This window comes from Scomber scombrus, chromosome 6 (genome assembly GCF_963691925.1).
Source record: "Scomber scombrus chromosome 6, fScoSco1.1, whole genome shotgun sequence".
In the NCBI taxonomy this organism is placed as follows: Eukaryota; Metazoa; Chordata; class Actinopteri; order Scombriformes; family Scombridae; genus Scomber; species Scomber scombrus.
Window position 1 is genome coordinate 24,994,399 of NC_084975.1, and position 284,899 is coordinate 25,279,297.

At 39.7% G+C, this 284,899-nt stretch overlaps 22 protein-coding genes and 8 non-coding genes across 31 annotated transcripts in view; 25 read left to right on the forward strand and 5 right to left on the reverse strand.

The window, feature by feature from the left end:
• Positions 1–382: 382 nt before the first annotated feature.
• Positions 383–3,066, forward strand: snapc5 (small nuclear RNA activating complex, polypeptide 5). The gene is made up of 4 exons (XM_062421441.1): positions 383–518; positions 986–1,113; positions 1,215–1,295; positions 2,394–3,066. The coding sequence occupies exons 2-4, from the start codon at positions 1,024–1,026 to the stop codon at positions 2,586–2,588; spliced, it is 366 nt and encodes a 121-aa protein (XP_062277425.1). The 5' UTR covers positions 383–518; positions 986–1,023; the 3' UTR covers positions 2,589–3,066.
• A 1,541-nt stretch (positions 3,067–4,607) lies between these two features.
• Positions 4,608–8,457, forward strand: lctlb (lactase-like b). The gene is made up of 12 exons (XM_062421439.1): positions 4,608–4,784; positions 4,893–4,980; positions 5,076–5,185; positions 5,289–5,417; positions 5,553–5,648; positions 5,743–5,797; positions 5,900–6,061; positions 6,144–6,424; positions 6,549–6,675; positions 6,796–6,995; positions 7,189–7,252; positions 8,342–8,457. The coding sequence occupies exons 1-12, from the start codon at positions 4,608–4,610 to the stop codon at positions 8,455–8,457; spliced, it is 1,605 nt and encodes a 534-aa protein (XP_062277423.1).
• Positions 8,458–8,596: 139 nt separating this feature from the next.
• On the reverse strand, positions 8,597–14,519 carry zwilch (zwilch kinetochore protein). The gene is made up of 18 exons (XM_062421130.1): positions 14,411–14,519; positions 12,964–13,006; positions 12,779–12,871; positions 12,247–12,386; positions 11,950–12,140; positions 11,753–11,832; positions 11,526–11,681; positions 11,355–11,426; positions 11,174–11,267; positions 11,039–11,091; positions 10,844–10,946; positions 10,666–10,745; positions 10,386–10,542; positions 10,223–10,251; positions 10,005–10,141; positions 9,808–9,903; positions 9,294–9,409; positions 8,597–9,176 (listed from the first exon to the last, which is right to left on the reverse strand). The coding sequence occupies exons 1-18, from the start codon at positions 14,458–14,460 to the stop codon at positions 9,088–9,090; spliced, it is 1,779 nt and encodes a 592-aa protein (XP_062277114.1). The 5' UTR covers positions 14,461–14,519; the 3' UTR covers positions 8,597–9,087.
• A 492-nt stretch (positions 14,520–15,011) lies between these two features.
• On the forward strand, positions 15,012–19,021 carry rpl4 (ribosomal protein L4). Its single transcript, XM_062420971.1, has 10 exons — positions 15,012–15,092; positions 15,958–16,129; positions 16,359–16,465; positions 16,704–16,842; positions 17,134–17,258; positions 17,620–17,749; positions 18,069–18,225; positions 18,424–18,507; positions 18,696–18,816; positions 18,901–19,021. Exons 1-10 carry the CDS (start codon positions 15,090–15,092, stop codon positions 18,970–18,972), a joined length of 1,110 nt encoding a protein of 369 aa, XP_062276955.1. The 5' UTR covers positions 15,012–15,089; the 3' UTR covers positions 18,973–19,021.
• LOC133982600 (small nucleolar RNA SNORD16) lies at positions 16,547–16,644 on the forward strand. Its single transcript, XR_009925344.1, has one exon. It is a non-coding gene; the product is annotated as a small nucleolar RNA SNORD16 (small nucleolar RNA).
• LOC133982601 (small nucleolar RNA SNORD16) lies at positions 16,949–17,048 on the forward strand. Its single transcript, XR_009925345.1, has one exon. It is a non-coding gene; the product is annotated as a small nucleolar RNA SNORD16 (small nucleolar RNA).
• Positions 18,278–18,348, forward strand: LOC133982595 (small nucleolar RNA SNORD18). The gene has a single exon (XR_009925339.1). It is a non-coding gene; the product is annotated as a small nucleolar RNA SNORD18 (small nucleolar RNA).
• LOC133982596 (small nucleolar RNA SNORD18) lies at positions 18,554–18,620 on the forward strand. The gene has a single exon (XR_009925340.1). It is a non-coding gene; the product is annotated as a small nucleolar RNA SNORD18 (small nucleolar RNA).
• A 322-nt stretch (positions 19,022–19,343) lies between the features above and the next one.
• On the forward strand, positions 19,344–20,409 carry LOC133982511 (large ribosomal subunit protein uL4-like). Its single transcript, XM_062421567.1, is given in 5 exon segments — positions 19,344–19,409; positions 19,619–19,710; positions 19,712–19,780; positions 19,979–20,062; positions 20,251–20,409. Coding segments are annotated over 5 exon segments (354 nt in total). The 3' UTR covers positions 20,294–20,409.
• LOC133982593 (small nucleolar RNA SNORD18) lies at positions 19,833–19,903 on the forward strand. The gene has a single exon (XR_009925337.1). It is a non-coding gene; the product is annotated as a small nucleolar RNA SNORD18 (small nucleolar RNA).
• Positions 20,109–20,175, forward strand: LOC133982597 (small nucleolar RNA SNORD18). The gene has a single exon (XR_009925341.1). It is a non-coding gene; the product is annotated as a small nucleolar RNA SNORD18 (small nucleolar RNA).
• Positions 20,342–20,412, forward strand: LOC133982594 (small nucleolar RNA SNORD18). Its single transcript, XR_009925338.1, has one exon. It is a non-coding gene; the product is annotated as a small nucleolar RNA SNORD18 (small nucleolar RNA).
• Positions 20,413–20,617: 205 nt separating this feature from the next.
• On the forward strand, positions 20,618–20,684 carry LOC133982598 (small nucleolar RNA SNORD18). The gene has a single exon (XR_009925342.1). It is a non-coding gene; the product is annotated as a small nucleolar RNA SNORD18 (small nucleolar RNA).
• A 524-nt stretch (positions 20,685–21,208) lies between these two features.
• On the reverse strand, positions 21,209–32,917 carry map2k1 (mitogen-activated protein kinase kinase 1). Its single transcript, XM_062420804.1, has 11 exons — positions 32,835–32,917; positions 25,442–25,652; positions 24,917–25,063; positions 24,684–24,761; positions 23,785–23,836; positions 23,352–23,476; positions 22,339–22,546; positions 22,091–22,155; positions 21,883–21,941; positions 21,697–21,742; positions 21,209–21,614 (listed from the first exon to the last, which is right to left on the reverse strand). Exons 1-11 carry the CDS (start codon positions 32,915–32,917, stop codon positions 21,501–21,503), a joined length of 1,188 nt encoding a protein of 395 aa, XP_062276788.1. The 3' UTR covers positions 21,209–21,500.
• A 25,637-nt stretch (positions 32,918–58,554) lies between these two features.
• On the forward strand, positions 58,555–115,385 carry megf11 (multiple EGF-like-domains 11). The gene is made up of 22 exons (XM_062420517.1): positions 58,555–58,630; positions 62,940–63,032; positions 87,374–87,620; positions 87,782–87,902; positions 89,174–89,310; positions 91,045–91,257; positions 91,744–91,918; positions 98,781–98,901; positions 99,804–99,967; positions 100,102–100,204; positions 103,136–103,282; positions 104,718–104,852; positions 109,890–110,018; positions 110,634–110,762; positions 111,382–111,510; positions 111,756–111,884; positions 111,988–112,224; positions 112,676–112,842; positions 112,931–112,994; positions 113,893–113,937; positions 114,747–114,953; positions 115,210–115,385. The coding sequence occupies exons 1-22, from the start codon at positions 58,570–58,572 to the stop codon at positions 115,383–115,385; spliced, it is 3,129 nt and encodes a 1,042-aa protein (XP_062276501.1). The 5' UTR covers positions 58,555–58,569.
• A 7,369-nt stretch (positions 115,386–122,754) lies between these two features.
• Positions 122,755–132,288, forward strand: pllp (plasmolipin). Its single transcript, XM_062421155.1, has 4 exons — positions 122,755–123,253; positions 128,244–128,417; positions 129,147–129,263; positions 130,712–132,288. Exons 1-4 carry the CDS (start codon positions 123,089–123,091, stop codon positions 130,817–130,819), a joined length of 564 nt encoding a protein of 187 aa, XP_062277139.1. The 5' UTR covers positions 122,755–123,088; the 3' UTR covers positions 130,820–132,288.
• A 161-nt stretch (positions 132,289–132,449) lies between these two features.
• On the reverse strand, positions 132,450–136,246 carry arl2bp (ADP-ribosylation factor-like 2 binding protein). The gene is made up of 7 exons (XM_062421275.1): positions 136,192–136,246; positions 135,864–135,933; positions 134,777–134,838; positions 134,422–134,528; positions 134,163–134,248; positions 133,373–133,469; positions 132,450–133,266 (listed from the first exon to the last, which is right to left on the reverse strand). The coding sequence occupies exons 1-7, from the start codon at positions 136,208–136,210 to the stop codon at positions 133,165–133,167; spliced, it is 543 nt and encodes a 180-aa protein (XP_062277259.1). The 5' UTR covers positions 136,211–136,246; the 3' UTR covers positions 132,450–133,164.
• Positions 136,247–136,648: 402 nt separating this feature from the next.
• rspry1 (ring finger and SPRY domain containing 1) lies at positions 136,649–153,988 on the reverse strand. Of its 2 annotated transcripts, XM_062421436.1 has the most exons (15): positions 153,578–153,988; positions 152,492–153,119; positions 148,772–148,824; positions 146,551–146,663; positions 144,863–144,989; positions 144,079–144,137; positions 142,771–142,837; positions 142,092–142,223; positions 141,813–141,928; positions 141,571–141,714; positions 141,349–141,460; positions 140,928–141,030; positions 140,609–140,761; positions 139,301–139,405; positions 136,649–139,131 (listed from the first exon to the last, which is right to left on the reverse strand). In XM_062421436.1, the coding sequence occupies exons 2-15, from the start codon at positions 152,887–152,889 to the stop codon at positions 139,035–139,037; spliced, it is 1,779 nt and encodes a 592-aa protein (XP_062277420.1). In that variant the 5' UTR covers positions 152,890–153,119; positions 153,578–153,988; the 3' UTR covers positions 136,649–139,034. The 2 variants fall into 2 exon arrangements, with proteins under 2 accessions (XP_062277420.1, XP_062277421.1); XM_062421437.1 differs by lacking the exon at positions 153,578–153,988 and having other exon boundaries at positions 152,492–153,559.
• A 3,929-nt stretch (positions 153,989–157,917) lies between these two features.
• Positions 157,918–160,262, forward strand: anapc13 (anaphase promoting complex subunit 13). The gene is made up of 2 exons (XM_062420963.1): positions 157,918–158,239; positions 159,771–160,262. The coding sequence occupies exons 1-2, from the start codon at positions 158,141–158,143 to the stop codon at positions 159,894–159,896; spliced, it is 225 nt and encodes a 74-aa protein (XP_062276947.1). The 5' UTR covers positions 157,918–158,140; the 3' UTR covers positions 159,897–160,262.
• Positions 160,263–161,657: 1,395 nt separating this feature from the next.
• Positions 161,658–164,699, reverse strand: LOC133982060 (lathosterol oxidase-like). The gene is made up of 5 exons (XM_062420962.1): positions 164,490–164,699; positions 163,550–163,682; positions 163,279–163,379; positions 162,736–162,864; positions 161,658–162,134 (listed from the first exon to the last, which is right to left on the reverse strand). Exons 1-5 carry the CDS (start codon positions 164,697–164,699, stop codon positions 161,865–161,867), a joined length of 843 nt encoding a protein of 280 aa, XP_062276946.1. The 3' UTR covers positions 161,658–161,864.
• A 5,811-nt stretch (positions 164,700–170,510) lies between these two features.
• LOC133981740 (metallothionein A-like) lies at positions 170,511–171,452 on the forward strand. Its single transcript, XM_062420583.1, has 3 exons — positions 170,511–170,624; positions 170,731–170,796; positions 171,207–171,452. The coding sequence occupies exons 1-3, from the start codon at positions 170,600–170,602 to the stop codon at positions 171,296–171,298; spliced, it is 183 nt and encodes a 60-aa protein (XP_062276567.1). The 5' UTR covers positions 170,511–170,599; the 3' UTR covers positions 171,299–171,452.
• Positions 171,453–175,560: 4,108 nt separating this feature from the next.
• LOC133981618 (metallothionein A-like) lies at positions 175,561–176,492 on the forward strand. The gene is made up of 3 exons (XM_062420400.1): positions 175,561–175,674; positions 175,781–175,846; positions 176,247–176,492. Exons 1-3 carry the CDS (start codon positions 175,650–175,652, stop codon positions 176,336–176,338), a joined length of 183 nt encoding a protein of 60 aa, XP_062276384.1. The 5' UTR covers positions 175,561–175,649; the 3' UTR covers positions 176,339–176,492.
• Positions 176,493–177,181: 689 nt separating this feature from the next.
• Positions 177,182–178,060, forward strand: LOC133981792 (STING ER exit protein-like). Its single transcript, XM_062420644.1, has 2 exons — positions 177,182–177,199; positions 177,402–178,060. The coding sequence occupies exons 1-2, from the start codon at positions 177,182–177,184 to the stop codon at positions 177,954–177,956; spliced, it is 573 nt and encodes a 190-aa protein (XP_062276628.1). The 3' UTR covers positions 177,957–178,060.
• A 4,456-nt stretch (positions 178,061–182,516) lies between these two features.
• mt2 (metallothionein 2) lies at positions 182,517–183,406 on the forward strand. Its single transcript, XM_062420582.1, has 3 exons — positions 182,517–182,630; positions 182,737–182,802; positions 183,192–183,406. The coding sequence occupies exons 1-3, from the start codon at positions 182,606–182,608 to the stop codon at positions 183,281–183,283; spliced, it is 183 nt and encodes a 60-aa protein (XP_062276566.1). The 5' UTR covers positions 182,517–182,605; the 3' UTR covers positions 183,284–183,406.
• A 1,281-nt stretch (positions 183,407–184,687) lies between these two features.
• Positions 184,688–185,698, forward strand: LOC133982144 (STING ER exit protein). Its single transcript, XM_062421074.1, has one exon. The coding sequence runs from the start codon at positions 184,806–184,808 to the stop codon at positions 185,481–185,483; it is 678 nt and encodes a 225-aa protein (XP_062277058.1). The 5' UTR covers positions 184,688–184,805; the 3' UTR covers positions 185,484–185,698.
• Positions 185,699–190,620: 4,922 nt separating this feature from the next.
• nup93 (nucleoporin 93) lies at positions 190,621–224,814 on the forward strand. Its single transcript, XM_062420529.1, has 22 exons — positions 190,621–190,738; positions 192,589–192,769; positions 193,803–193,920; positions 209,625–209,687; positions 211,115–211,243; positions 213,044–213,118; positions 214,246–214,338; positions 214,458–214,597; positions 214,753–214,885; positions 215,062–215,219; positions 215,343–215,508; positions 215,692–215,785; positions 219,923–220,114; positions 220,201–220,327; positions 220,453–220,525; positions 221,014–221,058; positions 222,097–222,213; positions 222,348–222,466; positions 222,566–222,683; positions 222,842–222,925; positions 223,044–223,172; positions 224,437–224,814. The coding sequence occupies exons 2-22, from the start codon at positions 192,591–192,593 to the stop codon at positions 224,545–224,547; spliced, it is 2,463 nt and encodes an 820-aa protein (XP_062276513.1). The 5' UTR covers positions 190,621–190,738; positions 192,589–192,590; the 3' UTR covers positions 224,548–224,814.
• Positions 224,815–229,234: 4,420 nt separating this feature from the next.
• Positions 229,235–232,329, forward strand: zpd (zona pellucida glycoprotein d). The gene is given in 11 exon segments (XM_062421432.1): positions 229,235–229,255; positions 229,379–229,430; positions 229,522–229,629; positions 230,466–230,674; positions 230,860–231,017; positions 231,210–231,324; positions 231,420–231,547; positions 231,646–231,829; positions 231,937–232,042; positions 232,218–232,301; positions 232,304–232,329. Coding segments are annotated over 11 exon segments (1,191 nt in total).
• Positions 232,330–233,615: 1,286 nt separating this feature from the next.
• Positions 233,616–249,635, forward strand: mmp15a (matrix metallopeptidase 15a). Its single transcript, XM_062420176.1, has 10 exons — positions 233,616–233,795; positions 235,660–235,808; positions 237,149–237,271; positions 237,361–237,680; positions 238,345–238,506; positions 241,836–242,245; positions 242,448–242,586; positions 246,277–246,427; positions 246,578–246,693; positions 247,751–249,635. The coding sequence occupies exons 1-10, from the start codon at positions 233,661–233,663 to the stop codon at positions 248,227–248,229; spliced, it is 2,184 nt and encodes a 727-aa protein (XP_062276160.1). The 5' UTR covers positions 233,616–233,660; the 3' UTR covers positions 248,230–249,635.
• Positions 249,636–255,216: 5,581 nt separating this feature from the next.
• LOC133982512 (cyclic nucleotide-gated cation channel beta-1-like) lies at positions 255,217–280,630 on the forward strand. The gene is given in 39 exon segments (XM_062421568.1): positions 255,217–255,233; positions 256,105–256,177; positions 256,783–256,804; positions 256,915–256,960; positions 257,050–257,152; positions 257,930–257,949; positions 258,035–258,140; positions 258,864–258,888; positions 259,470–259,563; positions 259,754–259,854; positions 260,063–260,126; positions 260,819–260,894; positions 261,025–261,049; positions 263,844–264,177; positions 264,789–264,938; positions 265,061–265,111; positions 267,502–267,569; positions 267,726–267,928; positions 268,091–268,121; positions 268,504–268,916; positions 269,041–269,242; positions 270,227–270,326; positions 272,369–272,464; positions 272,666–272,820; positions 273,934–274,103; positions 274,106–274,226; positions 274,866–275,074; positions 275,349–275,399; positions 276,137–276,223; positions 276,524–276,588; positions 276,799–276,921; positions 277,045–277,186; positions 277,389–277,548; positions 277,644–277,741; positions 278,761–278,844; positions 278,932–279,050; positions 279,250–279,396; positions 280,077–280,275; positions 280,364–280,630. Coding segments are annotated over 39 exon segments (4,617 nt in total).
• Positions 280,631–282,911: 2,281 nt separating this feature from the next.
• fbxl9 (F-box and leucine rich repeat protein) overlaps positions 282,912–284,899 on the forward strand; it is a 9,253-nt gene continuing 7,265 nt past the window's right edge. Inside the window, exons 1-3 of the mRNA XM_062420335.1 lie at positions 282,912–283,212; positions 284,234–284,335; positions 284,440–284,574. Of these exons, the coding sequence (XP_062276319.1) occupies positions 283,159–283,212; positions 284,234–284,335; positions 284,440–284,574 (291 nt within the window). The 5' untranslated portion in view covers positions 282,912–283,158. The remainder of the gene's footprint in view (positions 283,213–284,233; positions 284,336–284,439; positions 284,575–284,899) is intronic.

Here is a 284,899-nt window from a genome sequence, read left to right on the forward strand (position 1 = left end):
AGAAAAGTGATCAAATGTAATATGTTACATTACTTTGATGAAGTGATTGAAATAGTTAAATTACTTATTACATTTTAAATAGGGTAACCAGTAATCTGTAACCTATTACAGTTCCATAGTAACCTTCCCAATCCTGTTAATAGTTTATTTCCTCTAAAAGCAGATGACATCTATTTTCAGTTGTTTGCACTGTGTTGCTTCTGCTGCACCACAAGCTTCAGTTTTTAAAGTAGCCTCTGATTGGCTAGTAGTCGTTTGGAATATGAATTCCAATTGGTTAGTATTAGGGCAACGATGTCAGGTTAAGCCAATCACAGGCAGTGTAGGGCGTGGCCATCGTAGGATTTGTAAAGTTCGCGTCCGGATGTGACCTCACAGGACGTAAACATTAGCCGCTAGCAATGTACAACAGCTAACGCTAAGCTATTCGTGTTCAAAACAAAAGCTGCCGGAGGCACGTTATCTTGTGTATCACCAATTTCGCTGTTGATATGCAGCTGTAGACGTAATTTAAACAGGTAATAGTTGCATGTGTATAAACAAACTATTATTTTGGGTTAGCTTGCCGCTATTCAGCCAGACTGTTTTTCCGTAGCAGCTAACTTAGCAGCAATAGCACAATGTATGTAGATTGTGCATATTTGTGATAGATGCACTGTTATATCGTACTACAACAACAACCATGTTGTGGCTACGGAGGCTGATAGCATTACCTTTAAACGGATACTAATTATATTGTTAAATTAAGTCTAAACAAATGGTTCAGGATGAAATCTCAATAAATTCTCTTCCTTATTTCACACATTTTGGACTAGCATACATGCAATACCTCACACTTCGTTCAGTGATAAAGCAGAAATATTTTTGATAAGTTTAAAACGTTTTCATCCCTACCCCCTTTTGTAGTTGACATGTATATTAAGGGAGACAGAATCTAAATGGGCATCAGCATTTTACATGGGGTTCTATATTTTGTCGATTTCAGTGTTGAGGAATGGTCTGACTGCTGTGGCACCAGTGAAGATGCACAGCCGTCTGCAGGAGTTGAAGAAGGAAGAGGAGACTCTCCTCAAAATCAAAGTCATGCTACAAGACCAGCTGAACAGGCTGAAGGTGAGCGTGAGGCTTTAGAGACACAACATGATGGGGCTTGTGTCACTATTTGTGGTCCCAGTGGTTTATACTGTATATCCTGTGCTCACTTTGTGTTTCAGTTTGAAGAGGGGGCGTTGAAATCAATCATTAATGCTCAAACAGATGAAGGAGCCTCTCAACACCCATCCCCAGAAACCGAGGTACATCAATTCACAAATTTGTTTAGAGATCACAGTGTGGCATATGAAGATAGTCTCAGTAATAGCTGTTTCTTTTATGTGTTGGTTCAGTTTTAAATACTAAAAAATGTAAATCCCCCCTTTTCCCACTTTGATATGATCTGGTTTTTGGAGTATCCTGGTTATATGTTTGCTTATGTAAACATCATATCATGGCCTCAGAAACCTGCTAGCCCTTGTATAGGTTTCGAAAAACCAGAATATGCAACCCGAGTATCAAAAACATGTACAATGACATGTAAACACCCTAAGCAGGATCTGATTACTGTCTGTCATGCTGGAATGTGCTTTTTCAACTTGCGTTTGGTCATCAGTTAATGGTTAAAATCAAAAGTGTGAAGCTGGCAAACAATACATGTATTCACTTATTCCATTTCTGCAAATTAAATTGCAAATGCAGTTTATACTTTGTTTGCCACACTGGACATCTTTAGCTCATTTCAAGCATGTGACTAATGTTTCTATTTTGTCATGTCTAGAGACCTGTGGTAGTAGTTTGAATCTGAATTAGAAATAACGCAGCTTTTGCCACTAATACACTACATGTGTTGAACCCAAACTTAGACATGACATCATGATAACTAGCTGAAACATGTCATAATGTGGTGATGATGATGATGATAGTTATTATAATAATAATAATAATGATAATAACAATAAGCATTTAATTTTGTTATTATTTATTAGCAAAGACCTTCGGCACAGCTTTCAGACAATTACTGCATAGACGAACAAAGACCCTAATTAACGTTATAATGAAAAATATAGTCAGATTAAATAACTATTTACAATTGTCTAAAAATATCATTGTAAGCGAAAGATAAGTGGCTCCAACTAGACTTTACTTGTAGACACTGCCTTAAACTTTGTTATGCATCTTCTTAATTATCACAAAAATATGCATAATGTTAAAGCAAATAATATGACTAACAATGAAAATGAGCTGCATAATATTTTATTAAGCTTGCGTCTGTATTTGAAGTTCTGAGTTTCATTCTTAGTCCCTGCTTTTTAAGACTTGATTTTAATGTAGTCCACATGCATGTTGTTTATCTTCAGGTTCATATTAACCTTGATGATGAGAGCGAGATCAATCGCACCAAACTGCTACTGAATGCCGCTGTAGATTACGATATGGAGGAGGAGGATGAGGAGGAGGAAGACGATGAGGATGAAGATGAAGAGGATGATGAAGATGATGACAATGAACTTGAGTTTGTGCCTGAGGGGGAAGAAGATGAAGATGATTACTGAGATTTTCAGCTTCCCCAGTGTTCCCCAGTGGGACTTCAGTATTTGCACCATTGAAGAACTACCGTGTGTAGATGGACAGTTGTTTATTTGTTCACCTGTTTTGTACTTTGACTTATGAAGTTAAGAAGTTTAATTTATTTGAATGGAGTGAGTAACAGTTAGTGTGATGATGTGTGGTGCTCACAGTATCCTCTCGTTTGCCTACTTAAAGGCATATCATCCAGATTTCAAAACACGTTAGGATTCATGTGTCGAATTTTGTGAGAAATGTCTCACTGAAAAAAGACAGTGTTATTACAGTAGGTGCTTATAGGTTACCAGACATAATAATAAGCTGAGTAGCAATTCAGTTGAGAATCAAAACTCAGATGTTGAGATGTGTTTGTTAGCATTAAACTATATGGCTGGGCCATATAAGAGGACTGTGTGTCTGCATATGTACAAAATGATTATTGTAAGCACAAAATAAAATTTTTTGCATAGGGTTCTCCTGTTTTGTTTTGTACAGTTTACACCTGCTTTGCAATATGCATTAAGTATTGTTTACATTAATAACCAATAGATAGATACAAAGTACATGTTTTCCAGATGTAACAAATGTTTACTTAACAGTGCACTGACAGTAAAAAAGCACGTTTTTGTTCTGTTTCTTCTCAGATATTCAATCCAGGTAATACCAATGTTAAATTCATGTCCTAACCTGACCTGGTCGAATGGGTAATGCAGTGCAAACACTTTCCACCAGCAAACCATTCAGCATTTTTCTAAACAGCTAAAACAATACAGTGAGCCTCACAATAAGGCCAGCTTTCACACTGACAGTGGGGACAGCTCTGGAGAAGGGTGGTGCTACAACAGGCCGAGTACAATAGAAATTGCATCAATAGATATATACAGCTTTCTACATGGTCCCCTGTTTCAGCGGAGCTCCCATTCACCCGGGGACTTGGGCTTAAGCACACACCTGCTACAAATGAACTCTTAATAAAATACACAGGTAAGTTTGCATTTTATGCAGAGCACTTACTGCTGTAAACACAATTTTATGGTGCAATTGTCGATGCTGATGTGCAAAACTTACAGATCTTAAAAAAGATAAAGGTAAATATGACTAGGAATGTGCTTTATCTGCATTATGATTATCATGGTGCAATGCCTTAGTAAGTTTATGAAGTAAATCCTATGTGCAGTACTGATTGCAAGCTTTTTAGGGTGTAATATTGGAATGCAATATGATGTTTAACATCTGGAATGGAAACTCTTCACAATAAAAAAAATAAATTTAAAACCTTCAAAACCTGGATATTTACCTTGACAATGCAACAAACCACACTGATTTCCTTGGATTGGTCAAATGAGGTTACGAAATAGTCAAATTCACATTACGTCTATTTGTGTGAAGCAGTTCATGATTTGTCATGTGATTATGCACTGTAAATATATCAACCTCTCTGACATTAACTTTGCTTACAGAGGTGAAATCATAGTTTGTATGGTATCTGCCTGCCTCAGCAAGATGAACTCACACTCTATTGAGTTTGAATAGGGGCATTTGGCTCTGCATAAGGAAAGTGGGATCCCCTGTTGTCCATCACATGTGATGCTTCTAGACTGTTTGATGACAATTTTCCATAAAGACCCTTTTAAGCATGTTTTAGGTACCAAAATGTTTGCTCCAGAACATTGCAGTGATCAAGCGGTGATGTCGAATAGTGTTTGCCTGTGTGCAGAACTGGAGCAGAACCAGACAGTGACTGTGCTGCAGGCTCAGGAATACCATGCTGCCCCGCTGTGCATTCAGTGTGTGCCATGTGTTTATGTTGGTGCTGTGTCTGTCTGCGGCTGAGGACTTCGACTGGACAAAGAACAACCACGGCTCCTTCTATTATGGCACTTTTCCAGCTGGTATGAGTCCTATGAACACAACTTGGTCTTATAATTTATATTTGAATGATTTTGTATTAGTGGGATTATGCTCTTAGACTGGCCTCCTAAGAGCAGGTTGAATGGTTGTTGCCAATGTTGTATTCATTAGGATTTTCGTGGGGTGCCGGCAGTTCAGCCTATCAAACAGAAGGAGCCTGGGACAAAGATGGAAAAGGACTGAGCATCTGGGACGTGTTCAGTCATAAGAAAGGCAAAGTGCAACAAAATGAAACTGGGGATTCCTCCTGTGAGGGCTACTACAAAGTCAAGGTAGGGTGATCAGGTGACGTGTGCATCAGATATCAGGAGACAACACAAGTGCAGAAGCAAATCTAAATACTTTACTCCATTATGTGTGTATGTGTGTGTGTTGTACAGGATGACATTTCTTTGATTAAGGAGCTGAAGCTTAACCACTACCGTTTCTCCATCTCCTGGCCTAGACTCATCCCCACCGGCATTAAGTGTGAGTATCTGATGTTAATTCAAACCACATACGCATGATTCACTTTGTTCATTTATGAAGCTGAGGAATTATATCCACTTTAACATCATTTGCAGCTGATCACATAAATGAAAAAGGAATTCGGTACTATGATGAACTGATCGACCAACTGCTGGAGAACAAGATCACTCCCATTGTTACTCTGTATCACTGGGACCTTCCACAGGTTGTTACACAAAATATTGATACATTTCTGACTTTATTCTCAATATTTTTACACTACAGTGATATTCTTCTTCACTGAGTTACTTAAATCTTTACTTTTCTAGGTCTTGCAAGAGAAATATGGTGGATGGCAGAATATAAGTATGGTCAACCATTTCAATGAATTTGCCAACCTGTGCTTTGAAAGGTTTGGCAACCGAATAAAGTATTGGATCACCTTCAACAATCCATGGGTATGTTCAGTATAAATGGCTTGCAGTTTGCTACAAGAACATCTGCCTTGTAGCTTTTTGATCATAGAACTTAGATAAACATGTTACTGTTACTGAAAGTAATCATCATTGCACTAATACTCTACTCAACCACAGTCTGTTGCAGTTGAAGGATATGAGACAGGTGAGCATGCCCCTGGACTGAAGCTGAGAGGAACTGGAGCATACAGAGCTGCCCATCACATTATTAAGGTAGGAGGGTGCAAAAGTATCAAAAAAACCAGCCAGCAATTAATGACCACTTTGAACAGGAATGTAAATCATGTCCAAAACATCTTTTTCGTAGGCCCATGCTAAAGTTTGGCACACTTACGATACACAGTGGAGGGCAAAACAAAAAGGTAAACAAGGTCAGATTCTAGTAACATCTTGACTTAATTCGACACACATCTCTCAACAGTACTGTCTGTTTGAGTGTTGAGAGCTGCTGTGCACATCTGCAGGTATGGTTGGCATCTCTCTGTCCGGGGATTGGGGTGAGCCAGTGGATCTTACCAACCAGAAAGACATTGAAGCAGCTGAGAGATACGTTCAGTTCTACCTGGGCTGGTTTGCCACACCGATCTTTCATGGCGACTACCCTCAAGTGATGAAAGACTTCATAGGTAAGTTAAACACTTAGTTTGAGGATTGTTTAAATGAAAAGCCAAATCATTTATTAACAAATGCTCGTGATCATGTGTGCAGGAAGGAAGAGTGTCCAGCAGGGCCTTGGGACATCTCGACTGCCTTCATTTTCCCCCCAAGAGAAGAGCTACATGAAGGGTACTTGTGACTTCCTTGGCATCGGCCACTTCACCACCCGCTACATCACCCAGAAGAGCTACCCAATAGGCCGTAGCAGCAGCAGCAACTACTTCACTGACCGCGACCTGGCCGAGCTGGTCGACCCACGGTGGCCTGACCCCGGGTCTGAGTGGCTCTACTCTGTGCCTTGGGGTTTTAGACGTCTGCTCAATTTTGTTAAGGTGACTCAAGGTGTACTGTAGTGAATGGCTTGTCAAAATCTATGCTGTACTTTTAGCACACTGCAACCCTTGTTAAATTACATAAAATCAACTTATTGTAACATATTGATTCCTTCCCTTGTAGACTCAGTATGGAAACCCAATGATTTATGTGACTGAGAATGGAGTCTCTGAGAAGATGTTATGCACAGAGCTGTGTGATGACTGGAGGATACAGTATTATAAAGACTACATCAATGAGATGCTAAAAGGTGAATGATCTCACACGTGCACACGCACCTGTGCAATTCTTTTGTTTGGAGCACGTTAATATCAAGTCTAAATCAAGTTTTGCAGTCAGCCCACTCTCTGTTGTCTGTGCTGTCACTCAGCTATCAAAGATGGAGTCAATGTGAAGGGTTACACTGCCTGGTCCCTGCTGGACAAGTTTGAGTGGGATGAAGGCTACTCCGAGAGATTTGGCTTGTATTATGTGGACTTCAGGAACAAAAACAAGCCTCGCTACCCCAAAGCTTCTGTTCAGTTCTACAAACGTATAATCAGCTCCAATGGATTTCCCAATCAGAGAGAGGTGAGAATTAGAGTGCTCACTACAAATACCTGCTTTTAATCCTTCTCCGTCTGGATGATTTTTTCTCATAAATATCCAGAAACGTATACAGATATTTTCGCTGGTACAGAAATCAAGACATGTACTTTAATTGGTTAATTGTGCCACAAAAAAGGTCAGTGATGATATGTGATTGCATTGTACTTTCACACAGGTTGAAAACTGGAGGAGGAAGGCTGTTGAGAGCTGCTCTTCTAGCAACCAGCTCCTAGCTGCAGGTAAGTTCGCCTATAACATCGCTGACATCAGTGATCACAGGTGAACACCTAGCTGGGGTAAACAATAAAGATTCTGAGCTAAATACTAAAAACTTACCAATAGTTTTTAAAAGCAAATGAGATCAATCATTAAAAATTGATTTGAAAATGTGTTGTGGTTCTTTAAGCACCCCAGAACACACTTGAAAAAATTATTAGTTAATTGATAATGGTGGAAAAACAAAACCTGGCTAACAAAAAAGCTGTAACTGAATATCTGAGATATCTTCTTTGTTTGCCCCTCCAGCTAGAAGAAAATCCAAGGAACATGCAGAAATGCCAAAGGTTTGGCCAGTGCATGATGAAGTTTAGAACTTGAGGGTACATGTCTTCCATTGATGTAATGTTTGTCTGATTAACAAAGTTTGGCATCTGCAGTTTAACACCGAGACTTTCCTCTGAAACAAGCTTGTACTCTTTTTGATGAAGTGTACAACTACTTGTTTGCTTACCGAACGTTTGACCAGTGCGCTTACATCTCATTTAAGCCCTTTTGATTTCACAGCAGCTTTAAGAAAAACTCATTAAGCATAAAGCGTATCTGTGGACTTCTGCCCATGGGGTATTTCACAAAGCAGGATTACAAATTTCACCAGATCTCATAATACCAGTGAAACTGTAAAAAAAGAAACTTCAACCTCAGGTTTAAGAATATAATCTTCCTCTTGACAGCAAATGATTAAATAGTTTCAGAAGATTTTAATTTTGCCGTTTTCTGGCTATGTTGCAAATGCTGCTTTCTGAAATATTCCCCAGTAGCTGCATGCAGCTCTCAAAGGGTTAAAGTTTCGTTAATCAACTCTGAGTAATTTCTCTTTTTCTATTAGAGGAACAGCGGAGTACTGCTGCCAATATTCTAAGACTTATACATGGTAAGGAATCACTCATGCTCACTATGAATCCGATAAACAATGATTTGATTCAAGAAAAAAATATATTAACCCTTTGAGTGCTGTGCTTGAGCATCATCACCCGCTTTATAAGTACTGACTAAAACTTCTAGATAATGCTAGTGAGTTGTTAATATGTGTATGTGTGTGTGCTTTGCAGACCCTTTGACCAGCCACATGGAGATGGTAACTGAGATCGTTGTTCCCACTGTGTGCACACTCTCTATTTTACTCAGTGCCATCTTCCTTATGTTCCTGCTGCGGAGGCGGAACTAGGAAGGAGCTCTCGCACTGTGCATGTTTACAATCACGAACCTCATCACACATGGACACACACACTCATATTGTAAGTTCAACAAATCTTTAATCAATCATGAGTGAACATAAATACATTATTTAAACTGAGTTTCAAGAGAATTGGTGACTTAATTTCATTTGATGTGCATACAGTGTTTGCTGTAAAAACACCCCCCAATTATTTAGCCAATAATCAATTAAGTAGCAGACACTCCACCAGTGTGAATAGCTCTGCAACATGTTGAATTTTCTTATTAAAACATTGCTGTGAAATATTACCATTGCAAACAGTGCTCTCTGTATTTGTGTTTTCACTTGATTAAAATTGGGAGTTAGCCTAATTAACCAAAATCTCTCTGAACTATTATCTTGAACAGACAAGAAAAAACATCAGAGAAACACTTAAGAGGGTCGCAAACAATTCAGAAAGACTGTAAGTTATTCATTCATAACATCTGACAGGCATACAGTATAGGCCTACTAACAGAAATCCCTATAGTGGTTCCTCTAAGATTTGTGATGCTGTTTAGGTTTTTTTAAATAGTTAACATGTGGTGACAGTATCAAAAATGAAAATATACATATGGTTGAGTTGTGCTCTGTGTAAACTCATGCAAAGTTGACGAGGCTGCAGCACACCGTGGTAGAGAAGAAGGCTGGATCCTCGCTGTCCCCATTCACTGTTTCGTTTGGGTAATCTGAAAATTAGATTACATTAAAAACAGTTATAGAAGTTATCTGTACATTACAGGGGTAGTTACTATTTGCAGCTGTATGGGATGTATACTGTGTGTGATGCGGTGCATAAAGATCACCTGTTTCAAAGATGACATGATCAACCAGAGGTCTGTCACTGAGCTGTAAGGCTGTCCTGACCTCTCGAGGACCATGGCCACTGGACACCTCAACCCCCCACAAAACTGGTTGCTCTCTGTAGAATACATACGCAGAAAAGCAAGGATGTATTTGATTTTTGATCAAATGGGGGCATTTAGAGATCAATGTGAACGTTTTTTAAATTTCACATCAGAGGCAAGGTACAAGAAATGGCTGCCTCTCTACTTTACTACAGTTGGACTGCCAAACACAAATGACATCACATCTGCAAAGTTATGAAACTGACAATATCTGCTTGTTTAAAGTTTAATGAGGACAAATCTGTGGGGACACTGAATAAGGCTTTTATGGGGCACAGTTGCAGGTTAACATCCTGTCTCTCACATTTACTAAATGTTGTGTTAAAACATGAACAAAAAGACAAATACCTTAATGATGTGCAGTTACAATTTCTCTGGACATGATGAAGCACTTTGTGGTCGTGTTACTTACTTCTGGTAGAAATGGCTGATCAGCGCAGGTTTGATTTGCAGTTTGAACTCGTGGTCCTCATCATACGGGTACATTTTGTAGTGCTGCAAACATGATCTAATGGAAAGGGAGAAAGGAGAAAAGATATTAAATTGTTATATATAGAAAAATTGAATTTGTACACCCTTACATCACTGGAACACACCGACTTGACTTACTGTGTGAGGAAGAACAGCCGGTCGTATGGCAAACCCAGGAAGGTGCTGCAGGTCACAATTATTTCCAGCAGATGGTGCAGTTTCCTGAGTCGGATTACTTGCTCCTGCAGATCAACCTCTGTGCTCAGGTAATAACACTGTGGAATGAAATACTTAGATTCAATATTTTGTTAACAGTCATTTTTAAATAGCTGTCATTAAAATAGTCTTGGGCTTACCAAGTGGTTTAGAGTTGTCAATTCTTCACCTGTGGAAAAGCAATGATTGTATGAAAAAAAGGCAAAGTTTGTGTCTAACGATTCAAGTGGAGGCAAACATTGCAGTAAAATACAAACACAATCATGTGTGAATTGGAGATCCGAGCAATAATTAAGAGGTTACCAATGAGATAGTTAATGTAATCCTTTCTCATCTTGTCCAGACCCATTTCTAGCAGCATGTGGACAGGGGTGACACCTGTGAGAGACACATGATCGATCTGCTGGTGGTAGGACTGCAGTATGAGCTTGCTGAGGGAGCTGCTGCTGTCTCTGTGAATCTGGTGGAAGTGAAACATACAGACAAAAAATATACATACACACACACACACACACACATTAAACTCATCAACCTCCAGTAATTTCTCTGATAACCAGTTTCCAGAATCAGCACCATTACACACCCAGGGTTTGATGTCACCGTATCTCAGAGCTTCAATGACTAACTTCAGACAGTCTCCAATGTCTTGATATGATGTCACACCTGTAATTTAAAACAAAATGAGGAAAACTGTTTTCACTGTGCGATTATTATGTTAAATCAAATTAATCCCGGTTTCCTTAATGGAGAATTTGACTCACTCTTTCTCATCCGAACCCACAGCTGCTCTACAAAATCCAAATCGCCTCGTTCCAAGAAAGAGTTGAAAATGGCAGTGTCTGTGTCAGGCTTCTGCTTTGTCGACTTTGAAAAAAGATGGAGACGCGAGAAAGCTACAACATTTACTCTCAAATGAATGCAGTTGTGAAAAAGCCCTTGCTTTTAAAATATCATACCTCAGCTTTTTTTGCAGTCTGATCCTGTAGTGTCTTTGCAGTGTTTTGGAGCTCTGAAAGAAAAAAAGATAATAAGGATAAAGATAATATTAACTGCTGGTTAGTGTTAAATAGCTGCACTAATTCAATAAATACCCTCTAGGTATGCCTTGGTCAGATTTACAGCTGATGTGCTCTCCAAAGGTTCCATCCATTCAGTCTCACCAGTTCTCAAACCATCAGCAAGAGTCTAAAATAACAGGGATATGAAACAATTGGTTGTTTAGTTGTGCATTAAAACATCATTTTCAATTTCAAATTACTTTGGGACACAAACCTGAAGAAACTCCAGCTCCCTGTACATCTCAAACATTGGGCTCCTCATGTCACCGCTGGCAACTTTGATATTCTGCATGTGCATAAAGATGAAGACATTTGAATGACATTTAAACCATTACATTTACTTTACATAAACAAAAAGTACATATTTATTTATTTGTTGACTTACAAGTGCAGCTGTAGAGGACAGGGGTGGGGTCTCAGGGATACTCTCCACATGGCTCCACTTGAAATCCGCTGTCACACTACTCTGTGACTCAATCATGGTGTTTTCAACAACGGTGGAGCCAAATAAGTTGAACCTGGCACTGCCTTTAATCACCATCTAGAGGCATTGACAGATTAATTGAGTAAACATTCTTTCCCAGTGGAAAAAGAGGATGTAGATTCACTTACCGAGGATGAGTGATGCCTTTTCCTGTGCTCTTGTTTAAGCTCATCTAAGGTTATGAGAGATTTTTTGTCCACCGTTGAGCCTAATGTTTAAATTGGAATAAAACAAACACCAGAAACATCAAAATCACACAAGCAACAAAATATCTACACTACTGATAACGTTTCATTCAAAGAGGAAAGAAGTATCAGAGCTATACCTTTGCAGGTGACGGAGTATAATTTGACACCAGTTACTTTACTGCCCACACAGACAGTTTCAGCCCCAAACCAGGATGTTCCAGCAGGATCCGACATGTCACATCGCACCCACAGAGGGTGCAAGGCAGGGATGTTATCCACAGCGGAAACATTAGCATTTTGAGATAATGTATACCAAGACAGCAACTGCCTGTAAAAATGTAAAAAAGGAAATACTTAATTTTGATTCTCTTTACATAATCATACTAGCACTTGATTCATTTGAAAGCAATTTTTAACTTCTTTGCATTGGTCACCTTGCTTTCATGATTGTAAGTGGATCTGGTACCAATTCTGTCTGGAATAAATCAGCATTGGCATCATCAGCATCATCATCGTCAGCACAGTTTGAAGTCTCAGTCATTTTCTGATCATCAGGTTCACTTATTTTGGGAACCTTATGAATTTTAGAAAGAAAATATGGTCAGCAATGATGAGCAGTAATGAGAGAATCAATTAACACAGTATAATTTAATGGGGGAAAAAAATGATATTAGCATCTGCATATATCTTGAGTTCTGATCTGTATTGAATTGAATAAAATAATAATAAACACTGAAATGATGATTCCATGTCAAAGCAGTCACTTGCTTTGATTATGGTAATGGAAAATTGAAATTAAAGTCAGAGCTGGTGGAGTATAGTGATTCTTACTGAGTGAGCACCTGTCATGTGTTCAATATATTCGATTTAGAGCCTTCAGTTTGTTTCAGTGAATGTAACACTTGTTTAGGACTTGCAGGAAACCTGAAAATCTTCATAATGAATCACAGAATTAACATTACTCACATATTTTTCGCAGATGAAGACTGGCTGGTTGTCACAGTACATATTCACCACTGCAATTTTGTCTCCGTTCATCTTTAATATTTGAATATCCTCCTGAAACCAAATACATTAATATCATAACTGTAGTAGAAAAAGTTAATGCCAAAGCCTTATCAAAAATGTTATTAAAGTTTAAGTGAAGTCACCTCATATGTGCACGAGTCGTTGCTTTTCTCATCTTGAAGAGATCTACAAACAAATAAACAAACAAACAAACAAACAAAGCAACAGAAATGAACCTTACATCAGCAGATAAGTAGTTCGTGAGGAATCAAGCAATGAAAGACTGAATCAAGCTAAAGGCTAAAGGGCCGTCCCCACTAAGAGCGATAACTATAACAATAACAATAAAGATAACGATGTGAGCATCCACACTCATGAACTATAACATCCTGTAAACAGCTGCTGGTTCCAGCTGTGTCTGCAGCTAATGAAAACGGATGTTGATGAGCTGTTACTGCTGTATGTTGTACAGGGAAATAAAAAAGAAGGGTTCACAGGCGGATGCTGATTCAGTGTCTTGCTCAGAAGTAATTCAGACACTAGTTGATTTGATGTTTCAGTATTTACAGACTAAACTGACCTGACCGACAGAAGCAGATGTTGAAGCAGTTTTTTATTGAGCTGTGGCAGGGACACACAGTATGAGCACAGATCTGAAGTCTTAAAGATTCACTAACTTTGTTGTTTTTTCACATTATAATAGAGAACAGCGCTTCAGCCCATTTGTATAATAAAGAGAGACAAACTTATCTAAAGAAATCACTTCTGGGTGTCATCCTGCTCTAATTTGTGGCGAGAGAGGAGTCAGTTTTCATAATTAAGATGATATTTGCATGTTCAGGGATCAGGGGCTCAGCTGCAGATCAGGGGCTGCAGATCAGGGGCTCAGCTCCTAATGAGAATTTGACATGCAATGCCCTGCAAGTGTTCAAACCCCCTGCTAAATTAGTACTCATTTCAGTGGATAACGTAAATTATAACAATAAATATTAATACATAGTAGAGTGGTCTACTATAATGTATGATAATAATGGTTCAGAATAAACAATCACAGATTTCTACAGAGAGGACTCTAATATAGTTAATGAACCCTGAGGGAAAGATTATAATAATAATGACAGAACTATCCAAAGTACATTAAACCTGTTAATATAAAACCATTTGAACCTGTAGCATAAGTGTTTGTCCCATCTCTAACAGACAGGCTCACAAAATAATTAGTTGTATAAAAGTTGTATAAAATAATTTTTTGAAAAAAGTGGTGCTTGAGCTCCTCTAAAAGGGTCTAAAATCGCCACTGACGCAGATGTTGATGTGCAGTATGGTTTATAGGAAGGGTTGTTTGATTGGCTGTCTGCGTTTTTCTATCGTCCATCAAATCGCTTTGAAAGTGATGCCAAAGATATCGTTCACCACTGTCGATGTCGTTATAGATCTTTAAAACTATATATTTATACTAATAGCTATAGTTCTTGGTGTGGACAGGCTTTAATACATCAAATCCATTTTTCTGTGGACTCTGTGGCGTTAACATAACAAGCTTTAAAGAACAAAAAAGCTAAGTTATCTATTCAAAAAAAGGAAACTCACCGAAGGATATTTGAAAAATCCTTTGCGCTGGATATCACCTTTGAGCCCATTGCAATGTTACAGTAGAGACGTCCTGTTACAGAGCAAAAGACTTGGCCAAAACATCCAAAATGAGTCAATAAATGAACAGACTAAGTTTGGGAAGCTGCTCTTGATATTTTGACACTGGCGCGCTCACTGAAGCGGTGACGTCACGGGGTCAGAGTTCACCACTATATCAATATGAGTATATATATAATTAGAAAAGAAAAAAATAATAAAGTCAAAGAAAGTGTTTAAACAATCTATAAATAAGGAAATTAAACATTTTTAAAAATAATATTGCACAGAAAAAAAATGTTACTGAAAAAGTAGTTCGGTCTTTACGTTTCTCATTCGCCAACATGGAATAAAGAAATAGTCCCAGCTATTTCAATCAAAATTTAAATTGGTTTGTTTAGTTTGGAGAAAAGCGATTGCAGTAGTATCCTCATTATTTTTTACATGAATATTATATCAATATTGTGTCTTTATCTGCAGTTAAATTAAATAATTGTCGAAATAAGGCTCTAAACGGAAGTAGTATGTCGTCGGGGCGGAGGCATAAACCCGTTGGGGTGCTTCACCAACTTCCTTTTTACTGTGGCCGCCATAGCGTGAGGAGCGTGGTTCCCGGCGAGCCGAAAACTAATTTACGAAAATGGTGAGAAAAGTCATCAATGTCGCTGTTAACATGCTAAATAACGTTAGGGTTTACCCTATTCTTTGTACTGTGTTACTAGGGCTGTGTTTAATGGCCACGTGAAAGCTTAAATTCAGATATTATGAAGTAGAGAGGTGGTAAGCTAGCGGCTAGCGAAGCTAACACGAGGAGCCATTTTGGACCAGCAGCCTTAGTTCAACCCTGTTACACGTGTGTCTGTCTCGTCATTAGGTCGGGAGCAAGATGTCGCGTTTTAAATTGTATTTTTCCTTCGCTGCTAATTATTCTCCCGACAATCGAGTGCAATTATGTTCTTAATGTAGTTCTGCACTAGTGGTCGAGGTGACTTGACATATTGGTTAGCTAATTTTAAGTCGTGTTAGCAGAAGTGAGCTCAACTAAGGCCAAATAGTAATAGATCCACGATGAATTAGTTCCAGTAAGAGTAATTGGGAAGCATTTAAGTTTTGATTATGCCAACAAATGCTAAAAGCAGTTAATTTCTTCAGCAGTGTAATGTATTACGTTATTTTGCATCAATCTGGTTTTAAAGTTTGTGGAGTTTAGCATGCATGCACATGTCAGGGGAGTGCTAGATGTGATGCTGTTTCTTCATTCACTCTCAGTACTTAGTACTTCTCAAAGAAACGGCAACTCTGAAGTTAGCTTCCAATTTGGCTTAAGGAATATATATATATATTTAGTGGCTGATCCTTTGTTCACCACTTACACTTGTGAAAAGGCTTCAAAGTAGCATAAACGTTTAACACCACTTACAGATTTGTGTAATCTTAATTTTCCTTATGAAAATAGAAAATATAACAGACCTGCCTGATAATTAATAATGTACATTTTGCTTCCTTAGGCCTGTGCCCGCCCCCTGATATCGGTTTATTCCGAGAAAGGAGAATCCTCAGGCAAAAATGTTGTCATGCCTGCTGTGTTCAAGGCTCCTATTCGCCCTGATGTTGTGAATTTTGTTCACACCAACATGCGCAAGAACAGTCGCCAGCCCTACGCAGTCAGTGAACTGGCAGGTCAGTATATCAGAACCAGATTGATTTCCAAGTGGGTTTATACATAAGGAATTTTCCCTGGTGTTGTGGTGCATAACAGCCAAAAACTTACTCAAAATTAAGTAATTAACAACAATGAGACAAATTTATAATAAGTAGCTCAGTTTTACAGTTGTCGAACCGGTTTCATCAATTAGTTTACTAAATTTATATATTTTGTGTAATTTCTCTAATTGTCTGTATATTCTAGGTCACCAGACCAGTGCTGAGTCCTGGGGTACAGGAAGAGCTGTGGCCCGTATCCCTCGTGTGAGAGGTGGTGGTACTCACCGCTCTGGCCAGGGTGCTTTTGGAAATGTATCCTTTTGACTAGAGTCCATGAATTATTCTCCCCTTTTTTGTACATGATGTATGCAGAGGAAAATTTATCTTCAGACCTGCTATGATGGTGTAATTTGCGTCCGACTCTGTGTCCAGTGACAGATGCCTACTGTCATATGCTGGCACAATTGATTGACGAACATTGAGTCTGAGCAGGTATTTTGTACTCCTGTATTACTTCAGTATTGGTCAAAACGCCTTGACTCTGCTTTAGATGTGTCGTGGAGGTCGTATGTTTGCCCCCACTAAGACCTGGCGCCGCTGGCACCGCAGGATCAACACAACCCAGAAGCGCTATGCCATCTGCTCTGCCCTGGCTGCCTCTGCCATTCCTGCACTTGTGATGTCCAAGGGTAAGCTCCTATAAAGAACTATGTCCACCCAAAAAGAAAAAGATATGTGGATCATTTAAAGGAAGAAAAAGCAATTTCAACACAAAGTACAGATCAATATTTATCTTGCCATGATGGTGTAATTTGCGTCTGACCCTGTGAACAGTGACAGTTGCCTGCTGTCTTTAAGCTGTCATCGGGCATTGATGTGTCATAAATTCTGAGCAAGCTTGGGTAACACTTTGTAGTCTTTGATAGTCATAACAGTTTGTGTGCGGGTATCTTGGTTGATGTGATGGTTTTGTCTATCAGGACACCGCGTTGAGGAAATCCCAGAGGTACCACTGGTGGTTGAAGACAAAGTTGAGGGCTACAAGAAGACCAAGGAGGCTGTGCTCCTGCTGAAGAAGCTTAAGGCCTGGAACGACATCAAGAAGGTAATCTAAACTTTCAGCCATTTTGGTCTGTAGATGGGACACAGGGATTGTAGTTTGAGCAGTTTACATTTTAGCCCCTTCAATTTTAGCAAGGAAGTTCCACTCACTGGAATAAGAGACTGAAATCTAAAAATCCCCAAAATGAATGGCACCACAATAGTCTAAGATTGTTTCAGTACATGTGGAGTAGAGCATGACTGAGGGAGTTGCCATCTCTTGGCTGATTCATATATGTGGTGGTGTATTAAAACTTAAGATTCAATTTCCCTGCTATATACTCTACTGAGCCGTATATTTGACACTCCAAGTATCTTTATTTAAATACTGTATTAAACTAACATTCTAAATATTCTATTCTCAGGTGTACTCGTCTCAGCGCATGCGTGCCGGTAAGGGTAAGATGAGGAATCGCAGACGCATCCAACGCAGAGGCCCGTGTATTATTTACAACCAAGACGCTGGTGTCACAAAAGCCTTCAGAAATATCCCAGGTTTGTTCAAATGATGAATTCATTAATCTAGAGAGGATACATTACATACAGAACATTATCCAAATAAGTACTGCAATGGCTATTACAACGTTAAATAAAGATGCATAATTCAGGCCCCAGTTACAGCACAGCTTTGTATTTATGGAGGTGGTATATCTAATGTAAATTCAATCCCATCTTGCATGATGTAGTCTTCTGAAATGTGGCTTCAGTGGTGATTGGTTATTTTTTCCAGTAAATGCAGTTTTATAAAAATACAAGTAATGAGTTGCTATATTTACCACTGAGGTTTGAGTAATAATCATTCTGTATTCTGAAGGCATCACTCTGCAGAACGTGAACAAACTGAACCTACTGAGGCTCGCCCCTGGTGGTCATGTTGGTCGCTTCTGCATCTGGACCGAGAGTGCTTTCCGCAAGCTGGATGAGCTCTACGGCACCTGGCGCAAACCTGCATCCCTGAAGATTGGCTACAAGTGAGTATTTAAGGAGCAAGCACACCGTAGCACACACATAAAACTGATCAAATGACAGTGATGAGCTTCCACTTCAGGTCCGTGTTTTTGAAAAAATTTGATATTTACCGAAGTTCTGAGTATAAGCAACAAAAATAACTGCTCAACTTACTGTTTATATATTATGTGGAACTTAATTCTCAATGCTTCTTATTTCAGCCTGCCAATGCACAAGATGACCAACACAGATCTGAGCAGGATTCTGAAGAGTGAGGAGATCCAGAAAGCACTTCGCACACCTAAGTACGTATTGTTCAAAATTAAGTTTTAGAACTTTGTTTTGGCTTGTCAAACATGATGATTTTCCACTTCCGGTCCGTGTTTCTGAATCCTGATTATATGGAAGTCCTGAGCGATACAGCAGATTTAGTAAAAAAACTGCAATTTAGGCAAACTTCATATGAATAAAGTGGTTTATATTTTCATTACAGCAAGAAGATCAATCGCAGAGTCCTGAAGAAGAATCCTCTTAAGAACTTGAGGATAATGCTCAAGCTCAACCCTTATGCCAAGACAGCAAGACGTCATGCCATCCTTAAGCATGACCCTGCCGTAAGAACCATAATATCTCGTGGTCATATTTATAAAATGTAGAGTTAATTTGTGATTGAATATAACTGTTTGGTCTCTCTATAGATCAAGGCCAAGATGCTGAAACCCAAGAAGAAGCCCGGAAAGAAGGGAGCACCTGCCAAACCCAAGGCATAAATTTATAAATGGACTTGAGTTCAATACTGAATAAAACAGTGGTTTCAAATGCATGAGTCAGGCCTGTCATTGAACATTTTTAATTCACAAGACTTCATATTTATTTCACAAAAGCTTACAAACATTTGAGTCTGGAGCTGTAAGGACAAGGGGGTAAGTAAGAGTATCAGCACACAGGTTGAGCAGCATTTGTCATTTAAATAATTTGATCATTAAAAAAATGATGGCTTTTAAGACCGGCCTCCAGTATAGCCCAAATAATTGTTAAATACATGGTTAATTTCACTTGGCTTGTAGGTGTGTACAAGTGATTGCACAACTTGTTTAAAATTACACTAAAATACTTTGTATAAATTGACATTTTACCCATAATGCAAATCCAGCCATTAGAGCAGATGTTCTCAAAGTGGAGTCCAGGGACTTCTGTGGAGTCCCCAGCAAAAAAAGGTAACTTATTTTCACCAATAATTCTATTTTTAAGTCACATAATGATTGAATGTATAACTTATGGTCATGGGTTTCATACACGTTTTGTATAAAACATCTAAAAGCAAAAATCTTATCAGATTGGGGACCCTGGGAAGAAAATCTTAAAAAATGGGAGTCCATGGGCTAATTTGTTAGTATGAGGTTCTTAATGTGAAAGGGTTTGAGAACCACTCTGCAGAATGTGAACAAACGGAACCTCCTGAGGCTCGCCCCTGGTGGTCACGTTGGACGCTTCTGCATCTGGACCGAGTGTTTTCTGCAAGCTGGATGAGCTGTACGGCACCTGGCGCAAACTTCCCTCCCTGAAGGTTGTCTACAAGTGAGTATTTAAGAAGCAAGCACATCGTAACGCACACTTCAAACTGATCAAATGACAGTGATGAGCTTCCACTTCAGGTCCGTGTTTTTGAAACAATTTGATATTTACCGAAGTTCTGAGTATGAGCAACAAAAATAACTGGTCAACTTACTGTTTATATATTATGTGGAACTTAATTCTCAATGCTTCTTATTTCAGCCTGCCGATGCACAAGATGACCAACACGGATCTGAGCAGGATTCTGAAGAGTGAGGAGATCCAGAAAGCACTTCGCACACCTAAGTACGTATTGTTCAAAATTACGTTTTATAACTTTGTTCTGGTTTGTCAAACATGATGATTTTCCACTTCCGGTCCGTGTTTCTGAATCCTGATTATATGGAAGTCCTGAGCGATACAGCAGATTTAGTAAAAAAACTGCAGTTTGGGTGAACTTCATATAAATAAAGTGGTTTATATTTTCATTACAGCAAGAAGATCAATCGCAGAGTCCTGAAGGTTGTCTACAAGTGAGTATTTAAGGAGCAAGCACACCGTAGCACACACATAAAACTGATCAAATGACAGTGATGAGCTTCCACTTCAGGTCCGTGTTTTTGAAACAATTTGATATTTACCGAAGTTCTGAGTATGAGCAACAAAAATAACTGCTCAACTTACTGTTTATATATTATGTGGAACTTAATTCTCAATGCTTCTTATTTCAGCCTGCCAATGCACAAGATGACCAACACAGATCTGAGCAGGATTCTGAAGAGTGAGGAGATCCAGAAAGCACTTCGCACACCTAAGTACGTATTGTTCAAAATTAAGTTTTAGAACTTAGTTTTGGCTTGTCAAACATGATGATTTTCCACTTCCGGTCCGTGTTTCTGATTCCTGATTATATGGAAGTCCTGAGCGATACAGCATATTTAGTAAAAAAACTGCAGTTTAGGCAAACTTCATATGAATAAAGTGGTTTATATTTTCATTACAGCAAGAAGATCAATCGCAGAGTCCTGAAGAATCTTCTGAATCACCTACCAAACCCAAGGTATAAATCTATAAATGGACTTCAGTTCAATACTGAATAAAACAGTGGTTTCAAATGCACGAGTCAGGCCTGTCATTGAACATGTTTAATTCACAAGACTTGCTATTTATTTCACAAAAGCTTACAAACATTTGAGTCTGGAACTGTAAGGACAAGGGGGTAAGTAGGAATATCAGCACACAGGTTGAGCAGCATTTGTCATTTAAATAATTTGATCATTAGAAATAGATGGCTTTTCAGACAGGCCTCTAATATAGCCCAAATAATTGTTAAATACATGGTTAATTTCACTTGGCTTGTATGTGTGTACACTAAATGTACAATTACTGATTGCACAACTTTTTTTTATCCACTAAATACTTCGTATAAATTGACACATTTTACCCATAATGCAAATCCAACCATTAGAGCAAAGGTTCTCAAAGGGGGGTCCAGGGACTTCTAGGGGGTCCCTGGCAAAAAGGGAATTTATTTTCACCAATAGCAAGTAACACAATGATTTGAATGTATGACTTGTGGTCATGGGTTTCATACACATTTTGTAATAAAACATCTAAAAGCAAAATCAAATGGGGGTCCATGGGCTTATTTGTCGGTATGAGGCCCTTGATGTGAAAAGGTCTGAGAACCACTGCATTAGAGGACCTCTGTATATGTGGTTGGTGCATGTTGACAGAACAGGTCTCACATTGCTGTTCCATGGGTGGGTGTTACAGGCTGATTGAGTCCAATGGTGCTGCACAACCAGCCGGCAAAGTCAACCTGCTCTGCCTCAGACTGTTTAATAAAATGATGCACCTGGGGAAAAGATGGAGAGCAGGGTGAGCCATTTATGCAAGCAAAAAACAAGAAGTGAGTAATGTTCAAAATGCACACAAACCATCAGCTGTTTCAAGTCTGCTCTTTCTGCAGGATTCTTGATCAAACTGCAATGGAGACACAAAACAGTTACAAATGTGCAGTATTTTTTGACACCACTAGGTGGCATCAAGTCCAATGTGTTGATTAAAAAACAATTGCTGTTTCAAAGTAGAGGGAAGACAACTATGCACATGTTTTTACATACCATTTATTCACAAAATCTTGGAAGTCGGAGCTAAATATCCCAGGCAGCTTCGGAGGAGGCTGAAAATCAAAGGGCTTGTCAGCACTGAATAGCTTAATTGGGCTATGACCAAACTGAATGAATGCAGGTAAATACATTAGCACAATTAACAGCACTAAACAGGTCTGTTTGTCATATCAGGATATGGTAATACATTGGGCACACTCACCTCATTGACTATGTAATCAAGTAGCTCGAATATAGCCATCGGAGGCCTGCTGTCTGGTCCATATGCTGAAAGGTTAGAAAAAAGACATCAGCCTCTTACCCATACTCATCACTGAAGGTCACCAATAGTTTTTGCTTCATGACAAAAATGTGATCGATTTCATTTGTTCGATTATGTCACCAGACCTTTTGAAACCATTTAAATCAAGAGTAAAGTCTCCATGCAGAATCTCAGGATGATAGACTTACAGCTGCCTGGCCGACCAGGGGGCCTTGGCTTTGGGGAGGACTCACTGGCGGCTGCTTCCCCTTCCACTGGAAAGCCAAAAATCTGTTCCAGTTCCATAGCATCAGGGGGTGGAATAGGGAAACGTCCAATGGCCATTTCAACCAGGGATAGACCCATACTCCATATGTCCGACTGAACGGAGTAATGGGTGCCCTGTAAACGTTCTGGCTACACAACACACATGCAATTTCATCCTTACTACAAAAAAAGAAAGTGACAGATAATGCAGCAAATGTAACAAAAACACAAGGATAAAGGAAAATACTAATTCAAACTTAATTGAGTATGCTGGTTTATTATTGTTTTGGGTACTGTTTTCTTCACACCTATATCAGTCATCAGTTAATGATGCTTGCATGCCAAAACAAGTCAATAAAGAAATAAATGTACATCTGATACATGAATAACTTGTGTTTATACAAATATGGATTATATAAATTTCATTAGTGGGATAAATTGTTGAAATTGCAAAATCCATGTACATGTGGGCCTACTTTTAACAACTATACTTATGACAAAGCTGAAACTGAAAATATGTTTGGCCTACTTGACACGAAGCCTGTGCTGCTTAAAGCTACCCTTACCTTTGTTAAATGTTTACACATTTTTTTGTTTATGTTAAAATGCTATTAATAAGGTAATGGCACAAAATGTTAGAGAGATCCACCAGGCATAGAAACTCATCATTATTCCATTCTCATAATATTCTGTGAAAACTGACCAATCATATCATTCGGTCCGAATGATATGACATAGGAGCGAGGAGGGGTTGATGCTGTTCAAGTTTTTTCAAAGTGCTGTGTGAAATGCAAGAAAGGTAAGAGTAGCTTTAAAACAAGTCCTGGTTTATTTGAGTCATCAAAATCAGGAATCAAGCCTGAGCCTGGGACTTTTACATGAATTTGAGACTCACTGCAATTGTATGTGTGAATGTGTGCCGCTGTGGGAGAGGACCATGTCCATTTTAACTCACAGACATGTAGGAGCGTGTGCCCACAAAGGAGTTGGCCATGGAGTCTATGAGCTGTCCGCTCACTCCAAAGTCACACAGCTTGATCTCACCACGGGAGTTCACTAGGATATTAGAAGGCTTGACATCTGAAAGAGGGACATGCAGTATTCAGGAGAACACAGTATAACACTGGAAGCATAACAGAACAAAAAGGCTCAGTTTTTTGTGCTGCTTGTCTGACTAAACCTTGCTTTACATCATTCATATGTACAACACTGACTGCAAAGATCTAGAATATGCATCTAAGAAAGGGAAATAATTTCAAGTGAAGATCAATACTCTGCCTCAAGTAATTTAGAGCAAACAATGTAGGCATTTGCATTTGTTTAAAGGTCTTGTAAAGGAGGGAACACCTTATTCTGTTTGTGACACTGTAAATGAAATTGTGACTGACCTCTGTGCATGATCTTGTGTTTCTCCCTCAGGTAGGAAAGGCCTTTAATGACCTGGAAAGATAAATACTACATATCAGCACAGCAATCTTACAGATTGTTTGGTATTGCAAAATAAATAATGCGCTAAAGCTCATGTGTCAGTTATAAATCCAGTTTTATATCCGAACAAGACTAAAAGTCTACAGACATGCTAGCGGCTCTGGCAGGCTGTGCTAACTTTAAGATGAATTCTATCATGCTGATACTTAGCAGGTTATATTTACCAAGCATACTGTCTTTATTTAGCCTGTAAGTATACTAACATTTGCTAATTTGCCCAAGTATAGCTGAGGCTAATGGGAACCTTATTTGTTTGGAAGGTATTTAGTCATAAATCAGACAATTGGGCAAATTGACATTTTAATGTGATGCAAAGGTGCTGAGAAGGCATGAATGTCTGTACCAAATTACATGGCAATCTATCTAATCATTTTTGAGACATTCATCACAAAAAACCCACAAATGTTAGCCTCATGGTGGTACCGGGGATCACCAAAGTCTTTACAATTCATTATAAAGGAACCGTGAATGTCTGTACCAAATACTGTGCCTATCAATATGGATGATAAAGGATCCATAAAGTAGATAAAAGAGATATTTGACAGGATAAGTGAAACACTGTTTGACCTGCTTGTAGTACCAGAGGAAACGCAAGTAGGATTCATCCTCTGGGGACCACAAATACAAAATGTCATGGCAACCTATCCAGTAATTGTAGAGATACTTCATTCTGGACAAAAGTGGTGGACCAACTGACCATCAGTCAGAACCATACCACTAGAATGGCTAAAACCACAAATATAACTGCAGAGTGATGACCAGTGCATAAAACGGATGGAGAGGTGTAGGAACTACCCACAGCAATGCTGACTTTGCCAAGGATCTCCTCTGGGATCTTGCCTGCTTTCTTAAGCGACTGGTCCAGGGAGCCACCATCCTACAGCCAGCAGGGAAGAAAAATATGGAGAGCATTTACTGGAGGAACTCTTTGAAATTCAGAATACATTTTTTGAAACATATTATTTCAAACAAAATTAGTTTCTTTCAAGGCTAATGAAAACCCAGCAGCTGTAATATATTAAAGTGCTGTACCATATGCTCCATGCAGATGCTGATTTCTCCATCACTGTAGAAAGCTCCATAGAAGCCCACAATATAGGGGGAGTTACACTCATGTAGCACCTGCAGCTCCCTAATGATCTGGTTCCTGATGGCAGGTTTGATCTCCAGGTGGATCAGCTGGAACGCAGGAGACACCAGGTTATGAGGTATCAGCTTTTCACGCCACAAAGAACATAAACATTAAATAATGCAAACTGATGTTGGATGTCTGCTTGGCCACATACAACAACACTGTTTAGTATATATGCATTTCATATCATTATAAAATGATCATTTGACAAAAAACAAACAAACTGATGTATGTCTTGGTTTATAATAAAGTGATTTCAGCTATGTTTGGGTATCCAACAATGGTTCTTGGAAAAAGAGACATTTCCTACAATGCTCTCGAATCAGTGATAATCCCTGTTTGAAATATGTTAATATGAGAGCAAAAAAATGTTGATAGTCCAGTGTCTCTATCAGAGCTGCATCTATAAACAGACAGCAGCTTACCTTCCTCGCCATAATCAGACCAGAGGGTCGATGGGAGACCTTGAACACAACTCCTCCGTTGCCTGCGCCCAGCTCACAAATTTTCTCAAAGTCATCGTCCTTCAGCTCTCCCACCTTCTGCTTCTGCGTCAGAAAGGCTTCCAGGCGTTTCCGCTGCTGCTCATCCAACTCCAGCTCCTCCAGTTTCTTCTGCAGTGCCTCCAAGTTTGTTCTTGCAAAGAGTAGGATAAACAAAGACAGAAAAAAAGATGAGAAATTAATGTATAATTCATGTATTCTTCCCTAAAGAAAAGCTTCTTAAGGCCATTCAGATGGAAATGTTTGCAGATGTTCTTTTTTGGAAGTACTGTCCATCTCCTCAGGAGACATGAAGGAATCCAGATCTGTTGCAGCTACAGTGTTATATCACTGAAACCTAAGAGAAAAAACAGACTTGGTGTGTGTGATTTGTACTACTGCATCTGCTCTTGGGAACAATGGCCACCAACCAAGTAGTCAGCAGACAGCCTGCAAGGGTCGCAGGATGTGTTTCAGTGTTCTTTCCCGGATGCCAATGTGAGGAAGCTCTGAATTCTTCTGAGTGCTGACGGCTTGACACCACTCCCCTGGCCCTGTTGTTGTCATGGTGATGCATTTCCTTGAGAAGTCAATTGTGGGGGGAACTTTGACCTCTTCTTTTCTACACAAACTGAATCACAAAAGCTGCTATGCTTTCATCAAGAACTGTTCATGCAAGGACCAGTTATTGGTTATGTCATTTCAGCTGATTAGATCATCTAATTGCTTGTCTGTGTCAACTGATCTTGAGTTATGATGTAAATGCCTGATTATTTAGACTAATGGAAGACAATACAAAAATTGGAATCATTTTTTTGGACAAATTCTTTTTAGTGCCAACCTAAAAGCTGAAAATACCTAAAACAAAAGCTTGCAAGATATAATTTAATTTGCCTGCAAGTGTACAAGCATGTGTTTCATCTTCGACTACTTCGAGGATTCATTTACATTACCTTAAGTGTTAGTCTTCCATATTTGCATTGCAATAATGCTTATTTGCCAACAATAATATTGTTTTCCTCAAGCTCAATCATAATTGTGCTTTTTTTCCCTCTTTGAGCATAATCGCGACTCGAGTAAATAGCAGATAGAGGAAGGTAGAATGCTGCTCTCTCCACCACACAGCAAAGAGAGGGTTAAGTGGTTTTATTTTTGACAACAGGCCTGAATATCCATGGAGACGAGGTGCTGAGTTTGAGTTGGCTGTGGGTGGCGTGGGCGTTTTGTCGACAAGAGCTGGAGGTGGAGGAGGCAGTAGAAACTGAGAAGGGAACAGCCTCTCCACACAATATGTGGGAGGGACTACAGTAGCTGCACACTGCAGCTCCTCTCTTGGTGCCGGAGGAAGTGAGCACGACGCAGGCCTTTTGTGCTCCATCCACACAATGTCCAAGGACCTCAAGTATTCTTGCATGTGAGAGATGCACTATTTCTGCAGCTTGCCATAAAGTGCTGGAGAGAAGATGGCATCTGTGTTATCATAAATGTGTTTGTGGTTGAAGACTAAACAGTGGATTGTGAAAATATTCGCCTAGTTTAATTTCTAACAGTAATTCTTACAGTAAATCTGTTCAAATATATTCATAATTTTGCCCAATAACAGGGTCTTACAGTGTTGTCAAACATAAATTAAACTTAAAAGGTTGGAGTTTTGGCATCTATATCCTGTTTTCCTTATAAGACCTAGACTTTTTTCCCTACCAAACCTGTAAAGTGCATCACAGTGGACTAAGAAGTGCATGATTCAATGTATCAGAAAACAAGATTGCCACAGAATCGGTTCTTCCAAGTGCATATAATGTATATAGTACAATTTTGTGGATTTCATGATTTCACTTAATAATTCTGGTTGCTGTATGTGTTAATCGTTAATTTCATTTTTACACACTCACACACACACACTTGCCATGGTGGCTCTGTGTTCACTTGTGAATGCACATCACATGTGTCAATACGTAAAAAAAGATTAGACGTTTGCTAACCAGAATAAGCCTACACAGAGGAATCAACAATAATAGTTTTCTAAATGAATTAATTCCTTAAATATCGCAGGCAGATACTCTTAAATCTGACCATATGTGATGATAGGATCTAATCTACGTTTTTAGCCAATTGCTTGAACAGATCTGTCTAGAACAGGTTGTTTTTATTTCCCAGATCTCCTTTGATAATATTACATGCTTGGCTGGCATTATGTGGGCCACTCAGTACAGTTCTCCCATGGCTGCCAGCCATTTCACGCTGAGAAAGCATTTGGCGGGCTGGAATGGCAATTTCTTTTCACTAGAGTGGAATGGTCTAGGCTCATCGATTGGATTAAGCTCATTTACACCCAATATGCAACACCTGTGCTAGACTAAGCATCCAATCCTTCTGCATGTCAACCACAGCCAAATCACCAAAATGATGCACTGCATTGGAAATATATTTGTGTATTTGTCTTCAGTTTCTGCCATAATACTGATATTGTGTTATAAAACATCCTTGTACAGCATAGGCCATCTTTGACATGTCACTGCAGAGGAAGCACAGGTGTAGATAATACAATTAACAATGGCTGAATTTGCTTTGGTTTCAGGCTCCTGATATTGTGCCTGCTGGCTCAGTGTCACAGCTTACTGGGACACTTAAATAGGACAGTTTCTAATAACTTTAACATCATTACTGAACATCACTGATGTTAGGCCTACCAGTAACACCTCTGCTTTCCTATTCTGACGACTCAAAACACATATTACAATGATTTTCTTGCAGAGAAACACTGTGTAATACACTAAATATTGTATTATTGATACTAACAATGACAGTGATGAGTTAACCGACTCAATTGCTCTAATCAGCTCTATTATGAAGCAAGCTGGATAAAACTTGTCTGCCAGCTGAAGTGTGACTGTTTCTCAAAATGACCTGGAGACAGGAAGAGGCAGCAGTGGCCAAAACAGAAGTAGCATTGTAACCATAAGGTTGCTGCATCAAAACCACCTAAACCAGCAGAAAAGATCTCAACAGGGAAGTGGTTAACACTTCATTATCATCATTGAGGGTCTCCTGAGTTAGACACAACCCCCCCACCTGCTCCAGTGGTGTTGCTTGACCAAAACAAAATTAAATAAAGGTGACTTTAAGTGCCTGAGTTCAAATGTGCTAGCATGCTTTTCTGGCAGAGCACTTAATTAAAATGAACAGTGAACCCAGAGTGTTCACCCACACAGGTGTTTTCAATTACTGGGGCTGAACAGACTTCATATACAGTTACTGTAATTACAAGTTCCCAACTTATAAACAGCGCTCACATCAACCTCCATGTTGTAACTGTGCCTGACAAACATGGACGCCTCACGTCAAGCACAGTCTGTCATTTACTGTAACTGAACCCCAATTTAATGGATTCAATATCATTTTGTTAATACACAGTATTTCAAACCCTTATGTAACAGCCTCTTATTATACAACCTTTCTGAGTTGTGAGATGACGTGAACACTTTCAAGTCTTTCACATGGGGATCTTAGCGGTAATTCCCATCCATCTGACCCAGCGTAAAATAATGATGGAAGTTTGAAGATGTACAAGGGGCACATGTTTAGGTGCAAAGCCATAGGACATGGATGAAAAGAGCAAGACATGCATTAAATGGACAACGTTGGATTTAAACAATGTCCATTTAAATAAATTTGTGGTTTGGAGTCAGTGTGTGGACTTTTAATTGAAGGTGGAAGTTGCCCCACTGTGGCAAATACTACAGGAAAGGGAGTTAAGGGAAGTGGTCTAATTAGCCAAAATAAGAAACGCCCATGAAAATAAACCTGTACTATGACCCAGTAAACTTTCAATGACACTGTAATAAAGTCCTAGATTAAATACTGACTAACTGCAAAAAACTGTAGACAGCTGCAGCCTTGTGTTTCTTGAATTTGTTGGTCACCATTAAACATACACCAGAGGGAACATGGATGCCCTCTGGTTTGACCCTAAAAACATCCATACAGGCTTCATCCTCCTATCTGCTATGTTACATCTAAGTTTGCCCCCAAATATCTATCCCATCCTATTATACCACCTGTGGAGCAAAGTAGCCTAATTCTTTAAATTCAATCCTGCCCTTCACTGGTCTGCAAAGACTTGGAAAAGGTCCAAGCCCCCCACAAACAAATCAGCCATCCACCTTTTGGTTCCTTAAGGCCCTTAGAAAAACTTGATGATACATTTGACCTGTCTGACATTGTTAGTGTAGACACTGGAGGTGCTATGGTGGAAGGGGAACTATAGTGTGTACTGTGCTGAAAAACTCAGGAATTCAAATGGACTATCAAAGCCAAATTAATCTAGACAGGGTTTTTTTAAAGTCTGAGACTGTGGGATTCCCCTCAGACAAAGCTTGGTGCCCCCTTCTCTGAGTTTACTTGATTTGTTTTGCTCAATTCCTGAAATACTATGTGATCGTGATTGTTATTTGATCCCATAGACACTCAACAATTGAGACAAGATAGCCTGATATTGTAGTTTGACACACTTCAGACTACACCAAATACATAAAAAATGTCTGTCCCAAGGAACTTTTTTATTATGTGAAAGTGGGAAAAAATCCCCAAAACTACTGTATCTCAGAACTGTCTCTTTAACCAAATCACACACATTTAGGCTATTCTATGTGATCTCCTCTTGATAACTAATGAAATATTTTTTAAATTTGATTCACTGAGCCCCCCCTGAGGAGGCCTGCCTCCCACTTTCAAAACCTCTGGTTTAATCATCAACTCTTTTTCTTCAAATTCAAATAAGCTTCTCACATGTCCAGTATAATCTGAGGAACCTTCAATCAGGTTGAATGGGATTGGCTACAGTATTTTCAGAGTGTTTTCAGACTGTGATCCTGATTGGAAAACAGGGAACTTCTTTGATATGCTGCTAGGATCTGCTTTACAACATAAATGAGTTTTTTGTACAGAACATTTGGTATGGAGGAAGAATACTGGAGGTGGAATAATTACTCTGTGTATGATATAGGTGTGGTGGAGCTCATAATGACACAGTAAACTCTGCCATTGTAATTCAGTTAGATTTCTTCTTATTATTATGCCAAATTTAACCTGTGATGCTGTAATTGTGTACATATAATACATCTTTACCATTTTTTTCATGTGGGTGTGCAGGATTGCATTTTCTTGCGATGTTAAGGAATAAATGTGTGTGGCAAAGTTCACTGGACTGAAACAGGATTTGCTTTTCCTTTTAGTCTCAGCCAGCCGAAAGTGTGAGCCCAGATAAAAGTGTCTTTTTATGTGAAAGATGTCTGAGTAACACCAGGCTGCCCTGCATGTCAGCAGTACATCAGTCTGACTGTCACAGTGGACAATTCGGCTGGGCGTTACTGAGCACACAGTCACACAGAGTTCCTGCTGTGGTGGGACAATAATTCCTCCACAGCAGAGACTTCCACATCTCTGAATCAGACTTCCTGATTGTTGTCTCATCCTGACATAATGCTCCTCAGCCCGCCACAGCCTGCCCACAGCAGCAGGAATGTTCTCGGGTCTGGCCAAACATTATGTCATCATCAACAGCTGAGCTAAGGCACAATTCAACAGTTTCGATCTTCCAACAGGAAAGCACAATGTGTATTCTTTATTATGAAAGCTTGCTCTTCGTTTTTTTCACATCAACAATTTAGGTGATGAAAACAGTGATGCCTGCCATACCTAATGTATAAGATATGTTCCTTAATAATAATAATTAAAAAGAAATAATAAGAATAATAATAACTATCTGTATAAGTGTTTCACATCAAAAAACACAAAGTGAACATAAAAACAAAAAGTAAAAAAGTATTTCACCATGTGTACACAATCTGTAAATTGGTGCCAAGGTCTCTGAAGCCATTTCATTATCAGTTCATCTGCCAGTGCTTCTTCAAATGTAATGTGAAGTCTGACCAATGATCCCAAACCCTATTGTTTTAGTCTTTTGTAGTACTATACAAATAAGATTTTATGATTTATTATATTATTTCAGTTGATTTGTAATCGTTATCAGTCAATTGCTTGATTGGTTAATTGACTATTTGCTCCAGCTCTAATAAAATTTCTGCTGATGTCAACTAACTGGGAGTGAATTGTATTGCCAGCTGCCAACTGAATTTTAGCTAAAAATGCAGAATTCAATAAAAACAAATTGATTTGAATCCATTGGCCCTTCAGTTTTCCATTGCAAAAGACTGGGATGGCACACTGCCATCAGAGGTATGATATAATGATGAAATTATGGAATATTCCGCCTCCACAACACATTAGAAAACCAGCTATGACGATGGATGACATGTTATGTAATCCTCATCTCGACTGATCCAGCTTGTTGCTGGACTGACTGGCCTTTTCTTTGCAAATTGAGAACTAGAGCATGGTGTCACAACATTTTAATATCTCCATTACTGTGTTTACTGTGCGGTGAGAACAGGCCCACACAAAACTTATTCGATGCACAGAAATATTATTCTACACACTGTTGCTTCCCCGCAAAGGTCTGCCTCTGACGAATCACTGTACACACAGTGAGCCGTGAGAGTGAAGCAGCGTCCTGCTCATCCAACGACGACCTGAGGATCTGAGAGCTGCACATTACAGACAATGACTTTAGATCCTCTATGCTGAGAAGAACTGTGACTTTATTAATATATAAAAGTGACTTAGGACATACACTGTACATCAACTTTAAAACACATAATGAAATCATGAGGATTTTTTTTATTTATTACCACCAATATTTAATGTTAGTTGATTTGATTTCTTCAACCAAAACTTTGATCATCAATTGTTGACATTTATCAATAGAAAATGTAAGCTGTTCATTGAATTAGTCGATAATGAAACTAATCATTAGTTAATGTTAAGATATTACCATAAGCTTTGAGAACCTGAGATAAGCATTTTTATAGATTAAGCAATTATTCAATTAATCAAAAATGAATTAAATATATTAATTGATTGTGGAAATGATCATTAGTTGCAGCCCTAGTATAAGTCTCTCTCTCTCTCTCTCTCTCTCTCTCTCTCTCTCTCTCTCTCTCTCTCTCTCTCTCACTCTCTCTCTCACTCTCAGACGCGCGCGCGCGCACACACACACACACACACACACACACTCACACTCACACTCACACACACACGCAGTCTCATATAAGAGACAAGTTTACACATTCTGTATAGGAGCCATCTATAGCTACTAATGCAGTTGTCATTTGCATTAACATACTGGGCATGCATCTTCAATTAATGATCAATCACAATATCGATAAAGCACATGCACCCGCCTAAGCATCACTGATGGATGAGTGCTGTCACTCACTCAGTGGCTCCGGTGCCGTTGATAGTGTTTCCATCGGGGATGGGGTTGAGTTGAATCGGCTCTGGCTTCCTTCTCTTCTGCATGTTGCACACAAGAAACAAGCTGAGCTGCAACGATGTGGATGAAAAGACGAAAAGAAGCAGCTGGACTCACAGAGACACAGTCAGGTCACACAGAAACTGACCAAACAGTATAAATCACAGCAGTGTTGTCATGATCTGGATCAGATATTCTTCTTAATGGGTGGACGTGAATGATGATCCGGGAAATGAAACGTCACGAAAATATTTACATTCGTCTTCCGGACAGCATGGCTGTGCTTGGGAGAGCGCCCCCTCTGCTGGTGATGGAGGGTATTACAGTGCTGTGTCCAAATGAAGAGTTAGCTCAACCAGTATGTTCCTGGGAATTTGAAGGGTTTTAGCCACCTGGATGGAGTTATATTCAACAGCCTAAAAAATAACAAATTATAATTATTTAAAGGTTGGTTTCACCATTTTAAACTGTATATATTTAAATTAGACTACTTTTATAGGCCACAAACTACTTGGACTTAGTTTTTGGTGTATGGACTTAGGGGGACCACAGAGTACAGGCCTGAGTGGGAGCATATCACTTTTTTTCAGAGTCATGATAAAGTTTAAAGTCGCCCTCAAATCAAAACTGTGTTTTTCTTCTTATTTTTTGAATGATGTATGTGCAGAGTTTGACACTAGCGGTTTTCACTTTCATCTACTGAAGGAGGAAAGCTACTCTGTATTTAAGAAAAATCTGAGTACAAGACGAGCATGATTTGTGACATCACAGCTAGTTTGGAGCCAGTGTGTAACATATATAATGATGTGGTGTAGAAACTAGACAGTGTTTGTATCCAGCAGTGAAATAAACAACAATTGCATGGTTTTAGATTCTTAATGAGGTAATTGGACTTTTTGGGGGGGAAACCAACCAGCAGAGTATTTTTATATCTTAAATATATATGGAGGGGATCCAAAGACTCAAGGAGTTCAGAAGAACTTATTATTCACTAATGTAATTTCAAAATGTGAACGTTGATAAATAGTTGTAAGGTGTGTTTAATACTTTTTCCTTATTCCATGTTATAGATAGTCTTGTTGAGTTAATTACAGCAAAACAAAAGCCATACAAATATATATTCAAGTGCAGTTACACAAGAAATGAGATTCATGTTTTCAAAAAGTGCCTGAATATAACAATGAAAAAATAAAATAGTATAAGTTAAGCAGAGAATGATCTATTTCCAAAGCATTTTTATTCAGAATTTGTCATCCCAGCATTAAATTCTTTATTGGATAGATGACAGTAGAGCGCCAGACAGGAAACAAGGGGAGGGAAAAGGGCATGACATGCAATAAATGTCCCTGCTAGAATCCAAAATCCAGAATAACAATAATGATGTACTTTATCTTACATATCTTTATCCAATCATCTATTATTTTATGCCTTCTCACTTGACATCAGCACCAGAAAATATTTTAAAATCAAGAAGAAGCCAAAAGAAAAAAAGAAAAAAGTACCAGCAAAATGAAAAGCGTGCATGCAATGTAAGATTGCTTTGTTGTAAATGATGTGCTATTGTATGCAAAGCAGGAAAATTCTTTAAATGCAGCAAAATAATAAGCCACTTTATGTGATTAATTAAATGTTAACAGAATCACAAATTAATTCAACATAATGAGTTTCTAATTAGGACCGAATACTTGAACAGACATAATTTAAGTCACATTTATCAACAAAGCTATAGAAAAAAAGTGAGAGCCATATGTAAAGGCTGTATTGGGTTAAGCCTTTAATATTTGTGGCTCTTCCTGATTTTTGTCACGCTGCTGGGTTTGAGGTCTCTATTAAACTCATCCTTCGGGTTTTTCCTCTCTCACTTACTGTTATTTGTCTGTCAGTGCTGCTAGACTGCCCTTTGAAATTGTTTTGTCTGCCAGGTTAAGAAATGAAAAACTTTTTGATGTAGTCCAGCCTTAATTTGGGGTGCATACCGCATCACTCACTGTTTGACTTGTGTGGAAGTAACTAATCAGAGCTACCAAAGAACAGTTTCATGTGTGAGACAGGAGCTCGTCACCTTCTCCAATGAGCGATGTGTCAGCTGTCAGCCTAAGTGTACCACGTAGACTAGATATCAAGCACAACTTGAAACTGGCTGCCATTTTTATTCTCTGCTCTGAAGTCTCAACACATTGTCCTGACAGACACAAGGCCGCTGAGCCGTGCCTAGTTTACCAAAAAGCATCCTGCTGCTAAAATCATCTTTTTCTTCATAAACCACGACTGACAGAGAGGAAGGATTGGTCGCGCCCTATCTTGCGCCCACGGACCGGGACTGTGTGAATTCTAAGTTGCTCTTGACAAATTGGGTTGTGGGTAGGCGAACATCAGACCTGACTACAATAGTAGTGTTCTACATGAACCATAAAACACCTATGCTCTCAAAAAGTATGCTAAATCCACCACATTTTTAACCTGTGATAATGCAAGATGTCCTTCAAAGCTGGTGTGAGGTGTTGCAGTAATGTAACATATTAGTAACTTATATGGCAATTTAAGTATATTTATATAGATCGATCCGCTCAGGTCTCTGAGATTTACCCTCCAGGTGAATGAAATTTCATTTGTAGAGCTCAGAACTGTGAAATATTATACTTAAAGTTCCCCTCGCATCAAAAATACGTTTTACGTATTGCTTCTTTTCTCAGATGTTTGACCTTTACTGTGCATAGTGATGTAAGTACATAGTTTGATCTGAAAATTCATCTGGTGAAGGAGGAAAGTTTCTTCTGCATCTGCCAGCATGATTTTGTAACCTCACAGTTTATTTGGAAGTCAGTTGTGGTCAAACAAAAGCGTGATGTGGAAACTTGGGGCCTACAGTAAACAGTAAATGCGTTGTGTTTTAAGGAGGAGTAGATGTAATTTATGATTTTGAAAAAAAACAACAAAGTTATAACATTTTGGTGCAAAATGTTTTTTGGACAAATTATTATTCAAAACAGAGGATTTTTTATTTATTCATTTATCTTAAAACATGCCTAGAGGGGAACTTTAAAAATTCAACTGTCCTTGTTACTCCACACTATCAAAAGTGTTTACTGTTACAGTGAGGTCTGTGAATTATCCAGAGAAACAGGGAAAATAATGCTACTGAATATAGTTTTTCTGTTGTTTTGTAGTAACAAGACAAGTCTCAGAAATGGATAACTCAACATCTGAGAAAATCAAACCAAAACTATCTGTAGACACTGCTAGAGGTAACTGAAAATGAAACCTAGTGTAAGTTCAATCACTACAACTATAATCATACCATCAATTTTATTTTGTTTTTACCATTCATTGGGTGCTTACAGTTTTGTCTTCAACAAATCAAACTTTGCTAAGCCTATGAGATCTATCTTGTGCATGGTTACTTTCTCTGTTGCTGTTGTCAGCTGGTCATTTCACTGTCTTACTGATGTGACCTGTACCCACCCCATTCATCTCTGGTGGAGTTTGATAGCCAAAGACTCCTCACATATCTCTTTAACATCTCCTAATGTCTAAATAATGTCATATGAATGCACTTCAAAATAAGTAATTTGTGTGGTTTGATCCTTTAACTCGCAGACGAGGAAAGACAAACAAGCCAGAAATCAGGACAGAATAAGCACACACTGGGGATGCTGGGAATTGAGAATTGCAACACAGGCCACCAACTTACAGTCCAACACTATTGACTCTGCAGACATTGCAGTGCCACAAGGAGACAGCGGAGGAGACATAAAAGGAGCACGCTCAGATGCACTGATGGAGGACGAGCGGCAATGCTGGAAAACCAGAATACGCTATGTCTTGTTTGATGCTGTGGATTTGTTGCCTCATCCACCACTACTTTGTTTGGGGAGTTAGGGATTTGTGGTCAGGGATTACAGCAGGCCACAAAGGCAGCTTCTGAAGCAGCCGATAACAGCAGCCAGTTGCTCCGGCTGAGGAGAAACAGGCCAACAGTTGGGGTCCCAAACATGCAAATCAGTCCAATGACTAAGAGAGGAATTTAAACACAGGATGGGGTGTACTTGTGCACTGTTTGCAGTTCTTAGAAGAATAAATAAGCATATTCTCAGATTTGTATTCAGCGGCTGAATATAATTTGGAGTGTTTGAGATTTCCCGCTCAACGCATGGACAAACACATGGAAACAAACACATGGATGAGATTTTTAAGTGTTTAGTTTTTATCTCTGAATATTGATATCATTGTTTCCCCTTAAGTGTCCTGCTATGGACAGGGTGAAGTCTATTAAGGTGCAGACATGGCAGACTTCACAATTTGTTTTTTCTTTGCTATTTGAATCTTTAAATATGTTTGCTTGACTAATGAATTGCATACATGGTGAGGAATCTTTAAAAAGATAATGTAAGAAACATGAAAAGGATCAGCAGAATACAAAGGAGAAATCAAGGGGGGATATAAACAAATAACTTCACAAGCGGATTTCTCCAAGAGGGACAAAACTTTTGTTTGCAGATCCTTGAGTGGTGTAATGGATTTTCCTGTTTTATACTGAACATAATGTCCCTCAGCTTGTGGCAATGGGAAGGTGGAGCTGTGCCCTTCTGTTTGGGTAAGATAACTCAGCGAGCTAATACAGAAAGGCAAAGGGAACTGTGTCTTCTTTTACTTTTGGGCAGATGTAGTTCATCTGGAGCCAGGCCAAAGACGGCACACAGAGGACTGTATGCACTGAATGTGACTGCATACACATTTCTGATAATGTAAAAAAAAAAAACTCAGCTGAAGTGAGGCAGAACAAGAACTTGTAATGATTGAGACATGAATAAACACACAAGTGGGATGCACCTCTAGGAATACTGCAAATTTGGTGTTGAGAGATGCTTGGTGAAAATCATAAATTTGTGGCAAACACACAGACAGTATCATCTACATGAGAGCTACCTGTGTGCAGTGGTGGAAAGTAACTAAGTACATTAATTCAACTACTGTAATTAAGTACAATTTGAGGTGTTTTTTACTTTTCTTAAGTATATCTGTTACCTCCACTACATTTCAGAGTGAAATATTTTAATTTTGACTCCACTATCTTTATATTCGCAGTTATAGTTACTTTACAAATTAAGATTTTACATACAGAATGTGAAATATAGCTACTAACATATAATACATTGTTATGCTATAGGTAAACTACCCAACAAAAAAACACAAAAAAAATTAGATCTGAAACAATCTGTCAAATATAGCCCCCCCTTTTTTGAAGTGCCCCCAAGTGGTACATTTGAATGAAGCTTTCAGATTATGTTTCAGGTAATTTTGTGTACATAACCTGAAATCTTTGTGATGCCTAGCCAAGCTATTTATGTGCTGAACCACGCCCTTTTGAAATTCATTGGTCAATATCTTGAAAACTAAATAAAATATCAACAAGCTCTATTTAACTTTTGATAAGTTTGGTCCAATAATGATCCACTGAAAATTTGGTAGCAATCGGACTTACGGTTTAGGAATAGATGTCAAACGTGTTTTTCAAAAAATGCAAAATAGTGGGAAATCTATCTAGGAGCAAACAGGTGTGGCTTATATGCGTAGATTTGTCCGGACCCACAGAAATCAGGAAAAAAATGTGTTCATGAGACTTATGGTTCAAAGGTTATAGGCCAAGACATAAAGTTTGTTGTTATAATGCCCCATTCTGGCCAATTGCACAACTTCCATTCAAGGGGCAAAATTATGTCTCTCACATTTACCATCTCAGGAACTTGCAAAAACCTTTCTGAATAACACCACCACCAACAACAATAAGAATAATAATAAACCAGCAAAAACAAAAAGACTTGAACCCCTCACTGATTGATTAGTGGACCGACATAAAATTGATTGACAGCAATTGTGCTAATTGATTAAACTCACACATAAATTCCAAACCTACTTCTGAAATATTTTGCTTTTCTTGTGCTGTTCTACTTGCAATAAAATGTGTGACAGTCAGTCAAATGAGAGAGATTACTGTAGAATCAGATATTGACACTTTCAGAGTACATTTCACAAAGACTATTCTGTAAGATTCATAGTTATATCTGGGATTTTAGGGTGTTTTAATTCACTGAGAAACAATTTAAAACATTGAAACAGATGGACGTTATACTTCTCTGATTATTTGGGCACTAATAGGCTGTGAAAAGTTTAAAAAGCAAAGGTGATACAGTTTTTGATACAGCTGAGTGGCTCAGCAGTGTCAGTGGTGTTTCAATGAGGCCAATAGTAGGATTAGAGTGGTTTTGGATACATGCAGAGGTGTTGATTGGTGGTGTGGGTGACTAACAGATCTGTTCAGTGTTGAGAGCTGATGCTGTTCTAATATCCTGAGCATTTTAAAAATCTATTTGTTACGTTTACTTCTCATTTGTCTTGTTATATGTTTTCTGTAACACATACATTTACCACGTACAGGTTTGACACTTAAATACTGATATGTCTGGAGTCAATAAATCCTGTGAACCACGCCCCCCACAACCAACAATACTTTCTGACATCCTACCCTGTTTGTACCACTCAGCCTCAAGCTCATTTGTCCTGTTTGTTCAGTTTAAAAAACACACACAAAAAAACAGCTGGCCACTGTAGGTTTTTATCTTTTTTTTTCTCTTTTCTTTTTTTAAAGTAAATTTTACTCAAACAAGAGTAATCAGTTAATTTGCTGGGGACTATTTTCAGCTGCGGATTAATACACATTTGGTGCTCTAGTGAGTATTTACAGCAGCAGGACATATATAAAATAAAGTTCCTGGGTTATTTGTAATAAATTAACATGTCACCCAATAATGATGCTCACTGATGTGTTTGTTGACGTTTTGGCTACACAGACTATATTTATTAGTAGGATCGATTCATTGTTGTTTTTCTGTCTTATCATGAAATTTATTGATTTATGAAAATGATAAAATATCACCACACTTATTAAATAAAAAAATGACAAAAGGAATATTTACCTAATTTACCTTGACCACTTTATTACACCCACCACATTAGATCTCCTGCTAAGAAAAAACACTATTTTCAAAGTGACTGCAAGATACTATATGCTACTCAACACCATTTTTCTAAATCTCCCATGTGGAAAAGTGATGCCTGAACATACAACTTTACAAACCTTTCTCTTAAAAACTTTCTGCGTTCAAACATTAGCCAACTTTACCTGTCTATCTTAAGATCTCTCCTAGGCTATATCGGCTGAAGGATCATCATTATCATTCTACTTGATCTGACTTGAACCTTTTTTTCCCGGTCCAGAGGAGAGCTGAAGTGTTCACCCTTGCATAAAAAACATAACATCTAGGTAATTATAATAATTACGCTTTTTCCGGGTAATTTCTAGGGTGCAGCAGCAGCATCAGCATCAGCGCGCATGACGTCACCAGAGTTTAAAGTGGGCCGCGCTTCAGCCAGTGGAGGAGAGGAGGGAGAAGAGGGAGGAAGCATCGGCGGGTCCTCTCATAAAGCACCTGACTCCTGACTGTCTCCGTGTATGAAACCATGCTGAGTTGAACTTCCAGAGAGCATTAACAGACTTGCGTTTTGACTTTTTGCACGTATTAAAGATTAAAGATGGAAGACTGTGTTGCACCCTGGACCTGCTGAGATGTTTTTTGTTTCCTGAGGGGCGATAACTTTAAATTCTCAAGTCTCCCAACGGTGAGTTTGAATGCATTTCCCTGAAAATCGAAAGAAAAAAAAAAAGAAAAAAGAAAAAGAAAAACAGCCAAGGTGGGGGCTTGATTGAATCGGCAGAGAAGCATAATGATGCTGCAGCAGGCATCGATAGCATCTGTGGTGATGAACAGCTTTGCAGATGTTGTTAGAAGAGATAAATTGCTTTCTGTTATGTTTTGTTTGTGTTGTGTGAGGCGGCCCCACAGTAACTTGGGGGCGCAGTGTTTTTTTTCTTCTTTTTTTTTGGAAAGCATTGCTGTTGGCTGGTTGATGTGACAAATTGTGCTTTCTATTTAATTAGGCTATTGGCAAGTCTATCCCGTGGAAATGTGCGTACTGTGCCAAAGAAAAGGGCTGTATCATCCCGGAGAGTTTTATAATCTACTGCAGCCATGTATTGTTTTTTACGTGGCTCGTAGCCTGCATGTTCTGCCAGAAAAAAAACTATTAGTTTGAAGATTTAAAAGCCTGTTGTTATGTAGTGAATGCTAATGATTCAGAAGTGTGTTACAGGATGCATAAGCAGATGGTCTGAAGTGCATAAGTTTTGATTATTGATGCCAATTGTTTTGCTTTTACTCTTTAGTTTTAGACTGAAGTTCATTCATATTTTTTTTAGAAGCCTAATTTCTTGGCTCCTATTAAATGTTACATGTTGCATTATAATTGGTTTAACCTGCCCCTCTGTAACCCCACAGTGACTATGCCTTTGTCAGTCTAAGATGGCTTTATTGAATTAGCATTTAAGATATTGTGTTGTCCTTCAAAGACAAGGATGAGCAGTGAATCCAGCAGCAGTGATGAACATTTTAATTCAGTCTGAAATAAAGATCACACGCAGAATGTTATGTCATTTCTGAGCCACTAGATGACAACAGAGTGCAAGTTAAAAGAAGCTGATTAAACTTGCATTAGTCTAGCAGTCAATGAGCAGATCTGCACCATGGTTTAATAATGAAATCATTACTGCCGTTGATTTCCTTTGTGGAAAAATAAACAGACCAAGAAGCCCTTTTGTAAAATCAATGGTTTTTTATCAAATCACTGGCAGATACTTTAGGGGCACACACAGACACACAAAGACACACAAATACACACCCTCATTTGAAACAAGTGGAGCTCTAGGGTGCTGTTGTTTGGCCCTATTGAAGCTGCATACATTGAAGCCCACGCTCTGCATGGGTTTCCCGCATTATAGCAATTTGTCATAAAGTCATTCATCAGCAAAGCACATTGGCACCCCAGCATTGTAGGTTTTGTTTTGACCCCGAGACGAATGCTCTTAGTGTATTGAGCCATCATGCTTGGGAAAAGAAAAAGAAAAAAAGATTAGCATTTTCTTTGTTATCTGTGGTTTCTTTTAATCTGTGTCTATTTTTTTACTATACAATGGCTCCATATTTACACTCTTGAACCACTCGCTAATTTAAAAAACCCACATCCTGTTCCCTCCAGATAAATATACAAACAGCGCTTCCACAGATGAATAATTCACATCATGCAAAACTCATATTTAACTTATACTGTTTGCCTTTGTATCAAGAAGTTGGATGATCAATCGCACAATCAAAATTATTTTAATCTGACGAGACAACAAGAAAGCCAGCTGTCATTTTGATGGCCCATCAGAATAACAGAAAGTATGAATTGTCTTTCTGTCACGTTTCAGTTTTTCTTCATTTTCGACTTTCATGTAGCTGTGATTAAGGCTATCACACAAAAATCCATTTTTCTTTCTTCTCATTTATTCACTGGCCAGTGAGCTTATAGGCAGTGATTTCAACCAATTTTGTGCACATTTTATAGAGTTGTTTTCTTTACTGTGGAAACATTTTGAACAGAAATAACCTTAATATGATTTTTTATACTTATTTGAATATGCACAACACATGCGGTCAAATAGACATTGTTCTTATTAGTCCCACATTCAGTGATTTCAGTCAGTTGGGGAATAGCATGCATTGTAACATGTTAAGGTAACTTTAAAGTATTTTTTACATGAATAAAGTGGCTATTCATCAAAAAAAGTGATTTGTAGCTTGTTGTATACAATCTGGTGGTCCTTCAGCGTGAGGTTTGGTTCAAGCTGTTATTTCATACCACTTCACCAGTGATCAGATATCATGCTGTCAGAAAACAATTTGATACTTAGTTCAGCTACAGTGGCTTAAGCTTTCAGTAAAGCCAAGGACAACATTTGCCGCTAAGGCATCGTGAATTTTGACATCATTTAACGAGAAGTGAGTGGACACATCTTTGTCTCATTTCCTGAGCTCTTCCAAAGTGATGGATTCTTCAAGGGCGCATAGATGGCTTGTGCATTTGGAGATGTATTTTTTTCTTTTTTGTATATGTGTCTGCAATTTACAGTCTAGTAAACCCTTTCAACTGGAAACACTGATGTTTGGCTCAATCAATATGTTTAATTAGTGCTGATTAATGAAAGCGTGTGACAGCTTTCTCACTTTCCAAGGACACATCATATTGGCAAAAAGGGAGAAATGACATTGCATGGTAGGAATTTGCAAGACTTTTGATTTTACATAGTAATAGCCATTCACATAGGAGATTAGAAATAATGAAAAAATATTGAGATAAGTCTGTGGGGACCATTTAAATGTCTGTTTGATTTAGAGGGCACTGTAATTCATTGTTTAATTATTCAATAAATGCATTTAACACTTGATCAGCTGTCGGTTTGAATGCAACCAAGCTCAATAATCACTTAATCACAGGTGAATTAAAAGATTTGGAAACACTCATCAGCACATGCTAAGAAATATTTGCCCTCACAAGCCAGATGTTGGCAGTGAGAATAGTCTCCAGCTCTGTATATGTTGTACATACAGTGTGCTGTGGGATAATGAGTGGGCTGGGTTCAGTTCACAAGGGCAAATCATAATAGCCAGCTCAGTATTATGAACTTGACACTGATTTTAGAAACTACATGTGAGCACCTCAGCGTGCTGCAATATTTCAAGGGAGGGTTTCTTCTGGAGTTTGTTGTTTTGAACACTCTTTTGTGTCAGGGCTCTCAAAAGTAACAGCTCCAATGACCTTTATTCCGCGAATTAAGCTGTTTTTGCTTTGTGTTGACTGATAGATCTTATTATTTCAGCAGAAGCGGATTGAGCATTGAACAAATACCCTGGAGCCATAGCAACTACATTAACAAAAGTTAATGAAATATATGGAGGCAGGACGTGGAATGTCCTTTACTTTTTGAAAGCTGTGGCATTTACATTTTGCACATCTGTATAGAGGGAATAAAAATGATATAAACAGCATACACCCACATCATATCTTTCAGTTTATAATGTAAACACATGTATGCTTCAGCATATATTGTATTATTTGGCTGTAAAAAGCAGACACTTTTTTAGTTTGTCATTTTTGGCATGCATTTTCTCCCGAGTCTGAATTGGGAAGAAAAGTCATGGTCATGCATGTTTTGCATCACAACAAGTTAAATAAGTGCAAAGTGATGCTAAATTTTAAAGGCCACACGATTTTGCTTCTGAAACAGCATAGTTTGCTGGCATTGAAAAATAAGAAAAAAATCTGCAATTTAGATTTAGCTTCAATTCTATGTTAGCTGTCCCCAAGGTCTGGCCATGTCTGCATCTGATTATGCTTGCATGCATTTAATTAATAATTCGACAATGCACGGCATTGATGTCGGTCAGCTAAGACTCTGCAGGGGAATAGATTGCCTGAGTCTGATATCCAGCCACAGCCTCTTAGCGAGGAGCAGAAACGATGAGCTCAGGCAGATTTCAGATACAGGAGCTCCAGCGTGGAGCTGCGTTAATCCCCCCTCCCTCAGGTGCAGCCGCTCCTGGGGAGGAACGCCACGGACTACAGCTTTCCACCGATGCCTGGCCGCACTCTGATTAATGCACTCATCAGTTCTTTTCTTGTTTGTTTTAATGACAATCACGTCCCTTGTGGGAATCTGGTGACTTTTTGCAAATACTGCTGAGGCATCTGCTTACACCTGCCACTTTTTTTCCTTGCTTGTCTTGTGAAAGGACTGCTGCTATAAAGCCCAAGTGTTTTGACATGACTATGCTGTCAGTTTCAGTGTAGGGAACCACGCAACACATTTTCCAGTAGAGATATGAAAAAATATGAGCTGAGGAAATGAGCGGTGATAAGATCTCAGTGTGTTGGGATGCGTTGTGCTTTGTTGATAAGGCTATTATTCATCATTATGCCTTAGACAGCAAAATTCCACTCTCCATTTCAGGCATATGCTTTATACGCACAGTGAACGCACTGCTTATGAGTTGCACTGAGTTTTATTACTAATTACTGTGGAGTTTAAAAATAATTTAATTACTTATTTAGACTGTACAGAAACTTCAGATATTTAGTGTGAATCTTAAATCTTGGCTGGCTCCTTTTATTTTGAGAAGTGAGGTTTTTGCGGGAGTACAGAGAATTGAAATATGGTCCTCTCAGAAACATGCTGACATTTAATGTTTAATGTTAATTTAACATCATAAAAAAGTGCCAAGAGGCTGGATGTAATTCATTTGATAAAAGCCCCTAGAAATGTTATTTAGAAAATTATTCATAACACTGACCATGAGAAGGGAGAGCAGCTTATTTTAAATACCTAATCGATTAATACAAATCTTAACAAAACCCAATCCTGCCAAACAGAGGATTAACAGACAAAATCTACCAGAATCCTACAGTGGAATTTATGGAAACGTCTTGTACTGGTCCCCTTTTCTCAAACAATATTTAATCAGGAATCAGATGTGCTAACAAAAAAAAAAAAGTGCTTTGAAAGGTAAAATACAGTTTGAAAAGCCTGGTAAAGTTTAAAGCTGATCTGAGAAAAACTACACGAAATGCTGACCTGAACATGGAACAGTTCAGGCCACGGGGTTGTTATGTAGGTGTTTTAATAAGTATAGTGAGCACTGTACGTCTCAGTAGGCTAGCTGACATGGTAATTATTATTTACGTTTCATACTACACAGTAATTCTGCAACATGAGCGATGGTGGATGATCATCATCCTGCCAAACACGGGCAGGGAAGAGTTGTGGTCATGCCACATTTGGCTACCTACATGTGATTGATGATTGAAGTGGACAAATGACTCACTGTGCTCAACTGTCCATCAATGGTGTGATGCCTATTACAGTGTGATACTTTGCCTCTGGCACCTATCAGTGACAGACCTCATCATACTAGTTTCTGTGTGTGTGTGTGTGTGTGTGTGTAATTGTGTATGTGTGTGTTAATATAATCACAGGGCAGCTGATTTCTGTGGAACTGCCAAAAGAAATGGAAAAAGAGATGCGTATTTTCAAACACACACACACACACACACACACACACACACACACACACACACACACACACACACACACACACACACACACACACACCACACACACACACACACCCCCACACACACACACACACACACACACACACACACACACGCACACACACGCACGCACACACACACACACACACACACACACACACACACACACACACACACACATTACATTGCTGATAACGTATTACTGGCATATCTCAGCCACATGCTGTGCTACTCCTGTTTAATAAATGTTGTAAATGTGTCTCTTCTCAACCTGTCCGATCACTTCTAGCAGGCGGACTCTGGCCCGTTTCCAATGTCTTGTGATAGATCTTTGTGCTATCAGCAAGGCGCTTTGAGCCCTATAACATAAAGCGCCTGCGCTTATTCAGCACCTGCGTACCTTGCCTGTGATCAATGGCCAGCAGTCATGACAGTGAATGGAGCACAGATTGAACCACATCTGGGATTTCGGATGCTGAATAACTGCCCACTCAACAGGGGCGTCTCATGAATAACACATCAGCCGTCTCAGTGTCCCATCTCCTTTGGCCCCTCACCGGCAATGCTTTTGCACTCAGGTCTGTCCAGAGAGCAGGAGGTCAGGGCACAAATACTTGGCACCCCCAGCACTAGCATCAGGCAGCCCTGCCTTCGACAGCCAAGGGTGAAGAGAATATTGGAATAGACAGAGTAGTAGGTAAGTTTCTAAGAGTGCAGAGGAGATGCAGAAAAATGAACAGCAATGATCATTTTGATGAGGCGTTAGTATGTTTGTATTGTATTTTTATAGCACAAGCCTATGGTAGAGAAAAACACAATCAAACAAGCTTTATGTCCTTTTTCCACCATTCAAACCATGAACAAACCCCGACTGATATTAAGTTCAAGCAGCTTCATGGTACATATAACATAATAGATACATTAATATAGTTCTCACTGTAGGCTAATAATATTGTTGCAAGTTCGAGCACACAAAATTAAATTTTTTTCAATGTTTGACTGCATGGTGATGTTTACAATATTCTGATATATGACACAATTATACGCTTGTGTTAAACGATACAAAGGAATAGATATGCAGGCTGAGTTTTAACAATAAAACCTATAATAAAGAAGGTGCTTTATATCAAATATATTTCCTCACACTGTCTGTTCAGCCTAGTTTTTATACTGTGTATCCTTATGATCTTCATGATTTTTAACTGGTTTTATGTTTTCACTGTTTGGCTTTATTCAAATCCATCATGTCTGAAAAAACATCTTCATGTATTCATCAGGCAGGTTGAACCTTTTTTTTAATGCATTCAATCTAAGTAGGCGTATTTTACTGAAGTGGATTCAAGGACATTTAAAAGGTCATAATGGCAAAAAATTGGGCATACATGTTGAATGCAAATCCAGTTGATGGAGCTCTCATTTCACCAAATTGAGATCATCTGGTCCTACGATGGCCAGGCAGTAGCGTGCTACAGGAGCATATTTTCAGATTTAATGATCATGGTGGTAAGTCATTCCTCTTTCAGTAATTGAGTAGTGATCCAGAAGGTTAATGTGCAGCACTAGCAGAGAGACAAAACCGTTCATCTAGAACGGAACGTGGGAAATGTAGTCGAACATAAAGAGTTTATATTTATTCTAACTGGTTATTTATAAAGAAGAAATTTAGACAGATTCTCCTTGTGAGAGATCCCACAGCCTCCTTTTCAGTAAATGATCAGTAGTGTTTGGCCTGCACTTGATTAATTGTTCAAATAAGAAACTTATAGTATATATAGTGATCTGTATCTACTCCCCAGTATATTCATTTTTAATATGAAGTTCAGTACTAAAAAAAAAAAAAAAAAAATCAGCCTTCCTTTGAGATCTTAGACGACTGCCTACACATAAAACAAGGTGCATCCAGGCACAGTGGTTTTTCTCTTCCTCGTTCCCCTCCGTCTGCTTCACACACCGCTTACCCGGCGACATTTGGGACGAGTTTCTCACTGCTTGGCTTCTCACATCTTGGACACTGACACAAAATAAATGAAGACACAAAGAAGACACAAGGTTCAGAGTTGGAAGGGTTGGTGGCTGAGGTGTGAAACTATCGGGGTGTAAAATTGCCCTGGCAGCCGTGCTGTTGTTTCAGCATTTCATGGCGAGCTGCTCAGCTAGCGTCCCTACTTGCCTGTACAGTGCCTTCTTGACTCCACCTTTTTTTTTCTTCATATGTTTTTTTGTTCACACCACACCTCTGCTGAGTGTGACTCTAAATCTGCAGAAGTTGTAAATTTATAAAATACAGTAAAATCCATCTAGGCTGCTTAGTATGCATGATTGTGTGGTTTTGTTTCCTTGACTTGAGCTGCAGAGTTCTTCTCCAATAAAAATGGCCCTGGTAGGAAAGACCAGAAGGTTCAACAGGCTAACATTCACACATTAATTTGTCCTAAGATGTCCAACTGTTCTCCAGCAGCTCTCATTACTCACAATCAGTCACAGGGTGGCTAATTGTCTGTGTGGGGAAAGACAGCCTTACTGGTGTGAGGAGGAGCCTGACTGGTGCTTCTGCCTCGTGGCAGCAGGAGGCCAGAGCCAGGCCGTAGAGAGAGGACAGACGTAGCACGGCGGGCATTGCAGCACATTTGGCTGTCAGTGTGATGCCTGGGGTTTGTTATTAGAAGCATGGGGTGAAACATAGTGACTGGTTCTGAGCAGTAAGCTGAACTATGTGACATCAGGCACATTGTTGTTTTGGTTCATTAAGTGGTGTTATTTCACTAATTAGTTTTCTTACAGAAAATGTGGGCCTAAAGCTGGTAATTGGTGACATGTTTATGATGGTAGATCAGGGACTGGTCCTGTTATGTGAATAAGAACTCCAATTAATTACAAAATAATTTGATAATGTTTGACATTACAAAAAGTGTAAGAAAAATTAGGGCAAGGTTGCTATATGCTCTGATTTCAATATTTGATGATTGTGTTTACTCACATTAGTTTCAAATTTTCTGCACTTTCTTTGAACCACTTCTGAACAGATGGCGCGACCGGCTCCGCCGCTCTCCTCCCTTGTGTGTCTGATTCTACATTCATAAAGCTAACGTTAGACTAGATTAGTTCCTCTGATGTCCATGAAGCAATTTCTCATTATTGCCTGTGGTTGAGAGTGGGTAGATTCTTGCCTCGGAGCGCACAGGACAGTGTTTGTATTCTCTGACAGGCTGCAGAAAGTCTTTGTGCCCAGAGTGAGAGAAATAAAAGTATGAGGAGAGACTCCCTCCAATGGGCTGTGTCTGGTGTTGGCCTGCCCTGCGGTAAGGCAAGGTTATTCAGATGAAAGATGGTGTTGAGATTAGTGAGCCTTACCCGAGCGCGTGGACGTCCAGCATGCCGCACTGCGTGATTTATGAGAGTCGTGATATCAGCGGTCGCCACATGAATAAACCATGTGGCCAGAATTAAGCTCCTGTTAAACGACGCACAGCATTTTCCCAGGTGCCTCAACCACCAGTGGAAATCACAGTCATGAAAGTTGTATTGTTGTTGCTGTTGTGTTGTAGCTGTTTCACGAGGCCGCTTGTTGCAACAACTGAATCTTCTCTCAGGGACTTCTGATAATTAGGGCTGTCAGCTGATGGTTGGATAATTATAAATCCAGCACCCACCAAGTTGAGAAAGTTTGGAGGCTTAACACAGCAAATTGTAACTCTATTGGATAGAAATGGATCAGTTAAATTTCAATTCAATACCTAAGACCCTGTATTTATAAAGTGTGATCCTCTTCTTTTGTTTTTTCTGCCACCTCCAGAATTAAAAACAAGCCCAAGTCTGACCTTGTGAAACTCATTTGAAGAATTATTCTACAAAATTACCAAGAATCAAAGTTATCATTTGTAGCGCACACTCAAAATAACGTCTAATTCCAATGAAATCTATTTTCTCTTCTTTAATACAATATACCATCATTTATAATGAGTTTCTGCAGGGGCTGATTGCATGGGCACTTTCTCCTGGGAAACTGACAAACTGCATACATATAAATGTAGTGCACATTAACAATATGAATATTGTGCATCTGTCTTCTATCCTTCCTGTCCATCCTCACTCTCTGCTTAGGAAATCATATGCAAAAGCCCAGAGCTAAGGCAAAATGCAATTATCTCCCTGGAAGAATCTGAACCTAGACTGTCTGTCCTCGCATATGGGTTGAAGTATGAATGTCCATAACCAGAGCTAGGCAGTATTTAAGTCACAGTGTCCAGTCTGTGATTGAGAGATTGTGTTAATCCTTAGCTGGATCATGTCAAGCTGGCATTCCTAATAACTGAAGTGTAATAAAAAAGTAAAGCACCCAGGAGTGCATTTTTACTAAGATCAGGTATAAGACACTGCTGCCTTGGCTGTGCTTCATGCTGTCAGCATTACTGAAATATCTATAAATGCAGCAACAAACACCCCCTCAGGCTTCATGACGTCACCATATTTGATGCCAATTCATGTACTTGGTCTCTTTGATAGTGATGTGTGTGCAGAGGAACAAAACAAGAATTTTTGAAGAAACTAAGAAAAATCCCTAACTGGATTCCTCGTTGCTATAAAGTTTAGCACAAACTAATGCTTAGTGGGAATCAGCAGTGGAAGAAGTGTTCAGGTTATTTACATGAATAAAAGTAAAAATACAGGGATGTAAAAATACTCTGTCACAAATTAGGTTTCGCCAGCAAAATGTACTTAAATGTTTAAAATATCAAAAGCAAAAGTGCCCCTTGTGCAGTATATCCGGAGTGTTATTATACTGTGTATACTATTTGATTGGGTTATTAGTATGGATGCATTGAAGTGTAAACAGTATTTTAATATTGTGGCTGGCTGAGGTGTAGCTCATACACATATAATTATGTGTTGCTTTTTAAATATTAATCTGCAAAGTTACTGGTAACCATAATTGAAATGTAGAGAAAAGAAAAGAGTAATAAGAACAACACTTCACTTAAATGTAGTGACGTGTAAGTATAAAGATGCAGAAAATAGAAACACCCAAGTATAGTAAAAGTATCTCTTCATTATGCTTAATTACAGTAACTTGGTTAATGCATTTGATTCAACACAGTTGAATCTAAAGCCTAAATAAACATTATCCAAGGAGCTTAAAAATATTGTTTTTGTCATCGGTAACATGAATTCAGAATTTAGTTTTGTGCTGTTTGTTGCTGCACTTGTCAAAAAGCAGCACCTGCTCTGACATGTCACTGTCCTCTCCTCCTGGTTTTTAACACATCAGACACACAGGTATGTGGCTGAAGCCAGGGGAAGCAGTGTCTATGGTGCACCACACCGTGGCCTCTCTAATGAGGCCTGACTCTTAATGACACCCACCCCCACCCAGCAGCAGACAGGGATGACCAGAAGTGGGGCTTATCTCATAGGCACTCTGTGCTGCGTGGTTACACCTGTAACCTTTTGGATTACTCCAAATTAGGTTGCTCCGGTAATCCTTCAGTAGTGATTACTAAACAGATTGAGTGGCCAGAAGAATTCTCATAAAAATTGTATATGAGCTCTCAGCTTTAATTTAGAGGAGGGATAATAGGCTGATTGTGCAAAGACATGTTACACACAGAAGCCCACAACTGATCAGGCATTCTCTCTGCTGCTCCAGACAAGATTGCAATAGCAAGTGATGTTTCCGTTGACTGGTTTCCATTATGTAGATGTAAATTAACACGAGCAAGACGGAACAGAGCATTTTGATAAATGAGCACATAGAGCACCAAGATGAGCCTGAACAGCAGCTGGGATCCATAGATGGGAGGTGAGCCTCTGACTTTTGCCAGTCAGTCATGCCTGCTGAGCATCATTCATGGAAGAGTGCAGGTGCTGGTCAGCCAGGGGACGGGCAGTTAATTGCATTGCACTTTAATAAGTCACACAGTGAAGACACATGGCTTTAATCATGCAGATGTCTCTGCTGATAGGCGGCACGAGGGACTTAGGTGGCTCGGGCTCATCAGTGTCAGTGTTTCTTCAGGCAGGTGTCCGATGTTAACTGTGGGTGTCTGTGTTAAGATTCACAATTGCTTATCCTCACATACACAACATCCTACATACAGCCTCACTCTTTACCCTACCTCTTATACTTTGCACTTGTGTCTCCATTAATAGCCTAAAAGATGTTGCTATTTCAGCAGTTTGTCAGCAGCAGGACGGCGAATGAGTGAGTTTCATAGTTTCAGTAATCCATTTTGAAGAACAGCAGAGAAATTCATTTAGGGTGAATTCAGTCTCAGGAATATATATATATATATATAAGTGAAAACGGTTGAAGTCAAAACAGAAACCAACTGTTTTTGTAGATGAAGGCACATACGGAGATACAGGGGAGCCCTAGGTAGTGAGCATCATATTGATCAAACTCGTCTGTCTGATGTTCTTTTGATATGCTTGCTGTATGCAGAATCAAGAATGATACAGAAGGTCACTCAGACCAAGTGCACCATTATTAAAAGTGCATTTTCTTTGTTTAAAAAAAAAAAGAAAAACATTTAAATGTTAAAGTCCACACTGAGGGAAATGGATCTTTTCAGGCATGACAGACTATCAGTGAGTATCTTGTCCTTGACATTCAGATTTTTAAAGTCACCAAGCTGTTGGACTGACATATGCAGTGCTGCATGCAAACATCTCTGTGGAGGTAGACCGTGACCGGATCTAACAGTGTGAGACTTAGCATTAACACCTGGACATAGGATTTCAGATCATAATGCGCGCTTGCAATCTGTTACACTTTTGATGATGTCAGACCGTAAACAAGCGTGTTGCGCCTACATGGTGTTCGCAGATCACGGTGGAACAAGAAATACATCCAGCATGATAAATAATTACTGTTCATTGCAAATTGCACATCATATCATGAGGCAGTATCTTATCTTTGAACAAGTTTACTATGCAGTAACCAGATCACAATCAGCACAAGGGTTAAGCAAAGCATCTTGTACAAAACCACTTAAAGCTTATATTTCAATATGAAAAAAGAATTCATGTGAAGCTTTAGAATTGTTTGTTGTTAGTTTATATTGCTTGAATTTCACAATGCAGTAACTAACTTAAACCATGTGTTTTGTTGGGTGAAAATGAGTCACGATTTATATACAAATGTTATAGTACTCCCTTTTTAGCCAATCTGATACATTTGTAATTCAAATATGAATGTGAATTTGTTATAGATTAGTGCTCATTGTAGTAAAAGTGTAGTACACTTATGTTACTTAATTGTGTTCTATTTTCAAACACAGGTCTCTAAATTATCTTTCCAGTGAGTATAATACATGTAATTATTCAGTTGTCTGTCTCAATGTACATCCAGCTGGGCTTTAGCAACAGTTTACACACAAAAGAAAAAAGCTGAATTATTTATTTTGCCAAGAACAAAAAGAGCCATATTCTTTTGTTGTGCTTGTGTTTACATTTTAATTCATAAATCACAGCAAATGAAGGGTAGAAGAATCTCAAATCTGCCCTCTGACCTTCTGGAGGAATCATTAAGAGCAGTGTAGTGAGAGCGATGATAAACACATTAATGTTCTGTTCACGCCTGTATTATCATGGCAATAACCCTTGTGTAAGCTTTGTTAATAATACAGAGATAACGTAATCTTGTCACAATATGGACAAACCACTTGTAGTGTTTGAAGTGTGAACAGAGCCCCTCTTGAGTTGGGTAAGTGGGTCTGTGGATACCAGGTAGGAGGGACACAAAATGGAATGAAAACTGTGTGGTCGGTTGTGGAGGCTGCACAGAGTAAATTGGCCTTTCAAGAGCAGCTTTTGTGAACTGTACCCCTGTTGAGATTCTTGATCCCATAAGAAATTTATGAGTTTGTGTGCGCGCATGCGTGTGAGAGCAAGCAAGGAAGCGTGTCTTCTGTGTGTCATCATAAGCTCATTATTTTTCTTCTCTCCCACAGATCTGTGACCTGTCATCACTTCTCCCAGCGAGTGTGTGTGTGTCTGAGCACAGCGGCACTTCTGTCACTTTGTGCTTCCAGAGCCCCCTCAGCATCCACAAAAAACACGCAGGAACCACAGGCTGTAAGATTAGGTGAGCTTAAGGCCACGTGCCTCTGGCTATTAGATCTATCACTGTCTCTTTCTTCAAGGACTCCGTGGCACTTACTTTGCTCGTAGCCATCATTCTAACAACTACCAAAAAGCCATTGATTCACTTAATCTTGCCACATAATATAATAATCCTAATTTTATCAGCTCTCGGCCTCACACCGTAGGTTTGTGACTGAGAACTTATGAGGTTTGAGAGATGTGAAATGACAAGTTATGAAGTATTGATCTTGCCCAGAGGCATTTAGAGAAATAACTATGGGTGGTGGTCTAATCACAGGAGCAATAAAAGCTTTCTAGTCAATCAAGCAGAGTCCCTGTAGTATTTAACAGGATTGTTTCAGAGGGCCTGAATATGAAAGCAGCGGTAGCCTGTTACATGTGTGTGTATTGATTAATCATCCTGTTAAGGAAATGAACATGACTTTAACCTCTGCCTGTTCAGATGAACTGCTACTTAGAGGAAGTGGAGGTGTGATTGATTTTCTTTCACATGTGAGTGAACTACATGTGGCTATCAATGCAGAAGATTAGCTGAACATGTAAATGCCTGTGTTATTGGATACAGTCACATCACCTATAACACAGCGAAGCACATGCAAGGCACATACAAACCTAATGCATACATGCAAACACACTATCACATAGGCATGACATATTGAGCCACACGTTTTTTACATTCACATGTATTCTCTTGTGTCTGTTGTTTACACTACAACAAATCGTGAGTTATATACAGTAACTTTACTTCTAGTGGCATTCAGGCATTAACCTACTGTATGAGCTATGGTGTGTGTCAGTCATACATGTGTTATGTGCACATCCTTTGTTGTCTGTACAGATTTGCTAAGGTAAGAAGTTTGCGTGTGGAGAATCCATCACTGTCATGTCCCCTTGATCATATGCACTCTTCCTCTGCCTATATATTTAATGAAATAACCTGCTGGTCTAAACAAATCAGCATCCCTGTCATTGTCACAGGGGGGGGGGGGGGTCATCTCTACTACAGGTGCATTTTGAAGGTCTTACTAAAGGAGACAACACACAGTAACAAATGTTAAACAAGGATATGCTTTTTTGATCATTCTAGCTTGAAGAATACTTAAAATAAATAGTTTGACATTTTAGGAAATGAGCTTATTTGCTTTCTTGTTGAAAGTGAGAAGAGAAAATTGATATCGCTCTCATGTCTGTGTGGTAAATATATACACGGTCGCCCACAAAGTTGGAATAAAATATTGTTTACTTCTTCTCATGAAATGATTGTGACAATGCGATTTATTTTTGATAGATAAAGTGTATATATTCTCAAAATTGTATTGATCAATCTCATTGCACCTGGTCAAAAGTGATTACTGATATGTATGAATAGAAAATAAAAAGAGGAATGTGTCTGAAAACAAAATTATTCCAACTTTATGGGCGACCGTGTAGATGAAGCCAGCAGCCTGTTAGCTTATCATAAAGACTGGAAACAGCTAGTCTTACTCAGTCCCAAAATCTGTATCATTTATTGCATGTTTTTATGAGGGGTTATGTGTTGTACTGTGTCTTGGTAAGCACAGTTACGTCCTGGAGCTGTTTGCCTGGTGATCACATCATGATGCCAAAACTCAGAGAAGTTATGTGCCAAGAAATTGAAAAACCACAACTTGTTGTTTTTACGCTTTAGTTATAGCTTTGGTATAAAGTGTTAAATAGTAAGTTTTAGAGGTGCTAGTGGCTATGCTGCCAAGTTTTGACTTCAGTTTGGAGTGAGATTTGGGGGGCGGGAGGTGGGACTGGTACTTTACTGGTACTTATTTTTGTCAATGTGGTTTGGAAGGGGAAGCGGGGTGATTTAAATCAAAGAAACAGTCACTTGCACTACACAAACATACAGTGATCTCTCAAATGTGGTTATCTAACACTTGCGAAAAAGATATTTAATGGAGGCATGATATTTTACAGCCTAACAATAAACTTCATTGTATAAAATGATATCAGTGCACTGAAACTATAAATATATAATATAAATAAATATACATTTATAAACACAGAAAACACATGTATGTATTAAACCTGAATTAAGAAAAATGAGTACAATTTAAAAAATAAGCATATTCAACAATACCGGTCGATAATATCAACTGACTGATATATCAGGGCTCTGTTTACATTACATCACAATATGATTTGGATAATTAAACCTTTTCAAAGTCTAACAGCTTCAACATAGTATAAGCAATTTGGATGAATGAAATAGCCTTACAACTAACTAAAAACCTATTTTCAGAAATGCAAGAAAGTTTCATAGCCACAGACACAGAGCGTTCCCATAACCATAGTAACTCACTCTTACTGCTGCCTGTGTGCGGACAATGTGAGAGGAGAAGGAGAGAACTGCTGACTGAGATTACTCTGAACAGCATGCATGAGAATAAATGACAATATAATAGACATGTGTACATTTCTCACTGAATAACTCGCTGCTGCACGGTGCTGCTGTTGCGCTATGCTGCTCTGTCTTGTCTGTCTGTGTGGTGTCAGTGTCCTCTTTCACAGTCAATGTGTCAGAGTTGGCAGCATTATATTATGAGTTTTTGTTACTTTAGGACAGAGCCAAGCTCGCTGTTTCCCCCGTTTCCAGTTTTTATGATAAGCTAAGCTAACCAGCTGCAGGCTATAGCTGCAGCTGTGAGAGTTCTCATCTAACTCTCTGCATGAAAGAAAATAAGCATCTTTCCCAAATGTTTTGTTTTTTTCTGTGTTATGGCACACATTTGCCCCTTCCCATTTGACATTAAAAGACACCAATATTTTACAAAACGTAAATCTTCTGGCATAGCATAAACAAAGCATGTGGTGAAAGGAAAAGAAAGGAAACACACACCCACAAAGAAATTTAAATAAAACAAAAACCTCAATGAACTGTTCACATAAAGACCTGCCACATATCTACAGATTATCTTAAAGAGCTTTTTTGTTTAACTATTCTTTTAAACAAGCATAACCATGTTTTTATCAATTCTTGCTCAGAAACTACTTTAAAGGTGTTTCAATTACTGAATGCACCATTGCCAGGGGCTAGTAAGTTTCTACTAGAAAGGCCAACATGAGAAATGATCCAAGTTACAGTCAAAGTACAACCATATATCTTTTTTTCCCCCTCTCAGAGTGAAGGATGGGGTCATCTGTTGCCCTGCTGGCCCTACTACTTGTTCTGGGCTTCACCAATAGTGTATGGAGTCTGAACCCGGATGACCCCAATGTCTGCAGCCACTGGGAAAGGTGAGAGTGCATCCTCCTGTGTTTACTACAGTAAATTGATTTTTAGATTTGAAAGAAAATCTGCAGTAGTTTGGTGGCGCCAGCTCCTAGTGCAGATGTTGTCGATCCTGGAACATTTTCAGTTTACCTGCAACAAGCGCTCTTAACCAAAGTTCCAGATCTATTCTTAAAGTCCATACAGCAGAATCGATCTCACACAGCTCAAGTCGCCAAGCGCTGAGAGATGGGAGGAGTTGCAGCTTCAAATGAAATACGCAGGCAAATTGATCAGTGTGTACTCTCATCCCAATCAATCATGACAGCCATAGAGCCTGAATAATTATTAGTTGTGCTGAGCAGTGTCACTTATGAGAAATAAGCAGGAATAATTTCTGTCCTTGATGCAAAGGGGAGGAAAGAAAGCTGTGAAGATATATTATCTGGATTATTGCCTGACCAAGGTGATGATTGTGGTTCCACCTTGTTGGCATCGAAATGAATTCCCTAAGTGGGCTGTGCTCATGGCTTTGAGGTCCTCCAATATCCTCAGACAGCCTCTGCCTGCATATATCACTAACATGAATCACCAAAAAGGTCCTTTCAAGTCCTTTCTTTGCATATCAAAGTTATTGTATTACTTTCAATGCTACTATATCCATTGACAGGACCTGCATACTGTTGTTTTTTCCCCTCCAACATCTTCAGAGGAGCATGAAAATCTATACGCCCAGCTACATTCACTGCAGCAGTGTCTTTACACTTCTGTCTTTTAGCTATGCTGTGACTGTCCAGGAATCCTATGCTCACCCATTTGACCAGATCTACTACACCAGATGCACGGACATCCTCAACTGGTTTAAGTGCACAAGGCACAGGTACGTTTAGAGGAGCCTTATCATTCGTCCCCATACTTGTTTCATCTGGATCTTTACTGTCCCCCAAAATCAGAGTCAACAGTAAATGTCCTTGTTAACATGGCTGACAGTGAATTGATCAGAGCCAAGATGCCTCTGATCATCTTACAGTAAATCTTTTAATTACTCCCTTAAGGTTTGTAGTGATTCAGATTTTATGCAGCTTCTGTTTTACACATCATTTCTCTGGCTTTTTTTTCTTACTCCTCTGTTGTTCTTTTACATTATAAACTTGCCAATTAAAGTAGAACATTGTGGCACAACTTACTTTTACCTTTTATATGTTTTCCTGCCCTTCAAGCGGGGTCACTCTTTACATCACGTAGCTGTCTCGGCGTGTCTTTTTCTCCAGGATCAGTTATAAGACGGCTTACCGGCGGGGAGTGAGGACCATGTATAGACGCCGCTCGCAGTGTTGCCCTGGTTACTTTGAGAGCGGAGACTTGTGTGTTCGTGAGTATCCCTTTTTTTTTCATCTCCTTTGTCCTCGGCGATGACATTTCAGGTTATGTCTGCTAGACTTTTAAAGAAAAAAAAGTGAGTATTAGGATTGATTGTTACAGTGGGTGGCGGGCAGATAAAGCTACAACTTCCCACCAGGCTGCTGGCACCCCACACACCTCCATCGCCCCCGCTCCAGTCTGATGCTATTTATCGTGAATGCCCAATAACACCTCACCACTACCTCTTCTATTAGCATGCCACCATCCTTGTGAATTTACTCAGTTTAAGATGACTGACCATGATTTAACATGATGGCACACTGTTTTTACACCAAAGATTGCTCCCTGCTTTACTCCTCCAGCAAGAGTAATTTAATTGAAGTTGTATAACAATGAGAAAACTTAACGAGCCAAGCGGGTCCTGGTTACAGACTGAGTAGGTATTGCACCCGCCATAAAACCACACTGGAATTCAATAACATAAAAAAAGCAGAAGCCATGAAAATTGGACTGCAGCAGTATGCTGATAACAATCCTTCACTGTCATTTTTATTGCTTCATTAATGGTCATTGATTTCTATTTTTATCCACACATCAAAGTGAATATTTCTGCATCTTGGCCAAATAAAGAGAGAACATATAGCTTCTGAGAGTTACGTTTTTGATATTCTCACCCTACCTAATGTTTTATTCCCTTTAAATAAGATTAGAATCACACTTTAATATTTTCCTAGATCTTTATGCAACATGAGCGAGTTACTGATACAACTACAGCTGTGTGGGTATGCTCTTTGACCACCACCGAGCTTGTCCTTGTCTGCGCTTTACTAGCCTCAGGCCAGCAGAGCACCTGGAAGTCAGCCAGCAAAGAACAAGAGCCAGCGTGATTATCAAGGGGTCTCGAGGAGGAAGGGGCATATTGATCAATAATGTATGCATTAACCATCTGACTGACAATGAAGTTATTCATTAATAGTTCTTTCAGGGTGTTAACTAGGTGAATCTGCAAACTGCCTATAGGTTCCTCTCAGGTTTGGCCTACCAGTTTCATGAATAGCTGATTTTATTTTGTTATTATATCAAGCTGAAAGGGAAAACTGCCCCTCTCCCCTGTTGCTCTCTTTTAGGTGAAGTGGGGGAGACTGAGCTGATAGGGGCCAAGAGGGCAGTTTAGCTTTCTGCTGTCTTTGCAAACTGTTCCACCCCTTTTAATCCTAGCACTCTCACTACCAGGATTAAGAGATTTGTACTCCCCGAGCTGTTTTGCACGCAGTGACAAAAGGGGGCATTATAGAGTAAATCGACCCAAAATTAACTCAAGTCATCTATTCCTGGATACTTTGTTGTTTACTGGATGTAAAATATTCCCCCTGTGTATTGTTAGTTTATTGTAGTCTATTCCATTAGAAGTCAAGAATGTTTCAAGAGTGTTTGCCTTTTAATCCTGTCTGCAGTTTTATTTTTTAATTATATGGCACCACATCACCAATACACTAGCTCCAATGAGAGATGACTAAATGAATCTGGGGAGGTGAAGGCCTTGAATTAACAAAAAGAATAATCACACAAGCACACACAATACTTCCAACACTAAATCAGCAACATAATCTTTAAGGATGCTCTTTCTTTCTTATTTTGTTTCATTCTTTTGTTGTCAAGTTTGCTCAAAGCTCTCTCCGGTGTGTGTCTCCGCATTGAACTTTGATCGTTTCTTTAATTAGTGCGTCAAGTTTCCAACTAGAGGTCTTTATTAATTCTGTGACCTTTGATATGTCTTAAGTCATTACCTTAATCCATAACTAGCCTACGTAGAGGATGTGAAGAACTCATTTCCCTCCTAATAAGCATGATTATTACAGTTGTGCATGAGGAAGTGAGAAGACCTCGCTAATGACAACAGCTTGTAATATCTTCAGAGGCTGACAGGCTCTGCAGGGCTATGAATCCCTCTTTTTGTTGAACATTTAGGCCAGATGACTCCTGCATGACTCCTGCCCGCCTGTCCAGTGGCACAATATAATTCACCCCTCTAAAAATGTCGGCGGCGGCAGAATTAGTTGGGTTTTGATGAAGTTTCAGGCAGCAATACGCTAGCACATTTCACATTTGGGTTTTGATGATGGGGAAGATGATGAGATTTTTCACCAGAAAGGGATTCTGTGCCTTTGATTTCTTTTTCATTTTGGCTTTGTTGCATTTTTTTAATGCTTCAAAGACACAGTTTTAAAATAAATCATCTCTGTGCTAGATACAGGCATGTGGAAGAAGCTTTGGAGGGAGTTGTTTGATATGTTCTGTAGGCATCTCATTAGATTGATTTAACCAATGGCTACATGGGAGTGTTCCATGATTTTCGCTTCATGTTCACTGCCAGTGTGTTACAAAACACTCCTACTACATACATCATAAACAAACAGAATCGTACTCGTTTTTTTGTTCCTGTAGCAAATCTCTCCAAAAACACACGGAGGATAATGCAGTTACAGTAGAGACTATCAGGATCTATTTTATCAGACAGTTTAAAAGATTGTGGTTTGACTGGGCAAGAATATTAAATTTATTAACACTGCATGACAATCACCAATTAGCTCCATTGTTCCTCGTTCTGATAACACCTCTGCATAATGAGTTAGATTAGCCTTTTATCTAGATGAAAGACTCAATTTTCCAGCAGATTCCTTAGACATGAGTTAAGCAGAGTGATTCATGAATTTCAATTAAAATGAAAGACCTACCTCCTACTTTATTATGCCATCCCTTCAGTACACCGGTTCAGATCTCAGGAGAAGGGTGCGCTTTATCCTTTCTCCCATATTCAAAACTTCATTTCCATATTTCTTTTTTTTTTCTCTAAAGGATGTGACACATTTGCATTTCCCTGTTCTCGCTGATCAGAATTTGCTGATTGAAACTAAACGAAATCAACTCATCATGGTGACATTGAATTCGTCTCCGCTCTTTGAATACTCTGCATACTGTGGACTCATTGATTACAGGTAGTCGATCCCACACCTTCGTCAGCACAAATGTTGGAGCTCTTCCCCTTTTCTTTTTTGCTGGCTTACTGTAATTAAACAGTTTTCTGCCAGACTACTGATGCTCAGAAATCTTCCATGTATTATCTTTCAATCTCTGGTTTACCATTTTTGCCTTGGGAGCATTTCTACGATTAGCACTGGCTCGCGGGTGTTTGGGATTCACTCCACTTTCTCCTCTCCCGCTGCATCTCTCCTGCTGGCGGTGGATCCTAATCGAAGCCTGATTGAGTGATAATCTATAGTAGCACTGTTCAGGCCTGCTGCCAGCTCCTGCTGACCTCTCTGCCTGCAGGATGAGCTCCACAGTGCTCCACACAGAGCTGCAAAATCGCCCTGAGGCATATGTTGTTAAAAAAAACTCCACAGTTGCTGTCCTGCTGCCCTTTTTTCACTGTTGACCAAGTCATACGTGGCTAATAATATTGGATGAGGTCTGATCAGTTCAGAAAATCAGTGCTGTCTTGCTCTGATGCTCTTGGGCGGTGTATCATTCCTCCACAGGCCATGTTAGTGAACTGCTGATTCTCATCAGGCGGGATTTTTCTGTCTCCTTCGTCAGGTAAAAGCCTGTCTGTCTTAACCCTACAGGCCAGATGACCTTGGCTGCCACAGATTTATTCATGCTATAAGTGCCTATTTTTGTGATACTTTTCATTCTTAGCTCCACAATTGAAAAAAAGAAAAAGGAAAACTGGCACAATGGCAAAAACTCCATGTAGGTCATTTTATTATCCAGCTGAAACAAACTTCCAACACGCTCCCAGGAATACTAATGCCGACCCAATCAATCGGGTGCCTTGTTGTTCGATATGAATGATCAAGAAAACTGCACACTTAGTAAACGCTGTGGTGACTGGACCTGCTACATTAAAGCATCAGTATATGACAAAGCACTGGCTGATCAAATTAGAAGGGATTTACAGCTTGTCCTTTCATGGTTCAGCCTGCTGATAACATCTCATTGTGGAAAGTAAAGCTATGTGATAAACCGACATGTTGACCAAGGACTTAGTCTCCTAAGAAATCGTTTAGTCTGGTGTCAAGTTGCAGAGATTTATGCTGAATATGAGTGCCATGGCTAAGATATAGTCCCTTGATGGTATTAGGGAGATATTGAGTGTTCGATTTTATGGGCCATTTTGTTACTGCTGTTATCTTGGTGATTTTCATTATGCTGTTTATTCGTGGTTTAATGATGTTTCACACTCTGCTTGTGTGTGTATGTGTGTGTTAACTCAATTAAAAACTGCACTGATGAGGGAACATCTCTGTGTTTCTCAGCTCTGTGTACAGAGGAGTGTGTCCATGGTCGTTGTGTGTCTCCGGATACATGCCAGTGTGAGCCTGGATGGGGTGGACTGGACTGCTCCAGTGGTGAGTACTCTTTCCTCCTAAACCTGCAATTAGTCACTTAGACTCATTTATTCCTAAATGGCTTTCACAGCCAATTAGTCCATAAGACTTTGCTGTGAACAGCACAACTGTTTTGCCTCAATGTACGTCTATCTCAAAGCTGCTCAGCTTTGTATCCTCTCTTCTTAGCAAACACAGCCAATGGAACAGGTAAGTCACAATGAATTCATTTTCATTTACTGGAAGTGGAAGTGATTTGCTTGATGAATATAGCGGATGGATGGATGGTTGCATCCCCCCTGTGTCTACCGAGCTCTCTGTTATGGTCTTAATCATGATTAGACTGGTGCCTTGACTTGTTCAGTGGAATGATGAATCAATGCCAAGCTGAAACAAACCAGTGTGCTGGTCTTTCTGTTTACTGGGTTTACCCCAGCTCCCAGAGGTGGACTGCAGGAGCAATGGGAGGTGGAGTCAGGCACATCCATTCTGCAATCAGTTAAATGCTGGAGTGTCAGTGAGGCCAGGCAGGAGGAAAGTATCTATATGCTCCTTTGTGAAATTTATGTCTGCACAGAAATTGTGAATGTGCCTACAGGAGGCTTATTCCCAGGTTAGGGCAGAGATTACAATAACCATGACCCAGTCACAGACTCCTGCGTCAACATTTCTGACCCCAAATTCACTCTCAGTGACACTCCACACTTATTGCCTGTTGCACATTTAGGAATGAGTAATGTGAGCTAAAATCATATCAGTAGTGTTATTGTATAGATCTATGAGTTTTCATTAGCAAGAGAGCCATTCCCTGATTAGCAACTGTGTGTAAATCAGTGGGTCTCGCTGCAGCACCGGCCCATTGGAGGTGGATTCATGGGCATGAATGACAAGCCTGAGCTGTTTGTTGCTGCTCACTCCTACAGACTGGTGAGGGTCCAACTGGGAGGATATGAGGTTCAGGGCCCCCAGGGACTCTTGTCCCACTCTTGGTTTGTTAGGAGTGTAGCCGTGTGTGCCTTTCACCCTACAGGTGCTGGGCTAATCCACCTTATTAAAACAGACTTGATGATTGAGACAGAGGCATTATTCATAACTTTAGATTTCCATACCAGGCATGATTCCAGGGTTTTTCATTTACGAGCTTTCATCTGTAGAAATGAGGAATGCGTGCCAATTTTTAAATTAAATCTGCCCTCTTTTTCCTCCATGTAAATGGTTCAGCTTGTTTTTTTTTTTGTCTTTCACTGTAAATTTTACTTTTACCCGGCACAGATAAGTAATGTGAGCTTCAGTGGTTGTCATGTAAGTGGACTCAGCCATTACGTTAAGGCTCACGTGGGCTGAAAAGCACAAACTGACATCTATTCAGTCCCAACTCAATCAATGTCATGGTTTTATTTACTGTGTTACCATTATTGTGTTTCAGTTGAGGTATTTGTGTTTGTATAAAAGCCAATTCCCTGGTGCGATAGCTGGTGAGAGGGCAGAATGAGCTGGTCACGTGATGAAGGATGTGTGAATGTGATAAAAAGTGTGTCACCCAGGCTTGGTGATGAAGAGCTGCCGTGGGATGCTGAGTGGCCTAAAGCTGAAGTGACAGCCTCTCAGCCAGTGATCTGGAGCCAGATCAAAGGCTTGGACCTTGTTTCTGGAGCAGCACCCACAAGGAAGCAGTTTTGTATATGGGTCAGGTGGTGGAAATAAAGAGTCGGACTGTTTGTGGCCAGAAAAGAGAAGGCGTCGGCGATAAGGTGGGAGAGATTCAGTTAGTTCAATTGGGAGCGGTGGTGAGGCTGAAGAAAGATATAGGCCATTTTTCACCCGCTGCTGTCCACCTGCTGTAGACAGAAAACGTTCATCCTCCTTCCTCTGCCTGAGGCAACAGTCCCACTGAGACCATACCTGCCCTGTGACCTACGTGAGGTCCTGGGGTGCCTAATACTTATCTCAAGGACACACTGGTAGATGTGGACAACAAATAAAACAGCAAAACAGGACGTTTGCTGTTGACTGTTTGCGAATGTCTTGTTCTACATCTACCATGTGTGGATTTGGAGCATTCTGAATTTGCTTGGTGTCCTCCCAAAAGAGGGATGAATGATTAATTGTTGTTGGTTTGTGTGATTGCTCTAATGCCTGTGTGTTGTGTTTGTGGAACGTGCTTTTCAACATGTTTCTCTAATCACATGTTATGTAAAAACTTTCAGTTTTTAATTTTTTTTTCATTTAATTGCTCAGGGCATTGAAATGTTGCTGTGACATGTACATGTTACTGATTGTTTTTTAAGGTTTACTTGTCTGTATTTCTCTACTGTGCTTGTGTTTTCTGTTGTTTTGCCTTCTTTTTTCTTTTCTTTTTTACACTGAAATGTACTTTGTTTCTCTGTGCCACTGTGTATATACTTTGTTTAGTCAGTAGGGTTTAGCTTGAAAAACAATATTGTTCTCAATAGGATTTAAACCATGTGAATAAAAAAATGTTGGGTAAAATATTAGGCTCAATAAAACAGGGACAGCAGCAATTTCTGCAAAGGCAATTCAGATAGATGGAGCTCTGCTTATGGGACTGAACAGTACGTCTTGTTCATTTTAGTCTGTTGAAGTAAGTTTTGCGAAAGTAGTTGTATTATTGGCTGTAGTTTGCAACAAGTATAGTATATGTTGCTGTAAAAAGAACATTGCAGTATGAGAAAAAATGGAAAATCTAATCTTTGCAGAATATTATGAGTTTATTAAATGAAAAGTACATCAAGTTGTTTATTTTCAGAATCTTATGAGTTTTAAATTAGACTTTCCTTCTTACTTCTTCCTACTTCTAAAGTTTGAGAGAAATGACCCAATGCCTTTGCTTCCGTCACTGTGTTCTTTTCAGCACTTGTGATTTGATCCCTCTTGATGAGTCTGTCACACAGGGTCACTATATGCTACAGTAATAACAGCTTTCAAATAAAGAGAACGATAAAGATAGATGTTGCATGTGCAAGGTATATTTAGCTATGACTGCCATCACTTGTAAAATATTAGGTGCAATGAAGCACTATCATCGATTTCATGTGCTTCACTCCGATAATGATATGTTCCCACTGCTCAGGGAAACGAAATGTGCATAGACACACAGAGCTTTTGGTGTTTCTTCTCTCATCCTTCTTAGAGTTTGCTTTTCCTTATTGTGGAGGAAATGTTCGCCCACTTGTGTAGAGATTCTAAAAATCAATGCTACCAAGATAAGTATCTGAAAAGTCTGAGGAGTAGTTTAGCTTTGTTAACCACAAAGCATCCTTTGTGTTCTAAAAAGAAATCTATCACACTTAATAGCCAAATCTAATGTGGTTGGTCAGCCGTGTTCCATGAGGTAACATATTCCTCCCTAATGTATTCAGATGGGAAGGCAGCCACTGCTGCGGGTGTTATACACATGATTAATTGATGAATGTGGCCTATGAACGCTTGTTTATGGTATATTGCATCAGACAAGATGGCTACATGCTACTTATTTTATGTTAATTGTCAACTAAAATAGTAAGATTATTCATTATTAAGGTTTTAAATCAGTGCTTGGTTTTATAATATATTAAACTTGTTGCACTGAAGTAAGAATTTAGGATAGTGATCATAGTGTACTGGGTCGAACAGGGGTGGTACATTTCCTTAAGCTTCATTAGTTTAATTCATTGCAGATGACACTGCCCTAACAATCACTGATGCAATATGAAAGAGTTACCAGACCAGACTGTGCAGTTAAACTTAATTTTGGGTTGAAATACACTCTTGTGAGGATCCCCTCTGCCACCCGTCAACAGTATTTACACATTATTCTCAGAAGTGCATCTAAACCAGATGGTTCCTCTCCACTCCCAACAGCAGCAGGACATTTACATGCATGGCTGTCAAAGACCAAGAGACTTAGAATTACACAGAGTGGGACAGAGATGCACATACAGATTTAACAAATCACTCAAAATATCTTTGCTTTTCTCTCAAAACTTCTCTCTCCATTAATCTCACAACTAGAGAATTCAATATGTGTGTGTGTGTGTGTGTGTGTGTGTGTGTGTGTGTGTGTGTGTGTGTGTGTGTGTCTGTGTGTGTGTGTGTGTGTGTGTGTGTGTGTGTGTGTGTTTATGTGTGTACTGTATGTGTGTGATTGTCTACATCAGTATATAAGCAACAAGTCTGCTTTTTAAGAAAATGGCCCCATTATCAACTGGAAAAGTAAGATTTGATCTCCACATCAACTTTTAAAAAAGAAGTCTAAATCAATTGAATTCCTCATTATAAAAGCATGTAAAAAGAGACATTTTAGGAGAATTATAAATATTCTAAATGTGTCATTCTGAAGGGGGTTCCTTGCTGCTTGTAAGTCGATACCAACTGCCTCATTCGTTTTGATAGATCAAAGCGCTCAGGCAATGGTATTTCTCGATGTGACAGAAGATGGACCGATCTATAGTGCCTCAGGGAACACAGTTACTACTCTATATGTATTTGTGTGTGTGTGTGTGTGTGTGTGTGTGTGTGTGTCCATGAAGTGTTGATAGAGCTTTGTTTTTGTATCGTACATTGTACTCCTGGGGAGCATTGCAGCCAGTTTATATACTGCCAAGTATGTGACACTGTTATTTATTCTCCACCCAAGCACAGGGATTCATGTTCATTGAGATATCACCTCCTTTTGGACTAGATTGTTCAAGGAGCTTTAGTTGTGCACACAGATACAAAGTAAAACATGCAGTGAAATGAAGGGACTGATGTTCTTATGAACAGGAGCTGGCTGCACCAACTTACCTTGAGGAAAAATTAGCCTAGTTTAGCCTGCTAGGTTGAAGTTTGTGCATCACTAAATTTAAAGGTTGTGTCACACAAACTAGCTCTAAACTGCTATACCTTAGTTGTCACTAAGGTATAGCAGGTATAATGGTTACATTAACTAAGAATATGGTCAACATATCTGAGAAAATGCAGTTTCAATCAAAACATTAAGCCAGGACTAAATGACCAAATAATGGTGGTTAGGTTAGTGTAATCAGGTATTGTATTTCTCATTCTAAATTGTGTGAATATGCATATGCATATTATTCATAATTATATTATTAATAACTTCAGTTATATATAACTGAAGTCATACCTACATTTACATCTCTTGTCTATATTTTTGGACCCCTAAAACCTTTAAAAAAAAATCTTTTTTGTAAGTCAATTGTTCAAGTCAGTCTACTCTAAACTAACAGTCAGGAGCCCACATACATGTACACTGAAATCATTTTTATTTGCTACAATTATTTTTCCTGTTCATGTACTGGCCATTAAGATATCCTCCTAATGCACTTCCATTAAGACATGAAGAGATGAAGACACAATTTAAAGATCTGTGCAAAAATACATTCCAGAGTTTATCTGAAGTTTATATAAGGCTCAGTAGTCTTGAGTTGACAATTCAAGTGGGTTTTCTTCCAAAGTCGGCCTTTTTAGTACAAAAATCCCTTTTTGTGTTAAAGGCTGTCACAATAACAACAGCATTACAATAGCTTGCTATAGACAAGCCACTCACGATTTTACACTTCAATGTGTTTGTATTGAATGTTCAGCGGCTTCCCCTGGTCATATATAGCTCTGGAGGATCCTATGCAGCATCTTGCACGCTGAGTTCTTGCTTTTGTGGCTACATGCAAGCATCTCATAGCTAGCTAATGAGCTAATCTGGAGTCCTGTTTTCATAACAGAGTCAGGCTCAGGATGAACTGACCAGGGATCGGTGCTGATGTCTGGTAGTTAAAAACATGTCTGCATGAATACTGTCTCGGCCATAGTAGTTTTTCCTCAAGTCTTATAATCTGTAGGCGGATCCAACCAGATTCCATTCATGAATCCCTAGTTTAAGGGGACTCCCTAAATCACCTAAACCCTAAATCACCACAGGGGAAATTCCTTCACTGAGACAGCCCTATTTGTGTTAATATTCCTCCAACGCAGCTCAGCACAGAAACTCTGTCAGTAGAAAACACAAAGAAAGAATTTTGTACCAAACAGACCATAACTGTGCAGAATACTTAGTTGATTTGATTAACTCAGACTGCTGAAGCTTCATATGAGCTTCCCATAAACTAAGGAGGGAAGGAATACATTTTTGCAAAGAATGAAGACTGTGGATTTTTTCTACAGTCCATTTCCCCCCTCATTTTAATTTGAAACATTTTAAGGAAGAGATCCCTTAACAATCTGTCACTATGAACAGGATAAATGTTCCAATGTATATATGAGTATTGTTTTAACAGATTTGAACATGTGAAACCTTCGTTTTCCTAAAAAAAAAAAAAAATGTAGAAGCTCATACAAAAGTAATCCCTCACAATCATCACATATGAACTAATGAGGTGTTTAGTAGTGTATTTATCTGCAGAGACCCTGCCATATACTGTATTTCCTTATTTTCTTATTAGCTTGCTGTGTTTAGGATGCAGGACATTCAGGCAGTGAGTGGGTAGCTCCCAGCAAATAACAGCATGCAGGGTGTTGGGGCTCTGCTCCGCTCTGCTCTCTGTCCCTGTGTCATAGATGTATAAAGAGCTGCAGGGCGGGGGTGAGCTACACACGCAGAGCAGAAAGGCCACAGCCAACAGGATGAAGCTCTATATTCACACAAAATCTGGTAATGCGGCACCTTGCCACAGGGTTGTGCAAAGATGTGGGTGAGTTTATTTGTGCTTTAGAACGTAACCTCCGTGAAACAATCAGAAAATAACTTTTTATCTATCTGATCTGACAGCTTGATTCTCACTAGCACAACTCCCTCTCTTCATTGTCTCTCTAGCTAGTTTGACCACTGCTCCCCTTATTTAATAGTTTGAAACAAGTCATTAGTCCACACCAGCTTAGTGAAGGATTTATTAATAACTGTTGTAGCCAAATCCAGAGGAGAGGTTGGTTATCTGTAGTTTAGAAACAGGCACAGATGCTGGCTGCTAAACAGAAGAGATTGAACAGTGTGGACATCAATGCTGGGTCTCTGACAGACATGTTTCAGTATGTGGCTCTGACAGCATGCCTGTCAGATCGTTCCTTGTCTGTTAGGGGCACGTGTGACTTAAATCACTGAGTGCCACTCAGTGAGTGGCATAAATCACTATGCCAAGACATGAACCGACTGATGTTGAGTCCATCGAATGAACTGTGGCACATACACTGTAGTTGACAGATGACACCCACCCACCCACCCACACACACACAGACACACACACAGATACACATATGAATATTGATCATGAATTAAATATTATTCAAATATTCACATTAAAAGCAACCAACACATTCTCTTTAAACGGTTTTACATAAGTATCATGCATCAACTGATTTCACACAGACACAAGCGCGCACTCACACACTCACTCACTCACACACACACACACACACACACACACACACACACACACACACACACACACACACACACACACACACACACTCACACACATTTGTCTTTATATCTTTGCGAGGCCACTTATTGACATATTGCATTCCCTAGCCCCTTTCCCGAACCATCACGACTAAATGCCTAAACCCAACCTTTACCCCAAACTGAACCTAAACCCAATTCTAACCTTAACCTTAAAACCTAGTCTCAAATTACCCTTTGAAGTTATGAGGAACAGTGGAATGCTGGTTTTCAACTGAAATGGGTTCTCTCACACACATACGCACGCACACACGCATGGACACACATACATGCACGCACACCTCTATAACATTTTCTGTACATATAAGGCTCATTGGCTCAGTATGCAGATTGACATTGCCCAGCTCTGAAGATTTTTTTGTACCATCCCATTAAGCAGGATTTATTGCTCCCCAAGAGCTCGCTGCTCCATTACCTTTGGGAGAATGCCTAAAGTGTGTGTGTGTGTGTGTGTGTGTGTGTGTGTGTGTGTGTGTGCGCGCGTGTGTGCGTGTGTGTGTGTGTGTGTGTGTGTGTGTGTGTGTGTGTGTTTGCATTTCAGTGTGCTTTCTTTCCATGCATATAACCTGAGCCGGTGGATATCATGGTTTATCGTGGTGATAGTTAAGATGATAGAATAATTTTGAGCTGAGCAGATACAACATCCAGTCCCGCTGGTCATTATCACTGTGATGCTTGTCATTAGTCAGTAAGAGAGAGTTAAGAGCTTCTGGAACGCGCTACCCAGCTCTGAGCGTCTGCATAGATGGCTTGATTTAATAAGGACATTAAAAAGCCTTATCTCATGTCCTTAAGAGAAGGTCAGTGTGTCTAAAATAACTCAAATGCTACGATAACAGTTTAGCAAGATAAGATATCTCAAGAATACTAATGTAGAACAAAGCTGTTTTGCGTGCATTTCTCAGTCTGTAAGTTACACTTGATTTTGTGGACCATTGCGGAGTTTATGTAGTTTGTTTCAATTGATTTTCATTGATCATTTCTTTTGATGGCCTCTTCACAGTTCAGTGTGGCAGACATAATTACACACACCTGGTTTAAACTGCCGTGGTGTTAAAATGCTGCTCAATTCTGTGTGGTTAAGTCTCTCCAGTAGTGCCAAATCTCCTTTTAGTCTTTAGTGTTATACTTTATGTTTTTCTATTGTCTACCTTCTAACTCTTTAAAGAGAAACATTGTCCTCTCACCCCTCGTTACAGGTTACGAATTAGTAGAAATTGATAAATAGAAAATTGATAGAAATAGAAATTGTTTGTAGAAAATGTTTTTCTTGCTTTAAAGTGGCCATATTATAACCCTTTTCCACAAGTTAGCACAGTTCCCTGGGAGCTTAATAAAATGTATCTGACATGCTTTGGTCAAAATACCACAAGGATAGCACCACCGCAGCCTTCTCGTCCCATCAACACAGCTCGAACGGCTGGTTTTAGTGTCGATAAACTTAGATTGTTCTGTGATTTAATTGCAATGAATGGATCAAAAAGATGCCAACAATAATTACATCATTGATATTGATTTGTCGGGTCTTTGTCACGAGATGACAAGGAAACAACTTTTAAAATGCATGTTTTTTTCCCCAGTTCAGACTGATCAATGCTATGCTAACATTGTAGCTACTTCATTCACACTCAAAATAACATCATCTAAAGGCATACATCATGCAGGGATATTGTTGTTTATACACATAGTTATCTGCTAATTATATAAACTAACAGGCATTTAAGATGTTTATTATTTATGACAGCAGCTTAGGTGGGGAGGAGGTGGTGTGTGACTCTGGTGTTACTGTAGCCTCGGCTAGGTTGAGAAGCAAGATTGACAATAAATCCACTTAATCCCAAAAGTTTAAAAAATAAACTCATCCTGCCAGTAAACTGCTTTGAATCAGAGCAGAATCTGTTGTTTATTCATCCTGAAGACAAGACAGCAGCAGAGACCCAGGACTCTTTCACTCTGTTCACCAGGCAGCTCTCTCCTGCAGACTGCAGACAATTTTTCGCCCTTAGCTTAGCCTAGCTTTGCCCCATGTGCGTAAGAAGGGGCATCACAAGAGTACAGAGCATGCCAGCCCACACAAAACTGACTGGATGGTTTTATTTCACATTTTGTGTGTTAGTAGGCATATTAGAAATCTAAATACATATGCACAAGCACTGAAAAAGTGAGTTTTTTTTAATAATGTGGCCCCTTTAATATCCCAAAAATCTTCTCTTGACCCTTTTGGGAGTCCTCACCCCCAGTTTGGGAACCACTGACAACACACATGCAATGTCTCATATATCTGTGGTATTATGTTAGCAAAATCGTTGTTTCTTTAGACACCTGTATCACCTCTCAGGACCTTTAATACATGATAGTTTAAGTCAGAATAATAGCTTGAAGTGTAATTCTGTTCTGAGGGATCATCACAGTCCTTTGGGTGCTGTGTTGCAGTGTCCTTGGCTTGCTTTGGGAGTGGGAGCATATTAGCAGTCTTTCTCAGATCCTCTGGTTCACCTGCAATCTCCTGATGTTTAACCCTGGACTTCATTGGAGTGTTGCAGTGATTACAGGCCGTCCTAAGGGACATCGATTGTCCTGCTCCTCCTAGGCAAGCCCCACACAATGCTGACGAATGAACTCGTGGCCCTGCCAAGTCCAATTAACTGTCAGTGCCGCATCGACGAGCTCCTCCGTTTGTTGAGAGTGAAGAAAAACAAACTTTTAATCAAATTTGCCTCCAGGCCCTAGGGTACTTGGGGTTGTATTTTGCATTCCACTGTGTTCTGCCTTGCCTGCAGTCATGCCACCCTCTCAGAAGGTTATATTGCATGTTGTTTGTGTGAGATAGCAAAATGCCCTGCACCTTAATGGAAGCCCTATCTTTCCACTGTCTGTGACCGATGAATCATCCAACTCTAGCATCTTAATATTATACAGCCATAAAGCAGAATGACAAAAGACTTGGAAGCTAGGTCAATTCATATAAAATGTATACGTCCACATTTGCATTGCTTTATATGAAAGACAGTACTTTGGCCTATGAAATAGAAACAGAGTAGAATATTGTGTATCGTTGGTGTTAGTTTACTGCATTGTGTCATCAGAGCACACTTTCATTGAACATGTCAGTGTCGGGAATGCCTATAAGCATTTTTGACTAGTTGATCAATAACAGCTCAGGTTACAATCTTGCAGAATACTTTTTGTTTTTTTCAAAGCATTAGCATCTGCTCAAATACCCTCTGCTAATTCTACCAAGGTCGAGATAAACAACTCTACTCTCTTCTTCGCTGATTAGAGTAATGCAGACATTAAAAGCCCAGAAATTCAATTAAATTGGTGGCTTTTGCCACAGAGGAAAAAGGAAAAGGACAGAATGCGAAGAGACGCTATCGCATAGCTAGGGCGTACTAAGTGGAACAAAGAGATGTAGCCTGGGATCTAAACATCGACAAAAGGGCATCTGAATGATAAGGATCAAAGGAAAATTTTTAGAGGAAATGTAATAATTACCATACACAAGGATGCATTCACGAGGATCCAATCTGTGTTGTGCAGAAACTGCTCCAAAATGAGTTGTTAAGCTGAAAAAGAACAACAGAAAAACAAGGTCAATAATACAGAAATTGTCTTTTTGTGCATAGCAACCAAGCATGTCTTATTGGCTAATACAATGTTAGGTCTGAGCAGAGAAGCAGCCTTATAGGAGTTCATCATGTCCTGTAGCGCGCACTTCATTAAGACCTTTCAATTGAGTTTAGATGGATAAAAGACAGAAAATGCTGACTTACTGGTTCAGGCACCCGCATCCTCAAAGTGATGAATCCCCCCTGAGAAATTAGTTTTGCAAAGAAACTTGACACCATGTGATTTTCTGAGCCTCGCACTTTAAACATTAGCCTGTATTATGATTCTGAGACTCACTTCCATTCCAGGCGTAGGCATACTGTAGTATGAATGACAAAATCAACCTCCGCCACAGAACAAAAAGAGGGTTAAGGTCCGTGGATCAATATGACTAGTCCTTGACTTGACTCTGAAATAAGGTTTTGGATAGAATTTTTTTACTTGTATCTTCTGTACGTCCTTTAAGTAGACAACTTCAGTTTAATCACAAGTGACCGATGATTAAATCTATCGTTGCATTGTTTTAAATGCTTTAAAGGATGTTCCCTTCACTCATAGTAAATGTCATGTGGACCGAGATTCAGGATTTATGCCCCATGCCGACAGGTGTAGGAACCTCCTGCTCTTCCCAGATGGCTCGATTCATTTCTTAGCTGCACGCACACACACACACACACACACACACACACACACACACACACACACACACACACACACACACACACACACACACACACACACACACACACACACACACACACACACACACACACATATTTGTGCAGCTATCCTTGTTAGGACATTGCATTGACTTCAATTCATTGTGGACAGTCTAACTCAAACCCTAACCCTAATTTAACCATAACCAATTCATGCCTAACCCTAACCATAACCTAACCTAACCTCAATTCACACTTTACCCTTAATCTTAACCAGGGCCTCAGAAGATTACATTGTGCGTCATTAGTGCCTGGCTTTAATCCCCATGAGGACTACTGGTCCTGATAAGGCGTTTATACTGGATAAGGTTCCAATGAGTTAAGAAAAAAACATACACACACACACACACACACACACACACACACACACACACACACACACACACACACACACACACACACACACACACACAAACTCTCTAAGTTGCTGTTGTATACTTTTCACTTCACTTTGACTTTGACAATTGGGGAGAATAATTCATGGGCCTAGTGAGTTTGAGAGACTGGAAGAACAACAGTGCTTTCAGAGCCTGCAGTTCATTTGAGATGAACTCCAGAATTTCTTCTTTATTTTTTTGGGAGCAGTCTCCAAAGGGCCCGCATTATCCTGGAGAGATGATAGTTTAAAGGAAAAAGCCTTAATCTACAGTTTTTCTGTGTTAATCAAAGGCTAGAGATGTTTTCCTGTTTCTCTCCTTTTGTACCAGCCATCTATCCATCCAGTACAGCTGCTCTTCATACCTAATTGAGCAAAACGCACTGTTGTGGTCTTCAAACTTCTGTTTTTCAGATATTTGAATATTTCACAGGCTCCAGTGATAATTTGGTAGGTTATAAAACACACTGCTATACCACATTTTGTCCATTTTTACATAAATATCAGTGAGCTAGGAGGATTTTGCTCAATAGTAGAGTTTTGGGAGAGTTAAATTATACCTTTCTTTTCTTCAGTTCAATTTTCTTTCACATTTCAGTTTTTTTCTCAGCTTTTTCTTGGCAGTTGAGAAAATTTAAATGCACAGAAATAAGGTATACACTTCAATAAATGCATTTAACTCAATATTATGGAGACCAGAAGCAGTCTTTATCTTTTAACTTTCCTCACATAATATGATATGTCAGGCTGTTGGCATTGTTTCTGGTCATGCAGGTAGAAACTCCCTCTAAGATTTATGGCTTCATGATGAGCATTTGCATAATGTGAGATCATTAAAAAGCAATTATCCTTGTGTTTGTGTGCGCGTATGCTTCTGTATTGTTGGGATTAATTTGGTAGGTGGATAGGCGTGCTGATTGTCCATCTTTAAGCCAAATCATATTTGTGTTTACAGGGAGAGACGCATCCATAAACTGTAACATGTCAGATGCACAAAATCGCTGGTTGGAATAAACAACTGACAAACAGTGTTTGCTCATACAACAGTCATTCGGAAGAAGTTGGTCAAAAGGGATGCAAACAGAAAAAATAATAACTTCCATTGCATTTGCATTCAAACACAATGTCTGTGTTGGTCGATAGCTTGTAGTACTCTCTGACTCCAATGTTATTGCTTTTCTGAATAGGTACAGCTTAAGGTAAAATAATCAAATTGACAGATGGGAAACATTGTTTACAACCTCCCACTGCTACTTGTTGTGTTTTTTAATGATTGGTCTGCGTGTAGACAAAAAACCCACAGGAAGCATGTAAATGTAGCAATGACAAAGGTACAAGACCAAGGCTGTGTACCTGCCCTCTCTACCCAGGATGATTGCAATTTAATTGTTATCTTTTTTGGTTCATTTCTCTCCAGTTCCCTCTTTGAATAGTGTTTCCCTAGAATTGTATTTCCTTTAGTGCCACCCCTGTGGTTTGGGTTAGGGCTGTGGTTAGGATTTAGCCGTAGCAGAGATAACTGGTTAGGGTTAGGGTAATGTTGTTTGCAGGTATCATCAACATATATTGACAGGAAAACAGACTTCAACATAACACTGGTTCTTTGATGTCAATTTCAGCTTTGTATTAGTTTGTTGTTATTGAACATTTGCTGCTTGGTTATCATTTTAAGTTAAGATTAGGCTAAAAGTGAATTTTCTTATACAGGCTGTTAGTTTGCATTTTAGGAACCAGACACAATATCGATCATGAACTGTAAAGAACAAAACATACGGTTTGATTCTGTGTCTAAATGAATAGACACATTTAGACCAGGACATTGTAGAGTATTTTCCAGGTTGACTTGTTCCATGTTTTAACTTTTAAAATAGTCATAATGGTTGGGGAAACAGAGACTAACCAAAGATATATATTTGATGCTGCAGCAGTCCATTAAAGTTTACAATCATCTACCAATCTAAAGAGCAGCAATAAAGTGATTCTCTCCCCAGGTTGTTTATTTTGAGGAAGAAATACTTAACCTCTTTGATGATGAAATATTGCAGAACAAAGTTCATGGTCAGCTGAAATTTATATCAGTATGTTCAGTTTCATTTCTTTAAAAGCAGAATTCGGGTTTCTGGCACAAATTCATCTATTTTCAAGGTGCATGGAGAAAGGAAAAAATATCTAGAGAGGTCAAAGCTCCAACAGCACTTGTAGTATACAGAACAACTTTAGTGTTAATCAAAACACCTTGGTCTAACAATAAGGTTGCTCAATGTACTACAATGGTTCCTCAAGTGTTGACCTCTCTAGTTTCAATGGATTTCAAGTTTTCAAAAGGGAAAATGTATCAATAGAAATGTATAAATCCAGCACAACCAATTTCTCTGCTGTTAATCTATATGATTGGTATGTTACAAACCCTTCAAAATACCAATAAATGCTGAAGTGTAAACACACTTGTTTGTAGTTCCATGTGTCACTATTTGAGCAGACATATTGGAAGCAATCAACATATTGACCATACTGAGTGTCAGCTGTGACTTGTAGGAGTGATTTGAGAAATTTCTATGGATGTTATGATTCATTTATTCCACCAACACTTGTCACCATGTATTGAAGCTGTTCTCTATGATGGATTAAAGTGCCAACTTTTTAATCTCTACCTTTCAAGCTAACAGAAGGTTGAGTATTTCGTCGAGGAAAGGCTCTACAGGTAATTAATATTGAGGGGAATTTTCAGGTTAAGAAAACTATAGATACAATAAGTAAAGTAAAGGTTAGACTGAGTTCCTTCTGTGGACATCAGCCTTCATACAGGATTTCACACAGGTTTTTTAAAGTGAATGTGTACATGTGTACATTGTTGGAGTCAACTATACAATCGTCTTTGTAAAGGATACATTGACTGAATGGCAGGTGGTCACTGAACTGCAAGGTAGCCTTCATATATGTCTGGACCTGACCTCTTACAACTTATCAGCAATATGAGATCCAGTGTGAAGTCACATTTGTAGAAAGAAAAAAAAAATCCTGTTATCTCTGTGGTTTCTTTCATTTTAGTCCCCTTTGTAGTTCACATGCTTTGTGTCTACTTTCTTGTCTTATGTCTGGTGTTAATGTTGCAACCATTGGTGATTTAATCCCAGATGTAGGGATGAAGAGAGAATGATTAAAATCTATACTCATTGCATGACTGTTTGGTGTTGGTCATTTTGTGCATAATGGTCCTTTGTGCCAGATACATGGTGAGATGAATACTTTATATGATGTTGAATGCACTGTGCAGTGTGCTACTCTGGAGGGGATAGTCCTAAAAGCTGCAGACCACAGGGTGTTATAATGTCTGCACAGCATGACATGATGTGCTCGTGATATTTTTTTTGGTTTGGTGCATCACCAAACATAACCTTGCTTTCATAACCTGCTATTTTCAGTACAGTAGCTTGCCATGTACAGGGTGTCCGCCAGAAAAGTTGATAGACCCAGCAGGGTAGGGAGGTTGCAGCACAGAGTAACAGAGTGAGACGTCTGTCCTCCCTCTTGCTCTCTGTTGTAAACACACATAGCTGTTAGCGAACAGCTGCTCTCATGTGTCCCCAGGTCTGCTCTCGGACAGTAGGCAGGATGCTCCGGTGGCTGCAGCCTCACCGTCACACACACGCTCTTTCTCTCTCTTGACCGCACAGTCGCTACACACTGAGCTATTCCTTGAGGGAGCTACGCTACTTGCATAACACATTTTTGTTTAGAAAATATATTTTTAAAAGTCCCAAATGCTTAGGCCTGGCAGGGACTTGGCTTCCAATACACTGGATGAAACCCTGAATGTACGTGCAGTGGATAATGATGTCATGTAGCTATAATATTAATATTAGCTTGTTGAAAAAAACCCTTTCAAGCTCAGAGCCCCTGGTAGCAAGTCCTACATCTAACTATGACTGCCTCTGCCTACTCTGTTTGGAGAACTTGTATGTTCAGTGACACATAAAACACTAACAGTACGTCATTATTGGTTTATTGGCTGGGTCACATTTTTTTCTGAGTCTCTGCTACCAGATAGAGTCATGCTAAACAAATAGAGGTGCACTAATTAGTGCCACACATTTACAGGCACAGCTTTCACAGGTTTAGCAACTCATTTATTAAGGCCTGCTACTTATGCGAATCAAGTCACAATTCTCTAATTACGATACCTGAGGCAAAACAATAGCCCCTCACACTGCAGCATTGTACTCAAAATGGCAAAGGCATTGCAGGTGAAAGAGCATGCTGTCATTTTATGACTGTAGCTGAGGCCAAACAATCAGGGACTGCCATGTTGCTAACTGCCGTTTATCTCATTTTCACTTGATGTTTCAGCTCATTTTCTATTGTATCTTGGGAAACTTTTTTATCCTCTGACATTTCAAAGATAATTATTATCAAATGGACAAGTCTGTTTTAGATTATGTATTCATTTTTTGTGTATTACTGTCCCTTTTTACATTTAGTAAACCCTTAATATGTCTGTGCAAAATCTAAAAGTCTCAGCCATAGCTGCATTAGTAACATGGCAAACATTCATACTATATTAGCCTGAGGATTCTTTGACTTACTTATGATGCTGATGGGGTGCTCCTATTGGATTCATATGAATGTATTTCACTCTCCACTCTGTGACCGCACCCCTTTCACATTGACTGCTGTTGCCCAGTGGCACATTCTACTTCATCCTAATTAGAATTAATAATTGAAAATAGGAAATCAATGTGTGCAAATTAAGTACGGTAACAGTTAGTTTTATCGGGTTGACATTGTTTTTTGAGCGACCACGTGGTTGGCCGTGACTCGTGTTATGTCTGGTGATGCAGTCCAATCGTGACTTTATTTATACTCTAGTCACTGTGTGTTGGTATGTACTGTAGATAAACGTCCACCACTGCTCTGATTGCTTTTTTGTTGTTGTCCTGTGGCAATAGAGTGAAGGGTTTGTTTTCTGCAGGACAGGGTGAAGGGTAAATTATTAATTGGAAGGAGCAGCGGGCTGTGTAACAATTTGCTGATCCAGAAGCTTTCATGAGCCGTGTCAGGTTCTGTTGAACAAGTGACTGCTTTACTGCACTGAGGCGAAAGCGTCTTTCACAGCCTGCTTGTATTACCAAACAACACGGCCAGCTTTATAAGGAAGAGAGGCTGTCCTTTTAAGTAGCATCACTCTTAAGAGCTTGTTTAGAATAACGTGAGAGGACCTGGCCTTGTCTGTCTTGGTCAACCACTGGCCCTGTTAACCCTGTTAGAGCTGCGCTGCAGAAGAACCGGCTGGCACCTGCAGGTCCCATATTGATCCAGCTTCACATCCTGAATAGAACTTGAACAAATGATCAGATCCTCCTTGAGATAAACCACCAAGCCAGACTTTTTAATCAGTAATGCATAGTCCTAAAATAATTAAGTTATTCACTCATTAGTTTTGTGGTTCCAAATAGGCAACAGTCAGATCTTGTTACTTCTTATCCAACTGCAAGGTGGTATCAGGAGGGAGCATATGGTGCATTACAGTGAACTGTCTGAGCAGCAAACTGTGTTCAGAGAATCTCTGTGTTGTGTTGTTGGTTTGGCCCTGCACCGCTCTTTCCCCCAGGGGGACGTGAACACACAGGGGCTCGGCTAAGATGAATTAGGGCAGGACAAACGACACGCCCAACAGCAGAAGCTACAGCATGCTGTTATTCCAATTCAGCAGAACTGCCCCCATGACTATTGGCAGTTTCTTCTGTATATTTAGAAATTCATTTGTCAAGCTCACTGGGATGTATCTAAACGGTTTACTTGTCGTGTTTGGATTTTCTGTGTACTAATAAATAACTATGTAATAGATGTCAGCAGGACATGGAGGGGACAGTGGGGTTTGTCTTGTAGTGTTTTGGCAGCTTTTACAGCCACAAGTTTAACAAAGCTGAGAGACATTTATCACTCAGTGCAAATTTACCACTTTACACAACAATCATCACTTTCCCTCTAGACCCTCATACCAGTTCTGTCTGCTTTTCACTCTATTAGTCTGCGTCATTGAGTCTGGGAGCTGTGATGAATAGCTGAATGTTGAGTCTGGCTTTTACTGAACTCCTATTGCAAATAGCTCATGTTGACTGAAGAGCAGAATACAGCACATTCTTGTGTCAGCTAAATTGAAGGTAGAATTGTTTCATTGTTCTGTAAAAAAAATGATTATTTTAACACTTAAAACATCTGAAGACAGCCTGTCCTTTCGTGCCACGGTAAAATAGTTGCCTGTATTAATTCTGGTCGTGGAATGTAATTTGAAAAATTCAGATCCGTCAAGGAACAAAGATGGTCGTACAAAGCGAGAATCAGACAATGTGAAGCTCAGAGGTGCAGTCTTCTCATGAGGCAACGCAGGAGGCTCGTCAAGACAATGAGTCACGCTGCTTTGCTTTGCCACAAGCTCTGCTAAAGAGTAAGTGAAGAGTAAAAAGCTCTCAGGAGCCTAAGCATTTTGCACTTTAATGTTTTGTGTGAGTTAAGTTATTCCTCAAGTGTCAACAGTGTGTGTTAATAGTTACGTTACAGTGAGTGACTCAGGCAGTGGGGAGTAAAGTTGGGCTGCGTGCCAAATATATTCCAATGGCAATATTATGGTTTTCTAAGTTAAAGTTGGCAAAGAAAGCAAGCGACTGTCTGCAAAAACCACATCTAGCGGCCAACATTTACAGCAGTCCAGTCGTGATTGTAATTCAAGCAGAATAAAAGAAGTATAAAACTAGAATTTGAATGCAGAGTGTTTAAAGAGCTTGACTCAGGCCCTCATTTTGAATTTAGCTTTGAGAAGCTTATGGCAGCTTTCTGTGGCACAGACTTCCCCTCATACAGAACAGTGACAAACATTTTGCTGAAGAGGCCAAGTTCAGGAGAAGTTCTGAATGAAGTCAGCTGCTGAAAGCTGTTTGGTCTTAATCCTGTTGCAGCCAGCCCCTGATCATGCAGACTCTTGAGCACACTTCAAAGCTCAGCACCACTATGATGGCTCTCTCAGCCTATTCTTTGGACATCACCTTCCAGAGTTTGCCATCTGCCCGTACCCTTCAATGTGATCTGTTTTGTTCCAGCCAAGGGGATAATACCCAGCACCTTGGGATTGGACCTTTCCCTGTGTGTGAGGTTATCCACATTTCAACTGTTATGCATTATGAGCTCTGAGAGTCCAAGTTGGGTAGTGTATGTGTCCTCTGGTTGGACTCACTGACCCAGGCCAGGCCAGTTAATGGGTTGGATTGCAGCTTCTCTAGTTTCAGACTAATGTGTGGGTTTCGTTGCCTGCACACCACAACCCACAGGGTGTCCTTATCACCTCACACAATTTAACTGTACTCTCTAGAAGCCGAAGTCTTCATACTACATGCTACTTCCTTCTGCTGTTTCCCTCTGCTTTTGCCCACAGCTCATCATGAAGTCTGACTCCTTAATCACAGTTAAATGCTGTCAGAGCTGGGAAGTGAGAGACTAGTGGGTAAAGTTTGAGAACCTCTGTGTAGGAGAGAGACAGCGAGATAATGGGCTTTGCTCTCAATGTGCTGAGGCCTCTAACTGCAAGCTAAAGACGGTTTAAAACTTCAAATGGTAACATTTGTTGAGCTCCTAAGCACCAGAAAAGTCTGCAAATTAAGCGCTGGATAGATTTTGGTTTATTTCTGTTTTTCTCTTCTGCTCTAGGTGTTTTTTTTACTGACATCATATTTTGAGTTAAACATGTAAAAGTAAAAAAAAGCATTCTGTTAATGTGGTCAAGGTTTGCTGCTGAGGCCAGAGGTGATGATTCCTCTTGTTATATTGGCAGTGCCTGTTTTTGTACTGTGCTGAGAGAGCACTGTTTAGCAGAGGAAGCTCTAATAAGTGCTTATAAACTGTTAAACCAAGTTGCAGCGAAACTACTCATCCATTACCCTGGCCACCCGCACACATCTCAGATTTAATGTGCCAGGGGTGTTTGCGTGGCAGCAGCTCAACCTTCAGGGAACTCATTCATGCCAGACTGGAGGCCAGGAGCAGATTAGATCAAATCAATGTGAGCCCTGTAATGTGGCCTCTAGTCTGTCCTACCGCAGAGGCAATACAGCACTAGCCCAGTGTTTCGGGACCCCCTTCGGGGCAGACCTGTCTGTATCAGCAAAGGGCTGATCATCTTCCTGCTGCGTACCTGGAAAAATAGGCTTCAGTGCCGACCATGAAACAAGGTTCATTAAGCTCCCACTCTGGCTGATCACAGCTCTGGCAAAGTGAGCAAAGGGGGGGTGTAGTGTCTTTACATTTACGACTGAGCCTTCGATGATGTGAGAATCGATAGTGGAATATTCACCGTCCTGGCTGTTGTGCCGGTCCGGGTCTCAAGCTGGGCTTTTATGTGAGGCAATACGGGTGCTGCTGATGGAGAGACATAAGGCTTTACCAATCACTTAAATCACCACTCCTCAGAAGAACAATTACACTGGTGAGAGTGAAGACAGCCTAAAACCCCAGCTCAGTGCCAATTGTTCTTCACATAAAAACTGGTTGTTCATTTAACCTTGAAAGATTAGCTATTTGCTTGCAGATTGTGGGGCGTATTGAGTTTTTCGCAACAGTCCCATCCCTTGTAGAATGTGGGAATTGCTTGTTTTACATCATTCCCTCAGGTGCCACTCCGTAATGTCATTGGGCTATTTACATTAACCCATGTAAAACAGCTAGGTTGTAGAACCTAACCAATTTTCTTGAGTGCCAATATTACAATACAGCTGGGGGAGTTAATTTTGCTGTTCATCGTTACTGAGGGATGACAGCTCTGGGGTATTTGCACATTCATCACAGGGGATGAACATAGTCTCATCCAGGTGTTATTCCACCTTTTTGCTCTGTTACTCCAAGTTCAATATGATTAGTCATTTAATAGTAAATTTGACAAGGTTTAAAAAGTGAGTAACAGCAGTGGGTTATGGTTTCTATCTCCATTAACTCAAGAGGGTTTTTTGCTCATCGGCCGTTTGTGACAGCTGACTGCTGAAATTGCACAGGAAAAAGGTGTTAAAAGACATACGAGTCACAAACTGTTATATATGAAAAATCTGTGTGTTCTTAATCTTCGTGTCATCTTTTGCTCTTCCCTCTAGTCGCTAAGAGGTGTGAACAGCTTGCACATTTACTTCTCTTTTTGCAGATTACACTCAGGGTGCTATTAATAAGATTGTTGTGGTATGGCAACATCACATAAAGTCAGCCTGGTATATTTCTTAACTAATCTTAAGTAACAGAAGTCTGCTCTGCACCTGTCTGATCATTTCCTTTTACTTCTTAGTTATGCTTTAAAATGTCACTCTAGTACCAGGAGATAAGTACCAGGGATTTTAGTTAATGTAAAAAACTTTAAACCTGCATAAATACATATTTTTGAAAATATTGAATCAGAGACTGAAATTTGAGAGGGGCCTGATAGAATTATCACTCAATTCGGCAGCTTCAGAGCTGTTTGGCCACTAATGGATATTCTTTTGCCTAAATTTTACTGGTATATGGTTGAATCTGATTTGCTCTAATCCCAGTACTTCTTGTATTGGTCTGGCAGGCTTTTTCAGCAAACAGGCCCAGATTGACCTGCTGTATGCTACTGAACTAGCATTAAACAGCTACCAAAGTTAACTGGTGAACACAATGGCAGATTGGCCAAGTTTTAACTACAGCCTGGAGTGAGATTTGGGTACTTCAGTAGTACTTATTTTTGTTTGTAATTAAAATTGCATCATTCAAGGTCAATTAACCCACTCAACCGGCTACTAGTCCATCTGCATGGTAAAACGAGGTCAAACTATTTAGATAAATGAAATAGCCTTATATCCCATCACAAACCTGGTTAAACAATGCTAGCCTGAGGGTTGTATTCTCAATACTCACAAGGGTATCTTCAAAGTCTAACAACTGCAACAAGGTGCAGTTGGATGAACAGTTTCATCCAACAGTTTGGATGAAAAACACCCCCGTTACCATACTAACTCACTCCATTGTCTGCATGTTCACAGCACGAGAGGACGGGGATAGACGCTGTGCTGCTGCCAGAAGAGCCACGGACTAGAAAGATCACTCTGAACAGCATGCATAGGAATAGGAGGTCAATGTGTGAGACTAAGCACACAACACACCCAAAATATGAGATAACCAAAACAGAGCTAAAAGGAGAGTGGATATTTGGACTCACATTTGTCAGGTGGTAAAAAAAAATATTCTGCTTCTTCTCTGCTGTAGGTAGTTAATTGATTTCAAAGATGATAGCCAACTTTATAAGCCAGGGATATCAAGTTGCCGGTGTGTAATAGTCATGTGTAATAGTTTTCTTTCCTCTAGTGGTCCAAATTGATGAATGCAGCTTTAATAGTAATAAAGACACCATAGTTGCAACTAAGTAGATAAGTAAGCTCTTTGCATCAACTAAGTCTTAACGTTAGCAAAATCTTTCCAGAAAACAAAGCTTGACATAGCCATTTCTAAAAAATTAGGAAATTTAAAGCTTAATTAAAGCTGCAAGCAGCAATGATTGGCTCCTGAGCCCCCACCTCGAAGGGCTCAAATTGTGGACACGTAGATATCTTCAGATATTGCAATAAGGGGTGAAGTAACACTTCCTGTGTCAACTGTGTGGCGCTAGAGACAACCCAATAATTATATGTCATGTCATGTTATTATGTGGAGAAACAAACCATGTAAATTTAATTTAAATCTCAGTTTGTCACATGAGGCTTCCTTTTTTCAGTAGGTGGTGCTATATTGGAGTTGCAGTATGTAGCCTTATCACTGTAAAGGGTCATTAGTTGTTTCTGTTGATACGACATACATTATAGACCATACTGTTTACATAAATCTGTATCAAATCTTTCAAGAAAGGAGAGTGAATCTTTTCCTCATGTGAAATATGTGTGAATTCTTCATTTTTCACATATATTTATTGACTCATCTGAAAGACTAATGATTTTCATTATGTCACCTTGATTGAATACCCTGTCTAGTAACTAACATTAATGTTAGAGGGCTCACTGTACAGTGTATTATCAGCTTGCTTTAGTCACTTGTCTGGGACACAAACAGATTTTGTTACAGTTTGATTAATGTTTTGGAAGGCTCATATTGATAGGAGAGATGAATTTTGTTCTGCAGGGTGCTGGTTTTATATTTGTCTCACAGAGACTTTGCACATACCAGACGTGTGAAACAGAGGCTCTGTTTGTCACACACTGTCTCATTTTGATTTCTGGCTCAGGTCTTGTCTGTGTGGAGTTTGCATGTTCTTTCTGTTTGTGTGTCCATAACTGTGAACGTGTGTGTTATTGTGTGATATTGTTAGCTCTGTGATGGAAAGCAATCTGTTGAGGTTGTTCCTCTGCTTTTTGCTCAGGGCATGCTTGGATACACTCCTGCTCCCTACGACCCTGAGCAGGGGAGAAGAAAGTGAATGCATTTAAAGACAAGGCTGCAATATTCTATACCTTTACTGTGTTTTTTTTTTTTTTTACCGTGAGCAAATCCCATGAAATGACACAACTGTAATATGTCTATCAATACTTTTGAATTTCTTTATCCTGTCTGTAGCATTCAGCCCCAAGCCTTCCTGCTGAAGACTATATCTTTAAAACAGGCCATGCTTTTGTTGTAATTTTTTAAAAGGCAAAATAATTTTATAGAAAAGTCTTTACAGTGTAATTTTTAGCAGCACACAAACATCAGAAAAGTGTTTTTTTTTTTTTTTGCATTAATGAATGTTTATAGCATCAGGACAATGCATATTTCCATATTCAAGGCCACAAAACCCAGTGCAATGATGTTAAAAATATGAAATATAACCATTTCTTTAAGCTAAAACACATTTAAAATCAAAATTGCTATATTTTATTGAGTTGATAGGACATGAATAATTTAGATATGAGCTGATGATGATTGTCAAAAATATCAAGCTTATGGAGCACTGTAAGAAAGCAGTTTTCAAACTATAAAATGATTAATGCAATAAGTAATTAGTTGTAAGAAGTAATGCCCTGGAACATTTACTATCAATTATTAACTATTACATATACTAGAGAAGTTTGATTTAATTCATTTCTTGTATTGTATCATTTTAGATGTGTTCAAGGGTAAATGCTGGTGCATATTCTCTGGTGTTTTGTTACCCTGCTCTGGCTGATGCCATCTCTCTCTGTGCCTGCAGGATGTGAGAGTGACTACTGGGGACCTCATTGCAGTAATCGGTGCCAGTGCCAAAACGGGGCTAAGTGTAACCCCATCACAGGGGCCTGTGTCTGCACTGATGGGTACCAGGGATGGCGTTGTGAGGAGCCCTGTGAGTATGGTTACTATGGCAAGGCATGCCAACTACCCTGCCAGTGTCTCAATGGTGCCACCTGCAACCACGCAACAGGAGAGTGCATCTGTGCACCGGGGTACACTGGGGCTTTGTGAGTACCACTAACATACTTATTCTTTTTGCTACTTACTTTGAACAAATGTCTATGTGCCTTCTGTTGATTTTCTGAGTACTCTTTGTTGATGAAAAAGACTGCAGGCAAACATAGGTTATGTGTCTGAGACATTTGACTGTTGACTTGTGTGGTGACAGCTGTGGAGAGCGCTGCCCCTTCGGTAGTCACGGGTCTCAGTGTGAGCAGCGCTGCCCCTGTCAGAATGGAGGGACCTGCCACCACATCACTGGAGATTGTTCCTGCCCTTCTGGGTGGACGGTAGGTCACTCAAGTAAAGGGGGGAATACAAGAATGAAAGAAAGGCCTGAGAAAAGAAAACTGTTGTAGAAAAAAACCCATTTAGGTCTCTAATGTAGTCTTTATAAGTCCAACTGACATGCTCAGAACAGAGACTGTAGGATCAATATGCTGTGTTCAATTATAAATGAGAACGTGGGATTTTCTACTCCCTGCAAGAAATAAATAAATAAATAAATTGGAGTTCAAAAAGCAATGTCAAGTGAACATGGCCACCCACATAGACAGCAACATAACATGTTACTTTAGGGATGTCACCATCACCAAGTGGCTTAGGGCACATCATGGAATCGAAACATCAACTGTTTAAATGCAGATGGGGACCATTCTTGCATGTCATGCTTATTGCTCCCCACGTTTCCTGTTTGTCTCTACTGTAAATAAAGGCAACAATGCCAATTTTTTTTTTTTTTTAAAGAGCTCATTTAAAAGGATTGTGTTTTTTTTTTAAATCCCTCCACTGGCATTCCTGTAAATTTGAAGCGGATCATTTGGAGAAAATCTTTCATCAAGGTATAATTAATGTAGTATTACAATATTACTGTTTATTAAAGTATATATATAGTATAGTATATAATATAATAAACTAATAATATTATATATAATACAAATAATTCTGAAATGCGGTTGAGAAACTGATTGCATATGAAATGTGTGGATGCTAATCTAGTGAATGAAAGACCTTTGTATTAAATACAAATTGAGGTACCTCATCACACCGATTCAAATACCATATCAAAATCCAATTTTGCTGTACAGATTTCCTGCTCATTGATTTGCAACACTGTCTAAATTTGCATAAAACAACCAGAGATTTTAAAGGGAAAGATACCATACTATAAACAATATGGCAAAATCTCTGGTTAGTATACAGAGTGTATATCGCCATATTGTCTAATCAATACATGCCGATTCACAATGATTGCTTATAGTGCTGGATTCTCTGTGTTATTCCCATCATGGCATGAAGTCAGTTGATGACTTTGCATGTGAAAACAAACTCAGCGTTAGTTCGAGTGAAATACCTTTAAGTCTTCCTGAAGTCAAAAAAAGAAGCATGTCAAAAGAAAAACTGTGTTTTCAGTAGGTCATGTATTTCCCTGCCAAAAATAACATTAAGTCAGAATTGTCCAAACATCAATAAAACAACAGTAAAAGAGTTTAGTTACAGTTATTTCAGTCCTGACGAGGCTCAGTCCTGAGTGAACTTCTGTGCTGTCTCTTTTTCACAGGGCTCAGTCTGTGCCCAGCCATGCCCTCTTGGCAAGTACGGCATCAACTGCAGCAAGGACTGTTCCTGTCGTAATGGCGGCATGTGCGACCACATCAATGGACAGTGCCAGTGCTCAGCTGGCTTCAGTGGACGCAGGTATGTAGCTGACACCCCTGGCAGAAAGACAATTACTATTCAATTATTATGCACCAAAACCTTGTGTAAAGTACTGTGTGCAAACTTCTGTACTCCTACTTTGAAAATAGGTCAGACAATGGCATGATTTATTGATATTAGTATTTAATGCAAAGGGATGGTTTCATGCCGACAGTTACACATTAAACAGTCACTCATTGACCTATTCTCTTTGTTGACTTCCAAATGAGGCACAAACCTGGCTGTTCTTTTTAAAGAGAAAGGAAATGCCAAAACACAGTCAAGAGAAATAAGCATTTGTAAAAGCCCATTAGTTCATTTGAAGGTGGATTGGATGCTTTTAATAGGGGTGTTTATGTTTAATTAATCTCGTACTTCATACTGACCAGTGAGGCTTCATGTCTTCAGCCTTCATCCTCCTCCACTCCCTCCAGTCTGTCCATTGATCTCACCATGGGCTACATGCTGTTTGGATTCTGCTCATTAATTATAAGTAATGGCTTATATTAAGGTCTCATTGACATCCACAGATCTTTTTAGTTCTCCGTGCCTGGCAGTGTAGCCCAGAGCAGCCTGAGTTTATTAGTTCAGCTAAAGCAATTGTCTCTTGGATGGAAACACTTCCTCGACAAGACCTTTGCTTTACTTTATTATTTTGCAAAATTGCCCTCATTCATTTTGTCAGTGGCAGGTGAATTAACCTGCCAGGAATAATCTGAGATTGTGTTAGCCCCTACCCTCTCCTGTCTAGTATAATAATACCATTGTCCCTTGATGAAATAAAGCCCAGTTAATTTAAAGATGAAACATAACTTTCCCATTTTATAATGTAATTGAGCTATTTGTAATAGCTTTGTTAGACTCTTGAGATTGATACACCGCTAGGATTGTATAGTTAAATCACTAATTTAAGTGAAGAAAACAATCCATTCTGTGGTTTACTTCAGGGCATCATGTGGAGAAACTCCTCAGCAATTCTAATTTCTGTGGTTGATTACGAAGTCTTGTCCAAGCCCTGCAGAGAAACTGAGGTCCTGTCTGCGTACAGCAGGGGGCTGCTTTCAGGCCTTATGCGCCATGTATTAGTTTAGATTTGACCATGTCAGCCTGGGATTTTTGAACATCAAATTAAATATTCATTATTTAAATGTTGAAATATAAAAAATACTATTAATAATATAACACTTTCTTCTATATTAGAGTAGTAGCTGAAGAAATTGCTATTATTTTCAGATACTTAGACAAACATAGCATTGTAGGAAATCACTGTTTGCAGGTTCAAAATGTAAGTTATTATTAGTCATTCTTACATTTCTTTAAAAACAGACATTTTTAACACTGAGAATGTTAGGAGGAAAACATATTGTTTTGGTAAGCATTTCAACTTTATTATTTGCATAATTAATATAAAATGTATTTTTGTTAACCCTAACTCTCCATCATGCAGGTAAACAACATTAAAACAACTTTGTTCTAGAGTAGCAACTTGCAATTATTTTAATCTTTTATTAATGAATTAAGAGTTTCCCAGAGTCCAAGGTCATGTTTTTAAATGAATAGTTTTGGGAGCTCAAATCTATTTAATTTATGGTAATATAAAGCAGAGAAAAACAGCAAATCTTCACATTTTAGAAGCTGAAAGCAGTGCAAGTTTGTGATTTTTGCTTGACAAATGACGTTTTTTTAGATCACCACTTTGAAAGTCAGTGTCCTTGCTTTGCAAATTTCCTCCAGGTGTCAGGATGACTGTCCTGTGGGCACCTATGGTCCACAGTGTAACCAGAGGTGTGAGTGTCAGAATGGAGCCAAGTGTCACCATATCAATGGCGCCTGTCTGTGTGAAACAGGGTTTAAAGGGCCTAATTGCCAAGAGAGATTCTGCCCCCCAGGCCTCTATGGCCTCATCTGTGACAAGTACTGCCCCTGTAATACCACCAACACTGTGAGGTAAGTTAGACATCAGTGCAAGGCCACACACTGCTCCAATCTGACCAAGTCCTGAAGCGAAGCCCCTGTAACTCCATATGAATAAAGACTTCTCTAACTCAGCTTTGTGCCACCTTCAGCTATCAGCCAGCACTCATTCTGTAGTCTGAACACTTCTTAGCCATGTCATCCAGTTAGCTTTTAATCGCGACCTTTGCTTCATTCATAATTTCTCAGCAGCATTCATAGTTAATGCAATGTTAATGCTCTGATTCCGGCTGGAGTTGGGCACCGACCATAAAAGTCATTACAAAATGAAGGATAAAAGGGACACCTCATCTATCTGATACAAGCACGTAGACACATATATGGATGAATTGCTGTTGGCGCAGACTTCACACTTTGACCCTGCTCAGGAATGGAGTGTTGATAGTCTCACAGCTGAATCTTGGCCTCACTCTTTTTCTTTCTGTTGTTATCACATCTTTCTTTCTCATTATGGCTTAGCTGCCACCCACTTTCTGGAGAGTGCACATGCTCAGCGGGATGGACAGGGCTTTACTGTAATGAGACCTGCCCGCCTGGATACTATGGAGAGGGATGCATGCTGCCTTGCAGCTGTGCCAACGGGGCGGACTGCCATCCTGTCTCAGGTTCCTGTATATGTGCCCCTGGATTCATGGTGAGTCTAAATGTGCTGTATTCCTTCACTGCTATGTAATAGTACTGACTTCAGTGGCCACTGTCATTATAATGCTATTTATTGTTATCTTATATGTTATTTATTTCATTTGTATTTGACCTTTATTTGGTCTCAGGGTCTCATGACGTCTAAATCTCTTTTTTCGTTGGAGCCAAAATGCCAAAATGGCAGCACAACTGTTACATAAACCACCACATAGCCAAAATTCACGAGAAGAAGAATAAGAAAAACAGAAAGGCCGAAAGGGAAACTTAAAATGCATTGAATCAATAATAAAACAAAAAATGAGAAAAAGAAAAAAAAGGAAATAAAACTCTCTGTAAAATATCCATGACTTTGTATTTAATTCATTTAACATGTTGACATTTTATTCTCTATTTCATCACTGCTGTAATTATGGAGTGTCAACTTTAAATTTTGCCACTGGTTACATAATTTTTTCATAAAACTGTCATAGGTTAATTGTCATTTTAACATTGCCCCTTGTAGTCTCTGTTATACTTAAAAAAATCAGGAGCCCCACTTAATAATAATAATAATAATAATAATAATAATAATAATAATAATAATAATAATAATAATAATAATAATAATAATAATAATAATAATAATGATGATATGAGGACATCCAAGCTAATAGACTCACAGCACATGCTGTTCAATAGTTCATCCTTTTGCTTTGTGAGCTCTACTTTGTAAAGGTTGTAGCTTTGATTTATATTTCATTTTATTTGTGGCCATGGTAAAATATTTGCGTCATTGAGGTCGTAATACTCTGGAAGTGGTCCCAGTATTCCTTTAGAGGATTTTTGTACACAGGCAGGCTGAAGCAAGGTGAGACATTTTATTATTGCCTTATTATGGATGTGCTCTATTGCACCACAAGAAAAACCCCTTGCTTAATGATTCATTCTACTCGCACAAGCCGCTGCAGACATTAATAATCAGTCGTGTGCAGTTTGTTGTGACTTTTACAAATGTACTGGAATCACCTTAACTTGTACCATCAGAGAGACAGAGGAAAAAGCAAACTCAAATCTATAGACAGGTGAAAAACCTAAACCTGAATAAATTAGTGGAGAAACATAACAAATGTTTCCACACAGGTGCACTGCATGGTACAATTAAGCAATTAACATCTAGTCCCGCTCTGTGGAATGTATAAAAATGTTTATCAGGCCCAGTTGATTCTGATTTTGTATTAAGATGGCAATAAGAAAATATCTAAGTTACTTTGAAAGATGGTTCATTGCTCAACCAGCTAGTGTTTCAATAGGAACAGTGACTAAAACATAATTTGCATTTAGATATATGCGAAAGAAACAAGTAAATACAGTCAAGAGTGTGATGCAAATTTGTTGAATTTAAATATCAAAGATAGTCAACAACTACTGTTTTAAAAAAGTGGTTACTAATCTATTAAACTGTTTCTGCAGAAGCAATATTTTGCACAGATGAGTTGAAAAAGTACTCACTCATACAATATTACAGTATCTTTAATATGGATGAGTTAAGATATAATTGAATGTATCCATATTAAACATGTTCTGTACAAGAGATGTTATCAATGAATCAATCTATCAGAATACCTAAAAACATGTTGTAGAAACTTTATTTCTTCATCATCACTATGAAGTTTAATTTGCTCAGCGTCATATTTCTTATTTCCTGTAAATAACATGAAATCAGACTTTTAAACATCTAATGACGTATTTGTTTGAAACTATATAAGTAACTGAGATCATGATTTAGTTCTCTAATTTCTTGTGTTTCTGCTGAACAGATTCTGAATAGTCTTCATTAACAAAGTTGTGTTTACCTTTGAGGTGCTTCACTTTCTCCAGTACAGCAAGGCCATACTTATATCTGAGAAACATAACCACTATTGGCCAGGTAGTTTCCCAGAACAGTGGGCATGCTCCAGTTCCATATGCTTGTGGTCAAGTTTAACTTTTTTCTGGGATGATTTTTCTGACATTTTCTTCTGAGTCAGACCACTACTTATTGTCAGTCTCTGGAATTCCTTCAAAGATCAAATTGTTGCAGCGAGACAGATTTTCCAATTAATCAGCTCTACCATTCATGTTGTTAAGGCTTGAGCTGATGGTTTTGATGTCATTGTTCAGCTTGCAGTGTTACTGTGCAGATATATAAATGCACATTTGAGAGTTCAGCCGTGCAAAAACCATTAGCACTGGTCTATAGAGATGTGGAAAAAAGTGAAATAGTCAGATGAATCGTCTTACATTTCTTACCAGTAATTAAGTGCATGTGTGGTGTTTGAATGAGACTGGTACAGGTCTAGGGCCCCCATCCATAGGGCACAGAGGGTCACTGAATGGTTTAATAAGTATGAAAAATAATGTGAATCATGAACTTTAGCATTCACAGTCACCAGATCTCAACCCAACTGAACACCTAGGGGAGCTTTTGGACCGACGTGTTAGACAGCGCTCTCCACCACCATCATCAAAACACCAAATGAGGAATATCTTTTGAAAGAAAGATGTTCATCCCTGCAGTAGTTTCAAAGAGTGTAGAATCAATGCCAAGGCACATTGAAGCTGTTCTGGCAGCACGTGGTTGCACAACACCTTATTGAGATACTTTATCTTGGTTCTTCCTTTAATTTCCTTTCATTTGTATATTCCTAGACCAATTGGGAGAAAACTAAATCTTTGACCTATATATGTTTCATTTTATTAAGTTTGTGCAGCCATATTGCCCCCTTTTACAACTGTCAAATGAGTTAGGTAACTTCAATCAGTTCTCCCATTGTATTTCTTGTCTTGCAATCTGAAGTTACAGAGCAACAGAGACCGAGAGGGTACATTTCTGCCAACATTACATTTGTGTGGAAATTGCCTATGTCTTACAGCGGGCCACTGTGGTGAATTGAGCTACGGAGCAGGGCCGCAGACTGTGTCTTAATTTGCTCCACCTGTTCTCTTTGGCGGATGCTGGGGAGGGCTGCCAGATCCATTAAACAGACCTAGAGGGCAGGAGCTGGATAGAAAAGGAGGCAGTCAGATGGGAACAGACGCACCTCATATGGAGGGCTGGTTTATGTGTGTGTGTGTGTGTGTGTGTGTGTGTGTGTGTGTGTGTGTGTGTGTGTGTGTGTGTGTGTGTGTGTGTGTGTGTGTGTGTGTGTGTGTGTGTGTGTGTGTGTGTGTGTGTGTGTGTGTGTGTGTGTGTGTGGAGGAGAGGGAGGAGAGGGAGGAGAGGGAGGAGAGATTGGTGAGCACTCACAATAGTTTTTTGCTTCTTTTAACAAAGCTGCTACTGTGCAAACAACACAGATGGTTTGCTAGAAAGATGGAGTGCTGATCGTGGCTCTTACCTTAGGTTGTAACTTTGTGTCATATGCATGGCATATGATCATTATCACACAGTAGGCTTTTAAGATATGGTTGATGATGGCGTTGAGGCTATGATTGCTGGCGAAGTCACTACCCCGGGGGACAGCTGATAGGACTAAGCCTCCCTGCTGCATCTTTGTTCTGGAGTCCCATCGGGGGGCAAACCAAGCAAAGTGTTGGAGCAGACTGAGCTCCTGCACGCTTGATTTAGCTCTAATAATTGGACATGCTGTTTTTGACTGGGACAAAGTGATTACAAGTTACCTATTCAGGCATTGTCCTTTGCAATCTTCAGCATGTACTCACAATACCATTTCGGCACTATGTTGATAGTTTTTAGAGATTCTGTTGATACTACTATATCTGAAATATGAATGCATTAGTGATACAGAAATGGATTCCAGTCTGCCTTTGTAGGTGGTGAAAACAAATCAGTTTCCTATCTCTCAGGGCTTTCTAGCCTCATCAAAAGGTTCAGAGGTTCATTTTCTGTCTTGCTGCATGAATTTTAAACCGTAGCCACTCATCCAGCAGTTAGATGAACTGTTTAGGAGTGAGACTGATTGGTAATTAGTGGTTCCATTTGCATCAAGTCTCAATGGGTACTAGGCTGATCAATGTTGTGTCAGCGAGAGGCTTTCTGGAAAAATTGCTCTTCAATTACATTAAGATACTAATAGGTATGAATTCAGTGCCTCGGCCAAAGACGACCTGGCTGCCTCTTAGTGCTCAGGTCTGGTTGCTGTCTCCATTGGCTGTGTAGTTATGTAAGGTCCTGCTGCTCTCGTGCAATGGACTGACAGCCCATGTGTTAATAATGATTCTCCACATACAGACTTCTATCCTTCGCAGCTCAGAAGGAATATGAATCAGTCGACTAATGAGAGAGCTGCCTTTCCCCTCTCGAGAGCAGACCAACCGCTGTTCTCTGCGCCACGAGGGTGAAACCAAGTGGAATCTTACGCAGCCATGGATGCAGCAAAATCCATGTGGTCATTTGTGGCTGCATGACGTTTTATCCATGAGTCCAGACACCAGTAAATTGCCTGTGCTCTGAAGACAGGCTGAACCCCCCCCCCCCCCCCATTTCCCCCAGCCCCCCTGACTGGGCGAACTTCTCTTCTTACTTAACAACTGTAACTGAACTGCTTTTGTTAGCAGTCTTGGAGCTGTCATTTTCAGCAGAACAAAGGTTATTGCAACCGATTGATAAAAATTTCAATCACAGACAGGCGCTTTTATGTGGTGTACGGGGAGGAGAGATGTTTTAAGAAGTGTGTTCTGCCCCTGGCGTCCACTGGCACATCTCCTCCTGCCTCCTGTTTAAACTGAGTTCAAAATGATAATGAGTGCAGTGAGCAGGCAGCAGTCCCCCAGTGCTCTGGTGAGCAAAGAAAGAGCCACTCAGGACTCCTCTGGGCCACTAATTGGAACTCTAAATCATTGTGTCACCTGTCACTCAAGACAGGGTTTGTAAGGGAGGGTTGTGGGAATCCATAGACTGGCTATGATCTCCAACTAAGGGAGGGACCAGACTAGTGGAGGTGGGCTATGTCCAGCCTTTAAATGAGAGAAATTCTAATGACAGCTGGCTGCAGAAGACATGGAAGGAGTACTTCATGTCCTTTACCAGCTAGTTTACTTTAACGCAATGGAAAGGGACTGAAAGGGTTAGTTTGTATTTTTTGAAGTGGAGATGCATGAGGTAGTTTACCATAGTCAGTGTATTACCTGCAGTAGAAGGTGGTCAGCATGCCCACAAGTATGGAGAAATAGGCAGGAGTACTGGCACGGAAGCTAAGCAATGTAATAGACGGGGGCAACAATAAAACAACAACAAACATTTTAGCAGCCTAAAAAAGCCCCCATAAAAAAATCAATATCAGTTTAAGTGTACGCTATATTTAGAAGATTTTCCCTGCTTTGCCTTGCCATCAGACAGCCCTTTCCTTTGGCACTACATTTTCTCAGCTAACCCTTGCAAGCTCTGCAAGCATTGCTGCTGAGCTCCCATTGGTGTTCCTATTAATAATAGATTGTGTGTCGGCTGCAGTCTATCGGGTTGTCTACAGGCTACTGCCTATCCCCAATCCATCCAGTTCACCGTTGAATTAATTTATTAGTTTTATTGGTTTTTGTAATTTCCCTATTCCCCCCCAGATTGGGAGAGAACATCCACTTGTAGCACACCTTGACCTTGAGTCATACAATGTCTTTTGACACTCATTTGCATATTGAGGTCCAATCATGATTTGGGCACAATTTAGACAACCGATTTGTCTGATGTCACTATCCAGCTACACATGTTAATAACTGGTGTAAATGGGGCCAAAATGCCACCTACCCTACCCACTGCAGTGCAGGTGCTCTGACCAGCCAGTAGGAGTCACTACTTAGGGGACAATGACAAAATCCTTGGCCAGTTGTGTTCTTTGATGGGCCAGTCTGTAAGATTGAACTCTGGAATCTGTGGGTCAGCCCAGATTTTAGAGCAGTGGTTCCCAACCTAGGTGTCTGTAGCCTCATAAGGGGTCAATTGATTAATCTAAGGGGTTGCAAGATAATAGGACAGATTTGTACAACAGAAAAATAATTTGTTTTGTTTTGTTTTGATTGTTTGGGGATTTATTTGTTTTTGCATATTTATCTGAATTTGTTGCTCTATTTATTGCAAATTACTGTATTTATCTTCTCAGGCCTCTAAAAGTTATTCAAATAAAACTAAATCCCTGGTAGACTTTGTTTTATTTTAAGTATCCATAAGTTAAAAACACTGGGGACCACTGCTTTAGAGTACTGCATCCCGTAATCCTGGAATTTAACCAGTTATAGTGGTCCTTCCAAATTGCCTCAATCACCCTTTGCGGTATTTTATAGATACGTCTTCCAAGACCCTTTTTACCAGTCAAGACATACAACTTCAGTTTATTTAGAACAGAAATTGTTGTATTAATGAACTGTAAAGCTGGTAGGACAGCAGGGCAATGGTAGTAGCTTGATTGGAGACGGATGGGAGGGGGGAGTGTGGATTCTTGGGCTTTTGAGTCTTGACCCTGTCTCCGCTGATGAAAGCATGAACCCCCCATGAGATTAACAGAGGAGAAAAAGAGGGAGAGAGCTAGAGAAGTGGAGAACTGGGGTGTAGCAGGGTTGTGGAAAGTGAGGCACGGCTGGGAGTGGATGCTGTCAGAATATATAGAGTGCATAATTGGAAGCTAAGAGAAGGTAACCCTGGGTGATCAAGTGTGGTCTTTCCTCTTGAACTTCAGTTACACTACTATCATAAATCCATTCAATTTTACAGTTGCTTTGCTCCTAATTCTATATACAGAAAGAGTATGGCTGGTCTAAATAAACAATTCATTTGACTATGGAGAGGTGCAGTGAACCTTTCTTTCTTTCTGTCATTCCTTTTTCTTAAGGTCTGCCAGATTTAGCATTTATTGTCATGCTAATTATTTGTATTATTTCTACCACAGGGTGAGGACTGTGCTACAGTGTGTCCCCCAGGTCTATACGGACCGAGCTGCATGTCTACCTGCTCCTGCCATAATCACGCATCCTGCTCACCTGTCGACGGCTCCTGCATCTGCAGGGAAGGTATAGTATAACTGGCCCAAGAGGCTCAGAGAAGCTCCTGTGCATTTGTGTTAAACTGACAGTAAATCATGTGAGGAGTCAGATTCGCAGCATGGATGAACAACATTTACATATGGTCAGAATCCTCTTACATTTTGTACTTACAACAGAAAGTATTGTTTTCTTATACATAATGTATCACAAAACTGTCAGAGGACCTCTATACTTTATTCTCTGCTTTCTATATTTTATTTTTAATGAATGATATATCACATCACAAGTTCCTCTTAATAAGTTATTTAAGAGGAGATTTGATCAGTGTCAATGCATTCTGTTTATGTGTGAATGTAATGTACTATGCCAGTGGTTCCTTACCTTTTTGGCTTGTGACCCATTCAATGAAACATTTGAGACCCTTCACTCCAGATTATAGCTTCTATGTGATTGTGAGTTATGAGTAGTTCAATCAAAAATGTCTCTCTCATATCATTTCATCTAAAGGATTTAGATGGAAAAAAAGAGAATATTCAAAAATGCAAAAATGAGAGAAAATAGAGGAATTCATATGGAAATAGAGGCACTCTAGTGACTTAGACATTACATCATAATGTTCCATGTTTATGTCTATCTACTGCATGTTATTTCATAACCCTCCCCATTGTCCTTGTTTTTTTGTCATCTTTCTACTTTCAACTGGCTAATACAAGCACAAAATTCCCCCCCAAAATCATTCAAAGAGCCTCAAAAGATCTATCTTGAGACACCATTGGGGGCCCAAACTCCAAGTTGGGAACCACTTTACTCTAGCATATTTTGGTTGCTCAGTCATGTCAAATATTAACTGTAATAAAAATGTAGCTGCATCCATAATACTTTTTACATGAATGTGCACAGATTGGTGTGTATGCTCTCTCCTCCTCCAGGCTGGCAGGGTGTGGACTGCTCAATCCTCTGCTCCAGTGGTACATGGGGTCTGAGCTGTAATCAGACATGCTTATGTGGCAATGGAGCTGCTTGTGACCCTATAGATGGAACCTGTACGTGTTCTCCTGGGTGGAGGGGAGAGCACTGTGACGAATCCTGCCCTGTAAGTCTGCCTTGGACATTGCAAAGATTCTGCGGATCCAGAATTATTGATGCAATGTTCAAATTAATGCATCTGATTGTGCCCATGTGTAAGATTGTAAAAGGATAAGAGTGATTTTTTTTTATTGTTGTCAGGATGGCACCTATGGGTTGGAGTGTCGAGAGCGCTGCGACTGTAGCCATGCCGATGGCTGTGACCCAGTGAGTGGCTACTGCCGGTGCTTCCCAGGCTGGACAGGTCAGTACTGCTTTTGGAAAAGTATAATCAGAGCAGATGCTTATTCGCAGCAGAAATAACTTCTGGGATCTCATTTAAAATATCTCTACAATATCTAATCAAAGACATCAGATGCTTTTCAGAAATATTTATTTACCGAAACAGATAAATATGCTGAGGCATTTATGGTTTCTGTTTTTTCAGTATGTTTTTAGATTGTCTAAGCTTGTGTTTTGTTAATTATACGTTCAATTTGTTTTGCCACTGAGCCGGCAGGGTTATGTGACCAAGAGATGTTGAGATTTGAGCTGACACACTGGATGTCGGTATTCTGTCAGGCTTATGTTGCATCCATTATTGGATGTACAAAACGTTTGAAGTACCCGATAAATATTTGGAGGCTGAATCTAATCATTGGCCCAGAATTCTCTCACAAGTTTTAAAACACAGCCTATGATATTTTTTATTTTTGGCTCTGTTCTTTTCCATGTTGTTGGGAAGTCTGCCTGAACCAACTGCCATATTAACTCACGGGAGGATTCACTCTCAGGCTCTCAGTTTGAACTTTGATCCCATCAGGACCCAAATTTGTAGTTTTACGTTAACATATGTCAGCTCTCTGTTGCTTGTCATTTCAAACATTTGCTTACAGGGAAAGAGCTGGAGGTAGGAAAGTGTGAATGTCACAGCAAGGGTGAGGATCATTATTCTCAAAAATGAAGCGTCACATCTGAATGTCAAATATGGGGGGCTAGCCAAGGAACCTGGTCTCTGAGCTTGGGTGGAGAGGTTCAGTCAGGGAGGGAATAGATTCAGCAGGAAAGGTCAAGTCTGTGAGCTCTCAGCATCCCACTCCATTCAGCCTCCTGAGCTTAGGGCATTTATTCTGGGAAACAATGTGGGTTTTATTATCTGCAACAACGGAGCCGGCAAAACGGGCCTCTCATGCTCTGAATCCTGCACAGGTCGGGACCATCTGTCAGCCTTAATTGAGTCACCAGGGTGCAGGGCTGCGGGCAGCGTACAGCCTGGTGGGCCGGACAAACACACATACACACACAAATCATAGTGGCTCAACAATAGGCTCCCTGAAGGAAGAAGCATCCAGAGAGAGGAAGATGTGGGATTCGTCACAAGGCTGTCACAAGTAAAGGGAAGGAACAAAATGGCTATTTACAGAAACACTAGAGCTATTTTTGCAATAAACACTGTCGTATCACGCACCATAGTAGTTCCAGGGTTTAGTATGGCATCCTATTTAACTGTCAGCTTGTTTATTTGTTTTCATTTTTTTTAGGGTTTGTGTAAATTGTCAGGAATCTTGACTCTAAGAGTGTGTGGGTGTAAGTGGCTAATCTGTATGTGACCCACACAGTTGTTGCTGAGCTGTCATAAGCCTGACATCAGCCAGCCAAGATTAAAAGCTCCGACTAGACACTTGATGAAGTGGCTTCATGTAAGTTCATGTTAAATAAGGACTTCACCTTTTTATTTCTGAAGAGATGCTAGTCTATGTGTGTGTGTGTGTGTGTGTGTGTGTCTGTGTGTGTGTGTGTGTGTGTGTGTGTGTGTGTGTGTGTGTGTGTGTGTGTGTGTGTTTACATGCACTAGGAGAAAGAGAGAGAGAGAGATAAAGAGGGAGAGAGAGGTTTGCTTTGCTCTGCTCACTCTGTACAAATTGGATAGTGGGACCTCTGGCACTTCTCAGCGAAAAAACCTCCTTTGAAGAGACTTCAGTTCTGGCTTCTCTCACTCTTTCTTCTTCTCCCTCACTAGGCATCCAAAGCCCCTCTGTTTGTCACCATTAGACTGAAAAGTGTGATGCTCTGTCTGCATTCATTTTCTGACAGTAAAGGCTGCCACTGTTTTTTTCTGCCTGGCCTAGCAGAACCTCAAACACACTTGCACAAGCATTGCCCTCCTTTTGATGTCTATGGCTAGGCATCTGACTAAATCACTGCTACCATGCCCCCTCCTCATCAGCACTAACAATTCCTCTCCTTTACCCCTCAATTCCACCCATAAGGTGCCCTGGTTACTGTATAACATTAGTCTCCAGAGTTTAGACCAGGTTTAATTCAAAGGTACTGCACTAATGCTGCTTTAATGGCCACACCATTCTCAGAAATTCTCTCTCATTTCAAATGAAGCTTCGGAGGGCTGATGCTTGAAAGGTTGCAGAGTTTGTGTGCGTGTGTGAGAGTATGTGACTTTATACGTGTGTACTTTATAAGTGTGTGTGTTCATGTGTGCATGTGTGAAACTGCCTGTGTGTTTGCTGTATGTACTATGCTGGGTTTTATTTGATGAACCTGTGTGTATGTACAGTACATGTGACTTTGCTCCTTAGTTTTTGAAGGCATGGGTAAAGCTGAGAGAAAACGTGCTGCTCCGACGAATGTGCTAATGCATTCATGTGCACAGTGAGAGCACAGTATGGGTGCAGTGTTTTGCGTTTGTTGGCTGGAGCTGTGCCAAACACACAGGGACACTTCCAGACTGTGCTCTTGTAGCCTGAGTACTTCCCTTCAGCTCTGTACACTACCCCAGCTCTGCTGAAAGAGAATGGGAGACAAGCTCGACTCCTCTGGAGACCCAACCCTGTTAATCAACACAGTGCACTGGCAGGGAGCCCCAGTCAGATCAAAAATAAAATACATTTGGAAAGGAGAAACTGAGTCTGAAAGGATGGGCTGAACTGAAAAAACCTCTGAAAACAAAAAAAAAAACCCTCAACTCAGTCCAAACTGTAGCTTCTTCATTCAGGGCTAAAATCAGTTGAGGATCCATGCTGGGTGAATAGCCCTCAACAGATCCACTGTGATCAGACATTGTGAGTGCTTTCCTTTGATGATGTTTTTTTTACAGATGGCAGACTACATAGAATATTTCAGCATATCAGTCTTCTTAGTGTGCATCCGCTGAATATTCTTCGTTTTAATGTGCCTGCAGGAATCCACTGCGATAATGTGTGCCCACAAGGCTTCTGGGGGCCCAACTGTTCAGTCAGCTGCTCCTGTCAGAATGGAGGATCCTGCTCTCCAGAGGACGGCACGTGTGTGTGCGCACCTGGATACAGAGGGACATCCTGCAAAAGAAGTGAGCCTCCTTCTCTTTTTCTCTAAGCAACAAGGCAACACCTTTAAGAAATTACGGCGAGAGAGGGAAAGCAGCACAGTAACAAATTCCATCACAGTATTGACCTTGCTTTGATCTTAGAAGAATTGTTGAAGGGTGTGCCAGCAGAGAAGACGGACTTAGTTGTCTGTCATAACTGTTTGATTGTAAACCCTTCATCACAGCTATCATTCAATCCGTGTCTTTACCACTACAGCAATCCTCCACGCACACGCACACACACACACACACACACACACACACACACACACACACACACATAAACACCCCCCTGTCCTCAACAACCAACTCACAGTGGGAGATTCACAGTCCTCGCCCAAGGCTCATCAGAGGGCATGCTCACTGGGAGTGCCATCTCTAGTTTCTGAATGGGGTCCATCTGAAGCTGCTCTCAAGTGATAAGCTTACTGATTGGGAGTGAAATTCACAGTCACAAACATCAATTTGGGTGGAATGTAAGAGAGAGTCTTAGAGTCTTAAACAAGCTGTGCGTGTGTGTGTGTGTGTGTGTGTGTGTGTGTGTGTGTGTGTGTGAGAGAGAGAGAGAGAGAGAGAGAGAGAGAGAGAGAGAGAGAGAGAGAGAGAGAGAGAGAGAGAGAGAGAGTGGGAATAATTACTCCTCTAAATTCAATGTTTACACAGATACTGTACTTGTCAAGTGAAAACCTCCTAACTGCAGTTTTGCTGTTCTGCCTGTTTAATTGAAGGATTACATGTTTCCCCAGAGCGTGATAAAGATGTATCACACCTTGGCTTCTAAACTCAAATCTAAACCTATTGGGTAGACTTTATACTGCAGGGATGTCAAACTACAAACAAGGATGTCAGTTCCTAAAGGTATTTTGGAAATACCTGATTTCCTCCTGAGAACAGTAATATTGGAGCAGGATTGCTCCCAAATCACTGGCTATGAAAATAGAAATATAGATTTTAAAAGTTTCACCTGTATGTCTTATCATGGTTGCAAGTTGATGGTCTTCCTACAAAATGTTAATATAATAACCTTTATATCACGTTTTGGACATGTTAATGGCCCCCATTCTTTCAGTAAAATCTTAATTATTGACACACAGTTTGTGTGTTTCCTGACATTTATAGATAATCAAGCTGCTCTCAAGACTTAACATAAAACAGACTTTCACGATTCTCTTGACTCTTTTACTCTTGCATCTCTGGCAGCAGATGAAATGGGAGTGATTATATTAAAGACTGACATTTCCCCCTCCCTGTGCTGTCTCTCTTCGTCTCCTTTGCTTTAATTCTTCAGCCCTTGATTTTCTGTACTCCCTTGATCACTCTTGTCATGCCCTTTTTCATTACCATATACTGTACCTCTTGTTTTGTCTACATTGTTGACTGAATCCCTCTACTCTCCTGCCATGTTCTGCCGCTGCAGTCTGCTCTCCGGGGTTCTACGGGCACCGCTGCAGCCAGTCATGCCCACAGTGTGTGCACAGCACTGGGCCTTGCCATCACACCACGGGCCACTGTGAGTGTCTGTCCGGCTTCTCCGGCTCCCTGTGCAACCAAGGCAAGTAGCCTTTTGTGTCCCCTTGACCTTTTCCTACAGTTTCACTTACCGTTAGATTCATTCAGTGTGAAGTTTTACTTGTAGCTACTGGAAAATGGTAAGTACAGTTTATGTCTGAAAATGTCCTGGCATTTTATCTTGACAAAAAATAGAGTAATCTTTTTCAAAGGTTAGGAAATAACAATGATAGAAATAAGATAATAATGCATTATTATATGACAGTATTTAGTATCTTAGTATTTATCCTTTGATAAAGCACTGCTGTTCCTTTTGGAAGAAAAACACAACAATTTTATCAATGAATCAGTCTCATAAGTTCTTTTCAAAACATCTCCTGCTGCAATGAAAACAATAATGACTTCTTAAAATAAATGACGACATGTATTCATTGGAGCAAACCGTTTTAGTAATACATGATAAAGAGAAAAAAAAAGAAAAAGTAACTAAATCTTTAAATGATGATAGGAACTTTAAAATCAGTGGGTTGATAGAGAATTCAAGACTTTTGAAGCTAATATGAATTGAAGCTAACATATAGCAGCTGGAAGGTCAAGATGGCTCCAGTTTATCTCTTTAAATTCTTTCTTTTGCTATTGTTATTTGACATGAAGCCCTGATCACAAAAAACATGTTATACATACTTGTTAAAGAGTTTCATAGTAGCTGATCGGTCATCTCGTCAGGTCCGGCGTTGTGCAGGCTTTTTGGGTGCTCAGTGGTGACACCAGTTAAGCTGGACAGTCTTGTTTCAGACTGCTATGAAAGAGTCTTTGCTGTCGGCTGAGCTCCCAGGTGATGCTATGGAAGAGCCTGACAGAGGCTTATTTTAATCCGAGTGGCTGTCTGACTTTGGGCAGACAACCAGAGTGTTCCTGGCCAATACGTTGCTCTCTCTCTGTGTTCTGGTGCAACAAAGACCAACGTTGAATTCAGGGTTTTTTTGAGTCTTTGTGATCTTTTATACGTGTTGCATAACTTTTATAAAATTGATCCGGTCCTTGATTATGATTGGCTGAGCCGCACAGACACCTCTGACCCCATTTCACATTACAACAGTATTATTGCACCTGCACAAATTGTTTTAAAATGGAATTTTGATTTACTAGGTGGGTCAGAGTTAAAGTTAAAGAGCTGGAAAAGTCAAGTTTTTTGCCAGAAATCATGTAATCACCGTCAGTAAAAAATGTAACCTACATGGCTCTCCCTGCCAGAGAAGGATGCTGTTTTCCGGGGGGCAGTGCGCCAACCAACTCCGCCCATTTCTCCTTATCAACTTAAGCCAAGACAGGCGGAGTTTTGGACATGTTTGAATGTTTTTCGCGCCAAAGTTCGAATGAATGTTTATTTTCTTCAATTGGGACTTCTTTGGTGGGGTTGTTTTATGATCTTTGGGCTTCAGGCAGTGTTTTTTTGTTTGGCCTCCTCACCAGTGACTTTTAATTCACACTCTTTTTTTGCGTAAAATTACACTTCAGAGTCACTATATCTGAATCCTTCCTGTCAACATTGTAGACAGAAGTACACCGATCAGCCAAAACATTAAAACCACTTACTGGTGAAGTGAATAACATTGATTAACTCGTTACAATGGCACCTGTCAAAGGGTGTGTTAGGCAGCTAGTGAACCATCAGTTCTAGAAATCAATGTGTTGGAAGCAGGAAAAATGGGCAAGTGTAAAGATCTGAGTGACTTTGACAAAGGCCAGATTGTGATAGCTAGATGACTGGGTCAGAGCATCTCCAAAACAGCAGGTCTTGTTTACATCATGTCTTCCTGATATGCTGTGGGCAGTAAAGTGGTGCAAGGAAGGATGACGAGTGAATCTGTGACAGGGTCATGGGCGTCCAGGGCTCATTGATGCACGTGGGTAGAATAGACTGTCTGTTCTGATCCCACAGAAGCTACTATAGCACAAAAAGCTGAAAAAGTTGATGCCCATGCTGAGGGCACCAATTGAGTATCTGTGGAATGTGACAAAAAAAAACATGCCCAATCCATGGAGGCCCCTCCTTGCAATTTACAGGACTTCAAGGATCTGAACTGAATACACTTCATGTAATGTTAGAAGACTAAGCCATTTTGTCAGTAGACGGCAATGTTGCTACATGTTAAAAAATATAATGAAGTTAAATATATGAATTCAATCATCTTACATCGCACAGTTATCAAACTTATACCATTAATAATGCAATTTTATGACAATTCAGATTTGACTTTTCTTAATGAGAACTCACTAAAGAATGTACTTCAGATTTATGATGGGTCTGATGAAAAGCAAAACCCCAAAAGGGGAATCTGCATCCATGTTTATGTGGAGTTGTCTGGTCCTTTATCCAAGTCAAATGATCCAAGGGTAATTAAATGCCTTTAGTTCAAACATTTATTTAGTTATTTTGTCAGAAATGGTCTCTAAGGAATGTTTTTTGAAAGCACCAGGGATGTTCTGGCAAGTGTCACTGGTCAACCCCCACTGAGAGAGTTGGAAAGTTTTATTTAAAAAGTTTATTTAAGTCTATTTCTTGGATGAGACACCCACCACATGTCTCTGTAATTCCAGGAGCATTCAGTGGGATAAAAGAATGCAAGCATAATGTCCTACATGAATTTGAATAAAGGTGTTACGGCGTTAAAAGTGACATGTGGTTATAGCATAAATTATAAAACCTCTCTGTAGCAGTATTTTGTGAGGACACCCATAGACATTCCCACCTTGCTGTGCTCAGTAGTCAGTCTCTAATAAGATCAACGGATGACCTGCTGTCTTTCGCACTGACATCTCAGCCTTGAAATTTTTAAATAATGGCTATCATCAGTGCATCCCAGACACCAAAAAAAAAAATCAGCCTTCAACAGTAGCTAGAATATTGCTGAGAACCCACTTTTCAGACAAAGGATACATCAAGTAAATGTCCCTCTCTCTAATGCTGCAAAGAGAGTTGCATATAAATTGCTTTTCACAAATACACAGAGAAAAAGAAATGTGCAGGTCTGATTTTATTATCAAATCTGATTTCAAGGCAAGAAAGCACACTTTTCTTTGTGTATTCCCACAGCCATGTTTGTTTAAATCTTGTTGGCAGATTATGTCAACAACTTACAATTAGAATATTTTTCCATATCTGTTGACAATATATAAATATTATACTAAAAAGTAAAGAGATAGTGTGTGCACACCCCATATTATATTTAAGTCAGGTACAAGACAATAAATATTAAATGAAGACCAAAAATGAGTGTCCATACACTGAATTATAACTACCAAAGGTTTTTATGATTTATGATGAAAAATGTACCATTTTATTAGGAAAATGGCCAACACGACAAAAGCATGCATAAACAGATACCAAAATAGTTACATTATACCAATGTCATAATAAACACACTTTCTGCCAACAATCAACACAAGAAAGTCACAAAAATAGTTAGTTTCCACAACAATATATTTCCAGAGAGAAATGCAACATATCAATATTATAAGGACCAGATAGGCCATAGTTAAAAAAGAAAAAATTTCAATACCAATCCCAGGAGAAGGACTGTCGATTGTTGCCAGATATTGTTTTTGTGATAACTTTAACCATGATGTAGCTTGCTCTTTGTCATGTTGGCCACTTGCCTAATGAAGACCCAGTAGAGTCAAAACTTTCCCTTTTTAGCCAATAATAAGAAGACTTTGGAAGCTATAATCCAGTATGCTGACACTTTTTCCCTTACTGGTAAGAAGTATCACAAGCCTTTCTTTATTGATGTAGCTAGTAGTTTGTCAGGTGCGTTGAAGACAAAATAGTTTAAAAGAATGTTTATAAAGAAATTGCAAGCCAAATTTTTATAAAATGTAATTTTTTTGTTCATTTAAATTATATTTGCAAATTATCATGGCAGTTTCACTTTCTTTCCTCTCTCTTCGTTGGCCACATAGCGAAATACAAATCTGCTTTCCGCCACTGTGTCGAGGCAAGACACCTACATACTAATGTACTGTAGATTTTGCTTGTAATAATTTAGCTTTTTCTATAAATTACGGAAAGGCTGTGGGGATTTTTTTAATTCTCTTTCATGGCTTTGAGCAATGTCTTAGAAATAAAAGTTTAATAGGTTAGCTGAATGAAGGAAAAAGGAAAAATGAGAGTCAGCCCTAATTTGTCTGGACTGTAATTACTGGTGTGCAGGCGTTAGGCCACAAGGGACGAAGGTGGCCAACAACATGCACATTTTACTCTTGTCGAACCCTGCTGGCGTCCTCACTTGTCCTCTGTCCAGCACACACAGTCCCAGCCTAATGAAGCTCTCCCGGTGTGTTGAGGCTTGAATCCCCAGAAGCAGCAGTATGGGGGAGCCAACCTCATAGCCTAATGACAACCTGCTTGAAGGAGCTTGAAAGAGCTCTCAAGAAAAGGGGAAAGCCAGCTGAAATGTAATCATTAAAATCACCCCACATGAAAATGAGTCAGACCAGTCTCTTTCACAGCCAGCCACCTTATCTGATATTTCTAACGCTGGGCTATTCTCTTTATATGAGACCTTTGAAGTATGTGCTGGTGCTGCAGCTCCCTGATCCTGACGGTTAGATACACCTTGGTTCAATTTGTCCCACGGTCCAACAAGAAAACACAATGGAGGTTTCATTGAAAATGACATCTTTTATTGAAGAGTGCCGGGGAGCAGTAAAATATTAATTTCATAAAAAATGTATACAGTGGTCTGTGTACATGGTCTATTTTAATTCTGTGGCACATCAGTCATTCCACTCTGGTGAGTAGAAATGGGGCAGTGGAGCCACTGGAGGCAGTGATTGACTCCTGCTTTTGTCTAAACAGATCACTTCACTTCATGTCCACTCAAATAGAACAGTATCATCCATTAGAGGAGTATGTTTACACAACCTTTCTCAGAATGAGCTGTTTGCACTAATATGCTGACAATAATGTGTCCAAGTTTGATGTGATAATGTTAATAGATTTTACTAGTCTTTGCGTGTAAGTGATAATATGCAGATCGGGATTGTTTTGTAAAGTGTTTTGTTCTGTGTTTTGCAGTCTGTCCAAGTGGCAGGTATGGAAGGGCCTGTGCTGAGATCTGCCTCTGCACCAACAACGGCACGTGCAACCCCATTGACGGCTCCTGCCAATGCTTCCCTGGTTGGATAGGGGAGGATTGTTCCCAGGGTATGTCTTCTCTCCCTAATCTTGTGTGTAATTTGCAAATTTTCTCCCTTTTTTCCCTCCTCCCATTGTCTGTCTCCACTCCTAATTTCTCTCTCACATTTCACACACATTAATCATTTTCATGACCCTACACATTCCTAGAACTACCCTCAGCCCCAGCTGATGTAAAACACATAGCTTGCTTAAATGATTGTTGTAATACATTATGCTCTTTGATTTATAACACTGAAGGCCAAAGATCATTAGCAGAGCTTTGAGCCACTATACTATGGGAAATTGATGTGTGGTATTTTATTGCATTAACTGCTTAAAGTAAAAATAACTTATGAACAGATGGATGTCATATAACCAGTGCTTTGATTTGGGATATTCAACCTGACACCTATGTCTGCTCACATATTTTAAATTATGGGCTGGTTGAGGGTAAAAATCACATTGGATTTTCTATGTGGATTTATGTAAAGTGTGCTGTTAGTATACAATATGTATGTGTGGCTATATCTAAGCATTCCTTCAAACACATGTTTTATGTACTTCAAGTGTGCATGCATAGGACATAGAATATATGTACAGGTTGTGTGACCATGAGCTTGACTGTGTCTCTGGCATCTGCAGCCTGTCCCTCTGGGCACTGGGGCCCTGATTGTCTCAACTCGTGTAACTGTCACAATGGAGCCCAGTGCAGTGCCTACGATGGGGAGTGCAGGTGCAGCCCTGGCTGGACTGGACTCTACTGCACACAGCGTGAGTCTCTCCCATCCAGTTAATAGACACATAGTGTCATCTACTGGCAGTCCAACAGAACTGCATGGAAAGTGAGACAAACATTTTTCAGACAACTGGATGATATTAGTTTTTCACGTACAGGTTTGAAAAGAGAGCAAAATCAAAATAAAACTAATGGTCATTTGATTAATTTGCTCATTATTCATTCCAGTCAGTCTCCCAGGAATAGTGAAGATCATCAACATCAGTCAACTAATTTGAATACCATTATCTATCCCCCAAGGGTTTTATTCATTACTTTTTGTGGTGTCATGCTCCTGCCATTGTGCATGGAAATCACATTCATTTTAAATGTTTTCTCCTTTTTGTCTCAAATAGTTTCCTTCTATTAACAGTCTTCTTGTGCTTTAGTTCCACCTCTGTGTCATGTTAACACCTTAACTGCATTTTCTGCTGAAGTAGGACATGTTTCATTTCCATACATTCACTTTGTCCTTTATTGCGTATGCCGCAGAGACATTGACTGGTGTTGATTTTCCTTTTCCCCTGCAATATGACCTTGACTCTTTACGTTGTCTCCCCCTCTCTTTGTTTCTCTACCCCTCCCACCCCAACATTTTATATATATCTGTCTCAGGCTGTCCTTCAGGGTTCTACAGCAGGGATTGCTCTGAAGTCTGTCGCTGCCAAAACGGTGCAGACTGTGACCACATCACTGGCCAATGTGCTTGTCGAACAGGCTTCATTGGGATGAGCTGTGAGCAGAGTTGAGTAGGCCCAGTACATATTAGCTCTGTACAAAATTACACTGTGGATCAGTTTAATTGTGTGTGTGTGTGTGTGTGTGTGTGTGTGTGTGTGTGTGTGTGTGTGTGTGTGTGTGTGTGTGTGTGTGTGTGTGTGTGTGTGTGTGTGTGTGTGTGTGTGTGTGTGTTTTATAAACACTTTGTCTCCTGCTTTCTAAGTGCTTTAATTTGGATGGATATAGTAATGCACCTCTCTCCCATGCAGAGTGTCCTGCTGGTACTTTTGGATATGGTTGCCAGCAGCTGTGTGAGTGCCTGAACAATGCTACCTGTGACTACGTGACTGGAACATGCTACTGCAGCCCTGGATATAAAGGCATCCGTTGTGATCAAGGTGAGAGGTGATCGAGATGATTGAGGCTCTCTGCTGTATTATTGTTCTAAAGCGGATGTGTACACAGTGTTTAAACGAACAACTTTCTGTGTTTTCCATGTAGCAGCTCTGATGATGGAGGAGCTGAACCCCTACACCAAGATTAGCCCAGCACGAGGCTCAGAGCGCCAGTCTGCGGGGGCCGTCATGGGCATCATCTTTCTCCTCCTCATCATCATGGCCATGCTTAGTCTGTTTGTGTGGTACAGACAGAGGCAGAGGGACAAAGGCCACGAAATCCAACCCAGTGTGTCCTACTCACAGGCAATGCACATCACCAACACTGACTACTCCCTGTCTGGTGAGATATTATGAGACTACTCAAAACATTCACAATGACTAATTACTGTGCATTTATCCATCAATTGGATATTTATTTCTGATTGAATGTCATACATTGTGGTCAAAAAATGGGCATACATCATACAATGTATGCATGTACACATGTCAGTGCTCTGAAGTTCATAAAGGGACCCAAAAATTCCCAGAATTGTAAAAAAAAACTGTCATTATAAATCTTTTCATTCTAGTCCCCTTTAAATAACTCTCCTTGATATGCAGCATACTTGTAACAATGCTTCTCCCATTCCTGGAAACACTTCCCCTAGTTATCTTTTGTCACCTCCTGCATTCCTTCTTGGATTTCTTCCACAGTAGCGATTGTTCTCCCTGTCAGTCCTAATTTTAGTTTCACCAGGCTGTAAGCATCTCCTTACAGCCTCCACCTCTCAACCTGTTGTTTGAACCCTCAGAGTGTGGCAGCACTGTAGCGATGAGGACCAGTGCTGCTGAGGTAAATCAGAGCCAGAGCAGCAGTAGCACCGGCCAGTGCTTCTCCAACCCCAGCTACCACACAGTGGCCCAGTGCAATGTCGTCTCTACCATCTCCAGCAACCTGGATGGCACTCTGACCCTCAAGGTATAACCACTCTCTACATATACTCAAGTTGATCATTCTTAGTAAAATACTTTGAAGGTAATAATAATCTGTGCTCTTTCTTTCACAGTCAAACACCCTGAAAAACCGAAATGGCTCAGAATGGAGAGCCTACTGCAACCTCAATGACCTAGGTCAGTTTTCCTCTCTCTTATCATGACATACCACACATATCCTGAACTTGGACTTTGTAGTGTCAGCACTTCAAGGGCAGAGATGCATGTATCATTAGTACAAACCTCATATCTGCACTAGCCTGGACACAGCTACCCTGCTGTGAATAAAAATGAACCAAGGGTTTCTAGTTAGACACAACCTTTGCTCTGATTTTGATAAGATATGCGGCGGGAAAGAGAAAGCAGTGGTGCTGAGGTGAACAGGGGTCACTCAGAGCTCATTAGCACTCTTTCACTTTACCCTGTGGAGAATTTCTCTATGATGGCTTACACTGGGTCAAATACTTCAGTCTTGGGTTGAGGTTTATAGAAAATTCACTGTGAATGAACAATAATGGCTGAAATTTCTAGTTTATGATCTCCACTATCTGGGTATACCTCCTTGTTAGAGAAATCATGGTCATAGTCTCCTTGTTTGTCATGTGTAGTGAAATGTTGCTTGTGTACTTATTACAGGCTTATTGTTGCTAAGGTGTATGTAACGGAGTCAAATTTGTGGAGCACATTTCCAATTTGCGTTAAAGCACATGGGAGATCAATCATCATGACAAGTCCCGCATGTGTGTTCTGATGTACTGAAGTAATAGACTGATGTAGCCTTAAAAGCAAGTTTTTCGTCTTGCATGATGTTTTGTTGTTTGGCAGATATCCCATTATGACCATGGTTGACAATGTAAGCTTGTAAGCCTTGGGGTAACAAGATAGTAAGCAGATGAAACATCTGATAACTCCTCACAAACACTTTCCTTATATTTTCCTAAAAGAAGACATACAATGTTGTGCCTCAATGAGAACTTTCCTGTCAGGGGGACTTTATATGTGATGTTTGACTTTTATGTTTTGACATTTGTAACAGATGTTCAACAGGGGGAGACACAGGCACAGAGAGGCTCCAGAAAAGGTAAATAATTAATTGTAGCAATAGTGTAAGTGGGTTTATGTACTGCATGTGTGTGTGTGTGTGTGTGTGTGTGTGTATGTGTGTGTGTGTGTGTGTGTGTGTGTGTGTGTGTGTGTGTGTGTGTGTGTGTGTGTGTGTGTGTGTGTGTGTGTGTGTGTGTGTGTGTGTGTGTGTGTGTGACAGATATTGCATGTGGAATCCTGCTCAGCCTCACCAGCACTAATGATACAAATCCTTTTATGCTCAGCGGCTCATATATTAATTTCCCCATTTGGGTTCTATGCCCCTCTGAGACGGCTATGTCTCTGACCCAAAATCCCATATTCCTTATATTCTCCATGATTTATGTGAAAACTCTTTGCACTTTGGAGAGAAGATCATGGTGGGCTGAGGTTTTGTTCCAACAGTAATTGCTCTCTATGGCTTGGTGCCCGATACGTCACATCGTCTCCCACACTGTGCAGTCGGTGCTGAATGTGAGGGGCCCAGCGGTGTGAAGAGTGGTCTGAAGGAGCTTTGCTGCGGTCTCTAATGAGGCCTCTTAACAGACTGATGAGACTGTTATAGATGAGATGAGCCTTCCACTTGCTCCCCTTTGTACTTTGATTACTATATACCACCATTAGTCACCTGTCAGATACAAAAGAAGTCCAACTTCTTCAGAATGCCATTCTCTTGGCCACATTCTGATGTCTACTTAATTTTAATGCAAAGATCAACGTCTCAAATTAATACCGCCGCTATACATCAGTGATAATCTTTTCATCCTTGTTGATACTGAATATGTCCTTGTCTGGCGGCTATTGCAGATTACATTAAGGGCTCCATGTGCAGAGACAGCTCCTGTTCCCTGAATAGTGAGAATCCATACGCCACCATTAGAGACCCACCAGGGCTGGCTTGCAAGCATACAGAGAGCAGCTATGTGGAGATGAAGTCCCCCTCCCACCGTGAAGTGCCCTTTGGAGGCACTGCCACCCTCCTCGGAAGTGCGAGCAGGAATGTCTATGATGTTGGTGAGTGTGTTGTTGCTCTGGTGTGTGGAGCTCAGCAGGGTCCTGCAGCTTATGGCCTCGCTGGTCGTGTCGCCGGCTGTGAACCTGTACAGACTTTGTAAGCCTTGATAAGAGGAAATGTGGGCTGCTTCTGTATTGCATGCACATCGCTCTCCTCCTTTTTCGTCAGCCTTTTTCCGCACTCCCTCTTTAGCCTCAGTGTTTTTTTCACATGCCTCTCCTACTTTTTCCCTCCTCTTTTCCCAAACTGTCACAGAGCCAACGGTGAGCGTCCTGCAGGGACCCAATGGAATGGCCACCGGCTTCTCCCAGAGCCCCTATGACCTTCCCCGTAGCAGCCACATCCCCAGTCATTATGACATACTGCCTATGCGTCACAGCCCCACGCACACGCCCCCACCACCTCCAGAGAGCCCCAGCTCACTCCTCTAGACGGCACGTCCACCCACATCCCGGCCCTGACAGTGTGCCGGCATCCAGGCAACGTTCAGCCAACTTTCAACCGGTGGTCCTCCCTCTGTCTCTGTGTGTGGTCATTTAGATACTGAGATGTTGAGATGGAGGGACAGCCACACCTCCTCTGGACCCTGCTCTCTTTGGCTCCCACACTCTTTCTGCGGCCCCGAAGGAGGAAGGGAAGGAAAGAGTGTCCCACACACCAGCAACCATTCACCCATTTTATTTTCTTATATGACTGATCACTCAATCTGCTGCCCAGCTCTTTAGGGACCTTCTGAAGTGGAACATGATGGTTCCAAACAGAGCTAAGGGCAGCACACATGGATTTGATGGACAGATTATTTACAGGGAGAGAGCTATCCTCATGCCAATTTTTAGCCCATGATATAGATTTGCTATTCAAGGGCAACCAAGTGTCTATAATGTCCCCTAAACAAATATGTGATTTTCTCCACAGGAAGGAATGTACAGCAACCTTGACAGTGTCAAAGCAGGCAAAGATTTACTATATAAAGAAATCTGCGTTTATGAATTGACACTGAGCGCTACAGCTGCAGACCATAGCACAGCTGACATGAGGTGATTATGGTCATCCACTCAAAGTGAAAAATTAGTAGAGTTCACTCTCTTCTAAATGTTAAACATGGAAAACCGGATGACAGTCAAACAAGCTGATAAAGCATGGATAAGTAGTAAAATATTGTAACGGTCCTTTATTCACTGTTATCAAGTAATGATCACATAGTCGATACTAATGTGATCCACGTCTGAAACTCAAGAGCTTCTTTTCAGTTGCAGTTCAAATGAGGCCGTGGACCACCGAATGTATCTGGACGTACATTTAGGTAACCAGATTTTGTGCATTTATTGCATTATTGAGAGTTACACTCATAGGTCTCAAGTTTGGATTTTTCCCCCACACTAATGAAGTGATTGGATCTTGTGTTGTTTTCTATGTGAGAGCTTCTTCTTTTTTTCTTGCAAATGTCTTAGTTTACATTTTTTAAATATTGGGTGTTAAGAAGGGATTGCTTTGACCCGTATGTTTTGTATTTATAAAGCCAATTGCTTTATTTATTTATTTATATTAGTGATGGTGAATTTTCTCAGTGTGACACTAGAATTTAAAAAAAAAAAGAAAAAAAGATGAGCATGATCAGATTATGGATACCCACAGATGTAGATAACACACAATTTATCTTCTTGTGAGATGATCAGTGTCATTTTGTGAACTGTTTTTGAAGTTACTTAAATTGTTCTTTCACTCTCTCTGTCAGATTGTAAATTGAAAATAAGGTTTCATATGACAAGTTCAAGACCCACAAATACCCTGTGCAGTAAGGGAACCATATGTAAAAAGTCCATTTCTAAAATATTTTATGTTTGTATCAGGCTAATTAACTCTGTTATTTATTGAACTAAATTTATTCATTCACTATGTGAATTCCATCTCACCCTCTGTAGAAGCAATAACATGTTGACAATCGATGCCCAGACAGCATTTCATTAGTGCTGGACATTATGCCATCTTTGACCAATGTGGTGACAGTGGATCATATTTTACGTGACTGTTTTTTTCCCCTGAGGAAGGTATTTCGAGTTGCTGTCATATCAATGCTGCTTGTTGTTTTGGTACATACGTTTCAAATAAAAGCCTATTCTGCCATCAGAAACCTGTTTCCATCAGATTAATACCCTTGATAGAAAGGAAGCGAATATAGTCTTTCTCATGTCAAGTGTCTCTGTTCTTCTGTAGCTCTGAATATTGAAATTCAATGAAAGGCCAATTTCATTTGACAAGACTGAAATGAGAAATGTTACATCATTTAATGCTACTTCTGCCTGCATTACAAAGGCTCAAAATGTTGTCTAGACTTTATTTTCTTCACTGTGGTTTAGGGAAATTATTGAGACACATTATTCTTTTTAAACCATATTCATATGTACATGTTATTGTACAGCTTGGGGATTTTAACAGTACTGTACTGGTGAAAAGGTCTTTTGATTTTAATTAATTAAATTAATAAGTTTTATAAAAAATGATATTTTTAATCAACTTTACATTTGTTTATTATTTAAAATCTCAGGTGCAACAGGTGTTGTATGATCAAACGCATAGACAAGACATGACAGAAACAAAATCACATTAACAATTTATTATGTACCCCATCTGCTTCTAGCATTTGTGCAGAATATTACATCGTGTGCATGATCTTATGTCACTGAAATATGTAAAAGAAGTTCATCAGTCTTTTTAGGCAACATCCAAACTGCTTAATAGCATGAAATTATGTATGTAGTAAAAGCGTGTGCATAATTTTTGCACATAGTTTTTTGTTTGACACAGTGGAAATATAACCAGCTATTAAGAAAACGTAGCTGTCTGTACAGAACATAGGGATGGGTGTCATATTGTGGGAACTCAGAGAAGCCCCATTGAGCCAGATCACTACAGCTGAAGTGGTCAGATTGTAGTAAGGCTTCGCAGATGATGGACAGGCTGCCCTGCTGACTGCCAACAGGCCCTGAGTGATGCCCCGCTGAAAGGAAATGCAGCCTGTAAGTCGAAAAGCTAATGGACCAAATACAAGTACTTCAGAGTGAGCTGGAGAGAGAGAGAGAGAGAGAGAGAGAGAGAGAGAGAGAGAGAGAGAGAGAGAGAGAGAGAGAGAGAGAGAGAGAGAGAGAGAGAGAGAGAGAGAGAGAGAGAGAGAGAGAGAGGCACAGAAGACAAGGTCACACTGCAGTGAGTTGAACACTCCAGAGAGATTTTCATTTTTGTAGCTTGTTGAATACCCTCTCAATGCAGCAATAATTCATGTGATTTCTCACATCTAAGAGAGGGCAGAGTTAAAGACAGCAACAACACAGAGATTTCATTTAACTTAATAGACGTCAGATTGAGAGGTGGTTAGATGCTGAAAGGCAAAAAGTTCAAACCCTGAGAATCAAATGCTTCACAGCATGACATTCTGTCAAAAAGGTGCTGAAACCACTATTCTTGCTCAAATGCAGGTATGTTTATTGCTGCTGGGGTGCCTGTACTTCCTTTCAGCTGTGTCACTGTGACATAAGGACATTTCTTGATCTAATGACTTGTTTGGCAGTTGTGGACCAATTTAGTTCAGATGTAATTGCAAAGTAGGTCATTAAATATAATCATGTAATAACTGTAAACTCCTCTTCTCCAAGGAATCCCTCTGATGTATCCACATCTGCTCACAACTGTATGCTGATTCTTTCTAATTTAGCAGCATCATCTGTCTCAGAACTCATCTGTTTCTCTTTTGAACACATTTATATTTTAAGTGTAAAATGAAGCCCTTCAGTGTCATGTGTTCAATATTTGAGTTATACAGAGTCTGGTGCATTTTTTCACCTAATTAATTCACTATTTACATAAAGTACACTAGTTAAAATTCTGTGCAACTGGCAAGTGTTCTGATGCGAAGAACAAGGCAAGGCAATCGTTGTTTTTAATGTAGCACATTCAAGTATAGGTACACATTTCTTTAAGTCTATCCTATTTCTCAATCCTGTATACATTGAAAGTTTTGGTCTTAGGTAGCTTTATGTTTGCATAGTGTGAGAACTGTGGATTAATATTATTTTTATGGACAAGAGGAATTATGGTGTTGACCACTAAGCTTCTCAGTATTGTTTTATGGTAGACTTGAAGAAGTTTTAACTGTAAACTTAAACAAACTGCATGCAGCCACAGGTAGTATGCACAGAAAAATATGATCAATAAAAAAAAAGAAATGTAACAATTACAAAAGATGAAAAACACCTCCTTGCTCTTGCCTTGAACCATGCCACAAAGCACACAATAACTTTGATAGTAGTGTTAAGTTCCTAAACGAAAGTAATATGAATAGGTTTCACAGGGAAATTAATAGTTTTTGTAGTACAGCACAACAACATGACATTAATGATTATGCATGGAGTGTAAAAAACAGTAGACTTGGATGGATCATTTGCAAATTGCAGCACTAACGTTAGCAAGGAAGGGCTGGAGTTTTCAACAGCACAGAGACAACCTCAAAGTGGAATGAGTATTTGTAAATGCCATACAATACATGTACAATACAATACCATAAATATCTCTCAGTGGCAAGCGTTTTTAATGTACAGTAATGCGGTGGGTTCGTATAGATGGGATAAAACAACAATATAAAAATTCAAAGTGAGACTCCATAGGCTGCTTATTAAAATGTAAAGTATTGCTCAGTCAAAGAAGAACTGTGGGGACTTTCCCTGACTAATGCAGGCCTCAGGCATAATCCTTTCTGCTGCAGTCATCCCGTCAGCTCTATCTTTCAGCTGAAGCAGTTTTTCACACAAGCTGCCATTGGAAAGAGTGTACCCCACCTTTAGTTTATTCTCCAGAGGCTGCACCTGGATGCTGACCATGCTGCTGCTGGATAACCTGTCACTATCACTTCTGTCTGACAGGTGCTGTTGAGAGCCTGGGTAGTAGATTTATGTGGAGTAAGGAAAAGTGAATATCAAAAATGTAATAAAATATGTTGGCACATGACTACCTCTGCTAATGTTTGCACTGTCCTTTTGAATTTATGCCATCAGGTGTGTAAATAGTGTTCACTGTAAAAGTGTTCTTATTGAAAAATGTACCGTTTGACTGCACTCTGCTGCGGTCAATAGCAGCGCTCAGCTGCAGATTTTTATTGCAGTCACGTCCTGCTACAGGAACTTTGAGGATCCATCCTACCAGAGCTAGATCTTTACTTAGCCATTCTTAATGTATAATCAGTATTCATCCCAGTCAGGCGGATCATTTTCACTTCTTATATCTGCAGCTGTTCCCAAATTCAGATCAAAATGTACCTTGGCAAACATATAACTACACAATAATCTACATAAGCCCATTTAACAAAGTCTGGAATAGTAATTATATGGACAAAAGGTACATCTAAATCAGTTTAATTGGAGAGGTCTACATGGAGGACAACGCTGTGAAGGCTCAGTATAGTTGATTCCAAATTTGTTCAGAGCTGTGGTCTCCAGAGTATTTTCTCTATGAGACAGAAAGAACATCATATGAAAAACTCAGATATTTATTTATACTCAGATTCATAGTCAGCCTTAAATAACGGAATTTAGCAATATCATCTACATGCACCCATGGTTGGCCTAACTGTACCTATTGAGTAGCCAGTAGGCAGATAATGATGATAAATTCACAGAGATGTAGCCATTAGTTTTTAGGAAATCAGGATAGACTTAGTTGGTACCAGCTACTGTACGTGAAAACATCAATTGTCATATAAATAAATATTATAATCATATAATAAATACTACTTAAACAGCAATATCTTATGACATAGACATACTGCAAGGTATTCATCAGATATAAAACGTTTAATTATCTATTATGTATCACTTGAGTCTCAGTTATTCACTCACTCCGAAAGCTTAAGGGTGAAACACAACTGTGTACTCTAAACAAAGTCATTGTCATTGTTTTTTGTCTTAATTTAGCCACGATATCATTTTATGGTTAATCTCGCTTGATTAGGCTGTTGCCCTTGATTACAGTTACAGTCCCAAATGGCTTCACAGTACCCACTTGATAAAACTCCTAATTAAAATGGTGTTCAAAAAGATGCAAACCGTGTAAATGAAGACTAGTATTCCTGCTGTCGGCCACTAGGGGGCAGTCAGGGTGAACGTATGAGAGTGGTGGAGTTGAAACGGGTGAGGAATGAGAACACAAATTTTCTATCCGTGCGGGTTGTTTTAAAGTTTGCTCCACAGCTGATATCACATACACTTTAAAAAAAAGGAGAAGGAAAGAAAGAAATTGAAGGTCGCAGTCTCCCCTGGAGGCGTGGGTTCGAATCCCACTTCTGACAATAACTTTCTCTCTCTTTACACGGACGGATTCACCTCGTCAATAACAGGAACAAATAACCCACCGGTGTTTCGATATGTATTTTGTTTTCTATACTTACACATTCATCACAGCCCAAATGTGACGTAAGTACACAAATAAATATGCATTTAATGATTATATTATTGTAATTATGGGAAAAAGAAAAGAAAACAGGACCGCTGTAGTGCCGATTTAATGCATTTCATATGACGGAAAACGTATTTATTTTTATTTCAATGTGTATGTTTTAAGATGTGTATGTTTTAAGACATGTTCAGTGTTTTATGTAAGAGGCAGAGTGAATGATGGTTACTTCCTTGTCTCTTCTTTTCTTTGATCTGAAATGAAATAAAGCACGACAAATAAAAACATTAAGATTGAGACCCTCTTCAGCACTCACATATATTGAAACGAAACTAAACTTCTGTATTTTACGTATACACACACACACACACACACACACACACACACACACACACACACACACACACACACACACACACACACACACACACACACACACACACACACACGCTACAAGCAGTGGACAGCCGGGGACCAACGTCAGATCGTTTTGGCAGTGGTCAGGTTTATTATTATAACAGTGGCGTGCACAGATAGACACTAGGTGGTGCTATAGCACCTGCCCTTTGAGAAAACCCACGCAAACAGAGAACATAAACTCCACTCAGAAAGGATGTGGGACAGCCGGGATTCGAACTTGTAACCATCTAGCTGCGAGGCAACACGTTAACCACAAAATAGCACGGCAAAGTTTCAACATTCACTGAGAGCAGTGTAGCAGCATTTCTGACTCTGTGTGCTTCACTGTGGTTCACTATTACACTCAAACACTCACTTTAAAACACCAGCACACACAATTATTCCTCACTGAGTGTTTGGAGCAGTAAGATTTGCTTTTTTAAGTTAACATTTTACCACATCCTCTCCGACTATTTGTGTCATTTATTAAACTCTGTGCATTGTATGGTGCCTTCCTCTCTTATCAAGATAGAGACGTGAATGACAGATATGGCGGTCACAGAAGTTCATCAAAAGACAAGGCACACACAAACACATCTACACCAGGAGGGAGCCACTGAGTCACATGTTTCTTGTATTCCTTCTCCCTCCCCTCACCTCCTGCCAAGTTAATGAGTTACTGAGGTGAGAGCCCTCTGAGAGCCAAATGGGAGGTGCCAGATAGAGATGGCAAAAGGAGAGAGAAAAGACGATAAAAACACTGTCTGTGTGTGTGTGTGTGTGTGTGTGTGTGTGTGTGTGTGTGTGTGTGTGTGTGTGTGTGTGTGTGTGTGTGTGTGTGTGTGTGTGTGTGTGAGAGAGAGAGAGAGAGAGAGAGAGAGAAAGAGAGAGAGAGAGAGAGAGAGAGAGAAGGGGTGGGGTGAGGGGGTAGACGGGGTAGCTAGTCACACCACCACCATTAGACACCTGTCAGTGCAGGTGGAGGGTCGATGTTGGATATCTGAAAGTGGAAATTTCAGTTTTTTCTCTATGGACTGTTTTTCTTCTTTTTTTACAACTATACAACTATATGATTTGGACATATCTGAAATTTAATTATATAAAAAAGAGTTATCTGGCTGCTGCCACCTGTGGATGTCGTCAGTGGTTCATTTACAGAATCCCAACTTTCAAATATTTTCTGAGGAGTGAAATCTGTTGGAGGAGGAAAATTCACACCACGGAACTTGATTCTGAGACTGCATCCCATCCTCAAGGAGTTTGTTGTTGGGTCGGTTTTAGATAAAGCTGCATAATCATGGCAGACTTCCCATCCAAGGTTACCACAGAAACCAGTTCCCCACACTACGACAACCAGCAGCAGGGGGGCAACAGCCTCCGAGGGCTGACCGCGAACGTCACCACCATGATGGACATGACTTTTGTCCGAAGCATCCCGGCTGTCCTCATGATGGTTGAAATAGTGAGTGACTTCACTGGTCGTCTGACCAACTCTATTCACTTATGGACCAAATTTCTGTTCTGTTTCTACTGGGATGATTATTGAAACCATTAGTGGCTTAAAGAGCAAGGATGGTAATATTCTATAAGACTAAAACCAACAATAGCTATTTTAGTCCATCTCTTAATACTTTCAAACTTCCCAATCTGTGGTTCTCGGCATCAATCAAGTCTGTTCCTCCTGAAGATATAATATTTCAAAATCTTCACTTTTTACAAAGGCTTAATAATTTCATAAAATAGGTGGACACTGTAGTTTTTTTTAAAGTAAACTTTACTCAGTAGAAGTAAACAGTGCCTTTATGCTGCCTAGTTTCAACTGAGGATTAATACACACTCTAGACTGGCACTCTACAGACTATTTCTGGCAGCAGGGCAACATATATACAATCAACTCAAAATAAACTACCAGTGCACGTGTTCATCATAGTGAGGGAACATGACACCCAGTGAAAAAACGTGGCTCATTGATCTGATTTTAATCATTTTTAGCAACGATGAAGGTCCATGGCACAGAGGGCTTTAGATACACAGAATATACTTGTTAGTATAATCAGTTCATTGTTGGTTTTGGTCATTTTGTTGGGGTTTGTTGATAATAAGAGGAATATTACCATGAATACCATGATTACCAGAATATTCCATGCTTATCCTTGAAGCTTTTATAGCAGTTTGTGCATATATATTTGGTTTGTTCTGATTTTTTACTAATAGCTTCATGAAACTAATACCTGTGTGTTATAAAAGCTGAAGAACCAATGAGTGGATAGAGTTTGGGTAATTGAGGCTCAGTTTGCTATTATTGAGAATGAGTTAAAGGTAAACCACAAGATGTGGTAAACTCTTCAAATTGCTGTTACATTAGAACAGTTCTAGATAAAGATATTTGTATATCTGTGCCCAGTGTCTGGTGAAACAAGAATTTGAATGTGATTCAACAAGCTTCATCTGTGCACTATAAATGTCACAGACTATCTATTGACAAAACACACAACAAGACAAAGCCTCTGCTGTTTCGCTCTGCAGTTTAAAGTCAAGTCAGTTCATGAGCTGGCACAGAGCAGAGAACAAAAATGAACTTGATAAGGATTTGATAGGAAAATTGATTATGACAAGCGTCAGGTCTGCTATGTTTGCTCTCATATATGGTTGTACAATTGAATTGAATAGACCACATGAGCGATCATGATAACAGCGCTGAGCCTCAGCTGGATCATTTCCCCCCCCCCAGTGATGTATTTGCACTAGACTCTATCCTCACAGCAGACACGTGATTGGTTGGATGGCTGACAGATGCAGGAGATCTTTGTCCCCTGGAGGCCCCGTGTCCTGCTGTCACATCCCTCTGACCATCCCACCGTTCCCCTGAACCTGTATCTTTACAGACAGAGAGACCACTTTAAACATGCAGTCTGTATATGAACTAACTGTTAAACATTTCTCACTTATCCGTCCTTTATGAGTGTCAGGCTTTATTGGCTCTTGATGGTGATGTAGTAGTAAGGCGATTTAGGTAGTAGTCAGCAGAAGTGTACTTTTGTGTATTTAGAAGACTGATTAACCCTGGTAAAGTTTGTGGGGGAGTGGCAGGTGACCATTGGGGTAAGAATGTGCTTATGACCTTACTCAGTAAAAGTACATGAAAACCTTTTTCCAAGCACAAATATTCAACAAAATCAACCCCCCTGGCTTTCTTACACATGGTTTCCTTACAAGATGTGTCAATATGCTTAAACCAGGAATACTAAATAAACTTAACTGGTTGCTGTGGTGACAGTTTGGATTATTAGTAGTCATATGTGATGTTAAAAGTCAGACACTGTAAATGATTCACTCATACACTCTTTTACAAATGAAAAGTTGAATTCTCAGGCAATACAACACAATCGTGCAATGTTACACAACTTTAAAACAATATTGCTATACTAAAGACATTACTGAATCAGTTTACTAGTACAGTGCATGCTAACAGTGACTGCTGGGCTTTATGTTTGAATTGATTATTCTTTTAGGATGCTGCACCTACACAGTACATCATGGGAATTAAAACTATTTTGATGACTTGCATTTAACTTCAGGTGACCTGTTTTAAATAGAGATAAGCTTTGATAAAGCAAGATTTGAAACAATCTCTTTGCAGTTCAACATTAGACCTAGATTCACAAGTCAGTTCTTAAACTCTCCACTCATAGAGACCGAGGACACTCCCCCATGTTTTGTTGTTAAAGCTGGTATGAAACAATTAGAGCGTGTTTAAAAAACTGCATGGCAGAACTAATCCAAAGCTTTAGGGTGGCCCTCCATACTGGAGCGGTGGCATGCAGTCCACTATGGAGAGAGAGCATCATTTCCAGTACGATGTGTCAAAATATGACAAAATGTAAGAGGCGTAGGTTTGTTAGCAGCTGTTAACCAGACTTCGGTAGGCATAGATCTCCAATTAACCGGTATTGCAAGACTATATTTGACTTCACAGTATGACACTTTGGTCTATTCGTTAGACTACTCACAGCATGTGGACACACAGGCAGCTCCAATGTCTGACTGGCAGTAAATGGGATAACTTGAAGCTGGGCATCAATAGATACTTTGAGCTTGAACTGAGCAGGAAACTAGGATATCATAATCACACAATGGTGGTAAATTAAACTTTTAGAAATTGAAAAAAACCCCAGATGAACTATTATTTTAAAGGATTTGTTTGTTTTTGTGGCTTTTTAGTCTCTTCCTTGTCTGTGAACAGGCCTGTGCTACATTTCCAGTGGTTACTGTTTGGGGACAAAATTAAGACTCCATGACATAAATCAATACATTTGAGGCAAAGACTTGGTTTAAGCTTGGGTTATGGTAAGGGTTAGGATAAATCTCCGGTAAAGGACTGTAATTCAATGTAAAGTCCTCTGAAGTGATGTAAACACTACTTTGTGTCTGTGTGTGTGTGTGTGTGTGCGTGCGTGCGTGCGTGCGTGCGTGTGTGTGTTTGGTTGTTACGTCATTCATTCATGGCAGCATAATTTAAAATTTCAAACCCTTAGTCATCACCAACACAAAAAGGAAAAGAGCAATAATAGGAAGCACCAGTATTGATATTTGAAACATTTTTCTTTCTACATCATCACATTCATTCATCTGCTGTTCAGAGTTTAATCCAAGCAACACCTAGTCTCCTGTTTCAAACTTCCATCCCTTTATGCAATATTAATAAATAATATGCTCCATGTATACTGCATTATAAACGCATCTGCATAATATATAAATACTGGGGCTTGTAGTTCAACAAGACTGTTGCTTGAACCTGCTTCACACATTGGCAGGGAAACGATAACATATTGCTTATCACGCAGATTTGAATCACTTGTTCACTTGTTTTGTCCATAATTAACCTTCAGTGATGACGTAATCAGTAATCAGAATTCCTTCCTGCACTTGTCACTTTTGTTTAAAATCTTTCCACATGGGCAGAGTAATAATATTAATATATAGTGGACATGAACACAGTTGGACAAAAATATGCTTGACTCAAGCTGTGTGTCATAAACATTTGACTGTTTAAGTCCAGAATCTGAAGTTTTCAACCGGTCCTCTGTCAGAACAGAGGTCTTTGTTAAGATGGGTGCTTTGTGAAGGTCAACATCAGAGTTCCTACTGTGTGTGTGTGTGTGTGTGTGTGTGTGTGTGTGTGTGTGTGTGTGTGTGTGTGTGTGTGTGTGTGTGTGTGTGTGTGTGTGTGTGTGTGTGTGTGTGTGTGTGTGTGTATCAAATGTGTTAAAAGTGAAACATGACCCCTGCATACATACATAATACACTGCCCTCTCATGTCCTTTCTCATGGGTTAGAAGCAGAGGGGCACGGAGGCCAGAACCTTGTGTGGTTTCTGTCAGAATGACATCTTTGTTTTAAAGAAACTAGTGTATATGATTCATTTTAACCTTAATGTAAGTCAGTAGTGTTAAGTATGGCTCTGTAAACAAAAATTGCACATAGCTTTTTTTCATTAAAGAAAGGATTAGTAGAAAATGCAGTTTTGGTTAAGGATAGTATAATTTTTTCCAAGTCTTCAAACAATACTCATATATACTACATGTATATTGTAACTATTATTGTCTGCTGTTATCAACCTTTATCTGCATACTGGCATTGATGAGATACCCTCTTAAAAAGACTATCTCAGTGGACTTAACTCTTTTCAGTGCAGCACAGTGCATGAGTCCCTTTTTTCTGACAAAACCAAAATTATGATGAAAAGTAGCGAATTACATCATTAAACAAATACTTTTAATAAAAGAAGGACAAAGACTAACAGCTGAGAATAGTAATGTATTACTGTCTCTGCACCACAGGTCAGCACAGAAACACAGTCTGATTAAACAGTTTGTACTTAAAGCTGCTCTAATCCATATTTTACATCAACCATGGCTGAAATTACTAAAGTGAAAGAGAAAATCCTTAGTAATACAGCTAGAGACTCTCTCTCTTTCTCTCTTAGCTTTGTGGAGATTTAAGTGTCTTGCTCATTGGTTTGGTTTTAAAGTCCAGATATTTCCATCAGGAGTTAATAGAGAGCAAAATAGCGCTAAAGAGAGAGTTAATATTGTTCTGCGTCCGCTAGTTGTGTTAATAGACAAGCTGTGTTTGCAGCTTGTTGCACTGCCCCCAAGTGGCCAAAAAAATGATCAATTTGAGTTTAAAGGGCCTTTGGAAATACCCACTTTATTTGAATAATTCATACTACTGAAGCATTTTAGCTTCAGCTGATTTAGTATTTTGTCTTGTCATTCATCTGTATGGAAAAAAAGACCAAGTGAGCACTAACATCTGAAATATACATATTGTTAACATTGTATTAAGATCCATTTGAAAAAATGTGAGATAATCATTGGTTTATGTTAAAAAAAATGTTTACTTTTTATTGCTGCACCACATCACCTGTCTCCTCCCTGTCACCACTCTAGTTTCTGGGGCTGCTCCAGTGGGCGTTGATAGCCAGCGCCCCCTACATGTCACTGCCGGCGTACGGCTGGGTGATGTTCGTTGCTGTCACTCTGTGGATCCTCACCACCATCCTCTTTCTTATAATCCTGTTCGGCACCCAACAAAAGCTCACCTTTGTACCCTGGCCGCTAACGGTACGGAGGGACCACAGGAGGAAGAAGTTTGAGACTTGTTATACTGAACTGTTACTTTTATACTATTATAAATATTGCTGTTTATTCATTGCAAAAATGTATCAAATGTGCTTTATTTAGCAGTGGCCTTAAAGACGCTGACACTTTAAAGTTGTATTTCTCTTTAATATAAGACATTAATGACTAAATGAGTAACAATCAACGTCTGGAAAAAAGAAACCCTTGACTACTATTGATTGAGAGCTTAACACTAAAAAATCTCAACAAGCTCAGAAAAATTTTTCATGTGAAATAATCAAAACTGATCTAACTGATCAGAAAATGGCCTGTTCATGTAGGAGACCAACACTCATATTAAAAAAAGCTCAATTAGGGAATATGTTTAAAATGACATCATTCCCTCTGAGTCCTCTGTGCAGCTGATTTTAGTTGCATCTAGGTGCAGCCTGGCCAATAACACACACTCTCTATTGTCCTCTAGTCAGGGTCTTAATGCACTTGTTCATTAAATTAACAATTAATAAATGGTGCCTGACCAAGAAAAAGGCGACAAGACCTAGACTGAAGATTTCTATTTTCTTGAATTGAAAAGTTTATGGATCAAGGATCATTTGGGGCTCAATCAAGTGAAAACAGATAAGAAAAAGGAGGAATTAAGACAGGAGGGAATCCCAGAACAGAGAGGAGAAACTCTGATGATACACTTATGTCTCACCTCTTCTGCTATAGGTGATGGTGTACAACGGCGTTGCCACAGTCCTCTATCTGACTGCCTTCCTGGCCAACGCAGCATCTGTTCAACCCTTCTACCCATCCTATTTCTACGGACATATGGCAGCCGCTGCTGTAAGGCTCACACTGTCACTCACACTCACTCACACACAAAGGCCTGGTTAAAAATGCAAGAAAGATCATCCTCCCACCCTTAATAATGTATCCTGACTTGTCATATAACAAATGTGACTGCAAAAGCAAATCCAAGAGACATAAATCTAGTCCATCAATCCTCCCATGATCCTTCCCTGCCCTGCCCAATCGAACTCTGAGCACATTTTTTAAGTTTTCTCTCCGACCTTCCCTTTTTCACACTGTGACTGTTTGGCTACAGTAGGTGTGTTTCTGATAGCATGTTTACATATCAGGCTGTGGCAGGAACACACACCGGAAAAGTTAAGACACATAAGAGCCAGAGTAAGACAAAGGGCTTTCTTATTGCTCACATGGCTGTAAAGCCAGTGAAGTACTTGGGAGTGTATAAGTCCACAAACCTTTGTCACACAGTTTCCACCAGCTCCTCACCTTTGCTGTTTAAAGGAGCTAATGATTTATATTAATAAGATTTTAATAGAGAGAGAAATATATGACTCTAAGGCAGGAGATATAAGTGTGTGTGTGTGTGTGTGTGTGTGTGTGTGTGTGTGTGTGTGTGTGTGTGTGTGTGTGTGTGTGTGTGTGTGTGTGTGTGTGTGTGTGTGTGTGTGTGTGTGTGTGTGTGTGTGTGTGTGTGTGTGTGTGTTAGATTGCACACTAAAGATAGGTGGTGTCAGGAAATACAGGCTGGATACAGAGTTTTATTGTCTCTTCCACAGGCCAAAGTCCTGTTTGGTTATAGCACATGTCTTCATTCATACCTGCACACACATTTGTCATTCTAAAGTTGTGAGGACCCTCTCTTTCACATAATGCCTTCCCAAGACCTTTACTCACCCGTTAAACATCATTACTAAATGCCTAACCCCAAACCATATTCAAAACCTAATTTTAACCTTAACCCTAAAACTAAATCTTGAGCCTCAAACAGGACTTTGGAGGTATGTCCCAAATGTCCTCACTTTGCAAAAATGTCCTCGCTGTTAGGTGTAAAACTTTACTTGGTTCTCACAAAGATAGACGTACAAGTATACACACACACACACACACACACGAACACAGCAGCCCCGGCTTTGGTCCTGTCATCATAAACTCTTATCAGTCGTGTTTTATTGGGCACACCAGGTGAGATGTTTGAGTATTTATCAGGAATAATGGGTCATTAGTGTTAAAGCTGTAAATACCTGAAGTCTTTATAGATGTGAAACAGAAATATCTGATATATGTTGTTGTAATTATCTCTCCTCTCCCCCTTTCACTTCCTGTTGGTGTCTCACCCTCTTTCTGTCTGTCTGTCTGTCTGTCTGTCTGTCTGTCTGTCTGTCTGTCTGTCTGTCTGTCTGTCTGTCTGTCTGTCTGTCTGTCTGTCTGTCTGTCTGTCTGTCTGTCTGTCTGTCTGTCTGTCTGTCTGTCTGTCTGTCCAGTTCTTTGGTGCTGTGGTGACTGTGGCGTACGGTGCCAGTGCTTTCTTCTCTTATCTGGACTGGAAAGGAAATGGAGGAAACGCTGCCAACAACACAGTGCCGACCTAGGACTCAAACCATGCGAAAAGACTGTGTTTTCTTTCCCTCAAGCTATCTGGGTGATTTGGATAGCCTAGTGTTGATGTCAACAAAGTGTCACTTTACCACTACTGCTGCCTCTGGTACCCCAGATCCTGACCATAGCCTGGTCTTAATAATGGTCAATTATAATGATAATGGTAATAACATAATAATAATAATAATGATAACACCTAATTCAGTTAGACAATACTACTCACTTAAACTCAATAGACTTTTACCCACATAATATACAAATATTTTTTAATGAATATTTCAAAATAAAATGTTTTTGCTTTGGCAATTACAATAATAACTATTCAATTCTGAATATATAAAGGCAGAATTGCCCTAAATTGTTGGCAACAACAGTGGTGTTAATCATGTGGAGTGAATGGGATTTATATATTTATATGTTTGTGACTGTAAACCTCAGATGGTAATCTGCCAGGGTAATTTGCCTCAAATCAGCATGAATTGTGCTGTAAACTGCAGCGTAAAACACTTCCAAAAAAATAATTTAATCGGAATAATTATTAAAAAGGCCACAGTATGTAGCTAAAATTACCAGAGGAAAAGTAAAATCAATGGGAACGGTTCCTGTAATGATTGTTAACTTTGCGGCATGAATGGTATTATTTCCGTATTTTGGTAGTCATAACATAAAGTAAACAAGATGTGTCCTAAGTTACTCTGAAATAGATTAGTAAAGATTAGATTTCAACTGTTAAACTCTGACTTTTCTGCACCTGGGCGAACAGGAAAAGACAAGATCCAGTTTACAAAAACTTGTCTTTCTCCAAACTTGACAGCCTGACCAGCCTGAAGACTTTGATATAAATGATTTCCTCTACATTGGACTCCTGTGAGGTGTGTTTGTCTGTGAGGGACAAATATGGAAAAAACATACATACTGAAAAGTTTGTTTAGCATTTCTTGTTTACAGAGTGTTGTTTTTGTTGCATCTATTCGACGTGTCTATGACTGTAACAGGCCACGTGATAACATGCTTGACTCCTGTGCTATCTAGTAGCAATGTCTCCTAATCTCATTCTAATCTGACACATGTACAGAAAGAATTCAGAGATAAGTGTATGCATGGTATTTGTGTTTTGTAGATTTCCTCTGAACATGCAGGTTGTGTCAGGTGCTCACATTCATTCCTCGAAAGCCGAGCCAAAGCACTGATGATAAACTGATAACTAAGGTTGTGGATGGAAGAATGTGCAGTTTTAATAAAAGTGTTCCTGATGACAGTGACTCCCATAATGATCCAAATATTGGTACACTAGCTTCTCATGGTGCCGGGACAAAGTGTACAGCGCTGCTTAACTCCTCTTGTATGTGCCTTTATGAAAATATGTTTTTATACCTGGAATTTGAATGCTAGTGAAATCCTGCGGGGGAATGTCGGGGGTCAACCACACACTTGTTTAAATAAAACACTTGGTGATTCAAGACTTTTACCTGTTTATTTGAAAATATCTTTTTACTAGCAAATTTTTCTTCCAACAGTATTTCACCAGTGACATAAATATACTTTTACAATTTAAACTGTTAGGTAAGAATACAAGTAGAAAACATTTTGACATATTACTGACAAATACATCTCTCTCACACACACACACACACACACACACACACACACACACAATCACTATATACACACATACACACACATTAAAATTCACTTTCACAGGCACAAAACTCTAATGAGTTTTCAAACTGACCAAATAATTTAAAACTTCAGGTGTAATGTCAAACAAATACTTCAGTTCTGCTCTTTTCCTTTCTTGTGATAAAAACGAGAAAGAGCACAATCATATATTCAATCATTTCCAGTGATTTTCCTCCACTGCTTACTGAGGAATCTGAAATGCACATTACATACATATGTGTATCAGTGGGAAACACAAACATTAGTCTTGTACCAGCACCAGTGTTTGGGTTCCTACTCCCCAACCAGGCAGAAAGAATAAAAGCTTAATTGTAATGAAATTACACTTGAATAAGAGGATGAATGTTATGTAAACATTAGGCCTCTCTCACCTGCAAATTCCAGGTTTATAAATGTGAATATTTCAAGTATTTTATGCCTACTGCAATGTTTGGAGAGTAGAAAGAAGGCAAAACCATCCGTCTTCATTGTTTAACTACCCACTACATACAGAAGAATGTATATAGACTATAGATCTACATGGTGTGCAACCAGCAGAGTAAAAAAACTCACACTGGCCTCAAGCTGAAGTTTCTGCAGGCCTGTGGGCAAGATTTTACACAAACACATGGAGAAAGAGGCAATTCAAGAGTTGGACCTTTCAATCATGTGAGTGTCACTACGACTCAGTGGTGCGTTTGGAGTCTGTGGGGATCAGAGAGGGAATCAGAGAGGTGACCACCAGTCCCTGGCTTAGATCCAGACCTCGGCCCTCTTTCTCCTGGAAATGCACAGATTAATACAGCTGTTAATAAAGCAACGTACTTCACAAACACTATACATTTCATTCAGGTTTAAAGATCTTTTCAAGAATGCAAAGCACTCACAGCTCTGTATTCAACAAACATTTCCTTGAAGGCCATGAAGTCAGTGAATGTCAGCAGCATGTCGAAGATGTCACCCGGCACCTCCTCTTTGTGCTGCCTGCAGATGGAGGAGAGATATACTGCATTACATTTGCAATGTGCTAGTGTGCCACCTAGTGGCCTGTTGCAAAACATGACTTCTTATAAGGAACAGGTGCATTAACCCTTACATACAGTTTATATTCTGACTCATAATTGGTGTCTACATCAATTAACATTCATGAATTCCCCAGTCATTAATACATGTTTCATTAATCCTTAATGAAGCTGTTAGAGAGCAAACACAGTGTATTTATCCATATCCATTTATTTATGGGAAAAAAGACAATCACTATTTTATGGTCCAGGAGACATTTTATAGAATATGAAGAATATAACATGTTTGAATGATGTTTTTTTTTTTATTTTTTTTTTTTAAATGTTGTACAATTGAATATACAAAAATGTGTATCAGCTGCACAAAAATAGAAATAAAAAATGATGCATTTTATTTCCATTTTTGTATACTGTTGGTCACATTAGGAAAAGTCCGCTTAAAATAAATGTGTATAGGATGTTTTTACAGCTTTCAAATGTAAAAAAACGGGTCAAATTTGACCCTGAATAGTATGTAAGGGATAAAGGAAGAATTGTACAGGCTGACGGGTTGCTTTCAAAGAGACTACGCTGTGTCACCATTTCAACTAAAACGACTGTTTGGGGAAGAGAAACTGCCACTGCAATACAGCCAGAATAAAATGTGATGTCTTACATGAGCAGCTCTATGAAGGTGTTCATGGTGAAACCAGGGATCCTCCTCATTAGCTGCTGCTCCAGATGTTTTTCCAGCAGGTCAACCTACACAACATCCACAGGTGTAAATAAGATTACCTCTTTACTATTGAACAGAAGTTTAGTTAAAAATATGTTTAGACTTTAACACAGCTATGGGTTGAAATGTTAGGGTTATATCACTGTCACATTCTATAAAGAAGTGGTGTGGGACCGAAGTGAGAAGCCCAACAACTCACATATTCATTGAAAATGGCCGTGTAGCTCAGTTTGTTCTCGTCAGAGTCGTCAAATTCCATGTAGTGTTTCTCCATGAAGCTCTGCTGAAGCTGCTGGAACTCCTCCTCTAAAACAAAAGTTATGGACACACAGAACGTCACACTTTTCGAGCCATTTATTGGTGAAACACTGAAGATTTCTGTGACTTCTAATTGTCATTCCTTACAACACCAACTCTCTGTGTGTATCAGTGGTGTGTTTTTACAGATACATTTATCTTTCACAAACAGTGTCATTGAAACTGTTTCTGCTGAAAAAAAACATCTCTGTATAAACACAACTGGAAAAAAAGAGTAGTTTCATTAATAATCCTACCCATAATGATGTCCTCTATGCAGCCAATAACTGCATCGAAAGCTGTGTCTGCCGCTGAGGAACTGGAAGAAGAAAAAAAAGATGAGGATCAGATCCCTAAAAGATAAGATCAATGATTTGGATTCACAACTATGGTAAGTGATGTCCATAGATTAACACAGAGCCACAGTGGAATTGATTTTAACCCCACACACAGTTTAAAACCTGTAGTAAGGCTAACAAAACTCTGTTACAGTTGCTGTAAATGTAATCAGCTATAAGAAATATGCAGTATTTGTTGCTGAGAGAGCAAAGAGAGATTAAGAGTTTGGTTTCCGGGCTACTGTAGAAACATGGTAGTGCGACATTGCAGGCTCCATTTACAGTTTATACACTAATTAAAACACACTTATGAATATTATACTCCATTTCTGCCAAATCCAGCTTCATGGTCATGACCATATGTCAAAGACATTTTTTTATTCAATTTGTGCTTTAAGGAAAGAAACATGACCATGTACAGCATGGAAGCATTTGAAATGTGGGTGGGACAGTCAAATGGGAGCGGGGTCTGGGGGTCCTCCCCCTGAACATTTTTAACACAGTAGATGTCATTTCCTGTATTCTGGAGCCTTTTAACAGGTGTTTTGACACTTTGATCTCACCAAATGATGGGTGCATTTTATAATTACATCCCAGAACAAATTAGAAGATATTAAAAAACTAAATAAAGAAATTGATGATTAGTATATTCATATTAAATTAATCTACTGATTTTTGACATGGTAAAAGCCATTCCAAACCATTTCCAGGCCTGGAAAACAGTTTTTTAACAGTTTCATAACTTTTCCAGGAATTTCATGACCGTGGGAACCCTGCTTTTAAAAGATTCTTTTTTAGTAAAATAAGTGAAGAAAAGTGAATGCTTCTTGTTGGCAATAACAAAAAGGACGAATATATACTATGTTGAACATTCAACTTATGACAATTGAAGTATTTTATGGGGACAAATAGGTGTTCTTTTCGTGTTGCTACCATCAACCAGGGATGTTTTGGGCTCAGTCACCGGTTAAAACATTAACACTTTAACACACCTGCTTGAACCTACCTGGAAATAGCAAAGTTTTCCTCGTCCATGTCAACCATGTCTACTATATTCTCTCCACAGCTCCTGATATCTGAAGAAAAAGGAGGAGATGTAACCTTTGAACACTGGTTTTTAACAGCAGACATTATTCAACGGTGTACAACAAACGTATCGTTGAGGTTTCATGTCAACGGTCGTTAGCTGGCTGCTAACGTTAGCTAAACACACGTCACTGAACCTGAGCTGTCAAGGTTTGTTAGAGACATCTTGCGGGTTTTTTTCCAAACAAAGTGTTGCTTTACATTTACATGAAGATGCACAAATATTTAAATGAAATATATTTGCTTACTTCGTTCTTGGATGTCCATGTTGTTTATATAAATGGTGAACGTGGATGGTGAGAAGCGAACGTAATGTTGTTACCAAGGAAACGGCGACTGTGTGCGCCTCTGCGTCACGTCCGGCAGAACAAAAGCTGAGCACGTTGGTTCCAATTGAGATGTAGTGCTACTATGTTTACACTGACTTGAAGAATAAGAGGAATCTCACCTTCTGTGCCCGAGTTTCAACTTTAAATAATCTATAGATTCTGCTGTCACTATTCATCACTTGTTCAAATATTTACTCTAGGAATGATCAAGTATTACCTCAAGATCTTATGTCCATCTACACATTTTGTCTACTTATGCTTGTTGAAATAATCCAAATGACTCTAAAACAATGTGTCAATGATCAGACATGTAAAATGTAACACATGGATTGAATAAGGTGTAAATAATCACCACCCAGCCATGCAAGAATCACATGAACATACATTTATTACAAATATCACAAACCAAGAAACAACAATTCTTAATAATAAATCACATCTTTGGGAACTCTGGGGAAAATTCCTTTATAGATGTTTTAAATACACCTCACAAAACTTATTCTTTACAATCCTGAACTTCATCTCTAAGCACAGAGACATCTCATAATTTCTCTCACCTGCATGTATAAGGTGCTCCAGGTAATACAAGGTAGCAAACAGTGACCACACCAGTCTTTACTCATACTGAGACGCATGTTTTCTTCAGAAATCATTCCACAACGGTCTGAATGATTTTATAGATCCAGTTCATGCAATTTGGTTGAGTAGGAACTCTTCTGGATAAATAAACGATTTGACCTTTAATAAATTCAAAATCATTCAGTGTTATAATTTTAAATGTCTTTTTAAAGTTGTATGAATATAATTTTTCTTGAATCACAATCTTGTTTTATGTTCGATTCACCACCAGTGTCCAAAATGAAAACATAATCAGTCAACCCAGAGATGCTTCAAGTAAGGGATGGACAGAACAACAGAAGGTCCATGAAGGTTGTCATGGGGACAGAGGGAGAAAGATGGAGAAAAGGCAAAATGAGAGCAGATATGTGCTATTGTTGTTATATAAAGCAGGACGAGGGAAACCACACGTTACTCAGTCTGAACCAGTCTCACTTACTGAAAACCTGCAAGCTACAGGACACTTCCTGTTAGTTCTGTATGCAAACAATCCCACTAAGAGTGCTGTGATTTGTGGCAGGTGAAACATAAATACACATGTAATCCCACTGTACGGTGGGTAGTTTCTTTGCTAATTTAGGTCAAATATTTCACTGCCCAATCAGACCCAGAACATCATCATCCTGAGGAGGACCCTGGGATATTTAGTAAACTGATAGAGAGGAAAAACAGGATTCACTTTAACATTTCACATTTGTTTTACACAATTTACTGATCACCTGATACAACACTGTCCATCAATAGAATGTGTTGCACGTCCACGCCACAACACATCAGCGCTCACCATCATCTATAACAAAACCTTAAATCATATCTGGTGGATCCAAAGTTGCCGTCTTAATACAGACGCTCAAGTTTGTCACCACAAACAAAAAATTAAGACATATTTACTCCAAATGAGCCTTACTGATGGTTGACCCGCATTAAGGTTTGCTTAATTGTTAAAAGCAATTATGCAATCCCAATTCAATTGTACAACTTTTCCCTCACTGGCTCTTCAAGCTTATGCACAACTTATGTTGGAAAAAAGTGATTTACGGTACAGATGAATGTCTTGTGAATTTTCACCCTTGCTTATTTTATTTGCTGCGGCGGTTAAATACATGACTGAGACTGAAGGAAAATCCAAAAATCTGTGCAAAATCTTTAAATAAAGCACAAGCAGCAGGGCTGGCCTTGCTGAAAATCACTTAATTCTCAATACTGATTCAAGTATTCCATTTGTTGTAAGACAAGACTTGTGTCATAAATTTTCTCTGTTATGATTTGATGTTATCTTTAATATTTGTTTATGTAAACTGAATCAGAAAAACTGAGCTCTAGATATAATCCTGCAAATTTTTTTAGCTTTCTGACACCTTCAAGAGGTCCTAAACTGACACCAAGAGCAAAATCCAACATTTCAACCACAGGTGTTTTTTTCCTGATTGAAATCCCTTCCAGGATATGATCAATCAGCACAGACAGTGACCAAAGCATTGGCACAACATTGAGCAAAGACAATGAAAATGCTACCTCAGGAACAACATAAATCGCATATCTACACCTAAAAATATGAAAGTGAGATACATCTCAAATTTATCTGTACCATGGGCTTAATACTGCACTACAGCCTGTGCTCTTTCCTGCTACCCAGCCTTTTCAGATCTGCAAACGTGTGCATGACAGTGGTGGGATTAGTAGTAGCCTCTGAACTGAAAGCACAGGGGGCTCCTCGTATGTGAAAGGAGGTTTGATGACTCTACACGAGGGCTTTCAGATGAGAAGTCGGTTCTGTCTGTGATCTGGTTATTCTAGTAATTGTTTCTGCTCTTGTCTGAAAAACACACTGGTAGAAGAAAGTTGATGATTCTTGGCCCAGCTTCTGCAGTGAGTTGTCAGAAGGATACAAAAGAGGAGGTGTAAGTAAATGAGGAAAAAGCTCTCGGTGATCCAGCTGTGGTTTTTATTTCCCCTCCTCTCATCTCCTCTCTTTCTGCTCTTTAACCCCTCCATCGTCGCTTCCTCTGACCAGAACTGTGAGATCTGGGGTTATCGCAACGCCATGGCACCGTCCTTGCAGCCCTGCTGGCCGAGAGGGGATTAGAGGAGGAGGCTGTAGGGCTTGTGTGTCTCTCCCTACTGGAGAAGGGGCAGGAAGTGTGTCAGGAGACATGTGCAATGAGTCTGACGCGGGTCTGGATGTCTTGGCGGCACAGGGGGCACGTCTCTAACTGTAAGGCACACTCCATACACATACCACTAAAGAAGAAGGGAGGGGGAAAAAATGAAGCAAGAACGTATTATCCATCCACAGAAAATCTCTTATATTAAAACAAGTTATTCTCAAAGATCTTTTATCCAAATATTTTTGACCGCTAACATCTTTGTTTTATCAGTGAGTATTTGTTGACACTAGATGCACACATACCCATGTCCACAGGGCCGCAGCTCCGTGTCAGCCATGACGTCACAACACAGCGTGCAGCAGTTGTCTCGGATGCTAACCTGTTTTAGTAAGGCCAGACGCCGGTGTCTGGAAAACACACACACACACAGTTAAGTGAAAAAAATAATAGTGGCCGCATTGTGATGACACCCTCGCACTGCAGCACTAACATGCTGTATAGAAGATTATGTAATGCACTGCAGTAAGTCCATACTGAAAGGCACTCTGAAGTCGCTTTATGGATGTGTATCATTCTCGTCAGGTGACAGAAATACATTATTCAGTTGATGGTTTCACACTGATCTACAGGTGCAGGAAACGCACCAAAAAAAGCAACTTCCAACAAATTACAAACACACTTTGTTTACAAGAAAACTTGCTTGTTACAATGGCTTCTTAAATTCTATAAATGTTTATACATAAAATAAACTGTTAAATGTAGGTTTGGCTTTGTGCGTTGGCACATGGTACATCAGGACAATTTATTTAGTTGCCTGCACGTCATCATTTTGTGTCAAATTTCCATTTTATAAAAGAAATTACTACTACTACTCCTACTGATAATAATAATAATGATAATAATAATAATAATAATAATAATGTCCCATAAAACTTTGGGCTGTTTAGCATTCAGATTTTTATTACAAAGTAATTAGATTTAATTTTATGACATATTACAATATTCTACCCCTAGATGGCTCTCATCATATTCTCCAGGTAAATCACAAATTGTTGAGCAAGTAAACACATTTTTAAGCTTTTTTTTTAGTTTGTGTCAAAAAAAGCTCTAACCGTAACACAATAGAAATAACCTCCCTATAAGTCACATCTTTGTAATATTCAGGTTTGGTTGATCAGTCGCGTTGTGTTGGGCGTTATTTCACTGATGGTAATATTCAAAGTTGTGTTGAAGTGTTGGGTTGCACTCCTGTGTTCTTCCTGCTATGATGTGTTGCATTAGAGAACAAACTATACAGATATTGTTTTGTTCATATCGTTAAATGTCTTAATAAAGATCTTTAACTAGTCTTTTTTAACAAAAAGTCCAAAGAGCTGCTTTAATGTAGCCAACAATTTAATGAAGTGATGAAAAGGCTTTATTTACACTGAATCAACCCCACACAATGAGTCATGTTTGTATCATGCCTACCTCCTTGTTGAACACTGTGTGCAAACAAATTATTCACTGGGACAGCTGGGAACAGATTACATACTGTTCTCCAGACTGTCAGTGTGTAGTTCATTTTAGGTACTGCGATAAAATCACTGAGGACCAGCTTCAGTCTTTACCTGGGTAGGATGATCTTTTCACTGGGCAGCAGTGAAGCGAAGTCGTTGAAGGTGCTGAACTTGACTGAAGGTGGGTGGCGGAAAGGCTTGGCCCCAAAGTTAAACTCACACTGCTGGTAAGACATAAAGCTGGCTGCCGCAAAGAAACCGGACCTGATAGAGGCAGAGATGAACGAAGCAAGACAAATTCAGTAGGTAGGTGTGTGTGTGTGTGTGTGTGTGTGTGTGTGTGTGTGTGTGTGTGTGTGTGTGTGTGTGTGTGTGTGTGTGTGTGTGTGTGTGTGTGTGTGTGTGTGTGTGTGTGTGTGTGTTGACTTACGTGGCCGAGGAGAAGACCTGTTTCTCTGGCAGCAGCTGATATCCATTCAAATAGAAGATCATCTGCTTCTTGCTGAGGTCCAGCAGGAAGCCGATGGCGTCTCCTAAACAAGACACAGGCAGCAGAGTGAAGCCATGGCACACTGTTATTACTATCAATCCTCCATGTAGGAGGTGAATCAGGGCCTGAATGCTGGCAGTGACAGCAGCATGTGGGTGCTAAAATTGGAAAAAACTCCAGAGACGTCGATAACAATAAAGCAATTTATAAACAAAGGAGTCTGACATTTAAAGTGTGGTGCCCCCTCTCCTCTACTGACGACACTTTCAAATTTTACTTTTTGAGGCGTACGATTAAAAAAGTAGACCAAAAAAAGTAGTCCCGAGTCATAACTGTGTGTTGATTACTGTGCAGTGCGTACCCTCCTTCCAGCAGGGGTGAGAGTGAGGTTTACTGCGAGCGTTGTACCAGATGAGCTGCCTGCAGCCATCATACGCACATGAGTATTCATCATCTCCAATCCCGTAACCCTCCTGTAACACACACAAATTCGCACAAAGAAAACGCAGCGTCATGTGACTGCAGAACAACAGAGACAGAATGAGGAAAAGGCTGAACAGTAGAAAAGCTTGAGATTTAGTACATGGTTGAGGAACTTGCTGTCCTTGGTGGCCCATCCGATTTGCATCACGCCTGACGTAACGACTGTCACCTCATAGTACCAAACGCCAGAATCCACGCAGAATGTACAACGCACGCTCTCAAAGGACGAGGCGTCGCATCGTGCCTGAGGGGGGAGAAAATCATGGAGGGAAACAGTCATAAATTGTGAATGTGAAATGTAAATTGTGAAAAATATTTACATTTGACTAATTTCAGACTGACCTCTAGTCCACTGGGGGAGATCTTGAGGTACTCGCTGACATCGTTGCTGTTGAGCATGGCATTGATATTGTTGAGGTTGACCTTCTCGTAGGTGAATTGACGACCGTCCTTTAGGACTGAACAGAGAGGACACCAGAGGGAAACATTACCACATTTTTGTCCTCAGTGACTCACAGAGACACAAACATCTCAATTATGGAGACTGTTTGCTATAGACGGAATAGATATTCGGCAAGTCATCCTACATGAACACTGTACATTAAAAGACAGGCTACTCACACAGGTTGTCAAGGCTCCACTGTGAGCAGAATCCGACCTGCCTCTTCAGGTAGTCAGGTTGCTCTGCCCATAACTCCAGGACAGCGAGTCGATTGCTGATACAAGACTCGGACACCGTTAGTTTGTTCTCACCTGAAGCCAAGCAGAAGTAGGTGTGAGAGGGAATATAATACAAACACAACACCAGTTGTGAAACATTGTAGAGAAATGTTACAACATCAAATCCAAATGGAAACCAGTGACAATGCAATCAGCATATTGATCTTATATACAGTACCCATTAAATGTGGACACACTTTCTTATTCCCATTCACTTCAATGAGAAAGTGTGTCCAAACGTTTGACTAGTACTGTAAACTTGAGTAACTGCTAAAGAGTAGCCCACAACATACAGTACCAGTCAAAAGTTTGGACACACTTTCCCATTCACATCAATGAGAAAGTGTGTCCAGACTTTTGACTGGTACTATATTTCTTGTGTCTGTGCAAAATTAAGTACCTTTAGGGAAATAGTCATGGAAACAGTGGACAGCATCTCTGCTCATTGCTTTCATCAAAGCAAAGGTCACTGTCAATCCTTTTTTGAATTCCTTTGAAAGGAAGTCACTAGTTTCAACCTGTCTCATCGTGTATGTCTGATTTGAACTGGTCTTGGATGGGAATGAGTGAGTGAACATACTGGTTTGGGAGAACTTCTCCAAGGCAATCAGAGCAAACAGCATGACAGTGGGGTGGGCCTCAGAGCTCTGGAGGAAGAATGACAAAGAAGACACAAAACATTAGTTTGAGCTCTTTTTCATTTCATCAATTTGACAGACAACACATTTCTTTCAAACACACAAACAAATACTTCCATGGACAGACAGAGAGTCATGCAGACCGTTTCACAACTACTTTACTTTATTGACTGCGCAACCAAGGCTGTGACTGTGTTCCAGGATAAACTCTACCAAGAACATTCACCTACGTGTTTCTCTAAGCTGCAGCATGGCACAGAAGTCTGTGACATTCTTGTATTTAAAGTAATCTACAAAATAGTTTTCTGACTCCCTCTTCTTCCTTCTGTCCAAACTCCTCCTCAACACTTAAGTAACTGCTTCATTTTTAAAGAAACTGCACAGTGCTAGAAGTACTTTCCTGTGAACTGGCTACGTAATATTTTTCACTACAGTTAACTACTTAACTTATTTTGCTCAAAGGAACTGTTGCTTTTTGTTGCTGAAGTGACTTCCTCAAAGCTCTAATGAAGCACCACAAAGCAAATTCAATCAGAAGACAGTGAGGCTCTTATCCAACAACAACAATTTGAGTGGTAGTAATAATAGCACAGTGGTAAAAGCAAAATATTCTGCTTCTGCACAGTTGCACAACTACATAATATCATGCCACTCTTATGAGCATCATCATGCCTGGGATTTAAAACTAAGTTTTAAAACCTCCAGAAATCTGGCAGTCCCATATGCTTAGACTACCCACTATATGCTCATTTAAAGCATACTGGTGCCTTAACATTGCACTGCATAACATCTGATCTTCCCTTCTATCACCACCAACCTCAAGCACCTTGCTTGTTTATTTATGCAAATTTAGTCAACATTCTTATTTAAATACTGGTCTAACCTGCTGCTAGACTGTGATAAAATATCTCTTTTCCCTTCATGTGCAATACCTGCTCCAGGACTGTATTAGAAACTCTGTAAATACATTTAAATTTAAATTATTGTGAATGTTTTTTTTTTTCTTGTTTTTTTAAACTAAGTGCACCGCACAAGAATTCCAGTGTAGACATACTCTGTGCAAATGGAAATAGAGTTTCTTGAATCTTGAATAACAGCAAGATAATTACAGCAGCTGCCCCACCAGTAAAGCGCTGACAATGCATCACCAAATGTCGTATGTTGTTATTTTGGGTTAACTTGCACTTTGCAGAATGTAATGCTGCACATTCATCATGTTAGGGTCTTTTTCATGACCATGCTTTGCTCACCAGGCTCTCCAGAAGGTACTCCAGGGTTCCCTGGCTCAACAGTCCAATACTGGCTGGTCCTTAAAAAATACAAAGAACAAATTAGAGAGCTGATATTAGCTATACAAAACGTTTAGTAATATGAGAAGCTCCAGTTCTGTCTGTGTTTGTGTCTAATCCTTTACAATTTGTCTCATTTAGATCTTTAAACCTGGAGTAAGTGATATTTTTGGCCATTTGGGAGAAGTGGAAACAATTTGTGAACTCAACACTGACATATTATCACTTACCATATTGATTATTTACACATCCAGCAGTTACAGAGCAACGTTATCATTCATTTGGAGTCATGTACATGCAAGTCCAATATTCACACTCTTTTGTTTTTGGTCTCCAACAACTGCTGAGGGAAATATCTGTCTCTTTAGCTGTTAAATGCAAATAGTTGCTAAGTTTGTCTGGTTGTCATTTTTAACAACAAATGAAATGAAAAGTTAGTTAGTGAAAAGTCTGCTGACAGGAACAGAACTTGTTTCTTGGCAACATCCATTGTTGTGAAGAAACTGGCAGGTTCACCTTGCATTGTGTTCTTAGATGCTTTATAACAAAATGACGATAAAAAAGTTTTTTATCTTTGAGAGGAGCTAACTGACAATCTCTTCTCATCTGAAACGGTTACGAATTGAAGGAATTTTAATGTTAAGAACTTACAAGGCTACATAACATGTGAGAGAAAACACTGAGGAGCAAAGCTACATAAACTGGAATAACTAAAGATAGAGAGGTGAGAAAATGTGGAGTGTACCAGCCAGTTTCTCTGCCAGGCATCCTAGCACAGCTGTGGTGTTTCTGTGTTTAGCAGGGTTCAGAGCATCCTGTCGCGCTACAGCCGAACTCAGACTTAACATGTCAGAGAGTTTCTGCAGAGCATCCTGGAGAGAGAGAGAGGATATGAAGCAGTTACTCTAATGAAGGACACACACACACACAGTGACTTGAAACTATTCAAAGCTCGAGGAGGAAGGAGGTTGAATATTAGTTGCAATCTTTCCAAATTCACACATGATTGTGATGTGGAATGCTGCAAATAGGTCAAGATACAAAGCAGTACAGTGAAGGGTACAAAATACAGAGGTGGGAGCACACACACACACACACACACACACACACACACACACACACACACACACACACACACACACACACACACACACACACACACACACACACACACACACACACACACACACACACACACACACACACACACACACACAATATTGAATTCTCTAGTGGGGAGAGATACATGTGATTGCAGTAGAAAGCACACCACGCCCAGTAAATTCAATTTACTGTATTATCAGGGAAAGAGTGTCACTGATGCACCAGAAACCAGGCGCTCAGCTGTAGCGTCACAGTGCCAACTGTTTCAGACCTGCGGCTCCACTCCAGCCGGTGCCATATAAACGCAAGACGGGTAAACATGTTGATGCTTCTATCTACAGGCAGGACAAGTAATAGCTAAGCATCTGCATTTATAAAACTTTAAACACCGGCAAGGAAAGTGACAAGTGCAGCTTTATCCTTTTTCATGACGACTGTTTGTTTGTGTGGATGTTTGAGGCTAAATGTTTTGATGAAAGCGGGCTTATTGTTTTTGCTGAATGTAAGAAAGAGTACAGAGTTTATGTACTTCTAGAAAGAGTGTCACATCCTCTGTCCTCAGGTTACTTGAGAGAGAGAAGCAGGGGGTCCTAACATATTTTATTTGTTCAAAGGGGAAAAGCGGTGGGGTGGGAGACAGGGGGTAGAGAGAGAGCAGACGCTAAAAGAAAACAGTGACGGTTGACTAAGCTCTGTCTTTGGTGCTGAATAGGCTGAATTTCTATTTCTATATAAAGTATTTAATATCTACTGGAGTTGAGTATGACACAATGATGTTTTAAGCTCATTAGTGCTTGTGTTTTATCTGAAGGTCTAAATTGCTGCTACGTTTGCTCTGCATGCTGATACGTCCACATCTTATGTTCTTATGTTCCTACTGTAAGTTGAACTGGTCTAATGATGAAAAACTGCTCCTGTGGAGAATCTGCAGCCTGCAGGATGTAAATAATTGAGTTTGCAACTGAGTTACAAGCCAGTGCCTTTAGGTGTTTTGAATTTTCAAATATTTTGGGGGGAAATTGATGCATTTATTTGATAGCAGCAGTGAAGATATGACAGGTAATAAGGAGAGAGGGAGATAAGCACAAAATATGACAAAGTCCCCCGGTGTGGTTCGTGATCGACACATTTTCCCTCAGGCCAACAGCAACTCCCAAAGATTGAGTTTCTGATTCGAGGTGCCAGGGCTGAATCTCAACTTTTAAATTAAATATATTTTAACCTCAGCTTTCATTCACACACACACCTAAGGACAATGTAAGTGTGAATTTATTACCCCAAATCAATCCACTTTTGTCTAAAACAAACATATACACATAAGCCTCTAACCTTGGTGGGCAAGGGACACTCGTCCAATAGGAGGGTGATTACTGCAGGGCCGAGCGGATCGTCCAGTGGGATCACTCGAATCAGAGACTGGACAACCTCCAGCCAACCATCATCTGAGAGAGGAGAGGAGAGGAGACTGATGTGAGATCCAACTGAGTGAATCAATAAAGCATGATACATACAACTGCACTTAAGACAGCTCAATAGGAAAACATTTGAATGACCAGCTCTACTAATAATAATCCTTAAGTGTTTTTCAAAACTTAAATTCTCTTAAATTTCTTTCCTATAAAAACTACATATGAAAAAACACTTCAAGAGAAAAACATCAACAGGTGGAGATTTTTTTCATCACATTCATATTTTCTTTAAGAATTGGTCTTGTTTGACTGTGTGTGTGTGTGTGTGTGTGTGTGTGTGTGTGTGTGTGTGTGTGTGTGTGTGTGTGTGTGTGTGTGTGTGTGTGTGTGTGTGTGTGTGTGTTCATTCATTAATACATTTCTTCAGGGCAGAACAGAAGCATTATTCATCTTAATGCAAACAGATACTGGAGGGACCTGAACATTATGAGCATCACAAGCAGCATAAATACAACATCCACCAGCTCCTGCCCATTTGGTGACTCAGTAAAAAAAAAACACATCACTATCACTCATAAAAAAGCCTGGTCGACATGAATAATGTAACATGGTATCACTCGTCAAACAGAAAGTGAGTGGCTGGCTGACTGACTCGCTGCTTGGCTGCCTTTAGGGTTCAGTATCTGCAAGCTAATACCCAACTTGGCTGTTCTCAAGCCACGCAACACCGTGCCATGTGACCATCAAACACCATATGCTTGACACAAGGCACTCTCTCTCTCACACACACACACACACACACACACACACACACACACACACACACACACACACACACACACACACACACACACACACACTCACACACTCACACACTCACACACTCACACACACACACTGCAACTAGACACAAACTCAAGCAGGAACCAGAGCTGTCAGTTACTGTCAAACTACAGACGCCTATTTGGACACAGTTCACACGATCAGGCTGGCAAAGTAGCTGAGAACACATAATGTAAAAGTAATGACCATCTATTCCCCAGGTGATGCACAGGACCCCACCTTTCAAGCTGAGCTGAGGGGTGAGCTGGAGAAATGCTGAGGCAGTGATATGACAGCAGCATTTGAGGTAGGTGTTGTTGCAGCCAGCCTCCTCTGTTTAGGAAAAGTTTGACATGACTGCCCTCTTTCACACCTAATTCTAACCAATCACCTTCTTTAACCCTTACATACTGTTCAGGGTCAACCTGACCCAGTATTTACATTTGTGAGCATCCTATACACATTTGTTTTAGCCAGACTTGTCCTAATGTGATGCACAGTATACAAAAATGGAAATAAAATGCATCCATTTTTATTTTTGTGCAGCTGATACACATTTTTATATATGTAAATGTATAAAAAGTTTGATCTGTGAGTTTGATCTGTGTGAATGTTTTTTTCTATAAGATTAATCAAACATTTATTAATGAGTGATGGGGAATTTATGAATGTGAATTGGTATAGAGACTAATTTTGAGTGAGAATATGAACAGTATGTGAGGGTTAAAATTAGTATATTTTGAGGTTTCCTATTAACACTTTTCCAATGGTTTGAATGAAATGTGTGAACAGAGGACGAGGACTGCGCCTGTGTCTGCTGCTTACAATGCTGCTGTAACACCATGACCTCAGCAATCCTCCAAAACAACAACACCACCACCGGCCTGAGGGCAACGGGACATCATGATCTGAAGGCACGTAACCTCTGGAGATGTTTAAATGCCTGGGACTCATGAGCTGTCGGTACAAATCATGAATCCTCTGGATAATCTGGAAAACATCTGAAGTCTACAGCTGCAGTCAATGTAAGACAGACAGTCAGTCATCTTGATTCAGCGTCTTTAGAGTTGTGCACATGACTAAAAACTGACCAAGAAATACTGTTGTTGGTTGAGACCACATTAGCCACACTGTCAAATGACCGTTACTAAGCGAGGCTAATGCTGCTCTCTTTTCCCACATTATAACCTCTGAACTGAACACACATTTCTTTGTGTACTCTTTACCACTTTTATAAAACATTTTGTCACTCTGGGACACAGTGCTGTCTGATATGTCCGTGCTAGTTGTGTGAATGTGTGTCTTGTTTTTCTTCTTACCTGTCTCTGCCATCTCGTGCAAAGTGATCATGGAGTAAGGGGGCTCTTGGTCGCTGGAAAACAAAGCAGAGTTCGCAGAGAATGTAAAAGCAGCCTGCTTTATTTAAGGGGGGGGGGGGGGGGGGGGGGGGGGGGTGGTTCTTACTTCACCTGACAGCTATAAATCACAAACTCAGTTCTACATTTTGTGATATGGTTGTTTTTTTTATGTGCAGGTTTTGCGCAAATGGACATGGTGCTTTTTAGTATCAAGTGCTTATTGTCTCTGTGATCGGTGCATCTGTAATAACATAAACAAATGATTCAGGCCTATGTGTGCTTTTGTGTTTGCAGTAACGGACGTGGATGGTAATGTCTCTCGGAGAGGTTAAAGCAGGCGTATAATTGTGATGGATTTATTTCAGTGGTTGTTGATGATGATACTGCTGCTTGTCATGACTCGCCCAGTGCTGAAAACTGCTTCCTGTCAGACAGCTGTGTCATTTAAGTCACGCCGATATGTTTCATTTGTACCACATTTTTTCATCAAATTGAAACTCAAAGCTTTGCAGTATTTATAGCAGAGAACACCAAGCATAAGGAAAAGAGAAATAAGAGTTAGTGTACGAATTCTTAGAAAATGTACAAGCACTTGGCTGATGAGAAGCAGTCAGTGGTTTTACTAATCTGAATGTGAGCAATATTTTATGCAATATGTTGCAGCAACTGTTAAATTTTACCATCTTGACTCACAGATGTTGGACCAGCTTCCAAATATAATGTGCTCCACTTTACATTAATGAATCTATTGATTGCCTTTTTGATGAGAGGAATAATCATTTAGGCTGTCAAATGTCAAATATTAACACAAAGTGGGTTCAAAATGCTTATTTTGCTTGATCTACTGTAGACGTTATGCTATTATAAAACATAGAAAAGTGTTAACATTTGAGAGGACGAAACCAAATGTTTGATGTTTCTACTTATTAAATAATAACAGAGTCATAACTCATTTTGAATCAACACTCCTCTGACAGAGGCAATAATACAATTTAAATAATAATGGTTGCTGCTGTTTTCCTGCTCCTTTACACAATTGTCAGTTGCTTTATGTTTTTTCTGTTGTGTAGTGTTGGTGTAGGTTTTTAATGTCTTGATATGGTGTGTATTGTTTGTATTTTATTCCATGTATTGGAGGAAGCCGAAGACAAATTTCCAGTAAGGTGGACAATGAAGGTATCTCAATTCAATTCAATTCACTATTGTTAGTTTACAAAGGTGATATTTTTGTGGGGATTATAGTAATGCAGTGAATGTTAGATGTTTTCTTCTGACGTCTGTTTCTTTTAAACAAGCCGTCCTTTTTCTGAAGTTACAAGAACAAACAGGAAAAGGACACTAGGTCACTAAATTGCTTAATTCAGTCATATCTTAACCTAGAATTTCACTGTCAGCAGTTGAAAAACCTTTAAAGCTGGAAGTTGTAACTTTCCTTGCGTTCAGACTTGAGATGTTAGTATTTTACAGGATTTCTTGCCATCACTTCCTCCCTTTTAGTGCGTGAGTATGACTGCATTGTTAACATGCCTCAGTGTTAATGAACTACAGCATTGATGTTACCACACCTGCCATAAATAGGGAAGTTCAACTTTGAAGCACAGTTATTAATTAACTACGCCGGGTCAACTTTTCAACCTGCGAATGTTGTCCTGCTACAAAGGTGGACTACAGTTCACCTGGAGACACACACACCCCCACACACTTGCAAAAAGGGTCAACACATTACAACATTACTAAGTAGGCTGCTTTTAGTGCTGCTACCTGTCCGTCATATAGGCAGCATAGTGGAGGACGAAGTTAAGGAAGAAAGCATCTGCTGAAACTATAATAAATAAATAAATCTTGCTACATCATTGCAGCAAACCGTTCTGATGCCAGGAGAGGAAACACTGTTCAGAGAGGAAATGGACTTGCACAAAGTCCTCTCTGATGGGTTCTCCCTGTTTGATGACAACAACATAGTGCTCTCCCACAGTGTTTCTGTATTTACTGTTGCTGTTTGTTTGGATCAATCAGATCATCCTCATGCACCAAAATAACTTTTTTCCATGATGTTTCCTCTTTTGTCCAGTAAGAGATTATTCCAGTAAGAGAGAGAGATTTATCTTTTTATTTTTTCTATTTTATTTTACATTGTTTTATTATTATCATTCTATTAGGTTTTATCTTCTTCTCTTATTTGATTTGTCTGTTTCTTTTTAATCTATTTTAACCAAGTTTTAGTCCAGCTTTTATTCAACTTAATCTTTTATTTTGCCTTTTTTTCTATTTCAACTAAGTTTTTACTATAACTTTTAATAAACCCCTTCTCTTTTCTCTCTTATGTTACTTATTTATTTAATTATTTTATTTATTTACTTAATTTTTACTTATTTTTTTAAAATTTTCTAAACATTTTTTTTATCATTTATCTTATTTTGCATCACTGGTCTCAATTTTGTCTTTTAATTTGTTCTTTGTTTTCTTAATCCTTTTCTTTATAAAGTCCTTTGTTCTGTCTAATTAACAGCGTCTCTTCATCAACTAATTGTAATGCGCTTTGAACTGCACTAGCCTGTATGAAAGGTGCTATATAAATAACGTTTGACTGTTTGACTGATTTAATCAGTCAGATTGATTGAATCTTTTCTTCCCTATTTCATGCCACAGGTTAAAGAGACTATATCTGCAGCAGCTGAATGAACAAATGAACAGTTCTGCTTTTTTTCTTTTGTATATTCGGGTTTAAAAAGTATGTTATTTTGTCACTTTGGTAGAAGATGAATTTCTGTCGAGGTTGTGGCCTTTACATTTATATGTTTAAGGGGTGTGTTTTTTGTCAAATTACTGGGATAAAAATAATTTACTTCATTATTATCAACTATCTATTGTGAATTTTAAAATGATCTTCCAGCTACGGTTTCCTTGAAAAAGACAATGACAAATTTGTGTTTATGCTGCAGCCACAAGAAAACATTCAATCTTAGTTATAGACTACAAAGATGATGTATGGTGAAGACATGATAAGTAATGTTATTTGTGAAGCTATTTCCTCCTTTATTGTTTATCTGCAGTAAAACAACAGAGGGGAGTGACAAGATGATACCAACGTTTTTTTTGTTTTGTTTTTTTTTTATGACAGGGGAAGTGTGATGGCTTTGCCGGCCTGATCAGCATTTCTCAATAGCAAAGTATGAAAAGCATCTCTAAGTGCTCAGTGTTGATGTATTTCATTTTTGTGTGGTCGTGACCGCAAAACAATCTCATGTGATGCTTCAGCTGGAAGACTTCAGTCTTTGAGGATTTTTCTTACACTAGCAGGAATAAGTTTGGCTGAGTTTAGCTTCATGGACAACTACACTTTGATGATGGTGTTTGACCACCACTGCCCCAGTAGTAGACAATATTGCCAATGTACCTACCTTAATATATAACTTACTGCATGAATGTGAAGTAAAGCATCAAGATCAATAGTATCTAAAGTATGAAGTGTGTAATAGACAGTACTGCTTTAATTAAAGGTCACTATGGTTACAATGATAATCCGTATGCTTGTTGTTATCCTAACACTGCTACATGTTTTCATGACCCCGACTTAACAGAACATTAAATTAAAAACTGTATTAGTCTGTTTCTCCTCCCGCCTTCATCACTATTAGGATGGAGATTAGGATATTATATAATTATCATATGTGGACTTACTTGTCTACAAGTGTCCTGATGACAGCCAGCGTGTCCAGCACCAGGCCATCCATATTCTGCTTCTTCCGTCGTGGCTCATGGGGCCCTCTACCTCTTCGTGGAGGCCTGACCGGGTCCCTGGGACGACTGCTACGAGCCTCTACTGTATCGACACCTACACTTGTACCGTGATCCACCCGCCTAGCTTGTCCTCGGGCCGCCCTTGACGACCCATGGTGATGATCCTCTAAGTCACTATCCTCCCGGCACACACAGCTGTTACCCATGGTTCCAGTGCCGGTGACCACACTGGCAAAGGTCTCCCAGAATGGAGGAAGGGAGTTTGAGGAGGAAAGGAAGAGCAGAACCCTTGCAAGGCTCCTGCAGGCACAGAAAGTGATCCAGGCGGCTACTATCATATCATTTGACAGGCTTGGTTTTGGGGGATATTTGTCCCAGTGGGCTGGGTGGGGTCAGCGTGAACGATCATACTGTTGCCAAGCAGAGATGTGGTATTCGGGTTTGGGGTGGATTTATATACACAGAAGATTAAATGGACCAGGAGGGGTCAGGTGATGCAACTGGAAATCCTCTGAACATCATTCACCGCACAAGGTTCAGGTCCAGCTATCATCCAGGGCTTACAGAGCTGGGAAGCAACATAAAGAACAGAAAAGGACAAAATGAAACTGTCAGAGCTTTCGCTTCAGCTGTTTCACAACAGATCATGTCCTGCCAGCAGCAAAGCTCAGCTGAAGTGACACACCCCATGAGATAACAGTGTCAATTCAGTCAGAGAATAAACTGTGAAAACTAGAGAGAATATTAACATCAGCCCTTTACTTTCTCATCTCTTAAAGACAACAGCTAGTATACGACGTCTACCTGTTTTCTGACTAAAGTTATGTTGTAGGTTAATTGTATCAACAATGAGCTCCTAACAGATTATTAGTATTGTTGACAAACAAGAGCTCTTCAGTTAGCCTGCTAACAAGCTAGCCACCCACCAAGCAACAGCTGTAACGCTAGCAAATGAAAAAAACCTGAAAGTCATACAAACTCATATGTATCATTTCGTTAACGATTTCACTTGAAACGAATACTTACGTCAGAAAACATTCAAAATGCAGTCACGCTAGAGCAGGGCAGCTAACTAAACAGGTAGCTAACCAGCTAGCTGTTAGCCAGGTTAGCTCCTCTGCTTCTGCTGTCAAACTCCACAAGTTAGCTCAGCGCAGAAACAGACCACTCAAGGTGCTACTCAAGCGCCGAGTGAAGTCAAGAGGTACATTGGCACGAGCCGTTCGTATCTAACAAGACACCTAAAACCAGCACACTCATATATGACGGTCGGCTAACACTTCTCACACACTTTAACGACGCTTCATCGCTAGCTGCTCGCTCAGTTCCGTAGCGCTGGCAGCAAAGCGGCTGACGGAGCAAAGAGGAGTGTTTCTGCTCAATACAACGTCAACATACTGTAAACGCCGCAGCTTCCCTATTTTTATATAGTTAAAAAACCCTTGCTGCCTGAATGCTTTCTTTCACTATCTGTCTGTGTACTGAAATAGTTTTGAAAGTCTTTGTTTTATAAGATAAGAGCAGACTTTCTTTCTCTTGTTACAGCAGTGCAGGTGTTACATCGTATTTGGTGACCCATCTCATTTTAGTGACCTGCAGTGTTGGAAGAAGTACTTTAACATAGCCTGAGGAAAAGTGGCGTAGCAATAGGACAGAGTAAAAATACTTCATTACAAGTAAAAGTACTGCATTTAAAATCATACTTATAGTATGTATAGAAGTATGGAAGTATTACCAGCTAAATTTAGCCTACTTAAAGTAATCTACTAAAGTAAAAGTACTATTTTAGCAGAAAACCAGGCGTGACTGTTATATTAAAATGCTGCAGCCTGTTTATACATTGACTTATCAGTACTAATGATGAACTTTGTTGTATTTATTTAGTATAGTTGATATATCAAACAAGTGTGATACCACATTTGTGTAATGTGGATACAATACAATAATAAAATAACAAAAACAGCAGAAATTGTTGTTTTTTTCTTTTAAAGAAAAGTATGTGAATGGCCAAAAGGTGACCAGATCCCCTGCACTCAGACTTTTCCCAGAGATTATGGATGCAATCCACTGAATTCCCAACATACCAAAAGTCCTGCTGAACAGTGAGGACGTGAGTATAAATTATACAGATACAAGTAAAATATTTTCATTAGATTTAAAAGTGTGCCCATAAAATACATGACATTGAATATAATAGTCAATCATACAGCAGACAGGTTAAAAAAGGATTTGAGAATCCGTTTATTGGTGTCAAAAAAGGTCACATTTATTAACTGTATCTTAATAACACAAACTCACTGTTTTTCAGATCAGTGTATCAAAAGAATACAGCAGAGTTGAGTCCAGAGTCAGCCTATAAGTCCTTTTTTACATGATCATAATAAATGTGGTTAGACAAATCTGACACATCTCTGAATGTGGACGTTTGAACTCCCAGTCACATATGAGACGGTACAATCATTATTATTTTAAAGAAAGAACTGAAAGCATCCACAATACGCTGTGTGAATCCGACCTGCTATCATATCTAATGCTGTCATGAAAAACTTGAGTGATCATACAATTATGAGTCTTAGCTCAGGGAGCATACAGCAGAAGATTTTTCGATAAAACAGAAAAAGGTTGTGTATACATTGCACAGGTATTCATAAGTCATCCAAATAGTTAAATAGTGTACTGTAAATTGGGACAGTCGTGCACTCTGCTTTGGTCTATGGCGGTATTGAAGGAGTTGTCACGATACATGCCACTCTTGCTCAGGTCTTCAGAGAATCTTTGTGATTTAGGGTGGAAAGTACACGGTGAGCTTTCAAAGGTTGGAGAGCGTAGACCATATTCATTGGAGGTGGTCCTGTACAGTAGATTCTGCGGCTTTGCCCATGGTGCTGCCAGTACATCTTTAACTGCTGGAGTCATCATGCAAGAGAAAACTGGGTTTCCAGGGTTGGCGGATGTTTTTGTATTTTCTACATGCTGTTGTTGAGAGGATGACATAATTGCAGTACCTGTGAAAATAAATTTAAAAAGCTCAGCTTTAATTCATGGCTACACAGAACTTTGCAGCAGTGTGGTGCACAGTACACAACATGGCACTGAACACCAGAAAGACTAAGGAGCTGGTCATAGACTACAGGAGAAATAAAACAGACACTCCGCCCCTGTTCATCAGCGGGGACTGTGTGCAGAAGGTCTCAGACTTCCGGTTTCTGGGCGTTCACATAGAGGATGACCTGACCTGGAGCATCAACACCACCACTATCATCAAAAAGGCACAGCAGAGACTGCACTTCCTGAGAGTACTCAGGAATAACCACCTCACACAAAAACTGCTTGTGTCCTTTTATCAATGCTCCATAGAGAGCATTTTGACCTACTGCATCTGTGTGTGGTTCTCCAGCTGCACAGCTGCAGCGAGGATAGCACTCCAGAGGGTCATCACCACAGCCCAAAAGATTATCAGCTGCCCTCTCCCCTCCCTGGAAGATCTGTACAGTTCCCCCACTGTTTCAGGAAAGCTCTCCCCATCCTCAGGTACAAATCTCATCCAGGACACTCACTCTTTGAGCTGCTGCCCTCAGGCAGATGCTTTAGGACATTGAGAGTACGCACTAATAGATTACAAAACAGCTTTTATGCTAAAGCCATAAATGCACTACACTGCATTAAATAATGGCTTCTTTTTTTTTAAAGTAATTATTTATTTATTATTGTCACTTTAAGGACAGCATCTCAATTTCGTTGTTGTGGTATCTGTTCTGCCTTTGTCCTGTGACATCCTGTGACATTCGAACACATGTTTTTCTTAGGTTAAAGGTTAAACGTCAGGTATAGTTTATGGGCCAGAGGCTGTTTTTAAAAAAAAAAATTAAAATCTTTAAATATACAAGTGAGACGTGTCAGCGGTGGTTTCCTTCTTTTCCATCAACACATCAAGAGACAACCATTTTATACTACATTGTGCTTTGTACAATGACAATAAAGACTTACTCTATTCTATTCTATTTTATTCTATCTATAGTTAAACTGACAGATGTAGGGGATCCGTCTTGTTTTGTTGATCTATTTCTAAGTTAAGGATGCAAATGTGTCAACATGCAACAACACACAAACTTCTTTAATGTCATGTGATATAATAATCCCTTTTTTCTTCTTCTAAAAACTCTGGGAAATGTCATTTTTGAGGGGTTACTGATTCCATTGCTACCTTTGAAATCTACAGTAACATCAGAGACAAAATTATGAAATAGTTAGAAGATGTTCAGTGAGAATTCTAATATTTAGTGAGGATTTGACAACTTATCATGGTAGAATTCATTTTCAAAGAAAGAAATCACAAGCTCGGTGTTTTTGATGTTTCAAACATATTTGAAGTTTTATAAGGGTACCAAATATTAACTTTGATTTGATCTTTCTGCTGGGATATGATCCACTTCAAATGTATCTACATCAAAGGACACACATGGTGACATCTACAGAGAAATTCATTTATGTAGCTGTCTGTCTGTCTTTACTGACTTGAAACAGTCATTCATTTATTATAATTACCTTCAATTGCAGCTCTGCGTTATCTCGATTTGGTTCCGTTGAGACAGAGGCTCGGACTCTCGTTACCATGGTTACCATTAAACTCATGACGTCAGCTTTAATGGTTTACAAAAATCTTCCTGTTTACAGCTTTTCCCGGAGCTCTCTACCGCATCTCACAGTATTTATCAGAGGATGACATTAGCTCAGTTGTCATGGAATCAATTAGTTGAGATTATTGCGTCAAAATAGTGGTGAGATCATTCTGTAAACTATGTGGGATGTATACAAAGATAGGTAGATTATACAGTGTAATATATAATAAATATAATGCAGTAACAGGCAACAATTATGTCATCTTTTTTGATCATAATGAAAAAAGATTACATACAGGACATGACTTCATTTTCACTTTTTGTTGATATAGTCAACATGGTAACAGGGCAAAGGCTTAAAGTAATAATACAAATTAAATAGATAGAAAAAAATAACTGAACAAAACAGGCAGGCTCTAAAAACATTTTAAAAATGTAAAGATTTATTTAAAAAATGGAACAAACTAATTGTATGTGCACAATTCCTATTATTGTTTAGAAGTCGGATAAGTCTCAAAATACTTTCAAACGACGGGCGAGACCTCGAGAGCTTGAATTTATGGATGTGACTTACAGTCCGTTGAAGTTTTTGTTTTTATTCTTTTTCATAGTATAGTGTTACATCCTTGGCTTCCAGCATTTGTTGGCGTTTGAGTTTCCTCTAGCACCTGAAGGCGTCATTTTGTTGTCTACGTCATCACAGTGCGTCAGATGATTACGGACAATAACCGCGTCTTAAGTCCTCAAACAACAGCTCAAAACAAAATAGAGAAGCTCATCTTTTAAAACATCCACTGTCACACTGTGTTGTTGTCAGTCGTTGGCAGACCGTGTGCTGCTGCTGCTGCTGGTGCTTTCTACTGTGTAACTGGTGTATGTGTGACAGCAGCCGCAGAGCTTCACTGTATATCTCTACTTTGTGTCACCGTCTGCCGGAGGAGCCACAGCTGGGCCCGCTGCTGTTCTCAGGATGGACAGTGAAATTCAGAGAGATGGGAGAGTCCTGGACCTCACTGATGATGCCTGGAGGGAAGACAAACTGCCGTATGAAGATGTTACCATTCCTCTGGTACATGCTACACATAACGTTACAGTTCCTTATTTAATGAACTACACTTCATTCAGCCTCTTTGACTGTTTGAAAGTATGTCAATGATGCACATCTATGATATTCTGCCTAAATACACTACCGGTGAAAAGTTTTAGAACACCACAATTTTTCCAGTTTTTTATTGAAATTCAAGCAGTTTAAGTGGTGAACTGCCAGAGGTTAAAAAAAAAGGTAAGGTTACCCAAAACTGAAAATTACAAAAACACTTAAAAATATAGGTTTTTCCTACAGAGAAATTGCAAAGAAAGTCAAGGTGTCAGTGAGTACAGTTTCACTCAGAAACTGGGGGAAACTCTGAAAGGAAGAGGTCTGGCTGACCCAAAGCTATGCCAGAACTACCTTAGGAAAAAAGACCAAGATGGTAAGCTTGAAAACATTTTTTCAATAAAAAACTGGAAAAATGTTGGTGTTCTAAAACTTTTGACCGGTAGTGTATGTCACAGAAAATATTATTGTTTATTCATCTTTTGCTTATCTCTTAAATGTTTCCCAACGTCCATTTAGAAACAACAGATATAAAATAGTAGAGAGATGGATGTGGCCCGCAACCTCCTGTGTCTCTCATTCATATAATAGTTTTTAAAAATTATATGTTCTCTATATATATTTATATACTGTTATATGTTTATTGCTATGTGTATGTGTTTGAGGGTGTATGTTTGTGTTTTGCATGGGTATGAATATATCTGGTGCAGAGCATCTTTTCTCTTTTTTGAGATGAATGTTTTTTGTCCCTAATATAAATACATTTAATTCAAATTCAAATTAAAAATTACTTTATTTATCCCTGAGGGGAAATTCAATTAGTCTGTTAGTTCTTCTGTAAATTATTGAAAAATTAGACATCCTGATGGCTCCTGCCTGAAAGATCCTTCGCTTAAGGAGCAAAGGATCTTTTAAATCTCTCCTTCCTGCAATGGAGAGAGAGGAGCCGTCCACCGCTGTTTTTTTGGTCCATAAAGGTGTTGTGTAGCGGATGATCCGGGTAATTTAAGATGGCCTCGAACATCTTGACAGTGCATCTCTCCACCACCTCCTCCAGTGTGTCCAACCTGGCTCCAATCACAGAGCCAGCTCTTTTTACTAGTTTGTCCAACCGTCTTGCATCTTTGTGTCTGATGCTGCCCCCCCAGCAGACGGCAGCATAAAACAACACACTTGCCACCACAGACTGATAAAACATCTGCAGCATCTTACTACAGATGTCAAAAGATCTGACCTTCCTTAAGAAAAAGAGGCCGCTCTGCCCCTTTTTGTAGAGAGCGTCTGAGTTTAGGAGGCCAGTCCAACTTATTATCCAGGTTTACACCTAGAAGTTGTGATCTGACCTGCCAAGTGGTGGTAAGGCAGTGGCTCTGTAAGCTTCTTTGACATAAATTTTAAAAAAATTAAGCAGCTTTCTCATTTCCCTAGGACAATTTACATAAACAGAAAAAAGAAATAAAATACAATCAAATCATCTCTTCTTGTCTTCTCTGTCCTCTGTCAGAGTGAACTGCCCGAGGCTGAGCAGGACAATGGAGGATCCACCGAGTCAGTGAAGGAGCAGGAGATGAAGTGGACAGACCTCGCCCTGCAGAGCCTGCACGAAAACACACCGAGCACCGGGAGCTGAAAGACTCATTTGCAATCAGACTGTAGAACAAAAACACACACGCACACACGCGCACTCTTCAGCCACATTTGATTGCGTCTTTTGAAAGGATTTTCACCACGTTCCAGCTGAGCGGAAATGACATAGAAATGTATTTTGATAATTGGTTTATATTGTGGTCTTTATAAATATAAATTGAATGTAATTACTTTTGCAGCTTTGAATAACATTAAACAAGACTCCTTCCGTTTCTGTGGCCTCTCATTGGGAATTAGTCTCATCCAAATAACCTTGGAAGCAGTCATTGTACATGTTCACAATAACACTTACTCACTTTTAACTGATGGTGTTTATGCATTATGTTGCGCTCTGAAGGTTAGGGTGCTAGTTGACACAAGAAAACTTTGTTGTTGAAATGTTTGACCCCATTTTAGGAAATTGTGATCATAAATCAGAGTAGGTACTGGTGGGCAAAACTGTTAGATATTGGATAAATACAGTCTTAGACTTCCATACAACCAGAATTAAATATTAAATAGTGTCTTCTTACATTTAATTTAGACCCACAAATCCCTCTGTAATCTTTATAGATTGTGCTATTCCTTTTCTTAGAGCAGAAAGGAATAGCACCTAATATATAAACTCTACTGTATCTAGATCAAGCAACATAGTCTTGATGTAGACTCTTAACACAAACACACACACATTCATTTATTTTTTTATTCCAAAGGGATGATCAAAAGCTACTGAAATACTGGGGGGGAAAAGCTCATACAAGTCACAAATATGCACAATTCACTCGAAATACAGGGGCAATCCCGGCTGCAGGGGTGAGAGGAACACTGTAGAAGCAGCAGCGGCCAGCGAGGCAAGAAGACGAAGAGTGGAGAAAGTTTTTATAGTCTCTGAGGTTTGTTTTAGGAGAAAGAGGATCCTTGGCACTCTTTTGAGGACTTGCATCGATTACTAATGAATCCCTTTGTGTGGAGTGAAAACTGACCTTCAAATAAAAGGGAATAGTTTTACTTGTATAGAATATTTGAAGACTATGTGTGCTTGTAGATTGAATACTAACTCATTCTGTCATCAGTGTTGACACGTCATGAGGACAAGTGAGAAACATCTAGAAATTAGAATATTGATTCCCCAAATGAAATTGAGGATAAAATGAATAAATCTTCATTTCCAAATCTGTAATTAAATCTATTAAGAAAGCATTATCCTAGCAAATTAACCATAGCTAAATAATACACTTATTATCAAATGCAATATTGTGACTTATAATTTCCATAACATCTGTCTAATTCATGGTTTAAAACACAGTAACAACATAGTAAAAGTGAACATTGGTTGAATAAGTCCAGATACATTTTTACACATATTTAGTTTAATTTCTGAACAATTCAGACACTTATTGTGTATAAGAGAAAAAGAGAAGAGAAGAGGGACACTCAGGGAGGAATGTGGGCTTCCCTCAGATTTATACAACTTAAGAGATAGTTGGCTCGCAGAAAGAGGGAGGATAGTTTTCCCTCCTTCTGGGCAGACTGTATCTGAAAAGGAAAACAAAATTGTTGGTGGTGAGAAGGCGGGGCTTTTTTAAGTCCTGTCCAAGGGTTCCTTGACATTCTTACACCTTTAGGTCAAAGGTCATTTGGCCACAGACAGACTGTTAGGCTAAAAGGAATCCTAATGTTTTTGAAAGAATTAAACTTTTCGTCTTTTCCTGGATTCACTACACTACATTTTACCTCCCAGCCTTGTTAACTAAATGCAGTGCACTCTACCAACAATCTAAACAGTTTAAGACAAAAAAAACCATCTTTCTATTCTCAATTTAACATTACACATCTGTTTGGTGAATCCATCCATCTTCAGGTAGCTGGTATTGTAGATGTCTCTCGCGTCATGACTCAGGCTGAGCATCTCTGTAGAAACCTCCCTGAAAGGTTTGAACCTGAATAGAACATCCTGACTGTGTCTCCGTCATCACTCTGTCTTTGGAGTGTCTGCCATGAGTTTGCGGATGTGGTCGTGTGGCCCCTTCCCCAGGAGGGCTGAAGGGTATCGGTAGGAGCCCCCCAGACGATCCCAGAGGGTGAAGTATTGTCCGTAGTTGTAGTTAAAATAGAGGTGATGGTCAACGTGGTGGGCAGCGCCGTTGATTAGACATATCAGGGGTCTGGGGATGCGGTAGTCTCCGTCGTGTATTGAAATGGTCCAGATGTTGACGAAGACGAAGAGTGAGAGGTAGACTACCTGTAATGTAAATATATCAAATGTCATTTAACCCTCACGTATTGTTCATATTCTGACTCATAATTAGTCTCTTCATCAATTCACATTCATAAATTCCCCCATCAGTCATTACCTTACAATCACTATTTCATGGTCCAGGAGAACATTTTATAGAATATGAAGAATACAATAGATGTTTTGAATTTTGTAATGAACGCAGGTCATATTTGGACATCAGCTGCACAAACATTTACCTAAATGATGCATTTTATTTACATTTTTGTATATTCGGGGTCACATTAGTAAAAGTCCACCTGGCAGAAATGTGTATATGGGGTTTTTACATCTCTCAAATGTAAAAATGGGTCAAATTTTACCCTGAACAGTATGTAAGCAGGGTTAAAACATGCTTATAAAGCTTTTACATCATGTTGATAATGTACTTTTTTGTGTTTTGAAATACATGAACACAGACAACCTGATTTCATCGAATTTCAGTAACTCAGTTGCATTTTGAAACATGCAGTGAAGCATCTGTAGTTATATAGTTATTTAAAATATTGTTAATCCTCAGACCTGAAATCAGAAATGTTCAGTGAGGAGTGAAAAGTGTGACCAGCACCTTGTGGAGGGGGAAGATGAAAGGATAGACGTGGTAAGGTAAGCTCTGCAGAAAGCCGTCGAGTGGGTGGAAGGCATGGCTGGCGAACGGCGTGGGGATCTTGAATGTATGGTGCTGCTTATGCAAGTGCTGAGGGGGTGAAACACAAACGGCTGTTAGGAGTGTGTGATATACACAGCGGGTATACAAAACACACAAAGATTATCTGAAAGTATGACACAAAAGAAACAATATCCAGATTTAAAAAAAAATATTCTGTAACTTATTTAAACATCCCAAAAGTTCCAACTGACAGATAGATGGAGATTTCTTACATTTGACATCTAGTTTTGTTATTCATCCCTGAACGGCCAAAATTAAAATACCCCTACCACTAAATAGACGATAAACATGACTTCTACATAGCCTCCATTATGTTTATCGTCTTGTTGCTAAGCAGTAAAGTTGTGAGCTGTGAAGCCAAGACACTAAGCTGAAAGATGTTAAAGCACTCGATAGCAGATGATGATGCTTTACATCAGCCATAAACATGCTGAAACTCACCTTATAAATGCTTTTATGATGCATGGATCGGTGTATCCAGTAGATACACATGTCGGTAAAGAACAAGAAGCCAGAGATACTCAGGAACACTCCGGGCCAGCCTGAAACACACAAACAAACCACTGCAACCTTTTCCTGCATTTCAGAAATGTTGCACAATTCAGTTCTCCTTCAGTCAGTTAATCACAGTTTCTTCCAGTTTTAGATCAAATTTGGGAAAAAACACCATTTCTAACGTGAACCCAGAGGTTTCAGGTAACTGTTCTCTCACCCAGGGAAGATTTGCTGATGTTGTCAAAAAGTTTGCTGTGTCCCCTGACCTCCCAGAAGAAAAGGGCCACTGTGGGGAAGCTCATCCAGAAGATGGAGGCAGTTCCCAATTGTATCTCTTTTCTTACCTGGTTCTGCCAAATGATAAAAGACACACAGTTAGGATTTGTGAGAAGTTTGCCTTGGAACTGTTACCATCATTTCTCAGTCACATTAATTCAGGACAGCAGAAGAACGGGAGTTGTGACTACATGACATTTAGTTTTTTTGTTTTTGTCACATTATTGAACATATTATTGAAATCTATCCTAAATTTATTCTCTAGTGATGTTTTTTTTAGCATACTTTATCACTGTAATGACTTTTGAAGCAATGCATAACTCCTAACAATGTTATTCTGGTGTTATCTTTAAAACCAAAGAGGCACAAATAGTCTAAACCCTCCAGTCCAGTCACTGACATCTATGTAGTCTACAGATGTGAATACAAGGTTTGGTCCATTAAACCTCACATATTGTTCATATTCTGACTCATAATTACTCTCTACACCAATTCACATTCATAAACTCCCAAATCAGTCATCAATAAATGTTTGATTAATCCTTCTGTTTGATTAATCTTAAGTGAAAAAGACATTCACAATCAATTTGTTATGGTCCAGGAGAATATTTTATAGAATATGATAAATATAAGATGTCTGGTGTGCTGATTTTTATTTTATTTTTTTAATAAACACAGATCAAACTTTTTTTTTAAAACATTTGCATGTATAAAAACGTGTAGCAGCTGCACACACAAAAAATGATGAGTTTTATTTTTCATTTTTGTATACTGTGGGTCACATTAGGGGGGGAAAATAAAATAGATGTGTGTAAGGTGTTTTTACAGCCTGAATGAGTCAAATGTGACCCTGAACAGTATGTAAGGGTTAAACAGCCTACCTTAATGAACTGTGGATGTTTCATGAGTGTGTGGTCAAAGACACAGTAGAAGCTTAAAGCACCAAAGCCCAGGTAAATCAGCTCTGCTCCAAGGGTGGTCACCAGCCACAGGCTGATGATCTGACGCAGAGTCCCATCTTCAGGCCATGAGGCCGGATAAACATACGGAGTGAAGAAGTAATAGTCAGAAATGTTCAGCACATGATCCATGGCACAATCTGTGAAGAAGGGGAGGGAAACATGACCAATCTTGCTCTTAACCACAATAACAACGTTGTAAAGTTGTGTGTTAAAAAAGAAAGCAAGAAATGGCAACAAACTCTACCAGAAAAGACAATATAAGGGTGAAGAGATGGTTAGTATTGTCTGTCAGCAAGTATTAATCTCAGATTGTAATGAAGGAAGAACATATGTGTTCAACTTTCATTTATATCATCTGAATCACCAACATAATTAAATCATCTGGATCTTCTGTTTAATTTTTTTTTTTTAAATCCTACATGATTCCAACAAATTTCACTAAAACTATCCAGCTTCTAACACTGCAGCACTGTCCACTCTGAGTTAACATGTTATCAATCAGCAGTTGAACCACACAGCAAGTCCTGTAAATGAAAGTGCTCTCATTTTCAGTCTGCTTCAGTTTTAAAATATTAGTGTCACATAGTCTGAAAACACCAGTTACGACAGAAAATATGCACATTTAACACATTGATAAACTGTGAGTAAAATATGTGCAGTTATCTGAAATAAGTTGGATATTATTCAATATAGTGTGTTGCAATTATTAAAAATAATCAGAAAAGTTGTATCGCCAAACCTGTGCTGTATTAATGGCTACTGTCCTACTGCAAGCCACTATATTTGTGCCATAAAAACTCAAAAGTTTCACATTTCCTCTTCTTTGAGCCCTCTATTAATATAACTGTACAGTCAACTGAAGTCTTGTTGAAAATGACACCAGCACCTCTTTACCCCGGCTGCTGTTGGTGCTCCACTATTTGCAGACTGAAGGTAGAAGACCACAGTGCTTTTCTGATTATATCAGACCAAAGTCTGAAGCTTGTTATTATCAAAAGCTGATCCTGATGTGTTCTGTTTAACTTCACTGATGAACTTTTCTCAGACCCACTGATGCTATTCTGAAGTGATTCCTCAACACCTCTTTTGCGGGATTGCCTTAAGATGCTTATCAGTGTGAAAACAGGGAAGCTGTAAATGAAAGAGATAGTAGTTAAGCAGCAACATACTCACAAGCAGCCGTGTCCCACACTGGAAGCACCTTAACAGTGAATTGCGGGTCATGACACAGCGTCTGTCTCAGCAAGTACAGACAGCTGCCTTCACTGAAAACAAAAAAATATTCTTCAGCAAATTGATAATATTTCTGTGTAAATCTGTGCGATCATTCCAAGAAATCTCATATAACTGCTTCATGTTTGCATGACATATGGTTAGTGGTTGTTTCTGCTGAACTGACCTGCTGTAGGACCGTGGCCAGACTTCTAATGTGTCTGGAGCTTCCTAGAAAGTGGATGAGTCATTCCTCCACACACAGCTTGTCCAACTGCAAATGATTTGTGACAGATAACGCGTGTCCTACTGTAACAAACTGCTTAATGGCCCATGAACTACACACTGCTGATGTGAATTCATCATGGATTCCAGTAACTTTTTCATAAATGTTAACAGCTATTTTCTTTAGAGGCCAGTCGAGATTTCAGAAGAACACTCTTATTTGCTTTCTTTGACTCAGGCAGTAAGTATGTTGTAGGGATCCAAGCACAAGCAGACGTGTTGGTCCTGGTGGAACAAGATCCCAGCATGCTCAGCAAATAACAAGTTCCTCAGTGACAGCAAGAGACTTGATCTTTCATCTTCTGCTCATTAAAGCGCAATTTAAGCTAAATGAGCTCACTAATTTGACTCCAAGTCATGTAATGTCTCTCATTATAGTAAGTAATTTATATGAAACAAATTAAATAACCACCAATCTCAAGTCTTTATATATAATTACACTCAAATAAGTGATCAATCATTGTATTATAGCTGTTAAACTGTGGACTTCACATTTGATGCACCCTCGATATGTCTGTTTAAATGCCCTGCACCATGCTGGGCAGCAGGATTAAATTTCCCCCTGAACTGTCTACCCTTTTTAAGTGTCTTTTTTTTAAACTCATATACACTTACACACACACACACACACACACACACACACACACACACACACACACACACACACACACACACACACACACACACACAAACCAACACACACTTCTCAAGGGCAGCGACATGCCTGCTGTCACTGAGCAAGTTACACTGGAAGACGATGTGATCTCTTCTTTAGGATGAGACCTGCATGCATAGAGCTCATGTTTTCACCTTTCTGTTGCCAGTGTTATTTTCATCCTTGATCACTTATATCACTTTAAATATCTCCATACAAGTTTCTACAGTGTATTGTTTTCTAAATTGTGACTCCCAGCTTGTGAAAAATATTGGGTTTTTAAAAGATGTTACCAGTCAAAGTAAAATGTGGATTTCCTGTTTAAAATGTGCACATGAAATAGAAATGAGTCGAAGTAGTGTTGAGGAAATTTTGAAATCAGTTCAAAACTGTCCTACAAGGAAAGCTCTCTCTCTCTCTCTCTCTCTCTCTCTCTCTCTCTCTCTCTCTCTCTCTCTCTCTCTCTCTCTCTCTCTCTCTCTCTCTGTCTCTTAAATCAAAATGTAAAAGTTCAAAGCCAATTTTATTGTCAACCCTGCTACATGTACAGGACACAGGACTCTCTCTCTCTCTCGCTCTCTCTCGTTGTGTCAATGTCTCCCTCTAGTGGTCTTGATACAAACAGCACCAGTACCAGCATGTCTTTCTCTGAAGTTACACTTCGTTGCTTTTTGGTTCCCTCTTCAGATATCCCAAAGTAACAGCGGTAATGAATGCAATGCAATTTACATATTAAAATATTTGTATTCAACTAGAGACACTGAATTTATTAACTATAGATGAATGCCAAATTATAGGACAGGTTCAAAAATGTTCAGGTGTGTCTTAAAACAACAGTCATGTGTCCATATGAACAGTGAAAGAAGTTTCTCGCTGTAATTATTTCTCCTGTTACTGACTATTAAAATATCCTCTTTAAATGTGCTTTCAATGGAAGTGATGGAGGACAAAATCCACAGTGTGTCCACACAGTCATTTAAAAGTAGATGATCAGCTTCTATTCAACTTCAGCAGTCTGAGTTAGTCATATCAAGTGATATCTGACACATTTACAGACTTTTTAGGATCAAATTCCCTCTTTCCCTGTTGAGCTGTGGTGGAAGTATAGTAACAAAAAGAGGGACTTTGGTACTAAAAAGACTGTAATGTTGAAAGATATCTACTTGATTTGACTCATTTGGATGCTGAAGCTTCATATTAGCTTCAGATCAACTTTTAAATACATGTTTACACAGAAGGAGGACTGTGGATTTAGTCCTTCATCTCTTCCATTTTAAGTGTATTATGAAGGGATCTTCTAATGGTCAGTATGAACAGGAGGAATGATTACAGCAAGAAAAACAGCTTTTACTGAAAGAGAAAAGATATATCTTAATTGGGCGGTCTAAGTCTGGCTAGATTCATGTGATAGATTGGCTACGTTGTATTTGTGTGTGTATCTAAAGTGAGGATGGGACTATATTTTAACCTATTGTGTATACATGTGTGTCTTTTGTCACGAAAAATAATATGAAAAGAAAAAAAGAGGAGAATTTGCAGAGCCTAGCCCAACTGAGCGAGAAGGAAAGGCGGATCATCCAGAGCGAAACAGAGCGAAAGACAAAAGACAACGCTCTGGAGGATCAGTCGAGGTCAGAGTCCCTTCAGCTGATCATTTTCATTTTAACCCTCCTGTTGTCCTCCCGGGTCAATTTGACCCCATCTCTTTTGATTGTTCCTTCTTTCCTTCCTTCCTTCCTCTCTCTTTCTTTAATTTTTCCTTCGTTCTTCCCCTCCTTCCCTCTTTCTTTGCTCCCTCCTCCTTCCAAACTTCTTTCCTCACTTCCTTCCATCCTTCCTTCCTCCTTTTCTTCCTCCTTCCCTCCTTACTCCTTTCCTTCCTTCCTTCCTTCCTTCCTTCCTTCCTTCCTTCCTTCCTTCCTTCCTTCCTTCCTTCCTTCCTTCCTTCCTTCCTTCCTTTCCCTCCTTCCCTCCTTTCTTCCTTCCTTCCTCCCTCCCTCCATCCTCCCTTCCTTCCTCCTTTCCTCCCTCCCTCCTTACTCCTTTCCTTCTTTCCTCCCTCCCTCCTTACTCCTTTATTCCTTCCTCCCTCCTTTCCTTCCTCCCTCCCTCCTTACTCCTTTCCTTCCCTCCATCCCTCCTTCCTTCCTTCCTTCCTTCCTTCCTTCCTTCCTTCCTTCCTTCCTTCCTCCCTCACTCCTTTCCTTTCCTTTCCTTTCCTTTCCTTTCCTTTCCTTTCCTTCCATCCTCCTTTCCTCCTGTCCTTCCTTGACCTGAGGACAACAGGAGGGTTAAGCAATTGTTGTTTATTAAAGCTTGTTCCAGATTTGCCTTTAACTGAAAGAATACAGGATGTAGTTCTATATTCATGTGCGTGCCAAAAAGTCACAAACAGAGAGCAATGATTAAAATTAAACAATAAAGAAAGGGAAAGGAAGGCAAAGAAGGAGGCAGAAAATGGAGATTGAAGATGGAGAGGAAAGAGAAGGAGAGGGGGAATGAGAGGAAGGAGGAGAGCTTGAGGTGAGAAAGGAGAGGAGGGGAGAGATACGAAAAAGGACGAAGGACAGGAAGGAGGAGAGAAACAAATGATACAGGGAAAGACGAGGAAGTAGAAGAAAAGAAAACGAAGCCTTTCACATTGTAAATAACTAACAATGCAAAAAAACTTTAAGTTTAGTCGATCCAGTTGTATCAGTTTGTTACTGCAGTGTGCAGCTGGATACTGTGGTGCTTTTTTACTTTTTTACTATAGGACCTGCTGACTTTGCACATTGATTCTTGCACTTTTGCATTTGCACCTTTGCACACAGCTACCAACTCTTCCTCTACTGTTTTCTATCTTGTTATTTATGTGTATCAGTATGTTGTGGTGAGAGCTGTCAAACGAATTGCGCTCCAAGGGATTAATAAAGTTGTCTTGAATCTTGAATCTTGAATTATCTGCCTTTCTGTATATTTTTTAAACATAAATAGCTAATAAAACACGTGCTATCCTGATACCTTCACACTGAGGATGACACAATGCATTGGTATTTACTGCTCATGTATACCAACAATTTGGAAATGTCAAAACTAAATTTAAATGTCGGTGAAAAGCTTAACTATAGGTGTGTGAGGTTGATGCCTTATCATTTTATACTGTCTCTTAGCTGCCTGTAAAATACAAAGCACTCGGCTCTAATTTTCACTCGTTCCACTGTTTGGTTTACACTGGTCACATAATGAGTCAGCTCATTACACACTGACATTACTGTGAATGAAGTGTGGAAATGCTGCGTGGCGAGTGCAAAAAAAGGACAGTGCTGCCTTCAAACTCCTTACACAACAGTCGACTCCAAGTATCACAATAACCTCATACAGTTGTCAATAGATGTCAAAACATGTGGAAATATGTGCAGGCTAAATATATAAAACGAGAATATGAACACTCCGTTATTCAAGCGTGCTTTGTCGACATGAGCAGAGAGTTTTGACTATGTCCACAGATTTGCGAACAACAATAAAATAGGCTGTCCTTCAACCGGTAATGTCCTAATTTCAGTGTAAACTGTGAGTAATGCTTTAGGTTGTTTAATAAGTTGTATTGAACTCTGCCCTAAATCATCGTCCAAAAACATGTAGACTTTACTGTCTTGTGCACCCGACTCGTGAATTGGGGTTTTTCCGACAGCACAACAACCTCACAAACCTCTTTGTAATGATCAACTACGTGCATGCGTACAGCGTGACATGCCCATTTTTGCACCCGGTCTTGTTGTCACCGGGACGCTATAAAAGCGCTGCATCTTCCTCTCACAGTCACACCACAACCTCCAACGAGAAGAGACTCCACTGCTTCATACTCTGAACACGAGAACTACACCTACTGAGAAAAATGGACCCTTGCGAATGCGCCAAGAGTAAGTTAAATTGAAAGATGTCGTTGGTTTTAATGTTTGGTTTGGTGTTGTTTTGAGACCAGTTGTCGTATATATTTCTAAACTTGACCTGTCTTCTTATTATCAGCTGGAACCTGCAGCTGTGCCGGATCCTGCACCTGCACTAACTGCTCCTGCACCTCCTGCAAGAAGAGTAAGTCAAATCACATCTCTACTCAGACATCTAACTGTCAGCTGTTTACTGTGTGAATCCAGTCAAGGTGACTCTTCATGCAATATGTTCCTGCCCCCCCCCCCCCCCCCCTTTTTTTATTTTTTAACCAAGTCACCAAATATAATTTTCTTAATTTTTATATTAAGACTGAGTAGTCTAAATGTATTGTTTGGCATGCTTTTAATGCTGCCTCTCTGCTAAAGATGTAGAAAACCAGGTGGCTGTAATTGGCTTAATTGGCTACATCAGGGGGTCCTGTCTAATTCACCTCACCACTAGTTGTGTATTATCCTCACCCTGGACTTACAGGCTAGCTTCAACTGTTGCTTGTTTTGGCAACAGAGTATTGATCATATGGTTGTCTGTAACAATTGTTTTTCCTATTGCAGGCTGCTGCTCATGCTGCCCACCTGGCTGCAGCAAGTGTGCCTCTGGCTGCGTGTGCAAAGGGAAGACATGTGATACCAGCTGCTGTCAGTGAAGAGCCTGCATCAGCAGCACTCCGTGTCCATGTGATGGAGCCTGTGTGAACAATCTGTGAATTTGATTAGTTGCACCAACTGAATTGTCTTTGTTTTTTTTACTTTTCTTTTTTGTACTTGTCTTTCATTAATGAAATAAATCTTTGACGTGGCTATGTTTGTCATACTGGTTTTGCTTAAATTGTCTAAGTGGGTTAACGAGCTGACTGAGGTGTCATGAAACCAAGGTCACAACATGCAGGCAGTGTATAAAGCTGAAGCAGTAAGTCAAGTTCTTGGTTTTAAAAAAAAGCCTTTTTTGAAAGACCTGACTTGCTTTTTAGTTCCTGAAATTGACTTCAGCTCAAGTGCATTACAGTAGAGTGAACCAGCACGCATAATACACCAGGACCAGAAACTGAAGTGACTTAATGGAATTCACTTGTCCTACTGTGACAAGCCAATGGAAAAGGGCTTATTGGTGTTACTAGGTAAACTGGGCTCAGACAGGTTAAGACCAATCTTGGAATGTTGTCAATATAGTTTATGGGGCCAAAACAGTACTATAAAGGCCATTATTCCCTCATGACTTCATAATTTAAAAACAAGGCAGTTTTTAATTTGCTTGAAAAAAAAAAAAGTTTTGGTTCAAGTCTAGAAGTTAGTCCAGAAAGTAAAGGCATGAACAGTCCTAAAGACTTAAACTCTCTAGTCATTTATTGTATCACAAACTCCAGAGTTTTACAGTCTGCCCAGCAATTAAACATCTGTACAGACACTCGATAACAAATTAAGACCAATTACAGAAATGGAACATTAACAATTATAATAGATTTACAATATGAGAATGTTATGAAGAGGATGACAGACAGCTTCCAGGTCCACCAGAACAGAATATTCATTCTCACTCTTTTTAAAATTAAGCATTTTTTTACAAACGTGGAGCACACTGGACAAGAAAACGAGCAAACATTCAGTAGAGGTTTAACGAAAACATGTTTTTTCATCCTTTTAAAAAACAACCTTGTGACCTCAGATTTATTTTGAATATTTGTTGCGTGGTGTTATCTTGCAAGTCCTGTAGATTTGTTCAGCTGTTTTAAAACTGCGACTTAAATCAAAATGTAAAAGTTCAAAGCCAATTTTATTGTCAACCCTGCTACATGTACAGGACACAGGACTCTCTCTCTCTCTCGTCGTGTCAATGTCTCCCTCTAGTGGTCTTGATACAAACAGCACCAGTACCAGCATGTCTTTCTCTGAAGTTACACATTGTTGCGTTTTGATATCCCAAAGTAACAGCGGTAATGAATGCAATGCAATTTACATATTACAATATTTTTATTCAACTAGAGACACTGAATTTATTAACTATAGATGAATGTCTAATTAAAGGACAGGTTAAAAAATGTTCAGGTGTGTTTTAAAACAACAGTCATGTGTCCATATGAACAGTGAAAGAAGTTTCTCGCTGTAATTATTTCTCCTGTTACTGACTATTAAAATATCCTCTTTAAATGTGCTTTCAATGGAAGTGATGGAGGACAAAATCCACAGTGTGTCCACACAGTCATTTAAAAGTAGATGATCAGCTTCTATTCAACTTCAGCAGTCTGAGTTAGTCATATCAAGTGATATCGGACACATTTACAGACTTTTTAGCATCAAATTCCCTCTTTCCCTGTTGAGCTGTGGTGGAAGTATAGTAACAAAAAGAGGGACTTTGGTACTAAAAAGACTGTAACGTTGAAAGATATCTACTTGATTTGACTCATTTGGACGCTGAAGCTTCATATTAGCTTCAGATCAACTTTTAAATACATGTTTACACAGAAGGAGGACTGTGGATTTAGTCCTTCATCTCTTCCATTTTAAGTGTATTATGAAGGGATCTTCTAATGGTCAGTATGAACAGGAGGAATGATTACAGCAAGAAAAACAGCTTTTACTGAAAGAGAAAAGATATATCTTAATTGGGCGGTCTAAGTCTGGCTAGATTCATGTGATAGACTGTACATTTGTGTTTTTTGTCACCAAAATGATATGAAAAGAAAAAAAAGATGAGAATTTGCAGAGCCTAGCCCAACTGAGCGAGAAGGAAAGGCGGATCATCCAGAGCGAGACAGAGCGAAAGACAAAAGACAAAGCTCTGGAGGATCAGTCGAGGTCAGAGTCACTTCAGCTGATCATTTTCATTTTAACCCTCCTGTTGTCCTCCCGGGTCAACTTGACCCCATCTCTTTTGACTGTTCCTTCTTTCCTTCCTTCCTTCCTCTCTCTTTCTTTAATTTTTCCTTCGTTCTTCCCCTCCTTCCCTCTTTCTCTGCTCCCTCCTCCTTCCATACTTCTTTCCTCACTTCCTTCCATCCTTCCTTCCTCATTTCCTTCTTCCTTCCCTCCTTACTCCTATACTTCCTTCCCTCCTTCCTTCCTTCCTTCCTTCCTTCCTTCTTACTCCTTTCCCTCCTCCCCTCCTTCCTTCCTTCCTCCTTTCCTGCCTCCCTCCCTCCTTACTCCTTTCCTTCTGTCCTACCTCCCTCCTTACTCCTTCCTTCCTTCCTTCCTTCCTTCCTCCTCTCCTTCCTCCCTCCCTCCTTACTCCTTTCCTTCCTTCCCTCCCTCCCTCCTTCCTTCCTTCCTTCTCTCCTTCCTTCTTTCCTTCCTCCCTCCCTCCCTCGTTCCCTTTCCTTTCCTTTCATTTCCTTCCATCCTCCTTTCCACCCTCCCTCCCTCCTTACTCCTTTCGTTCGTTCGTTCGTTCCTTCCTTCCTTCCTTCCTTCCTTCCTTCCTTCCTTCCTTCCTTCCTTCCTTCCTCCTTACCTTCTTTCCTTCCTTCCTTCCTTCCTTCCTTCTTTCTTTCCTCCCTTCCTCCTCCCTTCCTCCTGTCCTTACTTGACCTGAGGACAACAGGAGGGTTAAGCAATTGTTGTTTATTAAAGCTTGTTCCAGATTTGCCTTTAACTGAAAGAATACAGGATGTAGTTCTATATTCATGTGCGTGTCAAAAAGTCACAGAGAGCAAAGATTAAAATTAAACAATAAAGAAAAGGAAAGGAAGGCAAAGAAGGAGGCAGAAAATGGAGATTGAAGATGGAGAGGAAAGAGAAGGAGAGGGGGAATGAGAGGAAGGAGGAGAGCTTGAGGTGAGAAAGGAGAGGAGGGGAGAGATACGAAAAAGGACGAAGGACAGGAAGGAGGAGAGAAACAAATGATACAGGGAAAGACGAGGAAGTAGAAGAAAAGAAAACGAAGCCTTTCACATTGTAAATAACTAACAATGCAAAAAACTTTAAGTTTAGTCGATCCAGTTGTATCAGTTTGTAACTGCAGTGTGCAGCTGGATACTGTGGTGCTTTTTTACTTTTTTACTATAGGACCTGCTGACTTTGCACATTGATTCTTGCACTTTTGCATTTGCACTTTTGCACACAGCTACCAACTCTTCCTCTACTTCTGTGTTTTCTATATTGTTATTTATGTGCATCAGTATGTTGTGGTGCGAGCTGTCAAATGAATTGCCCTCCAAGGGATTAATAAAGTTGTCTTGAATCTTGAATCTTGAATTATCTGCCTGTTTCTGTATATTTTTTAAACAGAAATAGCTAATAAAACACGTGCTATCCTGATACCTTCACACTGAGGATGACACACTGCATTGGTATTTACTGCTCATGTATACCAACAATTTGGAAATGTCAAAACTAAATTTAAATGTCGGTGAAAAGCTTAACTATAGGTGTGTGAGGTTGATGCCTTATCATTTTATACTGTCTCTTAGCTGCCTGTAAAATACAAAGCACTCGGCTCTAATTTTCACTCGTTCCACTGTTTGGTTTACACTGGTCACATAATGAGTCAGCTCATTACACACTGACATTACTGTGAATGAAGTGTGGAAATGCTGCGTGGCGAGTGCAAAAAAAGGACAGTGCTGCCTTCAAACTCCTTACACAACAGTCGACTCCAAGTATCACAATAACCTCATACAGTTGTCAATAGATGTCAAAACATGTGGAAATATGTGCAGGCTAAATATATAAAACGAGAATATGAACACTCCGTTATTCAAGCGTGCTTTGTCGACATGACCAAAGAGTTTTGAACCAAAAACATGTAGACTTTACTGTCTTGTGCACCCGACTCGTGAATTGGGTTTTTTTCCGACAGCACAACAACCTCACAAACCTCTTTGTAATGATCAACTACGTGCCTGCGTACAGCGTGACATGCCAATTTTGCACCCGGTCTTGTTGTCACCGGGACGCTATAAAAGCGCTGCATCTTCCTCTCACAGTCACACCACAACCTCCAACGAGAAGAGACTCCACTGCTTCATACTCTGAACACGAGAACTACACCTACTGAGAAAAATGGACCCTTGCGAATGCGCCAAGAGTAAGTTAAATTGAAAGATGTCGTTGGTTTTAATGTTTGGTTTGGTGTTGTTTTGAGACCAGTTGTCGTATATATTTTTAAACTTGACCTGTCTTCTTATTATCAGCTGGAACCTGCAGCTGTGCCGGATCCTGCACCTGCACTAACTGCTCCTGCACCTCTTGCAAGAAGAGTAAGTCAAATCACATCTCTTCTCAGACATCTAACTGTCAGCTGTATACTGTGTGAATCCAGTCAAGGTGACTCTTCATGCAATATGTTCCTGCCCCCCCCCTTTTTTTTTTTTTTAACCAAGTCACCAAATATAATTTTCTTAATTTTTATATTAAGACTGAGTAGTCTAAATGTATTGTTTGGCATGCTTTTAATGCTGCCTCTTTACTAAAGATGTAGAAAACCAGGTGGCTGTAATTGGCTTAATTGGCTACATCAGGGGGTCTTGTCTAATCCACCTCACCACAGTTGTGTATTATCCTCACCCTGGACTTACAGGCTAGCTTCAACTGCTGCTTGTTTTGGCAACAGAGTATTGATCATATGGTTGTCTGTAACAATTGTTTTTCCTATTGCAGGCTGCTGCTCATGCTGCCCACCTGGCTGCAGCAAGTGTGCCTCTGGCTGCGTGTGCAAAGGGAAGACATGTGATACCAGCTGCTGTCAGTGAAGAGCCTGCATCAGCAGCACTCCGTGTCCATGTGATGGAGCCTGTGTGAACAATCTGTGAATTTGATTAGTTGCACCAACTGAATTGTCTTTGTTTTTTTTACTTTTCTTTTTTGTACTTGTCTTTCATTAATGAAATAAATCTTTGACGTGGCTATGTTTGTCATACTGGTTTTGCTTAAATTGTCTAAGTGGGTTAACGAGCTGACTGAGGTGTCATGAAACCAAGGTCACAATATGCAGTGTATAAAGCTGAAGTAGTAAGTCAAGTCCTAGGTTTAAAAAAAAAAAAAAGAGACCTGACTTTTGTTTTAGTTCCTGAAATTGACTTCAGCTCAAGTGCATTACAGTAGAGTGAACCAGCACGCATAATACACCAGGACCTTGAAACTGAAGTGACTTAATGGAATTCACTTGTCCTACTGTGACAAGCCAATGGAAAAGGGCTTATTGGTGTTACTAGGTAAACTGGGCTCAGACAGGTTAAGACCAATCTTGGAATGTTGTCAATATAGTTTATGGGGCCAAAACAGTACTATAAAGGTCATTATTCCCTCATGACTTCATAATTTAAAAACAAGGCAGTTTTTAATTTGCTTGGAGAAAAAAAAGAAGTTTTGGTTCAAGTCTAGAAGTTAGTCCAGAAAGTAAAGGCATGAACAGTCCTAAAGACTTATAATTCTGTAGTCATTTATTGTATCACAAACTCACGAGTTTTACAGTCTACACAGCAATAAAACATTCTGTACAGACACTCAATAACAAATTAAGACCAATTACAGAAATACAACATGGAACATTAACAATTATAATAGGTTTACAATATGAGAATGTGATGAAGAGGATGACAGACAGCTTCCAGGTCCACCAGAACAGAATATTCATTCTCACTCTTTTTAAAATTAAGCATTTTTTACAAACGTGGAGCACACTGGACAAGAAAACGAGCAAACATTCAGTAGAGGTTTAACGAAAACATGTTTTTTCATCCTTTTAAAAAACAACCTTGTGACCTCAGATTTATTTTGGGCCATAATTGGCTTTGAAATTGGTCTTTTTGTAAGGATAAAAACCTTTTTTTAACATGGCTGCAACAAGAAGACCGAGCCAGTGTGATAGACGCCGCCAAACACGCTCACAAGTTCTGCAACGTGGAGCAAGACGAAAGCACATATCTGAAGAGACCCGACGGCATAGAGAGGCAGTATCGAAAGAAGTGCGGCAAGTGCGGCCTGATGCTCTTCTACCAGCACCAGGACAAGAACACTCCCGCCACCTTCATCCTTGAAGGAGCCGTCGTCAAATTTGGACAGGGCTTCGGTATCACCAGCGTCTACAGCCAGAAGCAGCCTGAAGCTCCCACGAAGGTCCGAGTCATGATGACCAAGAGGACCAAAGACATGGGCAAGTTCAGCTCCGTCACCGTGTCCACCATCGACGAGGAGGAAGAGGAGATCGAGGCCAGGGAAGTGGCGGATTCCTACGCTCAAAATGCCAAAGTGATCGAGAAGCAGCTGGAGAGGAAGGGGATGAGCAAGAAGAGGCTGCAGGAGCTGGCAGAGCTTGAGGCCAAGAAGGCCAAGATGAAGGGTACACTGATTGACAATCAGTTTAAGTAGAGGAGTGTATAGAGGGACACAAACACTGTGGCTGCTGTCTTCTGGAGATCCTAATCTGTGCAGGACTGGCCTGAAAAGTTTGTGGTCAGCACAGCATCAGTAGAGAAAGAGGGGACAATATGTGGACTTGGCTGATGATGTAAACATAATTTTTGTATTGTGTTATTTTGTATAAACATTCAAGGTCCAATAAATCGGTTTGTTACTTTGTCAAATGTTGCGTGGTGTTATCTTGCAAGTCCTGTAGATTTGTTCAGCTGTTTTAAAACTGCGACTTAAATCAAAATGTAAAAGTTCAAAGCCAATTTTATTGTCAACCCTGCTACATGTACAGGACACAGGACTCTCTCTTTCTCTCGCTCTCTCTCGTTGTGTCAATGTCTCCCTCTAGTGGTCTTGATGCAAACAGCACCAGTACCAGCATGTCTTTCTCTGAAGTTACACATTGTTGCTTTTTGATATCCCAAAGTAACAGCGGTAATGAATGCAATGCAATTTACATATTACAATATTTTTATTCAACTAGAGACACTGAATTTATTAACTATAGATGAATGCCCAATTAAAAGACAGGTTCAAAAATGTTCAGGTGTGTTTTAAAACAACAGTCATGTGTCCATATGAACAGTGAAAGAAGTTTCTCGCTGTAATTATTTCTCCTGTTACTGACTATTAAAATATCCTCTGTAAATGTGCTTTCAATGGAAGTGATGGAGGACAAAATCCACAGTGTGTCCACACAGTCATTTAAAAGTAGATGATCAGCTTCTATTCAACTTCAGCAGTCTGAGTTAGTCATATCAAGTGATATCGGACACATTTACAGACTTTTTAGCATCAAATTCCCTCTTTCCCTGTTGAGCTGTGGTGGAAGTATAGTAACGAAAAGAGGGACTTTGGTACTAAAAAGACTGTAACGTTGAAAGATATCTACTTGATTTGACTCATTTGGACGCTGAAGCTTCATATTAGCTTCAGATCAACTTTTAAATACATGTTTACACAGAAGGAGGACTGTGGATTTAGTCCTTCATCTCTTCCATTTTAAGTGTATTATGAAGGGATATTCTAATGGTCAGTATGAACAGGAGGAATGATTACAGCAAGAAAAACAGCTTTTACTGAAAGAGAAAAGATATATCTTAATTGGGCGGTCTAAGTCTGGCTAGATTCATGTGATAGACTGGCTACGTTGTATTTGTGTGTGTATCTAAAGTGAGGATGGGACTATATTTTAACCTATTGTGTGTACATTTGTGTCTTTTGTCACCAAAATGATATGAAAAGAAAAAAAAGAGGAGAATTTGCAGAGCCTAGCCCAACTGATCGAGAAGGAAAGGCGGATCATCCAGAGCGAGACAGAGCGAAAGACAAAAGACAAAGCTCTGGAGGATCAGTCGAAGTCAGAGTCCCTTCAGCTGATCATTTTCATTTTAACCCTCCTGTTGTCCTCCCGGGTCAATTTGACCCCATCTCTTTTGACTGTTCCTTCTTTCCTTCCTTCCTTCCTCTCTCTTTCTTTAATTTTTTCTTCATTCTTCCCCTCCTTCCCTATTTCTTTGCTCCCTCCTCCTTCCATACTTCTTTCCTCACTTCCTTCCTCCTTTCCTTCCTCCTTCCCTCCTTTCCTATCTTCCTTCCTTCCTCCCTTCTTATTCCTTTCCTTTCCTTCCTTCCTTCCTTCCTTCCTCCCCCTTTCCTCCCTTCCTTCCTTCCTTCCTCATTTCCTCCCTCCCTCCCTCCTTTCTTCTTTCCTTCCTTCCTTCCTTCCTTCCTTCCTTCCTTCCTTCTCTCCTTCCTTCCTTCCTCCCTCCCTCCTTTCCTTTCCTTTCCTTTCCTTTCCTTCCATCCTCATTTCCTCCCTCCCTCCCTCCTTACTGCTTTCCTTCCTTCCTTCCTTCCTTCCTTCCTTCCTTCCTTCCTTCCTTCCTTCCTTCCTTCCTTCCTTCCTTCCTTCCTTCTTTCTTTCCTACCTTCCTCCTCCCTTCCTCCTGTCCTTCCTTGACCTGAGGACAACAGGAGTGTTAAGCAATTGTTGTTTATTAAAGCTTGTTCCAGATTTGCCTTAAACTGAAAGAATACAGGATGTAGTTCTATATTCATGTGCGTGCCAAAAAGTCACAAACAGAGAGCAATGATTAAAATTAAACAATAAACAATAAAGGAAGGCAAAGAAGGAGGCAGAAAATGGAGATTGAAGATGGAGAGGAAAGAGAAGGAGAGGGGAAATGAGAGGAAGGAGGAGAGCTTGAGGTGAGAAAGGAGAGGAGGGGAGAGATACGAAAAAGGACGAAGGAGAGGAAGGAGGAGAGAAACAAATGATATAGGGAAAGACGAGGAGGAAGTAGAAGAAAAGAAAAACGAAGCCTTTCACATTGTAAATAACTAACAATGCAAAAAAGTTTAAGTTTAGTCTTATCTGCCTTTCTGTATGTTTATTAAACAGAAATAGCTAATAAAACACGTGCTATCCTGATACCTTCACACTAAGGATGAAACAATGCATTGGTATTTACTGCTCATGTATACCAACAATTTGGAAATGTCAAAACAAAATTTAAATGTCGGTGAAAAGCTTAACTATAGGTGTGTGAGGTTGATGCCTTATCATTTTATACTGTCTCTTAGCTTCCTGTAAAATACAAAGCACTCGGCTCTAATTTTCACTCGTTCCACTGTTTGGTTTACACTGGTCACATAATGAGTCAGCTCATTACACACTGACATTACTGTCAATGAAGTTTGGAAATGCTGCGTGGCGAGTGCAAAAAAAGGACAATGCTGCCTTCAAACTCCTTACACAACAGTCGACTCCAAGTATCACTATAACCTCATACAGTTGTCAATAGATGTCAAAACATGTGGAAATATGTGCAGGCTAAATATATAAAACGAGAATATGAACACTCAGTTATTCAAGCGTGCTTTGTCGACATGAGCAGAGAGTTTTGTCCACAGAATTGCAAACAAAAGTAAAATAGGCTGTCCTTCAACCGGTAATGTCCTAATTTCAGTGTAAACTGTGAGTAATGGTTAGGTTGTTTAATAAGGTGTATTGAACTCTGCCCTAAATCATCGTCCAAAAACATGTAGACTTTACTGTCGTGTGCACCCGACTCGTGAATTGGGTTTTTTCCGACAGCACACGGCACTGGAAGGCATCACCATTACAATAGGCTGTTTAGTTTGCTCTCGAGAGCCGGGTGAAGTGGGCCGTGTGCACAGAGAGAGGTTACGAGTGATGAAAAACAAAAAGAGAGAAAAACATGTGACGAGTCAATAAATAATGCCTAAAGCTGATCACACGTCTGCATCTATATTGTATACCTCAAACTCATCATGACACTGACATGTCTTTTATCTAGACAAGCAAATCATTTGAGAAAGCCTACATTAATATTTATTTAATAAGCCAGGTTCATGTTTTGAGAATAAAGCTGTCTTTTATATTAATAATAGAAGGAATTATAATTATGTGAGAAAAAATGAAAAGAGATGTTTTTAAAGTGATGTAATGCAGTATTTAATTAAAGGCAGATTTGGTATTAAAAAGCTATAATGTGAATCTACTGTGATATCCTGCAACTGGTTGATTGTGAGTGCATGAATAACATATAATAATGCCTATAGGCTTAGACTTTTTTATTGATAGAATTGTATGAATTGATTTGTATCATTTTGCTCCCATATAACCGCACAGGGCTCCATATAAACCCAAAAGCATGTTTGATAGGAGACACGTTTCCATTTTTTTAAAACACATTTTTATTGAGGGTTTCATATTGTCTTTAAACATGAAGATTTTAACAAACGAAGTGAATAAATTATCCCCCAATCTGGCAGAAACAAACAAACAAACAAATCAATAAATCACAGCAGTGCATACATTAGCCTACAGAGAGTTTCAAATTAATCACAATTCAAAATAATGAGTTTCTAAAATGTCTATGTAAGGATTCCACAAACGAGCAAAGTTCTTTCCTTTCTTTCTTTCTTTCTTTCTTTCTTTCTTCCTGTTTTTTCTTTCTTTCTTTCTTTCTTTCTTTCTTTCTTTTTTTTTTTTTTTAAGTTGCTCCTTTCCAATAGCCTATCATCTCTACAGAGCTAGACAGGCCAACAGCTAACAGCTCCTTAGACACATTTCCATTTACTTAAAAATGAACATATATTTTATTATTACCATTATTATTATTATGAACCTTTATTTTACCTCGAAAAACCATTGTAGAGGAATATTCATTTACAATGGTGTAGAGAAACAACAGCGACTATGTGTTCTACTCTGTAACCCACTCTATTAATAATAATGTTGTTTTCCTGCATGTAAACATAGGTTATAAATGATTCTGGGGTGTAGAGACCCCACATTCAGGGAGCACACGGGGTGTTCTTACGTAATTCTCAGAGCACGCGCCACCTCGTCGCTTGGGAATCTGCAGAGTAGTTGAGGTCGTGTGCACAAACCTCTTTGTAATGATGAACTACGTGCCTGCGTACAGCGTGACATGCCAGTTTTGCACCCGGTCTTGTTGTCACCGAAACGCTATAAAGGCGCCGCCTCTTCCTCTCACAGTCACACCACAACCTCCAACGAGAAGAGACTCCACTGCTTCATACTCTGAACACGAGAACTACACCTACTGAGAAAAATGGACCCTTGCGAATGCGCCAAGAGTAAGTTAAATTGAAAGATGTAGTTGGTTTTAATGTTTGGTTTGGTGTTGTTTTGAGACCAGTTGTCGTATATATTTCTAAACTTGACCTGTCTCCTTATTTTCAGCTGGAACCTGCAGCTGTGCCGGATCCTGCACCTGCACTAACTGCTCCTGCACCTCCTGCAAGAAGAGTAAGTCAAATCACATCTCTACTCAGACATCTAACTGTCAGCTGTTTACTGTGTGAATCCAGTCAAAGTGACTCTTCATGCAATATGTGCATGTGTGTTTTTAACCAAGCCACCAAATATAATTTTATTCTTAATTTTTATATTAAGACTGAGTAGTCTAAATGTATTGTTTGGCATGCCTTTAATGCTGCCTCTCTGCTAAAGATGTAGAAAACCAGGTGGCTGTAATTGGCTTAATTGGCTACATCAGGGGGTCCTGTCTAATCCACCTCACCACAGTTGTGTATTATCCTCACCCTGGATTTAAAGGCTAGCTTCAACTGCTGCTTGTTTTGACAACAGAGTATTGATCATATGGTTGTCTGTAACAATTGTTTTTCCTATTGCAGGCTGCTGCTCATGCTGCCCATCTGGCTGCAGCAAGTGTGCCTCTGGCTGCGTGTGCAAAGGGAAGACATGTGATACCAGCTGCTGTCAGTGAAGGTGTGATGGAGCCTGTGTGAACAATCTGTGAATTTGTTTAGTTGCACCAACTGAAAATTGTCTTTGTTTTTTTCTTTTTTGTACTTGTCTTTCATTAATGAAATAAATCTTTAACGTGGCTGTTTGTCGTACTGGTTTTGCTTAAGTTGTCTAAGTGGGTTAACAAGCTGACTGAGGTGTCATGAAACCAAGGTCACAACATGCCGGCAGTGTATAAAGCTGAAGCAGTAAGTCAAGTTCTTGGTTTTAAAAAAAAGCCTTTTTTGAAAGACCGGACTTGCTTTTTAGTTCCTGAAATTGACTTCAGCTCAAGTGCATTACAGTAGAGTGAACCAGCACGCATAATACACCAGGACCTTGAAACTGAAGTGACTTAATGGAATTCACTTGTCCTACTGTGACAAGCCAATGGAAAAGGGCTTATTGGTGATACCAGGTAAACTGGGCTCAGACAGATTAAGACCAACAATCTTGGAATGTTGTCAATATAGTTTATGGGGCCAAAACAGTACTATAAAGGCCATTATTCCACATGACTTCATAATTTAAAAACAAGGCAGTTTTTAATTTGCTTGAAAAAAATGTAAGTTTTGGTTCAAGTCTAGAAGTTAGTCCAGAAAGTAAAGGCATGAACAGTCCTAAAGAATTCAATTCTCTAGTCATTTATTGTATAACCCAGTATCACAAACTCCAGAGTTTTACAGTCTACACAGCAATAAAACATTCTGTACAGACACTCAATAACAAATTAAGACCAATTACAGAAATACAACATGGAACATTAACAATTATAATAGATTTACAATATGAGTGTTGATGACACAGGTCCACTAGAACAGAATATTCATTCTCACACTTTTTAAGACTTAAATTCTGTAGTCATTTATTGTATCACAAACTCATGAGTTTTACAGTCTACACAGCAATAAAACATTCTGTACAGACACTCAATAACAAATTAAGACCAATTACAGAAATACAACATGGAACATTAACAATTATAATAGGTTTACAATATGAGAATGTGATGAAGAGGATGACAGACAGCTTCCAGGTCCACCAGAACAGAATATTCATTCTCACTCTTTTTAAAATTAAGCATTTTTTACAAACGTGGAGCACACTGGACAAGAAAGCGAGCAAACATTCAGTAGAGGTTTAACGAAAACATGTTTTTTCATCCTTTTAAAAAACAACCTTGTGACTTCAGATTTATTTTGGGCCATATTTGGCTTTGAAATTGGCCTTTTTGTAAGGATAAAAACATTTTTTTAACAAGGCTGCAACAAGAAGATAGCTTTATTTTGACCTTGTCCTCTGCGGATCCTTTAAACAAGGCGGAACCAGTGAGACACTCTGGTTTCTCTTCGGAATTAGGAGTGAGTGACGCACACCGGAAACGTTTCGTCGTTTCTGTGTTTAGAGCTGACATTTTACTGCGTGTGTTGATACAATCGCCATGGCGTTCTGGCAGTAGCGTTTAATTAGTTAATACTGTTATTAGAAGACATTGAAGAAACATGCCTAAGGTCGTGTCTAGAAGTGTTGTGTGCTCTGACACCAGAGACAGGGAGGAGTACGACGACGGAGAGAAGCCCCTCCATGTCTACTACTGCCTGTGCGGGCAGATGGTGCTGGTGCTGGACTGCCAGCTGGAGAAGCTACCGATGAGACCCAGGGACCGAGCCAGGGTGATAGACGCCGCCAAACACGCTCACAAGTTCTGCAACGTGGAGCAAGACGAAAGCGCCTATCTGAAGAGACCCGACGGCATAGAGAGGCAGTATCGAAAGAAGTGCGGCAAGTGCGGCCTGATGCTCTTCTACCAGCACCAGGACAAGAACACTCCCGCCACCTTCATCCTTGAAGGAGCCGTCGTCAAGTTCGGACAGGGCTTCGGTAACACCAGCGTCTACAGCCAGAAGCAGCCGGAAGCTCCCAAGAAGGTCCGAGTCATGATGACCAAGAGGACCAAAGACATGGGCAAGTTTAGCTCCGTCACCGTGTCCACCATCGACGAGGAGGAGGAGGAGATAGAGGCCAGGGAAGTGGCGGATTCCTACGCTCAAAACGCCAAAGTGATCGAGAAGCAGCTGGAGAGGAAGGGGATGAGCAAGAGGAGGCTGCAGGAGCTGGCAGAGCTGGAGGCTAAGAAGGCCAAGATGAAGGGTACACTGATTGACAATCAGTTTAAGTAGAGGAGTGTATCCAGAGAGGGACACAAACACTATGGCTGCTGTCTTCTGGATATCCTAATCTGTGCAGGACTGGCCTGAAAAGTTTGTGGTCAGCACAGCATCAGTAGAGAAAGAGGGGACAATATGTGGACTTGGCTGATGATGTAAACATTTTTTTTTTTAAGTGTTATTTTGTACAAACATTCAAGGTCCAATAAATCGGTTTGTTACTTTGTAAAATATTTTTTTGCGTGGTGTTATCTTGCAAGTCCTGTAGATTTGTTCAGCTGTTTTAAAACAATGCGACTTAAATCAAAATTTAAAAGTTCAAAGCCAATTTTATTGTCAATCCTGCTACATGTACAGGACATGTAGAGGATTGAAATTATGTTTCTCTCACACCCACGGTGAGGTACAAAACAAAATGAATAATAACAACAACCTCAATAGTGCAACTAAAAAGTATAGCACATTAAAAAACCTGCTGTAAAGCTTCAAATACTAACAGTACAGTACAAGGCACTGACAATTTTGAATATATATTTACAAAGTTAATGTCAAATGGTGTCTTGAAATGTGCTTCATAGTTAAAGAGTCTAACAAAATGACATTTGACAAGCGACTGAGCAGATCTTTCCAAGAGAAATTTTAATTTCATTTTTTAAAGTGTCAAATCTCCTACAGCGCCCTGGTGGTCGAGTGGTTAGAGCACATGCCACGTAATCGCAGCGTCCCTGGTTTGAATCCGGCCGGGGACCTATGCTGCAGGTCATTCCCCCCTCTCTCTCTCTCTCTGTTTCCTGTGGGCATCTCTGTTATACAGTAGACATGAAGAGGAGACACACACATAATAGATTAATCAATGAGACACTTTATAAAAGTATATTTAAAAGTTCAATCAGTGATCCAGATGCAAACTGTTTCCTCACTGCCAGTCTGACTACCAACAGCAACATATCTAGGTTTTGTATTTTCTCATGCTCACAGGTTTGTTCAGTAGTTTTCAAGAATATTATTTTTAAATTTCCTATTATATGACAAACCAAATTTCCTATTACATGACAAACCTTTACGACTGGTAATGTCTGTCAGTCGGTCCAACATTTTGGTGCAGACTGTAATATCTGAACATGTGATGGATCTCCAGGACGTTTTGTCCAAACAGTGTTCCACAGAGGATGAATCCTACTGACTTTGAGTATCACAGTTTGGTTAAGTGCCTCCATGAGGTTGATATTCATGTTTCTTTTAGTAAAATATCTCAACAACTGATGGATGAATTGCAGTTGAGTTTTACACACAGATACTTGGTGCCTAGACAATGAATCCTCATGACAGTGGTGATGACCTGACTTTTCACAATAAGGTCAAAATTTGGTTTATAATAATAATAATAATGCATTTTATATGTAACGTGCTTTACATTTGAAAACAAATCTCTGTGTGCTATAAAACAACATAAAACAATAATCAAAAGACAAGGGTTGTGATAAAAAAGAAATTTCTCCAAAACTCTCATCAGTCTGTGGAACCCTCTGCTGGTTGGGAAGAGCATTCCAAAGATGAGGTGCAGCAGAAGAGAAGGCCCCATCACCCATGGTGCTGAGTTCAGTCCATGCAAAACTTATCACATTCTCATCAACCACAGCTGTACTTTGTATTTACATTTTCAGATATTAGCATTGTGACATGCTTGGCTGAGATGGTGAGCACGGTAGACCTTATAGACTCGTGATCATTGTAAACTGCACATATTTAGTACCAAACTCGGGCACTGTCTTGGAGCTGCTAGTGTAGCTGTAGACTCATTATTCTTGTTCATCAAAATTTTTTAAACTATCCATAAATATACATCAAATTTACATAGTACTTATTGGGATATAAACCATACCAAGACAATTTTAAATGCACATTAAATTTGGTTTTACCATTAGATACTAGTGTTTATTATTTGTACAATATCTGTCAGACATTCAAGGTTTCTGTGTCAGACTGTCATCAAAGAGAGGATGGATAAATGTAGGCCAGTGTCGAACTGGCAGGTCTCTCCTTTTAATTGGGTCACACACAAAAAAAACCCAAAAAAACCAGGGCAAATTATGAGAACAATGTGTTTTGTAGACTGGATCACAACTAAGCTTCCCTTTTGTCTTAATGAAGAACAGACATTTGTTAGAAAGATTTAATGAGATGCAAAAATGCAATTACCAAATGTGTTGTTTACTCTATATTCACGGTACATTGCAGGTGAACACTAAAATAAGTAGGTGATCGTCCAAAAATGTCTAAGTGAGTTAATAATAGTAAGTTAATTTAGAAAAAAATGTACAGGATGTGTGTTCAGTATAAACCATTAATACACAGTCAATGATGGTGCGACCTCCTTCCTGTCATGACATTTTAAATTATGAAGACATGAAACGCCCAGGTGGAAATAATAACATTAGCGATGGCTCAGTTCCATGTAAGTGTTGCAGGAAACTGCACTAATGCACAGTAATGCACAATAACAGTGCCATAAAACCTGATTGTAGCAATTAGAAATGTTTTTATTTATTCTTGTACTTTTTGCTTAGAAGAGCAAAATGATTATTTTCATTTCATTGGGATGTTTTTTTAAAACACCTGTAAGGTCTAATTACAAAATGATTCACTTTGAACTAGATACTTAAAATGACACGCATGTGGGTTACAAATTTGCTGCTTTCTTTTTTAATTCTTATATTGTATTAAACACTTTTATATATTTTTGTTCACGAGTGTATTTTCTTAAAGTGTAATGCTCTGATTTTACACCACAATAACACACATATATACGCCTCCAGTAGCGAAGCTGACCTGATGATCACAGAGGCCCTGGAACCACCAGGTCAGGTTAAAGATGTGTGTGTTTTGTAGTAAACTGTCTTACAAACACTGCTGTACTGTCTGTGTTGTGAAATAGAGAAACAGTTGTGCATACTGCATTGTATAATGAAGTAGCGCTGGGTTGTTTTTTTTGTTTGTTACTCCACATGACCAGATCTGTCCCAAGAAAGCAGCAGACTAGCCTGGATACAACCATTCATCAAACATCTGAGCTTTGTGATTCAAGTTATAGCCAGTGGGTTCTTCTCAGGAGGCAACGGCAAGGGTCAAATCGACAAACAAAACAAAACAGTAAAGGACGTTAACATTTTTAAATTCATGCCTGATCTTGGTATGACTGGCCTTTTCTCCATGTGGGGACCCAGCAGACGATTGCACAGAAACAAAAAACACCTTGCCTCATCTAGGGACTTCAGGGGTGAGCTATGACTGGGTGGGAGACACCTTGGTCACATAGCAGTAAATAGTTTTGTGGTGCTTCACAGACTATATTAAACTGAATTAAAAATGTCGACTCCACCAGTCCTTTAAAAAAATAAATGACCTGTTAAAACGTTTCTAGAGTGTTAAAACAGTGATCATTTTTAAATGACACCAACAAAGATATGAGAGACATCCATGAATATAATATATTATTTAATTTAAAAAATGTGTTTCTCTTTGTGTGTATGTGTAAAACCTTTTTAGAAAGCAAATGTATCGATTAATTATGAAATACGCAGATTTCAGACAACAGTCAAACTAATAGTTATAGAAGGACAGAGGCAATATAAGTTGTTGTAGTTGTAGTAGTTGTAGTTGTAGATTATTGTCAGATGATGATGTAATCATGAAATCAACTTTCATTAATCAATGAAAGTTGCTGTTTGTCAGCAGTCAACAAGTTCAACATAGATAGTCATTTTACTATTTACTGACTTACATGTCCTTTGTCCCCAATGAAACATTTAATTTCAAAACAGAGGAGATTCTGTCATTTTTTTAATAACAGTTAAAAGTGAGTGTGCAAACAGACATGTGTAACCTACTTTTACATAAGGTGTCAGCAGTGAAAAGAGGAGTATCATTAAACCATATGAAGTTGAAGTAAAATTAGATGTGGTTTGTGCTGACTGGGTGTTTAAGGGACAGGTTCACAATTTTCAATTATGTCTTAAAACAACAGTTTGGTTTTCAAATGAAGACTAGAATAGGTTTTTACTCCCATAATCATTCCTCCTGTTCATACTGACCATTAGAAGATCCCTTCATAATGCACTCACAATCAAGTGATGGGGGCCATAATCCACTTACATGGACTGTGTGTGTGGATTTATTGTTCCACCTGATGACCAAAAATGGGCAAAAGGACGAAGGGTGGCGGATTGTCCCGAAACTACGAGCGGAAAATACCAACTTGCAAGGTGCAATGCATCTCTCCTTGTTTTTTCTACAAAGTTTTATTGTGCACTGTCCCTGTCTAAATTAAATAAAAAATACAATTGCCAGAATCCACAGTCCTCCTTCTGTGAAAAAAGGATGTAAAAGTATCTGAAGTGTCAAATCAACTAGGTGTTAAATGTTATATGTCTTTTTCTAAGTTTTTTTTTATAAGTCCCTCTTTTTATTTCGTTAATGCATTTTTGCATAAATGACGTGTGTTTGACTACATGGAAACACTATCTGAGGAAACAGAAAGAGGGAATCTAATGCTAAAAAGACCGACAATGTGGTGAATATACAGTTGATATGACTAACTCAACATTCTGAAGCTTCAAGTGCATTTTTGCATAAAAAGACTGTGTGTGGGGATTTTGTCCCCCATCACTTTCATTAAAAGCACATTTGAAGCAGACTTTTAATAGTCAGTATGAACAAGAGGAATGATTACAGTGAGGAAAACATCATTCAGTGTTCATATGGACACTTGACTGTTATTTTAAGACGGATGTGAAAAATTGTGAACCTGTCCTTTAAGGCATTGGCAATGAAAAGAAGAGTTTAAGGATTAAACCACTGAAATAAAACATGCCTTGTCCTGAATAGATACTTTAAAGAACCAGTAGAGCTATAGGTGAGTTAATATGGACAACTTTGTGTTGATTGATGTTTTTTTTTTAGGTTTGATAGTGACACTGGACTGTTTTTCAGTCAATTTAAACCAGTTTTTTTCTGTCAGCCTCTGTCAAAGTCCTCCTGACCAGTTGGCAGAGCAGCGCGCATCACATCCTGAGGAGAGCAAGCAAGTGTGATGTCATATCCTGTACGGAGCAGAGTGTCACCCAATCAGCGTGCTCCTCAGAAGAGCCGGGGAAAATATGCGAAACAACACATTTGTGTTCATGTTGCACCTCTGAGCTAAACTCTACCAGCGCTAATTAACTGAGGAGTACAGACAGCACTGCACCTACATTCATCATACACAGCAGGTATGAAGCTGTCTGTAAAAACGTATAGTTATTCCTAATATTCATGTTTTAAAGTTAACTGAACTGCCAGCATATGTTAGCCGCTTAGCCTGTTAGCTGCCGTAGAGCGCCATTCATTTTGACATGAAGCTAGCCAGGTTTAAGTAGCATACTAACAAACACGAGGTTAACACGAGGTTTTTATCATTACTGTAACTTTGGTATCTAGTTTGCCTTCATAGACAGTTTAATAACCGCTCCAGCTGTCTCCTTTTTACCAACTAGCTGGCCAGGAGGATAGCATCATGTTAACATTGAGCTAACTTGACAACCACACCATGGGTTCAGTCTGTTGGTGTCAGCTGTCACAAGATGTTTGGCAGGCTTGTGTATGTATATCATATATGTTTTATTCACAGTCTGTATGACATGAGCTCTATGTTTAATACGTTGACGATGTATGGCAGTAAATTTGAGAAATTGTGAAACTTGAAATGAGACTGAAGATGGAATGGGGATGATTGAGTTAGGATAAAAACAGCTATTAAACTAAATAAATTAATCGATGTTCCTTTTGATTAAAAAAGACATATGTGAAGTTGTGTTCTGTCTCATGTATCCAAGCGCATTTTCTCCTTCTGGGGTGTTGTGTTAAGTATTAACAATTTGTTTAGAGCAATGTAACTGTGTACTGCAGCCACCTTCACTTCTGGTTTGTTTTCAGGGCTTTTTGCCTTCATTCTGGTGTAATTAATCATCATTTGGATTGAAGTCACTTGACCTGTTAAGAACTTTGCACTTTTTAACCCTAAAATCCAGCAGTGGCTGTTTGCTTTAAGGTCTTTGTGCTGTTGCATGATAAAGTATTTCGCTTTTTTTTTTTAAACTTCAAGTATCCAAGTTATTTACTACACAGTTATCTTAGTATACCATATTGTTCACAATTTCTGAGCTCTGTAGTGTATTCTTGGCTTACAGTGTGCCAAATCGTGGACTTTGACACACCAAATAAACAGGGAATGAAATAAGGATAACTCTTTCATATCACACTATACTGTATGTAATGTTGCAGCAGCTATATATTGTGTGCAATAAAGTTTCTGCCAAATTCAACTGAAAAACAATTGAAAGAGAGAAATAACCAATTAATCCAGGGAATTAGATATCTGACAAATCATGAAATGCATTGATGTAATAATCCTGTAAATCCCACATTTCCATAAAGGTCTCCAGCCTGTGGATCAGGAACATTGCTCAACATTGCCTTACACTTATTAGGTGGATATCACCAAAAGTCACTAATAGGTGGACTGGGGTCCAGATCCGAACCTAGGTGCCGTTCTATCCGGACCCAGACCTGTAACTTATGACATATTGAGGATTGTTAAATTTAGTCTGAGTGTTTCTATTTTAACGGACACAGCTTTCCAGCTATTACGATAAATGTGTAGCGTGACGCTAATCAGCCAGTCAAATCCGTACATTTGGACACACAGAGAGACACGACTGTCAGCGAGATACACACGGAGAAAAGAGGAGTGACAGACAGGTGACAATGAAAGTAGGGCTTTTAATCCAGAATGAACAGAAAGCTACATGTTCATCCTTCCAGAAGCCAGTTTTAAGACATGTATGTTTCATATGTTCTGAGACAGTGGCCATTATTAAAAGCAGCAATGTTAAGCGCCACTATGAGACAAAGCACAACACTTTAGAACAAACACACACACTCAAATCAGCAGTGAGGTAATGAAAAATAACACAGACATTATGATGTTCCAGACCTTCACCTGAGGACATTTTCAGTGAATTTTAACTGAATACCCCTGACATATACTGTCTTTGTATTCACCCTCCCATCCTTTCTACAGGTATGGATGCAGAGGGTTTTGGGGAGCTTCTGCAGCAGGCTGAGCAGCTAGCCGCAGAGACAGAGGCAGTGTCAGAGCTGCCACACGTTGAGAGGAACCTTCAGGAGATCCAACAGGCGGGAGAGAGACTTCGATCTCGTACCCTGACCCGTACCTCGCAAGATGCTGCCGACGTAAAAGCGTAAGGAATATGCCCCGTGTTTACATAAGCATAAAAATATCTCGTTAGATTTTGCAATTTTAGATTCTCTTCACCTGACACTTTGATACGATCTTTACTTTAGTAACTTGTCTCTTTAAGGTGATGATATTCAACACCATTTGATTTAATGCATTAATGATAATCTCTTTAACCGCAGAATTCCAGATATTTCTTAAAGCTTTCCAATTTCACCTAGCTCCTGTTTATTGTCTGAAGACGTGTCCGAAATCACTCCGTATTTACTATACAGTGCATGCATTTACCCTCCACTATTTTATTTCAGTGTCTGAATGCTGAGTGTGTCAATATATCCACTGTATAGTACCCTTAAATATTCCACAATTGAATGAAAAAAGCAGTGTCCATGGCATGTACACTACTTTCTACTAACAATCCTACAATGCAATGCTTGACATTTAAAAAATTTAAAAAACTACCATCGTGCAACTCTACAGCTGATGGTGATGACACAAAATGACAATGATTAGTTGGTTTGAAATCTTGATTTGCTGCCCACTACTGAGTGAACTAATTAGTGTTTATTATATAGGGTGTAGTGAATTGGTGACTAAGGGAGTGATTTTGGACACAGCCTTAATCTTTAGAACCTTAAAGTAACCATATAAAATGTAGTTTGTAGTGTACAAATTGGCCAAATTGTCAATATGACTACTTTTTGTAAAATGCAAAAGCACTTTAAAATTTTTTACTGAGCCCATAAAAAAGATCTGGATACTATTCTAGGATTATTCTTATCAGAACTTTGTAAGCATGTTTAATTGGACTGTGTCCATTCAAAAAAATGTCAGTAAAAGTGTCATTTATTGTATTATTTAGTCTTTTTCCCTCTTACAAACAACACATCATGAGAACTGACCTGATGTGATCTTTAACCACTGGATAGCACTGTCATTATAGCAACATCTCTTGTGCCCTCTAGTGGATATAAAGTAAAACTACAGTTGAAACCCTCCATCCCATTAATTCATTCACCACTCTGTTGCACTCACAGGTCAATCCTCCTCGGTTCCAGAGGTTTAGACATCTTCCACATTTCTCAGAGGTTGGAAAGTCTAAGCGCTGCCACCACCTTTGAGCCCCTGGAGCCGGTCAAAGACACAGACATACAGGTATGAAGCACATCAGGCCATGAGTCCAGCTAGCTGCTAATGCACTCGTGTGACACATTTATAGGTTGTTTCACTAGAGAAACACTTACCAGTGAGTGTTTTTTGTGAACTGCAAAAAAACACAGTCCACTTTAGGTTGTTTCAGATATCATAACAATACAGAGTGATGGGTCTTTGTCTAAGAGAACATCTTTGGCTGTGGTGTTTGAACGCTGCCATGCAGAGCCCAGATTAACCAGATAACAAACAATGATTTAAATTAGTTTTTTGGCCAAGGTACTGAAGTAATGTTAATTAGCTACAGCTGTAAAATCTGCTGGTTACGATTGTCCTCCAGCTTAAAATGAGAAGCCTAAAATAGACTGTTGTATTCATTCAATGTTAGATGGGGAGGATCTAAGGCTGGAACAAGAAGTTGAGTAGTTGATTTAGGATTTGAAGCTTTTCTGTGTCATACATGATAATCTTTGTGTGTTGGACTGCTGAACAGACAAAACAAGACATTTGAAGATCATGCCATGGGCTCTCTTTTCTGACATTTTATAGACCAAATGAGCAGTCACCTAATTGAGAAAATAATGCTCAGTTTAATTGATAATGCAAATAATCATTAGTTGCAACCTGAGAAGAAAAACCCCTGCAGCTGAATTAACAGGCGTTGTTTTTGTGGACAGTGAATGAAGGTCATTGCTTAGATTATTACTGATGAACAGGTTACAGTCTAATGACCCTGTCTACCTAGTTCCTGTCTATGTTTTTACACCTGTAATGAACAATGTAGATGCATGAAACTTGAGTAAAGATGGGTATGTGTAGTGTTGCACCAAACATAAAGAATTTGTACTCACACCCAGTGGTTGCGTTAGACTTTCTCATTGTCCAGGATTTAGACAGGCCCATAGATTTTCCGTCAGGATTTAATATTACCCATCATCTTCATTTTAATTTTTTAATGATGATAAGACATATTTATTAGCTTTTGTTTTCTTTCATTCATGTTCATTTTTTAATAATCGGTAAAGCTGCATCCCTCTGTTAGCCACAGTAGTCAAAAAACGCATACTTAAGCATCCAGACTGCTACTCTTCAACATGCTGTCAGCACCAGAACATTCATCAAGTCCTCTCTGGCCACATGTTATAAGTTTTTGCTTTTATCCTCCACCGCATCAGTCCCTCTTTTTCACCTCGTTTGTCAGTGATTATTGGGCTTTTTAACCCTTACATACCATTCATATTCTACACCATCGCAGTATGTTCCAGGTGAATTTTGACCCGCTCTAAGAATCCCCTCATAAAAAGTGTCTTTACCAAATTTTGACCAAGCAATCAGGTATTGCACGTGAGACAAAAGACAAGACAAGACTAGATAATAACTTATTAAAATATGCACTCCCCACCAACTGGACAGGGGTGTGAATAACTTAGTTATGGTTCATAACCCTCAGTGTAATCTCTCAAAATGATGGATGGCCTTCAGATTTTTCATTATTTTAAAAATTCAGTCAATGACGGAAATACTCAGGCATTACACCTGTAGGAGAGTGTAAGACTGCAGACCATAATCAGTATATTTATTCTAAAGGTTAGGACTGTGTCAGTGTTCATCTTGTTATACATGAAGAAAACAACTCAAATCTGGAGTATTTGTTGTGGGTGTGTGCTTTGTACTTTGTCCCATGTATTCAGTTGAACATTGAGAATTGGTTCAGAATTGATCTGTGAAATGTCTGAAATGGTGAAGCAGAGGGTGGCAGAAGTTATTTTTGCATTAACAGAAGCTTAACTGCCCCAGCTTCACTACAGACCGGGAAGATACTGAGTTTTGCTGACTGTGGTCATATTATCTGGTTATTGATGGATGTAAATGGGAGCTGGGTCGAGATGTGGCAGGAGAAACACTCACACTGTCGGTGCGTGTAACCCTGGCTAGGTGGCATTTGCTTTCAACATATTTTGGTCTCTGGCTTTAATAATATGCCGAGAATGTGAAGCAAGAATTGATTTAGAGCCACAATCAATGAGACTCTAAAGAGTACTCTGCTGCAGGAGGTAGTAAAGCCATAACGACATGGAAGTAGAGTTATAAAATGTGCTTATACTCTACAATGTTATATGGCTTCTATTAGCTGTACAGTATATTTCTGAGAGGAATCATTTTGCATCATATTGTCATAAAATTCAACAATTATTGAGTCGTAGCTTCCCAAATTGGTTTTGGGATTACAGTTTAAGCATTTAATAATTTGTGTTGGCAATGTTATTTTACGTTTTTATGGTGAATAAGCAGTTAAATAAATAGACTCCATAACCGTTGCCGTTATGATCAGCTACAGTGTATATAAAGATTGATACACCTAGTATTTCCTTTGAATATTATATTTTCTGAGCTCCATCTGTCTCTCCGTTCCTCCATTCTTCTTCATCCTCTGTTCATTTATCTCTCTCCACCACCTCTATTCTCTCTAAGCTTGTTCAGCTGTAGATGTGACTGTAGTCTAGTCTAACTCGCTCTTTAAAAAAAAAAATCTTTCTCTACATGTGCTTATTCATCTTTTTTTCCCCCCTCCAATCAGTTTTCAGTCTTTCACATAAACTGGACTTTTTAAAATCTAAATGTCTTTGATTCTTCTCGGCCAGCCGGATGTGTGCTAGCCTGGGTGGGTTTGACTGACTAACTGGAAGAGCACTTAGCTTCTTGCAGCGTGGGGGTGCGCACACACTCACACAAGCACTCACGCACTCACGCACACACACACACACACACACACACACACACACACACACACACACACACACACACACACACACACACACAAAAACACACAAAAACACACTGCACTTGCACTTTCCCCTTTATTGGTTTATAAGAAGTCATTGCATTAAAAAGTTATAAAGTTTCACTTCAGAATAAGTGTGCAGCGTCTTATTCAGTGGAATAATTCCTACTACAGCTCGATTCCAAGAAGGTGCTGAACATTAGTGTTAACATTGTATTAGCACTCATATAAAGGCCAGTATATAATATTTAATTTGAATGTTTCTTAGGCTTAAGAGAGTGCAGGAGTGGAGTGGATAAGTAGGCAAAAAACAAACTAATTAATTAGGCTCTTACTCTTTTGAAATAGATCATTTCACTGTGTATTGTGCTGTGTATGATTGTGTATGTGACTTTTAAAAAGAACTAATTACTAAAATATAGGCTTACTCAGCAATATTCAATAACAGCTACATAAAGGGGCGTTTTTACATGGCCTCCAAAATCTCCCTCCTCTTTCTTCGCTCCTTCTTCTCTCTCTCTGTGATTGTAGTGAGCAGTAAATGAAGTACACTTGTCAGGGTTGGTTTATCAAACTAGTTTAAACTTAATCAGTTAACAGGTTAGCAGTAGCTTAAGTTGTAGAGAGGGTTGGCCATTAATCAAAGCATCGGCGGCTCTATCCTGTCCTCATTTCAGTGTCGTTGAGCAAAGACGCTAATTACCAAGTGACACCTGGAAAACAATCAGTTGCCTTTTGAGAGAAGTGTCTGCCAAATGAATGTAATGTAGCAGCTTGGATTGAAATGCAATGTTAAGAATGAAGAGTTAATTTGCAAAAACAGATGAAAGGCGTTCTTAAAATGAATAAACAAACACCTGTGTGATTGATACTCCCTAGAGTGCATACACACACACAATGATTTAGGATAATACATGCATTTATTATTAATGAATGCATTTATTAATAAATGCATTTATTATCGTAAAACATGTTTTATGTGTGCGTGTGTGTGTGTGCGCACGCTCCAGGGAGTTTCAATCACACAGGTGTTTGTTTATTCATTTTTAAGAACGGCTTTTATCTGCTCTTCATTGGATCACATCTGCAGTACAATGGGAAAGTTTTAGGCACTAAAAGTAAAGTGAGGATGCTTTCAAAAGAATAATGCCATGAACAGTTTTTATTGATCACTTAACTTCATACAAAGTTCAGTAAACAGACAAAAACCTAGATGAAATCAATATTTGGTGCTTTGCCTTTTAAAACAGCAGCCGCTCTCCTCCCCAGCAGGTTGGTTGTTCCTGCATATTTGAGAAGTCACCACAGTTCTTCTTCTTGTGTGGATTTCAACTGCTTCAGTCTCTTCATGTTTATCCCATGATGTTGAGATCAGGGCTCCATGGGGGGCCAAACCATCTACTGCAGGAGTCGTTGTTCTTCTTGTCAGTGAATATGGTGCTTTATGACTCTGGTTGGAAGCTTCTGGCCGTTGTCATGCTGCAGAATAAATTTGGGACTGATCAGACATCTTAATATCTAAAATGCCTAAAACCTTTGCACAGAACTGTAAATCTGAGTAACATCACATTGTCTAACTATCAGTCAGTAGGTAGATATCCACCTCAAAATGTGACTCCAGTGTCATATAAAGGAACTCAAACAATAAGAATTTAATGCACAAAAAACAGTGCAGAACAGTATTCCTGCTGTGCTTAAAATATGAAAGTTCAGTTCTGTGGCTTCACATTGTATTTTAGAAACCAAACTCCATTAAAACAACACCACAAACTACATCCTCCAAAAATGACCTCGGAGTCAACAACAAATAACACACTGTCAACAACAAATAAAAAATATTAGTTTTGGTAGTCGTAGTAGGCTGCATTACAAAAGTACAGAGATTTCTGTTTTGACCACACAGACGTGAGCAGTCGACCATGTAGCCAGCTGCTGGTACAACTTGTGTTTTGACTCGGATCATGAGAGCATATGCACACTTGATTCTAATTTCAAATTGTGACTAATGACTCTAATCTAACTGGGTGTGTTTGGCTCCGTGACAACGAGTGAAAAAAATTAAGCAGACTCAGGAGGCACGTTCAGCCAGAAATAACAAAACAACAGGGGAAAGCTTGTGGTTTCGAAGTAAAACTGCTGAAAGAAAACAGAGCCAAGTTCTGATCAGCATCAAGCTGCACTGCAGCTCACTTTTCCTCCTCCTACAGATCATGATTTAACATCCTGCTGGGACACTTGCAGCCACTTCACTTCACCAAATACAATGTGAAGAAAGCAGGTTAATTGGTGCTAAGATATAAGAAAACATCAACACAACACAGGATTGACATAATCACATAAGACCGAGGCAACAGCGTCACTTAAAAACAGTAGACTTAACGCACATGTTCCTCCTTAGACATTGTAAGATTATTTCATCTATTTAAATAGTTGACATCAAAGGAAATGCATGCAGTGTATCATGCTGATTAATGCTAGTTGGAAAGTAATCGGATACAAATAAATATCTAGACAAAAAAGGTAGAGGCTCATTGTTACCATCTTTGAAATTACTTTCATTCTAATCTTGGTCTTTTAACCAATACATACATCCACATGCTTCACGCTTTGAATGGATTTCATTCTCATCTATTTGTGTTGACTGTCCTCCAGATGTCTCGAATGACATTGCTGTTTTTCAAAGGTGCAGCGGTACAGATTCTGGTATTAGATGTAGGGCCTCAGGGCTGAAAGACAGCTCTGCATTTCATACTTCACAACACTAAAAATTGAGCACCTGCAGGCATAATGTAGCATAATGTCTGAGAGTGTTAGTCTGTGGGGCATTTTTCATATGTGAAACGCAGAAATGGAGAACATTTTTTGAGAAAATGATCTGAATCCATACATTATCTGCAGTGAAAGAGTGTGAAGCAGCTCCAGGGTGTGTCTGATGAAAGATTGACAGATTCTGAGGTGCATCTAAGATCACTGCAATAATGAAAAAACAGATTTATAATGGTTGAATTTTGCTTTAAACGTAACAGTGCCTTAGGATTGGAGGAAGTGCTGAAGGTTGATATATGGGACACAAAGGCAATGCAAACTGTCAGTTTATGTGAATGTGTGTCTATAAATGTGTGTGTGTGTGTTTAGCATTAGCGAGCTTTGAACAAGCATGCCTCTGTGGTTTTTGTGTGGCATACATACACACACACAGATATCGAGGGAATTGGTGTGTAAATGATGTGTCTGCATGTATGGCTGAACACACACCAGTAAGGACTTCACTATAGATGCCTATGGACAGAGTCCTAGATTTAGGGCTTAATAAATGTGGGACAGTTGTGTGCAGACCATGTTTGTGGACCACATGTGTAGTGGGCTACTTCCTCAGATTTAACAAGATGGATTTTGTTTTTTTAATGTAGCATCATTTTCCCTCTCAGTCTATAACTAAATCAGATATTCAGATTATTCTGTGCAAACAAAGAAGAAACAAATGAGTTGATTCCACGATACTGAAGCACAAACTTTCCATTTAATATTAGAAAATGTAAATTGTCCTTTTGTGCCCAAGTAGTGTGATTGTCTCTCATCTATAGCTGTAATTTCATAGGATTTTTGCAAATATAACTAATCATGATATCACAATTATGTTGTAATTATTAACATTACATGCAAAGGTATGCAAAAGCATGGAACTATCATTATTGGAAGATGTTCTGGTTGTTGGGCTATTTTGTGCAGAATGCGATATACTGTATGGTTGAGTAGGTTTGACTGATTCAGATTATACTTATAGGTTTTTGGTTGTTATAGTACACACTAGGGCCTGACTGATAACGGATTTTTGAGACCCATGCCGATACCAATATTAGGGAGTAAAACTATTCCAATATCGATCTCTTGGCTGATATATACTTATGGAATATGTTCATGAATACACATTTTTTCAATGATCCATCAAGTGTGGTTATCACTTGTGAGAAAGATATGTAATGTAAACATATTTTAGAGTTTAGGAATAAACCTTATTATTATTATTATTATTATTATTATTATTATTATTATTATTATTATTATTATAAACAAAAAGAGTAAACTAAAATACTGTGTTAAATACACTGTAGGTGGATACAATATTTAATATTTATCATTCTTTTGTGGTTACACCATTTGACATTTTCAGGAGCATTCAGTCTTACTTTTGGTAAAAAATGGTGTAAATATCATTTCAAATGATATAAAAGCAACAAAAAAATACTTTACTTTATTTTTAAAGATATTTTTAGATTGCATACATATATCAAACTCGAATTAAGAAGAAAAATCAAATATATATAAAATGCCGCCTATATAACTTTAAAGAATTTTTAAAAATATTGACACATATCGGACAACATATACACTGATACTGATATATCTGTGATAGGTCAATATCTGCGGACCTATATATCTGTCTCTAGTGTACTCTAGTACACACACACACTTGGATGCATACATTAATGGGAATGTCAACATCAAGAATTTGAAAATGTAAATAAAAGTCATGTTTCTTATTGAATCGGAGCTGTTCAGAGCTGATTGTCATCACTCAGTTTTAATGTTACATACATACACATACAGGTTCAGCAGCAGCCTGTCACCACATAATAGATAATTTACAATTAAATCCTTCTTTCATGATCTCAGTATGGCGTTTGCACTGTACGCTTTGTGTGTTGGCAATTGTCATGATTAACAATGAACTGCTGTGGGTCGGTCGGTATTTAGCGCTTTCGGGTATTTTGTTCTCTGCGCCATCAAATAACGCACACAACAGTAAACAAAGGAGGGAGACAAACTCTAATGTATAAACAAGAGAAAGGAGGAGGGACAGTAGATGGAGATCGTACAAACAATGGACAGAAACATGAAACATAAGGAAGGCGTAGAGCGGTGCCGGTGGGAAAAAGGGCGACCGGCTGCATTTTTTTTCTCTTCCGGTCTCTGTGTCCTCATCGCACTTTCCCCCCCATGTTCCATCTTTGCTCTGCCAGGGCTCTGTCTCTCCTTTTCTTTATCTCTTTTACTCTCTTTCAGATGCTCCTTCTGCTTACTCTTCTTTTACTTCACCTTGTCTGCTCTCTGATTTTTTTCCCTCTTCTCTTCCCTCTCCCATTTACATCTTTTCTCTTCCTCTGCCCTCCCCAACCCCTTACACACACACACACACACACACACACACACACACACACACACACACACACACACACACACACACACGCACACACACACACACACACACACACACACACACACACACACACATATCCTTCAGCAGTGATGGCATGCGTTCAGCGGATGCAGTTGGCTAAGCCCAGAGCATCTGCTGAGATAGACGAACACTACTGACATCGCTTCACAGGGTGTGTGTGTGTATGTGTGTCATGCACAGGGTCTGTGTGCTGTGTTTTTATGCCTGTATCTGTGTCAGTCGCGATCAATTGCGTATACAGTCTATGTGTGCTTATGAAAGAGTGTGTGTGTGTGTAGCGTAGATTTAGCAGCACGTGGGCGCAGGCATTTTCACTCTCGTCTGTGCCGGCTTGCACATATGACTGTGGGTGTATGTCATGTGGCCGTGTGTAAATGAGTGTGTGCCATCTGCACAAGACTACACTAGTGGAGGTGTGTGTGTGTGTGCTGTGATAGTCAGCCTGCATATAGGAATGCCCCCCCCCGCCCCTCGCCCCATGTGCTTCCCAAACCCTTCATTAACTAAACATGACCCTTAAGAACATTATTAGCCTCATTTCAAGACAGGATGTCGGAAGCCATCAACTGAGGGGGAAAAAATCCATTACTATAATTGCATTGAGCTGAGGGAGGGAGGAGAGAGGGAGGGAAGAAAGGATGCATAGATGGATAAAAAGGAAGAAAATGAGTGGGACTGAGGGAGTTAAGGAGGGAGGGAAGGAGGGAGGGAAGGAGGGAGGGAGGGAGGAGGCGGAGGGCCATCAGAGATGCTGGGATGAAGTGAAGGAGGGAGAGAGAGAGCGGGAGGATGGAGGAGAAGGCCTGAGAGAGAGAGGGGGGGGGGGGGGGGGTGTCAGCTGATGGTGGGAACTGATACTCTATATGAATCCATAGCTCCTTCTCGTGGATCCCCCCCGTTTCTGAATGCTCAGTTGGTACGTCCCTCTGACAATAAAACCACCTCCAGTGAGTCTTGATGTGGCACTTCCACTCGGTTCTCCGGCTCACGTGCAACAGTCACTGGCCTGCTTTCGAAACAGGGGAAAAGGCTGCAAGCGGACGGCCATGCCGGCTCGACAGGGCACAGGGAACACGCCCCAGCATGGCGGCCACTGCTGCTGCCCTGGCACAGCGACACAGAGGGATGGAGAGGTGGAGGGGTGCAACACAGTTCGGTCTGGGCTGTCAAAGCCCAGATACCTGGGTAGACAAAGAAACGAAAAACTATTTTTTACTCTTCTTCGTCTCATCCTGTCTTCTTGTCCGTCTGCCTGCCAGGCAAACAGGCAGGCGCTGAGCATGAGTGAGTATTACCTATATGCACACGCACACACATATACTCACACACCTAACTGTATCAGACAGGCATGTGCTTTGTCTGTCACACTTTTGTCATCTGTCTGTCTTTCTCCATCTCCTCTCTGGTCATTCTACGTCTGTGGCTGTACGGAGAACATGGAAATGACGACGATGATCGTATAAACTGATTTTTAATGATTGGAAGCAATCATTATCGTCTCAAATACATATATGCACATATATGTGAATATATGCAGTACTTTTTAATGTATATATTTTTTCTACACAGGAAGTGAAGGAGTGAAGGGTGGGGCTACTTACGCACGCGCACACACACACATGCACGCACACACACACACTCGGGCACTGGTCGGCTCATTGTGTCATGGCAAGTGAGGACAGAAAACCTCCTACTCTTACTTTCACGATGCCTGGCACAGAGAGCGAGGCTCATTTCCCCTTTAACTGCTCTTTGACCGTGTCTTTATGTATCTAATAGATTTCTCCAGTCCATGTATCCCTACAACACATCTCAGTGTGTGTGATAAGCATGAAGCCAGATCAAAAGAGTGAAAAATCGGGCCGGCTGATTCCCCCAAACACGCAGTGAAGCTTTTCACTCAGGCGCAGACAGTGTGACTATCATGACTGAGGCTCATAGAGAGGGCCTTGTGTGTGCCGGCCCATGTGTGCATGTTAACATGCGTATTTAAAGACACAGGCTCACCACATACATGCAGTTAAAGGAGTGCTTTGTCATACGATTGCCAAAAAACAGTCATGTTGTTCCTTGGTTTACAATAAGGTGTATTTTTAGAGACGCACGTCCACTGATCTCTCTTAACATCTGCGCATCTTAGCAGAAAAGAAAGATTGTGACTGACGCTTCCATCAGTTCTATTTTTAATTGAAGCTCAGATGAATCCTCAGTTTTACCTGCAATTTTTGTCTTGTACTTCTCGAACACGCGCCTCCCATTTGCGTTTAACAGCGATGGAGAATTTCCTTTTTTATCTCCAGTTGTGAAATTCTTTTCCGGGGCTGTTTCTGTTCCTCTAGAAGCTTCTGGGCTGTCTGGCCAGCAGGCTGTGAGTGCACAGTGGGTTGCAGATCTCTCAGGATACACAATACAGGGGTGGGGCAACAGAAAACATACTGTACATCTTTTGGAAACCTATAACCCAGTAACTCATTCGATCATTGGAACTAAGAAGCAAGCAGTAAACTTAAGATGTCTTCGTTTACTCTATGGCTCTTAATGTGTGTGCGTGTCTCTTTTAAAATGCCTCAGTTTTCAGTTTTTTTTCTCTCCTGTTATGTATTTTTATCATTTGGGAATGAGTGCGAGGAGGAATTGAAGCGTCGGCAGTGTTTAGTCTGTGTGAAGTGCCGGGTACAGTGTGTCTCAGACTGAATAACACGCCAACTCTTTCAGCCATCTACAACCAATCAGAATCAGCAGTAGTGATTTTAGCTACAATGGTGGCTGTCCTTGGTACAGCTTTGAAATCTTCTCAAAATTTTGTAAAACTAGTAAGCTTCTCTACTGTGTCTATATAATGTTTTATTATTAGTAATGTCATCCAGACATATAAATCTAACCCACATTTTGAGTTAAAAAGACTTTTTCTTCAAGGGAAGAGCCAGATAATGTTGGCCCCAACTGTAGTCTAAGATGTCAATTTACATTTGGCACAAAAAATGTCATATAGGCAAAGTGCTTGGCAGAGCGAGCGCAGCTGGCAACAGGCAACAGAATGACAGCAATGCCTGCTGCCGTATTTCAGCTGAGGCAAAAAAAAAAAACAAAAAAAAAAATGCTGAGGCTACTGCCCGGCAGTCATCCAGAGTTGCCCAATGTGTCACCGTTGTTTAAGATGCTTTTGGAAAGAGAAGCCCTGCCTGCCTGCCCTGCCCGTTTTTGGAAAAGATGTCCGTCTCATTTTTCACCATGAACAATACAGACTCTTATCCTCTTGTATTAGATGTATCCAATAAACCCTGTTAAAACTATTCTATTTTATTATTTCTATTATCTTCTCTTTTATTCTGTGGTCTGGTTAGAGTTGTTAAATATAGACCTATTCTCAGCCTCTCCTGGGGAAAAAAAGTGAGATGGAGAAAGAAGGAGAGAGGAAGGCAGGGAGGGAGGGAGCGTGGAGAAACCAAGGGCATGAAGAAAGGAGCAGGAGGGTAAACGGGCAGGGTGGGGCGAGAGGAACTTATTTTCCTCCGTAATGGATTCAAATAGACTCGTGGTATCAGACCTTTTTAGTTTTAGCTGCATAATGCCAGATGATGTCACTCAACGCGCCCACAAAACTGAAAGTAAACTGTTCACGAGACATTTTTGGTTTTAGCCGTGTCGTCAGCAGCTCACTAGGAAACTGAAGAATTAGCTTATTGAAAAAAACGTGACTAGTGTTCACATCTGACTGTTAACGCTACTTAGTGACCTGAATGATCGCTGTTACTTTAATTATTGACCCATTTAGAAAAAGCAGATTGAAACAACGTTGAAGTTTAAAGTTTTGCACCCCCTGTGTCATGGTTTCTATAAAGGACCTAAATAAGATAAAGTTAAATTATACTGCTCATAAACACACAAAACAGCCTCCAGTTATTTTCCATGTAAAACCCCCACACACCTGCAGCAGCCGTGCCGCAACACAATATACCTCTGTCCTATTTTCCGGAGAGCACTCGTGTGTGCTTCCCTTCTTTGTGTGGCACATCCCAGCCACTGTACTTTGACTTCTTCTCTTGTCAAGCGACAGACAAGCTTGAACTCATCCTTAAGATTTAAAAAAAATAAAATGCTTGGACCAGTACGAGCCACAGTTCTACCTTTTTTATATATAGTATTAAAAAAGAGTGGTGACATCCTCTTCAGTTGTTTAATCAAGTGAAATAACACACAAAAGGCCAAGGAGCCACTTTACTTCATTACACTGCGCTTAATATTCTGATCAGACATCTTCACCGGTCCTGCCACTGCAGCAGCAATATGGTTTAGATTTAACACATTACTTCCTGCAAAGTAAAGAATGTTAAGATAGATTTCCTTTGGTAAGCACCACAGTATTTAAGCCTTCATTATTTCATCGCTATCAGTTTCAGCAGGTATTCAGAACAACTTTTAATTAACATCGTAATAGCACGATACATGGAGGCCATGTTAGTCAACCAGGACCCATCTTCTCTTTTCTAGCTTTGTAAGACTGCTGCGTCATTAGGAAGAAAGAACGAGTTTTTGATGCAGTCATTATCAGTCACTCTATTGAATTTTGGTATTGACACGGTTTCAAGTTTTTCACTCGCAGCATGAACAATTGTGCTTCCAACGTGCTGTCTTTGTAAGAACAGAGGGATGAGAGTGAGAAAGGAGGAGGAGAGGAATACATTGCCAGAGAGCTCGGAAAGAAAGAAAGAAAGAAAGAAAGAAAGAAAGAGAGCAAGAAATAAGGAAGAACGAGTAGGAAAGGCAGCCGGCAGATGGGGGTTATAGGGGACACAAGAGAGGTGATGAGAGAGGAAGGAAAGAAAGGAGATGGAGGGAAGCCAAGAGCACCCACATCCTCGTACAGAAGAATAATCTCTAGCCGGCTTTGAAAAATGCACTTTCTCTCACCAGGTGCACTAAGATGAAAGCAGATAGAGCCAAAAATGTCATCAGTAAATTAATATGCCATTATCTGACGGAGGGAAGCAACGTTCCACCTACTTGAGATGCTGTTATGTCAGAGAAGAAGGCCTGTGGTTACATAAAGGGTGAGAACGCAGCCTTTTCTAAATAATAAGCAGCACTACTTTACATCCCAGGAATGCAAATTTACACCCAGCACATCTTGGCTGCAGATGTATTGACCTCCAAGGCAACACAACTAACAAATAATGGAGGTCGATCCAAGAAAACCTATCATAGACACTCAAATTATTTCAGCGTGTACAGATCGTCTCCTCAGTTCTGCCATTTTTAATAATTAAGAAGAATGATAACGGATCAATATTAAAGTTCATTGAAACTTTCATTGACAAGGTGAACAGAAAAGTCAACATGTTCATACATTTTTTTCCTCATTTCTTTTTTAAAATGGAAAATGGAAAAAAAGATTTTTATAACCGACGACTGACAAGTTGAGAGTGACCCTGTAAACTTTTGTTAAACAAGATAATGATGCTAGGGTTGGAAAATAAATGGATATATATCGATATCATGATATTTTATAGATATCGTCTTAGATTTTAAATATTGTAATATGGTGATATGGAATTTAAAGGCTTCATTACAGAAAAAATAAAATTTGCTGAGCTTAAAAGACTGTTTTATTATCTGCCTTTATCCACTTAGTCATTATATCCACATTACTGATGATTATTTATCAAATATTTCATTGCGTAAATATTTTGTGAAAGCACCAATTGTCATCCTTACAATATTGTCAAAATATTGAGGTATTTGGTAAAAAATATGGTGATATTTGATTCTGGCCATATCACCCAGCCCTAAATGATGCTGTTGCTCTTTGTGCCACAGTAGTGAATATTTATGTTTATTCATTTTAACATTTAGATGATGGCAAAAAAAAATAAACATTAACTAACTGATGAACAATTATTTGTTGGTTTCAGCTTCTATAATTAATAGATTTTATCGGTTTCTTCTACCTCATATTAAAACCCCCAGAATAGATTAACCAGTCTTCGTTTGTATAGATTAGGGGTGTCAAACATATGGCCCGCAGCACAGAACTGACCAGCCAATGGGTCCAATCCAAACTAACTCTCTCCCACCCTGACCAGAATACAATCCTCTGAAAATAACAATTATTACATATTGTGGTCATATTCAAATCATTCATATATTGAACATCGACCTAATATTGTTGAAATTGCACTCATTCTTCTTAAGACATCTCAGGCTGTTTATCTGTTGTTTGAATAGATGGTTTATTATTGTAAAGTTCTATATTATATATATTGTATATTAGTTCTAGGTTATTATGCATTGGTTTTACTGGTATGGCCCACTTGAGATCAAATTGGGCTGTACTGTATGTGACCCTTGAACTAAAATGGTTTAGATGGTACTAATCAGTAATCTTAAAATGACTCATCATGCTGATCATGTCATTGTGTTAGGTTAGTCTGATTGATGGCTAATGATACAAGACAATCAGTCGTGTCTTTATTTCAGCTTTAAACAAATGTTTTTTGTTTGACCATGTCATCCATGTCTCCTCCTGGCATCGCACCAGACAGAGCTATAAATACATAACCAGGAGCATTGTCATGTCTCCAGTCTGACAGCAGGAAAGGCTCTTTCCCGTCAGTATTTCTAAATAAAGAGATGAGAGAATGTTTGTTGTCGGTCCAGACTCATTTACAGCTTAATACGCTGCAATTGTCCATATATGAAAAAACTGTATCGCAATATTCTGCTCAGGAAAGAAGAGCTTTCGTGTGCAAACTCACATTTATCATACAGCAACGCAGACAGTGAACCTCTCTTGTCTTTGCTTTTAGAGGACAAAGCACATAAAACACAGCTGCCATTTTGCTGTGTTTTCTCAAGATGGCTGCCCCTCATTGCACGTCTGCGCTCACTGACTTTGCTTGTGAAGAGCGCCTTCACGCACTCTCCCGCACACTCCAGTTGTTACATAAGTAGCGCTTCATCACTTGATTGCTCAGATTCTGCGTATAAGAGAAGTAGTTTTGTTATATTTGAGTGGGATGTGAATAATTAGCGTTTTCATAGGGAGAGCCGGTAGGAGGAGGGGTGGTGGATGGATGTATATATGTATGTATGCAGGGGCAGCCATCTTGAGATGACACCAAAATGGAGGCTGCGCTGCCTGCTGTGTCATAGCAAGATGATGTGTGAAGAATTAGGATAGCTTAAAGTGCGGACTCTTCTCTGTGCTCGCTTGTAAGTCTGTATGAAAGCGCCACCGTACGTTTCACTAATCTTGGCAGCGCATGAGAGCGCACATGCGGACATGAGAGGGGCAGAGAAATTAGGATGGAAAATTGAGCTGCATCTTCTATTTCCCGTAGAGCAAATGATGGTGCGCCTGTTAAATCTGTCCCCTTAGAACTCTGTGCATTTTTTTTTTTTTTTTTTAAATCTCTGCCTCATTTTGTCCAGCCCAGCTAATATCTCTCCCCATTTTTCTCATTTCTCTGTCTGTCTCTCTCTCTCGCTCTCGCTCTCGCTCTCTCTCTCTCTCTCGCTCTCTCTCTCTCTCTCACTCTCGCTCTCTCTCTCTCTCTCTCTCTCTCTCTCTCTCTCTCTCTCTCTCTCTCTCTCTCTCTCTCTCTCTCTCTCTCTCTCTCTCTTTCTCTCTCTCTCTCTCTTTCTCTTTCTCTCTCTCCCCGTCTCTTTTTCGGTGTCTCTCTACAGGGCTTCTTGAAGAACGAGAGGGACAACGCTCTCCTGTCAGCCATCGAGGAATCACGCCGCAGGGTCAGTATCCTCCCAGCAGTGTCTGACTGCTACACATGGATGACAGCATCCAAATCCAGCAGTGTGGGAAACCGGTTTAAAAGCACCTCCAGAATCAGACAGGACCATAAAACCCACATCTCAGTATTATTTCCATTATTTTTCATTCCTTATTGGTGAAGTATCATCAGTTTTAAAGCACAGGATACAGATAATTAGACTAGGTAGTCATAGAAACAATAAAGTTCATTATACCTTTTATCTTTGACATAATGTGTTATCACGTAGATTATTTTTCTTGCGTCTCATCTCTAAACCTGTCCTTGTCTCACCCTTGACGAGACAAGTGGCTCAGTTTACAAAATCAGACGAGTTTTCAGCACTCGAGCATTTACATCACAATATGAGAGCACTTTAAAAAACAACATTTTCTTAATTTCAGCTTGCTGTGATCTAAAAGTCCTTCTGGTGGGAACCTTTAGGGAATGCTTTGGAAATGGCTTCCCTGTTGTGCGGAGCTAATAGGGCCTGCGTTTAATTAGCTGCTGTTCCCATTATCTTCTCTGCTCCCTGAGAGAGGGGGAAAAAGGACTCCTGCGCAAGGATGGAAAAAACCAAATACACTAAAGTTTAAAAAGAGCACAGATGTTAAAACGTTCTTGTAGATTTGATTGACTGGATTGATTGACAGGTGTGATTTCTATAGCTCTGCATTACAATAAATATGTGCTATCTGGCTGTTAAATGGCACACTTCACTCTCCTTGTCCAGTCTCACATTAACCACTCTTCTTTACATTTTCAGTAGAGCTCAAATGATGCTAGACTTTTGATGCAAATTAATTTATATTTATATTTTTAGGATTACATAACACTCAAACCTTTTAGATGAGTATCTTTTTAAAATGCATTATTGCCTGTAAAGAATTGTGAGTACCAAGCAGCACATTTTATCAGTTAAAAAATAAACTCGTCTGTGCTCTCTGGTGAATAAACTGCATAAGTAATGGAGACACTCTTTCTAAATAACCTCAAATCTCTCAGCTGTACTGACATATTAACGAAATACAATTCAAAATGTTAAAAGTAAGAGCTTAGGGATCCAGGCAGTGACCAATTTTACCCAGTAAATGGTGACTCTAGTCTAGATTTGCATCTCCCTGAGCTGGAAGGATTCAATTATCTCCTGTTCCCATTATCTCACTTTGAGTCTCTGTGGAGAGTTAAAATAGACGGCAGCGTGTCCTGGTGGAGCAGCACAATCTCCACATGAGTCAAGGTGTGAGTGTGTGCCCTTGTTGGGCTCATCTTTATGTTCTTTACATGTAAAGTGAATGTGTCTGTGTGTTTCTTAGGTTGTACTGAATAAGTCTACTGTAATGTTCTACCGACGCTGTTAAGGAAAATGTAGGCACATCCCGAAAAACATTGGAAAATTGTATGTTTCAGACGTTCCTGTTGGCTGAAGAGTACCATCGTGAGTCCATGCTGGTCCAGTGGGAGCAGGTGAAGCAGAGAGTGCTGCACACACTGCTCGGAGCAGGAGAGGACGCTCTGGACTTCAGTCAAGACGTGGAGGTACAAAACACACAACACAGCTGCTTTAACAGAAAAAGCCTCATCAGTTAAAGAGGTGAAAATGAAATAAAAACATGTTTGTTTACTGCTACACACATGAGATGCTAGTGTAATACTTAAAGGCAAGGAGCATTTCAATTTTGCAAAGCACTTGGCGCCGACACTAGTGAGAGTGAAATCCTTTGCTCAAGGTGAAGTTAAAAGTATGTCACTGACAGTATATGTTGTATAGGTTAATTTGAGGTTGTGGAATTCACTTCCCCAAAGACCCGACTCTGCACTGGCCCTCTGTTTGACAAGATCTGTCATAAAAAATGAATAAAAGGCTCAAAGAAAATGGCAGGTCCACTGCTGTTGCTTTTTAATAACGAAGAAGTCAGAAGAAATGTCTATTTTTGGCCTCTGTGAGTGTTTGGTAGGACTCAGAATACAGGTTTCTTTCCTAAAGCCAGTCAGCTCTCAACTCACTCATCTCAGATTTTACAATTAAAGAACTCAATACTATATAATTTAACACCAGTGTCAGTTTATTTATGAATATACAACAAATTCAACAGCAGACGTCTGGAATATTACAGCGTTGTTTTCTTTTTATTACACCAGATCAAGATTACAACATATTCTATTAGCCATTTTAATCCAGGATTAATGGGATTAGAAATGTTCACATACTATGCTTTTTGTTAATAAAGATGTGTGTAGACTTATATGTTCAAAACTAGACTAGAGAAAGAAATCTTCAGTGAGGCCCATGGGTCAGAGCGCACCTCCTCCTGCACACAATAAAGAACCAGAACAAAGACAGAAGGATGCATCGCCTCGTCTGCTGTTAAATGTTGCCCTTGAACACACCACAAAGGCTACAGCCTCCTGATATGCACCCACCTCCTTCTACTCGAAAGGTCAATCTAGTCAATAATATGTGTTCCTGATCTAAAAAGACAGAACAGAAAAGCAAATAAGGCCAAAGTAGGCAAACATTTTTATACCGCTGTGAATGTGATTTAACCGACAAGATGCTCGGAATACAAATCCAGAACATATTTCATCTAACTGTGCTTTTTATAGGTAGATTAAAGAAGGAGGGAAATAGAACACCACTCCTAATTTTTAGGCTACATTGATTCTCTCAACATTGATTATCTCTGCTGTTAACATTGTGAAGTCTTGAGAAGTCTTACCATGAGCGACAACGCGATAACACAGCGGGTACAATTATGAACAAAAACTGTGTACCCAAGCAGAGTTTCAGCCAATGATTCACAACATGAGTTCAAGTGAAAACCCAGTGGTATCATAGCAAAGCTCCGGTCTTTTCCACACTGCACTACAGACAAGGACACAATGACAAATGACCTGAAGAACTTTAACAGGAAAGCAAACGCATTAAAAAACATCTATATTTTAATATATTTTAGCTTCTTAGACCGAATATATCTACTTTAAAGCAAGTCTCAAGTCTCTTAAGCAGATTTCTTGACACTGTGTACACTTAGCTGTCCACCCACTAACTAGAATAACTGCATAATATCCTAAGACTTTCATCCTGTGAGTCCCAGTATGCATCAGGTGACAGGAATGGAAACACTGTGGTCCGCTTGTCAGTCTATCATGGGTTGAAGCATCCTCAAAACACAGAATATTCAGCATGAATAAAAGAGGATTTATATGAGATGTTAACTGATAATATCACATTAGTCACAAATGACAATATCAGTGGTACATGATTAGCATTTCTTTTAAAAACACTCTCTGGTGTGCAACATATGAAGTCATTTGTGACCTCTGTGTGTGTTGTAGCCGAGCTTTGTGAGTGAAGTGACCGCTCCAGGAAGGAGTGCCCTCGACAGCGTGGAGGTGGCCTACGGACGACAGGTGAGTCATAATGAGTGTAATCATAGTAGTATCACACAGTCTTTTCTTTATACTCAAATGGTTTAAAAGGTAGTTTATTTTTGGCTTAAAATGTACATAAACTTTAATAATAATGAACTTTTTGCACACTAAAGCCTGAATCATGTTGGATTTCTGATGCTGATATCAATGTTAAGAGTAAAACAAATATCTGATAAGGATATAGAAACACATAGCATAAAGAAACAATTTTGGATGATTATATTACTTTTTTCAGATCCCCCTGCTGGACAAACTGTGTAATAGAGACACATTCTAAATGATTGCAAACATGTTTTTGGTATTTCTATATCGCAATTTCTTTTAACTTTTTAGACATATATTGCCATCAGCACACATCTCAACCTCAATGTCTGCCTGTGATAGATTCTGTTTCATCTAAGAAAAGAATTAGCTGTAGAATCATCAAATGTTTCTACTGAACATAAAGTTTTGACGCAAACTTAACTGTTTTAATACTTCTCTTTCTAACCTGACTGTAGTTAAAGTCAATTGAACTCAGATGTGTAAATTCTAACATGAATGCAGTCGGAGTCTGTGATGCCTGATCATTCAGTTAAAATTGGGTCACAGCAGGCAGGAAATGCCAGATCAAACATTGATTGATCGGGGCAGTAGAGGGGAATTCTGGGTAATTCGCGCTCTCTCCCTTTGTCTCTATGTCTCTCCACCATCCCTCCTCCCTCATCATCCTGTGTGACCTTCTCTCTTTCCCTCTTTGTTTGTTTGTCTGATCTGCTGTATGACGCATTTCTTTAAATGTGGTTTTTGGTCCGACCATGTGTCGACACATTGCATGCGGAGTCATCTGTCTAGTTTTTTTCATCTTTTTCGATGACCTCCTAAATATTTTGCTTCTTTTTTTGTTGTTTTTCGTCGTGAACCATTTCACTCGGTGGTCGTAGTGTTTTGCTTTTACTGGTGATGGAGTTGAGGGTGGAGTTGTAGGCAGATTTACATTTTTTCTTATTACAAATGTAGAAATTAAACCTTAAACTGAGCCTTTGTCCATTTGGAGAGTTTATAACCTTTATTTTTCTTCTTTTTTTCTCTTTCTCTCCCTTTACAACCACGTCCTCCTCTTTCAGATCTATATTTTCAATGAGAAGATAGTGAATGGACACATTCACCCCAATCTAGGAGACTTATGTGCTTCAGTAGCAGAAAGCCTGGATGACAAGGTAAGAACATTAATATCACATGTGCTAGCATCATATACGTTTATTTTACTCCCTGTGACAGCTCATATACATCCTGTTTTCTGTTTGAATTTCTGTCACTGTCTTTCTCTTTCCACCAGAATGTATCAGACATGTGGCTGATGGTGAAGCAGATGACAGATGTTTTGCTGGTTCCAGCCAAAGACACCCTCAAGAGTCGCGCTTCTGTGGAAATGCAGATGGCCTTTGTGCGTCAGGGGCTCAGCTTCCTTGAGAACAGGTAAAAATCCAATGCCAAGTCTGCATTTAAAAGGATTTACTCTTTTAGGATTCAACTTTTATTGGATCTAAGGAAGGCCAGGACATGTAGTAGCCCAGATCTGAGCTAAACTGCACCATGGTGATAAACTCCTGTGTTTTTGTCCTCTCTCGCAGTTATAAAAACTACACCATGGTGACCGTGTTTGGAAACCTCCATCAGGCCCATCTAGGAGGGGTGCCGGGAACGTACCAACTAGTCCGCAGCTTCCTCAACATTAAACTACCAGGGCCCCTGCCTGGCATGCAGGTAATCACTATGATCACGTGATTTACCAAAGTGTGCGACTGATGTTATGATATTCAGCATTGACTGCACACACCCCAAAAAACCCCCACAGTGAACACAGTATTTAAGTGACAGTTTTGCTTAAAAACTATGAAATGTCACAGCTTTTTTCAAATGTGTGTGTGTGTGTGTGACAGGACGGCGAGATAGAGGGCCACCCAGTATGGGCTGTGATCTATTACTGCCTTCGCTGTGGAGACCTGAACGCAGCCATGCAGGTGGTGAACAGAGTGCAGCACCAGCTTGGAGACTTCAAAACCTGGTTTCAGGAGTACATGAACAGCCCCGACAGACGGTGAGAAGCCCTCAGATATCTGTATTGCTGAGATGTCTAAATAGGTTAAGGAAGTTATAAACTGTATCGTAACCGTTGTGTTCTTCTTGCGTCCGCTTTGTTTTTTTCGTCTCTTCCCTTCAGCCTCTCCCCAACTTCAGAGAACAAACTTCGTCTCCACTACCGCAGAGTGCTGAGGAACAGCGCCGACCCCTACAAGAGAGCCGTCTACTGCCTGATCGGGAAATGTGACATCAGTGATAATCACGGAGAGGTGGCAGACAAGACTGAAGACTACCTTTGGCTTAAGGTATGTATATATTCCTTTTGCTGCTTTTCTTTTGTAGCTTTTTTGGTATTAGAAGCTGGTCTTTTCTCCCAGTTTAGAAAGCCATGATTACGAACACTTGTCAGCTCCCTGTGTGCTAAGTTGTTGAATTTCTTGTCATTATTTTAACATCATGCGTTCCTTGTCTTCATCTGTTCCCTGCAGTTGAACCAGGTGTGTTTTGATGATGACGGCAGCAGCTCTCCTCAGGACAGACTGACCCTGCCACAGCTACAGAAACAGCTGTTGGAGGACTATGGTGTGTACCAGCCTGTCTCTTTCTATCTGTCTCTGTCTCTCCCAACTCTAGAAATGAGCACAAATTTAAAATTAGTTCCTTAGCATTTGGGATATATTATATACCCATTTACCTCCCCATCATACCTCTTTTTCCTGTATCTTTTCCCCTGTAGTATTTGAGAAACAGTTGCATCACAATTTTGGAAACCTTTTTTCCAAAATGTGTTCTTACTTTGTATTTTTCCATCATTCATTGTCCTACTTACTGTAAACTGAGAGAGAGACAACCGAAGACGAGCGTCAGCACTGACATCAGATTTCTACCGTGATTGGATGAAGGCCATTTATTATTATAGCTTATGTCAGCGCTTGATTAAAAAAGGAACCTCCAAAACAGCAGGAGTTAATGAGTTTCACCGAAAAAGGAAAACGAGTTATTCATGCGCCAGAATTCATGCGTAGCACCCTTAGCTGTCGGGGCGGCTGAGGACCGCTGTGAAAGCAGAGCGGTCTTAAGGACTGCACACATTCACCAATTAGTGTCCCACCAGAGCAGAGCAATTGTTGAGAGATGAACATTGAGTTCATGATTCTGGGTCAAGGTGAAAGAAAGATTTGGACTAAGCTGTCATTTCTTTGTGTGTTTAAACAGCTGCGAGCCAACACACATTAAAGCCAGTCAGATGTTTTTTTTTAATTAAAATGTCAAGCCCTTAGTTATTTTTCTTGGTAGTGAATTGCAAAAGCAGCAAAGAGTAGAAATTGTTTGTAGATACAGTATTTGTTTGCTGACAGGCAGAAAACATTATTACTATTATTATTTTTTATTGGGAACTACCAAACAAATCACAGCAGTATCTCTGGGGCAAAGTAATAGTAGTGATCTAAATAGAAATTATATCTTTTTTTTCTGTGATTGTACTAACAAGAAAGTGATCCACACCTGCGCTGGACTGCAGAGAAGCCTATTCTAAAAGCCAAACAATCAATCCTTTTGATTGCTTTTTTATTTTATTTTTTAGTGTGTTTCACCACACGGGACTTGACACATTTTCACATGAATCCTGAATTGTTTGAGGAAATTGCTGCACTCACAGATGCACCATGTCTGATGTAATCCTGCTGGATTACTTTATCTAAAGTAACACTAATAAACAGACAGTTGTTTTGTAAGCTGCTTTTTTATTTCATCTAGAGTAAAGTCTGGTTTGTAAGCGAATGATAAAACAAAGCGTGTAAGTCTCCTGGATGATTTAACGACTTTATATAATATTTCATCTTTAAGATCATCATGCTTTTGGTACTTTTAAACACTTACAATACCCATGACGCTCAGCAGCTGTAGCTATGAACAAGAACCGACCAGAAGCAGAAGCAAGCTCAGAACACTTAGGTGTTAAGTTCACGAGATGAAGGAAAACCAACCCAGAATCTGGAGGTGAATTGATTTTAAAGCTGCCAAATGTAGAAATAGCAACAGAGTCGCTCATCTTTTTTACTGATGATTCAGCCAGGAGAGTTTCTTGGCCATCTCAGCCTTGGAAGCGCTACAACCTGCCAGTCACCTGCTGTCTGTGCAGAAAATGAAACAACGCCTCTCACTTTGTCTCTATAAAATGTATCAGGTGCTTAAATTCAGGTGGAACTGATGTCTCTGTTAGTTTATTTGTTTCCCATGGCAACAGATACAAACTACATGTCAGAATTTGTAGCGACGGTGATGGTTCTTATCAGATTATGAGTGGCAGTCTCATTTAATGATGCTGACCTTTTTTAAAGGAGTAGTTAAACAATTTTACTGAGGAGAGTTTTTTAGAATATCAATACCACTCTTCTTTTGTGTGCACTTCAAAGCTTGCTCCATCAATTTCAGATCACCCCCAAACCCATTTCTAAATGAATAAACAGCATGCGCAACAGCACACACACAAAAAAGGGGGGGAGCGTGGGGGGCATTAGGGTTTTTTCTCCCACAGTTCAGAAAGCACAGTTTTCTCCCCTGGGTGTGTCCTTCTCCACAGGCCGATGCTGCTCGGTTCAGATAAGGCTGCACTCCTCTCCTCTTCCTCTCTTCTCCTCTCCTCTTTCACCCCTCTCTCTCTTTCTCGGTGGGGAAGTGCAGCCTGAAGCCTCGTTCTGTTTTCTCTCTCTCTCTGCGGCTCGGCTGGCACAGTGCTCCTCGTTGTCCTCCATCTTGCTTCACAGCGGGACGTAAAGCCCAGAAAACCCCCCTCCCTCTCTCTCTCTCTTCATTTCTCTCACATACTGCCAGCACTCGCATCCCTACTCTGTCTGTCCCCCCCTCAGTTTCTCTGTCCCCCGTCACTCGTTCGCCGCATTTCCATCCTCCTCTTTTATCCTCGTTCTCAGTCTCTCTCTCTGTCTCCTCACACCTGCACCGTTTTCCCTCCTCCTCCCACTGATTTTCAACCTCTTTTTTTCTTCTTCTTACGTGTCCTCTCGTTACATGTGCGTTTGTTCTTTCTCGTTTCTTGTTTGCACGCTCAGCTGCAGCCCTCCAACCCCCCCTCCCTCACACCCACACTCTTATCTCTCCTCTCTCATCCTTTTTCCTTCTCTTCATCCCTCTCTTCCTCTCTCTCTTCTTCTCTCATACACGCTTGCTTTTTGAACTAAAGCGCTGTAAGTCTGAGATAAGGCTATAAAATGGCTGACATGGTCCACCCTGTTCTACTCCTCAAACTTTCAGCCAGCAAGAGGATTAAGGATTATAATTAAAAAGTAAACTTGATGACTAAGTACCTGTGCTCGACAAAATGTTTTTCGAAAATTCCTGCACGTCGGTTGCCATAGCAACTGTGGAAAGTTGACCAGTGACCCAAGTTTCTCTGTTAACCATGAAATATTTATCAGTTTATTTCCGATTAAACATGAATATAAGGAAATCTTACGCACAGTGTTAAAGCTCCTGCTGCACCCACAGAGGTGATTTCAGTTCTTTAGTTTGACTGTCCACTCAGGACCGTGCAGACTGTTTGATTGACAGCTCTCTCACTCTCCTGTGAGCTTTGTCGCCGATGTTTGCGTGGGACAAATTATACATATATTCTTATTAGAACATGTTTATTCCAACTAGAAACACCTGTGTGGGTGAGCTTTTGTTCATAACACCACAGTATACCAGTACATTTAATAAGCACTGTACGCTTAATACTACTGTGAGCCCACTGTGAACAAAAAAACAGGGTTGATCAGTTCAGAGGAAGCAGCTGCAGTTCAGAGACACACAGACAAAAAAATCACTTGGTGAAAATATTTAAAGAGTGAATAACATTTTTTTTTTCTGCAGAGCTTCAGTCAATCAATCAATCTTTATTTTTATATAGCGCCAAATCACAACAAAAGTCATCTCAAGGCACTTTATACATAGAGCAGGTGTAGACTGTACTCTTTCCATTACATTATAATAACATAAATCAACTGATTTACAACCAAAAAAATTACTACAGCTTTTGAATAGCTGCCCACTGTAGTGACCACTATGAGTGAAAGGGTTAAAAAGACCCAACATTCCCACATGAGCAAGCACTTGATGACAGAAATTCTTCACCAATAGTTTACAATTTAGCATTATTGATTAACCCTTACATACTGTTCAGTTGACCCATTTTTTTATATTTGAGAGATGTAGAAAACACCATATGCACATTTCTGTTAGCTGGGCTTTTCCTAATGTGACTACAGTATACAAAAATGGAAATAAAATCTTTTTTTAAATGTTTGGGCAGCTGATGCACATTCCTGTATATGCAAATGTACAAATTCGACTTCAAATTCATCATATTCTATAAAATGTTCTCCAAGACCATAAAATTATTAATGACTGATGGAGAGTTTATGAATGTGAATTGGTGTAGAGACTAATTATGAATCAGAATATGAACAGTACGTGAGGGTTAAAGAGAAAAAATGTACTTGAAGTCAAATATGTGTAGAATTAAAAACTAAAATATAAGGAAACACATCTGATGTGGAAGGTGATCTCTATTCTGAATCCTCCTGAATTTCCCTGCAGGTTTAAATAATACAAAAATACTTTGTTGAACTACTTTAAAGCTACAAACTGTTTTAAGGTGACATTTTTTTTCTGCCCTTAATCTAATCCACCCCTCTTCTTTCATTTGTTGTCCAACAGGAGAGTCTCATTTCTCAGCGAGCCAGCAGCCCTTCCTGTATTTCCAGGTGTTGTTCCTGACGGCTCAGTTTGAAGCAGCCGTGGCTTTCTTGTTTCGTGTGGAAAGACTGCGGAGTCACGCCGTGCACGTGGCGCTGGTCCTGTACGAGCTACGGCTGTTGTTGAAGTCTTCCGGTCAAAGTGCTCAGCTGCGTGAGTATGATCTCCTTTGTTTTGTGGAGAGAAACTTTTAGGAAGAGGTTTAAGTTTTTAAAGGTGTCGGCCTCTTCTGTGTGCAGTGAGTCAAGAGCCAGGTGACCCTCCAACGGTGCGTCGCCTCAACTTTATCCGTCTGCTCATGCTCTACACTCGCAAGTTTGAGTCCACCGATCCACGAGAAGCCCTGCAGTACTTCTACTTCTTACGGTGAGTAACCCCTGCAGTCTAGGATCCAGAGTTTTTGAGGTTAGAGAGAGAGAGAGAGGATATGACAAATACTATGAGCTAAATGTATCTTATATTCACTAACTTGTGTTGATGTGTTTCTACAGGAATGAAAAGGACAGCCAGGGAGAGAACATGTTCATGCGTTGCGTCAGTGAACTCGTCATCGAGAGCCGAGAGGTGAGTGACCCCATTTTCCACAGACTGTGCAGTCTTCTATTGGTACTGTTAATACAGGGACAGGTAATATCAAGCTGATATAATATCAAGCTGATATTACCTGTAGATGATGTGGCAGCTGCTGTTACAAATTCTTGTTTCATTAAGAAGCGACCTCGTCTGAGAGATCCTGATCAATGTCAAACCTATTCTGTATTTTCATCTAACGAGATAGAAACTAGAAAATAAACTGAACTTTACTCTACTTATAAAACAGTTAAAGCTAGCCATTAAACATGTAACTAAAAATGGTATTATTAACTTTCTGACCAGAATTAATTAATTAATTTATTAAAACTTTAATTTTAAATCTTTTTGAACTGGACTACTAAGTCTCTACTTTTAGATTGATAGTGATAGTTTTATATTTATTTCGAGGTTGTTGTCATTATATAACACAAGCGTGCCTACGTCCTTGATGTAGTATTTTTTATTTTGTCTCTTTACAGTTTGACATGTTGTTGGGGAGATTAGAGAAGGACGGCAGCAGGAAGGTACGACTGACTCTTTGAGCTTCCTCAGCTCCAGTTTCATCTCTAGTCACGTCTCTCTGTTTCTTCTGCTCATTCTTATTCTGGCTCTCTTAGCCACTGTTTGTCTCTCCTCTCTGCTCAGTGTGAGAGTTTCAGTCTGCCAGACATGGTCAGAACTCCCTCAAAACATCCCCCGACAAGTTTTGACACTCCCCTGTTTAGCGGCGCTCTGTTCCAGTTATGGATCAACAAACACTCACCACGGCGCCTCAGTGTAGTTTCCAAAGTTTCTTGAAGTTTCCCACAGTGTCTGCAACCCCACCCACAAACACACACACACACACACAGACACACACACACACACACACACACACACACACACACACACACACACACACACACACACACACACACCCACACCCACACCCTACCCCTCCCCTCCTCAAATTCACACTGCTACATATTTCCTCCCACCCACATGGCAGCCACACTGTGTAACATTGTCTTGTGAAACTACACACTGTCAAGTTAATGCCGCATTATATTAACTCCTGAGCTCATGGTATGTTAATTATATATGACCGTGGTGGTTTAGTTACAGTATGAATATAATCTTGCCAAGTACATTTAACCATAAAAATATTGGTGGTTCTAATATTTTCACTTTTATCACAGAAATGTGTAGGAAATAAGCTAAAGGGTTATTAGTCACTAAATCAAGTATATTCAAAGCCCATTATAATTGCTTTGCTAATGTAAATGCTTCCTCTGACATACAGTAATTCATCAGCATGTAATTCTGCCTAAAGGCTAACAGGATCCCATTTCACGCTTATGAATAAACAGTGTATTAAAATGTCCACCACCATTATTTATAGCATTATTCATCCTTTTCACTGTCTGGATGTCATATAAATACATGTTGATATCCCCACGCTGTATGTCTCATGTTAAGTTTCTGGAATCAAACCATCAACTTAAGTTTAGTCACTCACTCATCTGGTGATCATCTGCTCCACCATCAGCTCTGTAATACACTCATTCTCCTCTTCTCTCCAGCCTGGAGTCATAGATAAGTTTGCCGGGGACACCAGAGCCATCATCAGTAAAGTGGCTCTAGAGGCTGAGAACAAGGGTTTGTTTGAGGAAGCAGTCAGACTCTACGAGCTGGCCAAGGTGATTACATCTCTCTCAGTGCTTCCATACAGTGCACCGTATCCCTGCAGGACTGCTCTAATTTGCATTTGATGGTCCGGTTTTAAACATCCTCTATCTGTTTTCCTTTCCCTGCGCTCTCCGTCTCTGTGTAGAACCCAGATAAGGTGTTGGAGCTGATGAACAGGTTGTTGAGTCCGGTCATTGCTCAGGTCAGCGCTCCTCAGTCCAACAAGGAGAGGCTAAAAAACACAGCTGTGGCCATCGCTGAGAGGTAAAAAAACAAAAACAAACGCACACCACGCACTATTTAACATCTAGTCAAGCTCATGGAAATGCTTTAAAACTGCGACGTTTTCTCTTTCCTCTGAAGGTATCGTTCTCAGGGTGTAGCAGGAGAGAAGTCCGTCAATAGTACGTTCTACTTGCTGTTAGACCTGATGACGTTCTTTGACGAGTACCACGGCGGTCACGTGGACAGAGCCTACGATGTGAGTACAGCTCTGAAGATACAGGGCGAGGACTGATACTCTCTATCCATACTTTATGTTTAGTATGCTCAGTTTACATACAATAAACGCATGTAAGCAGTCAAGGTCATAGCACAGCTCCTCTGTTCACTTTTTCCCTCTCTGTGCTTCTCTGTCAGGTGATGGAGCGTCTGAAGCTTCTTCCTCTCAGTCAGGAGAGCGTGGAGGAGAGAGTGGCTGCCTTCAGGAACTTCAGCGATGAGGTTTGATCAAGCTGCACTGAACAAGGATTTTGAGACTTCCTTATTATTTCTTTTATTCTTTCTAAAAAAATAGTAATATATAGTATATAAAAAAAACAACCTTCCCTTGTGTCCTCAGGTACGTCACAACCTGTCAGAGGTGCTGCTGGCCACCATGAACATCCTGTTCACCCAGTACAAGCGCCTGAAGGGGGTGCCAGCAGGAACGCCAGGACGGCCACAGAGGACCATAGAGGACAGAGATATGGTGAGGAGACATAAAACACCATGGAGAAATCATTTTCATTACAGCAGGATGAACTAAAACATTCACCACAAAAGATAAACCACTGTAAGAAATGCAAAGACAGGTAAGGTGCAACATACATTGGAGCCTAATAGATGTCTATTTATAAGGCCAGCACCAATATTGATATTTAAGTGTCAATGACGTGATGCAACCCAGTGTCAATTAGTGTAGTCAGTATTATTTCATAAAAATCTGATAATATACAGGAAAATAACTAAAATGACTAAAACTAAAATGTGGAATAAATATAATCCACTTTTGCAATGCAACACTGTTTTTTTAATACATTTAACATAATTTGTCACACAATTATTTAGAAACAATGGTTGTTTTTAGGCTAAGTTGTAAATGCTCAATATTGACAAAGCGCATTCAAATTTAAATGTAGAAATACTCCAAAAAAATTATTTTTTAAATGAAGTAGTTATTTGTATAAGTACACTTAAATACACTGTAGGTGGATAAAATATTTAATATTTTGTGGTTACACCATTTGACATTTTCAGCATTTGAGCATTCAGTCTTACTTTTGGTTAAAAAAAATGTTGCAAATGTCATTTCAAATGACATAAAACCAACAAAAATACATAATGTACATTTTAACAAACTTGATGCTGCTTTTAAAACTATTTTTAAAAATGTTTTGGATTGCTCATCTTGCCAACCCTTATTTGTCACTGACCCTTAAATCTGATTAAATCTGGGCTTTTTGTAAATGAAACCCATAAAATGAACAAAACATTATTAATAAGGACACGTCAATTAGGGCATTTAGGAATAATGACCAAAATACTGTACGTACAGAGTGGGACATTTCTTCATAAAAAAATAAGCTTGTCAACGATATCATAAAATAAGTAATGGTGACACTTTGTAAATACATGAAATATAGTTTTGTCTTTTTTATGTAATTTGTTGCTACTTACTGGCTGACATATACATACTCTGAGCTGGTATACTGTTCAGGCTCCAATATAAATAGGTGTATCATCATTATTACAAACATTGGTGTTTTCAGTGTCTCAGTTCTATGATCTTGCACCTGTCAGTCTTTGTTGTCACAATCAAACACAGAGAAGCAGCAGCTTGTTATTTACAGCCCGACTTTCCACCATAAATTCTCTTCAACACATTTGGAGCTCATCAGGATGCGCAGTAACAGGGTCATCGTGTGTGTCAGCAGTGTGTTAACGTTCCACATGTCGTCTTCTTCTTACAACAGCAACTGCGCAGCCAGGCCAGAGCCCTGATCACCTTTGCTGGTATGATTCCCTACAACATGGCCGGAGACACAAACGCAAGACTGGTGCAGATGGAGTTACTGATGAACTGAGATGCCCACACACACACACACAGACACACACACACACACACACACACACACACACACACACACACACTTCCTGACAACCAGGAACCTTTTTTTTTTTTTTGGTGACAGGCATATTGACACACACTCACTCAGTTGCAATCATCAGTCAGATAACATCTTTACATCACCCGTTCCTGTTGTCAGTCTTTTCTTTTTGTTTTGTTCCTTTTCCCATTTTGTTGTTTCATATTTGTATCATTAATGATTTGGAATAAAAAAAAAAGTTTACCTTTCAGTTGTCTTTTTTTTTTTTGAAACACTTATTTCCATTTCATTCACATTTTTTAATTTAGCCTTTTTTTTTAAGTGTGTGTTTACAGTTCTGCATCTACCATCAAATTAAATCAAAGTCCATTTTGCAATGGTCACAGCAGTTATGTCCTGACAGTGAGCTTCTTATATAACTCCTCATAGTTTAATACACATGCTCACACCTTGCATTGTGCTTGTATCAACTCACTTTGCAGTAGGAAGAAACATAGTTGTCTATGCCATCCTTTCTGTTTCCATTTCTGTCAAACCACAGCCAACACATTAGTACAGTTGCTTTGAAAGAGGAGACATTGTGTTTTCATATTGGATATATAAACATCTCCAGAGGGACAGTCAGCAGTTCAACTGTTAGATCAGAGGAATATGCAGAGAGATACCTTTTGTCAGACACTAAGAAAAGGCATGTTGCTGCAACACTGCTGTGAATACAATCTACACAAAGAACTCTTGACACTACCTCGAGCTTTTCTATCTACAGTGTTGATGAAATATAGGATTGAGGGTGTCTTGAGAACACAGGGATGTGTTAACTCCCTCTGCTTCAACATGTTACTGTCTATAAATCATTATGTTGTATGCATTGCGGGCCACAGCCATGTTTTTTTCCACAGGCTGTAGTACAGTATCTGTGACACGTCCTGTCCTCTGGCAGATGGTTGGTTGGTTGGCTTGAACTTAGCCGCAGGACTGGAGGGTTTTTTCTGTCTGTCTTTGTATCAGAGGGATGATTTCTGGGGTACCAAAGGAAGGAGACATATTGAACACAAACTGCAAAACATGCGTCCTAACTAGTTATATTAGGCACATTTAAATTTGTGAGGAAAAGCAGTGAGAGTTTGAACCTATTCAATAAGAAATTCTGCCTGTTTTAAAGAATTCATCCCAGAGGTTATACTTTTTAAGAAATCCCAGTTTAGGATTATATTCCTTTTAAAGAGTCAATGTTCATGAATTGAATAGTATTGCCTAACATACACCGAAACCACCCAGCAATACCTTTTGTAATCCACCTGATCTAGCTGAACTGTCTAAGCAACAACCAAGCAACGCCCGGTCAAATACTTTTTAACTCTTCAGAAACGGTCACCCACCAACCCCTCTGTTCAATATGTGGCCCACACTCTCTGTCCTTCAGTCTGGCCTGAGAGAACACAGATGGAGGCTCATTCTGTCTTGGCTGCTCCACATACTGTACAGAGATGTTGAGTTCATTCAGGGCAACAGACAGAGCTGAGCTACATTATTGCAGCAGAGACCCTCCAACACTTGGTAATATCTCTAAAAATAACCTGGCAATAATCACAAAACTATTATTCTTTGCAGTTTTACATTATTATACATGTGAAGTGTGCTTTGACAGTGACTATATGCTACATTTTCATTTGAATTGTGGATGGTGGAAAGTACCAATAAGCCAGTATAACATCAGTCATGTCTTTTATTTGTCATTGCCCCAGGCAGTTCCCTTATTTAATGATGCCTGAGCAATGGTAGCAACTCAACATTGACTCTTAAAATTTGAACTTCTTTTTTTTCCTCTTTTGAATGGAAACAAAGATTGAGGCAAACAGGGATATATGCAGACAAACTGTACAAGTACCAGATTACTATAGATAGATACATCTCTAGTTAATGAGTTGCTCTCCTTATGATGCTGTTTGTATCATCTCTAACAGAGAAGAGAACTGAAGATCTATTTTGTCATTGTGTGAGTGTGTGTGTTTCACTCCGTCCAGCAGCAGAAGATGAGCCTCTCAGGTGTGTGTGCTGCAGCTGGTGTTGTGAATCAGGCCGATGACAGACACCTCCTATTACCCGGCTATTTCACAACACCAGGGTGGCACCGCACCACTGCCAACGAGACGAAGAATCACTACATGATGCTGCAAGAAAAGAGCTAATTACATCAGTTGACCCCAAGCTCCCTAGTTGTTGTTTTTTTCAAAGAAAAAAGGTTAGATTTTATTTTACATCTTTATTTTGTTTTGCTATGTAACACAAATGTAGTCCTGTCAGTTACACCTGCTGTGCTGATTTTATGATTTTCCCTCCCCTTCATAACATTTTGTTTCCACCTCATAATCTCCATTCACTCACATTCACTTCCAGAATCACACATGTGCTGGACATAGAATTAAATTATGTGAAGGCAAGAATGTGTGGACACTGAACTAAAGTCTGTAAAGCTTAAACATGTAAAGATTTTCTGACTATTTATTGGCTAATAAATTCTTCAAATATACCATTGTTTCCTCCAGATTCTTTCAGTTTTTTAGTTAGGTTTGAAGGCTGTAGTGCTAAAACATTATAGCAATGAAATAATGACTTGACATTTTAAAACATTTTAGTTTGACATAATTATGCATCTTAATCTAATTTCTCAGATATAAAATTTTTTATTTAATGCTAAAGAGAAATGTGTTTGAGGTTTTACTGGAGCGATTTAACTGAAGCAAATAAATCTTACAGTATATGTTAAAGCTGCAGCAGTGTGATTAGTGTCTAATAACTAAAGGGTAACTTGTGCTTTGCAGTTAGTAATGATGGGAAGGTCTGCAGTGGAAAAACAGTAAATTTGTCCTTTACCACAAAAACAAAAAGCCAACTCAATAGAAGTCATTTGAGGGACAGGAGATGTCACGCATTATCTCAGGCTGCTTGCAAACCTGGCTCATCAATCATCCTTCCTCCTTTATCCACAACGTCTCCTGTCTCTGATCTGCACCGTTTAAAACAGATGGTCTGCATCTTAACACCAGAGAGGCCCAGATGATGTCAGAGAATATGGATTCCAGCCTCGGGGTGTGACGAGTTGGCGATGAAGGAAATACAGTGACCCACTTTATGGCATTCCCTATAGATGCTGTCATTTCCTACCACAGACCAGGCAGCACACCCTACTGATGTGACCTGCTGACACTAAAAACCTGATTTCTATCCCCTCTACCCAAATCTTTCGTTGGCTGCATTTCAGTATTTGACTGTTTTCTGAAATGATTCATGTGAGATCCAAAAGAAATCAGCTGCGTTTTCCCACTGACTTTAAAAATCTGAGTATTGATTTGTGGTATTTAATGTATTAATTGCTGCATTACCTTGTAGTGCTGAAACATATACACCATATAGCCATAATGGTGGACTTTGTGCTGATAATGACATCTGCTGGTGAATTCATGGTGTTGTATTATTCAAGACAAACGCTCATGAAGTCAAAATTAGACTTTTATACTAATTAATCTTATATACATGTGAACTCACTACTATCTTTTTTCAGTAAAGCTTATATTAATACATGATGTAAATGTGTGCATGTCCAGCTATGGATAATTATAACTATTGCTTTGGTAGCAAGTGTGTCATTCCTTTGAGGTTGAGGTTTGACATCATACTGCACTTTTACAGTTCCCCAAAACACATTTGAATTCTTGAAGTGAGAAATACCACCATGTTGAACATTTTTTGTATCATTTTTCCTCCTCACAGGGTCATTTTGGCTGATTTTTTAGCTTGTGTAGATTTAATGTGTTGAACCATACACAAATACATCATAGTGAAACTGATATAAGACTATTTCATGTTTTAACAGACACACTTCATCATTTAGTTGATAAAATGCCAGTAAATCCTTACATTGGAGAAGGCGATGTGTGATCACACCTGATTTTTGAATCTTTTTATAGTTTTATAAATATACTAAACCCTTACATACTGTTCATATTCTGACTCTACACCAATTCACATTCATAAATTCCCCATCAGTCATAAATAAATGTTTGATTAATCCTTCTGTCTGATTAATGTTATGGGGGAAAAAATACATGCACATTCACTAATGTATGGTCCAGGAGAACATTTTATCAAATATGATGAATACAACAACATGTTTGAATGCTGATTTTCCCTTTTTGTTCTATGAATACAGGTCGAACTTGTACATTTGCATATATAAAAATAAGCATTGTATCTTCATTTTTGTATAACGTAGGTCATATTATGATGAGTCTAAAAATAAATGTGTATAGGAAGTGTTTTACAGCTTTAACATGTAGAGAACGGGTAATTTGGCCCTGAACAGTATGTAAGGGTTAAATAGTTAAATTGGCCAATTAATACAATTAACTGAGGGTTAATACAACACAATGAAAACTAAAAACGGTAGAAGTAATTGCCTTTGTGGAGAAAGTTGTCACTATTCCTCATGTTTAAAAAAGCTCAGGGGCAGTCCAGCACTGCCAGAAACAACAGGTGTTCATGATTGGAGAGCAGCAGGTAATGAGACCAGCTGCAACAGAAGAGAACTTCCTGTCTGAAGGCAAATATCACAAGTAGTCAAAACAACAAGATATTTATCATTTTTGTGCAAAATATTACAGCAATGATGCTAAACGGCTTAAAGGTGAGTGTAGAGAAAACAGTGTCATAGGCTGACAACAAAGAAAGTGAGCTAAATGTTTGTGTTGCTTTTTTGTACAAGACAGATTAACTCAGTTAAAGTGGAAATGTTCATTCTTCAAAGCAGCTGAGTCTGGCCCTCGTGCTTCTTCTAGGCTTCACGCGCCACTGGGTTGCAGGTAAGGAGGTCTAAACACACTGCTGTGAAATGTCAAGTGTGACCTGTTTGCTTGTGTTATTAAGAGTCATCTCATTAGTGTTTGTGTGTAGGAGTCTGCAGCGTGGAGCATTGCACTGACCCCACAAGATGTGTTCTGTCTAAAGACCAAAGAAGCTGTAAATGTGCCAGAGGATATTATGCTGACCAGTGCGATAAAAGTAGGTTAAGTTTCTATTTGATTTGATCAAATGTTGTGTTTTCATTCAAATGTTGGCTGGAATGACTTAATTTGTCACTAACGATGTCTATAAGATAGCAACTAGGACAAACTGACTCCTGTTCACTAAATACGATGGATTGGTGTGATGTGGGACATTGATTAATATGGGACACCAGTGCATTTATCTCTTTTTTTACACCATTAAAGTGAATATGATTGGTGTTAAATCCAAGCAGGGGTGTCATGTAGTAGAAAACATATGACTTTGTGGGTCTTCTGTCATAAATGGGGGCAGAAAAATAACCAAACAGGATGTACCACTTAAAGATCAGTGATATAGGATTCACACAAAATCAATGTTAATTATATAAATCTGGCATAAATAAAATAATGTTCTTTATTGTTAATTAGGTTTGTGATGTATTTGAGCATCAAATGATATATAAGCCTAAAAACTAGTGTCCCAGATTTCAGCGTGAACTGTCCCAGATTAGAAAATCCACAAATACTGAAAGCATTTTGCACAAGGAACACTAATACAAGGTATACTGTATGTCCCATTTTCCCTTTGAATCCAATATCTAAAAATTGACACCAGACTCTGCAGGTCCCCTTTGCTGAACTTTTAAGTGTCTTTCAGCTTATTGTTTTGGCTTTCTGTCCCGTAAATGTACCTTCACTTTCACTGCTCTTTTTTTTCACATTACTGAATTTAAACTCAGATTAGCCAGATGAAAACTGATGACTAATTGGCATAGTTTAATTGACGCCTTCATGAATTGGTCAAGGATGTTGGATCTAAACAGTTCATGTATCCTTTTCGGAATTTCCCAGATGCTCTCATCAAAGTTATGTGTGACAGAGACTACATAGCAATCAGAGCTGCAGAAGATTTCTTCAAGTATCACAACGTGCCGCTGGAGGCTTTGCATTTGCCCAACAAATCTTGTCGTGCTCAGAGAGAGGTCATCAACGATGTGTCGTACTACATGTCCAGGATATCCAAAGACAAATATGTGACCTGTGGAGGCAAGCCGCTGGAGGTAGAACTTAACTTCTATCTACTTAAATCCACAACACGCGGGAATATATGTCATGCAAAGGTCTACTTTTCGTGGTATATGTCAGATTTAGCTTACAATACACGTTCAAATCAATGCTACTGTTGTTCACTGCAGAAACATTGAAACAGTTATCTTACTGTCTTTTCTTTCTTTCCCTCTTCCAGAAAAACTTTACTCACATCTCATATTCCCTGAGTCTACTATCAGACCCTCAGGTTATTGGAAACATCATCAGAGATCCAGTCATAAAGTTGAACTACACATGTGTCTACCCGTACATCCGAAGAGTCAGCCTGCCATTCCCTGTCATCCCTTTCTCCAGGTAGGAATGGAAAAGACTTTACAACAGGCAGATTTGAGGAGCTGTTTGAAAACAGGGAGCCATGATAGCCTTCAGCCCTTTTTTTTGGGAGAAATGACTTGGTACACATTGCAGCTATCAGTAGTGTTAATCTAAGCTCTGAGTCACTGTACAAACACTGTATTTTCTTGACACTCGTCTGTATACAAACAGCGAGACAGTGATGCGTGTCCATGAACTTGATGCCAAGATAGAGATGATGCTGTATACAGACCACACCTACAGTAAGGCCTACAGCAGCGCTCCCACCATTGAACTCAGAGAAAAGGTATGTAAATATTCAGTTTAACAGTTATTTTTGAACAAATTGGTATTTGCATCCTGTCAGTGAAGGCTTTTACAGTTTTTAAAAAATGTATGCAGGTGTACGTGGAGGTGACGGTGACAGAGCCTGCAGATTTCTTCCTGCTGCGGGTGAATGAGTGTTGGGCCACGCAGTCTCCCCAGCCGAACACTACAGAGGGATCTGTTCACACTCTGCTTCTGAACGGGTTAGACAGCTTATCTCAGTACTGACACTTTTCTCAGGTTTGATAACTCTGACATATACTGTATCACAATGACCCCTCTTTTTCATCTTTTCATCCAGATGTGTGAATGACCAAACTGTCTCCTTCCTTAACATGAGCAAGGGGCAGTCTGGCCATAATGGAGAAAGCTCCACCATCCACTACAGCTTTGACATGTTTCGCTTCACGGCAGAACCTCATGATCTCTATCTGCACTGCACCGTGCAGCTCTGTGAGCCAGACGACCACAAGTCCTGCACACCTGTGAGCTCATCGGCATTCTGCTTACCCATGAAAGGATCTGTGTCATTAATGGGATATATATTGTCCTTGCTGTTATGGCTCCACCTCACATGTTTGCTCCTTTACAGAATTGTAATTCCATCAGTAAGAGAGAAGCAGTGAGAGCAGACCCAGTACAGGGCCTCCTGTCATATGGACCCATCAGAATCGAAATGCCCAATCGACCTCAATCCAGTAAGCCAGTAACTGTTTCCATTCTGTGTTTCCTTTTCACCATATGATCAGGAAGTTAACTGTGTTTGTGATATTTCAAACATAAGTTAACACTTTAGATGTGCACACACTGTTTCCCACTGGATTGGATGAGGATATGTGGATACCACTGATATCTCTTTGGCATTTGTTTCAGGCATACTGATGGCGGTGTTGCTGCCTATAGCAGGTGTCTGGACTGTGGGCTTCTTCTTCATCATCCTCATCACTGTTGCCAAGGCTGGCAGCAGGAGGCTTGCACAAACTAAGTCGCAACAATAATTGCTGCTGTTGCAGCTTGAATAAAACTTTAAAGAGTATCCATGTCCTCTTTTTTCCCCAAGTCCTGATATTTGATTCCCAAAAAAAGCTATAAACTGGGCATACATGTGACCAAAATGTAAGGTATTAGGCAATGGAGACCTTTGTGTTTTCTTTGGGTGGAAAAAAACAACTGCGCTGTAGGTCCTGGAGGTTAACAGAGTCAAGTCATAGCAGGAAAAGCACAGGTGCAACTCGTAACATTAGTAATGGCTGCTATTTGAGGCAGTTTCAGTGCTCCGGTGTAGTGTAACAGTTTTATTTGTCACAGCTGTGCCTCTCCTGCAACGATTCAACATGGAAGTTGCTTTTTTAACCTAGTTGTATTCAATGATACCAGCTATGACATAATCACAAGATAATATATGTCTAAATCAAATCGAACACCTTCACACATTAACAAAGTGTTTAATATGTCTCTAGTCATGCACCAGCTGCTGGTATTTTACTGTAGTTTTCCATTAAGAACAGCAGATGGCACACTGACCATCTGGCCCTCTGCTGTGGGTCTGCTTTATTAAGAGGTAGGAGGGCCCTCTTCTAAGGAAAACATTAGACATTTTTCATCAGATAGCCTCTACAGCTGTTTGATGGTGGTCTCACAAACATTTGCACAACGCTTTTCCGTTTCGACTTAAAAACCGGAGAAGTTTATTATTGGTACAGAGCAGTTCGGAGGAAATGTGATCGCCTGGCAGAGTGTTGCAGGATTGCTTTCCCGTATGCGATAGTTTTCAAGAAGTTCAGAAACTGCTTTACTTTAGAATTTAAAAAAAAATCTGTTGATTAATGTGCTCAGCTGCTTGTGTTTGCAGAGAGAGAAAGGAGACTTGTTGCACGATGTTCTGTCCTCTGTGCTGCTGATCAGCCATTGTGACCGTCTGAAAGGGGCAAGGACTAGTTGATCTTCCTGCTGGCTACACTCCTCTCTGTGTGCATGAACAAACTGCTGTGTGAACACTTGGATGAGCCATGAGGCTGATGTCCCGGGTCAAATCGGACTGCCTGCAACCAGGAATGGATTAGTATCGTTGATTTTTGGAGGGTTTTTAAATGCGCCTTCACTTTAGCAGCGTACTAAACTTTTTCTAGGTTTCTGATGTGCCACCTCCAAAAAATGAGCAGATAGCCGTTTTGTTGCGGAGGTGTGCTTTCAATGTAAGAGGAGAAGAAACGAATAAAAGCGTCCAGCACTTTGTCCTGTATCCCTGCCTGCTGGAGGAAGCTGCCAGGCTGCTTTTCTTCATCACTTCCACAACTCTGTGTCCACCTGGAGATCATGATGATGATGATGATGAAGATGGCACCCCAACAAACCTGGACACAAATCATTGTCACATCAGCCTCTTTATTGTCCCTGATGCTGTGCAGCACAGTGGCAGATGTTCCAGAAGAAGAAGGCTTCAGTGCAGAGGTACAGTACTGTCATGTTCATGTAGAGGGTTCAAATATTCCAATATAGTATTTGTTAATACTTTACAATTGTGATAACATTACTATAAAATGCATTTTGGTGTAAATCTCTCTTCAACGTTGTGTATTTTCTTGTAGAATTATAATTCTTCATAAGCAGTTTAGTAGGTTCAAATCTTCATGTTTGTGTTTCCAAATCTTGAAAACATCAGGTGTGCAGTTGAACAGCAGGCATGACATTTGACCTTTTGAACTTTTTCCAGATAACACATGTGACATGTGAACATGTCGCACACACATGAGAAAAGTTCAAGGTCATATGTTGTTTTTCAAAGTCTGCAGCCCATAACAATTATTCCACTGACAATTTATTTTAATTTCCCTACTTATCTTTTATAAGCAGATTATACACAGTAATATAGTTTATAACACACTACAATGTACTTGGAAGCACAGTTATAACTTCTACTATGAAACATCTGTAACTGGTGCACAAACTGATAATGACTGACTGTCAAATCATTTAAGACAGTTGTAATAATATGAAATGTCTTTATCGTTCATACCAACATGAATATTTGTCTTCACTCTTATGTTTTAGTTGTTTTTTTATATGTTGACCATGAGTCAAGAATTCCCATCAAACCTCTTATTCAAAGCTAAAGGAAGAACCTACAAACTTAACATGTCTTCAAGAGTTATGAACAATTTTAAATTGCTTGTGAAAGATCTGAACATGTATCTAAACAATATTTTATAAAACACTAATCCAATTTGATTAGAGTGATGTTGTACTGTACTACCAATCATTCACTAGCCTTTAATACACCAGTTGCAGATGGAAGAAAGTTATAAATGGTGACAAAGACTTGAAAGTGTCCTGTTATCTGCTTACAACTACATTATAGAGTGTAACTAAATGTCTCCAGACTTCTTATAAGTTTCAGGGGGAGAGTTAGTTTTACCATTTAACAAAATTCATTGTATTGAACATCAGTTTTGTTATTTTGCATATAAATTGTATGAATTTGCCTTGTGATATACTGTACATACTGAAAAAACACAATACTGATTTCATCTTTGTGTTTCCTCTCTTTCGTGTTCTTCAGGCACTTTGGTGAATTAACCTGCTCTGACATTAGATTGGTTGAAACTTGTCATGCTATGCAGAAACTTTTCTATCCTTGTTTGTGCACGCTTGAGGGTGTGTGTTGCATGTGTGGTCCGATCTCAGCCAGCCTGTGTATGTGCATGAAAGTCTAATGATCGACTGTGTGAGAAGACCTGTGGTGTTGTTTCTGACACTTTTCTTAAAAGGCAGATCTACAGCTTTCTATTTTTCTGGCTACGTGGCTCCGCAACACTCAATTTGACTGTCAGTGAACATGAAACAATTCAGTGCGTGTCACTAGAGTGTCAGTCAGGATTTGTGTGTTTATCTTGCGGACCACAGGACCGTCATAAAGTTTCCTTATTGTCATGAACCTTTTTGTTTTACTGTTTCCAGTCCTCCTCTCCTCATCTCTCCCTTTCTCTCCTCTCCTCTCCTTTTCTCTCCTCTCTTCTCCTCATCTCATATTGGCTGTCAGTGAGGAGAAGGCGCAGGAATGAAGGGAGCAGGAATGTCGTAACGTTAATGGAAGCCATCTGGTTTCTATCTCTACTTTGTTTTTCTTTTAACTCCTCCGATGCTTTCTCCAGTCATCGTACAGCGGCTTCTTCCTCCATTAGCATAAACCTGCCTCTCTCCCCTATAGTTGCGGCTGGCAACTGGCAAACCATAAACCATACTCTGCTCACACATGTATAAGCAATGTTTCTCAAGCCAGACTAAGCAAAACTGACTCCTCGCTGTCTCCTCCCAGACGTGGCTTCGTGAGTTCGGCTACCTGTCCAAGGCGAGCAGACAGATGTCCACCATGCAGTCGGCTCAGATTCTGTCCAAAGCCATCAGTGACATGCAGCGCTTCTATGGTCTTGAGGTGACCGGTGAGATGGACCCCGCCACCGTTGCGTAAGTTCTATATTGTTCTGAAGCTGTGTTTTTTATTCTGCAGGATGTTCGCCTCAAAAACATGCAGCAATACCAAACACAGACCTCAAACTCAATCCAGAGATTTTGTGGGATGTTTAAAAAAGTTCAATTTCTTGTTTTCTTGGTTTTTTTTTTACGTATACTATGGTATAGATGGAATGATGGAATGCCACAAGTTTCAGTTGTGAGCTGAGAAAGCAAAGTCATCAAACCTCACATTAACAACCAGGCATCCTGAAGTCATTTCTTTCACAACACTGGATTTTCCCCAGCACACTACTATTGCCACACTAATGCGTTCATATTACCACTGACTGCTGAAACAGGACCAGCATTTAATGCGTTTTTGTGGTGATAAGGTTTACGTTACACTTTAGTCGTGTTTTGCTCACGTCTCCTCTTGACTAATGTTATTCCGTCACGTCCTGACATTCAGCTGTGACCTTGATTCATTGTGTGAGGCCTTTGTTCTCACACTGTATGGAAACATTACAAAGTCTTAGAAATACAAATTAAGATGACAAATTAAAGGAAAAACAAGGAGCATTGAAGCTATTCTGGTGGCACATAGTGGCCCAACACCTTACTAAGACACTTTATGTCGTTATTTCCTTTAATTTGTTACCTGTCTGTAGTTGGACATTTTGAGAATACACTTATTCACTCTCTTGCAGAGAGTTAGATTAAAAGACTTATACCACTCTCATGTCTTTATGCTAAATAAAGCTACAACTAGCCTCCAGTTAGCTGCTGTCACTGTTAGCAGCCAAGAAATAGTCCACCACCGAACCTGTCTATAAACCACATGTTGTTTTTACACTTTTTAAAAATGGATTTTACAAACAAGATAAAATGTGTTAATTAGTAAGCTTTAGAGGCGCCACTATGCAATAATTGTAGCTTTGTATTTACAGTACAGTCAAAAAGTAGCGTCAGTCTTCTCATAAGACTCTCCCCACAATTTCAAACCAAACCTTCAGTATGACCAATTCAGAGTTTTTCAAGGTTTAGTTTAGTTTTAGGTTTAATAAGTTTTACTGCTTTACTTTTCAGAGATTAGGAAAGGAATAATATGCAATGTGAAGTAGTGCATGCTGTACTAGTTGAGTCCTGACTGAGAAAAATTCTTTCCATCCTGATAAGACTGAAAAACAAGTTTAATCGGATTAATCACAAAACCAAACAACAACAAACAATTGTAAAAGAGAAAAATGACACTGCTTCTGCATTTTGAAGAACTTTTTAGCACTTTTATTTTTTTTTTTACAGCTTTTTTTAATTGTGTGTGTGTGTGTGTGTGTGTGTGTGTGTGTGTGTAGGGCCATGCGTCGGCCTCGCTGCGGCCTCCCTGACAGAAGAGCAGAGGAAACGGACGAGGGAGCGAGGAGGAAACGTTACGCTCTCACTGGACAGCAGTGGGACAAGGATCACATCACCTACAGGTTTACAGCACTGATTTATAGAAACAAACAGACAATAAAGCAGATTGTTGATCATACCAAGTCTAATATGCTGTGTCTTCTGGCTTTAGTATAATGAACCAGCACATCCCCTCCTCGCTGGGAGAGGAGAGGACTTTTGATGCGATCCGTAAGGCCTTCGACGTGTGGAGACGAGTCACACCGCTCACGTTTGAGCAGTTACCTGCTGAGCACAGCATTAACAACAGCAGCCAGAAAGACCTCGCTGACATCCTGTTGTTGTTTGCCTCTGGTTTCCATGGTGATATGTCTTTGTTCGATGGCGAGGGAGGGTCGCTGGCTCACGCCTACTACCCCGGGCCAGGAATAGGAGGTGATACACACTTTGATGCGGATGAGCCTTGGACACTGGACAACGAAAATCCAAAAGGTTAGTCCGATTTCTCTTCCCTAACCCATCCTATTAAGATGTAACCAGCTGATTAGCTTAATACATTAGCTTCATTTAATTAAGGTGTCATCTTCAGAAAGTACAATGTAAACATCATACTGCTACACACACATGCCTTGCAGCATGTCATGATTAGTAACATGGTGAAGATCATATTATGTGTTTCAGAAATGCTTCTAATTGTACAGCAACATTATCAGAGAGTACGGAGCTCACACATATTACCTCTCTATGATTCAATCAGGCTGGTTTTATAAGGTATTTATTTCAATGCCACTCCACCTCTTTGCCTTTTAATCTAGTGAATATCCGGAGCCGGGGTGGCGCGATCTCTTGTGATGTAAAACTTGTAGAAACGCTGTGAATAAACAGTGTCCTGAGAAGTAGGCCACTGAAGCTGGCAGGAGGACAGATGCCACAAATGAAAGCAAATTCCTTTATTGTTTTTTAATTAGCACCACTTCCTGTTTGTTGCAGGAGATTCTACAATCTGTGAAAAGCAAACAGCACAAACTCTATTTAAAAGTTCCTCTGCGTCAAATATGTTTTATTGTAACACTCCATTGTAGCATTTTATTTTAACACATGATATGAATTGAATATTTTTGACTTATATTAATCATACACTGTGTGCATCTTGCAGGTATCGATCTATTCCTGGTTGCAGTCCATGAGCTCGGTCATGCTTTGGGTCTGGAGCACTCAGACAACCCCAGTGCCATAATGGCTCCTTTCTACCAGTGGACTCACACACACAACTTCTCACTGCATGAGGATGACATCAAGGGAATACAGTACATGTATGGTGAGAAGCACACTCTGTATTTTATTTTGATGCTGATATGATTCAATGAATAGTGGGGGTGAAGGTATTTCTGATGTTCTGGTATAATTTACACCCTAAAATGCATACACATCTCTCTTTGTCTCCCTCTCTTACACACACACACGAGCACATACTCCAGCTTTTTGATGTTTTGACTTCATGCTCAGGCTGCTCCGGCTGTAAAATCACTGTGAGGTTGAAGTGCAGAATGTCAGCCGCAATTTGAGCTTATATCACATTCGTATCACAAATGTACTCTTGTCAGCGGAAGACAAGAAGCCTTGTAAAGAAGAAGCATTGTGCGCGCAGACCCACACACACATCAGCTGCACACAACACCAATGGATTTCACTCAAAACAGCATGTCATGCATGCCGTTATGATGTTCTCATGCTTTCCCCATGTGAATGGATGGCATTGTTAATTGACAGATGACATTTGTGCGTGCGTGTGTGTGTGTGCGTTTGTGTGTGCGTGTGTGTGTGCATGTATGTTCATAAGGAGCCTTTATCTATTAATGTACTGTATGGATGTGTTTGTATTGAAGTGACCCTCTTATTAGAGCTGTGATTACAGAATAATCCGTTTCTTTGTCTGTTAAACTGCAGACATGAATTTATCTCAGATATTTATGATTTATTTTGCTTTAGACAAAAATTCATGTTTTGCCTTTTTAGCCACATTTCTTTACTGCCCATTGTGGTGTCCTGGTCACAATTCTCGTATCACATAATGGATCAAAAATCTAATTCAGGTTGGGAATGCTGTCTATGGTTTTAAGTTTCCCTTAGTGCACTCAAAATGTTTCCACACCCACATCATTTTGGCCTATTGATACGCCTACGCTAGAGGTCTGCACCAGAGGAAACTAGATATTTGGCAGGAGGTCGTCTCTTTTTTCAAACTAGATCTGAAAACATCTTGTTGGTTTGCTGCTTTATATACTGTATGGTAAATGTTTTGCCTGAATTATACAGTAGTTTCCTTTATTAGACAGATTGAAAGGACTGTTCTAAAGAAAATGATCTGTGCCTTCTAAATAGAAGCTAACTCAGCATAAACTTGGATGGTATAAATAAACATTTGGGTACTTTGAGAGATTTTTATACAAGAGATTGGCAGTTTCCTCCCTCCCAGCTTAGTTTGTCCTCATCAGCATCTTATCGCCTAATCACTTTGGTGATGGGCACAGATCCTCAACAGAAATGATTATCAGGCTCAAGTCCTGCCCAATGCTGGAGCATCCATTACTTGCCTTGTTACTTGCTGTCAAAGTACAAACACACTTATAAAATAATAATAATATATGTCCTTTTAAGTGTTAAAATACTTGATATTTAAATACACCAATATAGCTATAAGTTGAATTTAAAAGAAAATAGCAGTCATTACTTTACTTCAAGGCTGCACTAATACATATTTTTCTAGTGTAAATGGATCAATGATTGTTAAATGAGCTGCATGTAGTGACAAACAAAAGAGAAATTATCACCTACTTTTTTACTTTTTTTTATCTTTGGGCTCATAGTTTCGGTTCTCAGGCTTCGTTTTGGCTCGCTCTCACCACTTGTCATCATTATCTGCTTCAGTCTTTAAAAACCCCACTTTACTGCCCAGCAACAAACAACAGATAGACAAATTTAGCGAAAAGCTGGTGAGCATATTGGAGCATTTAAAAGCTGATGGGTCACATATTTCCCTAAACCAAAAGCAAAGTTATAAGAAGAGTGACTATTAAACTTACATTTTGTCAGGTGGTGAGAAAAATAACTTTAAAGTAATGCTACTGTTGTTATGTAAGTGCTAAATGCATATTTATGGCAGTTTTTGGGCAATAATATAGTGTAATAATTATGGCTGGGTATCGGTACTGGATACCTTTAAGGTTTCGATACCAAGTAGTATTGAAACGTCTCCCGTCAAAAAAATACCTGCAATGATAGTTTTTGTACCCAGAGCCAGAAAATATTTGTATTGACTTGCCCAGCGTTCTTTGATTTAATGCAACATGTGATTGGTCCACTGCCACAGCAGCTACAACCTGTCTGTGGTGGTGAAGTCGTGGTGAATTTGAGTTTTTTTGATGATTAGTGCGCTTAGCAGTTCAGCAGCAAAGATGCCACCTAAACGCTCTAAAGTTTGGCTACACTACACACCTGATAAAAGCAAGTGCACAACATGTGTAATGGGTATAGTATGAGGTACTCAGTTGATATAAGTATCACTTTAAGGGTACTTGGATTGGTACTGGTATCATCATTTTTTTAAGTAATACCCAGCCCTAGTAATAATATGTCAGGGTTGTATTTACAACTCGTTCTGCTGCACTTCAAGTGAGCAAAAACCCAAACAATGAATGGAGCTTCAAGTTGTAGTAGGACTGTATTTTTCATCAACAGGGTTGCCTGTCACTGCACATCGGCTTTTGAAAGCGTTGTCCCGTCCATTGTGTGAAGCCGTATACATATTTCCATTCCTGGCAGCTGGCAGCAGTCATTTATTTTCCTGTGATGAAAATAGCCAACTAATACAGTAGATCATTCATCAGCTATGTCAGTGAACTGTTGAAGGCTGTAAAATACAGTACACTGTATTGTAAGGAACTGTGTATTGTGTGCCCAAGGACAATAAAACACAATCTGACACAATGAACTGATTACAGAAATTGAAAAATGCACACATTAAGTGACCACATGAAGTAATGTGTGTGGCGTACAGAGATTTTGCAGAGTACCATGGTGCCCCCTATTATTGCTCTAAGTCACTCTAAAGCCTCAGTGGAAAAAGAAGAGCATAGGAAACAAACACATACTTGTTTATCTTTATGGGTTGGAGATTACAGTGCAGGTTGAAATGCTGCAGAAACTGAATGTCTCCACATATTGATATTCACAGGCCAACACAAGCCTTGATATATTCTCAGCAATATATTAGGCTCAGTGTTATTCAATATGTGTTCAAGCCCATCAGCTGTCCGTGCATGTTACATAACTTGCTGTATCTCTGTGTTTTGCTCTCCTAGCAACCAGCAGGGCCGATTTTCCAAAGAGCAGCTCAGTCACAGTCAATCAAGTGAGCTTATAGCTGCTTCACAAGATGGAAAATTACATTTTCTTTGTGTGAGGGGGTGATAGAGAGGATATTGTGAGGGAAAAGGGGGATAGTAAAAAATATGTTATTAATGTCTAATGTCACACAGAGCTGGTGGGATTCATTTCACCCTGGATGGAAATGTGCGTTTTAAATGAAAATATGAGAGATTAAAACGTTTCCCTTCTTATTTTAAACTCTGGTTCTCTCTCTCCCAGGTCCTCCTCTCGTCACTGATGCTCCACCCACTTCTCCTCCCAACCCTGACGACGATCCCGACGGCGAACCCCCCACCTCCCCCTCTCCTCCTGACGACGAACCCACCCCCTCTTCTTCCTCCACCGACCCCCCGCCCGAATCCCCCGACCCGACCGACGATAACCTGGATCGGCCAGCTCGACCTGGGCCCACCTCGCCTCATTTCCTCCCCAACCCTACGACTTCCAAGCCCGAGCCGGAACCCATCACCCCGCCCATTAGAAAAGATGTCCCCCCTCCTCCTCCGCCACCACCCCGGCCCCCTGCTCCACCCCGGCCTCCCAAACAGCCGGACAACCAGCCACCCAACATTTGCGACGGGGACTTTGACACAGTGACCATGCTGAGGGGGGAGATGTTTGTTTTCAAGGTGAGAAACAGATGCAGTGTTTCAATCAAGGCTGCTCTGTGTGTCTTCTACAACCCCCCACCTAGACAGGAAAGGACATTTCCAAATCTATGAACTGACAGGACCTTAGCTCAAGTCACAACCACAGAGTCACGTGAGGAAAAGTGAATGATGAATACATTTGGTGAAAGATAAACATTATTTTGCTTTCTTGCTTGTGCAGGGTCGCTGGTTCTGGCGGGTACGTAGGAACCGGGTCCTGGATAACTATCCCATGCCAATATCTGTCTTCTGGATCGGTCTGCCCAGTGACATCGATGCAGCATACGAGCGTCACGATGGCAAATTTGTCTTCTTTAAAGGTATGTAACAACCGTTTAATACTATTAAATGGAGTCAGCGCTGCATCCAGCCCACACGCATAACAGACTGCTTAATGCACTATGAAAAAACTTTCTCGTTAGACTGTATTTTATAGTTTAGCTGCTCGCTTAAGGGCAAAACAAAAGGTTGGTTAGTTTACACAAAGTTTCACAGTTCTGTCTCCCTGGGCAAAGCTGGAGCCAGCAAAGAGCTGTTTAAGAATATGCTCTATAAACACAAAATGGGGAGTGAAACAAATCTGTGCTTTGATTTGAACTGGTCAAAGTAAAAGAAAACAGTGCAAATTCAGCATTTTTTCTTTTTTCCCTGAGTGCAGTCTGATTTACGAGAAGATGGTAATAATTCAACACAGCAATAACTCTACATATCTGGCACACATATGCACACACAGCAAAATATTTAAAACATTAGAAGTTATGTGAAAAAGAAAATAACTCCTGGCTGAATGATTTACCGCTTCAACATTCTGACAATACGGGTACGAAGAGAGACGGAGCCCTGAGTGTAGGACTGCATGGCTGAGTTTGCGTGTCTATTAGTGTGTGTTACTGAGTTCATCGAGTGTCTTGAATGACGCCTGTGCAGCGTGGCAGCTGCCGCCAGCCCAGTACGACTCCAGTCCAGCTGAGCCCCAAAAGGCCTCAAGAGGGAAGTTGAGGATTGCATCAGCCTTCTTCGCACTGCACTGCTCCAGATGTGCACAGCTGCAGCGCTTTCACTTTTACAATCAGGCTATGAGACGATTTGTTGTGCATTTTCAGAATGTCTGGAACCTTTCATCACATATTACCTCATTAACTTTAACAGAAGAGTTCTGTTAATGTTGATTTCTGTTGTTGCCATTTTTCCTGCTTCATGGTCACGCATGTTTTGCATCTACTCATAAGATCCTTGGATAGTGTATGCATTACAACCTGCAGCAATATTGGCCATATGAATCCAAATTGATTTACTTATTTATGCGTGAGACTCCTCCTGGAGTACAGGGACCTCCAGAGTTCTCGGTCATTAGCTTTCTTTTTTTGTCAGATACTAGGTGTCTCCCAGTCTCTTTCAGTCTGCCTGGAGGTCCCGTCGCCAGGTGTTCTTTGGCTGCCCTCTTTTTCCTTCATGTCAGAACCTGTCTGATGGTGTTTGACACTAGTTTTTGTAGTGTGTGCCTGATCCATCTCCATCTTCTTCCAATTCCCTCTGTTGTATCCTTATCCACATTTTGTTATTGTTGATCTAGTCTGGCCAGTTGATTTGAAGAATTCTTCTTAGGCAGTTGTTGATAAAAGTTTGCACTTTATTGGTTGTGGTCGTCGTCTTTCTCCAGGTCTTGGCGCCATAAAGCAGCACTGATTTTACATTGGAGTTAAAGATTGTTTTTTTTTTTTGTTGCTGTATAACTCTAGAGCACCAGATGTTCTTGAGCTGTAAAAAGACTGTCCTGGCCTTGTCTATTCTTTTATTGATATCTGAACCTCTCTGTCTGTCAATGATAGCCTCCAAGTAGGTAAAGGACTCTACTTTTGTTGCTTTGGTTCAACATTGGTTGCATTCATCCTCATGATCTTCATCCCTCCCTTATGCATGTTAAGTGCTACTCGTGAGGAGGTATCTGCAAGTGTTGTGGTCTTAAACTACATCTGATGGTGGCTGTGACCATAGCACCGAGTCATCTGCAAAGTGTAGATCATCTAGCTGTGTCCACGAGATTCTGTTTTTTCTTTTTTCAGTTGCTCTAGAAACAAGAATAGAGATAATACGCAACCCTGTCTGACCCTAGTCTTGATCTGGAACGGACTGGTAACCTGTCCTTCATGTATCACTCTACAGGACATTCCAGCATAGCTTTTTCTGATGAGGTCCACTAGCTTAGTGAGCACTCAATAATGTCTCAAAAGCTTCCAGAGGGTCTTCCAGTGTTCACATCGTCAAACACTTTTTAATGGTCGACAGTTAACATACAGTGAGGAAGTCCACTCTAATGATTGCTTTATTATCATAGTGGCAATCGAGTTGACACAAGATCAATTCTGTCTGAATCCTGCTGGTTGGTCTCTTAGCTGTTGGTCAATTGCATCCTTCATTCTATCAACAATGACTCCATTGAATACTTTTCCTGACACAGAGAGGAGTTTAATTCCTCAATAGTTGGAAAGGTCTCCTTGTTATGGTACTTTGCTGATAAAACCTTCTTTCCAGTCCAACGGTATTTCTTCTTCCCAGATCTTTCCGAAGAGTGGATAAAGCAGCCCTACAGTGGTATCCAAATCTGCCTTTATTGCTTCTGCCAGGATGTTATCTGGCCCTGCTGCCTTGCTGTTCTTTAGTTTCTGCACAGCCTTTCTGATCTCTTCTTTATAGGGTTTGTCACAGCTCATCTGGAGATCAGTTTCTGCTGGTTGGATATTTGTTGGGTTTAGTGGTGAGGGGTCTGTTAAGCAGTTCCTCATAGTGTTCCTCTCATCTATTGAGTTGACCTTCTTTGGTCATAAGGGTGCTACCTGCTTTATCTTGAACTGGTCTTTGCAGATTGCCATACTTGCCTTTGATGCTCTTGAGTGCCTGTATTTCCCACGGCTGCTTTCTTCTCTTTCCATACTTTGATCTTTTAAAGAGTTTCAGCAAATATCCATTCCTTTTGTTGAAATTTCCTGCAGCCAATAACTTCTTGACATGTTGATGTTAATGTATCTTTAAGATTTTGCGACTTGCTGTCAGTGTTGGTCTCGTTCTCAAACAAATCCTAGAGAACTTCTGTTTGTGTATTTTTGTCTTTTCCCCTGTCGTCTGTCTGTTCTTCCTTAAACTGCAGTCTAGAAGTTAGAAAGAGGTGTTCTGGTGCTATATCCTCTCCCCTTTTTACTCTTGCATCCTTCAGTGATCTTCTGAACTTCTTAGCTTATACAGATGTGATCTATTTTGTTCTCTGTAGTATGATCTAGTGATACACATGTCGCTTTGTAGATCTTCTTATGGGGGTAGATACTGCCCCCAACGACAATGCACAAATGCACAAATATAGCTTTTTCTTAATTCTCACTAATTTCTCCAAGTCCATGTGTTCCCACCTCCTCTGATGTTATCTTCTCCAATCTTTGCGTTAAAGTTTCCCATAAGGCTGGTGACATTTCTCTCCGAGTATTCGTCCAATATGTTCTGAAGTCTCATCTCTCTATCACTTCTCCACTGTCATTTATTGGTGCCTAGCATTGGATAACGTTCATCTTGATCCTCTGCTTATTTGTTTTGAACAATGCTGTGATCATTCTTGGTCTTTGGTCTTCTCATCCTATCAAAGCTCTCAGTGCAGATTTTCATGAAGTCAAAAGTATTTAAATACAAGTGTGCACCAATTACTAAAAGCTCCCATGTTGCAGTGCTGCAGTGGCCTGGCAGTGGAGGTGGAAAGTGGCTTAAAGTGTGTCCGAAGGTTAGGGTTTGTGGAGAAACTGGCTGCCACATAAGAAAATCTTGGAAAATAAGTGTTACGCCAACCACTTCTACCATGCCTGCCCTTTCTGCTTTACATTAGGAGTGAGTCAACCCCATGCCATATGTTCTCACCAGCACTCTCTCTCCATCTGCTCCATCTTTTTCTTTGCCCTTCTTTGTTTCTGTTTGTCTCCCTCACTAACTTTCCATCCTTGTGTTGAATATATATTTTTTTGCCCCCACAGATGATAAATACTGGGTGTTCAGGGAGGCTGACGTGTTGCCAGGATACCCACAGCCCTTACATGAGTATGGACAAGGAGTTCCACCACACAGCATCGACACAGCAATCTGGTGGGAGCCCAATGGATACACATACTTCTTCACTGGAGACAGGTATACCACTGACATGAACACATTTACTAATAATATAAAGAATGAGAGTTTTTTTGTCACCTTTTCATGATCAGTTTCCATATTTTAAAAGGTTTTGTACACTGTATTAGTTTTTAAATGTCTTCATACATCTTATTTTTCTGTGTGTAGGTACTGGCGATACAACGAGGAGACGCAGACTACAGACCGAGACTTTCCCAAACCAATCAGCAGATGGGGCAGGATCCCTACCTCACCCAAAGGAGCCTTCCTCAGTGACGACGGCGGTAAATAATGACTACAATACATTAAATACAGACTTTATTTGGAAGAAAGGAACATCAGAGCAGTTTGTGTTTACATTATGAATACACCAAAAGCTGCACTTTCATGTACTGCAGGAAAACAGCATGAGTGAGGAGAGGCAAAAGAGGAGGGAGGGAAGGAATGAAAGCTTAGAGGGGTGAAATGGGGTGTGTAAAAGAGAGGAGAGAGGGGGAAAAAATTACATTTGAGACCAGTTAGGCTGGAGCAAGCCGAGCAGAGAGAGAGAGAGAGAGAGGAGGGAGGGAATGAGAGCTCTGGTTTGAGGGTTGGCTCGTCTTTCCTTTGGAAATTAGATTTGTGGCAGAGCTGCTCTAAATGTGCTATGTAACAGTCAGATCTCATTTCCACCCCAACTTTAATATATATGTATACATATCATACATGGAAGCAAAACAACTTATTGTTTTACTGATTGATTCTTTTAGTGTGATATGAACATTTTTAGTGTCTACTCATGTGTTCTACTTATTAGAGAAAGTCTTCGGGGGGGGAAATGTGGTAATATGAGATAATAATAAGATAATGCTGAAAGAAGGGAAAAGGCTAAAATGGTCTCTAAAGAAACATTCCTGTGTCTGCTTTTTGTTTGCACAAAAAAGTGAACTTCATTTACCCCGTCAAGACAAATGTTTAAATAAATGACAAAAATGGCAAGAATTAGTGCACTGCCTGTTTTATGGCTTTATATCAGACTCTGCCTGCATGCCTGCTAATATCTACATAGATTTTTCTTTACATTGAATTGTGTCTTGTGTTATATCTTTAACTGTTTCACGTTACTAAATAGAGCAATGATAATCCAGACTATGCTGTAATGTAACTTCATAGCACATGCCTTTATAACAACAACCTGAGGCTAAAGGTTACCCATAATGCATTGGGTGATCCCCACTACGGAGCTCATAGTAACCCAAAATACACAACATCTTTTGTTCAGTTAGAGCTGATCAAACAACTGAAAGCCTGAAACATTTTTTAAAATGTTTAAATCATCTCTTTTACCTTTCTCTCATGCAGCGTTCACATATTTCTACAAAGGCAGCAATTACTGGAGGTTTGACAACCAGAAGACGGCAGCAGACAAAGGCTACCCTCGCTCCATCCTGAAGGATTTCATGGGCTGCGTCGGGGTCCCCGACCCTCCGCCCGACACAGACATCGACCAGGAACCTGAAGACAAGCCCGTCAACCCCTCAGACAGAGGCAAAGACGAGCACAATGAGCCGGACAGGGACTCGGACAAAGACACAAAACAGGACGAAGGCAAAGACTCGAAGCCCGACAGCTCAGAAGAAGAAGACGATGACAAAGTGAACGTCGTCGTGACGATGGCCGACAACGAATCGAAGGTCATGACCCTGATCATGGTGGCTGTTCCTCTGGTGCTCGTCCTGTGCATCCTCGTCTTAATCTATGCTATCCTCAGGACTCTGCAGAACAAAGAGACACCAAGGGCCTTGGTGCACTGCAAGCGCTCATTACAGGAGTGGGTGTGAAGAGTTAGAGGAGATAGAATCGGTATTTATGTGGTGCAGTCGCAGGCATTAAAATTTGACTCATGGCAGAGGTGGAAAGAAAGCTTCGACACAGTACTTTAGTCTCATAAAGCCAATGAGGACTTACCTCACCATTTTTGGCCCCTTGCTTCATTGTGAGAAACTTTTATAGCTGATGTGAAATAATGCAGGAGTTGTTAAGGTTGGAGCTGCAGTGCGTTTCCCCCTGCTGGCCTTGATTTCGGTCTTGACAGAAGTTTTTTTTCCTGCGCCTCCAAATGTCTGAAAAAGTACGTCTATGTCATAAAAAAATTTCCATCGCAACTTTGAAAAAAAAAACAGTGTGTCAGCCACTTTAGGTGGACTGTAAAAGACACATGACACATTAGCAATGGCCGTTTCTATCAGTTCTCATAACACAGAGGAGGGACAGGGTTTATTAGTAGTGTAAATGCAGACAAAGTCAATAACGCACATACATTATACAGAAACATACTGTACAGTACATGCACACGACCATGATTGCTTATAGCCATGAAAACAAATATACACATAATATGAACAAATCTTCCGTATTTTTTGACCAATCTTTGCATTTTTCTTTCTGTTTAGAACAGATTTTTTGCACTTTTAATGTTCATCACTCTGTTTTTGTTGTTGTTGTTGTTGTTGATGTTGTCTTCGTTTTGCCGAGGTTGCTCGACCACAGACGTGTGCGTGTTTATTAAACACACAGACACTCACAGGGGAAGCTCGTCCTCCGTCCGGCGCAGGAATGTCAGACAGCTGTGTGTGTCCATGGCCGGCCATCTCCCACTGAGCCCATCATGTCTGCCTTTCTCACACTCATACGCCAACACATGTATGTCACATGATCTCAAACCCCCTCCCCCGACTGCACTCGCTTGTGCATGCATGTCCACATATGCATACACGCACACATAAGAGACCACTTACCCAAACAAAGGCACATATAGAGTTTTTGCACACAGACACGAGGGCTCCAGCCTCCCCTCCTCCCATCACACCATATCTGTTCAGACTGCACCACTAAAAACACAATCCCAGCAGAGACATGTTGATATATGACTGGTGCCAGCGCCGGATGAAATACAAGAGGGGAGTTTTATTCACTTTTAACGAGAAGCATTGCGAAAAGTTGCAGTTGTTTTTTTACAGATTGTCAAAAGTCAACCTGCGAGGAGCAAAAACCAAGCAGTATCTGTCTTCCTCTAACTCTCTGCATCCCCTTTTTTCATGCTAAAGCTAAATAGAGTCAAATATAATTAAATGTACAAGAGAGAAGCCTGCAGGCTAGAGAAGAATGGGGTCGAGGTCTGGTTTCCATTAAGCCCACATGTTGCTGATTTAGTAGTGTAAGGCATGAGGAGGGGGGGGGGGGAATGCAAAAGAAGGAGGAGGAATGAAAATGGTGGTGGGGAGTGAGGAGAAGGAGGAAATGAGAGAGAATGAGATGAAGAGGGGAAGAAAGAAACACAGATTGAGGAGGGGATAGAGAGGTCTCTGCCAGCATTTCCTCTTCAGCCTTCTTTTTGAAAAGGAGGAGCGAGGGGAAAGCGGGGGGAGAGCAGCGCTGGCGTTGTGCCTCCTGACCTAGATCAGCCAAAGTCCGCTCCTCCTTTTTTTAAAAACTCATCTTGTTTTTACTCTGCTCATTGTTGTGAGATGGAGATGACTTCCTTTGAAGCCCCCCTCCTCCCTTCCTCTTCTATCCTTCTGTCCGCTCCCTCTTTTCCTTGTTGTTTGTCCGTTCTCAGTCTTTTTTTTTCTCTCTTTGTTTTGTTTCCATGCTGTACCTAAAACCTCTGCCTGTGCTCCCAATTGTATTAATCTTCTTCTCCACTCTTCTGGAAAGTAGGCTGAAGCATTTTACAGATAATTAATGCACATCTTTCATATGTGCAGGATTTGGTGTGTGTCTCTCCTCCCACTAGATGTCTGTCTGTTTGTCTTTACCTCGCTTTTTTTGTGTGTAAAGTGCTTATTAACTTCATGTTGGTGCCTTTACATTTTGCTTACTTTGCCGTATTGTGCCTTTTTTTCTGTGAATATCGGGGGGCATTTTTTTTGTACTACAAATAGCATGAGGGAAAGTCTTCTTTAAATGCTTTTCTTCCCTTTTTTTTATTCTACTTATCATTTGTAGTTTTGTACATTTTTGTTTCTGTTCTGGATTTTGTGGAGAACAGCAGTAGATGACATTGTTGATGCATGCAGGGCATGTTCTGTAAGGCCTGTGCACTCCTGTGTAGAGTACGTTAAGGAATTCACAATAAACTCACAGGTAAAAGCAACACACGTCTTGTTGTTTGTCATACTGTGTAAGTTAACAGCTTCATGTTGTTTTAATCATGCAGTTTTAACCTGTGGTGCAAATGTCAAGTTCAAGGTTTTGTTTTTGACCACAAGAGGGAGTCATTGCCTCTAAAATGTCACACTAAATCTTTATAATGTTTTCCAGAATAAACACAATAATAAACTACAACAGACAGTGAAAGCTCATAAAAAAACATGTGTGTGCTTATACACAGATACAGTATTAGAAAGGTGTAGTATTGATGAGTATTATTTTGACTGATTGATAACACTTTTCTATTTTAACAACTGGAGTTAATAGTTGATACTTTTCAGGTTAAGACTTATTTTACCTTTTTTTGTATAAATACTGCACATCTGAATATCTAAATATCTTAATGTCTTCAGTTGCTTAATATAACTGATTTCATGTGGAGTATTACTGAATGTCCTGAGGCTGATAATATAAAACCTTCAAGAGATGTGATATCTATAATAATTCACTGCATTTAGGGACATGGTTGTACTCATATCAAGTTATAAATAGTTCAGTTTAAATTGCAAAGAAGTGCAAACATTCGTTCCCTTCAAAAGAATTATTTTTAGTGTAGATGATGGCAATGTTTGTCTAGCAAGACTTCATTTAAAAACAAATGAACAGTTTATAAGATATGATGCTCATTTATAGATTACAATAGCACTCTGTAAAGTACTTAAATTACACCTTAACCAACTACAATAGTAATCTAATCAAATATTACAATATATAATATGTGTGATTATTAATGTGAATGAGAATTTAAATACATAACACACTTTCTCTCTTTACAATGAGAACTTGTACATATTTGGTGCTCATCCTTCTCAATTTCTCCTTTTCTTTAATGCAGTACTATATTGCGATGTAACCACGTTTAATAAAGGAACTGTGTGTGTGCGTGTGTGTGTGTGTGTGTGTGTGTGTGTGTGCGTGCGTGCGTGTGTGTGTGTGTGTGTGTGCATCCCTGTGTAATTCTCTTCTCTGTTGTGAGTGAATGAGTGCACCTTCCTGTGTGTCTTTATGTCAGAGGTAATCAGGATTAGTTGCTGTCACAGATCATCCACTGGAGCTTTACCTCTGCACCCGCTTTCTCTTTCATCTTGTCTCTGATACCCTTCCCTCATTTCTTCACACTTTCATAACCCCTTGTTTTTTAATACCCCCCCCCCCCCCCCCCCCATTGTTTTTTTAAACAATAAAATGAATTTATTATCAACACATTTAGCAAAAAATAAAAACTTTGAACTATATAGTTTCCTGGAAAGTGTCACCAAAGTTGGAGACTTGTTCAGTTTGCATACTCTCACACACATCCACTCTTCTCTCCATCAAGGCTTTTTCCATACTGCCCCGGTCCACTGTCTTTACCAGATGTTAAATTAGGATTGAGGCCAGTGTGCAGTGTGGTGCTGGCATTTTCCAGCCAAGGGTCTGTGCTATCGACCTTTTCACCCAGCTTATCTCCTGCTGAGCTGATAATGGGATCTTCGTGCTACCTCCTGCTTCATCAGCACCATAAATTGTTCCGTAGTTCTCATTCTCAAACACAAAACAGCAGGCCTCACTTGATATGGGATGGAATGTTTTTCTTCCCGTTTGTGGTTTTCTGACTTCCTGCTTGTCTGTCAAACTCACCGAGTGTCCACATGTACATTTTCCACCGATGCTCTCGCAGGTTGTTTGGTTGGATGTGAGGATGGAAGTTCACATTGTTACAACCAATAAAAACACATGTGCCATGTGTTGTTTACCAGAGGCTCAGTTAACGAGGGCAGCCCTTGATCCCTGCTAATCACTTTTTGACACAATACCAGGCTTTGTCTCTTCCTCTTCCTCCACCTCCATTCTTCTCATCTAATCATCTTTATCTTATTTCTCCTTACCTCCCCTTCCTCCTCTTTTTTCTCTCTCCTTCATTCCTTACTGTTTGTCTCACTTTCATCCATACCACCACATTCCTCTCTCCATCCATCACTCTTAAACAGTGGTGGAAGAACTATTCAGATCTTATACTTTTTAAGTACCAATACAATAAGCAAAAATGCTCTTTAACATGCACAATTTCTAACTGACTTTCATGTCCTCCTGACTTCAATGATCCCAGAAAATTAAAATCTACTCAAAAAAAGTACCTCAAATACAAATCTGTACTTAATTACAGCGCTGTAGTTAATGCACATATTTACTTTTCACCAATGCTGTTAGACATCTCAGGCTATCTTGGAGGAATTTGCTCAGATATTCCTTTCCGAGCTGGGAGCATTAGATAGAAAGTCAATCATCAGAGCCCTGAGCAGACCCTGAGACTAATAAGCTTTGCCTTCCTGTCTGTCCCCCCCTGACTGTTATTTAGTCATAAGGTTGACTTTATATAGCTCATCGCTGGGCGGTCTGCAAGAGGCCCTGCGTCACTTGCTGGGGATAAAACTGTAATGAGGATGGGATAGGAGATAATAGGGGATGCAGATGACAACGTGGAGAAAAGAATAGTAGACTGTCTGCCATATGCACCAAGAGAAAGTGCTTATTGGACAGAAAGGGAAAAAGAAAGAAGAACATTTGTTTCTCTTCTTTGTAACTTTATTGTGACAAAACTGACACTGAAAACAAATGATCTTCTTTCTGAGACCAAACATATAACAAAAAGTTCACTTCTTTTGCATAATGATCCAGAAGCAACAATTTAACCCTTACATGCTGTTCATATTCTGACTCATAATTAGTCTCTATGCCATCAATCCTTAATAATAAATGTTTGATTCATTCTTCTGTTTGATTAGAAAAAAGACATTCATGATCTCTATTTTATGGTCCAGGACAACATTTTATATAAAATGATGAATACAAATAACAATGTGTTTGAATGCTGATTTTTTAATTTTCTTAATAAACACAGGTCACACTTGTGCATTTGCATATCTAAAAATTTGTATTAGCTGCATAAAAATTAAAACAAATATGCATTTTATTTCCATTTCTGTATACTGTATCTGTATCTGTATTTCTATCACATAAGGAAAATTCTAGATAAAAGAAATGTGCATAAGGTGTTTTTACAGCTCTCAAATGAAAAAAATAGGTCAAATTCGAACCCTGAACAGTATGTAAGGGTTAATTAACACAAATAAATAGCTTGAACCTCCAGGTGATCATAGAGAGAAACATCACTTGCATGAGAAATGGTTTGGGAGGTCATTCATTAGACTCCAAGATGAAAAGATGAACACCTACAGAAGAGTTAAAGGTAATACCTGACTAATATTATAGCTTGTTGAAAAGTGCATTTTCAGTGCAACAGTTTCAGTTTCACCAGCAGCGTTTAATTCATTGAGGTGACCACATGTTGCTTGTTGCCTTCCCTCCTGGTGGTGGGTGACAACAACAGTTTCTATGTTACGGGGATGAAGATACGTTTTCCTGTTGTTAATCTGCAATAGCTCACAGGCCAGGATTGTGCCTCGACCTTCAGGTGGTGCCGGTTAATCCCGTTAGCCCCAGGGAACCACATTGGAATACCCAGCAGACCTGTGCTGGCTGTGCCGCACTCTGGATCTCTACGCCACCGGCATGCAGAACCACCTGTAGACACACAGGTAAGAAAAACAGGTGTGTTATCTTGTAAGCAGGGAAATACATCATTTAATGTATAGATGGCTTGAGTGGTGAAATGAATACCTGAGAGCTGATGTGAGGTGAGTGTCTTGGTTTAGAGACAGTGATTGAAATACAGTGTTTTTGAGAGCTGAAATGTGGATGTCATTATGGTTATATAGTACATAGAGGTGTATATAGTATACAGTTGAGTCTTGTATAAATTGGAACAAATGATTCCCTAATTCTTAAAATCAATAGATGAATTATATCTTTAGAATTTCAGTTGTTTTTCTTTTTCTCTGGTTCTTATTAATGAATGTTCTTTTTTTAATGGCCAATGAGGAGGACGTACAGTATGTCAGGAGTTGATTTAGGCATTTTAGCAGCAAGCAGGGCTGTAGATTAGTTGGTGGGCAGCACTGCACCATTTAATCCAATGGTACAAAAATGAGATTAGGCCAAGAAGAAGCCCCTCTGATCTCTGCTGATTGGGACACTGTGTCAAGAATCATGTTGGGATCACAACAAGAGGTCAAGCAGCTTTGTTAAGAAGTCTTATATGTGGATTTTCCATGAACGGATTCTGTATAGAAAAACACTCTCACAGTTTAAACATGTGACAACTACGAGAGCTGTGAAATTTGGAGGACATTTGTGGAGAATACACATAATGCTCCAAGATGTGTGTAAGAATCTAGTTGGAATCCAGGAATAAAGCAGTGGATTACTGGAAAGAATGATTGAAAGGCAAATGTATGCTTTAGTTTTGTACCTGGAACAATGTGACATTTTAGATTTGTTGTTATTATCCTTATTGTTTTTCTCTTCACTTTTCTGCCTTTCTGGCCTCATTTTGGTTATATCAGATATACAATTAATGTCCCCTTGGTTGAGGACATTCACTAGATCTTTGATGATGCGATTTGAAATATTTTCCTATGCCCGAATACAATGATCGTATAGTATGCTACCAAGAAAAACAAAAAACTTATACCGTACCAACCAAAAAGTTCTCTTTGATATATAAAATTGTGATTATGGGTTTGGGTCCCAGGTACTTTTTGATATTTAGAAATAACCATTGTGTTTGTCATGACAGATAAGTTAAGCTGTCCTGGTTGTCCTCAGCTTGCTTCCTGTGGTCCGTTAGCAGGACATCTTGCAGGTTGAGTGGCTCTTTGCCCCGTTGCTAACATGGATTATCTCAACAGGCTGATAAACTGTCACAGTGGATAATACGCAAAATTGAGATTAAGACAGACAAGGAGATTTACAGAGCTGACTCTGTAAATCTCTCTCCTCCACAGTAGGTGTTCATTTGTGACTCATTTCTTCCCCTATCACACTGATTTAACCCTTTGTCACCTGTGGAGGCTCCTGGTAAAAGCAGCTTATGGTGCACTGCTGCCTGACTCTCCTCTGACTTATGACTGCTGTTCACCTCATCTCTCAGTTAACTGGTAGACTCTGAATCACATCCCTGGCAGCATGTACCACTGCAAACGTTTGTAAAAGCCAGTTTTCAATTATGCCTCAGAAAAGAGACAGGCCAAAAGTGTCTCCTGAGATAAAAGCAAAGGAGGAGGAGGAGGCAGGTGAATGACCTTCATCAGTCCTCATTAGTTCCAGCTGAGGGCTCTCTGAAGTGGCTGCTTTAATGAAGACATGAGTAAAGAGTTAATTGGGAATTATCTTCATTATCATCATTTTCATCAACATTATCAGCAATGTTTGATAAAGGGCTTTATTAAAAGGGTTGACTGTGTGTGTGTGTGTGTGTGTGTGTGTGTGTGTGTGTGTGTGTGTGTGTGTGTGTGTGTGTGTGTGTGTGTGTGTGTCCGTGTCCGTGTCCGTGTCCGTGTCCGTGTCCGTGTCCGTGTCCGTGTCCGTGTCCGTGTCCGTGCGTTCGTGCATGTGTTCAACAGGATGTTTAACTGGGTGGTGAAAGTGGTCCCCCAACCCCCCGGGACAAATGAAGCTGACAACGACCCTGCTGCTGTACGACAACACACACACACACACACACACACACACACACAAACACACACACACACACACACACACACACACACACACACACACACACACACACACACACACACACACACAGTTTTACCTCTGTCACTTTTGGGGTATTTACATAGACTAACATGAATTTCTTTGAGACTTACCTAACCATAACCAATAACCACTACTTGCCTAAACCTAACTCTTACCCTAACCTTAACCACTGACCGAAAAATCAGTGTTTTACCAGTTGGGGACATGGCTTTTGTCCCAAGTTGCAAAAGTTGTCTCCAGTCAACTGGACTGGTGTTAAGTCTAGTTTGGGGTATTTACACAGACTTAAATTCATTTCCTGGAGACTTACCCTAACTCTAACCTTAACCACTGACCCAATCAGGTCCCAAATTAACCCCCCACCCCCACACACATACTCACACAAAAAAAACCTCATAAAACTTTGTTACCACACATATTGACAATAACACACTTGCACACATACAGTAGAGCATCATCAAACAGACTAGTGAGACACAGTAACAGGATGTGTAATGTGTCACTTTCTTACACCACTTCTCTGTGTCTCTCTGACCTTACAGGACTGCTCCAAAAACAAAGGAGGTGAGAATTATGACTTGTGTCATGCTTTTTTTGCACCCATAAACATGTGTGTACACCTAAATTGGATCACCCCTTCACTGTCACTCTTTTTAACTTATAAACCCCCACAGCAAAGAATCCTGCAGTGAAAAACAAAGAGGAGGCTTCAGAGGAAAGGTAAGCCTCCACCAACACCATTATGTATATGAGTGTGTGTGTGTGTACATGCAGTGAGATCTTACAGTCTTTCTTCACCTCCTCTACAGCCAGGGCCAGGCTGGAGTAATAGGCTGGCTGTCTAATGGGTTCGTCAGCTCCCTGCCGCAGCCTGCTAACTCACCTCGACTCAGCAGATCCAACTCAGAAGCCGTGAGTGTATAGATGTCTGAGTGAACAGGTTGTCCACCAATAATACAAAAAGTACAAATGAGCTGTACAACTAGACACCCAAATACCTGGAAATACCTGCTGGTATATCAGCCTGATGTTTGGCTTACATTAACTACTAGATCTCAGCATGTCATGAATACGACTGCCCCCTATGACATTCTTATGACATCTCAGACAGTGATAACACTGACATTTTTTAAAAAACATTTTAAAGAATTTTTTTTTTTTTTTTTTCAACTGAGTGGAGTTAGTGGGATGTACAGCAGATTGAAGTAAGCATCAATCAAACATATTCAGAAGTCTTTCCAAGCAAAGATAAATGACTTAAAAGTAGAAAAATAAGGAATGATAAGATAATATAGAAAAAAATCTTTAAAGATTTCAGGATAATATTAATTTTGCCCATGAAAAGGAAAACAAATGCTAAACATAACATAATGACGATTGTCTTTTCACTTACTTTGATGACCATTCACAATAAGACAGCTAAATGGATACTCCAGTGTCATATGTTGGGTGATAGTATTTTGACAGACCTGTATGAAGCACAAAGACTACTCTAATGTGGAACGTAGCAGCATTTATTTAAATGACAGTATATGACACAGATTATCAGACTTTTATCATTCACAAAAATCAGACCAAAGGAAACCAGGCTCATCTGTGGGGGAATAACGTGTTGCCTTGTCAGTTCTCCCCATCATGATAGAGTAATAGTAGTAATGGCTTTTTTTCTGTCTCTTTTCCATCCACCAGGTCACAGAGGATGGAGAAAGGTAGAGTACGACTAGATAAGTGAACATGTCGCACAAAATATGCCATCTGAAGATGTAAATGAATAAAAGCTTGTTTCTCTCCAAGGTCTGGCGTGATAGGCTGGGTGGCTCAGAGTCTGACCAAGGTGCTGCCTCAGCCCGATGAGAAGTACAGAGAGACTAACGGTCCCGATGATGATGAACACACTGAGGTGAGACCCAAGCCACTTAACCAGTGATTCAACATTACAATAACACCTCAACTACCACACAATACTACCTTAAACTCACATGCCATAAAATGATTTACCAGAAAACCAGAGCAAATAGACTAATAGGACCGAGTGATTCAGCCAAGCAACACAAAAGCTACGTCACTGAACCGTGTGACACATGACTTGAGCAACTTAATGCTGTCTCACGGGTTTTTAAGACGTAATCATTTGGAAGGATTAAACTACAAGGGATTTATCCTGTTTGAACAGAGCAATACACGCAATACACTCATTTTATAGTTTCTCACTGAATAAATACTGTAACAATGTCAGATGATTAATATTAAAGCATTTCATTGATGTTTTGTTATTGTAAATTATACAAAAAGTAAACATTGTTAAATTGATCAAGTGAAAAGTAAGTTAATAATCTACCTCTGTTTTAAACCAGACTTGGGAAATGATTTGAATTATATCTACAGTCCTCCTTTGACCAAATTCTGTGAACCTCCAATTGTATCCTAGTCAGACCCCATCAGTGTCCCACTCACACAGACATGGGATCCATACTGTGCAGGGAAATGCCAGCCTGTCACTAACCTCTGTAGGGCCCTACCCAACTCCTAGAAAAAATGTCATCATAAAGAATAAAATATGAAACTAAACACAATCTGTTGTCTGTTGGTTTGACTTTGAATGCATTTTTCTCTGCGGTTATAGGTGTATGATGTAAAAACAATGCCAGGTAAGTTTTTTCATCATGTTTCTATGTTTTTCCAATTTATAAAGCCTGATGTTTGAATAGATTCAATCGATCTCAACCCTTACATACTGTTGAGGTCCCTTTTTTACATTTGAGAACACCATGAAACGTTTCTTTTAGCCAGACTAAATTCCTAATGTGACCCAGAGTGTTCAAAAATGGAAATAAAATGCATCATTTTTAACATTTTTATGCAGCTGATGCACAAGCTGATTTTTATATATGCAAATGTGGGAAAAAAAATTCAAAAATAAGCATTCAAACAAGTTGTATTCATCCTTTTTCATAAAATGTTCTCCTAGACTATAAAATTGTGATTTTAATAATTCGATAATATTAATCAAACTTATGGAGAATTGATGAATATGAGTTGGTGTACAGACTACTTATTAGTCAGATATGAACAATATGTAAGGGTTAAAGTTTGAATGTATAAAAGAGAGGAAATATACAAATGGATACATCATATCTTTTTGTGAAGAAGTAAGCTTTATAATATTAGAATACAGTCAAATAAATTCCTTACTGACTGAGCTGTCTCATCAATCTGTCTGTATGTTCAGATTTTGATCCCCTCCCTCACATCCCGGTGGTGGAGATGGTGTCAGAGGACGAGGAGTCACAGGTGGAGATTCCAAACCCTCAGTTCACTCCCAAGTGAGTATCTCTTACTACACATCCACAATTAATCAAGCTAAACTTTACACCAACATATACTAACAGCAGCAGACACATGATGGGCACCTTTGCCCAAAGTGTCTGTTAGGCACCCACCCAAAGACATACACACACCAATACAGGTTGTTGAATTAGCTATAAAATGTAACTTTCTCTTTTTCTGCTGCAGTGTGGTGAACTGGATAAAGCAAATAATCCCCCAGCCAGTTGTACCTGGTGCTGTACCAGAACAACAACCCAGCGGTTCCTCCCGCAACTCTCTGGACAAAAGTACACACACACACACACACGCACACACAAACACAAACACACACACACACACACACACACACACACACACACACACACACACACACACACACACACACACACACACACACACACACACACACACACACACACACACACACCAGAGACATTTTAATTTTGATTTCATTTAAGGGACACATGTTTGAACAGCGTTTTGTCCTCTCTGCAGTTCTGTCTCCACCACCTGAATCTCTCAGTGGAATCTCACTGGATACTGACAGCAAGGCCTCGAGGTACGTTTGGATCCTTCACTGTCCTTTTTAATGACAGGGAGTAACTCTTTCTTGCCACGAGATAAAATGACACATGATCTCCATGGGTCTGACTGTGTGTGTTTATAGGTGAAGTGTAGGTCATCCAGAACAGGCTTTTTCTCACAGGAGACATTTTGACTTGTCATGGCAGGATAGGTGTAGGTGGAACTAATAATGCTAATGAGGACTCAATTTAATTAAAATGTCCCAGAGAGCAACACCAGTGAGCTATCGTGCAAAATATCATAGCATTGAACTGGCAAAGTAAATGGTAAATACAGTCATGATTAATGCTATTAGTTACCCCTGTGAATTTTCCTCTATGACATTTCAATGTCTGCTATGTATAATATCTATTGGTTGAGGCCTTTCAGAGGCTGGCCCTGTACTGAACTTATCTCTGCTTTGTCTCCAGCATTCCTTTAATTTTCAACATATTTAAGCAACTAAAAATGTTGGCTGCCCTGAGCAAAACCTGCTCATGGACAAAGGCTAAAACATGCTTCAACATAATATTACACAGCAAATAGAGCTTCAGGCATGAGGGTCATAATTGGCTTCATTTGTCATCTATTCATCTGGTATCTTACTACCAGGGATGTTTGATTTATATCGTATTTCTAAAGTAAACAATTTAAGAGTGTACAGTTCATTAGTTCCACTCTCCACAGTGTGGTCGGCTGGTTCGTGTCAGGACTGGGCCTGAAGATACCTCAGCCCGTCACTCAACCCAAAAATGAAGCTCCGGTAAGTTTTTTTTTCCTTTCATCCCTTTTAACTTGTCCTGTAATTCATCATTTATCATCTAGTCTTTCTAGACTCATATTTATAGCAATTCAACGTATACCATTGCTTTCTTTTGTATTTCAACTCTCAGGGTACAGCTGAAGTTCTACAAAAAGGTGAGTTGAGGTTTTATTCCCTTTATTATACTTTGGTTTAGTTATAGAAAACCCTCCGCACGCCATTCTCTTATCAACACCGCTTTTCTTTAAATGCCACAGTTCACAGTTCAGTCAAGTGGATCTGCAGTATTTTACATATTTTTTTAAGTCACTAGAGAATAATGCCCCCAGCTGGCAGAAAGCATCTTTTTAACAACATGGGGTGTTGCAAGTGATGAACAGATGAAAAACATGAATCATTTACACAGATGTCTTTTCTCCCTCTGAGTAACCCTCTGCGGGTCCATGTAACATTTATCATAAAAAATTTAAAAAAACGAAAAAAACCCATTGCATGTGTTTTTCTGTTGAAGCACCCTCTCGTTTCTGCCCCCCTAGTTTATGAAGAGGTGTTTTGGTCGGACGGTCGGAGTCTAACTCAGTACCTCTTCTCCTTCTGTTTCAGGGGGGAAGGCGCTGCGAGCCCCTTAAACAGCAGGAGGAGACGACTGGGGGACGCTCTGATTCTCACAGACAGACAGACATATACCAATAAACATGTTGTATTGTTGGCAGAGACACGGTTGCTTTAAAATGTGCAGCTCAGTACAGTCATTAGGCAGCTGTCAAACACTACAAGAATATAGAGATATATTCAACTCACCTTACTGTACTCAATACAGTTTCATATGAATGTATTACAACTTAGCGTTTGTGCACAGTTTGAGATAAACTTTAAAACTTGTGTACTGTATTATATTTAGCGTAATTAGACGTGTTTTGTCTTCAGTGAGATGGATCTTTGTGATTTTGCACATTTTCTGTTTGACAGAAACATTTAGTGATGGCAATTGATTTGAAATCACTGTAGGTTTCATACACAGACGATTGCAGACAAGATACGTCTCTGCATCTTTATTGTGTTTTAACCTATGGCAATGTGCACTATGCATTCATGTTGCTATTTTCATATCCAGAAAAAGAACAATAATGGGAGATCAAAAGATGATGCACCATTTATAAATGAATACACAAACATGGTTCTGTCCTTTCCCACTTAACTGACAGAAACCTGGAAATAATAATTAAAAGGCAGCTATGTGTATTAATTATTGTGTTGTTTCTGAACAGTATAAACTATACCTGTATTTATACAGATACAGATGACATTTAGAGAAGTATCAAAATAGTTCATTTTTCATGAATAAATCTATTATTTATTTTGCTCAAAGCAAGTTCAGTTTGAGTCTTGACATGTAACTGTACATGTAGTTTTTACAAAGGTTTTGTTGAGGTTGCACAACACAAATATAAGATTATTGTGTGCTGTGTAAGGTCTGCTTTGATCCACTTGATCTGTGTCTATGGCCTTGAACTGTGAAATGTGGCCTGGGAGTGTGGCATGGTGTTATTCCAGCCTGGTTTGACATGATTTTAGAGAACATTATTTTCATTGTCAGGCAGAGAAGGTGGTAAAACACACCCGTAAGGTAACATACTGTGATGTAAGGATATTGCAGGAATAATAAAGATTCAGTGTGTGAAATGATCAATGTGGTGGTTTTATCTGACAGCATCTCTCCATAACACCTTCCATTACCAGCTTGAACCCTCACCAGCTCACAGTGAATTAAACACGGTTAGCTGTAGTTATTTAACATTTTAAGTTTAGTCATTTTAAAATGTTAGTTATTTAAAATCTTTTTCTAAGAGTGAAGTAGAATAATTACGATCCTTGACATGTGCAAGAAGAGCAAAACCATAATCTAAAAATACTCATTTACCAGTATCGAAAGTAAAATCAGTCGTTCATAACTGTGAGTCTTTTATTGTAAACTCAATTATTATTCACATGCATGGAAGTGTAACAAGCATTTAAGTGTTGTGGCAGATTAAAGTGGAGCTAATATTAACTTCTTACACTATCATACACTGTTTGATAGTTAAATCTATAACAATGCATTGTATTTTATAACATGGTCAAATGTTTCGTATATAAAATACCAGTTGGCAAACTAACTATAGCTGTTATGGAGGAGGATTAGGGCCACATGTGAAACATGTATTTGAATTCTGAGTTTAAAGCATCCGAAATCGCATACTACGCTCTACATACTCAATATGTGTGCTATCATTCAACACACTAATAAACAATGGTATGTATCTCCTTGACACACTTGAGCTATAATTAACACGTCACTTCCTGAGAGCCTCCTTGCTGATTGGAGACGTGTAACCATGGTAACCTATGCCAATCATAAGGTCTTAACTAATTTAGAAAAAGAAATTACAAGCAAAGCAAAACCTTACTTGAATTGAAACGCTGCATGGGTCGCTGTCCGTCATTGTCTGTTATGTTACTGTTGTCACCATTATTGCATTGCATTGTGGGATATTTATGCCAGTGTAGTGTCCAGAAATAATATGCACATCACGTACTACTGGTTTCATACTACAGTTTTGAACATACTAAAAAACCTCATATACTGTTTTAATGTACTGAACAGCATGTTAGTATGGAGTTTCAGATGCAGGCAGAATTCTGACTATAAACTCAGATGTTTAAAAAAAAGTTCTCATATTGCCCTAATCCTCTTCTGTAAACGGCCAAATAAATATAATATCTCTGAAATGTAGATGTGTAAAGTAGCAGAAAATTAAGTACCTCAGAGTTGTACTCAAGCAGGCTACACTACACCACCAACATGTTTGATGCCACCATAGTTAAGTCTAATCTACATAGGCCCAGTCAAAGTCAACCACACTGCACTGACCTCTTACACACAAAATGACCCTTGTCACCTTCTTATAGCTTCAACCAAACTCAAACCTGACATGGTACTAGAAGATGTGGATTCAGACAACGAGGGGCAGCAGAAATGTGTAACTAAGACCAAAGCTGCAGCAACATCTGCATCACCGCCTCAACCATCACCATCACCTGCAGCACACCAACAACAGGAAGAGATACAGCAGCCACGAATCAGTTCGGTGGCATCCACGCAGTCCCAAGAACCAGAACCAAGAGAGAGCGAGACAAAATTGTCCCTGGAAGACGCTGAGACCCAGACGGGCCGCTGGACGCCATTTATTGAAAGCATCAAGAGGGAGGCTGAAGATGTGGCCATGGCCACCATGGAGGAACGGTAAGGCTGCTGAAAGTGGTCAGACGTGCAGCCTCAACCATTTTTAAAATTGAATAATAATCTAATTAATTTCAGGTTAATTATTAGTGTTAATTAAATGGATTTGATTAACTAAATCCTAAAGTAGTACTGACTCTGATTAATAGCTTCTTTAGTTTCTATGAAGCCAACAAACTGAACTGCATTCAAAATATTTAAATGGGATTTTTAAAGTCTTCTGCTCTTATATTTAATATGTGCAAAATATCTGACATCACCAATGTTCATCAATTACATCCATCCAGTTCTCTTAACTCTTACATACTGTTCAGGGTTAAATTTGACCAATTTTTACATTTGAGAGCTGTAAAAAAAAAAAAACACATTCCTTTTAGCTGGGCTTTTCCTAATGTGACCCCGAATATTCAAAAATTGAAATAAAATGCATATTATTATTTCTATTTTTGAGCAGCTGATACACATTTTTGTATATTCAAATGTACAACATTGAAAAAACACCATTCAAAGATGTTGGTGGTTTAGAGCCAAGTGGTTTAGTTGCATCATCATCAAGTTTCATAAAATCACATTATATGCATCATATCATATCAGTGCACCCTGCATGTCTCCAGCTTGCTGCAGGAACGCACGGAGATGGCACGTATGGCTGAGGAGGTTGCCCGGCATACAGCTGAGATGGCCATTAGACAGATGGCCATTGAGGGACAGTCCATCAAACTCTCACTGGGGAGTCAAGAACTGCTCGAGGAGCCTGAAGTCGAGTAAGATGTTGTGCTTGAGAGCTGTGTGACACTTAGATGGAGCACGTGTACATGCGTGGCAATATGTTGGCACTACAGCATCCTCGTGAAGTGATGTGACTCTGTGTGTTCACTGTGAGCAGGCTGCCGGTGTCACAAGAGGAGAGCGAGATGGAGCACAGCAACGTCTCAGAGTAAGAACACAAATATAAAAGCTTCTCAGTTCATAACTCCTTTTAGATCTGTCCCTCAACCCACTTACCTAGAATCATTACATAGGAGATTTCACCCTCTCCCTTAAGAGGAGCTGTAGCTGTGTCTACTAGATAAGAGTGTTTATAGCACTGTTTTTTTAAAAGCCCTTACACACACGTAGTTCACACACGCACACAGATGTTTTCATTTCTGCCAGCTGATCAGACCTCTCCTCTGGACTGTGTGGGCAGGTGCAAACTGGGCCCTTCTGTGAGGACAGGACAATTTAATACATTATTGTTTTGTATCATTTGTGACACAGCTCCAACTGGCCCCAGCTGCACCGCTCATTTAATACAGAGCAAAGCATCTGTTTCATTATTTAAGAAGTAACCAGCAATCCTTGAAAAACACAAAAGGTCATTGGACAAAACTTACTGCTAATATTTCTAGAATCCCAGAAATCTCCTCTACAGGATGAAAAGATATTCTTTCTTTTTTTCTTTCTTAAAAAAAACACAAAAACATTATTAGTCTTTGAATATTCTGGAAATACTTTTGTCTTCAGGAGCTTCAGGGGGAAAAAATGCTTAGCACTGGGAACCAAAGGTAATACACAAGGGGCCAGCCCTAATCTGACATCTAATCAACCATGGTTATTGAAATATGTGTGTGTGTGTGTGTGTGTGTGTGTGTGTGTGTGTGTGTGTGTGTGTGTGTGTGTGTGTGTGTGTGTGTGTGTGTGTGTGTGTGTGTGTGTGTGTGTGTGTGTGTGTGTGTGTGGGTGTGGGTGTGTGTGTGTGTTCAAGGCCTCTTTTATACATGGAGCTGTAAACTGTAATTGGTGACTGTTTAACCTCAGATATAAATCTCCACATGTTGTCATTGTCTCCAGCATGTAGAGCTTGTTGAGCTGATGAAAGAACTCTTATTGAGAGCTTTGAGCTCCAGTATCTCCACTTCTGGTCGCACTCATGTTGTTTCAGTTTCCAGCTTCTTCATTGTCGGGTCTCGCACTAAATCCCGTGGGCTCTCGTTATGTGATCTCCGCGCGCAGCATCACACTACCTTGTCATAGCAACCGCAGCTTCCCTTGGCAACAGCCTTCCTCCCCCCTCTCAACGGTTCCCCCGGTAACCGTTTGCACCTGCCGCCGCTGCTGCTGCTGCTGTGTCGCGTCTGAGGACACAGGGAGAATGATGATGGATGGAGATGTTATGGGATATTTTCCCAGTTGTTTCTGTAAAATTTCCAAAATCTCCTGATCTGGTTTAAACGACCTCGCGGCTGAGTTTGCTTCACTTGTCGCGTCTCGTCGCTCGTGGACATTTTCTGAACCGATACGCTCGCGAACATTGACAGAGAAAGTGAGTAATGTTACCGTGTTAAATGGTCGGGGTTGAGTAATGGACAGACATACTCTATTAAATGAATAAGTTTGACCAATGACTTAATACTAACTTTATTACTGCTCTAATATAAACGGCCTGCCTGTTACAGGTGGTTAGAGTCTTTTAAATGAGCCAGTCACATATGAATATTATTGGATACATTTGCACAGTGGCGATTTTAGACCCTTTTTATGGGTGCTCAAGTGCCACTAAATTTGATCTCAGCATCACTAAAAATAAATAAATTATTATTGTTGTTTTTTTTCCTAAAAAAATATTAAATACAACTTTAATTATTTCGCGAGCCTGTCTGTTAGAGATGGGACAAACACTTATGCTACAGGTTCAAATGGTTTTATTTTAACAGGTCTAATGTACTTTGGATAGTTCTGTCATAAATATTGTCTTTCCCACAGGGTTCATTATGAATTCAATGTCTGCATATTTTCACACACAGTAATAATCAACACATCACATGTTAACTAAATGTGTTGAAACATGCACTGTAAATGCACTGGTAGATACATAGGCCAAAAACCTACAAACAAAAAATGTGCCTTAAAATATAAACCATGCAGTGTCTTTAATGTTTCCTGTTTATTCTAGCTGCAGTAATCATGCCATCTGATTTACACCACAGGTCTTGAATCCCAGTTTTTTTTTAAATGTCACATACACCTTTAAAAGTGAGCCACATCCAATTCCTGTGTCTTCACTTTAATTTGAGTTGTACTGTAACTGCCTGTGCTGGTAGATATTGACTTTATGGACTAAAAATTGCTTGAAGAGTACGATCTAAATTTTGCTATACTGCAGGTTTTCCCCAGAAATATCAGCATATCCATCCTAATTGTACTACCCTGTTAATTATATTAAATATAACCCACAGTCATTTAATGGATCAAGTTGTGTGCCAGCTATATGTGCTCCCCTTATACTGCCAGCCAACTTGATACATTGACATATTCAAATATTTTAACTCTTGTGCTGTCCTGCAGAAAGGAGGAGAACCTTTCTGTGGAGGAAGAGGAGGAAGAGACTGAAGAACCTATCATCAGCGAACAAGGTAGAGAGCAATTTATCCAGATACCACTGTACATACTGCAGTCCCTTTAGCTTATCACTATTGATATCACTGGAACATCTGGAACATTACCCTGCTTCTAAAATAAGTTTTACAAATGCTAAAATTTCATGAAATCTAAAATTAAAAAAAATCTAGGGCCTGAGGAAGAAGAGGAAGAGCCACAGAAGAAATCCCCTTCTCCACCTCCAAGTCCTGAACCAGTGGAGACCCCTGAGCCGGACCCCGAACCACAACCAGAGACTGAGACCCAAGAAGCCAAAGCTGAGCCTGTAACTGAGCAGCCACAGAAAGCACAGGAAGACGACCAAGACACCAAATCTGACGACGCTGCTGAAAAAGTAACGTACACATCCCTTTGCTTACATGAATTTTCTTATGGCTTCTCTCCCCCTATTCACCTGTTCCTTTCATTTTTACCAACCCACATATATGAGATCCATCCCCTCATTGATGCTCATCACTAAGCTGCTGTTCATTCACGTGCTTTGTGTGTTGTGCAGGAGGAGGAAGCTTCTGGGGACGGCTGTGGTGGTACGTATTATTCACTCACAGTACCAGTCAGAAGTTTGGGCATCTTGATCTTCCCATTCACATGAATGAGAAAACGTGTCCACACTTTTGACTGTATGTTGTTTCTTTTTTCATGAAGATATTTCTTATTTCAGATTCAGATTAAGTTTTTTTTGTTATTACAGATTCAGATGTAGATCTTTCTCATTTCAGTGACTGAAATATTGTTTTATTGCTGCATGCCTGAAAAGTTCTGCAGTACATGATAGTTATCTGTTCTCTTGTCTATAAAAAGTCTGACATTATCATTCTGACACACATTGCTGTTTGCTGGTATCCCACCTTGCTTATTTTCTGCCTGACTGTATATCACCTGTCTGTATGCCACCTGTCTCCTCTGTAGCTCCAGTCAGCTGTGATGCATTTAAGAGCTGCCTGATGCGCATTCCTCACACCTCCGAGTGCCTCGGCAACATCAACGCGTTCTTCAAAGAGAACGGCATCTCCCCTCCCAAAATACCCTCCATGCCTACGCTACCCACCCAGCTCTCTGACGTTACCAAGTACCTACCCTCCCTACCACCTGAACTGCGCCAAGAGCTCTCTCAAATCAGACTCACGCAGGTTCCCCGAAATATCTACCAGACTCTGACTGAGCTTTTGCCCAGAGAATCCGAGGGTTCAGTCAGCCCCAACCTGTCCACCATCTCTCAGAGCTTTTCAAACATCCCGCAGAAGCTCTCGCAGATTCCCAGCCAAACGCAGCAGTACTTCATCAACGTCCAGAACCGCCTCAACAGCCTTATGCCTCAAGATGCCTAAGAAACAACAGCAACAACAACAACAACAGCAAAAACAGAAGCAAGACAAGACTCAGCAAGATTTAGAACTCAACCAGCTCGTCCGTCACTCCCCTCTCCCTCCTCCTCACCATCCCCAGCTCAGATCCCGCTCCCCATCTCCGTCCTCCGCCAACAGTAGCACCCTCGAGTTGCCCAATGTGCCGTCCTACCCTCGCCTGCCACCCATTGTCAGCCCCCCGTCTAAGCAGCTCAGCTCCCCGTCCCGCCAGCTTTCAGGTCTCTCTAACCCGGCGTTCTTCATTGAAGATGACTCAGACATTTCAGCAATAAGACCCGCAGGTGATTTTGCAGCAGTGGAAAGTTAACTGTCCTCCATCATGAGTCCTTTGTACATACCTGAACCCAATCATAATGTAGAAAGAGTTGTCTCGTGATTGGTGGAATCAGAATAAAATAGCTCTAAAATGGCAAGAACAGGTCATTGATATTAAAGTTTATGTAAAAATGGTCATAGATGAAGCAATTTGCAAGCAGTAAGTAATCAAGTGAGTTCAGATGGTGGCTGTTTTGTGTTGTGGTAGAGGATTTTTGTACATTTTTGTGTTACCTCATTCTTTTGTGCCTCAGAATAACTGTTTAGTTTCTTCAGTTGAGGTTTGAAGCTATGCAGGTAAGAAATGGTATTTTTGGATTAAAAAAAAGGAATACATGCACATTCTCAAACTGTACTACAGAGCACCTGATGTCCTGAAAGGTGATCAAATATCTATTAAACCAACAAGGTGCCTTTTTTTAAAACAAAAGACATTTTTAAAATAGTTCAAGAGAAAACAGCATTCACACTGTTGACACATTGTATCTTCAATGAAGAGGACAAACTGTGTCAGTGTACCTTGAGCCAGATTAGCCTGACTGAATGGCTTGCCAGATGAGTAAACCGGTCCTCTGATATAATAGCTATCTTATACATGGCCTAATTCTTGCATTAGCTCAATGTAGGTCCTTGTAAATCTTCTTCCCCCGTTGACCTGTCCTGCCTTGCCTCTGCTTGTGTTTGTGACCTGCTTGGCCCTTCGCAGTGCCGTTACATGAAGCATGATTGTACCGTCATGTCTCATCATTCACTTAGAGTTACTTTGGTTATATTTGTCCCTATTTGACATTATTCGCGATGCCGTTTGACAAATATTTGGTGTCTGTCAACCTCTACAGAGAGCTCGAGCCTCAGCCTCCGTCCAGCCGTCAACGTAGAAGATGTCGACTCAGACAATGAGAGAGCAGGAGAAGGAGGAGCAAGAGTGGGAGGGGGAGGAGGGGGAGAAGGAGGGGAGGAACAGAGCTGTATCCCCCAAATCCTCACCCCTCAGGACCCTAAAGTAACAACCCTCACTGTTCCTGTGACCCCAACAGGAGGTCGTCAGAGGTGAGAAATAGCAGCACGCACCCCAAATTACATACAGTAACTTACAGGATATGAAAATGAACTTGTTAAATATGTAAACACAACACTGCATCTCTGTTTGTACATTATAAACAGACTAATGTATAGTATGTTTAAATAATGTTGACAGCTTTTGGACTATAGAGGTGATGTAGATCCCTTATTTCTCTGGTTGTACTGTAAAATATGTGTTTTTTGTGTGTTTTTCTCTCCCCTCATGCACTGCATCTACAGTAAAGGAGACAAAGAGTAAGAATACTGCATGGATTGTAGTTGTCTCTGTTGTGCTGCGGTGTGCTTTTCATTTTCTTACAACAGTGTTCATCTCCTTTCTCCAGATATACATGTGCATAGCTCATATGCATTCATGATAAAACATTTCCTAACACAGAAATGGAAAGTGGAATTTGTCAGGGTATTAGCTTCTCTGTTTGCAAGTAAAGCAATTTGATCCAAAATCAAATATTCATGACTGATGAATTCTAATTGCAAATTCAAAACACTTGCTCATAAAAGATAAGAATTTTAGTGACAAAATGTAGGACTGTGCAATATGGGTAGAATCAAATATCACAATATTTCTGATTAAATACCTCAATAGCGATATTTTGACAATATTTACGTGATGACTGTTGGTGTTTTCACAAAATATTTACGTGATGACATTTTTGATAAATAATGATCAGTAATGTGGATACAATGACTAAGTGAATAAAGGCAGATAATAAAACATTCTGTTAAGCTCAGAAAATTACATTTTTACTGTAATGCAGCCTTTACAAGTAGGAAAAGACACTTCACAATATTACGATATTCAAAATCTAAAACAATATCTATAAATATCACAATATTGATATAATATTGATTTATTTCCCAGCCCTACTCTTATGCATCATTGTTTTAATTCATCAGCATTTATTATTATCATTTTGTGACTGAAACGCTTCACACGTTTTCCCTCTGCTTAGTGCTGTTTGAAATGGCCTTTACTGCATCTTGCTGCTGTACAGTCTGTCCAGGGTTGCTGGAGGCGTCGTCTGTTGCAGTGTCCTGCAGAAACCACCATGTGTATGCAATAATTGTTTAGGGGAATGAGAGATTTTTTTTTCAATGAGTTCCTGAGGTTATGAAATCTTTTATGCACATACAAGAAAATAAGAGCAGCCAATGTGACACACAGAAACCAGCACATGGGGTTTTTGCAGGATGCACACAGTTTGTTATATGGATCATTGTGTTTGGGAAGATGTTGGGGGTTTTTTGTCTCATGTTGTTTTGTTGTAATGTGTTCTGTGATTGTGATTATGCATGAAAATGTGAGGGTTCTGTTCACTTTTGCATGATAAACTTTGGTGCTTTTGGCTACTGTATGGATGTCGGCATGATGAAGCAAAAGTCAATAAACTGATGCATGACCATCTCGCACCTGCATCATCACTGTGTCACCTACCTGAAGAATATTGTAGGTGATTTACCATTGCCTGTTATCTCTTTCCTGGATTAACATCATGCTTTTCCGGACACACACACACGCACACACACACACACACACACACACACACACACACACACACACACACACACACACACACACACACACACACACACACACACACACACACACACACACACACACACACAACCCCCCCTCACCCACCCCTCCTCTACCTGTCCCTCTCCTTTAACAACACACTTGAAACCCTGGTCTGAACATCCACGACAGTAGTGGGAGGAATCGTAGGACTATCTGGACAAAGATGTAAGATATCCAACCCTTACTAAAATACTATATCATCTAGTGTTCATCTGTCTCACCATCCACACATTGTGCCTCTGGGTTGATACCATCACCTGTAATAGCTGGTCTCCATGAAACAGTAGTTTAATTCACAATGACAACAACAACAACAACAACAACAACAACAACAACGATGGCAACAAAAAAACAACAATAATCTAAATAATGCAGAACTGTCTCAAACCAATCTTGAACCAGCGATGTGTCTACTTAACTTTAACAGTAGGAGGCTGCAGTCTCAAAGTGAGGATGATGATGATGAAGCAAGCATCCCAGTCAGAGCCTGGCCTAGTCAGTCCAGCCTCCACAACACAGATGAAGTGTGAGTACTGTACACTTATACACACGCACACACACACACACACACACACACACACACACACACACACACACACACACACACACACACACACACACACACACACACACACACACACACACACACACATACACCAAATGGATGTTCACAATGATAAAAAAAAGTTCAGCGTGATCTAAGATTATTTCTGCCTTTATTTCCAAGTTTGAAAGAACGTCCGGCATCTTCAGCCAGTCAGACCAGCACAGTGGTCAATGAGCGTCTTCAGGAGCTGGTCAGGATGTTTAAAGAGAGAACAGAGAAGGCCAAGGAGAAACTGATAGACCCTGACAGCTCTGATGAAGATAGCGTCATCCACTGTGAGTGAGAGACCCTGTCTTATCTCCTACACACCTTCACACTTTTCAAAATGAATGACAAGACAAAAATACACAAGCAGATCATGCTGTTGGGATAGTGGCAGCTGTTATAGTACATTGTATTTACAGGTTAAAAGAATCAACCTTGTCCAGCCGGGAAAACACACACTCCTTAAAGTCATACCTACATCTTGGACTGCCCTATTTTTACACAAAAAGCTTAATGAGTAACCTGCCCACTGACAGTCACACACAGGTGAGTTGAAGCAGCAGTAGCTTCTCTCAAAGTTTTCACCTCTCCTTTATCCCCAAAGTTGTAGCACCAGTATCCCTCATTTATCCCCTCAGTGGTGTCCCGTGATCCCACAAAAGCACCTCAGCATTACATGGAGATAATCTTACATTAATAACCTTTTGGCAAGCCTGTTTGCAGATGTAGCATTCACAGTATGCTAGCACACCTTTAGTTGTAGAGAAGATAGACAGTGTGCATCTTTAACTCTATTTAGATGTAAGCGCAGAACAGATAATACAGTGGAAAAAGAGTAGTACAGTGTGCACAAGATTATCTATTGAAGGGTGAAATGCTGTTGTAATAAATAATGCAGAGGTTGTAAAATTGAGTGTGTGCATGACTTCTCTTTTTCCACATGTATTAGCCTTGCCTACATTCAGTCTGCCATAACTGTGTCAGTAAGTAATGCAGAAAGCACTTGTAGGTCTGTGTTTGTATTTTCTGTCAAAGAATTGTATTTTCATCAGTACGGTTTGGTTCATAGTCTATTAATGAAAAGTAAAGCTGTGCCGAGGTTCTCAGGGGAAAATCTACTAGAGTTGTTGTTTTTGACTTATATAAAGGAATGCCTGCAAAGTCACTTATTTGTGGCTCAAAGAAGCCCTTAAACAGAGCATCATACAGCTCTACATCAACCACTGAAAGCACAAACTGTATCATTCATCTATAAAACTCGACTGTCAAGTCTCACACCTATGTGACCTTTGTAATCGTAACCCTTCTTCCTTGCATCCTATCTTTCAGGTGGTTATTGCGATTCTGATTCCCAAAAACTTTGTAAATTGGACCTGTATATTTTAAACGTTTCTTTCCCCAAGTTCTGACGTTCTGCCTCTCCTCTTTGATCTATCATCAGCTCCTCCTCAGGCGCCTGCCCCTGCAGCTCAGCCAGCAGACGGGCAAGACAAGGAGGCACAAGCAGGTCCATCAGGAGGAGGAGGAGGAGGAGGAGGAGGAGAAGCAGGAGGAGGAGGAGGTGGAGAAGGATTAAAAGAAGGGGGAGAGAGTGAGGCAGAGGAGAAGTCTAGCTGCTGCTGCAAGGTGAAAGCTCCTCGGTGGATACAAGCCTGTATGCACTACCGCTTCCCTGCCAGCATCGACCCTTTCACCAGTGAGAACCCAGCCGGTTACCTGCTGCCACCTACTGTACTGTACTGATCAGTACTATACTGAAGTGTACTGCACTGTGTAGTAGAATCATCTTTACTCAAGCTACTCAGAAATGAATCCAAGTTGAGACAAACACAAAACAATAAAATGAAATAGAGAGAAACAACAGGTATGTTTAAAATCATACATGCAGGAAAAAAACAGATCATTAAAAGTAATGGTTTAGTCATGTGAGGTTTGAGTAAAGGTGAATCTACTGTACTGTCCTCTTATTTTAACACCTTTAACACCTGTCTTCTAATCATCTCATTTTCTTTTTCATACATTCATAAGGACTCAGTTAGCCAAACCATTTCCTGTTTCATGCTTCCTCCTCCAGCACAAAACCAAACTCCAAATAATGCAAACTATGCTTAAGAGATTTGTCAGGCTCCTCTCCCAAACCTCCCTATGTAACAGTGTGTGATGGTTGTAGGTGCTTGCTTTGTGACTAACGCTCAGTGCTACTTTTGACATTAACAGACAGCACAAGTGTGTAGTAGACTATAAAGCCTCTCTGGAGTTTTCCTCTGCACCTCTGCCAAATCTCACATTTCTCCCTCACTCCCTTCATCCTCTATACTTGTCTCTCTCTCCTCAGACCTAATGTACGTGTTGTGGATGTTTTTGGTCTCTCTGGCGTGGAACTGGAATGTGTGGTTCATCCCAGTACGCTGGGCCTTCCCCTACCAGACTCCAGACAATATTTATTACTGGCTGCTGACTGACTACCTGTGTGACCTTATTTACATCCTGGACCTCACCGTCTTCCAGCCACGCCTGCAGTTTGTCCGTGGAGGGGACGTAGTGGTGAGTAGGAGACTGGGGGCTACCATAGTAACAGAGCGCCATCTCATGATAGAAACCTGGAATTACAGAAAAGTCTCAGTCTCAAAGTTGCTGCTAGTCATAATTACCTCAGTTGTATCCCTTTCACAACACAATTAAAAAATGAAATCTGTATTCATCAACAGTTTTTACTAAATATTAAACCTATGATTTGTTTTTATGTGAAATGACTTGAAAGCTGGACAGGAGCTCTGCACTGTGGCTCATATCTGCATTTTTTTTGTTTTGTTTACAGTATGACAAAAAAGAGATGAGAAAGAATTACATGAAAACCAAACGCTTCAAGGTGAGTAATCACCAGTGTTGGGGAATGTTACTTTTAAAAGTAACAATTACATTACAACATGACTGCCATTAAACAGTAACTAGTTACATTACAGCATTACCTTCTGAGAAAAGTAACTGGTTAGATTACTTTTGTGTTACTGAAAATGAAAACCTCTTCGTGATTCCTCACGCATGTTGTTTAAGTCCAGACCTCCTTTAAGTATAATGACTGTACCATCATCACACAGCCAAGTCTGGTCCATAATCTGTACATCTTTAAACTAATAGCAGGAATGACAGACACAATGTCCGATTTACAGCTCTTTATTGTACTAAAGTGGCTTCTCAAACATATGCCCACATACAAGTTATGTATACAGATGCAGTGATATAACCGTAGCATGTAGTCAGCTGTCTGCCTGCCAAAAAAGTAGTAACGGTGCAAATTCATGGCGGATTTACTTTTCTTGTGGCAAACAAGTAGCTACAGGAATAGTTGGTTAAAACAATAACAGATTACCTTTTTGAAAACTAAACAACTGAGAACTTTAATTGCGGACATAACGCGTTACTCATGACATCAAAAAAGTAATCCAAGTACTCTAACCCATTACTTAGTAACATGTTACCCCCAACACCGGTAATCAGAGTTTATTAAAAGTCTGTTTCATCACATATTCTGTGCTTCACATCAAATCAGTCAAACAACAAGCACATCCAGCAGTCAGAGTGAAGTTTCACCTTCCTGTGTTTCAGTTTGATTTAGCCAGTCTTGTTCCTCTGGAGTTCTTCTATTTCAAAACTGGTATCAACCCTCTGCTCCGCTTACCCAGGCTGCTGAAGGTGAGGCTCTCTCACTGCATTTTCAATCATTTCCTCTTAAAAATCCATTAAAACAGCAACTATCACACTATGGACTTTTTCAGACATAGTGGGTGTAAAATATACTAAGCCACACATAACCACATGACACTGACAATATTAAACACAATATCAGTAATTATTTATTTTTATTTCCAAAGCTCTGTATCCATTTTGGTCAATTATGTATCATTTTTTAAAATATGGAGAGCTAAATTGGAGAGCCCAATTTAGCCCGAAACTCTACAAATATTGCGGTGTTCTCTATCAATTCCTCCACAGATCAACTCTTTCTTTGAGTTCAACGAGCGTTTAGAGGCCATCTTGACCAAAGCCTACATCTACAGGTCAGCAGACAACTGATTGTATCTTAATGTGTTGGCTCCAGTCTGTCCTGCTCTTATTCTTCATTACATACTGGCAGAATCCTTTCACCTCTATATTCTTTTCTTTTTAAAGCATCAAGAGACAGAAAAAAACCACACAGTTGAACAAATATCTGTTTTTAGATGATCAGTTAATTCAGCTGTATTGCTCTATCACTCTCTATCTCTCAGAGTGATACGTACCACCACCTATCTTCTTTACTGTCTCCACTGTAACGCCTGCCTTTACTACTGGGGCTCTGCCTTCACAGGACTGGGGTCCACCAAGTGGGTTTACAATGGCAAGGGCAACAGGTTGGTGGGATAAACACTCACACAAAGAACATCTTTCTGGCTCAATTATTGTTGTATCTTTTGACTTTACTGACTTTCTTTTTCTGCCTTCCTCAATTGCGTATCCTCCTTTCCTCTGCCCAGTTACATCCGTTGTTACTACTTTGCTGTGAAGACCCTGATCACCATCGGGGGTCTACCTGATCCCACCACCCTGTTTGAGATAGTTTTCCAACTCATCAACTACTTTGTTGGAGTCTTTGCCTTCTCTATCATGATTGGGCAGGTAGGTGCAGAAATATAATGGAGACTTGCAAATGAATTTACTTTTCAAGAGTCTTAATGCAGCAAGGACACTAATACTTCACAGATCTCTTTGCACAATGGTTGATTTTAGCTGTTTAGTGGCATGTGATTCTTCCAAAATATGACGATTAATTAACAAACTTTGTCTTCTGATTGGCTAAATTTGCTCATTTGTCTCTCAGATGCGAGATGTTGTTGGAGCAGCCACAGCAGGTCAGACCTACTACCGCACCTGTGTGGACAACACTATCAAATACATGTCCTCATACCGCATTCCCAAAGATGTCCAGAACCGTGTCAAAACCTGGTACAACTACACCTGGCAATCACAAGGCATGCTGGGTAAGAGGAGCATAACGCGTGCTGTTCATATAGAGTATATTGTATATACTGTACATCTGAGCTTTTAGTCATACTTAAAATCTTCTATTACCCAGATGAGCAGGAACTGCTGACTCAGTTGCCGGATAAGATGCGTCTTGACATTGCTGTAGACGTCAATTACTCCATTGTCAGCAAAGTTCCTCTTTTCCAGGTAGGAATCCTTTAGAAACACATGGGAAAAAATAGCAGAGTATGTGCAATATAGTTTTCTTAAATCTACAATACAAAGTAGGGGAGAACAGGGTTGGTTGTCACATTCATTAGATCTCAGTCCCTAGAAGGTGCTATTAAAAAGTGTTGGTACTGTTTTAGAATTTAAGTGAGATGTTACTTCCAAAATCATTTCTAGAGTAAACCACCTGATATTGAGGTGAGACGACGTTTAGTGTGAAAATGTAAATATCCAGCTCTTCATTGTTTCTCTTCTAGGCTTTTACACAATGAGTTTATAATAAAACAATCATTACCATTAAAAAGTATGAAGAGAGAGCTATAGTTAGGTAGGTTCTTTCTAAGCTATGCTACAACATGTGGTTGTTAGCTTGTTACATTCTCTTTGGGGTTGGTTGTCACATGTTTGCATATACACATATATGGGGTGATATATCTAGTTCTTTCTTTCTTTTAAGAGAGCAGAATGAGCAGGAACTTTGTCAGGAAGACAAACAAGAGCCAGACTCCTCCAGATGTAAAGCGCAGAGCAGTCAGAGAGATGAAATGCACAGTATTGTCATATAAGGACAAAAAATGCACTTATAGGAACGGTTTTTCCTGTTTATGTTCTCTTGATGCAGGAGATGTGTTAGGTTGTATTTCAATGAAACTAAACATTTTAAATAATGTTTAAGATTGTCTACATTTTTTATTTTTCCCCTTTAAAACAACATAGTGACTCCCAACCCCATAGTGTTTGACTACCAACCCCATGATGCACAAGTGCACAAGACATATTTGATGGTACATATCCATTCCATTACAAAAAAAGGGAATCTATTCAGTATACGGTTTGTGAGGAATTCAAAGGAAAATAAAAAGTGTGACTACCAACCCTGTTCTCCCCTATCTCATCTGAATGCAGGACATAGTTGTGGTATACAGCCATATGGAGATTAACCAGACATCAACAGAAAGTTTGACACTTTTCTCCTTTTTCGTCCCTCCTCTCAACAGGGTTGTGACAGACAGATGATCTTTGACATGCTGAAAAGCCTTCGCTCTGTTGTTTACCTGCCAGGAGATTATGTCTGCAAAAAGGTACATTGTGTACTCATATTTGCATGCGTTTTGTTTGTTAAAGACAACTGCATAAGGTAAGTTGTAATGTTTGTGGTGTTTGTTTAGGGTGAGGTTGGTCGGGAGATGTACATCATAAAGGCGGGGGAGGTGCAGGTGGTTGGAGGACCAGATGGAAAGACAGTTTTTGTCACTCTCAGAGCAGGTTCAGTCTTTGGAGAGATCAGGTACAAAATGTTTTAAAACTAAATTATATATTTTCACACTTCAAAGTTTCTTATGCTCTTGCCTACAAATGACAAAATAAATGATATGCTTACTTATAACTCATCTCATTTCTACTCCTGTAATTGAAGTTTTAACCATGGTGGAAAATGTCATTTTTCAACCAAAGGATCAACCAAATCTCCTCTCTCTGATTGGCAGCTTGCTTTCAGTTGGTGGCGGGAACAGACGCACAGCCAATGTGATTGCTCATGGCTTTGCCAATCTCTTCATCCTGGACAAGAAAGACCTGAATGAGATCCTAGTCCACTACCCCGAGTCCAAGAAACTACTCCGCAAGAAGGCCAGGTTAAACAAACACATGACCAAAATATCAATATGTAGAAGCCACAATAACTCTATGATCATTGTACTCTCTCTGCTCTGTAGGCTATCTGTCCTGTTGGGTTAGGGTTAGACCCCTGACCAATCAGTTTCCTAGTCAACTAGTGGTCCTTAGTTCAAGCCATTTATGATGTTAATTTAATTATTTGAATACATACATATATACTATTAGGGCATCAGAGAATGATTTGAATTCCAGGGCTGAGAAAGTTGTTAGAAGTAACACTGTTAACCCGGCTCTACATTACAGAGAAATACAAAACCTTAATAATGAGCCTTTAAAATAACCATTTTACAAGCACATGCATAAAGCTAGCCACCTGTTAATGACAATGCTAAAGGCAAAAGCAGTAATGATTCTGAGTGTGTCAGATCAACCAGTAAAAAACGTTTTTCAATTTATTTCAACACTGTATAACATCACACAATGTATGATCTGGTTACAGACACAGCTGAAAAGTAGTGGATATTTGGAGATGGTAACAAATTGAGATTAAACCAAACTCACACACAATCCCACTGCATGTTTTCTGCAATGCTAGTGACAGCACATAGAGGGCTGTATGACTTAGAGAACAGGTGTGTCTGCTTGGATGTATTTACTACACTGTTCTTCATTCTGATAAAAGTGATTTCAACCACAGAAAAATGCTCAACAAGGGAAAGAAACCTGAGCCCAAAGAAGAGGCTAAGGAGCAACCCCAAATACAGGTGGCCCCTGTCAAGCAAGAGACCCCCAAACTGCTCAGAGCGGCCCTGGAGATGAAAGAGAGATCCTCTGGTCTTAAAGGAGCTCTGGCTAAAGTCAAACAGAAGACCAACAAGTCCAGTATCTCACTGCAGGTAAACGTACACAAAAGCAAAAAAAAAAAAAGCAGTGTGTGAGTGAGAAAACTGAGTAATACATCTTCTCTTCTCCTCCCTTGTCTAGCCGTCCATCTCCTCCTCCCTCCCTCCTCCATCTCCCGCCTCCAGCTCCGGACCTGAAAGAGACGAGGACACGCCGTCACCCATGTCAGCCAGCTCTACGTTTCCCTCTGCTTCACATTGCCGCAACCACAACAACAACTCTGCGATGCCTCTCCCTGCATCGCAGTGCCACAGCGACACAGACGAACCTGCGGCGCATCAAAAGGAGGAGGATGACAGTGACGAGGAAGGGGAAAAGGGCGGGAAGGAGAAAGAAAAGAAGCGGTGATGATTTTTGGAAAGGAGGCAAGGAGAGAATAGGGAGTCAGGAAAGAGGAGTGAGGAAACAATGAACTTTGAGGAATGTGGAAAAGAGGAAGATAAAAAGAGGAATTATGTAGGGCATAAATAAAAGTGACAGCTGTGTGTGTAATCAATGGGGAATAAAGGAACACCAGAGGAATAAACCATGCAGAGTCTATCTGCTATAAAAGGACATAATGAAATAAAAAACAGAGGAGGTGTTGTAAATGAACATGTACAAAAACGGTCCTGTTTTTAGCCTGATCTCCTAAAGTAGTGAAGGTGTGCAGCTTACAGTAATTACTAGCTATCAAAGTAGTACTGTATTATATTCGGACCCATTTTGCATATTATATCCTTATAGCTCACTATGTACAGTATGCTGTGTAGTTGCAATTTACTGGTAAACTCTGAAAGCTGCAGGAAGTCATCTTTTATCACTTTTATGTCAAATATGATTTACATAACATACACTTTTGCAGGAAGAGCCATGTCATAAACTACAACTACTACGTCCATGTTATCTCCTAGTTTTTCAAGCATGACTACAATAAAGCACAGAGGTCATGATTACATTCTCCCACTGCTTTTCATTCTCCTTTTAACCTCAACACATCTTTATGAATGTCATTATTAGCTCAACTAATGTAGGAGAAAGCCATTTCTCACCTGGTTACCTCTTCAGGATTTAAACACATTGTGTCTACACTGAGTTTAAAGTCTGTTTTAATATGAATTCAGCGTAGCTTACTGTGTGATGAAGACTTGGTATGGGATGGCGTAGCTAAGCCATAACAGTTAACTCAGATGAGTCATTTCTACACAATTGAACGTCTTGTCTTTGTCTATGTTTTTGCTGTTGTTGAATACTCAATGTTTACAGATTTTTTTTGTAAACTTGAAAATACAGTTTGCCTTACTTTTTTTGTCATTTACTTCTGTGTTTGTGTTGGCGTGAGTAGCTCGCACTGCTAATGCTTCTACAAGTTTGTTTAAAAAACTGTACTGACCTAGTAAAGCAGCATTTAAGGTTATACATGACTATAAACAGCATTGTCATCCATGTTGTCATCATAACGTATGTTACAAATATGTTAGGTCATCTGATATATATTTTTAGTCCATCTTTGACCTTTATAACTTTAAGCATAGCAAGCTTGAGCATCATTTAGCTTTTTATTACCTCAACTCTGCATTTTACACGTATATACTGTATGTCATCTCGAAGCAATCAATATATCACTTATCACTAAACTTAAAAATGTAGTCATGAATATGTTGACTACCATTGCTTTATACATTTTGCAAGTACAAAAAATATAGTTATCTTCATGTTTTCTTTTATTTGTTTTGTACTATAATGTAAATACATTTGTTTTTTGAAATTTAGATTGAATACATTTTCATCTTCTCAGTTATGTAAACTCCCAGTACTGCTTACGGTGTAATGACATGTAAAAATGCTAAATGTTAAATTTGTGCTGTAAATGTTTATGACTCAGTAATGATGTGTGAACAGTCTTTTATGTATAAATGCTTTAATGATTTAATACTTTTAAAAGCCACAGAAGATGGGCTTTTTAACCAGCTAACTAAACTGCCAGACAATCTGTAGAAAGGAATTCCAATGTTATTTCTCCTGTGTGTGTGTGTGTATGTGTGTGAGATGATAGATGAATGGACTCTTAACAAATGTATGTGTATAATAATACCCATAAACTCAATTTGATCACTTAGCCATGTCTTTTGTGCATTTTCTTTAAATAAACAACTGTTTTCAGCCTGACTTTTATGTCTTACTAACAGGGTCGGACACCTTGACAAAACAGGTTGGATTAGTACAACTGCAATGAGTAAAACTGAAACCAAGACAGCACATAAACAGGATGCAGTGGGTTTGCAGTCAATGTAGCCTACTGTGAATCTGTTCTGATAGATATAATGTGGTAAATGTAACTGGTTAACCAGCTGACCACAGTTCCCCTTTTCTACAGAGTAGGCCAACGTTTCTCAGTTGGGGAATTGTACAATTTTTGCACTCCAAAAACGTCCAATCATACATAACATAAATCCATGCTTCAGCGGAAGAAACACTGACTGAAAATACAATCATGTTCCAGTTTATTTAGGTCAAAGTGTTCCAACTAACTGTGCGGTTGGAAAATCCAGTAAAATGGAAGACTTCATTTCCCACAATTCTCCGCCCGTGACGTCAGAGTGTTTTCCCTTCGGCCAGCTGACCAAACTGAAGTCGACGGAAATGTACAAGCTGATGGCACCACCGTGTAAAGTAGCTTAGTGAGATGACAGCGGGCAACATGGCTCTTCACTGGCCTCCACTCATCAGAAATGACTTATTTTATGGACGAGTGAACGCCTTATCATCAATGACTAGCTGCTAGCTTCTGTTAAACGTTAAGGCTTGTTTGTTCGACAGGGCGTCTATATATTGGCTCGTTAAATCACTGGTGATGGTCTTCAGTCCTGTATGATGTAACTACATGATACGCTGCAATGGAAGACAGCGATGGGGAAGACTCTGTAGAAACACTTGAGCTGCCTCTGGAGGTAAGTGAAGAAAACATTGAGTCTTCCATCTGGTTTACACAAACAGGCTGCTTCATATTCATGCAGTCACACACACACACACACACATTGTATGGTAGCTGCAAGTCATATGGGATGACTTGACTGTTCACTGTCATCTGAGTTTGGGTCATCTGATCTGTTTTTCTAGTGTAGGAAATGATGATTATTTTCCTTATCGATGAACCTGCTGGCTATGTCTATCAATCAATTAATAGTAGGCTATAGACTGTTAAATGTCAGATAATGTTGAAGAAAGCCTGTTGTAGTTTTCCACAGCCTAAAGTCTTGTTTCGTCAGACCAATAGCGCAAAACCCAAAAGTGTTCAATTTACACTATTGCAAACGGGTCAGTGTAACCCAGTGTCAAATTGGTGTAACCAGTATTTTTTCACAAAAAACTGATTATACACAGGAAAATAAATGTGAACTAACATGTGGAATAAATATAATCCACTTTTGCAAAGCAACAGTTTTGTAACAAATTTTACATCATTTGTCAAAATGAATAGAACAAAATGGCTGTTTTTAGGATATGTCCTGCTCAATATTGACAATGTAAAATGTTCTTTTCATTTGATGTTTTAAAATGAAGTAATTATTTTTATAAGTGCACTCAGATACATTGTAGGTGGATAAAATATTGAATCTTTATCATTCTTTTGTGGTTACACCATTTGATATTTTCGGGAGTATTCAGTCTTACTTTTGGTTAAAAAAAAGTATATGACAAATGACATGAAACCAACAAAAATACAAAATGTAAATTTGAACAAACCTGATGCTGCTTTTAAAACTATTTAAAATATATATATATTTTAATTACTCATCTCGCCAACCCTTATTTGCCACTGACCCAAACGCAAAAGCAGCTACCTCAGTCCACTGTGCTGTCATTTGAGTTCATAAAATGCTGTGAGGTAACCCTGAAATGGACTTCTTCCCCTCCAGGATCAATAAACATTCATGTAATATCTTGCTGTGTTTCCACCTCTTCCTGCAGATCATAGTGTACATCCTGACCTTCCTTCACACCTCAGACAGAAAGGAAGCCTCACTCGTCTGCCGCAGCTGGTACCATGCTAGCCAGGACCTTCGCTTTCAGGTAATTTGCTCCAGAGAGGTGGATGCCTGCATAATAAATACTTCAGACAGCTGAAGTGATGGATTTGAATAGTTAACCTTTCTTTCTTCTCGTTTTTTGTGCAGAGGAATGTCACATATAGCTTCCCGGCTTCAGCCTGGTCTCTGGAGCTGGTCAGAGGTCTGGGCAGAAAGTCTCGCTGCAGTCTGATTATCAGTCAGCTGGATGGATTCAGCATGTCCAGATCTCTGCTACTGGAGGTGCGTCACACTGTTCAAAAACATGTCACTGCTGAATTATGGGTTAGTGCTTTACATAAGATAAAGTCAGAGTAGTATTTTGACAGCATGGCCCTTTAAAGGAGATAGATATTCTTTTCAATTTCTCCAACTGTCCAACCTTCAAACTGAAAAGTATTAGGGCTGAACTTTTCCTCATTATACTGAAGAAAATGTGAAGCTCCCTCACACCCTGGATTACCCTTCATACTCAGAACTGTTGTTTTTGTCATAAAGCATATTGCTGCTGTCATCTGAAGACCCAGTTACTCTGATTTTAATTAGTGTTGTGTTTTCACTTCAAATG

What these genes read in the sequence shown, in the direction of transcription:
- lctlb (XM_062421439.1), top strand. Translation starts at nt 4,608, where the DNA reads ATGTTGTATTCATTAGGATTTTCGTGGGGTGCCGGCAGTTCAGCCTAT. An exon ending in AGTGATGAAAGACTTCATAG is followed by an intron (nt 6,062 to 6,143) that starts GTAAGTTAAACA and finishes TCATGTGTGCAG; the next exon opens with GAAGGAAGAGTGTCCAGCAG. An exon ending in CAACCAGCTCCTAGCTGCAG is followed by an intron (nt 7,253 to 8,341) that starts GTAAGTTCGCCT and finishes TGTGCTTTGCAG; the next exon opens with ACCCTTTGACCAGCCACATG.
- snapc5 (XM_062421441.1), top strand. Translation starts at nt 1,024, where the DNA reads ATGCACAGCCGTCTGCAGGAGTTGAAGAAGGAAGAGGAGACTCTCCTC. An exon ending in ACCAGCTGAACAGGCTGAAG is followed by an intron (nt 1,114 to 1,214) that starts GTGAGCGTGAGG and finishes TTTGTGTTTCAG; the next exon opens with TTTGAAGAGGGGGCGTTGAA. An exon ending in ACCCATCCCCAGAAACCGAG is followed by an intron (nt 1,296 to 2,393) that starts GTACATCAATTC and finishes GTTTATCTTCAG; the next exon opens with GTTCATATTAACCTTGATGA.
- rspry1 (XM_062421436.1), bottom strand. Translation starts at nt 152,889, where the DNA reads ATGATAGTAGCCGCCTGGATCACTTTCTGTGCCTGCAGGAGCCTTGCA. An exon ending in GCACGAGATGGCAGAGACAG is followed by an intron (nt 146,664 to 148,771) that starts GTAAGAAGAAAA and finishes CTCCTCTCTCAG; the next exon opens with ATGATGGTTGGCTGGAGGTT. An exon ending in GGAGAAGTTCTCCCAAACCA is followed by an intron (nt 142,224 to 142,770) that starts GTATGTTCACTC and finishes GCTTGGCTTCAG; the next exon opens with GTGAGAACAAACTAACGGTG.
- LOC133981740 (XM_062420583.1), top strand. Translation starts at nt 170,600, where the DNA reads ATGGACCCTTGCGAATGCGCCAAGA. An exon ending in CCCTTGCGAATGCGCCAAGA is followed by an intron (nt 170,625 to 170,730) that starts GTAAGTTAAATT and finishes TCTTATTATCAG; the next exon opens with CTGGAACCTGCAGCTGTGCC. An exon ending in CTGCACCTCCTGCAAGAAGA is followed by an intron (nt 170,797 to 171,206) that starts GTAAGTCAAATC and finishes TTCCTATTGCAG; the next exon opens with GCTGCTGCTCATGCTGCCCA.
- mmp15a (XM_062420176.1), top strand. Translation starts at nt 233,661, where the DNA reads ATGATGATGATGATGATGAAGATGGCACCCCAACAAACCTGGACACAA. An exon ending in AAGGATCACATCACCTACAG is followed by an intron (nt 237,272 to 237,360) that starts GTTTACAGCACT and finishes TTCTGGCTTTAG; the next exon opens with TATAATGAACCAGCACATCC. An exon ending in TACTTCTTCACTGGAGACAG is followed by an intron (nt 246,428 to 246,577) that starts GTATACCACTGA and finishes TTCTGTGTGTAG; the next exon opens with GTACTGGCGATACAACGAGG.
- LOC133981618 (XM_062420400.1), top strand. Translation starts at nt 175,650, where the DNA reads ATGGACCCTTGCGAATGCGCCAAGA. An exon ending in CCCTTGCGAATGCGCCAAGA is followed by an intron (nt 175,675 to 175,780) that starts GTAAGTTAAATT and finishes TCTTATTATCAG; the next exon opens with CTGGAACCTGCAGCTGTGCC. An exon ending in CTGCACCTCTTGCAAGAAGA is followed by an intron (nt 175,847 to 176,246) that starts GTAAGTCAAATC and finishes TTCCTATTGCAG; the next exon opens with GCTGCTGCTCATGCTGCCCA.
- pllp (XM_062421155.1), top strand. Translation starts at nt 123,089, where the DNA reads ATGGCAGACTTCCCATCCAAGGTTACCACAGAAACCAGTTCCCCACAC. An exon ending in TCCTCATGATGGTTGAAATA is followed by an intron (nt 123,254 to 128,243) that starts GTGAGTGACTTC and finishes TCACCACTCTAG; the next exon opens with TTTCTGGGGCTGCTCCAGTG. An exon ending in TTGTACCCTGGCCGCTAACG is followed by an intron (nt 128,418 to 129,146) that starts GTACGGAGGGAC and finishes CTTCTGCTATAG; the next exon opens with GTGATGGTGTACAACGGCGT.
- LOC133982060 (XM_062420962.1), bottom strand. Translation starts at nt 164,699, where the DNA reads ATGGATCATGTGCTGAACATTTCTGACTATTACTTCTTCACTCCGTAT. An exon ending in AACATCCACAGTTCATTAAG is followed by an intron (nt 163,683 to 164,489) that starts GTAGGCTGTTTA and finishes ATCATTTGGCAG; the next exon opens with AACCAGGTAAGAAAAGAGAT. An exon ending in TCATCTTCCCCCTCCACAAG is followed by an intron (nt 162,135 to 162,735) that starts GTGCTGGTCACA and finishes TTTACATTACAG; the next exon opens with GTAGTCTACCTCTCACTCTT.
- map2k1 (XM_062420804.1), bottom strand. Translation starts at nt 32,917, where the DNA reads ATGCAGAAGAGAAGGAAGCCAGAGCCGATTCAACTCAACCCCATCCCC. An exon ending in GCATCTGCATGGAGCATATG is followed by an intron (nt 24,762 to 24,916) that starts GTACAGCACTTT and finishes TGCTGGCTGTAG; the next exon opens with GATGGTGGCTCCCTGGACCA. An exon ending in GCACACGCTCCTACATGTCT is followed by an intron (nt 22,547 to 23,351) that starts GTGAGTTAAAAT and finishes TGTGTTGTGTAG; the next exon opens with CCAGAACGTTTACAGGGCAC.
- zwilch (XM_062421130.1), bottom strand. Translation starts at nt 14,460, where the DNA reads ATGGGCTCAAAGGTGATATCCAGCGCAAAGGATTTTTCAAATATCCTT. An exon ending in GATTTTTCAAATATCCTTCG is followed by an intron (nt 13,007 to 14,410) that starts GTGAGTTTCCTT and finishes ATTTGTTTGTAG; the next exon opens with ATCTCTTCAAGATGAGAAAA. An exon ending in TTACATTAACTATCTCATTG is followed by an intron (nt 10,252 to 10,385) that starts GTAACCTCTTAA and finishes GCTTTTCCACAG; the next exon opens with GTGAAGAATTGACAACTCTA.
- arl2bp (XM_062421275.1), bottom strand. An exon ending in CATAGAGGACATCATTATGG is followed by an intron (nt 134,529 to 134,776) that starts GTAGGATTATTA and finishes CTTTTGTTTTAG; the next exon opens with AGGAGGAGTTCCAGCAGCTT. An exon ending in TGTTTGTTGAATACAGAGCT is followed by an intron (nt 133,267 to 133,372) that starts GTGAGTGCTTTG and finishes GTGCATTTCCAG; the next exon opens with GAGAAAGAGGGCCGAGGTCT.
- mt2 (XM_062420582.1), top strand. Translation starts at nt 182,606, where the DNA reads ATGGACCCTTGCGAATGCGCCAAGA. An exon ending in CCCTTGCGAATGCGCCAAGA is followed by an intron (nt 182,631 to 182,736) that starts GTAAGTTAAATT and finishes CCTTATTTTCAG; the next exon opens with CTGGAACCTGCAGCTGTGCC. An exon ending in CTGCACCTCCTGCAAGAAGA is followed by an intron (nt 182,803 to 183,191) that starts GTAAGTCAAATC and finishes TTCCTATTGCAG; the next exon opens with GCTGCTGCTCATGCTGCCCA.
- LOC133982144 (XM_062421074.1), top strand. Translation starts at nt 184,806, where the DNA reads ATGCCTAAGGTCGTGTCTAGAAGTGTTGTGTGCTCTGACACCAGAGAC.
- anapc13 (XM_062420963.1), top strand. Translation starts at nt 158,141, where the DNA reads ATGGACAGTGAAATTCAGAGAGATGGGAGAGTCCTGGACCTCACTGAT. An exon ending in AAGATGTTACCATTCCTCTG is followed by an intron (nt 158,240 to 159,770) that starts GTACATGCTACA and finishes GTCCTCTGTCAG; the next exon opens with AGTGAACTGCCCGAGGCTGA.
- rpl4 (XM_062420971.1), top strand. An exon ending in TGCACTTGTGATGTCCAAGG is followed by an intron (nt 16,843 to 17,133) that starts GTAAGCTCCTAT and finishes TTTGTCTATCAG; the next exon opens with GACACCGCGTTGAGGAAATC. An exon ending in CCTGGAACGACATCAAGAAG is followed by an intron (nt 17,259 to 17,619) that starts GTAATCTAAACT and finishes TTCTATTCTCAG; the next exon opens with GTGTACTCGTCTCAGCGCAT.
- megf11 (XM_062420517.1), top strand. Translation starts at nt 58,570, where the DNA reads ATGTATAGACGCCGCTCGCAGTGTTGCCCTGGTTACTTTGAGAGCGGA. An exon ending in AGGGGAGGATTGTTCCCAGG is followed by an intron (nt 110,019 to 110,633) that starts GTATGTCTTCTC and finishes TGGCATCTGCAG; the next exon opens with CCTGTCCCTCTGGGCACTGG. An exon ending in CTGCAACCTCAATGACCTAG is followed by an intron (nt 112,995 to 113,892) that starts GTCAGTTTTCCT and finishes CATTTGTAACAG; the next exon opens with ATGTTCAACAGGGGGAGACA.
- nup93 (XM_062420529.1), top strand. Translation starts at nt 192,591, where the DNA reads ATGGATGCAGAGGGTTTTGGGGAGCTTCTGCAGCAGGCTGAGCAGCTA. An exon ending in TCGTCATCGAGAGCCGAGAG is followed by an intron (nt 220,526 to 221,013) that starts GTGAGTGACCCC and finishes GTCTCTTTACAG; the next exon opens with TTTGACATGTTGTTGGGGAG. An exon ending in AGAAGGACGGCAGCAGGAAG is followed by an intron (nt 221,059 to 222,096) that starts GTACGACTGACT and finishes TCTTCTCTCCAG; the next exon opens with CCTGGAGTCATAGATAAGTT.